This window comes from Lycorma delicatula, chromosome 2 (genome assembly GCF_047948215.1).
Source record: "Lycorma delicatula isolate Av1 chromosome 2, ASM4794821v1, whole genome shotgun sequence".
Lineage (NCBI taxonomy): Eukaryota > Metazoa > Arthropoda > Insecta > Hemiptera > Fulgoridae > Lycorma > Lycorma delicatula.
The window spans coordinates 2390147-2593743 of record NC_134456.1 but is presented as its reverse complement, the minus strand read 5'-3'; the positions used below and the strand labels follow the sequence as shown (position 1 = coordinate 2593743).

Sequence of the window (203597 nt, the reverse complement as noted above, 5' to 3'; positions counted from 1 at the left end):
TTTATATTAAAAAGTGTTTTCTTAGTTTAAAAAATAGATTATTTTTCTACGCTTATTTTTTCATTTAACTGTTACATTAACCAAATTTTATTAAATATGAAAAATTACATATTTTTTTTTATGAATTGTAATGTGATGCTATGATCTTTTTGAAATAATTAATTTGTATCCCTTGTGGAATATTAGGAATGTGCTTTTCATTATTTATGATCTCTTTTTTTTTATGTTGAAGTAAATTTTGATCCTAGAACTTGTTGATTCCATCACCACTTGGGGTGGTCTGTGTTTGGACTGATGTGAGGACTCTTTATTTGTTATTAAATATGTTCATAATTAGAAACCTACGGCTGAAGATTTTTTGAGGTTATACTTTCTCTCAACAATATTAATGCAGTAATATTATGTTTTGAAATACTTTATTGTGATAAGAAAACATATATATTTTTTTTTAATTTGTGAAAAAAGATAAAATGAATAATTTTGAAAAATAAAATATTAGTTTATTTTACAGAAGTGTAAATTTTTTCTTAGAAATTTAATGATGGTCATTAGTGGCCATGATCAGGAGTACAAGACCGAACTTACATACGAACATCCGGAAAATTTCCATCCGGTTTTTGGGTTCCTTAGGTGTCAAACCGTTGAGATCCTGTGAAAACCCCATATACCCATATTGGACAGATTACAGTACTTTCCCTTTTAAAACTGTAGCTCTGTTACAGTGCTAGACGGGAAAATAATATATATATTTTCTAGATGAAATATATCTAAACAACTTCTCAGTTATCCGAGAAAAATTGAGTAAAAATTTGGTTACGATTGATCGAGTAGTTTTTTTATGTTTATCCCAACCCAATAAGTACTTTTTTCTTTATATAATAGTGTGTGTGTGTGTATATATATATATATATATGTATAATGTATCGATTAAATAAAATATTTATTTCTTTGTAAATAGAGTTAAAACCAGCTGAGAACCCCAACGGTTTTTTAAAAACAGGCTAAACTTTTTCCCCTTTATTAAAAATTGTTATTTTCCAAATCATATGTATGTATATACATTTCTATCGGAAGTTAAAAACAAAAATCCTTTTCGGTACGCCGGAAGGTGGAGGTAGATAAGTAAAGTAGTTTATCTCCAAGTAGGAGATAAAAAAGATTTCCACCTTAAAGTTAAAAAAAACTTCATATTTACTCAATATGATAATGGTTGCATGTGAAAAAAAATTTCACATGTTTAGCAAACTATAAGCCCAATCTTCTTACATTGCAGCAAAATTTTGGTCATCCCTTGCAGCAAGGGTTGATCATATCAAAAATTGTTACAGATAAAAGTTTTAGGTATTGTTTGGTGGACTAACAACCATTCTAAACAGATTCGATACTGTATCTATTAAGGAAGGTATGTTTTTCTTTGTCTTCAAAACCCCATTCTTTCCATCCCTTGGACCAATGGTTGGCGATATCAAAAAACTTTATTTAGATAGGTTTTAGACCTTTATCCAAAAACAATAGTAAGGACTTTAAACGAATTCGATATTTTAGCTAATAAGAAACTTAGAGATATTTTTTTTTTCGAAACTCCCCCCCATTTTAACCGCATGGTTTGATTTTTCCTTTTAACAAACTCAACCGAGATTTTGGTTCATTATATTTCATAAATTAATTTAAAATTATGGCAGTTATCGTGTACACAAGAAAGTGAAATATATACTCCTCGTGTATATATATAAATATGCATGTAAAATTTTGAACTTATGTGGTATGGGGGATTTGAAATCCCGAAGTCAAATCATGGTATCTATTACAATAGGTCACTTTCTTATGAAATATACATAAAATTACTAAAGAACCGTCAATGGTAATCATATAAATAAATTTGTCGCATTAATGTAAATTTTGCAAACTAATTAGTTTATTTAAATAAAACACACACACACACACACTTCATAGTGTGTGTGTGTGTTAAACGATAATGTTTTTTTATAGCTTGTCAAAGTAGACTTTTATAATGTATATAACTTGGACGGCCAAAATTTAATTCATAAATGATTTTTTCTTTTTATCAAAATATTAATATTTACGAATAAAAAAATTAAATTTGTGGATAAAATACAATATGAAATTGTTCATTACTTGCAAATGAAAAGAGATAATCAAATGAAACATGTAAGGAAGATAAGGTACGAGTCAAGTATGTCCTATTTGTATATTTACGGTAAGGTATTTTATTCTATGTTCTCTGTTGGTTTCCCTTTCTGTATGGTAGAGGTACTAAGCAGTCACTAGAAGCGACGAAGTTGGATCTTACAACATAGACATTTGCACAGCTCCTAACACTAATAACTAACACACATATTTATATAAATGACTGACAAATAGCATTAGAAAAAGAAAAAAAATGGACACAATCTTAGTGTAATGCACGAAGATTACATGCATTAGAAAAATACCACTGCAATGTCTTAATTGATGCCAAAACTACACGTAATTTTTAATATAGGAGGCAGTAAAGAAGAATTAATCTCTTTCTACTGTTTCAGTTTCAAACCGACAAAACACTTCACGCATAACATATAACCAGACTTCTAGACAAAGATACTACAATATAATATTTAACTTAATTATTACCACGATCTGCTTGAACAAACTTTAATGGTTAATGGCTGCTCATGTACAAGATTTATTGTTGAAAAAATTGACTTGACAGCTGATTGTATTAATGAGCGAACACCTTTTATTGAGCGATCAATTTGAATTCAATAGACAAAATATTCTGTAAAACTGACTTTATTATAATACTTTTATTAGCGTAAATTATAAATCTACCAAATTTTAGAAAAAATATAATTCAATTAAGGCTTACCTTTAAAATCATGAGTGAAGAGACTTCATGTTGTCTTCTTCATCGGTCAAATATGTTGTTATCATATCATTCTGCTAAACTTACCAAAATGCAGATGATATTCAGCCCTACAGACAACCCTATTTATTGATCTATCCACCACAGGAATTAACGCTATATAGAAATCATTATCTCAGAGAGAACAACCGTAATCTGTCATTCTTGCAACTTATGTTACAAGCGCTATAACCACGATAAAGACCGGGTTAGTGTATAACAACAAATTAACATAGGTCTTTCTGTATTGAAACCATATGTTATACACATTACCTCAATTCTGTAAGGGATATAATGAATCGTATATACAATTAAAATGAAGTAGGCTGAATTATAGATACTAAAGTATTATTCCTACAACAGTAAATTAAGTTGTGGATAAGTTTTAACAGGTGAAAATTGTAGTAAATATATTAACACAGAACACACATTTTATGATTAGAACTAAATTTTATTTAACTCCACTTAAAACAACTTATTAACACTCTCGTCTAATTATGACCTGTGGCCAGCAAAAAAGAGGGGTCTGCTTGTTTCAAGAATTCAAGTTATTAATTAAATTAATCTGTTTCACCTTTTCTCAAAATAATTAAAACTGATAATTCTGAAGCGGTTAATAAATTAACATTTTTTATTTATTTTTACTGTTTTTCTATCTTTGCTGAGCTAAAATATTTTTTTAATCGCAAATAAGAAACGTTAAAAATAAATTCATTATATAATTATGTGAACACATTTATATTGAGTTCGGCATCAACCTACACCAGAGATTGAAATGATTCACTTGATGGAATATCTTTTGTCTCTGTGATTGCTATTCTTGTACAGAGTTTCACTGTATTAACTGTGTTCCATATAATAAAAACAATGGTACCAGGAAGTAATTAATTAAATAATTATTAATTCATTCTCTTTAATAATTACAGCTATTACCAGATTGCTCGTAAATTACTTTCTTTTCTACACAGTTCTATATATTGCTGTATATTGTATTTGTATATAAACTGTAAATATTCAACATACTGCTGAATTATTTTATGATATTAACCCTACCACATATTTTGAATGGAAGAGACACTTTTATAGAAAATGAAGGATGAAGTTTAAACCAAGTTTTAATGAATCGGGAACGATAAAATGATAATTTATACGTGTGCAAAGTAAACGGACAAATATAGTTCCCAAAAACCCTTGCAGAAGGCCAACATTTTTAAATGCAACCGGCATCGCTAGTACTCCTGAACCAAGGCTTGATTTGACTACATGTAATAAAGCTTCGATATCTCTATAAAAATACAAAAATAACTTTCAATTAAATATGAAAGTTAATTAAAGAATTAGTACATACATTCATACTTCACAACCTGATGGTTCCAGTGCAAGTGGCATGTCTTATAAATTAGCATCTCGGACATAAAAGGTGTTAAGTATGAATTATTTAATAATTAAAACAAAGTTTGATATATTTTTATCGATCACCTGTGGTGATCTATAAAAATAATGATGTATGCTATTTCTATTTAGTTAGATAACTACATACTATTGAATTTGTGAGTTAATGTAGTAACAGTTCACATCAAAGATCGAGTTGTATCAAGTCCATGCAAGAGAACTTTATGGAGGCACACTTGGACAAATGGTTTTTATAGGTTTATTTTGTGCTTTATATGATAAATTAATAATACTGGTCCTAGTGGAGTTGTATCTCTTTATCCCTACTTTTGTCAATTTTACCAAATAAAAAAGTTTTTTCTTGTCTTTAAATTTCAGATAAAAAATTGTTATCACATGGCAAACTGAATTTGTTATGTTTATATAATTAAATGTCACAGAAATAAAATTAAAAAAAAAATTAACCAATTGCACTTGAAATATTGATATATGGACAGTTTTATTCAATTGATACAAAAATCAAGATATTTTACTTTTCTCTCTCTCTCCCGCCCTCTGATATCATAATGAAATTAACTGTTTCAGAGAATTAAAGAATTTTGAAAAGTAGTGAAAAATTCATTCATTTAGCTAATACCAGAAACAAAAGTAGGTTATATTGCATTGTTTTATTTTATTATTTTTTTATGTAATAAAACTTCATGGTATTACGCTTAAGATTTTATTTATACTTAGGATTATAAAAATTGAGCAGCAACGATCTTTATTATTTTTTTTTTTTTTTGTTGGAATTATTAAATTATAGATAAAATTTAATAAGATTGTAATATCAGGTTAAAATAAATACATTAGAAACCAATATTCTTAAGGTGATCTGACTTGTTCTACGTAAAATCTGTGATAATCAATTCATCTAATCATTTAAATTGCTCTTTAAAGGGCAATTTAAAGAAAATGACAACCAGATGAATGACAATCATCTTTTCATTCTCTTTAAATTACCAGTAGTTAATTCTACACTTAAAATAAAAAAAAAAATAATAATAAAAAGAATGCCCTGAGGTAGATCATTTCCATATCTGGAATATACCATCTGGGGCAATAACAGTTATACGTACAAAACATATAGCTGGCTAGCAGGACTCCAAATCTTTTCCTCGAAAATGTGATCGTTCTTTTTTAATAATCCTGATCTTACTTTCAACTTCAGATCGATACACAGATCGGATTTTGGAAACTGGTTTACATCATCTTTTGTGCTGGTGATATAGCGACCAGGGTTGAAGCTGTAGTAGACACCTACTACAGCTTGAATTGATCTCTGTTACACAACAGAGATCAATTCATTTCTCACTGCTCCCTGCGATGGCAAGCTTGTAATAAGGTGTCCATTTGTGTCGGTTCATTGTCGATGTTTTCCCGTATTACATTATCATTATAAAACAATTTTATTGTGCGATAATGATATATAAAACTTTAAATTTTTGTCGATTATTAATCTACAAAATCTAACATATTAGGAACATGTTTTCTGTCATCGACGATCTGAAACATTTTCTTATTTTTTTGGTAAGCTCTGCCTAAAACCTATTAATGACTATCTCAAAAACTAACTCCTCTACTACTTCGTACCGTGGACTACTCACAATTTCTTAGATCGATTACTACTATATTATTAATTAAAAGTTTTATTAAAAATTACTCAAGTTTGAAAAGTACATAAACTTTAGTCAAGATATATGGTAATGGCAGAGATATTTAATAAATAGGTTCTCATAGACTGAATGCGAGAAGCTGAATATAACTGTAATGTAAGGTGTTGGTATTTTTTAATGGCTGATATTTTTAATAATGTTAATGTAATTATTGTAGACTGGATTATTTGTAACGCTCAAGCTCTCATGGCAATTGTTCTTTAACATAGGACTGTTATGGAAATCCAGTAAAAAGGGTAGCTGTATCAAGCCCTAATTTCTTTGAATTAGATACAAATGCTTGATGTTCTGAACCAAGGATGTAAATTATCAGTAAAACAGATAAAGTCAAATATAATTACTTTTTTATTGTTTTAAAAGGTGCTGCAAAAATAATTTTGTTTATTAAACATTAATGCGATCAAATGTAGATTCCCTGCATTAAACAATATTAACAAATGCAAATATAAATTTAATAACTTATTCAATAAATATCTTATGTCATTACATGTTTTATTCGCTAAAAAACTAAGAGCAGCATTCTTTATTAAAAAAAGTACATCCAAAAATATTTTTTTAATGAAGATGTATTTTTATTTAAGTGAAACACATCTACAAAGTCAATTAAACTGGTAACACATGAACATTTAAAAAAAAAAAAATGTATATATAATAAAATTTAATACATATTATAAATTACATTACACTAACAGGCAGAAGAATGATGGGAAGAATAAACCTAATGCTAGGTGGACAGTTGCTACGAGAGACATGATAATGTACCTGGGGGGTACAGATCAACAAATCATGTAAATTTAGTCAACACATAGTAGACAGTTGTACAAGGACCTAAAAAATCTTGAAATCACTGAATGTGTTGATCACTACTCAGTCGGCTCCAAGGGCTTCCAAACGCCGATTAATCATGTCAATGATAATTTCAGTGTTATTGTATGCTGCCTCGGTTTGGAGTGGAGCAATGAGAGTCATCAGGAACTGGGCATGTTTACACAGTCCACAGGTGAACATTGTTGGGTGTGTTATACAACTATGTCATACAGTGCAGTGAGCATGTTGGCATCAGCTTTGCCAATTGACCTTCAAGTTAGAGTGCAAGAGCTTTGCTACGATGGTATGGCGAAGCGTGAGGACAAGGCTAATGTAATGGAGACATGGCATGAAAGATAGATGACTGGAAATGAAGCAGCCTGGACAAGGAGATTAATCACAGACTTAGACATATGGACGAAAAGGAAACATGGCGATATAGATTTTTATATGTCACAATTGCTCTCCGGCCAAGAAATGTTTCAACATTACTTCAATCGATTTGGCAGACGGGACACTCCGTGCTACATGTTTTGCAACAGAGAGGACACAGCGGAGCACACCATATTTATGTGTGCACAATGGCACCTTTGGCGGACCTAGACAGATTAAGACCTGAAAACCTGGTGTCCTTCATGCTGTCCTCAGAAGAGAACTGAAGGGCCCTTGACACGTATGCTATGAAGGTGTTACACGGCAAGGGCGCTGAAGGGAGATGCTGTAGACTTTGGTGTAGGGAAGGGTGGACAGCCCCATCTGAGTGCCAGTATGCTTAGGTGAGCCGGTTCCGATGAGCAGCAGTGGGCGCCAGGACTAGCGTAGGTCAGAGATAAAATCAAGACAGAGACCCGGCCGTCGTGCAGGGCCCGGGAACGACATAGTCGAACCTGGTTACCCCCTCACGGGGATTAGAGGCAGGCAAAATAAAGATCAAAGATCCGATCGGGGTGGCCAAACTGCCATGCTGGATTTAATGCTGGTGAGCGAGAAGGCTCCCTTAGAGTAAAGGGACACTTCCCTGGGTTGAGCTTTAATTATATTGTATTGCTGAGGGGAGTATGGTGGGGAAAAAAAGTTATGGTAATACAATACAAACTTCAATACTCTGAATTGTCAGTTATATTTCCTCACCTAACCTAACTAAAATCAATTAAATCTCAGTTAAACCAGCTATTTTTACTTTGTAGCAGAAAGCGAAAATCCACAAATAAAAATAGAGTGCACCGCCCTCCCTTTCGTTAACAATAGTACCTAGTATTGTAAATTATATACCTATGAAACTGATGGCAACAACTTTTAAATATTATTATTTTGAGCTTTAAAAATTAACATATTTCTGCTGAAATAAAAATCAAAATAAATTAAATTGAAACAATTACAAAGGATCTCCAATAAGTATGACTTGAAGAAATTTTTATAAACAGGATTTTCACTGAATTTTAAGGTTCGTTTTTCCTGACTTTACTGACCAATTCATTAAAATTTCCTGACCCTCATAATGATATGCTATTGCCGTTTACTCCACAAAGTACATAAATATTTTTGTTTGCAGTCTCTACCGTACCCATAGCTGCCCAACTCATACTTTTTATTCTATTAATAAATTCATTTTTTAATGATTTTTTCAATATACATTTAAAATTGGGCTAATTTTTGTGATAAATTGTTTCAGTAATTTACACTGTAAAGTACAAAACAAAAAATAACAAAATTATAATAAGTTTTTTGTTGATGAACATCATGGTAACTAAAAGTTACAGATAAGAAATAAAAGCTAACTAAAGCATTTTTAAACATTTTAAAATAACTGGCACACAAGGAATTGCTTAACTTTTTCACAAAAACTAGCCTACATTATTTTGTCAAGTAAAAAGAAAACTATATTTCATAACTTGGTTTGTTTAAAAACATTAAGATACATAGATTTCAATTTAATAAGGAAAATAATGATTAAAACTTAAAGGAAAACTAAAAGTAATACAGATAAGAAAACTAGAACAGAAAACAAACGTTACTAATATTTACTTGAAAATATTTTGTCATTATTAGTCCAGTGTATTTGCAGAATGCCATCAAAGTACATTACAGGAACATAATTGATGACAAGAGCATTTAATAGCTCCAAGCTGGAATTTTGACACTATACAACTATCAGGAAAAGTAATTTTAAAAGTTGCACCAATATCTTCACGTAAACTTAAGTATAACTTATTTTGTACAATATTGAGAACTCACATAATCTCCTCCTTAGAAACATAATCATTACAACAAAAAGAAGTAATTGTATTGTCATTTTGCAGGATTCAAATGTATCATTTGCTGCTGAAATGCTATTACTCTGATTAGAAGGGGTGAGGGGGAGAGTCCGGGCAAAGAATATACATATATATCACAACCACTGTTCTCACAACTGTAGATCAAAGTTTTAGTCTTCTGAGTTGAAGTACTGTCGGCAGATAAAAAGATTTTTCAATGGTTGCTATCTTAATCAAGAAAAGCAGCAAACTTCACAAAGTAAACTATGTGAAATCATTTCCTTTCGATCCATATTGCTCGGTGTAAAATTATTTTACACAAATAACAAAAAGTATGATAACAGCGTGAGAAGAGGTAGGAACCTCTTCTCGACTGACTGAATTCTGGGTGTAAGTTTATATCTAACCACTTGTCATTAAAGTCTTTTTATACACCATTTAAAAGTAATTATTAATTATCTAGAATACAACAAAAAAATCACGGTAGTTTGAAATAAATTCCAAGAACAGTTAACAACTTTAAATTTTTCAATGGCAAATTTTTTTAAAAATTTCACCAGTGAAAAAATTAACTGCAATTTGGAATATTCCTCACTTTATTATAAAAGAATAATTGAGTTAACGTAAATGAGAACAGGACATGTATATCAAATATATAAAGGGAAAGTATATCAAATATAATTTGGCATTACTTAAAAAATACTGATTTAATAACTAATATAATATTTGGTAACAAAAATGCAATTTTTAAAAGTTTTTTCTGATTTTTTTCCCTAAAATTTCCTAACTAAATTTGTATTTCCTGGCTTTTCTTGCCTATAGGAACCATGAGAAATCAGGATGTCCTTAGAATATTAATTTTCAATTATGAGTTAAGAAATAGAAAAATAAGATGGTTGTGGAAAGAAATGGACTGAAGAAAAGAAAGAAAACGAGTCAAAACATAAAACAAAAAAAAAATGCTGATACAAATTATCTTTAACACTTTCCGTAAACAAGAAAATAAAGCATTCTTTTATGTCATTACAATAATGACATATAAAAGAATAAGAAGTATAGGCACTGTATAAACACACACTTAAATAACTATTTGACCATTAAACATAGAAAAATGACATTTTTAAAAATGATACAACCTCAAAACTATCTATTTTTTTATATGAGGTCGCCACACTCAAATCCCAACGGTTGACACACTAAAAATATTAAATGAAAAGGATAAGATTACACATCATTTTTAAAACACATTGATCAAAAAACTTTTTTAAATACAAAAAGATAGTGATAAATCATATTTTATTTATTTAATGTGTTAAAAGATTCAAAACCACGATTCAAACTTAAAACCTGAATGTAGACACATATCTACCACTCCCACCATTTAGGTTGGACAAAGTGGGGAGCTTTAATTTAGTTTTATTCATTATAACTAATACAAGATAAACAATAAATTTTCATCTGATCACACTAAAATAAAAATCACAATTAGTTTTTACAAAAAAATGGTGTATGTTTTAAATAAAAATCAACCTATTTTCTGTGGAACACTATTTATTAAATTTAAAAAAATAAATAACATAGAAAGTAAACCTGTAAATTAATTGACAATACTAATATTTAACTGAACGTTAAAGTTTTCACAGACAGATTATAAAATCAAATTACATCATTCTGAAATCTTTTACACTTCAAAAACATTTTGATAAATTTTCTAATATCAATCATATTTGCGTTGTTAAAGTTAACTTATAGTAGAGATGCAGATAGAATTTCAGAGTGAATGACCTGGCATCAAGTCTATTGTTTAGGTTTGCAGCTCCTATCCGTTCTAAAATATTTTTCCACTGTAAACAGAATATGTTTGAGAATGTAATAAGAACTATTGTGATTTGAGACGTTTATTTTAAAATGTTATTTTTGTTTATTTTCAAGGTTATCAAACATTTTGAATCATGTTTGTTAATGTGAAAGAAAAAAGGAAAATTATTCACAACCGGGATATAACAATAAAATCAATTTTTAAAGTTGATATACAAAAGAAGCAGTCATTTTTTTACATATATATATATATTGGTAAAAGATTAAAAACTAATAAAGATTTTAAGGTCAACATTGATAACATATTTAAAACGTAATTTTAGTATTGTTTTTAATACTAAAAAATTCATAAAAGTGGTCTAGACCACCTTTATGAATTTGTCAGTACCACAAATTATCTGATTGGCATGGTTCTGAGCTGAACAATCTGCATAACATCATCTGCATATAAACTAGAGTAATATATAAATCTACTTTTTTTTCTCTGTAAGTAGTTTTATAGCAAAGGCTGGCCTCTGTGGTGAGAGTTCTAGTGTCTAGGGTTTTAATCAGGATGTCCTGGGTGGTAAAAAATAAGAAAAATATAATGTTAAATTATAAAGATTAAATAAATTTTGTTGTACTTGTTTTATAAATTATGTACTCTTGAAAGAATGCTTTTCGTTTTTTCTCCTTAATCAAATTTCTTAACATAAGATTTTTAATGGTCGTAATGGTTCATATTATTGAGATTTGTTTTTAAAGTACAACTCTCATTAAAGATGTTTGACAAACATTACAAACAATTTTTCTCCTTGATTGCAAATTAATATACCTTTAAATTAGAAAGATGATTAAAAACTTTTTGGAAGAAGTTACAAACAATTTTTCTCTTTTGCATGAGATCTACTAATATGTGTCCTTAAACTGTTTTTACGATTAAATGACTTTTGACAAAAGTTACAAATAAAACTTTCTTCCTTAGTATGAGTATTTAAATGTACTTTTAAAGAATATCTTTGACTATAAGTCTTCTGACAAACATGACAAATATAATTGTTTTCCTTGGTATGAATATTTAAATGTAATTTTAAAGCAGATCTTCGATTAAAAGTCTTCTGACAAACAGTACAAACATAATTTTTTTCTTTATCATGAGTATCCATATGTGTCCGAAAACTGTTTTTATGATTAAATGACTTTTGACAAAAGTTACAAATATAATTTTTTTCCTTGGTATGAATATTTAAATGTAATTTTAAAGTATAACTTTCATTAAAAGTCTTCTGACAAAAGGTACAAACATAATTTTTCTCTCTTGTATGAGTATTAATATGAACCTTGTATCTGTTTTTATTATGAAATGACTTTTGACAAAAGTTACAAATATGATTTTTTTCCTTGGTATGAATATTTAAATGTAATTTTAAAGCAGAACTTTGATTAAAAATCTTCTGACAAAAGGTACAAACATAATTTTTCTCTTTTGTATGAATATTAATATGCGCGTCTAAAGTGTCTTTACGATTAAATGACTTTTGACAAAAGTTACAAATATAATTTTTTTCCTTGGTATGAGTATTTAAATGTGATCTTAAAGTAGATCTCCGATAAAAGGTTTTCTGGCAAAAAGTACAAACATAATTCTCTTTTGCATGAGTTCTACTAATATGTGTCCTTAAACTGTTTTTATGATTAAATGACTTTTGACAAAAATTACAAATATAATTTTTTTCCTTGGTATGAACATTTAAATGCAATTTTAAAGCAGAACTCCGATTAAAAGATTTCTGACAAAAGTTACAAATATAATTTTTCTCTTCATTATGCATAAGGTGGGTTTTTAAATCGTTATCATGAATAAGAGAGTTTTCACAAAAATTACTATTATTTTTTTTGTTTTTACAATGAAAGTTAATGTGTCTCTTTAAATAACATTTACATCGGAATCCTTCATCGCAATATTCACAAACCAAATTCTTTCCCTTCTGGAAAAATAACATGTTTTCACTACTTAAATTCTGCACTAAATTTTCTTCTGTCGTTATATCACCATATGCACACTTACATTCATTGGATATGTTGGTACTTCCCTTGATGTTTCCTTTATCGATAGTAACCTGTAAAATTAAAAATAACTAATAATTACAATCGCAAATGAAAGAGAAAAATCAAAAATCAATGTCCGATTATGACGGAATAAAAATGGCACCATCAGTCTGTTTTTTCATGGAGCCCACTGTTTGAAGGCAAACGTACCTCAACTGCTTAAAAACTTTGTTGTTCCTCAGATTCCTGCAGGATACAGTTTCCAACAAGATAGTGCTTCACACATTTTTATTGAGATGTTACCATGTTTTTGAACAAGGCTTCCCTGGATGTTGGATCAGATGAGAGGTCCAACTGCATATCCAACTAGATCTCCCACATATCATCAGTCTTTTGGACTTTTTTGTTTGGGATTTTATTACAAGTTGTAACAAAGAAAAGTTTGAGATTTGTACAATTTAAAACAAAAAATTGCTGTAGGCAATATATATATATATATATATATATATATATATATATATATATATATATATATATATATATATATATATATATATATATATATATATATATAATTAAGTAAAGAATAATTAAAACATTATTTTTTGATTAACTATTATTCATTTATGAATTAGTTTTTAATTATTTATTAAGTTTATCTGGTAATAGATTGTTTAGCATGTTACTAGCAAAGATAAGGTACCTTATTATTGGTTTTTTTATGTTTAACTTTTGTTTTAATGCTGTGATTACTGGTATGTTTTATCAATAATGGAGAAACCTAAAACCCATATTTTTAACAAGAATGGATGACTTCAGACCTAATGCTTTGGGTCAGTAACACTGTATCTCAACATAACATAAAAAAAAACACATTTTTAATCATAATATAAATACCAGTGAACCAATTTTTATTTTATTTGTACAAAATTACTTGTCATGCAAAGGGGCTTCCAATGAGACAACCTACATTGTCTCATTTAAAAAAAATAAGTTTTCAACTCCTAAAAATTTTGAGAATACTTAAGAGCAAAATTTTGTGTTTGTAATTTGAAAGATAATTTTCAAAGTTTTAATCTACAGATTATGATTATTCCAAATGGTTTAAGAAGTAATATCAATAACTTTATAGTTAGTTTGTTGGACTGGATTTTAATAAAGTACAACCTAAATGGTTTTAACACCTACTGAGCGAATGGGAGGGTGGATTTTAATTTTCTTTTCACCAAAATTCATTATTTTTTTCGGTTTGTCGATTAATGTAATTAATGTTACTATTGCCATTTAAGATTTTTGAATTGAAATAGGTATAGTGGAGAGGGCGAGTTCCACCCCTTTGAAAATAATTTTAAAAAGGTTCCCTCCGAGAATGGCAAACAGAAATATGATGGAACTGATAGCTATTGAATAATAATGTGGTAGCTTTTTACACAGACTTCTGTAAAACTAATTATACAAGCAAATTTCTACATAATGTACTTTTTGTACCATATTACTATATCTCTTTTTCTTTTATTGTACATACGTTCCAAATTTCTTCTTAATTTTACTAAAATACATTTACTTTTTAACTTTAATTTTTTTACTTAGTGTCTTACCCATTTAACATTAGAATGATATGTACAGTATATATGATAAACCTTTTTTAAATTATCCTTTTCAATCATCCAGATTTGGCCTAGCAAAGATTCATCTGGATAATTGGTGTTTCACTGTATGAAAAATCTAATATACCCTTACCACTTCATTATCAACTAAATTGGTCTCTTCAATTGCTAAAATATCTTTTTCGATGTCACCATTACTAATATCAAGTAGTTCCTCTTCCAGTTGTAGTAAATCTTCTTGCTGTAACAAAAAGCAAAACATAAATGCTTTTATCACAATTACAAAGTTCCATAAGCTTCAAAAACAACATAAATCTACTTTAAAATTAAATAATGAAATTGAATTCAGTGTGTCATAAATGATGTCGGTGAAGCGGCAAGATAAATGAGATGTCTTGTGTTAGACAACTAAACACAAATTAGAATGCATAGAAGTAGTAAGGAAAGGAAAGAAGGTAATGCTTCCAAACGTTGTCAATGATTATATATTTATGGACAGAGTTGATAGGATGGATCAAATGCTGAGCGCATTCCCACTCGAAAGAAAAGACAATAATGGTTGATATAAAAGCAGTTCTGCCAACTTTTAAATATCACTATGTTCAATGCTTTGTTTTACAAAAGAAAAGCGGTGGCAAGTACAATTCTCTTCAATTCATACAGCAAATTACTAAAATTCATCAATTCTTATAAACAAAAAAAATATTGTTAAAGACTGAGATGAATTAAAATTTAAATTTATTATCTTAGAAAAAGAATAAAAATAATTAAACATAATAATACTATAACAAATGACTGCCCATACTCATCATTAAGATTCAACATTCTAGATTTAGTAATGTGAAGAAGATACAAGAATATGAAGATGATGTAAATAAATAATATTTATATTGTTGTACACCTTTATGCTTAGTATATTGTCGCATGTTTCGTGGCTCGATCAGAATATTGAGAGGTGGACAATTTAGAATGTTTATATAATTACAACTTACTGGTTTAAAATGTCATAATTATAACCAGACAAATTAATAATAATAAGTGACAATAATAAAACAAATAGTGAACACAATTATTAATATAGTAATTACAACCACAATAATAATCAGGATAATAGTAGTAAATGATAATAGTACGTGTCAATAACAAATCCAAATAAATAATGTAATCAACAAAGAATAACAATCAAAATATTACACATCAAATAGTCATAAGTGTCAATAGTAAATACAGATTATATACATAGGACAGATTTCAAAAAATCATTCAGAATTTATTCCAGGTAGAAAAAACAAAACTAGAATCAACTCATTAACAAAAGAAACTGCTAGTTTTAACCCTTTTTAAACACTTTGTCTTATATTAACAAACGATCTTATAAATTTCACTTGCAAATACCCTTGCTATCTACCTAAAGTTTATCGCATTATTTCTTCCACTTATACACTTATAGTTTTACTATAACTCACCGATAGTATTTCTTGTTTACTGGAATTACTCGTGGCATCATCTTAGTCTTATCGAACTGGATTCAAGACTCTCCTTGGTGGACTGACGTCTTGCACTCCCATCTCGCAGACACACCTGTGACTCTCATTCGCTGGACTGGTTTGCAAAACTCCACCGAACTCACACAACTCGCAGCCTCTCCTTGCTGAACTGCCCTTGTGGGACTGACGTCGTAACACCTTGCAGACTGGTTCTAATAGAACTCTCTTTTAGCCGGTCTTACTGAGCTATTTATACTTCTAGCCTCTTTACCTACCAGACTGGACCCAACTCATAGTGTAAAAACTTTTGTTCGTTCAAGGCTTTTGTTCCCATGAATTCCAAACCTGGCCTCTTCTCACCATAAAACAGGTGTTCACTGCATGTTAACAGGCAGTATAACAAAGGATAATTGTTAAACGACCATACTTTACAAAAAGTTTCTCCTTTTTGTCCCTTTCTGGATTCCTGCAATTGTACTTAACATTACTTTTATAATCGGTAGCAATCCTTTACTCAGCCTCACTATACCGGTCTTGTTACAATATGGTATAAATTGGAGTAAAAAAATACTTTTATATCTGTTATGTTGTTAACACTATTTTGTAACAACTTAAATAATACAAAAACATGTTAAATAATCTTAGTATTAATGTTATGACTATAATTATAAATTTACCCTTAAGTTTGCCTTCCTTAGTTTTGATTAGCTCTGTTATAGGATTTTGTACAGACTGACAATGCAGCATCCCATGAAAGTCAAATTTTCATATTAGGTTTTTAGGGTTCTGTTATTATGTTTGGTGATTATTTTTTTGTTATTTGAGGTTATTTGGCACAGTGGTAAGTATGTTGGTGATTAATTGAATCCAGACTAGGCAACTTAAAAAAAAGCAATACATTATTTGAAAAATTTAAACACTATTGAAATAAATCTTTGGTTCAATAAGAAATTTTTTATTGATCTTTATTTTACTGGGTTTTTCAACTGACTTTTCTGCAATTCATTTAACAAAAACACATATGACACTTAAGCAGGATGACTGAATATGATAAACTCGCTAAGAAAATTTTCAACATCATCAAGCCAAGTAAATTAAAGTCCATTTGGATGAAAGAAACACAAGACAACCTGGAACGACTGCAAATCTCAGAAGAAGAAATCAAGCACAGAAGAAAATTTATGGATGAAATTAGAAATAGGAAAATTGAACAAGAGCAAAAACGACAAACAATAGAAAGAAGATGAACTGAGGAGAGGAAGAAGAAACATATAGTGAACAGATGAAGAGGTTTTAAAAAGAGAAGGAAGTAGAGCCATGATGGTTAAGTTCACATGCTCTCCTAAAAGGTAATAATCAGAAATAATACTACATATGAGTTTAGAAATGGATCGGATGTAATCCAAAATTTACAAACTAGATAATAATAATAGTAATGAAAAGATAATACACTGGGACACCAATTTTCCAGATGATAACTGGACTGCTTAAAATCCAGACAAAGAACTTAAAAAAAAACTAGTACATTATTTAAAAAAAATTAATTAGTATTCAAACAAATCCTTGCTTCAATACCACTTATTTTTATCAATATTTTTTATACTGGATTTTATACTGGAACTGCCTTTTTTGCTATTGTATACTTATATATACTTTTTTAGCAAAAATATATAACTGGCCTTTGTAGAATTAATTATAAAAGTAAATTTTTATACTTATTTTTTGTATCATATTACTATATATCTTTTTTCTTACGTTGAACATTGTATTTTCATTTTCAAATTTCTTCTTAAATATGTTTACTTTTTCCATTTAATTTTTTTTTGCTTATGTCTTACCCATTAAATATAAAATTATAAGTGCAGTTTATAAGATAAAACTTTTTAAAATTATTCTTTTCAATTATCCACATTTGGCTTTGCCAGGTCTATCTGGATAATTGGTGTTCCACTGTACGCAAAATCTTACACTCTTACCGCTTTATTTTCAACTTTTAAATTTTCTGATTTAACTAAGTCAGTCTCTTCAATTGCTAAAGGATCTTTGTCAATATCACATCACTGTTACTAACATCAAGCAGTTCCTCTTCCAGCTGCAGTAAATCTACTTGCTGTAACAAAAAGCAAAATATGAATGCTTGAAAGTAAATATGTTTATGACTGTATAATTTATGAAATAAAAATAAATCGCATCTTTAAATCGCTTAACACTTACATAAATAGTGCAGCCACAGTTACATTATTACTATTATTATTAGATGACTTTAAGATGCCGGGTTTTGCTACGTGTTATCAAAAAATACTGCTACTCACCTTACATATTCTTTAAAAATTGTAATCTTTTACAATCAAATAATTGTTAAAACTCTTGAGGTAAATTCTCATGATTTTGTTTTTTCTAATCTTACTCGCATTAATGTTAATATTGCTTATGCTGAAATTTTTTTATCAGGATAAATATCATTTACCTTAGAGATAACGTTATCTAAGATTTTGAATTCTAATTTTATACCTCATAAAATCTTACCAGAAATAAAAATATTAATTTTGTAACATTCACTAAATGAGAGTTTGATTGTAAATAATACTTATTCTTTTATATTAGTAACCTTGAAGTTTGTACATGGAACATGGAAACTGAATTTTATAGCATAAAAGAAATGCCATGCCTGAAAGGGATTAGATATTAACCACAGTTAAACAAATTTTTTTAAGGAATTGCAGTTATGTATTAACAATATTGTTGATTATCATGTACCAAAAATATTTATAAAAAAACTTAATTTTCAAAGTGGTTATCACAGCTGATAACTTATTATCACAATTATTAATAATAAAAACTTCCAAAGATTCAAAAACAATATAGATCTACTTATAATTAAGAATTATTTAAGAACAAAGTATATGTAATATTGTTAGTCACAAAGATTTATTTTTTAATTATACTGTTTCGTTGAGAAATCTTTATCCAACGATTCAAAATACAAATTACCCACCCCTTTGCTTGAGGATAAAAATGAAAAAAATTAGGCCTCAACGCCAAAGAAAATTGAAAAATTATAGAAGTACTTCAAAAGATTATTAAACTACCTTGAACTCGAGGAAAGATTTCGATTCCAAAATCCAGCAACATGAAAAAAAAACAACCACCCAGCTGGACAGATGATCGCCTTCACGATGATAGTCTACTTCACTACTCTAGCAAGCACTATGTTGTTTGTGTCTAGTAGGCCTGTTACCACCACACAACTCGCATGCTAATTGGCCGATATGATGTTATATTAGGTGATTTACCTAGTTCTGTTGGTTTCAGCTATTTTCCATAGATCCAGAAAATATTCAAGTTTGAGAATAGATGTAAAGCAATAATAATTATAAATAGCTACACAAGTACTTTATGACAAGTGAAGTCACCATTGTATATAGTTTATGAATTAGATGGTATGCGAACAATGAAGATATTGGGGGATTTTAATAGTTTAATTATAAAAATATTAGCATCTAATTTTACAAAAGCAGCAAAATATGTTTGTTCTGCATGAAAACATAAAGTTTTCATTAAAAACAGCTGTTGGGTTGTGTATGAGATTTCCACTCATATTTTTTATTTATATATTTACATTTACATTTATATAATCATGCAAGCAATCTGTAATTTTTTTTAAACAACTTTCAAATTAAAAGATTTTTGGAAGAACTTCAAATTAATTCACCTCAACAAAGCAGTACTTGTTGATAACACTTCCTATCTATATCAATACTGTTATACAAAGAGGAAGAGCACTTTTGTTTGTTAGGGATAAACAGAAAAACTACTCTATCAATCGCAACCATATTTTTACCCGTGTTTCTCAGCATATTGAGGTTTTTTGATATCTTTCTGATGTAGAAAAAAATATATGTATGTAGTAGTGGAGATTTGCCAGTTGAAGCATAAACTTTAATGAATTGAATAAATGAACTGTGAGTCTGTATCACTGTTTGAGCTGATGATGCGTATCAGTCAATTGAATAATATTACAATTCCCATTCTCATGGGAAACTAGACCAATCATTAACATCAACGGGTAACAATCAGGATGCCCCTAGGGCGTTGTTTTGGGAGGTGCAAATGGTGCTCTTGTAACATCTCTGCAAACAATTGTCAAATTTTCAAAATTCGAACAGGGTATTTTTTAGTAGGTTAAAAGCTAACTTTTGCATGAATCAGGTACACTCTCCAGATCATAATAATTTGGAAATGTATATATATATATAGTCTGTTTGTAAACGCATCATGCAAGAACCAAATGACCAATTATTTTCGAATTTGCAGGATAAACTCGTGTTATCCCAGAGAAGGTTTTAATCCTTCAACCGAGTCCGTAGCTCCCAGGGTGGGTGAAGTTGTGGATTAAAGATATTCATTAAGGAAAATATAGATTAATCCTTTTACTTCATTACTATATTTCTGCTACTATTGCAAAGAAATGTTATGAATTTTTTGTCATCAAAGGTATGAGTACTTTAGTTACCACAGTTTTTATTATTCTTTATTTTGTAATTTAGTTTCTTTTTCAGGTTTCTGTAAAGCCAGAATAATATAATTATTATTTATCAGTATTATTCTCACAACCATGAGGATAACATACAATGCGAAGGACTAGAAGGTGGAGCCCTCTGAGTGGATGGCAACCTAAGCAAACTTTGCGGTGTCCAGGGTGCCAGTCCAGGTAAATTGGGAATGGCTAGCGAAGCGACATCTGCAGCCATGGGGTAGGCTAAGATTCACCTGGGTTTATCTGAGCCCTGAAGGGTCTAGATTCTGGTTAGACAGCTTGGTATTTTATACGAGACCTAACATGTGCTTAATCCCTATTTAGGCAACCAAGTTAGAGAGGATCATGGGTTTTTTATACAGAAATTAAAAAAACCTTTAAATGAACATTTTTGAACATACATTTTTTATAACGTTATAATGCTGTACAAATATAAAACCCTCTACACTACCGTATTTTTAAAATTGCACTAACAATAACTGAAGGTGAAAGTTCACAAAAAAAGTGAAGTCATTGATAACATTTTGCATCAGATGACTGTCAGTATGATTACTTTAGCATTTCTGCAACCTGTCTGCAGGGTAATAACTTCAAATATCTTTTGTAATAATATGAAAATGTGTTAGTTTTCCTAATGTAAATACAGAATTAAATTTTATTTTATTTTTATTTCATTAATAAAATTATATGTCATGACTGTTTAATCTGTATCGGGTAAGGTTTAATTACTAACCTAATAAATATTCAAATATGACAAATGATTTCAATTAACAACCGATTACCCAGAGCTTATTAAAATGAGAACTCTATCAACAAGTTAAAATACACACATTTTAGACATCACTGAAGTTTAAAAACAACATTTTTGCCCTCACGCATTAACAATTTATCATTTACACACAACTTAATACGTCCGTATTAATTAAATAGAAATAAATAAAATTAAAAACAATCTTTTTAAAACAGAACTCACAGAAATGAAAAAAATACATTAATTAACAAGGAAATACAGTAATAAAATTAACAGGAGACAAATCAATCATATTTGTTACAATATCCAATAATAATAAATACTTACATGATCTGGATAAAATTCTACCTCTTCTTCTGTCTTCACAGTGTGTAAATAATTTATTTCAAGTTCATCGGTTTTCATGTTAAGATTAAGCTGCGGTAAAACTTTCTTAGATTCCTTTAAAAAGAAGATAAAGAAAAACCCTTATAAACTGTGAAAACAAACTAATATTTAATAAATATAACCTGTCAGAGAAAGGTTACTGTTTTTATTCTGATAATTATTATTGCCTCTGAACTTGCTTTGGCTTTGAGCGAATGAAATACGGACTTACGGGTAATGTAAGAAAATACAGGCATAGTATTCCAAAACATAAATTGCAAAAGAAATTAAACAACAATGAAATTCATGCAGAGTGTGATAAGGTGGAAAAAATGTTGTTGAAGCGGCAAGATAAACGAGATGTTTTAGGTTTGACAACTAAACACAAATTGGATTGTGTAGAAGTAGTATGGAAAGAAAGAAGGCAATGGATCCAGATGTTATCAAAGGTTATTATATTATGAAGGTTATGACCTGTATATATATATATTAGTCTCTTAAATAACTGCAATTTGTTCAACTAGTGTGAACAATAAAGCTACCCCACCATGGCTCAATGACATGAGGATATGTATGACATGTAAAAAAATGTGTAGTCTTGTACACTCAAATCTTTGTTTCAACAAGAATTCTTTTTTCTATCTTTATTTTAAGGGGTTTTTTTTACTGCCTTTTTGGCAATTCATATAGAAAAAACTATATATAGATAAACTATATATGCTATAGTATACTATATATATATAGGACTTTCCTTAAGTAATTACAAAAGCAAATTTCTACACATTGCATTTTTTGCACCACATTACTGTACCATATTAATTTTTTTTTACATTGTACATATGTTAAAAATTTATTTTTAATTTTACTATATATATATATATATATATATTAAATTTTTTAAATTATCTTTTCCAGTTATCCAGATCTGGCCTTGCAAAGGTTCATCTAGATAATTGGTGTTCCAATGTATGCAAAATCTAACACCCTTACCACTTCATTTTCAACTTTTACAGTTTTTGATTTAACTGAGTTTGTCTCTTCAATTGCTAAAGGATCTTTTGGAATATCACCATTAATCGTATCAACCGGTTCCTGTTTCAGTTGTACTAAATCTACTTGCTGCAACACAGAACAAAAAATGAATGCTACAAAGTAAATGTTTATGATTTTTTGTATAATTCATAAAATAAAAATAAACTATACCTCTAATTCACTCCCCCCTCCACACACACATGCACATTAACTATGTAGCCACAGTCAAATTATTATTATTATTATTTGGTGACTTTAATGGCCCAGGCTTTGTATGAGAAAACCTAGAAAATGTTTGTTAGGCCAAATTTAATCATCCAAATTCAAACGTTAAAAATGCACTCACCTTACAGATTTTTTCTACATATTGTAATCTTTTACAATCAAATAATTTTTTCAACTGTTGCAGTAATTCTATCGATTCGGTTTTTATAATCTTACAAACATTAGTGTTAATATTGTTTTTATGGTGAAATTTCTGTGACAAATATAATTTACCTTTAAAGATAATGTTACCTACGATTTTAAATTCTAATCTTATATCTAATGAATACATACCAGATTATAAAAATATAAATTATGTAAGATTCAACATTTAATGAATGATAGTTTGACCCTAAATATCTATTTATTTTTTGTTGTCACATAAGCTTAAAGCTTGTGTGTTGAATATGGAAATGGAATTTTATAGCGTATGAAACATGTCGTGCCTCACCGGAATTTTATATTGATCATGATATAAAAATCTTTGCTGAAGAGTTGCAGCTACGTATTACAGTGGTCACTATGAAAGATGGCGCTTGTGTTTAAACTATTGCATCTTAGTTTAAAAAAAAAAAATCACACAATAAAAATGAAGGTATCAGAAACTCCAATTATTTTTGCACTAACTGGATTCAGCCGATTTTAGTTAGTCATTCGTTTGAAAATTAGGGGCGTGAAAGGTGAATTTCTTGCAGTTTTTTTTGAAAACATGAACTTTAAATTGCTATAAAATCCAAACCAATAATAAAAAGCTTCTATTTTTAAAATTAGATTAAACAATTGTTTCTCAATAATTGTAATTAAGATTTAGCCAAAAACTACTACTATTTAAGCATACAGGTTGTTTTCAGGTAAAATCATCACATTTCGGTTAACATTAGGTGTAAAAAAAATAAATTTCCATTAATATCAGGCATTAATTTTGTAGAATTTTTATTTGTTGAGTTGGATTAATAAACATTCCTGTTTTATGGTGAGGATCATAATAATAGATTTAAAATTGTGGAAATTGGAAATATGTGAAGGGCTGAAGAAGCATTCTCAGTAGGCAGTACAGTCTCAATATTGATTACAGTATATTAATATTATGTCATTGTATATTAGTAAAAATCAATTGCAATGCCAGTCTTCAGTCTGATGGGTTCATTAAGCCCTTAGCTATGATATCTAATAAATCATACGAATATTTTATTTTGATATGTTCAGTTCGTGCTGGTTTCTTAGCAAGTTTATTTAACAGTATCGCCCTATGTCAAAGACAGTTTAGAATAGTAAGTTAAGCATTTTTTTATTGGGTAATAAGTTAAAGATTTTTTTGTAATTTCTCTGTAACTATCTTAAGTGTAATATGAATGAGATGGAGACACCTTTGTTTACTGGTCAACAAGGCTGTACAATTAAGAGTGGTTTGAAAAAAGCAATCTACAATAAATAAACATTTTTTCAAAAGCTATAAGACTTTGAATTCCGTAGTGCAATTTACTTTGATAAAGTTCATGAACCCATCACCGAAACATGAACATTAGATGAAGGTCACTACAAAGGATATGTAGGAGAGCTATTGTAATGACAGTTGCATTCAGTTTGAAATGCCAAGGAAAATAGGACACGGAATGCAAATCTGTTACTGGAATATTTCAACAGTCATGCATTGTGCACAATCTTATACCAGTACTACCCCTACCGTTCAGAATGAAACCCCTACCATTAAGAACTTCAAAGAGGAAGTACGGGAAAACTGGATGTAAATCTATCGTCTACGACCGTTCGCCGTATTGTGAAAAAAATTGGTTTTTGTTATTAAAAAAAAAAAAACTGAAGATGGTCAACATTTCTTGATGGAAAAACCAGATATTGCATTAAAAAGAATTGAATTTTAAATATATTTCACAAATTAAAAGTGTCATGTGATGATCAAATATATTTGATGATCATATATTTTACATAGATAAGACATGGCTTAATGAAAATCATTTTCATAAATGCATATGGAAAGATTCAAAGAAAATTACACATTAAAACTAAAATGCTCATCAGAAAGGCAGTCTAATAGTATGTCATGCAGGTTCAGCTAAAACAGGATTCTTAAACAACGTAAGGTTTACAGCAGTAAATTGAAAGCCTGTTCTTCAGATTATCATTCAGAAATGAATAGGGACAGTTTTAAAAATTGGTTTACAAATGAATTTTTAAATTATTTACAAGAAGGAAGTGTAATAAGAATGGAAACGCAACTTATCACCCGTTTGCGGTAAATAAAGTTACTACCAACAACTGGAGGAAAGCTGAAATCCAGTAGTGGTTTCCAGAAAAAATGGTTGCTTGCAACTGCTTTTACACTTTTTAAGTTTCATAGTTAAAATAAATGTATAATGTTAACTAATATGATTTTTTAATACCTTTATGTAATCTGTTGTTCTTTTTATACAGATGAGTCTTTGATAGAAATATTGCAAACAGTTGCAAAAATAAATGAAAATAACAACACCAACAGTATAATAATAATGCAAAAATTATACTTCATAATATTAACAAAGTATAAAGTATCTGATAAAACTGTGTGAAAGACAATATTAACCATGCCTGCATGTCGCTGGTCATAATAGCAACAAACAGGATACATGCTCAACTATTAGCTGCGACTGTACTTTTTGAATGATCTTTTCAAACCTTTCCAAACTCAATTAAAAGCTTAATATTAAATACTTTATTTTCAAAATATCGTCAACTTATTCAAATTGTTTCCATGATTACAATGATGTGTTTTCCCCCCAAAAAAATAATCATTGAAACTAAAGTTAGGTTGTCTCGTAAGAAACACTGTATGTTTAAATAATACTAGTTTTGGGCTAAATCTTAATTAAAATTATTAAGAAACTTTCAAACATAGAAAATTTATATTTTTAAAGTTTAGGAATCTTTATCTGATGATTCCAAAGATTTTTTTAAATTTGCTAATAATAATGACAACAATAGATCTATCTACCTTGTATGCTTTTTGAAATGAGTATGCTAATAAGGGCACTGGTATTGTACGTTTTTGCTAAAAAAAATTTGGGAGTGAATACTAGCAATGATTTTTCCTCAACTAAAATTACATTTAACTGCTGCAGTTAAACATTAACTGAGAATGATGTTGAAAGGGGCCATTTGATCTAATAATTCTTTGACAGGCCCAGAATATATTCATCCTCTTTTAGTGAAGAAATGCTCTGCCTTTTTTATACAGTTTTTAACTAAGCTCTTCAATCATTCTTGAAATGCTCTTCTTTTCCTAAGACAAGGCATACATTTAGGTTCTACAATTTTCATAGTATTTATATATGACATCAGTTTCATTACACACTACTCATATTTTTTTTTTTTTTTTTTTGCAGATATGAAATTGTTTAAGCCTATTATTATAAATCTAGCTGATATTCAATTACTTCGTTGACTTGAACTTTGTATAAAAATTAACTTATATATTATTTCTTCCAACTTAAAAAAAATTGATTTCATACTCAATTTAGAAGGTTTGCAAATGTTGATATAACTGTGTAACTGAATAATACAAAAGCTATCTTCTATTAAAGACTTAGGTGTAGGTTTTGATACAAAGTTATCCTTCAGTCAATACGAAGATTATACTGTAAGACACTAAAAATTGTTAATTTAATTAAGATTCTCTACAAATTTTAGAAATATCAACTCGGGAGAATTTTTTTGGTTATGCATTTTATATACTGTAGTACTAAATTATGGCTCTGTTGTCTAGTGACCTTTTGCCGACTTGCAATTAAAATTACTAGAAATACCACAGAGAATTTTTCTTAGATATGCAGCCTATAAAATCTGTGATTCTATGCACTTTACCGATCATTAACTTTATTAATATTTTTAATTTGTTAAAAATACCAAGAATTGAATCACCTATGACAAGGACAGATTAATATTTGCTAATAAAATTTTTAGTAGTTATTTTGACTATCCTAAATTATTTCAGTTTTGACTTACATATAATAATGACTAGACTGCTTAGGCATAATTTTCAATATTTTCTTGGTTCAATCAAATCTCATATATCATCTATTACTAGACTACCTTTACTGTGTAAAGTACACTTACAGTACAGTTAATACCTTATCAAGAGCTATTCTAACTTATGAATGATAATTTTGTTAAGTACTTATGTTTTTTTTTTTTAATATGATATTGTATTCATGGGTTTCATGCCTGTCTATTTCAATTAAATAAATAAGTACATTAAAATTTACCACACTTACCAAATATCAATCACCCAGCCTTTGCTTTAGGGTAAAAAGAGAAAATTAGGCCATAACAACAAAGACAACTGCAAATTTCCGGCAAGTACTTTGAAAAATTACTAAACTACCAAGAACCTGAGGTAATATTTCAATTCCAAAATCTAGCAACATGAACTGAAAAACCCAAAATACATAATTAAATGAAAATAGACAAAATCACCCAGAAATTAAATTATAAGGAAGCAGATGATAACTTAACTGCAGCAGAATTACAGGAAGAATCATGAAAAAAACAAGAGAAAACTGAAGAACTTGCTAGAAGAGATATAGAAAACTGAACAAAATCTCACAAGACTGGAAAAATGCATTAATACATAAACTACACAAATAAGAAGATGAAACGTAAGTAAACAACAACAAATGAATTTCCTTCTTACCTGTGACAAATAAAATCCTTTGAAATGCACTTCGAAATATAATTGAATTAATATAGACTTAACAACTGGGAGAATATGAAGAAGGATTCAGAAAAGTAAGATCATGTGTAGAGCAAATCTTGAACCTTTAAACAATAAGGGAAAAATTACAAGCCATAAAACTAAGTAATTGTCTTCGTAGATTCAAAAAGGTATACAACTCAATCTACAGAACTTCCTTATTCAAAGTTCCTAGAAGAATTTGGTGTGGATCCCAACGCAATTAACATTACTGAACAGACTCTTCCAATCACAAAGTTAGAACTAAAATTGGGAAAATAAGATGAAAAAAGTTGGAACACACCACTAAATAAAATTGAGTCTGAAACTGAAAGGAATTGTAATAACTGCTTAGCCTTTGCTGAAAATATTACAATTTTCTTACAGAACCTTGAAAAGGCAGCAGAACAAGTAAACCAACTAAAATAATTTGCAAGGGAAATAAGGTTAAAAATTTCTTTGAAAAATGCAGAATTCATGACCAACCAAGATTCTTCCGAGTCCCTAAAAACGAAATATGGAAAATCAATCAAGTTAACAAATTTAAATATATGGGAGAAATAATCCAAATTATTGATTTGGATAAAAAAGCCAATCAAACAAGAAAGAGAAAAATAAAATTAGCCTACCAACAAAGGATATTTTCAACAAGAACATCTCGGTGCCAAAATCAGACACTAAAATACAGTAATCAAACCGGAGGACCCTGTTTGCATCATCAGACGCATCTTCAGTTTGAAATCAGATAAAATAAATCAAATAGAAAAATACAGTAAAAACTTGAGAAAGATTCTAGAACCAAAGTAACAAAAACATTTACATATACAATGAAACCGAGAAAAGGTCAATTTCATCAGAAAAAAGAGGGCCAAATCTTTTTTCAGTCTCACAAAACAGATTTTCAACCACATTTAACGAAAAAAAGAATGGAAATATCAATACAGTTCAGTGGTTGTAAATGAAAATAAAAATATTTTTTCAATACAGAACAATGTTCAGAAAACCAGTAAAGATTTCACAGAAAGCTAGAAAAAAGAAGGGAAAAATAAAGAAAAGAATGAAGAACTGTTGGAAAACCAGGAAAGAAGATATGCAGAAGAGAAATAAAAAAGAAAAGAAAAGAGCTTACATGCTCATGCGATGTGTTAGTTTCAGTCACTGGTAACAGAAGCCATATCATTTGTACCGCATTATCCTGTTCAGTCACCAATTTAATATTTTTATTAAGAAGCACAGCTTCATTAGTAAAAGTATTATTTACAGGCACATTCATTATCTGTAAAGAAAAACAAAATTAAAATAAATAACCATAATAAAAATAGACCTTAATAAAAATACCTTTGACTCTTTTACACCTGTCATAAACAGCTCTCTTATAATTCCTTAATGATTTTTGTTTGTCTATGTTTTATGGTGGCTTAAGTGAGGTTATATTTGATGCTGATGCAAGCTTTCTCAATGAAAAACTTAAGAACACAAGAACAGACCAATGATATTAACAGATGATGCTATATACATGGCTCAAATTAATCTCTCTAAGAGGCCATGTGAAATGACCCTTGGCTCACTGATTCTTTGATTTGTGGTAATGTATGTGATTTTTATTCTTTAAATATATTTTTTAACAATTATTTTCTGCCACTGCTAAGTTTTCTATTTGTTTTCATTTAGCTCCAGATTCAGTTTGTGTGTTTTGTTTTTTATTAAACTAAATTTCTGTTTAATTTTAATAAATGTTATTTCACATTCATTTCGTCAGAAGTAAATTCTCTACAAACTAGAAAGTTGTAATTGTTTATTGGTAAATTAACAAATTTATATTCAAAGCCTAAAAAAGATATTTTATTCCTAACCTAATTCTAGTATTTTCCAGCACAACGTTTTCGTGTTTTGATTTATTTTTAAATGATTTATAGTAATAATGCTGATTTTTGCACAGATTCTCATGAAAACTCTCAATACAGATCAGAATTTGACAAACCAGTTGTAAATGACAAGACAAAAAATTAGAGGTTTGTAGAGCGATTCAGAGGAAAGTTATGATAGAATTATGAATGTCTGATTCTGTCAGTAATTCGGCTGGCGTAAGTAGCAGCAGCGATATTCGAATTTCTTTTATTCCAGATCAAACTGAGAGTGTACACTGTTTGAACCTACAATGCTCCAATGTTTACAACAATGAATTATACAGTGATAACAATGAAGGAGATAATGAATCTAAAATCTAACTTAATCTAATAAATTTGATATACGTGATATTTTATTCCAATGCCTTTGCACTATTACTTAATGATGATAAATAATAGCAAAGGTACAGATGCCAATCCCCAAGAAGTGTATTATGCACTTTTCATCGATCATGCATTTTCAATTTCTTAAGGTAATGAGACAAATCATTATGCATAACAAAAGATTGAATTTCAAAGGAGAACAAGAGCAATCGATAATTATAATAAAGCTCTAGATTGAAAAAATAGAATACACCTGATATAAATGAAACAGAAAGATTTGTGGAAAATTTTGTGAATGGGGTCTTGGTAAAATGCCGAGTATATAGTAAATCTGTTGTATTCTAACCGGGTTAGTAAGCTAACTTACTGAGATTCTAAGCCAACATTTTTGAGATTCTTCTGAGAATGTTCCATAATGGAAATGCACCATACAATGAAGAAACTGTACAAAGTTCAACAACTCATCGACTAGCTTCTCCCAAAGTTTCAAAATGCAATCAATCCTCCACGAAGAGATGTGAATCGATGAAAAATAATTCTTTTCAGGGGACAGCTTGTCTTTCATCAATACTCTCCCAAAAGAAAGACACCAGCACGGGGTGAAACTTCAAATTATGTCTTGTCTGTGGCTACACATGGAATCTCATGATATATGCTGGAAAAGAACCAATTTCCGGCAAAGGGGTTCCAGAAAAATATGTGTTGGAGCTTGCTGGACCATTACTTGAAGCTGGATTGTGAAAATTGGTATACAAGTGTATTGTTGGCTTCTCAGTTACATGATTTTTATACAAATCTTTTTGGTACATTAATGGCTAATCAAAAAGGAAAAAATCAACATAATTAACAGAAACCAAACTGAAAAAAGGTGAAGTAGTTACAGCCCAATATTCAGGTAAAAAAAAAATATATATATATATATATATATATTGAAATAGAAGAATAACGGAAATGTGTTGATGATTTCAACAAAACACAGAGACGAAATGGTAACAAAACAGAAGAGAGGGAAGGACATCATGAAACCCAAGGTGGTAACAGACTACAACTCTGCAAAAGAATTTATTGATTTATCTGACCAAATGAGCATATACCAGCCATCTACATTCAATAAAGTGGTATCAAAATCATTTTTGAAATACTGTTTGGAACTTCAATTGTCAATGGTTTTCATACAACCTTGTTATCAAACAACAAAAACTTCCAATGAAAATCCTAATATTTAGGGAAGAATTGATTTTACCTTTTTTTACAGACGTTTGACAATGATGCATAAACTGAAGTCAGTCAAGATGAATTTACAAAAGAGACTACAACAGTACATAGACTGATCAACATTGAAGGTAAGAAGTCAACAGCAAGACAGAGGTGCAGTGGTTGCTACAAAATGAGGAAGCTGACAGAAGACAGAGGAACCTCAGAAAAAACTACCAAAAGGGCAACGACAAAAAGTTATGTGTGTGATGCCTTCTTTTGTCTCGATTGCTTCAGCTGTTGACTGATTTTGTTTTCTTATAAAACTTTCAATAGAAACTTTGTTGTTCATGATTTTGAGTAAAAATGTTCTGTATTTAATTATTAGAACAAAATTGATAATGAAATAACAGAATGATGAACAGAATTGACAATGTTAAATGTAAATGATGTAATGTGTTTTCTGTAAATAGTTTTTTATAACACAGTATGATGTAAGTAATAACAGCAGTTAAGATATGTAAATAGGTACATATCTTAAAGAAACTCTTTAAGAGTTATAAATATAACTTTTTTTTATACAAGAATACTTTGTAAATAATATTGAAATTAATCATGTGGCCCTTCTAAGGCTTACACCGATCTCATGCCACAAACTGAAGAACATTGGGAGGCATCTGTGAGCCGCATGTGGCTCAAACCAGTATAAATGTGCATCTCTATTACACTTTTAATAAATATTACATTTAAATGACTTTTGAAAAAAGATAACGTCTCATTCCCCTGATGTCAGTTTTATGCATATGCCCGATGCTTAAGAGAGCACAACTAATAACTTCTGCCGTCAATGAAAGTTACATCGAATTTTAATAATTAAAAATAAAACAGCAAAATTATGCGGAAGCAACTTAGATGCGGTATAACTAATGTTATAAACGATTTAATCATATAAATTAAGATAAAAACCTTGTAACAGAATACAATAAAATATTAGCAGACAGGTCAGTTTCAACCGATTACAATTTGTTAAAAAATGAGCGTGATTTTAGCATAAATGTATTTTTTAACATGTCCACACTAATAAAGGTTCAAAATCTTTTACCAAAAATGGGGTAAATACTAAATGATAATTAATCAGATTTAACAGAATTCAAAAAAATGAACAACACAAGCTTGTTTAGATATGAGTATCAATAAACATATTTATGGAACCTTTATTTATAATATTATTATCATGTTTGTGAAACAGATTCATTATATTGGTGTGTACATCTTTGTTTATTCATATCTTGGTTCGACATTATGACCTTACCTTACATTATTACCTTGCTTATCACCATGTCATAAATTTTAAATCATGTATACATAATTTTATAAAAATGTTTAATTTAATAAATAAATAATTAAACTTTAATTAAGGCCACGTGACCCTAAGTCTCTTAGCATTCATCAGGAAATGGTAGCACTCACTTTAGTGATAACATATTTATTCAATTCATCTTCATTTCTAACAACAAATTTTATGTTACATATTAAAAGTTAATAACCATGAAGAACTAATTATAAAGGGGTATTAATATTTATGTACAATGTTCATACGTTTTATAAACATCACTTTCAAATATTACTTTTAATTCTAATTTTTGTGAGATTCTATTTATTTTCCGAGGCTTTTTAATAGAATCGATAATTTGCGATATTATTTAGTAGACATGTATTAGTTAGTTATGATGTTTTTATTCTGTCTGTGTTTTTTGTTATTTTGTTGAGTGTTCAAATAGTTTTTTGTAACCAATCTCAGTTTATTTTAGTGAGTTTTACTGGACATAGTAAGTAGTGGGCAGTTTTTGGTTATTAACAAATTAGATATGGAGAATAGACCACGTGGGTTTTCTAATATACCATTGGAAAGATAAGTATTTCCAACACTTAAATTTAAATATAATTATCAACCGATTTGGTCTAGTTGGCAATCTGTGGAATATTTGTTGAAGTTGGAAAAAAACAAAATTAAAAACCTTATAAGGCATATTATTGTGCAGACATGTTTAAGCAAAGATAATTTTTTCAAGTTGTTAATGCAACCTTTGTAAGGCCTGAGACAGGAAGTGCTTATTATCAGAAGATACTTGTTAATGTAACATAGCAAATGTAGAGACCAAGAAAAGAATTATTCTTTTTCTAGACAGAAATTTTTTTAGGGAAGCTAGTTGCATCACTGCCCACGAAGTAAGGTTGAAACTAAAACAAAATCTGACATTCCACTAGCCAAATATGATGAACTTCAAATGCAATGACATTCTTAGGCAAAACAATACATCATAATGACATGTGCAGAGCTTTTACAAATATAGCCTTAAGAATTTTACCCCATCTATATCACATGGCATGACTTGCCAAAAGACATGGTCTAAAATTGCAGGAACGACTTTTAAACTATGAATTGAGGTTAAAATGAACGATACATCTTTAACTCAAGGTCGATTCTCAACCCAAGAAGTGTGCTTCAAGATCTAATTCTACAAAGGAAGTCATGCTAATGCTAATCACAATGGTACGAAATGTTTTTCTTGTGGAAAATTAGGCAATCTCTAAAAACTGTTAAGCGAGACCTATCTGTTGTAAGTGCAAGTTAAAGGATCATAAATCAAGTGAATGGCCATCTAATAGCACTGTGATACAGTTGTATCAGGCTTGGAAAAATTATAATGTAAGTGTTAACACTCTATGACAGTATCTTATACGCCACAACAATCTGCAGTAGCTGAAAGAGAAAACAGAATCATTTGTGATTCCCGCGCTTCCTTCCTCTTACCGGCCACAGGTTATGATACACGGAATGGCCACTGCTGTGTTGTGTACTGGAGCACATGCTCCAGCACCACAATAGTATAGGAGGGAGTGGGCTCTCTTCAAGCTAATACGGCTTTTGCAGGGGAACGTCTGCTCTCAATACTGTTGTGCTAGCGGTGGCTAGGAGAATTATGAGAGGCAGTCGGCGGGGTATTTGTGCTCTCATTACCCTAGACATGAGAAATGCATTTAACTGTATTTCTCACGTTGCCATAATGCAGGCACTGAAAAATTTATAGATGGACCAGTCAGTACATGCAAAGATAATTCTACAAAAAAAAAAATGGGTTTAGTGACTGCAAATCTTAATCTTTCCAACTGAACTTGGTTGGGAACCTGGAACCTCTCCTCTAATATCCAACGGTGAACATGATAGGGAAATTGTTGGAAGCTTAAATTATTTAGCATCAGGCAAAACAACAGACTTAAGCTTTGCCTTCAATATTGCAACTGGAGCAAAGATTCAACCAATAAAGGCCCATTTTAATTTGGTAAAAAGAAATTTCAGATATTTCTAATCTATTCCTGAAAATGGCATTACATATAATAAAAAAAGCCAGTGGGCAAATTGAGATGTACAGTGATGCCAATTATGTTGGTGACAATCATTTGAAGGAAGACTGGCGAAACTCTCCTTAAATCCAATGGTAGATCAGTTGTGTGGAAAAGTAAATTGCAGAAATTTATATCATTCTCTTCTACGAAAGCTGCATATATTTGTACAATAGAGGCAACCAAATAGTTGGTTTGGCTTGACATCTAAAAGAAAGTTGTTACACTTAATGTCAATCCAAAGCAAACTCTCTTAATAGATAATCAGATTGCCATTAAACTTAAAAATAAAGCGATGTTCTACAATAAAGAAAACTAGATGCCATTATGTGAGAAAGATGGAGAAAGAAGGAAGCATTCAATCTGAAAAACAGGCAACCGATATATTTACGAAAGGACTCATCTGCTTAAAGGTATGAAAACAGTCATGCGTATGAAAATTCAATGTTAATTATCGATTTCTGAGAGCCTAAAGTTAAGGATCATTAATACTTTCGTACAATAATCGTGTTTTATTTGTTTCATAAATTACTTATAATTTTTGTTTTTGTGAAATGTTAATTTCTGAGACTTTTTGATAGAATCGACAGTTTTGCGAAATTATTATGCAGGTGTATGTAATTAATTGTGAAGATGGTTTTCACGGTTGGTTCAGGGACACAATAGTTCTTTGCAACCTACCTCAGTTTATTTTAGCGAGTTCTACTTGACAAACTAAAAACCATTGACGTTTGCTAGGAGTTATCATGAAACAGATCTGTTTTCCATTAATTGTAATATAATGGAAAGCTTAAACAGTCTATTACAAAACTGGTCAACTATCAACTGTTTTTTTTTTTTTTATTTATTAGTATCGGGGAATAACGGATAAGAAAGTAAGTATTATAATTTCCAATAAATAGAAAGAAAATTACGGCACTTTTGCAGTTTGTTCCACCCCTTACGTTTCAGTCATTACTGTTAATATTTTGAGTATTTAAGTAGTAAATTCAGTAATTATTGCAATTATTTACTACTTAAATAATCAAAACTAATTACCTGATATAACAATTTTTTATTTTATAAATATAATTTAACGAAACTTAACATATGCTCGCTAACCTTCATTTACACCATGTCAGTAATGGCGTATACGTTAAAAACCACTAGGGTGGAACAAACTTCGTGTGCCAAAATAACTAATAATGATAATAATATGCCCACGATATATGAATTTTTGCTTAAAAAAACCATTTTACGACGCTCTCAAATGAGTTTTTATCACAAGTTAAAGCCCACACCACCAATCCATCAATACAAAAACTCAACTTAAATTTTATTAATTTATATAAGAATGGTATAAAATTACTTACTTAGTCAGATAAACAAAAATGAAAACCAATAAATAAGTAATACTGAAATTAGGATATAAATCTTTTCTTTACAACACTTTCACACTAACAAGTCAAGAATTATTGATAAATAATGCCAACACACGCAATTGTACACTTCAATACATACGATATCTCGTTATAATGTTGGAAAAAATATATAAATACATATGATTTGCACAACAGACTTAATTCGTAATTTTTCATTCACGTAACAGTTAAACAAGTTTAAAATAAAAGTAAAAATTTACTGAAATTTTCAGAAAATTCTTAGAAGCGATTGAGATTTATTAATTTATAAAAAAAACAATAATAATAATAGGTCAGCATTTAATAATAATAATGTTCTTTTTGTTAAACATAAAAATAATGCAACACAAAAGCGTAATAGTTAAACATCAAAAAATCATTTTCATTAATAAATTAAACTAGTAATTATTTTTAATTTCTGTATAGATTTTTGTCCATGACGGTCGGAGATGATATCAATTTAAAAATACATAATTCTGTAACGACAAACCGAAGCAAAATTATATATAATTTTGTATAAAAATATACTTCAAATATTTTATAAGATATTAGCTGTCTTTTTTTAGTGTTGTTGCCACATGCCTAATTTAATATCGGCGGATGCCAACAAACCCGCCGGAGCAGCAGGTTTGGCCGGACCGCCGAGGTAGCCCCTGGACGTGGACGTTACCTTCCCGCTCCAGCTCCAGCGCGACGGGCTTCAATCACCCTGGCCGGCGGACTCAGCTGAAGGAGCCGGCCCAGCAACTTGTGTCTCGCGACAGGCAAGTGAGGATGCCTAACTTCAACGAAACAGGCCGATTGTAGTCACGCGCCACACACTACTCTTGGCGCGTTATTTGAACGCCCGAGGATGCATGAACATATCAAGCAATCGGATTTATTATTAAATAATATTAATATTAAGGGATAAAAATTAGGACAAAATTCTATTGTTTGTTTAATACAGCAAATGAAAAGTAATAAAAAAATAACCATAACCAGATTTAAACAATAAAAAAAAGAATGAAAAAAAAATTGAAAATGAGTAAAAAAATGAACGAAACATTAAAAAAAATTTTTGAATTATTAAAAATATAACAAACTTATCTGTAGTTTGAAAAACAAATAATAGAATTCCATTTCCTCAATTGAAATGGACGTGTAAAAAAGTGGCCGATTAAACACAGCACCTGATTTTGAAGTCGAGAGTTCTAAGGTTCAATTCCTAGTAAAGGCAGTTACTTACTATGATTTGAACCTTAGAACTCTCGACAAAATCAGATGATTTGTGATGAAGAATTAAACTAGGCCAACCCGGTGGGCACTACTAGCTACCTCTCTCTCTTTTTCTGTTTAGCCTCTGGAACGTGGTTAACCAAATTTAACTGACGCAGATGGATGCCCACCACTCCAGCAGGCTGGCCACCATTCTATTCCTCAGCCACCTTACACACTCTGATGCTTCTCACTAACTTGAAAATCGCATTCAATTATGTTGTTTGTGTCTAGGGGGTCCATTACCGCCACATAGCTTGCCCTTGGATTCGGCTACGTGACGTACACGAAGATCACGTTTTCAACACCATTGAAGGTGCCACAATAAAACCACAAATCGTACTCGCTGCGCTACAGGTATGGCCTGAAGCAGCCATGACACGACAGGAATTGAGCAAGGAAATAGTCTTCTTTTTTCCTGTTTAGCCTCCGGTAATTACCATTCAGATAATACTTCAGAGGATGATATGTACGAGTGTAAATGAAGTATAGTCTTGTCGAGTCTCAGTTCAACCATTCCTGAGATGTGTGATTAATTGAAACCCAACCACCAAAGAACACCGGTATCCACGATCTAGTATTCAAATCTGTGTAAAAATAACTGACTTTACTAGGATTTGAATGCTGAAACTCTCAACTTCCAAATCAGCTGATTTGGGAAGATGTGTTCACTACTAGACCAACCTGATGGGTTAAGGAAACCGTCCTTCTTTTTCCTGTTTAGCCTCCGGTAACTACCGTTTAGATAATTCTTCAGAGGATGAATGAGGATGGTATGTATGAGTGTAAATGAAGCGTGTAGTCTTGTACATCATCAGTTCGACCATTCCTGAGATGTGTGGTTAATTGAAACCCAACCACCAAAGAACACCAGCATCCACGATCTAGTATTCAAATAAGGAAACAGTCTACCTCACAGCTGTTTCACACTGGTGTCAGATGACATTATTGGATGGTTTATTTTTTAAATCAGTTTAAACCTACTTAAGAATGTGGTTGAAATAAGCATCAGCTGATATAAAATTTTTTAATGCAAGTAGGTATCTAAAATTTGTTCATTCGGGACAATGTATAGATGAGGTGAATGTATGTTTGCAAATGTCTTGAAGGAGAAAAGCTTAACAGCAAAGGTTAAAAAAATAATTCCTTCATACTTCTCTTAGAAGGATTTACTTCTTAAAAATCTTGAATTTTAAAAAAGGATATAAGTGTCAAATGCAGTTTGAAGATTAATTATCAGAACATTTGGATGATTGTTGAGTTTTGATTAATAAGGTGAGATTTCTTCTGGAATTGTAGGTATATGGAGTCATTTATATTATTATTTATAAAAAAAATGTAAATCTGTGAGTTGTGATAAACTTTGGATTAAAAAATAATATAATTGCATCAGATTCTGTTAATATTCTCAGTAACCGGCTGCCATATGGCTTTGTAAATAATTAACTTGTTCAGAGATAATTTTGAGTTTCAATTTAGAATCCAGTACAACTGAAAAAATTTAGTAATCAGTTATTCTCGTTTTTCCAAATTTTCCTTTTGTCAAGGTGAATACCAAAGTATTTCTAGAATTTGATTGTGGTAGCTGAATGTCATCGAGTATAACAAATGGACATTTGTTCAGAGAATAAAACTAACATGCATACTTTTATTTTCATTAGACTATTTGCCACATTTTTCACCATGCTCAATGCTGTTTAACTATTCTTGAAGGTGCTGTAACATGATGTCTGGTGACGTGTGAATTACTTTTACACAGTACAAGCTGCTATTTTAGTGTTGGGAGAATTTGGTAAACTGGAAGTGTGTGAGGAATACACTTCATTGAGGAATGCCTGTATTTATGGAAAATAGTAGAGACACTTCAGTCTGGAATTTAACCTTGAAATATCATTTACTTAAAAAAGAAATGAAAATGTTAAATACTGAAAAGGTAGATGCCGATTAATTTCAAAAAGACCAGTGTACCACCGTTAATCTAAAGGCTTAGCAGATATCAAGAAAACCAGTAGAACAGCTGTTTTTTGTATAAAGCTAACTGAATATTAGCAATGACTATGAATCTTCGATGGTAATATGATCTGTTTGAAAGCCAATCTGGAATCAGATATTAGTTTGCTTTGTTCTAAAAAGGTTTTAATCATCTAAGTAGATTTCTTGAAAACTTTTTAAGTGCAGGTAACATGCTAATCGGCTGATATGATATTATGTCATTAGGTGGTTTGCCTGGTTTCAGCTATTTTCCATAGATCCAGAAAGTATTCAATTATGAGAAAGTGTATAATGTAATAATAATTATAACTAGCAAACTAAGAACTCTATGATGAGCGACATTGTAGATAGTTTATGAATTAAATGGTATGTGAAAGATGAAAATACAGGATTTTAATAGTTTAATGATAAGAAAATTAGTAATTAATTTTACAAAAGCAAAAACATCTATTTATATGTTAAAAACAGAATAAAATAATATCACGATGTTGGGTTGGGTTTGCGATTTTTCAGTTCTATTTTTTACTCTCCATGCCAATTATCTGTAAATTTTTTAAAACAACTTTTTTTGAATTAAAGTCTTTTTGAAATTAATTTAACGCATATTCTTGGAATTAAGCTTCACCTCAACAAAGCGATACTTGTTTTTGACACTTCCAATCTCTTTTAAGGGATTAAGTAGATATCCCTTTAGCAAGCGATATGTGCATAAAAAAAGTTTAAAGTTTTAAATTAATAAAACTTCTGAATATACACTTATAATAATTTTATTACACTATACAAATAAAACCACCCACCCTATAATACTGTTTAAACTGCATATTAATTTGGTGTAAAATATGTTTATATTTACAGTACAATAGTTCTCATGTGTATCTTTATACATAATATGAGACAGATGAATGGCAACTACTGTTTTTTTTTTTTTAAAGAAAAATGAAGATAACTTTTTAGATAGATGATGTGCATTCAAAAGAGAATAATCTTGGCATATGCTGTTGTGGTCATCGTGTTAATCATCAACAAACAAGAAAAAAGTGTCACTCTAATGTAGTAAATTTTTGGGTTTAGCGTTTGTGGAGTGCTAAAAGTAGTTTTGAGAATGAAGGGCTGAAAATAACTCAAATCAGTTATGATAATCTTTGCAGAAATATGAAATAAAATTCCTCAAACTAATTTAATAACATTCTTTACAATCTTATTGGTTGATACAAATTTCAATGAAATTTATTTAAGAACAAATAGCAAAAAAATTATATACAGATCATTTGAAAAAGAAAAAATGTAAATGCTCATACAAATTCAAAACACTACTCCTGTCACTACTTTTTGATTTTAAAATCTTTATAAGTCAAAAACTAAAATAAAGTGATTTTTTAGTATAATTATAATCAGCATGGAGAAAACAACATGCAAAAATTAATGAATTTTGAATGCACATCATCTTTCTAAATAATTATCATCAAAATGAATCCATTTTTGCTTAAGTCCATCATCCATTTTTCTGAAAAAATCAAAAAATCAACCTCCCTTTTATTATTCTGATCTATTAGATTGTACAGATTATAAAAATATTAATAAAGCATCGATACAATATTTTACTAATTGGTGGAATTATTGGGGATAATTAATTTTCCAGCAAACCCATGTAACAAAGTTATTGCACATAATGTGCAATAACTTTGTTACATGGGTTACATAAAATTTAACAAAATGGGATTTTCACCACAATGTTTTGTGTTCTAGCCCAGTTTTTTCATAAACCACTACAGATAAGAGTTCTGAAACCTGTTTTATTCAATTTGTCAGATCAAAAAACATAAGAAACAATCAAGCTTACCCCTTTTTTTTGCATTCCTTGAATTTCATTATGGTTTTATTTTACTCTATGGCACATAATGTGCAATAACTTTGTTACATGGGTAATAAATAAGTAAAAAATGTTACACAAAACTTGTAGAGAATTTAATTCTGAACAAAATGATGTAAATAAACCATTAGCAAGCAAAACAAAGCTACAAAAAATTAATTTTATTAACATCAAAATATCCTAAATGTGGCTGAAAAAATACATTAATTTTCAAACAGAAAGAATAATACTTTTAACATCTGAGAACATCTAAAAATAAAATTATTTAACAAAAATAAGATCCACAGAAAAAAGTAAGATAAAACACCATTTTAATAACTTTATCCACAATTGTCAAAAAAAAATTTTAATGGTACAATAAATTTGTTATTTTTAATTTCATAAGCTGGTTTTAACAGCTGATAAACAATCATAATTTGTCTACAGAATGTGAGTAGTTTTGTACATTTTTAAAAGTTGTATTCAATTGTGCAGTGTGTGTGTGAAGGTGAGTGTTTTGTGTTCCGCGATCTCAAAATTTCATTTCAGTTTTCAAATGAGGAATATGCTAACAATTTTTATTTATGGTTATTGCAATGGTAACTCCTTGGCTGCAAAAATGCAATATCAAAAAAGATTTCCTAATATAAGGGTTCCAAATCAAAACCTTAATTTCAGCTTTCCATTGTTTACGCAGAACTGGTTCTTTACCTACACATTCTTATTCTGTTGAAAGACAAGAACAATGTCGTGTCGCTTACAAGGAGAACGTGATATAGCAAGTTCAATGTAGCCCGGGACTTAATACTAGACAAATTTCAAATTGCATTGGTTTGCCACATAGCACAGTATGGCGAATACTTAAAGAAAATCTCTTACCTGTACCACTATCAGGAGGTTCAAAATTTACTGCTTGGCGACTTTGCATTGCATCTAAAGTATTGTCATTGGCTTCAAGAAAACTGTCATTAAGTATGTTCTATTTTATTCCCTGATGAGGTAACATTTATAAGAGATGGAGTTAATAACTCTCAAAATAAACATCAATGGAATTTTGAAAATCCACGTGCTAGTAGATACAGTTTTCAACACAGGTTTTCTGTTAATGTTTGGTGTGGCATTATTGATAAGCATATGATTGCACCATTTATTTTTGATGGTAGCCTTACAGGAAACTAGTATTTTCTTTTAGAAAATAACCTGCCCTAGTTTTAAGAAGACATTCCACTAATAACAAGGCAAGAAATTATTTTTCAACACTATGGGTTTGTTATACATTTTTGTGAAGTAGTTAGAAATTATTTGAACGTAACATTTAGGAGCATCTGGATCAGGCGAGAAGGACCAATTAATTGGTCCTAGATTACCTGATCTGACTCCAATGGCCTATTATACGTGTGGACATACGAAATCGATAGTATATGCTGAAAAGATAACTACAAAAAGAATTGATGGCAAGAATTTTCAATGCATTTGAAATTCTACGAAATAATCCAGATTCGGTGAAAGAGCCACCAAAGGAATTTTAAAATGAGCAGAGTACTGTTAACAATGAAGGAGGACATTTTGAACAGTTGTTGAAATAGTAATTTCTTAATGTGCTTTTACAATTTTACTTTTGATGAATGATTTTATTTCTAGGTATTCTTGGATGTATACATCATTCTTGGTATTCTCGGATTACGTTGACTCTGATCACTTTTAATTGTTTCCTAGATAGTCATAAAAGAATGGAGGAAAACACTGAAACTCAATGTGGTAGAAACAATAAGTTTTTTTTTTTGTCTTCAGTCATTTGACTGGTTTGATGCAGCTCTCCAAGATTCCCTATCTAGTCGTTTCATTTCAGTATACCCTCTACATCCTACATCCGTAACAATTTGTTTTACATATTCCAAACGTGGCCTGCCTACACAATTTTTTCCTTCTACCTGTCCTTCCAACATTAAAGCGACTATTCCAGGATGCCTTAGTATGTGGCCTATAAGTCTGTCTCTTCTTTTAACTATATTTTTCCAAACGCTTCTTTCTTCATCTATTTGCCGCAATACCTCTTCATTTGTCACTTTATCCACCCGTCTGAATTTTAACATTCTCCTATAGCACCGCATTTCAAAAGCTTCTAATCTTTTCTTCTCAGATACTCCGATCGTCCATGTTTCACTTCCATATAAAGCGACACTCCAAACATACACTTTCAAAAATCTTTTCCTGGCATTTAAATTAATTTTTGATGTAAACAAATTATATTTCTTACTGAAGGCTTGTTTAGCTTGTGCTATTCAGCATTTTATATCGCTCCTGCTTCATCCATCTTTAGTAATTCTACTTCCCAAATAACAAAATTCTTCTACCTCCGTAATCTTTTCTCCTCCTATTTTTACATTCAGCGGTCCATCTTTGTTATTTCTTCTACATTTCATTACTTTTGTTTTGTTTATTTTCACGCGATAGTTCTTGCGTAGGACTTCATCTATGCCGTTCATTGTTTCTTCTAAATACTTTTAACTCTCTGCTAGAATTACTATATCATCAGCAAATCGTAGTATCTTTATCTTTTCACCTTGTACTGTTACTCCGAATCTAAATTGTTCTTTAACATCATTAACTGCTAGTTCATGTAAAGATTAAAAAGTAACGGAGATAGGGAACATCCTTGTCGGACTCCCTTTCTTATTACGGCTTCTTTCATATGTTCTTCAATTGTTACTGTTGCTGTTTGGTTCCTGTACATGTTAGCAATTGTTCTTCTATCTCTGTATTTGAACCCTAATTTTTTTAAAATGCTGAACATTTTATTCCAGTCTACGTTATCAAATGCCTTTTCTAGGTCTATAAACGCCAAGTATGTCGGTTTGTTTTTCTTTAATCTTCCTTCTACTATTAATCTGAGGCCTAAAATTGCTTCCCTTGTCCCTATACAATAAGTTTAGGTTACAAAAAGGATAATCCAGCAAAAATTCAAATAGAAGTGTTAAAAGTAATTGTGAAAAAACAGGATTATATATTTCCTGCGAAAAACAATTATAAATATTAAAAATAATCTATCATAAGAGAATTAAATGAATTATTCATCAGTCAAAAAAAAAAAAATCTTTAATATAAATCTCTTAATATAAAACAAAAAATTTCTTTAAGAAATGTAACAATTTTATTTTAATTCTTAATTTTATTAGGGAAATTGTAACTTGTAGAGTAAAAAAAAAAAAACATTTTAAAATACATATTTAGACAGTATATACTTACAAAAATTTCTCTGTAAATTTTCAAGTATCAATTCAGAGAACGGCGAGTGACATGGCATCAAAGTCTCTGCACTCTATTATTTAGGTTTGCAGCTCCTTTTCAATTGTGAACAGAGCATATATTTGGGAATGTAATAGGACTAATATGATTTCAGACGTCTATTTCAAAATTTTGTTAATTTTTGTTTATTTTCAAATGTCTTTAAACTGTTTTTAGAATATGTCTTTTGATAAAAGTTACAAATATAACTTTTCTTCTTAGTATGAGTATTTAAATTATTTTTAAAGAAGAACTTTGATTAAAAGTCTTTTGACAAAAGTTGGAAACATAATTTTCTCTCTTTTGCACGAATATTAATATGTATCTTTGAACTCTTTTTATAATTAAATGATTTTAACAAAAGTTACAAATTAATTTTTTTTTCCTTGGTATGAGTATTTAAATGTAATTTTAAAGTATAACTTCGATTAAAAGTCTTCGGACAAAAGGTACAAATATAACTTTTCTTCTTAGTATGAATATTTAAATGTAATTTTAAAGTAGAACTCTGATTAAAAGATTTATGACAAAAGTTACAAATAAATTTTTTTTCCTTGGTATGAATATTTAAATGTAATTTTAAAGCATAACTTTGATTAAAAGTCTTCTGACAAAAGGTACAAACATAATTTTTGTCTTTTGTGTGAATATTATTAATATGTGTCTTTAAACTCTTTTTAGAATAATATGTCTTTCCACAAAAGTTACAAATATAACTTTTCTTCCTAGTATGAATATTTAAATGTGTTTTTAAAGAAGAACTTTGATTAAAAAGTCTTCTGACAAAAGTTACAAACATAATTTTTCTCTTTTGTATGAATATTTAAATGTGATTTTAAATGAGAACTTTGATTAAAAGTCTTCTGACAAAAGGTACAAACATAATTTTTCTGTTTTGTATGAATATTAAGATGTGTATATAAACTGTTTCTATGATTAAATGACTTTTGACAAAAGTTACAAACATACTTTTTCTCTTTTGTATGCATATTTAATGCGATTTTAAAGTAGAACTGTGATTAAAAGATCTTTGACAAAAGTTACATATATAATCTTTTTCCTTGGTATGAATATTTAAATGTAATTTTAAAGTAGGTACAGAGGAGTTTAGGTTGTCTGTTACTATTTCTCCGAGGTATTTAAATGGGTTACTATTTTGATTTTATTACCATTTATGTTTACTCCTTTTAATCGTGTTTGTATTTAGGGCAAAATATCTTGTCTTTTTTGAATGAAATTTTGAGGCCAATTTTATATGCAATGATTATTAGTTCTAATACCTGTAATTTAGTTGTTTCTTCAATGATGTTTGCTAGTAGTGCCAAGTTGTCGGTGAAACCAGGACAGTTTGTTTGTAAGGGTCATTTTTATCATGTTTTAAGTTTATAAGTAGTCCAATGTGTCTCAGAATTTTTAGTAGGGATTCTCTGTGGATGCAGTAATAAGCTTTCTTGAAATCTACAAGTGTTATGACCATATCTCTGTTTCTTCTCCTGTTGTAATTCATTATTAGCTTGAGACTCATGATCTGGTCTGGACAGCTCATCCAGGCTCTGAAACCTCCCTGGTATTCTCCTAGTTCTTTCTAGAGTTGAGGACCGATCCTGTTGAAGATGATTATTGAAAGAATTTTGTATGCTGCGTCTAGGAATGATTCCCCTGTAATTGTTAGTGTCTGTTTTGCCCCCTTTTCTGTGTATCAGATGGATGAGGACTGTCGTCCAGTGTTCTACTAGTTCTTCTTTGATCCAGATGTTGAAGGGAAACTCGCTTATCTTCCTGCATGTTTCCAGATCTCTACAAAAGTCTGATCTTCTCCAGCTGCTTTGTAATTCTTCATTTCACCCAGGGCTTGGTAAACTTCTTTTATTGTGGGAGGGTTGATGTTTTCTGCTGGTGTTATCATTGGGGTGTTGGTATTAAAGTGTAAGAATTATGTTTGTTCTTTACAACTTAGGAGTTTGTTGAAATATTTGGCTAGGATTTCCATGTTGTCTTTATTTTTATGAGTTTGGCTAGGTTTCATTTAGTAAATTCAAGTCTATGCCTGGATTGCAGGGTTGCTGACATGGTGGACCATGTCCTCCACGTCTGTTCCTGGTATGAGGCTGAATGTACCAAATTAGAGAGTAGTTAGAGAACTTGAAAGAGAGATTCAAGGATCCACTGTGTGTGTGTGTGTGTGTGTGTGTGTGTGTGTGTGTGTGTATGTGTGTGTGTGTGTGTGTGTGTGTGTGTGTGTGTGTGTGTGCATGCATGTGTGTATAAATGAATTATCTATATATATATATATATATATATATATATATATATATATACACATATATAGAAATGGGTTAATAAATGAAAAATGAACTGCATGTAATCCAAAATTTACATATAAGGTAATAATGAAAAATAATAATACAGTAGGGTGCTAATTTTCTAGATGTCCAACTAATTGGACTGCTCAAATCAAAACTAGGCAATTTAGAAAAACTAATACATTAATTCAAAAAATAAATCTTTGCTTTAATCAATTTATTGATCTTTATTTTACAGGGTTTTTCAATTGACTTTTTTGCAATTCATTTACCAAAAACACATATGACACTTCAGCAGGATGAGTGAAGATAGATTCAATAAGAAAGTTTTCAACATCGTCAAGGCAAGTAAATTAAAGTCCATTAGGATGAGAAAAACACAAGACAACCTGGAACAACTCAACATCTCAGGAGAAGAAATCAAGCACAAAAGACAATTTAGGGATGAAATTAGAAATAAGAAAATTGAACAAGAACAAAAATGGCAAACAATAGAAAGAAGATTGATATTGGAGAGGAAAAAGAAACATAGTGAAGAGATAAAAAGGTTTTAGAAAGAGAAGAAGGGAGTAAAGCCATGACTGGCTCAAGGTCACGTGCTCTCCTAAAGGGGAATAATTGGAAATAACAATAATAATATGTATGAGTTAAAAAAAGTATAGGGACAAGCGAAGCAATTTTAGGCCTCAGATTAATAGTAGAAGGAAGATTAAAGAAAAACAAACCAACATACTTGGCGCTTATAGACCTAGAAAAGGCATTCGATAACGTTGACTGATAATCAGTCTTCCTGATAATCAGATTTCTTTTATTAATGGTAAACTGAGATTATCTTGGAGTGTTCACCGTTAGAGCCTCCAATGCTCCAATGTTTTCAACAGTGCACCTATACAATGATAACAATGAAGGAGATAATGACTCTAATGTAACTAAATCTAACTGCTTAGATACACATGATATTTTATCCCAATGTTTTTCCACTATTAGTTAATGATGAAAAATAACAGCAAAGGTACAGACGCCAACCTCCCAGAAGTGTATTATGCACTTTTCATCAATCATGCATTTTCAATTTCTTAAGGTAATGACAAATTTAATGACATAATGACAAATCATTATGGAAAACAAAAGATTGAATTTCGAAGGAGAAAAAGAGCAATCGATAATTATAAAAAAGCTCTAGATTGAAGAAACGGAATATACCTGATATAAATGAAATGGAAAGATTCTGTAGAATAATTTCGTGGATGGGTCTTGGTAAAATGCAGAGTATATAGCAAGTGTATTCTAACCAGGTTAGTAAGTTAACTTGTTGTACAATATTTGAGATTCTTCTGAAAATGTTCCATGCTTCAAATAATGGAAATGCACCAAATAATGAGACTGTACAAAGTTCAACAACTCATCGACTAGCTTCTCTCAAATTTTCAAGATGCAATGAATCCTCCAGGAAGAGATGTGAATCGATAAAAAATAATTCTTTTTAGGGAACAGTTTGTCTTTCATCGATACTCTCCCAGAAGAAAGACACCAGCACGTGGTGAAACTTCAAATTATGTCTTGTCTGTGGCTACACATGAAATCTCATGACATATGCTGGAAAAGAAGCAATTTCAGGCAAAGTGGTTCCAGGAAAATACGTGTTGGAGCTTGCTGGACCATTACTCGAAGCTGAATGAATACTATCATGAAAATTGGTATAGTGTATCACTGGCTTCTCAGTTACATGATTGTTATACAAATCTTGTTGGTACATAAATGGCTAATCAAAAAGGAAATACTAAATAATTAACAGAAACCGAACTGAAAAAAGGTGAAGTAGTTACAGCCCTATGTACAGGTAAAAAAAATATATTGAAATTGAAAATTAACAGGATGTGTTGATGTTTTCAACAAAACACAGACAAAATGGTAACAAAACAGAAAAGAGGGAAGGACCTTGTTATCAAACAACAACTTCCAATGAAAATCCTAATATTTAGGAAGAATTGCTTTTATATTTTTTACAGACGTTTGACAATAATGTGCAAACTTAAGTCAGTCAAGATGGATCTACAGAAGAGACTGCAACAGTAAATAGGCTGATTAACACTGAAGGTAAGAAGTCAACAGCAAGGCAGAGGTGCAGTGGCTGCCACAAAATAAAGCTAACAGAAGACAGAGAAACCTCAGAAAAACTATCAAAAGGGTGATGACAAAATGTACTTTGTGTGATGCCTTCTTTTGTCTCTATTACTTCAACTGTTGACTGGTTTTGTTATCTCATAAAACCTTCAATAGAAAGTTTGTTGATCATGATTTTGTGTAAAAATGTTCTGAATTGAATTATAACAAAATTGATAATTAAATAACAGAAATGATGAAGAGAATGATGTAATGTTATTGTTTTCTATATAATATTGTTTTTGTAACTTAGTTTTATGTAAGTAATATAATAATAATAATAGTACTAGGAGACAGAAATAGGTAGTTTCCTTAGAGTTATAAACATAACTTTCCTTTACAAGAAAATTTATAAAGAATACTTTGTAAACAATATTAAAATTAATCATGTGATCCCTCTAAGGCTCACATCAAGAAGCTGTGTAAGCTGCATGTGGCTCAAACAAGTTTTTGTATAAATAAGCATGTTATACTTTTAATTAATATTACATTTAAATATCACTAAAATAAGTTGTGATAAAAAGAACGTCTATATTAATCAGATTAAGCAGAATTCAAAAAAATTAACAATGCAAACTTGTTTAGATATAAAAATGTCAATAAGCACAAGTTTATGTAACTCTTATTTATTATATTATTGTCATGTTTGTGAAACAGATTCATAATATTGGTCTGTACATCTTTCTTTATTCATATCTTAGTTTGACATTAGGTTATACTTTGCTAACCATCATTGTCATACAATTCAAATTATGTACAAATAAAATGTTTAATTCAATAAATAAATTATTAAACTTTAACTAAAGCCAGATGACCATAAGTCTCCTAACACCCTTCAGGAAATACTAGCACATTCACTTTAGCAATAATAGATTTATTCAATTCATAATCATTCCTAACAACAAATTTTATATTGAATATTAAATGTTAATAAGCAAGAGGAAGAACTAATTATAAAGGGGTATTAATATTTATGTACAATGTTCATACGTTTTATAAACATCACTTTCAAATATTACTTTTAATTCTAATTTTTGTGAGATTCTATTTATTTTCCGAGGCTTTTTAATAGAATCGATAATTTGCGATATTATTTAGTAGACATGTATTAGTTAGTTATGATGTTTTTATTCTGTCTGTGTTTTTTGTTATTTTGTTGAGTGTTCAAATAGTTTTTTGTAACCAATCTCAGTTTATTTTAGTGAGTTTTACTGGACATAGTAAGTAGTGGTTTTCTAATATACAATTGGAAAGATAAGTATTTCCAACACTTAAATTTAAATATAATTATCAACCGATTTTGGTCTAGTTGGCAATCTGTGGAATATTTGTTGAAGTTGGAAAAAAACAAAATTAAAAACCTTATAAGGCATATTATTGTGCAGACATGTTTAAGCAAAGATAATTTTTTCAAGTTGTTAATGCAACCTTTGTAAGGCCTGAGACAGGAAGTGCTTATTATCAGAAGATACTTGTTAATGTAACATAGCAAATGTAGAGACCAATAAAAGAATTATTCTTTTTCTAGACAGACATTTTTTTAGGGAAGCTAGTTGCATCACTGCCCACGAAGTAAGGTTGAAACTAAAACAAAATCTGACATTCCACTAGCCAAATATGATGAACTTCAAATGAGATGACACTCTTAGGCAAAACAATATATGAGGATGACATCTGCAGATCTTTTACAAATATTGCCTTAAGAATTTTACCCCATCTATATCACATGGCATGACTTGCCAACAGAACAGAAGACAAGGTCTAAATTGCAGTAACGACTTTTAAACTATGAATTGAGGTTAAAAGGACAAGAAAAATCTTTAACTCAAGGGCGTTTCTCAACCCAAGAAGTGTGCTTCTAGATCTAATTCTATAAAGGGGAGTCACACTACGGCCAATCTCTATGACAAGAAATGTTTTTCTTGTGGAAAATTAGGCCATCATCTAAAAACTGGTGAGTGGGACTTATTTCTTATAAATGCAAATTAAAGAGCCATAAATCAAATGAATGTCCATGTAATAACAAACATTCTGTTATAGTTAAAACAGGCTTGGAAAAATTAATGCTAGTGTTAACATTCTGACTATCTTATACTCCACAACAATCTGAAGTAGCTGACACAGAAAACAGAATCATTTGCGAGATGGCAAAATCCTGGTTGCATTCTGCACTCCACTTACCCAAATCGCTTAGGGGTGACGTTATGAAGCAGTCCTTTCTGCTTCATATACATTACATAGAACAGCACCAATGAAGGTGAAAGTAAAAACCTCTTTTGAGTTGTTTCTGAAAAGGTAAGTGAATATCAATTGTCACAGAATTTTTTGCTTGGATTCTGGACAATAAAAGATGAAAATTTGATTTAAAATCATTACAGTTTGGTTATGTAGACTGCGGTTATAGAGTTTATTTTCTAGACAAGTAAAAGGTTGTCTGCAGGGATCTTAAATTCAGACCAGAAACATTACAAGAATCAAAAATTCATAATTTTTCTTCCATACAGAGTAAAGACCTTACTGATATGTCTAAGAAGCTATGAGTTTGATTCCTTTAGAAAAATCAACAGGTAACAATGAGGACATATACTATTTAATTAACCAGGGACAAATAGACATTCCAGCTATCAAGAGGAGGAATATTTTTTTCTTCATCTATCACCTTCAAATTATCATGAGGCTATGCAGAGTGACAGAGCGTCTAAATGGAAGAAAGTGATAGATGAAAAAATAAGTTCTCTTCATCAGAATCAAATACGGCAGGCTAGAGAAGAAACCTCCAGATTGTGGAGTGGTGGATAACCAGTGGGTATGTGCTGTCGGGACTGATTCAGATGACATCATAAACTATAAAGCAAGACTAGTTGCTAAGGGCTATCATCAAACATCCAGGGATTGATTATTTTGACAATTTCAGCCCTGTTACCCACTTAAAGACAGTCAGGACAATTTTAGCTTACTCATGATGTGAACACTTTCCTTAATGGCAAACTAAACAAGAATGTGTTCATGCAATAACCTCAAGGAAATGAGATGGAAAACAAAATGAGTATGAATTACTAAAACATTTGTATGGCCTTAAACAAGTTTCTAAGTGTTTGTATAAATACCTAACACTTCTTATAGCAGTCTGGTCTAGAAGATGGCAAGACAGATCTCTGCTGTTTACAGTAAAGAAATTGTAGTGTTTTTTCATGTTGACGACAGTTCTTATTACAGGGCCTTCTTCAATGATCATGAGTATCTTCCTTTGAATCACAAAGTTAAATCCTTGATTTGAATTAAAAATAAATGAAGTGGAAAATTATCTTGGGATAAACATTGTAATGGACAAATTTATGGAGATGGTCCAATCAGTATATGCAAAGTTAATTCGACCAAAATATGGGTTTAGTGACTGTAAACCTTAATCTTTCCAACTGAACTTGATTGGTAACCTGGTAATTCTCCTCTAATCTCCAATGATGAAAATTACAGGGAAATGGAAGCTTAAATTATTTAGCTTCAGGCAAAACACCAGACTTAAGTTTTGCCTTGAATAATGCATCTGGAGCACAAATTCAACCATCATTTTAATTTGGTAAAAGAGATTTCAGACATTTGTAAATCTATTCCTGAAGATGGCATTAGTTATAGTAAAACAACTGTTAGACAAATTGAGGCATACAGTGATGCCAATTACCTTTGTGACAAAGTCACTCAAACATAAACTGTGAAACTCTACTTAAATACTGTGATAAATCAGTTGCGTGGAAAAGTAAATTGCAGAAATCTGTATCAATTACAACATTAAATTAATTATATCTTGTAAAAAGCCACTAAATATGTACAAAAAATTGAATACTTTTCTTATAAAACTTTCAATAGAAACTTTGTTGTTCATGATTTTGAGTAAAAATGTTCTGTATTTAATTATTAGAACAAAATTGATAATGAAATAACAGAATGATGAACAGAATTGACAATGTTAAATGTAAATGATGTAATGTGTTTTCTGTAAATAGTTTTTTATAACACAGTATGATGTAAGTAATAACAGCAGTTAAGATATGTAAATAGGTACATATCTTAAAGAAACTCTTTAAGAGTTATAAATATAACTTTTTTTTATACAAGAATACTTTGTAAATAATATTGAAATTAATCATGTGGCCCTTCTAAGGCTTACACCGATCTCATGCCACAAACTGAAGAACATTGGGAGGCATCTGTGAGCCGCATGTGGCTCAAACCAGTATAAATGTGCATCTCTATTACACTTTTAATAAATATTACATTTAAATGACTTTTGAAAAAAGATAACGTCTCATTCCCCTGATGTCAGTTTTATGCATATGCCCGATGCTTAAGAGAGCACAACTAATAACTTCTGCCGTCAATGAAAGTTACATCGAATTTTAATAATTAAAAATAAAACAGCAAAATTATGCGGAAGCAACTTAGATGCGGTATAACTAATGTTATAAACGATTTAATCATATAAATTAAGATAAAAACCTTGTAACAGAATACAATAAAATATTAGCAGACAGGTCAGTTTCAACCGATTACAATTTGTTAAAAAATGAGCGTGATTTTAGCATAAATGTATTTTTTAACATGTCCACACTAATAAAGGTTCAAAATCTTTTACCAAAAATGGGGTAAATACTAAATGATAATTAATCAGATTTAACAGAATTCAAAAAAATGAACAACACAAGCTTGTTTAGATATGAGTATCAATAAACATATTTATGGAACCTTTATTTATAATATTATTATCATGTTTGTGAAACAGATTCATTATATTGGTGTGTACATCTTTGTTTATTCATATCTTGGTTCGACATTATGACCTTACCTTACATTATTACCTTGCTTATCACCATGTCATAAATTTTAAATCATGTATACATAATTTTATAAAAATGTTTAATTTAATAAATAAATAATTAAACTTTAATTAAGGCCACGTGACCCTAAGTCTCTTAGCATTCATCAGGAAATGGTAGCACTCACTTTAGTGATAACATATTTATTCAATTCATCTTCATTTCTAACAACAAATTTTATGTTACATATTAAAAGTTAATAACCATGAAGAACTAATTATAAAGGGGTATTAATATTTATGTACAATGTTCATACGTTTTATAAACATCACTTTCAAATATTACTTTTAATTCTAATTTTTGTGAGATTCTATTTATTTTCCGAGGCTTTTTAATAGAATCGATAATTTGCGATATTATTTAGTAGACATGTATTAGTTAGTTATGATGTTTTTATTCTGTCTGTGTTTTTTGTTATTTTGTTGAGTGTTCAAATAGTTTTTTGTAACCAATCTCAGTTTATTTTAGTGAGTTTTACTGGACATAGTAAGTAGTGGGCAGTTTTTGGTTATTAACAAATTAGATATGGAGAATAGACCACGTGGGTTTTCTAATATACCATTGGAAAGATAAGTATTTCCAACACTTAAATTTAAATATAATTATCAACCGATTTGGTCTAGTTGGCAATCTGTGGAATATTTGTTGAAGTTGGAAAAAAACAAAATTAAAAACCTTATAAGGCATATTATTGTGCAGACATGTTTAAGCAAAGATAATTTTTTCAAGTTGTTAATGCAACCTTTGTAAGGCCTGAGACAGGAAGTGCTTATTATCAGAAGATACTTGTTAATGTAACATAGCAAATGTAGAGACCAAGAAAAGAATTATTCTTTTTCTAGACAGAAATTTTTTTAGGGAAGCTAGTTGCATCACTGCCCACGAAGTAAGGTTGAAACTAAAACAAAATCTGACATTCCACTAGCCAAATATGATGAACTTCAAATGCAATGACATTCTTAGGCAAAACAATACATCATAATGACATGTGCAGAGCTTTTACAAATATAGCCTTAAGAATTTTACCCCATCTATATCACATGGCATGACTTGCCAAAAGACATGGTCTAAAATTGCAGGAACGACTTTTAAACTATGAATTGAGGTTAAAATGAACGATACATCTTTAACTCAAGGTCGATTCTCAACCCAAGAAGTGTGCTTCAAGATCTAATTCTACAAAGGAAGTCATGCTAATGCTAATCACAATGGTACGAAATGTTTTTCTTGTGGAAAATTAGGCAATCTCTAAAAACTGTTAAGCGAGACCTATCTGTTGTAAGTGCAAGTTAAAGGATCATAAATCAAGTGAATGGCCATCTAATAGCACTGTGATACAGTTGTATCAGGCTTGGAAAAATTATAATGTAAGTGTTAACACTCTATGACAGTATCTTATACGCCACAACAATCTGCAGTAGCTGAAAGAGAAAACAGAATCATTTGTGATTCCCGCGCTTCCTTCCTCTTACCGGCCACAGGTTATGATACACGGAATGGCCACTGCTGTGTTGTGTACTGGAGCACATGCTCCAGCACCACAATAGTATAGGAGGGAGTGGGCTCTCTTCAAGCTAATACGGCTTTTGCAGGGGAACGTCTGCTCTCAATACTGTTGTGCTAGCGGTGGCTAGGAGAATTATGAGAGGCAGTCGGCGGGGTATTTGTGCTCTCATTACCCTAGACATGAGAAATGCATTTAACTGTATTTCTCACGTTGCCATAATGCAGGCACTGAAAAATTTATAGATGGACCAGTCAGTACATGCAAAGATAATTCTACAAAAAAAAAAATGGGTTTAGTGACTGCAAATCTTAATCTTTCCAACTGAACTTGGTTGGGAACCTGGAACCTCTCCTCTAATATCCAACGGTGAACATGATAGGGAAATTGTTGGAAGCTTAAATTATTTAGCATCAGGCAAAACAACAGACTTAAGCTTTGCCTTCAATATTGCAACTGGAGCAAAGATTCAACCAATAAAGGCCCATTTTAATTTGGTAAAAAGAAATTTCAGATATTTCTAATCTATTCCTGAAAATGGCATTACATATAATAAAAAAAGCCAGTGGGCAAATTGAGATGTACAGTGATGCCAATTATGTTGGTGACAATCATTTGAAGGAAGACTGGCGAAACTCTCCTTAAATCCAATGGTAGATCAGTTGTGTGGAAAAGTAAATTGCAGAAATTTATATCATTCTCTTCTACGAAAGCTGCATATATTTGTACAATAGAGGCAACCAAATAGTTGGTTTGGCTTGACATCTAAAAGAAAGTTGTTACACTTAATGTCAATCCAAAGCAAACTCTCTTAATAGATAATCAGATTGCCATTAAACTTAAAAATAAAGCGATGTTCTACAATAAAGAAAACTAGATGCCATTATGTGAGAAAGATGGAGAAAGAAGGAAGCATTCAATCTGAAAAACAGGCAACCGATATATTTACGAAAGGACTCATCTGCTTAAAGGTATGAAAACAGTCATGCGTATGAAAATTCAATGTTAATTATCGATTTCTGAGAGCCTAAAGTTAAGGATCATTAATACTTTCGTACAATAATCGTGTTTTATTTGTTTCATAAATTACTTATAATTTTTGTTTTTGTGAAATGTTAATTTCTGAGACTTTTTGATAGAATCGACAGTTTTGCGAAATTATTATGCAGGTGTATGTAATTAATTGTGAAGATGGTTTTCACGGTTGGTTCAGGGACACAATAGTTCTTTGCAACCTACCTCAGTTTATTTTAGCGAGTTCTACTTGACAAACTAAAAACCATTGACGTTTGCTAGGAGTTATCATGAAACAGATCTGTTTTCCATTAATTGTAATATAATGGAAAGCTTAAACAGTCTATTACAAAACTGGTCAACTATCAACTGTTTTTTTTTTTTTTATTTATTAGTATCGGGGAATAACGGATAAGAAAGTAAGTATTATAATTTCCAATAAATAGAAAGAAAATTACGGCACTTTTGCAGTTTGTTCCACCCCTTACGTTTCAGTCATTACTGTTAATATTTTGAGTATTTAAGTAGTAAATTCAGTAATTATTGCAATTATTTACTACTTAAATAATCAAAACTAATTACCTGATATAACAATTTTTTATTTTATAAATATAATTTAACGAAACTTAACATATGCTCGCTAACCTTCATTTACACCATGTCAGTAATGGCGTATACGTTAAAAACCACTAGGGTGGAACAAACTTCGTGTGCCAAAATAACTAATAATGATAATAATATGCCCACGATATATGAATTTTTGCTTAAAAAAACCATTTTACGACGCTCTCAAATGAGTTTTTATCACAAGTTAAAGCCCACACCACCAATCCATCAATACAAAAACTCAACTTAAATTTTATTAATTTATATAAGAATGGTATAAAATTACTTACTTAGTCAGATAAACAAAAATGAAAACCAATAAATAAGTAATACTGAAATTAGGATATAAATCTTTTCTTTACAACACTTTCACACTAACAAGTCAAGAATTATTGATAAATAATGCCAACACACGCAATTGTACACTTCAATACATACGATATCTCGTTATAATGTTGGAAAAAATATATAAATACATATGATTTGCACAACAGACTTAATTCGTAATTTTTCATTCACGTAACAGTTAAACAAGTTTAAAATAAAAGTAAAAATTTACTGAAATTTTCAGAAAATTCTTAGAAGCGATTGAGATTTATTAATTTATAAAAAAAACAATAATAATAATAGGTCAGCATTTAATAATAATAATGTTCTTTTTGTTAAACATAAAAATAATGCAACACAAAAGCGTAATAGTTAAACATCAAAAAATCATTTTCATTAATAAATTAAACTAGTAATTATTTTTAATTTCTGTATAGATTTTTGTCCATGACGGTCGGAGATGATATCAATTTAAAAATACATAATTCTGTAACGACAAACCGAAGCAAAATTATATATAATTTTGTATAAAAATATACTTCAAATATTTTATAAGATATTAGCTGTCTTTTTTTAGTGTTGTTGCCACATGCCTAATTTAATATCGGCGGATGCCAACAAACCCGCCGGAGCAGCAGGTTTGGCCGGACCGCCGAGGTAGCCCCTGGACGTGGACGTTACCTTCCCGCTCCAGCTCCAGCGCGACGGGCTTCAATCACCCTGGCCGGCGGACTCAGCTGAAGGAGCCGGCCCAGCAACTTGTGTCTCGCGACAGGCAAGTGAGGATGCCTAACTTCAACGAAACAGGCCGATTGTAGTCACGCGCCACACACTACTCTTGGCGCGTTATTTGAACGCCCGAGGATGCATGAACATATCAAGCAATCGGATTTATTATTAAATAATATTAATATTAAGGGATAAAAATTAGGACAAAATTCTATTGTTTGTTTAATACAGCAAATGAAAAGTAATAAAAAAATAACCATAACCAGATTTAAACAATAAAAAAAAGAATGAAAAAAAAATTGAAAATGAGTAAAAAAATGAACGAAACATTAAAAAAAATTTTTGAATTATTAAAAATATAACAAACTTATCTGTAGTTTGAAAAACAAATAATAGAATTCCATTTCCTCAATTGAAATGGACGTGTAAAAAAGTGGCCGATTAAACACAGCACCTGATTTTGAAGTCGAGAGTTCTAAGGTTCAATTCCTAGTAAAGGCAGTTACTTACTATGATTTGAACCTTAGAACTCTCGACAAAATCAGATGATTTGTGATGAAGAATTAAACTAGGCCAACCCGGTGGGCACTACTAGCTACCTCTCTCTCTTTTTCTGTTTAGCCTCTGGAACGTGGTTAACCAAATTTAACTGACGCAGATGGATGCCCACCACTCCAGCAGGCTGGCCACCATTCTATTCCTCAGCCACCTTACACACTCTGATGCTTCTCACTAACTTGAAAATCGCATTCAATTATGTTGTTTGTGTCTAGGGGGTCCATTACCGCCACATAGCTTGCCCTTGGATTCGGCTACGTGACGTACACGAAGATCACGTTTTCAACACCATTGAAGGTGCCACAATAAAACCACAAATCGTACTCGCTGCGCTACAGGTATGGCCTGAAGCAGCCATGACACGACAGGAATTGAGCAAGGAAATAGTCTTCTTTTTTCCTGTTTAGCCTCCGGTAATTACCATTCAGATAATACTTCAGAGGATGATATGTACGAGTGTAAATGAAGTATAGTCTTGTCGAGTCTCAGTTCAACCATTCCTGAGATGTGTGATTAATTGAAACCCAACCACCAAAGAACACCGGTATCCACGATCTAGTATTCAAATCTGTGTAAAAATAACTGACTTTACTAGGATTTGAATGCTGAAACTCTCAACTTCCAAATCAGCTGATTTGGGAAGATGTGTTCACTACTAGACCAACCTGATGGGTTAAGGAAACCGTCCTTCTTTTTCCTGTTTAGCCTCCGGTAACTACCGTTTAGATAATTCTTCAGAGGATGAATGAGGATGGTATGTATGAGTGTAAATGAAGCGTGTAGTCTTGTACATCATCAGTTCGACCATTCCTGAGATGTGTGGTTAATTGAAACCCAACCACCAAAGAACACCAGTATCCACGATCTAGTATTCAAATAAGGAAACAGTCTACCTCACAGCTGTTTCACACTGGTGTCAGATGACATTATTGGATGGTTTATTTTTTAAATCAGTTTAAACCTACTTAAGAATGTGGTTGAAATAAGCATCAGCTGATATAAAATTTTTTAATGCAAGTAGGTATCTAAAATTTGTTCATTCGGGACAATGTATAGATGAGGTGAATGTATGTTTGCAAATGTCTTGAAGGAGAAAAGCTTAACAGCAAAGGTTAAAAAAATAATTCCTTCATACTTCTCTTAGAAGGATTTACTTCTTAAAAATCTTGAATTTTAAAAAAGGATATAAGTGTCAAATGCAGTTTGAAGATTAATTATCAGAACATTTGGATGATTGTTGAGTTTTGATTAATAAGGTGAGATTTCTTCTGGAATTGTAGGTATATGGAGTCATTTATATTATTTATAAAAAAAATGTAAATCTGTGAGTTGTGATAAACTTTGGATTAAAAAATAATATAATTGCATCAGATTCTGTTAATATTCTCAGTAACCGGCTGCCATATGGCTTTGTAAATAATTAACTTGTTCAGAGATAATTTTGAGTTTCAATTTAGAATCCAGTACAACTGAAAAAATTTAGTAATCAGTTATTCTCGTTTTTCCAAATTTTCCTTTTGTCAAGGTGAATACCAAAGTATTTCTAGAATTTGATTGTGGTAGCTGAATGTCATCGAGTATAACAAATGGACATTTGTTCAGAGAATAAAACTAACATGCATACTTTTATTTTCATTAGACTATTTGCCACATTTTTCACCATGCTCAATGCTGTTTAACTATTCTTGAAGGTGCTGTAACATGATGTCTGGTGACGTGTGAATTACTTTTACACAGTACAAGCTGCTATTTTAGTGTTGGGAGAATTTGGTAAACTGGAAGTGTGTGAGGAATACACTTCATTGAGGAATGCCTGTATTTATGGAAAATAGTAGAGACACTTCAGTCTGGAATTTAACCTTGAAATATCATTTACTTAAAAAAGAAATGAAAATGTTAAATACTGAAAAGGTAGATGCCGATTAATTTCAAAAAGACCAGTGTACCACCGTTAATCTAAAGGCTTAGCAGATATCAAGAAAACCAGTAGAACAGCTGTTTTTTGTATAAAGCTAACTGAATATTAGCAATGACTATGAATCTTCGATGGTAATATGATCTGTTTGAAAGCCAATCTGGAATCAGATATTAGTTTGCTTTGTTCTAAAAAGGTTTTAATCATCTAAGTAGATTTCTTGAAAACTTTTTAAGTGCAGGTAACATGCTAATCGGCTGATATGATATTATGTCATTAGGTGGTTTGCCTGGTTTCAGCTATTTTCCATAGATCCAGAAAGTATTCAATTATGAGAAAGTGTATAATGTAATAATAATTATAACTAGCAAACTAAGAACTCTATGATGAGCGACATTGTAGATAGTTTATGAATTAAATGGTATGTGAAAGATGAAAATACAGGATTTTAATAGTTTAATGATAAGAAAATTAGTAATTAATTTTACAAAAGCAAAAACATCTATTTATATGTTAAAAACAGAATAAAATAATATCACGATGTTGGGTTGGGTTTGCGATTTTTCAGTTCTATTTTTTACTCTCCATGCCAATTATCTGTAAATTTTTTAAAACAACTTTTTTTGAATTAAAGTCTTTTTGAAATTAATTTAACGCATATTCTTGGAATTAAGCTTCACCTCAACAAAGCGATACTTGTTTTTGACACTTCCAATCTCTTTTAAGGGATTAAGTAGATATCCCTTTAGCAAGCGATATGTGCATAAAAAAAGTTTAAAGTTTTAAATTAATAAAACTTCTGAATATACACTTATAATAATTTTATTACACTATACAAATAAAACCACCCACCCTATAATACTGTTTAAACTGCATATTAATTTGGTGTAAAATATGTTTATATTTACAGTACAATAGTTCTCATGTGTATCTTTATACATAATATGAGACAGATGAATGGCAACTACTGTTTTTTTTTTTTTAAAGAAAAATGAAGATAACTTTTTAGATAGATGATGTGCATTCAAAAGAGAATAATCTTGGCATATGCTGTTGTGGTCATCGTGTTAATCATCAACAAACAAGAAAAAAGTGTCACTCTAATGTAGTAAATTTTTGGGTTTAGCGTTTGTGGAGTGCTAAAAGTAGTTTTGAGAATGAAGGGCTGAAAATAACTCAAATCAGTTATGATAATCTTTGCAGAAATATGAAATAAAATTCCTCAAACTAATTTAATAACATTCTTTACAATCTTATTGGTTGATACAAATTTCAATGAAATTTATTTAAGAACAAATAGCAAAAAAATTATATACAGATCATTTGAAAAAGAAAAAATGTAAATGCTCATACAAATTCAAAACACTACTCCTGTCACTACTTTTTGATTTTAAAATCTTTATAAGTCAAAAACTAAAATAAAGTGATTTTTTAGTATAATTATAATCAGCATGGAGAAAACAACATGCAAAAATTAATGAATTTTGAATGCACATCATCTTTCTAAATAATTATCATCAAAATGAATCCATTTTTGCTTAAGTCCATCATCCATTTTTCTGAAAAAATCAAAAAATCAACCTCCCTTTTATTATTCTGATCTATTAGATTGTACAGATTATAAAAATATTAATAAAGCATCGATACAATATTTTACTAATTGGTGGAATTATTGGGGATAATTAATTTTCCAGCAAACCCATGTAACAAAGTTATTGCACATAATGTGCAATAACTTTGTTACATGGGTTACATAAAATTTAACAAAATGGGATTTTCACCACAATGTTTTGTGTTCTAGCCCAGTTTTTTCATAAACCACTACAGATAAGAGTTCTGAAACCTGTTTTATTCAATTTGTCAGATCAAAAAACATAAGAAACAATCAAGCTTACCCCTTTTTTTTGCATTCCTTGAATTTCATTATGGTTTTATTTTACTCTATGGCACATAATGTGCAATAACTTTGTTACATGGGTAATAAATAAGTAAAAAATGTTACACAAAACTTGTAGAGAATTTAATTCTGAACAAAATGATGTAAATAAACCATTAGCAAGCAAAACAAAGCTACAAAAAATTAATTTTATTAACATCAAAATATCCTAAATGTGGCTGAAAAAATACATTAATTTTCAAACAGAAAGAATAATACTTTTAACATCTGAGAACATCTAAAAATAAAATTATTTAACAAAAATAAGATCCACAGAAAAAAGTAAGATAAAACACCATTTTAATAACTTTATCCACAATTGTCAAAAAAAAATTTTAATGGTACAATAAATTTGTTATTTTTAATTTCATAAGCTGGTTTTAACAGCTGATAAACAATCATAATTTGTCTACAGAATGTGAGTAGTTTTGTACATTTTTAAAAGTTGTATTCAATTGTGCAGTGTGTGTGTGAAGGTGAGTGTTTTGTGTTCCGCGATCTCAAAATTTCATTTCAGTTTTCAAATGAGGAATATGCTAACAATTTTTATTTATGGTTATTGCAATGGTAACTCCTTGGCTGCAAAAATGCAATATCAAAAAAGATTTCCTAATATAAGGGTTCCAAATCAAAACCTTAATTTCAGCTTTCCATTGTTTACGCAGAACTGGTTCTTTACCTACACATTCTTATTCTGTTGAAAGACAAGAACAATGTCGTGTCGCTTACAAGGAGAACGTGATATAGCAAGTTCAATGTAGCCCGGGACTTAATACTAGACAAATTTCAAATTGCATTGGTTTGCCACATAGCACAGTATGGCGAATACTTAAAGAAAATCTCTTACCTGTACCACTATCAGGAGGTTCAAAATTTACTGCTTGGCGACTTTGCATTGCATCTAAAGTATTGTCATTGGCTTCAAGAAAACTGTCATTAAGTATGTTCTATTTTATTCCCTGATGAGGTAACATTTATAAGAGATGGAGTTAATAACTCTCAAAATAAACATCAATGGAATTTTGAAAATCCACGTGCTAGTAGATACAGTTTTCAACACAGGTTTTCTGTTAATGTTTGGTGTGGCATTATTGATAAGCATATGATTGCACCATTTATTTTTGATGGTAGCCTTACAGGAAACTAGTATTTTCTTTTAGAAAATAACCTGCCCTAGTTTTAAGAAGACATTCCACTAATAACAAGGCAAGAAATTATTTTTCAACACTATGGGTTTGTTATACATTTTTGTGAAGTAGTTAGAAATTATTTGAACGTAACATTTAGGAGCATCTGGATCAGGCGAGAAGGACCAATTAATTGGTCCTAGGATTACCTGATCTGACTCCAATGGCCTATTATACGTGTGGACATACGAAATCGATAGTATATGCTGAAAAGATAACTACAAAAAGAATTGATGGCAAGAATTTTCAATGCATTTGAAATTCTACGAAATAATCCAGATTCGGTGAAAGAGCCACCAAAGGAATTTTAAAATGAGCAGAGTACTGTTAACAATGAAGGAGGACATTTTGAACAGTTGTTGAAATAGTAATTTCTTAATGTGCTTTTACAATTTTACTTTTGATGAATGATTTTATTTCTAGGTATTCTTGGATGTATACATCATTCTTGGTATTCTCGGATTACGTTGACTCTGATCACTTTTAATTGTTTCCTAGATAGTCATAAAAGAATGGAGGAAAACACTGAAACTCAATGTGGTAGAAACAATAAGTTTTTTTTTTTGTCTTCAGTCATTTGACTGGTTTGATGCAGCTCTCCAAGATTCCCTATCTAGTCGTTTCATTTCAGTATACCCTCTACATCCTACATCCGTAACAATTTGTTTTACATATTCCAAACGTGGCCTGCCTACACAATTTTTTCCTTCTACCTGTCCTTCCAACATTAAAGCGACTATTCCAGGATGCCTTAGTATGTGGCCTATAAGTCTGTCTCTTCTTTTAACTATATTTTTCCAAACGCTTCTTTCTTCATCTATTTGCCGCAATACCTCTTCATTTGTCACTTTATCCACCCGTCTGAATTTTAACATTCTCCTATAGCACCGCATTTCAAAAGCTTCTAATCTTTTCTTCTCAGATACTCCGATCGTCCATGTTTCACTTCCATATAAAGCGACACTCCAAACATACACTTTCAAAAATCTTTTCCTGGCATTTAAATTAATTTTTGATGTAAACAAATTATATTTCTTACTGAAGGCTCGTTTAGCTTGTGCTATTCAGCATTTTATATCGCTCCTGCTTCATCCATCTTTAGTAATTCTACTTCCCAAATAACAAAATTCTTCTACCTCCGTAATCTTTTCTCCTCCTATTTTTACATTCAGCGGTCCATCTTTGTTATTTCTTCTACATTTCATTACTTTTGTTTTGTTTATTTTCACGCGATAGTTCTTGCGTAGGACTTCATCTATGCCGTTCATTGTTTCTTCTAAATACTTTTAACTCTCTGCTAGAATTACTATATCATCAGCAAATCGTAGTATCTTTATCTTTTCACCTTGTACTGTTACTCCGAATCTAAATTGTTCTTTAACATCATTAACTGCTAGTTCATGTAAAGATTAAAAAGTAACGGAGATAGGGAACATCCTTGTCGGACTCCCTTTCTTATTACGGCTTCTTTCATATGTTCTTCAATTGTTACTGTTGCTGTTTGGTTCCTGTACATGTTAGCAATTGTTCTTCTATCTCTGTATTTGAACCCTAATTTTTTTAAAATGCTGAACATTTTATTCCAGTCTACGTTATCAAATGCCTTTTCTAGGTCTATAAACGCCAAGTATGTCGGTTTGTTTTTCTTTAATCTTCCTTCTACTATTAATCTGAGGCCTAAAATTGCTTCCCTTGTCCCTATACAATAAGTTTAGGTTACAAAAAGGATAATCCAGCAAAAATTCAAATAGAAGTGTTAAAAGTAATTGTGAAAAAACAGGATTATATATTTCCTGCGAAAAACAATTATAAATATTAAAAATAATCTATCATAAGAGAATTAAATGAATTATTCATCAGTCAAAAAAAAAAAAATCTTTAATATAAATCTCTTAATATAAAACAAAAAATTTCTTTAAGAAATGTAACAATTTTATTTTAATTCTTAATTTTATTAGGGAAATTGTAACTTGTAGAGTAAAAAAAAAAAAACATTTTAAAATACATATTTAGACAGTATATACTTACAAAAATTTCTCTGTAAATTTTCAAGTATCAATTCAGAGAACGGCGAGTGACATGGCATCAAAGTCTCTGCACTCTATTATTTAGGTTTGCAGCTCCTTTTCAATTGTGAACAGAGCATATATTTGGGAATGTAATAGGACTAATATGATTTCAGACGTCTATTTCAAAATTTTGTTAATTTTTGTTTATTTTCAAATGTCTTTAAACTGTTTTTAGAATATGTCTTTTGATAAAAGTTACAAATATAACTTTTCTTCTTAGTATGAGTATTTAAATTATTTTTAAAGAAGAACTTTGATTAAAAGTCTTTTGACAAAAGTTGGAAACATAATTTTCTCTCTTTTGCACGAATATTAATATGTATCTTTGAACTCTTTTTATAATTAAATGATTTTAACAAAAGTTACAAATTAATTTTTTTTTCCTTGGTATGAGTATTTAAATGTAATTTTAAAGTATAACTTCGATTAAAAGTCTTCGGACAAAAGGTACAAATATAACTTTTCTTCTTAGTATGAATATTTAAATGTAATTTTAAAGTAGAACTCTGATTAAAAGATTTATGACAAAAGTTACAAATAAATTTTTTTTCCTTGGTATGAATATTTAAATGTAATTTTAAAGCATAACTTTTGATTAAAAGTCTTCTGACAAAAGGTACAAACATAATTTTTGTCTTTTGTGTGAATATTATTAATATGTGTCTTTAAACTCTTTTTAGAATAATATGTCTTTCCACAAAAGTTACAAATATAACTTTTCTTCCTAGTATGAATATTTAAATGTGTTTTTAAAGAAGAACTTTGATTAAAAAGTCTTCTGACAAAAGTTACAAACATAATTTTTCTCTTTTGTATGAATATTTAAATGTGATTTTAAATGAGAACTTTGATTAAAAGTCTTCTGACAAAAGGTACAAACATAATTTTTCTGTTTTGTATGAATATTAAGATGTGTATATAAACTGTTTCTATGATTAAATGACTTTTGACAAAAGTTACAAACATACTTTTTCTCTTTTGTATGCATATTTAATGCGATTTTAAAGTAGAACTGTGATTAAAAGATCTTTGACAAAAGTTACATATATAATCTTTTTCCTTGGTATGAATATTTAAATGTAATTTTAAAGTAGGTACAGAGGAGTTTAGGTTGTCTGTTACTATTTCTCCGAGGTATTTAAATGGGTTACTATTTTGATTTTATTACCATTTATGTTTACTCCTTTTAATCGTGTTTGTATTTAGGGCAAAATATCTTGTCTTTTTTGAATGAAATTTTGAGGCCAATTTTATATGCAATGATTATTAGTTCTAATACCTGTAATTTAGTTGTTTCTTCAATGATGTTTGCTAGTAGTGCCAAGTTGTCGGTGAAACCAGGACAGTTTGTTTGTAAGGGTCATTTTTATCATGTTTTAAGTTTATAAGTAGTCCAATGTGTCTCAGAATTTTTAGTAGGGATTCTCTGTGGATGCAGTAATAAGCTTTCTTGAAATCTACAAGTGTTATGACCATATCTCTGTTTCTTCTCCTGTTGTAATTCATTATTAGCTTGAGACTCATGATCTGGTCTGGACAGCTCATCCAGGCTCTGAAACCTCCCTGGTATTCTCCTAGTTCTTTCTAGAGTTGAGGACCGATCCTGTTGAAGATGATTATTGAAAGAATTTTGTATGCTGCGTCTAGGAATGATTCCCCTGTAATTGTTAGTGTCTGTTTTGCCCCCTTTTCTGTGTATCAGATGGATGAGGACTGTCGTCCAGTGTTCTACTAGTTCTTCTTTGATCCAGATGTTGAAGGGAAACTCGCTTATCTTCCTGCATGTTTCCAGATCTCTACAAAAGTCTGATCTTCTCCAGCTGCTTTGTAATTCTTCATTTCACCCAGGGCTTGGTAAACTTCTTTTATTGTGGGAGGGTTGATGTTTTCTGCTGGTGTTATCATTGGGGTGTTGGTATTAAAGTGTAAGAATTATGTTTGTTCTTTACAACTTAGGAGTTTGTTGAAATATTTGGCTAGGATTTCCATGTTGTCTTTATTTTTATGAGTTTGGCTAGGTTTCATTTAGTAAATTCAAGTCTATGCCTGGATTGCAGGGTTGCTGACATGGTGGACCATGTCCTCCACGTCTGTTCCTGGTATGAGGCTGAATGTACCAAATTAGAGAGTAGTTAGAGAACTTGAAAGAGAGATTCAAGGATCCACTGTGTGTGTGTGTGTGTGTGTGTGTGTGTGTGTGTGTGTGTGTGTGTGTGTGTATGTGTGTGTGTGTGTGTGTGCATGCATGTGTGTATAAATGAATTATCTATCTATCTATATATATATATATATATATATATATATATATATATATATATATATATATATATATATATATATACACACATATATAGAAATGGGTTAATAAATGAAAAATGAACTGCATGTAATCCAAAATTTACATATAAGGTAATAATGAAAAATAATAATACAGTAGGGTGCTAATTTTCTAGATGTCCAACTAATTGGACTGCTCAAATCAAAACTAGGCAATTTAGAAAAACTAATACATTAATTCAAAAAATAAATCTTTGCTTTAATCAATTTATTGATCTTTATTTTACAGGGTTTTTCAATTGACTTTTTTGCAATTCATTTACCAAAAACACATATGACACTTCAGCAGGATGAGTGAAGATAGATTCAATAAGAAAGTTTTCAACATCGTCAAGGCAAGTAAATTAAAGTCCATTAGGATGAGAAAAACACAAGACAACCTGGAACAACTCAACATCTCAGGAGAAGAAATCAAGCACAAAAGACAATTTAGGGATGAAATTAGAAATAAGAAAATTGAACAAGAACAAAAATGGCAAACAATAGGAAGAAGATTGATATTGGAGAGGAAAAAGAAACATAGTGAAGAGATAAAAAGGTTTTAGAAAGAGAAGAAGGGAGTAAAGCCATGACTGGCTCAAGGTCACGTGCTCTCCTAAAGGGGAATAATTGGAAATAACAATAATAATATGTATGAGTTAAAAAAAGTATAGGGACAAGCGAAGCAATTTTAGGCCTCAGATTAATAGTAGAAGGAAGATTAAAGAAAAACAAACCAACATACTTGGCGCTTATAGACCTAGAAAAGGCATTCGATAACGTTGACTGATAATCAGTCTTCCTGATAATCAGATTTCTTTTATTAATGGTAAACTGAGATTATCTTGGAGTGTTCACCGTTAGAGCCTCCAATGCTCCAATGTTTTCAACAGTGCACCTATACAATGATAACAATGAAGGAGATAATGACTCTAATGTAACTAAATCTAACTGCTTAGATACACATGATATTTTATCCCAATGTTTTTCCACTATTAGTTAATGATGAAAAATAACAGCAAAGGTACAGACGCCAACCTCCCAGAAGTGTATTATGCACTTTTCATCAATCATGCATTTTCAATTTCTTAAGGTAATGACAAATTTAATGACATAATGACAAATCATTATGGAAAACAAAAGATTGAATTTCGAAGGAGAAAAAGAGCAATCGATAATTATAAAAAAGCTCTAGATTGAAGAAACGGAATATACCTGATATAAATGAAATGGAAAGATTCTGTAGAATAATTTCGTGGATGGGTCTTGGTAAAATGCAGAGTATATAGCAAGTGTATTCTAACCAGGTTAGTAAGTTAACTTGTTGTACAATATTTGAGATTCTTCTGAAAATGTTCCATGCTTCAAATAATGGAAATGCACCAAATAATGAGACTGTACAAAGTTCAACAACTCATCGACTAGCTTCTCTCAAATTTTCAAGATGCAATGAATCCTCCAGGAAGAGATGTGAATCGATAAAAAATAATTCTTTTTAGGGAACAGTTTGTCTTTCATCGATACTCTCCCAGAAGAAAGACACCAGCACGTGGTGAAACTTCAAATTATGTCTTGTCTGTGGCTACACATGAAATCTCATGACATATGCTGGAAAAGAAGCAATTTCAGGCAAAGTGGTTCCAGGAAAATACGTGTTGGAGCTTGCTGGACCATTACTCGAAGCTGAATGAATACTATCATGAAAATTGGTATAGTGTATCACTGGCTTCTCAGTTACATGATTGTTATACAAATCTTGTTGGTACATAAATGGCTAATCAAAAAGGAAATACTAAATAATTAACAGAAACCGAACTGAAAAAAGGTGAAGTAGTTACAGCCCTATGTACAGGTAAAAAAAATATATTGAAATTGAAAATTAACAGGATGTGTTGATGTTTTCAACAAAACACAGACAAAATGGTAACAAAACAGAAAAGAGGGAAGGACCTTGTTATCAAACAACAACTTCCAATGAAAATCCTAATATTTAGGAAGAATTGCTTTTATATTTTTTACAGACGTTTGACAATAATGTGCAAACTTAAGTCAGTCAAGATGGATCTACAGAAGAGACTGCAACAGTAAATAGGCTGATTAACACTGAAGGTAAGAAGTCAACAGCAAGGCAGAGGTGCAGTGGCTGCCACAAAATAAAGCTAACAGAAGACAGAGAAACCTCAGAAAAACTATCAAAAGGGTGATGACAAAATGTACTTTGTGTGATGCCTTCTTTTGTCTCGATTGCTTCAGCTGTTGACTGATTTTGTTTTCTTATAAAACTTTCAATAGAAACTTTGTTGTTCATGATTTTGAGTAAAAATGTTCTGTATTGAATTATAACAAAATTGATAATTAAATAACAGAAATGATGAAGAGAATGATGTAATGTTATTGTTTTCTATATAATATTGTTTTTGTAACTTAGTTTTATGTAAGTAATATAATAATAATAATAGTACTAGGAGACAGAAATAGGTAGTTTCCTTAGAGTTATAAACATAACTTTCCTTTACAAGAAAATTTATAAAGAATACTTTGTAAACAATATTAAAATTAATCATGTGATCCCTCTAAGGCTCACATCAAGAAGCTGTGTAAGCTGCATGTGGCTCAAACAAGTTTTTGTATAAATAAGCATGTTATACTTTTAATTAATATTACATTTAAATATCACTAAAATAAGTTGTGATAAAAAGAACGTCTATATTAATCAGATTAAGCAGAATTCAAAAAAATTAACAATGCAAACTTGTTTAGATATAAAAATGTCAATAAGCACAAGTTTATGTAACTCTTATTTATTATATTATTGTCATGTTTGTGAAACAGATTCATAATATTGGTCTGTACATCTTTCTTTATTCATATCTTAGTTTGACATTAGGTTATACTTTGCTAACCATCATTGTCATACAATTCAAATTATGTACAAATAAAATGTTTAATTCAATAAATAAATTATTAAACTTTAACTAAAGCCAGATGACCATAAGTCTCCTAACACCCTTCAGGAAATACTAGCACATTCACTTTAGCAATAATAGATTTATTCAATTCATAATCATTCCTAACAACAAATTTTATATTGAATATTAAATGTTAATAAGCAAGAGGAAGAACTAATTATAAAGGGGTATTAATATTTATGTACAATGTTCATACGTTTTATAAACATCACTTTCAAATATTACTTTTAATTCTAATTTTTGTGAGATTCTATTTATTTTCCGAGGCTTTTTAATAGAATCGATAATTTGCGATATTATTTAGTAGACATGTATTAGTTAGTTATGATGTTTTTATTCTGTCTGTGTTTTTTGTTATTTTGTTGAGTGTTCAAATAGTTTTTTGTAACCAATCTCAGTTTATTTTAGTGAGTTTTACTGGACATAGTAAGTAGTGGTTTTCTAATATACAATTGGAAAGATAAGTATTTCCAACACTTAAATTTAAATATAATTATCAACCGATTTTGGTCTAGTTGGCAATCTGTGGAATATTTGTTGAAGTTGGAAAAAAACAAAATTAAAAACCTTATAAGGCATATTATTGTGCAGACATGTTTAAGCAAAGATAATTTTTTCAAGTTGTTAATGCAACCTTTGTAAGGCCTGAGACAGGAAGTGCTTATTATCAGAAGATACTTGTTAATGTAACATAGCAAATGTAGAGACCAATAAAAGAATTATTCTTTTTCTAGACAGACATTTTTTTAGGGAAGCTAGTTGCATCACTGCCCACGAAGTAAGGTTGAAACTAAAACAAAATCTGACATTCCACTAGCCAAATATGATGAACTTCAAATGAGATGACACTCTTAGGCAAAACAATATATGAGGATGACATCTGCAGATCTTTTACAAATATTGCCTTAAGAATTTTACCCCATCTATATCACATGGCATGACTTGCCAACAGAACAGAAGACAAGGTCTAAATTGCAGTAACGACTTTTAAACTATGAATTGAGGTTAAAAGGACAAGAAAAATCTTTAACTCAAGGGCGTTTCTCAACCCAAGAAGTGTGCTTCTAGATCTAATTCTATAAAGGGGAGTCACACTACGGCCAATCTCTATGACAAGAAATGTTTTTCTTGTGGAAAATTAGGCCATCATCTAAAAACTGGTGAGTGGGACTTATTTCTTATAAATGCAAATTAAAGAGCCATAAATCAAATGAATGTCCATGTAATAACAAACATTCTGTTATAGTTAAAACAGGCTTGGAAAAATTAATGCTAGTGTTAACATTCTGACTATCTTATACTCCACAACAATCTGAAGTAGCTGACACAGAAAACAGAATCATTTGCGAGATGGCAAAATCCTGGTTGCATTCTGCACTCCACTTACCCAAATCGCTTAGGGGTGACGTTATGAAGCAGTCCTTTCTGCTTCATATACATTACATAGAACAGCACCAATGAAGGTGAAAGTAAAAACCTCTTTTGAGTTGTTTCTGAAAAGGTAAGTGAATATCAATTGTCACAGAATTTTTTGCTTGGATTCTGGACAATAAAAGATGAAAATTTGATTTAAAATCATTACAGTTTGGTTATGTAGACTGCGGTTATAGAGTTTATTTTCTAGACAAGTAAAAGGTTGTCTGCAGGGATCTTAAATTCAGACCAGAAACATTACAAGAATCAAAAATTCATAATTTTTCTTCCATACAGAGTAAAGACCTTACTGATATGTCTAAGAAGCTATGAGTTTGATTCCTTTAGAAAAATCAACAGGTAACAATGAGGACATATACTATTTAATTAACCAGGGACAAATAGACATTCCAGCTATCAAGAGGAGGAATATTTTTTTCTTCATCTATCACCTTCAAATTATCATGAGGCTATGCAGAGTGACAGAGCGTCTAAATGGAAGAAAGTGATAGATGAAAAAATAAGTTCTCTTCATCAGAATCAAATACGGCAGGCTAGAGAAGAAACCTCCAGATTGTGGAGTGGTGGATAACCAGTGGGTATGTGCTGTCGGGACTGATTCAGATGACATCATAAACTATAAAGCAAGACTAGTTGCTAAGGGCTATCATCAAACATCCAGGGATTGATTATTTTGACAATTTCAGCCCTGTTACCCACTTAAAGACAGTCAGGACAATTTTAGCTTACTCATGATGTGAACACTTTCCTTAATGGCAAACTAAACAAGAATGTGTTCATGCAATAACCTCAAGGAAATGAGATGGAAAACAAAATGAGTATGAATTACTAAAACATTTGTATGGCCTTAAACAAGTTTCTAAGTGTTTGTATAAATACCTAACACTTCTTATAGCAGTCTGGTCTAGAAGATGGCAAGACAGATCTCTGCTGTTTACAGTAAAGAAATTGTAGTGTTTTTTCATGTTGACGACAGTTCTTATTACAGGGCCTTCTTCAATGATCATGAGTATCTTCCTTTGAATCACAAAGTTAAATCCTTGATTTGAATTAAAAATAAATGAAGTGGAAAATTATCTTGGGATAAACATTGTAATGGACAAATTTATGGAGATGGTCCAATCAGTATATGCAAAGTTAATTCGACCAAAATATGGGTTTAGTGACTGTAAACCTTAATCTTTCCAACTGAACTTGATTGGTAACCTGGTAATTCTCCTCTAATCTCCAATGATGAAAATTACAGGGAAATGGAAGCTTAAATTATTTAGCTTCAGGCAAAACACCAGACTTAAGTTTTGCCTTGAATAATGCATCTGGAGCACAAATTCAACCATCATTTTAATTTGGTAAAAGAGATTTCAGACATTTGTAAATCTATTCCTGAAGATGGCATTAGTTATAGTAAAACAACTGTTAGACAAATTGAGGCATACAGTGATGCCAATTACCTTTGTGACAAAGTCACTCAAACATAAACTGTGAAACTCTACTTAAATACTGTGATAAATCAGTTGCGTGGAAAAGTAAATTGCAGAAATCTGTATCAATTACAACATTAAATTAATTATATCTTGTAAAAAGCCACTAAATATGTACAAAAAATTGAATACTTTTAAACATATATTCATAATCAATATGGTTTTGAATATTAATTAGTCATTATAAGAAACTCTACTTATCTTGTATTATGTTTATACACTTGGCTGAAACTATTACAGATGATTACTTTAGTATTAATACTAAATACTTTTAATACAAAACATTTTTTAGCGCATACTGTTTAAAAATTTATAAAAAATTAAATTTAAAAAATCGGTCACATAATGAGAGTAGTTCTTATTTTATGTCACATAATCGTGTACATGATTTCAATTTCTTTGAAAATATTGCTTTACCTTAATTGATTCATATACTTTTACATATACTTATAAAAATTTAGCTACCATGCCCTTCAGGAATAAATAAAAGAAACCTCTTCGTTACTGCAGAAGAAAGAATCTTGTCATTGGAAGAAGTGTTTAATTTCCTAATGAATTCAGATATTGAAGATAATCAAATGGGTGGTACGATCCAAGTAGAAGAGGTTGTAAAACACTTGCTCCAGGATTATTTAGATGTAGGACACGGTGTTTATGTGGATAATTTTTACAGTAATGCACCTCTTGACCGATGAATTGTTGGAAAGAAAAACTTATGTAACGGGGACCCTGAAAGCAAACCATAAAAAAAATCCAGTCCATATTAATAAAAGAATTTCAAGCGGAGAAATTGAGCAAGGTTATACCACAAAAGGTATTTGTGTATTTAAGTGGTTCGACAATGCCAGATGAATAACGCATATTTACTGTATAAAATATATAGGCCTAACGAGAAAATGACATTGTTAAAATTTCAGGACGTATTATTGAAAAATTAATCTATAGTAACCAACAGAAAATAAGATCAGAACCAGCAGTTTTAGAGGCATTGGCAAGACCCAAATTCGTATTCCACGGAAAATGGAAAAGAATGAATCTGTTAGAAAACCACAGAGGAAATGCTGAGTGTGCACTCAAAAAAAAAAAAAGTTAGAAGAGAATCCCAATATTATTGTTCATTGTGTCCTTCGCAACCAGCTCTTTGTTTTGAAATCGTCTTAACTTGGATGGCCTGGAGATGGAGTTCCAACCAAGCTCACGACCAATTTTATTAAGAAAAAATGACCTGTGAAGGCATATCGTAATGCATACACCAGGCTGCCGGAGGACACAGTCCTCTCCGGCAGTGTATCCACAGTGAATACAGTCACAGTAATAGATAGCGAGATTGCCAAGAGCAGAATATTAAAAGCTCTAACAATGAGGCACTCACAGGTGATGTGGTTATTGAATGCTTCACGGATCCAGGCAAGTAATGTTTTGACAGCTGCTATAGAGACTAAACTAGTCGGTGAGAAAATAGGAGAGCAGGTTCCAGTAAAGATACATTCCATATAGCCTACATAAATTCTGGCGACAGTTCCAACCTGGCCCAGGCATTAGTTGGCATCCTCAGTAAAATAAGGATTAACGGCAGAAACATAGAACCCGTACAGACAAGAGATTTAAGGCATGAAGTGTGCTACCTTCGTGCGTAAAATAAAATATTAGAATGTGACAGGAGGATGAGTGAGCAGAACTATTATGTGGCTGTACCAGGCAGCAAATCCCCCTCTGCTTGGCGAAGCGAGCAGCAAGATCAGCCTAATCATTAAATATAGACACTCATATTGAAGACAAAAACTTCATATGCTGACCTTCTGAGAACCATCAGGATGGGTGTTACAGTCCCTGACAAGGCTGAAATACTTTTCATTCAGAAATCTGGTGACAAAATGAGATTAGAGATAAAAATAATGCTGGAGCATTTAAACAGGTGGTTACTACCGCCCTTAAAGAAGTATCAGTGTGCAAGAGAACCATAACTGCTGCACTCAGCATCCAGGATCTTGAATGTAACATAAGAATGGAAGACATAGATGAAAAACTCATGGAAACTGCTGGTCCACATCTGCCTGAAAATGTGCGCTATACCATCAGAACTGGTTACAGTGACAATAAGGTTGCCACATGCTGGTTCCCTGCAACATTGTCTGCGTCAATCGTGCAGAAGGCTGCATATGAATTAGTTTGGTCTTCTGTCATGTCGATATAATGGAGCAGCCCCTGAGGTGCTTCACGTGCTTCATGTTTTGTGGCAGGCCATACGGCAAGAAGTAGCTGCTGAAACAAAAGGACTGGAGCATGTTGTAACTGTGGTGGTGAGGGCCACAGGGCAGCAGACTCTATGGAGACTTCCAAATGTCTGTCCTGTGGCATCAAAGGACAATGTACAGGATCTACTGCATGCCCTAGAGGAACTGGAAGGGAGACTGCTAATGAGGACTGGCCAGATTAAAGTACGGAAATGAGGATAATTCAAGTTAACTTGAATCATGCTGTATTGGCTCATGATCTACTGGCCAGATATGCCTTAGAGATGGGAGCAAATATCATACTCATCTCAGGGCCATATGTCACTCACCCACCACCAAAGTGGTATTGTCAGCAGACAGGGTGCCGCCATCTGGACATGTGGGACTTCACCCATCCAGGATGTGCGCCTGCAGGAGAGCTTCATCAGGGCAAGTCGGGGTTATTTACCTCTACTTTTGTTATATATCACCGAATATCCCAACTGAGAGGTATGAGAGAAATTTGCCGCTATTGCAAGGGATCTTCCTGTAAATTGCCCTGCACTCCTTGCAGCTGATTTCAATGTGTGGTCCACAGATTGGGGCTCCACTAGGACTCACAGTCAAGGCAAGGTTATTAATGCAGACAGCTGTGGCGCTGGATCTTGTTTGTCTGAACAGACTCCATATGATGGGACCAGGTGGAAATGCAGGGTTTGTCCCCGGCTACTGTGCGGACAAAAACGAGGTTACATTCCCTTGTTAGGTGACCTAACAAAGTCACCTAATTTATTGGGTATAGTTCATCTAGCTAAGTCACCTAACTTATTTGGTTGGCTTATTTGGATGTAGGTCTAAATTTCTACCTTACGTAAAATATAAATTTGATTGGTGTGAGTGTAGCAATGATTTAACTTATAACTCGTTCATTTTCTGAGGCATTCACAGTCACAAACGGTGTTGTCAAATTTGGACTAAGCGTGGGGTCTGTGCTTCCGGCAAAATCTGACTTGTACTTTACTGATGCAAACGTCTGCCGAGGCATTTACATTAGTGGCATCCTGAACGAGACCTGGCTGATGACTGTGAGATGTAATCAGTTAGAGGGTCTAAAGACAACCTCCAGTAAGGCCCCTCAAGGCTCGGAACAGAGGAGGTGGTGTGACAACTCGTAATGTTACAAGGTGGATGTCTTCCCCTATGGGGTTGGGATGCCCTTAAAGAGATATCGCGATTGCAGACAAGAGATTGGGATGGCAGACAGATATCGCGAATGTAAGGATCTAGTTACATGCATTCGCAAAGCTAAAAAGAGATCCTGGAAGAAGCTAATTACAGATGTAGAAATTGATCCTTAGGACAGGCCTTACAACATACTGGAAAGGATAGCCATAAAGCCCAGAGCCCATGTCATTCAGGATAGGATGTGCAGAAGGTTCGCAATATAAACAAGCTGTTTCCTCTCAGACAGGAGCTAGGGATTGATGATAGAAGTGATGTGGATATCATACGGATAGACACTAGGCTAAGATTTGGAATACAAGCCATAGAGTGGCTAAAAAATCTGAGAGGACTGCGAGACTGACTACTCGCCTCCTCCCAAACAGTGGCAGACCGACCCTGCATCATAGAAGGTTACTTATGGGAGTGACGTACACCACACTGCTTTATGGGACTGAGCTATGGGCTGGAGTAATTAGAGGGCTAAATCTGGAAAATTGGTGTTCCCTGTATGAAAAATCTAACATCCTTACCTCTTCATTTTCAACTTTTACATTTTCTGATTTAACTAAGTTTGTATCTTCAATTGCTAAAGGATCTTTTGGAATATCACTATTAATATCAAGCGGTTCCTCCTTCAGTCTCATTAAATCTTTCTGCTGTAACACAAAATAAAAAATTAATGCTACAAAGTAAGTATATTTATGATATTTTGTTCTGAATAATTATTATAATTAAAATTAAAAAAAAAAATAATTATTATAATTATGATTAATAATTCATCATTTTTATTATGAAGAGAAAACTATCTCTAATTCACTTACCAGATACATTAACAGTGCAGCCATAGTTCAATTATTATTATTATTATTATTATTATTATTATTATTATTAAGTGACTTTAATGTGCCAGGTTTCATCCAAATTTAGCTCTTCACCTTACAGATTCTTCAACAAAATCCAATCATTTACAATCAAATAAACTGATAAACTGCTGCGGTAATTCACTTCATTTAGTTTTTCCAATTTTACAGACAGCATTCATATTTCATATGATAATATTTTAGAGATAATCTAACCTAAAATTTTGAATTCTACTTATAAGTGATAAATACATATCAGATTATAAAAATATTAATTTTGTAAGATTCAACATTTACTAAATGAGAGTTTGATTCTAAACAATATTTATTTATTTTTATTTTATTTTTTATATATCAACATATAAGTCTGAAGCTTGTGTGTGGAACATGGAAATTGATTTTGTAGTGTATGAAAAAATACCATGCTGACTGGGATTTATATTGATCATGATATAGAAATTTTTGCTGAGGAATTGCAACCATATATTAATACATATGTACCAAAAGTACTTATAAAAAAAATTAATTTTCTCTAGTGAAAATACTAATAAATAAACATAAGTAAACATAAAAGAATAAGTGATTTTCTAGTGAACTTATTACCAGAATTATTAATAAGCTTCAAAAACAATGTAGATCTACTTATTATGAATTATTTAAGAACAAATTGTACGTAATACTCTTAGTCGTAAAGATTTATTATTAAGTTATATTGTTAAACTTGAGGAATCTTTATATACTGATCCCAAAGATTTTTTAAAATTTGCTAATAAAAATGACAACAGTAGATCTTATCCATCTCTTATTAGTTTTGAAAATAAGTATGCTGATAAAGGTGCTTATATTGTAGAAGTTTTTGCTAAAAAATTTGGAAGTATCTACACTGATTTTTCCTAGACTGAAATTAGATTTAACAATAATGATCGCTTCACTTTTAACTAAGCTCTTCAATCGTTATTTAAATACTGATGTTTTTCCTAGTTGTGACATTCAGATATCAATAATGATTGTCCTATCAGCAAATGCAATTTTTTCGCTAAACTCTTGGATAAGTTAGTTTGTTAGAAAAAATTAGACCTTGAATACAGTAACTTATAGTTCTGAACAACATGGTTTTTTTGGAAAGTAAATTAGACAAATGAACTTAAGTGCATATTTGGAAGATATTGTTGATGTGCTAAATGACAGTTATTATCTTGATGCAATTTACAAAGATTTTCGTTGTGCGTTTGATGTAGTTAACATAAAATTACTTATTAGAAAACGTGCTGCGTGTGGATTTAATAAATTCTCTTGGATACATTAATTTCACTCAAACAGAATTCTCTGTGTTAAAAACGATAATTTTATCTCTAAGCCTATTTATGTTGGATCTGGAGTAAGACACGGCATGCATTTTGGTTCAACAATTTTCCTACTACTTATAAATGACAGTTTAATAAGTTATTTGCATTTTTTTTTATTTGCCAATGATATGAAATAGTTTATGTCCATTACAATTGTAGCTGATATTCAGTTACTTCAAAGAGTTGAGCTCTGTGCTTAGAGATAAAAGCAGGAGCTACTATTGGGAATAATAATTTTGATATCAGACGTGCCTGACTAGCATGGATTTGCCGAGCTGAACTATGCATTGAACAGAATGACAGCCACACTGAGGTACTGCTTTGAAGAAATATTTGCAAATTTATCAAGTAAGAAGAGTTTTGATGTTTAATAATTTTTAGAAAAAACCAAAAGGTATGTGGCTGGTATTTTTTGAAATATATTTTTTATTCTTTTTCTGTTATTGATATGTTTTCTTCTTTTTTATCATTTACATTATTTGCCCAAACACTGCTGAAAATTGTTCAGTTTAAAATCACATCCATTTTCCAATCCAGATTGTGCGTTCTGTTTCTAATTAAAGTTGAACTTTTCAGATTTGTGTTTAAATTTAAGACATATTTACAAAAATTTTCTCAGAAGTAAATTCTCTGCTAAGTTAACAAGAAATTTTTCTTTGTTTCTTGGTAAAGTTATTTTATTCCAAATTTAAAAAAAAAGTATATTTTCTAATAAAAATGTTTCTTTTTTACCACACTCTTATTAAAAACTAAGTGAAAGAGAGGTCAATTCAATTTCTTAGATCAAACACCATAAGGAAGCACCAAAAACGATTATACACTGAAGTTTTTGTATAGTTTAATTTCACAAAGGGAGTAGAAAGCAGAGCTAAATGTTTTGCGAGGCAAATCTCACAAGTAAACAGTTTTCTGACCTATGTTTTTATGAACATTTTTTCATACGTTTGGCAATAAAATCATCTCCCGAGAGACTGCCATGCAATTTGTATATTGAATGATAATTTATTTTTAAATGATTCTAGTGATAATGCTGATTTTGGCAACTATTTTGATGAAAATCCTGAATACAGATCAAAATTTGACAAACCAGCTGTAAATGACACAACAAAAAATCAAAAGGTTTATAGAGAGTGGGCCAAGCAAAGGTTATGGAACTATGAATTTGTCTGATTCTGTTAGTAATTCCGCTGATACAAGTAATAGCAACACTACTCCGATTTCTTGAATTCCTGATGAAACAGAGTATTTTGAAGTATGCACTATTGGTGCCTCCAACGGTCCAATGTTTTCAACAATGCACAACACAATGGTAACAGGGAAAGAAACAATAAATCTAATCTTCACTGCAGTTAATAATTTAGATATGGGGACCCTCTGGTGAAAACCAGTTATTTTTCCCAATGCCTTTCCACAGTTAGTTAATGATTAAATAACAGCAAAGGTACAGACACCAACCTCCAAGAAGCGTACAATGTTCGACAACTCATCGACTTGCTTCTCCCAAACATTCAATATGCAATGAATCCCCAACAAAAAATATGAATCAATTAAAAATAATTGCTTTCACAGTAGGGCTTGTTTTTTGTTACTGCAAACAAATGACATCAGTACGGGGTGAAACTTTTCAAATTATGCCTTATCTACTATGGCCACACATGGAATCTCATGATAAATGCTGGAAAAGAAGCAGTTTCAGGCAAAGGGGTTGCAGAAAATTATGTGTCTGAGCTTGCTGGACCATTACTTGATGCTGGATGAACATTTTATTGTGACAATTTGTACACAATTGTTCCCAGCTACTTGATTGTAGAAATAATCTCTGTTAGATTATTTCTAGACGAACAATAACAAATAACACACATACGGTGAGCAACTTACAAACCAAACTGAGCAAGTTTGAATTTGTTATTTGAGTGTTACCTTAAACACTGCTTCGATTAGCACCATTACTGGTTGTGTATATTACTACATGAATCTACTATTGTCAGTTTTAAACTGTTCATCCTTCAATTCAGCAAGTTTTGTTCCGTGAGTTGTGTTTTTCTAAAATGCCTTAGTGAATCAAGAAATGAGTTACTATAGTGAAAAATAATCTGTGTTCTGAATCCTTTCAGTTTTCTTTTTTCATGGGTGCACAAGGAAGTGTCGTTTTCATCAGCGAGAAAGGATAATCATATAGTATGTAAATAAATATCAAAAATTAAAAACTAAGAACCCAAAAAATGAAATAAAACCAGCAGTAGATCTCGACTGTTCCTCATATTGATTCATATGCGTTAGAGAACTCTACATCAAAAATTGGATGATTTTGTTGCACTTTAATAAGAGCTAAGTACAGATTATTTGGTTTTGTCTATTCTAATGGCATTTCGCCACTTTCAACAGGGCTTGAATGAAATGCACCTGTAGTAAGATGGATGAATGAATGATAAACTACATCTAGCTAGCATTCTAAGAATGGTGGACTAACTGAATGAATAAGCTACACAGTTGTACTCCATGTAAGAATGGACTAGAACTCAGTAAAAGTGGAACATGCATACTCAATCAGCTCCTCATCGATTATTAGATAAAACTCTCTCTGCATGTCTATCGTTTTTAAAATTTTACTTTCAGCTCCTTTAAAAATGTTACAGACATTAGTCATTGATCAAACAACATTATTAAAAATCTAACCACTGTATATAGTTCAACTGGTTCACCATGCAAAAACAATTGAGGGTCAGTATCTTCAAAAGTAGATGTTATTTCATTTGCATATTCCCTGGAGAAAATGCAAATTCAGTCATTTTACACCACAATTCTAAATGGGTTGTTTTATTTTGGAGCAGTCTCTCGCTAGTAGTTACAAAGTTCTAGATGCTACGTAAATTGAAAAATCATCAACAAATAAAGAGTTAGTTAGTTTTAATATTTATAGCTACGGCAAATAAAGTAACACTTAGGACAATTCCCTGAAGCATTCAGTTTTCTAGTGTGAAATTTTCAGATATCATCTTTCCAACTCAAACTCAAAAGGGCCGACTACTCAAAACGGCTGACAGGATGAAACCCCTGATAAATGCAAGATTTTCTAGAATACTGCATTCACACAGTGTATTTAGGATTCCTCTCCTCCAAGCCGTGACATACTTCTTTTGGACATCAAAAAATACAGCAACCAGGCATTGGCAAAGTAGAAAGGTGTTTTGAATAGCAGATTCCAAGGCAACTATATGATCGATATCATATAGCATTTCCAGTGGAAATATCATGGGAAATATTCAAGGCACACCTCCCGTAATGAGAAGAAAAAGCAACTTTTAATTCATTATGCAATTCTTCGCTAATAAAAGGCACACTTTTTAACTGCAACTTATAATTCATAAACTTAGGACAGTATGATGATAAGTGAAACTGACCTAAAAGAGTAACTAAGCACGTTCACCACACCAATTGGTAAGGTAACGAGGATGCCGTTGCTTTTCAGTCCAATTGACGGTGGTGACTGTCCTGACCCGCACATGGCCTGTACTTTTCTCCAAACAACAGATGATGCAATTGTCTGAGAAATGGTACTGACATAATTTAGCCATGATTTCTGTTTAGCACACTGAAACACTCGATTGCACACAGCTTTCACATTGCAGTAGGCGCAAAGCATTCTATCATAGGCCGATTGAAAGGACACAAAGCACTGCAACGATCCCTTAATGCACTTCTGAATTCTTCATTCTATCAATTTCTGTTTTTCAGAACAGCAGGTGCCTTGATTTTCCAGATGTTAGAGGGATATATTCACTTGCACTATCAAGTATCAGCGGTGAAAAATTGGAAATTTGGTAGATCACATCACCACTTTTGTTGTATTGGATAATTGAAGCTTTGTAGCTGATCCAGTCTGCTTTCCCAACCATCCTTCTGCATAGCTGACTGAGACAAACCCTTACTATCGATTGAGATAACAACTGGTCTATGATCGCTTACAAAATGTTTTTGGAAACACGCCAGTTAAGACAAGGAAGTAGGGATGCTGAACACGACAGATCGATGCACGAAAATGTACCTGATGAAGATGATACAAACATGTAAGATTCATCGTTCCATAAGCAGAAATCTAAGTTCTGCCTCAGTTGATCAACCACACTGCCTTGGGAAGAACATGATGAGCCCCATGAATGGTTAAAGATAAATTGTATCTTTAATTCACTTACCACACACATTAACAGTGCAGTCATAGTTCAATTATTATTATTATTATTATTATTATTATTATTATTATTAAGTGACTTTAATGTGCGAGGTTTGACCCATGTGCATAGAACATGGGAATCAAATTTTGTAGTGTATGAAAAAATGCCATGCTGACCAGGATTTAATATTGATCATGATATAGAAATTTTTGCAGAGGAAATGCAACTGAGTCAATCCTTTTGAAATGTCCTAGAAAAACATAAACTGGTTGCTTGAAAAATTAAAAAAAGAATGAAACTTACCAACTTGTTTCACTATTTTTTTATTTATGTTTTATTTAAGCACAGTACCTGTGGCAACCATTTTTGTTTCGGTGTGCACACACATTTCTGTAATTGTAAAGGTTTACGGAAAAAATCGTATCTAAAAAACTACTGGTCCTAGAAAGGTGAAACAAAAAGCGATTTATTCATATTTTCTCAAAGTAAAGGACTGGTTTAGTGACTTATTTACCTATCTCTTTTCTTTCTATGAGAAAATTACAAATAACATTGAACATGAAAAAATGTGTGAAATTTCACTTTTGGTAATTTTTTTCAAGTGGCAGGGATGGCATATACAGTTTGAATAATTTTTTTTATGTAGGTATATGTTAGTAGTTTTGCCATAAATAATATTAATGGTGATATTCTTACCCCTAAAATTTTATCTATTTCTGAAAACTAATTATTTTTTTAAATTAAAATTTTTGCTTCAAATAACTCTGATGGGGCTGGTGATAAAAATCTCAATTTTGCACAATTGTTGGACTGTTTTTGTAGATGTTTATGGCAAATAAAAAGTTTCTTGTGTTGAAGTTGATGTTTTCAGTATTTTTAAAATAGGTTTTTTTTAATTATTAATGATACATCTAATTTAATAACTTAACCAATACCAGTATCCAAATACAATTTTGATACAAAAACTTTAGCAAAACTTATCAAAACTGAAATTTCAATAAGTAGCCTAAATGATTTTTCAAGAATTCATTTTTATTTTTGTATTGGTTCATTTTTGTAAACACTATGGAATAAAAAATAAATTGTAGCAAAAATTAAATTGTACTTCAATGAAATAGCGTTTTTGTAACAATGAAAGTTTTATTTATTGTGGTACCGTATTTATTTTAAATTTGAATGCTGATGGCCTTTGATCCATACTGAATGTTTTCAGTTTTGATGGAGTTGATACACCCAAAATGCTACAAGCAGCATCAAATTGTTCAATATTGTGATGTGGAGCAATGTATTGCTCTTGGTTTTTGAATTCATATAGTTTTTTGTTCTGCCGAGAAAAAATAATTTTGAAATAGTTTACAGAAAGATAATTTCCAGGAACTAAAATTACATTTGGAAAAATGTGTTCTTTAAGAGCTTGCTCTAATGTTATTTGTATTAAGTTATTCTTAACTGTTTTTTTTATGAGTTCTCAAAGGGTCACAACAGAGCTGTCCATACAGGTGACTGAATTTTGAAATTTTAACTCTTTTTGAAGACATTTACAAACATTAGTGACAACATCTGAATTAACAAATAAAAAATAAGTTGTTTTCACATTAAATTTACAAATTTTAGTGAGTTCTTTTGGTTCCATACACTGTTTTACGACACTCTTCATTCACATAAATTCCTACAGAACATTGTTTTATGCGAAATTACTAGAAAATAATGTAAAAATTTAACTGATTTAAAATTTGCAAATATAATATTATTAAGTAAAACTTATTTTAAAAAACTCCTGAACACAAGATGAAATTTGTGACACTCTATAAAGATGTGAGCAGGTCCTTGACTAATATCAGACTGACCAGTCTGTAACTGCAAAGCTAAATGATGCAACAAGCATAAATGAGCATGTTGCAACAATATTAATTTTCCTGACAACTGGAAATAACTTCAAGCGCCTGTTATAACATGAACACTGCAGTTGAATGGCTCGAACAAGTCTAGTTCAACTATAGTAATTTGTATAAAAATATTGAAGTGCCAAGAAGACAAGAAACTCCCTTGGAGCACCTCTTTTTTGACGCAAAACAGTATTGCTTTTAACAGGTTTTTCATGATTTTTGAGAAGTTATAACTTCTTTATTAGTACAATACACAAGAAACTTTTCTAATTTGCCATAAACATCTACAAAAACACTAAGTTGTACAAATTTGACATTTTTATCATCAGCCTCATCAGAGTTATTTGAAGCCAAAATCTGAATTTTTAAATAAAAATTAGTTTTCAAAAATTCATAAAAATTTAGGGGTAAGTGTATCATCATTAATATGATTTACGGTAAAACTACTACATATACTTATACATAAAAAAATAATTCAAAAAACTGTGTAAGCCATCCCTGCCTCTCGAAAACAATTACCAAAAGTGAAATTTCACAGTTTTTCATGTTCAGCTTTATTTGAGGGTAATTTTCTCATAGAAAGAAGAGAGATAGGTAAAAAAATCACTAGAGCAACCTTTTACCTTGAGAAAATATGAATAAATTGCTTTTTGTTTTAACCTTCCAGGATCAATAGGTTTTTAGTTACAATGTTTGCCATACACCCTTGCAATCACAAGAATAGGTGGGCGCACCGTAACAAAAATGGCCGCCATAGATAAACTGCTTAAATAAAAAATTTAGAGAAATTAGTTTTAAGGTCCTGAGATACGTAGAAAACAAGTGGGTAAGTTTCATTCTTATTTGAATTGGTCAAGCAACCACCTTTGGGTCACTTTAAATGGATTGACCTGATTATATATTAACATTGTTGATACATATACAACAAAAGTAGTTATAAAAAAAATTAATTTTCTGAAGCATTTCTGTAGTGAACTTATTATCGCAAATATTAATAAGGAAAAGTTGTATAGGCTTCAAATACAACACATATCTACTTATTATTAAGAATTATTTAAAAACAAATTGAATGTAATACTCTGAGTCATAGAGATTTATTATTAAATTACATTGTTAAAGTTGAGAAATTTTTATATACTGTTCCCAAATATTTTTTTAAATTTGCTAATAAAATAGACAACAATACATCTCATCCATTTCATATTTGTTTTTAAAATGAATATGCTGAGGGCGATGGTATTGTAGACGTTTTGCTAAAAATGTGACACTGTCTATATTAACAATGATTTTTCCTAGACTGATATTACATTTAACTAATATGATTAATTAATTCAGTCAAATTACTTTAACTAAGAATGGTGCTGATGAGACCATTTGTCAATTTAATGATAATTCTTTGATGGACCCAGAAAATATTCATCCTCTTTTAGTTAAGAAATGCTCTGCTTTTTTGTACAGTTCTTAACTAAACTCTTCAATAGTTATTTGAATTCTGGTGTTTTTACTAGTCGTAACACTCAGATATCAATAATTATTGTCCTATCAGCAAATGCAATGTTTCTGCCGAACTCTTAGATAATTTAGTTTGTATGAAAATTAGAACATGCATACGGTAATTTATATTTCTGAACAACTTGGTTTTTTGAAAGTAAATTACACAAATTAACTTATGTGCACATATGGAAGATATCTAGAAGCAATTTTTAAATATTTTCATGGTGCATTTGATATACTCAATATAAAATTACTTATTAGAATGCTTGTTTTATGTGGATTTAATAATAAATTGTTGTCTTGAGTATATTTATTTTACAAACTGAATTCCCTGTGTTAAAATTGGTAATTTTACCTCTAAGCCTTTTACGTTACATGTGGAGTGTGACAAGGCATGCATCTGGGATCTCCAATTTTCACAATATTTATAAATGACATTAGTTTAATAATATACTATTCCCATTTTTTTTTTTTTTTATTTGCAAATGATATGAAATTGTTTAAGCCAATAATATAGCCAACAAATATAATTTAAGCCAACAAATATAGTTGATATTCAATTACTTCAAATTGACTTGCATCTATGCAAAAGTGATGCGACAAATGTTATTTCTTGTAACTTAAAAAGAATGTTTTCATATTCAATTTGGAAAGTCTGCTAATGTTGACATAATTATTTACTGAATAATATTACAACACAAAAGATAGCTACTGTTAAAGACGTGCCCCTCCCACCACAAACGCCCGAGTACAACCCACTTCAAAAACATCCAGTTCCCATGAATGACCCTGAATTATTGATATCAAGTTATCCTAAGTAAATAGATTGGTTATACTTATCTAAATCATTCAAAATTTTAAACGTTATTCTTTACAAATTTTAGAAATATTAACTCTTCAGAACTTTACGGTTATGCTTTTTTTTATCCAGTACTAAATTATTGCTCTGTTTTCTGGTGACCTTTTACTGATTTGCAATTAAATTTATCAGACATACCTCATACAATCTTTCTTAAATGTGCTGCCTATAAAATCAGTGATTCTATACACTTTGCTCATCATAACTTAATAATTCATATTTCAAATTTGTTAAAAGTAGCAAGTATTGAATCACATCTGATGAGGATAGATTTAATATTTGCCAATAAATCAAGACCTATTCTATCTTATGAATGTTAATTTTGTTAACTATTAATCTTTTGTTATTGTTTTTTTTTTATATGATTTTGTATTAATGGATTTCATGCCTGTTTATTTGAATAAATAAAGAGGTAAATTGCTGTTAATCATCCAGCCATTTCTTTGGATAAAAATGGAAAGTTAGGTCTTAACAACAAAGACAATTGCAAAATTGTAGTAAGTACTTTGAAAGATTAGCCAGAAATTAAACAAGGTGAATGCTTGAGTGCAACAAAATTAGAGAAAGAATCATGAAAACAGCCAAGAAAAAGTGAAGAACTTCTTCTAAGAAAAGATATGAAAAACTGAAAAAAACTTCACAAGACTGAAAAATGCATTAATACATCCACTACACAAATAAAAAGATAAAACAGAATAAATAACAACAAAAGGATTTCCCTCTTACATCTGATAAACATCCAAGCACTTCCAAATAGATGAAATTAATTTTAAACGCTAACTGGGAGAATACCAAGAAGGATTCACAAACAGAAGTGCAGAACAAATCTTGAACCTTAAAAAAATAAGGGAAAAATGACAAGGTATAAAAACTAAGTAATTGTCTTCATAGATTTCAAAAAGAGTTACAACTCAATCTACAGAATTTATTCTTCATTTAACAACCTTATTATTTGGTATAAATCCCGAAACAATTTTACATTATTAAACAGACTCTGACAAATATAAAATTAGAGGTGTCAGAAGAATTAGAAATTAAAACATTAATAAGACAAGGGAATGAATTAGCTTAAAAATATTTTATCTGTGTCCTAGCGAAAGCAATAAGAGAATGGGAAGATGAAACAAATTTGAACACACCACTAAATAAAACTGGGGAGGACCCGTTTGCATCAGATGCATCTTTAGTTTGAAATCAGATGAAATAAGTCAAATAAAAAAAAAAAAGGCAAGTAAAAACTTGAGAAAAATGCTACAACTACTAAAAATACAAGAAATGGATGCAAATTAAGAAGTAATAAAGATATTTACAAACACAATGAAATTGAAAATGTCAGATTACATCAAAAAATGAAGAGCCAAATCTTTTTTTCAAGCTCAGAAAAAAGATCTTCAACTATATTTACAGCAAAAACAATGCAAATCAATAAATTTCGGTGTTTCTAAATGAAATGAAGATATCTGAAGGAGATCGTGCAATATAGAACAATCTTCAGAAAATCACTACAAGATTTCATAGATTTCAAAGAGAAGGAGAAACAAAAAACAACAACATTTGGTCAAAAGAGAGAAGCCAAAAACAAAGTAAAAGAATGAAAAATTGATGGAAAATCAGTAAAGAAAACACAGAAATATGAGGAATGAATGCAAAATATTGCTTCATAATCCTCAGACAGTCAAATAAACAAAAAATTAAAAACTTACATGATCAAATGATGTATTCGTTCCCGTCCTGTGATTTGGTAAAAAAATGCATATCATGTTTCCTACATTATCCGGTTCATTCTCTAATTTAATACTTTTACTAAGAGGCAGAGCTTCATTATTAAAAGAATTATTTACAGGCTCGTTCATTATCTGTAAAAAAAAAAAAAAACAAACTAAAATAAAAATAAATTATCTTAATAAAATAAAAAAAACTATATAAAAAGACTTCATGACACGTCTCTTGCAATTCCTTAATGATTATTCTTGGTTTAATATTTAATGGTGGCCTGAATGAGGTTATATTTGATATAACCTCATATGAAAAAATCTACTTAACTTTACAGAGAATCTACTTCTAAGAAAATTAATATAAATAACATCTTTTAAAATTACACACAAATTCTGGAACTTTAAAAAACATAATGCACAATCTGGATCAGAAATGTGATAAGATTTTAAATAGAACAATTCTCATCAATGTATGAACAATTTAATGTAAATGAAAACAAATAAAAAACATAACAAAACAAAGAAATGAATAAAAAAGCTGATAACATAGTTGTAGGACTTTCACATCATATGCCTTTTTTATGATATGCAACTTACACACACTAACACACAACTGAATTTAAAATATTTATAATTTTATTTAAATACAATATTCTTTTGTTTATTTAATTTATTAACTCTAATTACAATTCACACACTTACTGCTTTACATCAGTGCTACACAACCACTCCTTGTGGTGACAGGGGGGTACTACAGATCCAGTATAACCACTTAGCCACTAATTTAGGGCATTTTTTGGGGTAGGGAGCAATTTCAAAAAAAAATTTTTAGCGAATATTTTTTTTAATAGTTAACATATTGCCCAAATTTGACCATTACAATACTTTCCCTCCTACAGCTGTAGCACTAAACGGGAAAGTAATACATTTTAAAAAACAAAAATTACATACTTTTTGTTTTTTTCTAAAAATTATCAAATATCAAAACTGTTCTTGATAAATCTACAAACATTTCTTCAAAGCAGTTGCTCAATGTGGTCGCCATTCTGTTCAATGTATATTTCAGCTCAGCAAATCAGTGCTAGCTGGGGATGTCTAATAGCATCATTATTATTCCTAATAGTAGTAGCTGCAGCTACTACCATACGATGTTTCAATTCTTGTATGCCAACATAAGCGAATAGACTAACGACTTCATCCAACCCCAAAGAAAAAGTCCGATGACATGGGATCAGAAGATCAAGATAACCAATTTTACTGGTCCGTTTTGACCAATCCATTGCTTACTAAATGTGTTATTTAAATGATTCATCACATCACGACAGTAGTGAGCAGGTGCGCTTTTTTTTTCCTTTTTGTGTTTAGCCACTGGAACCACAGTTACGATTACTTGAGAGGATGAATGAGGTTGATATGTGTGAATATAAATGAAGTGTAGTCTTGTACAGTCTCAGGTCGACCATTTCTGAGATGTGTGGTTAATTGAAGCCCAACCACCAAATAACACCCATATCGATGATTTAGTGCTCAAATTTGTAGAAAAGTGCCTTTACTATGATTTGAATCTTAGAACTCTCGACTTTAAAAACAGCTGATTTGTGAAAACGAGTTCACCACTAGACCAACTCGGTGCGTTAAAAGTTGTGCCATCATTGAAAAACCATATCTGCACTCTTATCTGCAAGTGAAATATCTTCCAAAAGTTACATTAGTATTGTCTTAAAAAAATGCAAGTACCAAACTCCTTTGAAGCTTAGTGATAAAAAAAGGGGCCTATGAAATTATCATCAAGACCACAGCACACATTAACCAAATAAACGTGCATAGGAAATTACTTGCAGCAGACTGATGGGAATTTTTTTTTGTCAAAGTGACAGTATTATGATAATTTACAATGACATTTCTTGTAAAACAGGATTCATCAGTAATTAGAATATTATTTAGGAAATTGGGATGATGTTCACAATTTCTAATCAACCGTTGACAAAATTTCATCCATTTTATCAAAATCAAGTGGTAATAACTCTTGTACACATGTTGCATTTTAAGGGTATAATTGGTGCTATTGCTTGATTGCTCATGTCACACGCTTGGATGTGAAACATGAAAGCGATGTTACAACCTTCTGGTGCTTGAGGTGGGAGATACTTCCACAACATTCAATACTGCTTCTTCAGCGTTAGCATTTTTTACAAAATAAAATTATTGTGGTTTAAGCAAAACTTGTTTCTCGAACCCATCTCTCCGAAAGGTTTTCTTAAAAACTAAGTGAGGTCCATTTTTATTCAATTTCTTAGATGAAACACCACAAGGAAGCACCAAATTTACCCCTCAATTTACACACAAGAATATTGAAACTGTTTAATTTCACAAAGGGAGCAGAATCCAGGGCTAAATGTTTTGCTTTTGCTAACTAACCATTTTCTGACTTATGTTTATATGAACTTTTTTTCTTATATTAGGCAATAGAATCATCTCTCCAGAGATTGCCGTGCAATTTGGAATCTCTTGTATATTGAATGATGTATTTTTAAATGGTTCTACTGATAATGCTGATTTTAGCACAGATTCTGATGAAAACCCTGAATACAAATCAGAATTTAACAAAGCAGTTCTAAATAACAGGACAAAAATCAGAGGTTTATAGAAAGCGATTGAGGAAAGTTAAGATGGAACTATGAATTTGTATGATTCTGCTAGTAATTCAGCTGATATAAGTAACGGCAACAATACTCCGATTTCTTGTATTTCTGATCTCAGTGTTATGAAGTGTGCATCACTGGAGCCTCCAACGCTCCAGGTATTCAACAAGGCTCTAGGACATGAAAACAATGGAGATACTGAATCTAACCTAACCGCATTAATAACTTAGATACAAGATGATATCTTATGGGGACCTTCCAGTGAAGACCAGTTTTTCCCTATTAGTTAATGATGAAATAATAGTGAAGGTACAGGCACCAACTCCCAAGAAAGCTATTTATGTACTGTTCATCAATGATGCCATTTTTAATTTATTAGTCGACGAGACAAATCATTATGCAGAATAAAAGATTCATCCAACCAGTACAAATAAAATGAAAATTTCTTTGGGATATTTTGTGGATTGGTCTTTATACAATGGTGAGTATAAAGCAAGTCTGTTGTATTCTAACCATGTTAGTAAAGAGATTTCAGATTCTTTTGAGAATGTTCCATGGTTCAAATAATGGAAATGCATCAGAAGGTGACACACTGTACAAAGTTCAACAACTCATCGACTTGCTTCCCATTAAGAAAGGTGTATCAATAGAAAATAATGCCTTTCAGAGTATGGCTTGTCTTTCATCAATACTGTTCAAACAAAAAAAAAAACAGCATGGGATGAAACATTCCAAATTAATTCCTTGTCTTTGGCTTCACAAGGAATCTCATTATATATGCTGGAAAAGAATAGAGCAGTTCCAGAAACATATTTGTTGGAGCTTTCTGGACCATTACTTGATGCTGGACGATCATTTTATTGTGACAGTTGATACAAAAGTGTATCGTTGGTTTCTCAGTTACTCGATTGTTATACACATCTTGTTAGTACCTTAAGGGTTAATGAAAATAGAAATCCAAAACAATTAACAGAAATCAAATTGAAAAAAGGTGATATAGTCTATACCCCAATGTTCAGGTACAAAAAAAGAAATATTGAAATGGAAATATAACAGGGATGTGTTAATGCTTTCAACAAAACACAGAGATGAAACGGTAACAAAATAGAAGAGACGGAAGGACAACATGAAACCCAAGGTAGTAACAGACAACAACGGTGCCAAAGCACCGATCTTCTATAAAAAATATGAGAAGATATAATGTTAAGAAGAATTAATTAACCTGTAGTACTTATTAAACATATTGAGATCAAAAGATAAGTAGAATTTTGGAGAATGTTCAAGTGACATAACTTGAGCTTATAATAACAAATAAAAATAAATTTTGAATTGTTTAGTAAAAGGGAAAAGTTAAAATTTGTTTTAAAATGATTTAACGAAATTACTTCCCTTGGAGAAAAATTTATTCATTAACTTCTTCCATTTTGTCTTCCTTTAAAAATCTGAATGTAGTTTTAATTCTCTAAATTCATTTGTTTTACTTTTAATTGAATCCATATTAGGTTTAAAGTTTGACTACCAGTCTCAGATTAATGAAACTGTTTCTTCCAAAATGCCATATACAGCTAATTTTATTTCATTCCTATTTACTACAGGAAGGAGCCAATAATTAGCTATACATGATGTGGAAGAAAAATTACGTTAATCTGAAACTCAATTATTAATAACTTTAGTAGTTTTGTCATTTTTTTGTAATAATGTTCAATAAATAAATCCATTATTCATTTCACAATAGCATTATTATAAATGTGGGTTTATAAGCATACATTTTTGAGGTTTACATTTAAATCATTTGTGTGAGGAAGAAAATGTCTCTTGAATAACAGGATATCTTAAATTTCGAATAAATTAGGACAAGGTAATATAATATCTAAATAAAATTGGGCTCAATTAAAATATCGATATTAGTTAATATAAGGTAGATTAAGATAAGAAGTTTCAACTCTATGTAATGGAAGGTTAGTTTATGTCTGGCAAAACAGCACAATACACCTTGAATGAAACGTTTTTTTATCGTGAATGCAATGAAGTACCACACCATAATCAGATTTGACTAATGCATTATTTATGCCTGAAATAGGCAAATGTTTATTGAATTGAAATCCCAATTTGCAAACAAACGTATATGCCTAAGTCTAACAAGACTACACAAATAAGAATGACCAAAAACATTGTCTACATTACATACAGCAGTATACAAAATTACATTTTTGTTTAATTGTAAACAATAGTCATTATTATTAAATTTATCATTACTTATCTTATCAGTATGAACGAGTGTGTAGTGTCGTTCACATAAATCACATAAGTTATTTGAGCAACACTGATTGTTACTATGACCTCTGTGAAAACATATGAGACAGTTATTTTTTAAAAAGTATCTTCATTCATCATTGGAAAAACTTATAGCATTTTTGTAACTGATGACTGAACTTTCAAAATAAACAATGCTTAAAGTTAGATCTAGAATAATAACATTATGTTGTTTATGAATCTTGTTAATGTTTGAAGTAGGATGTTTGCGATGAGACTTAAATGCATTGTTGTAATCTTGTCCTTTAACATTTCCAATACTGAACTGAGTTGTAATACTTTTTGAAAACCCCTTATTTGATAATCTTTTGTTCCACAATCTGGCAGTATTATATTCTAACCTTGTTAACTGGGAGTTTCAATGCCTCAAATGAGTTGACAAATGAAATGTCAATAGGATCTAATGATTATCTTTTAAAAAATATTTTTAAAATGCGATCTGTATTAAAATAATATGCAATCATACATTTGTTATCAAATTGTTTTATCAATAAATCTAATGCGATTTAATTTTCATTGTTTATTGGAAGATTTTTAATAATGGCTAAGGCTTCGTCTCTTAGTGCCATATGTAAATACTGTAATTTTTGAATGTGTTAAATCTTTTTGAGTGTTCTAATTCTTGCAATGAAAGCCTTAATTTATTTTATTTGTCTTAATTGTACTTTATCCACAATGATTACAATTAACTAATATGGCCAAAAAACAAAGTAAAACTAAATTACACTAATATTATGTAAATAAAGGTGTTAACATAAGTTACGAACCCAGTTTCAATGTAGTGAAAAAAACTACAATGTAATATTTTTGTTCATTCATAATTGAATGACATTGTAAAGAAAAGTGAAATTATAGTTAATAATTGCTTAACAATACCTAAGCTCAGCTGGTTCATTAATAAAAAATAGAAAATGATAGGCCATGTTTACATCAAGCAAAAGTATGAAGAAAACATGTGAATCCAAACAAGGTGGTCACAGAGTAAACAATATCAGCGTTAATCGAGGCAACGTTTTAGAATTGCTGCACTTAATCACAAAGTACGATGCTGTACTTCGTGAACATCTTGTAAGATCTAAAATGGGTAGCAAAATTTCTATTGCTTATATGTCACCAGAAATTCAGCAATTTTGGGAGATAAAGTTCCCCAACATACCAGACAAGTAAAAAAGACCAAATATTATTTGATTACATTCGACAGCACTCAGACTTTTCTCACAAAGAAATACATAGCGATTGAAAATCAGGAAGTACACATAGCTGCGGTTAATAAATAATTTTATTTGAAATAATTAGTAATCCTTTGATTAGAAAACCAGTGTTCTACCATTCTGTTATCCCAAATTTTAAATATTAAACAACCTATATGTTAAGACAAACAAATTCTCTTCCAGTAGGATTTAACTTCCTACTTCCTCCGTCACGATTTTTTCAGACTAATCTAAATTTAGAATGTAAAATTTTTTTTGTTAATTTATAAAAAAATTTAAATTATTGAAAAATAATACTGGTTAGGATACAAAGCAGTTCATGAAAAAAGTACTTTAGTGAGAAATGTATAACTTTATCGAGGTGATTTGTATAGATTAAATGTTACATTGTGTAACAATAAACTTTACAGACCGATTGATTTATAAATCAATCAATTTATAAATTTGTTTTGTGTTTATTTTTGTCTTCCTATTAAAACAAAAAATCTTAAGTGAACATCACATGACTTCCTTGCACGCATATTAAATTACATACACTTTTTTTTTTTTAATCAATATATTGAAAAAAAATTAAAAAAAAAACAAAAGATGAAGTCGGATTTAAACCGATGTGCCTTCCCCTTGTAAGATTCAAATATTTCATTAATTAAAATTTTATTTGGCTATAACTCTGGAACCGATGAAAGTAAATACCACTTATGGCATATCATTGAAAAGCTCTAAATGAGAGCTTATTATTGCAGTTAAGAAAATACCCAAACTCCAGATTTTTTGTATTTTGGGCTTTTTTAGATACTTTTGGTCCAGTCAATTGCAATCAAAAGGGGTAGTGCGCAACTAGATCTTATAACAATCGTAAATCCAAAATTTCAACATCCTATGGCTAATTGTTTTGAGTTATGTATTTTACATACATATGTATGTAAAAACATACAATGTCACACCAAAACTAATCAAAATGGATCCAGGGATGGTCAAAATGGATATTTCCGTTAAAGTCTTAAAACCGAAATTTTTTATGATCACAATATTTCCTTTACTTTGTACAAGGAAGTAAAAATGAGATTTCCTTGCATTCCCATTTTAATAAAAGATATTGTATTTTAAATTACAATGATGAAGTTAAAAAATATACAAACATCCTACACGAATTAATTAACCAAAACTGGCTTGTATTGAAAACTGAAAAACAATAAGCTAAACAAAAAAAAGTATATTATAATACAAAAGAAGATTACGGTAAAAATTATAAAATTAAAATTCAACTAGGGTAACCTATATATATTTCTACCACTAGATTGCAGTTTACATAGATTTGCATTTTGTAATAACAAAGCAAACTTCAAAACTATATCAATAAAAATGACTTTAAAGTTACATATTAATGAAATGTGGGGCACCCGCTATTTCTACTTCATATTATTGAAAGCATTTAATATAATGAGTCCTTCTTTCTTTAAACTTGTACAATATATAATCCTTAGCTTAATGTCAATAGCTATCTCCCACCCACAGTTTATGAAAATGATCTTTTTTTCATACAAAAATCTTTGTATGGAACTGTGGCGCTTCACAGATCAAACACCATCTTCCTATGTGCGTACACACAAAGGAAGCTGCACACAAGACTGCGAGGGAGAGAGAGAGAGAGCACTGTTGCTCTCGCAGTGCTGACCCTGGCATCTGGTAGAAGGTAGTTTTTTTTTTTACTTCGCAAGTGTATGGAATATTCCTTGTTCGTTCCCTTTTCTAGTTTAGTCGGTAGAAGGAATATGAAAGCGGTTTAGTTGTTTTTTCAGTAGTTATCAGAAGATGGCGGAAAGCAAGGGCTCTTTGATTGCCAAATCTGTCCAAAAACAAGCTGGAAAGAGAAGATAATTAGTAAAAACAAATTATGTATTTGTTTCTGTATACATAGAAATTTAAATTAAGCACCGTTGCACTGTAGTGTTTTTAAGCGAATATTTTAATAAGTTATTATCAAATGATACTAAAAAATATTAGCGAAAAAAAATGAAAATAAAAAATATTGACATTTTATTATTTATTCGATTAAAGTGAATACGGTTTTTAAGCACAATGTGCTCAAAAACTGTGTACCATATTCTTGAATATGATACAAGTGTAGAAATAAATTATTACCCTGCTTCCAGCTATTCCATTTGATTAAATTTTTTTTCAGTTCTGTTATTTTACAGAAAAGTTTAATCCTACCTTGAAAAGGCCCAGAAAAACGTTTTCTGGAGCAGCACCCCCACTAATTTTAGCTACAAGCCGCCACTGATAATCGTGTGTGAATATATATATAATTATTAAATTAATAATATTTATTAATGTAAATGAGTAATTAAATAATTTTTATTTTTTAACAAAAATTTTTAACATTCATTAATTTGTTGTTACATTTTTTTATTATAAAAATATTTTAGTGTTTATCATTATTATTAAAAGTATTCATAAAAAAATACTCAAAATATAAAGAACCAAATTAATTAATTTATCTTTTAGTTATGACATTTTTTTAAATTTATTAAGATTGAACAAAAAGTGTATGAAAAGTTATCAATAAGCATAATTAAATATTAAAATATGAAAATTCTATTCTGTTCGATTCAAAACAATAAACATAAAATGACGTGATAAAGAATACTATTTTATTTATTTTTATTAAAAAATGTCCATTTTAATATTCAGTCTTCTTTCCTTTGCTCATCAGATAGTAAATTATTTATTATTTTAATTTTTGTGGCATTATTTTTTTTAAAAATGCATGGCCAATCGGCAAATCTTCCTAATAAATCTATCAATAATTTTATTTTCTTTTTAAATTTGGAATCCAACCTGTAGATTACAACAAAGGATATACGCTAAAACATTTCTTTCTTTAAATAGTTTATTACACTCGATTCATGTATTATTTTTCTAATTTCTTTGGTCGATCCTGCTTTCTTAGTTTAATATCAATCTGAGTGAATGAAAAGTCTTCATCGGTTGTGATTTAACCAGTTTATATAATCATATTTTGTATTTTTATAGTATTTTTATTGGCATTCATTTTCAAAAAAAAAGAAAAATCATCCTTGCGTGTCTCATAAAAATTTGTTTTCTTGTCTAGTACTTCTTCTTCTTACCTCTTTGTATCAGTTCTCTAAATGAACTTAGGTGATCTTGTTTCATGGCTGAATGGCAGAAATTAGAGCCATTAAGATACTGTGAACCTGAAGATTAGTTGTCACTTCCATACTTGTTTCCGGTTGTGATAATGAAGCTTCTTTTTGTTTTTATTCTGTTCCGTACATGTATTGCTGTAGATAATCAAGCTCTTTATTTATGGCAAGTTTTATACAACCGGATTCCTTCTTGCTTATTTTCTTTGCTTATTATTTTCTTGCTTCCTAACTACAATCTGTTCTATCTGTTATGTCCAAATTTCTTGAACTTGATTTCTGGCATGATCTCTCCTCTTGTACTTTGGACAAATTTATATAATTTCAAGCAAAACTTAAGACCAAATGGAAAAATATAAATATGTAGGTATTATTCAAATTAGAATGCAGAATTGACAGCTAAATAAAAAAGGAATATCATTGTTGCTGCATTACCCTTTTAAACTCTACAGCAATAATTGTGGTAATCTCTAGACATCAGTGACTTAATGAAAAACTAAAAGCTCTACAGCAGGAAGCAGCTCCATTATATATTGCTTCATCGATATTTTTCTTAAGAGAAAAAATGTTTAACATACGAAATAAAAAAATTGGAATATCAGATTTAACTGAATAATAAAAATAATTTAATAATAATAGAAAAAAATAAAATAAATAATAACAAATTGTTTATCATACAGGCAATTAATTAACTTTACATATAATACGCATAATCATCTTGATAACAATGTGAGTTGCTTGGAACTTTGTTTATAGTTTTTAAGAAATACAAATAAATTCTCAACAACTGAACAACTAAAATCTCTCTGTAGGAATATATTCAATACTCTCCAAGCATCTCGTAAATATGAGTTATAAATCCACCAAAATAGAAAATAGTGTTGATATTGTATACACACTGTAAGGAATTGTGTTCAGTAGAACACAAAATGACATATTAAATGAATAAGCACAATTAAATACAATACAGTATTTGATCAAATTCTAAGTATATCTGTTCCTAACATGAAAAGGCATAAATGTTTCATGCTTTGGTTATTAATTCCTTATTTATAATGATTTGTTTTGCCCCTGCTGCCCCATTTGCACAGAAAGTAACAAAATTTAATGCAGCTGAATTGCAAACCATTAAAAAGGCAATAAACTACAACATATAGTTCAATGGTAATTGTAATCTGCTACCTCTGTGTAAACGGCAGTTCACTAGTACTTGTACTGAATTTTTTCTAATCGGATTTTCATATTTTTCTTTTATGTTAGTTGCATTTGCTAATGGCACAGAAGAAAATTTTTTTCCGTTGTGCAAAAGGACAATCTTTAAACTAATTTTCAAAGAATCGATGAGCAATCTTCTTTCTTTAAAGTTATGTTCATTATGCAGTGAATCCATCACAGCACAAATATTGTTACAAAACACTAAATTATTTTTTTCAGAATATCAATCTTGAAACTCTTCCTGATAATAATGAAAGAAATATATTTCATATCAGTTTGGAGTAGTTTCCAGCCTTTCACAAATTCAAATCCTGAACAAGGTCATAATTCACTTTGAATTACCTAATAAGATTCATGGGAAGAGGATTCTGCTTCAAAAGTAGGACCTTCTTGCTCTTCTTGTCAGAATTCAATGGCTACCTCATATTCTGATTAATTTTCTAAAGTTAAATCCTCGCCACGAGGCACTCTCCTAATAGCAGATGGTGTACGTTTGGATATTAGCTATTCTTTTGTTTCTGTAATACAGAAATAATAGTTCAATGATCTTGTAGTTCATGCCACATATTGATATGGTAAAACTCATATGCTAATTATCCCTAGCCCAGACAGTGAGATGTTTCACACAGGTTGAACAGTAGATGTGATGGGATCAATTCTAACTTTGATCTCAAACCTTAATGCCGGAATTTACTTCAAAGCATTTTTTAATTAGTGCAGTCAAACTTAATAGTTGTTCTTCAAGCATCGAATCCCCACACTTGTAACAGAAGTTTGGCTCAATTACACATTTCTTGGCAAATTTATTCTCTTAACCCAACAAACCTGACACAGTAACTGTATATCACAAAACAGAATGAAACCACTGTATGTGCATACACAGTGAATTTTTATACAATATTGGTGTGTTCATTGAATCACTCTGCTCAGTACTGACGTGTTAGAACCTACTGTACATGAATCAATCATACAATTGCAGATGTTGGCTACATAATATTATAATTGTATCCACTCTCAATTAGAAATCATTTTAAATATTCTTTTATGTACGTAAGTTATCCCTAAAAAAATACATCGAATTCCACTTAAAAATATGTAGAAATATATTATTTAAAAATACATAAAAAATGTACTTCAAAATATGTTATCACATGTAGATTATGGAAAAATCCTGACTGCATTTTTTTAATTCAGCATAAAAAGTTAAATCACAAAAACAATAAAACTTTCATTTAATGAAACTGTGTTTATTAGTGTAATTAGAAAATGATAAACTGAACGCAATATTTGATTTTTTTTATTCATCATTCTGGCAAACGTTAAACCATACAACATACTACTACATTACTGTCTAAGTTGTCAACATATTTATCCTATGATGCATATCTCACACCTTCTGTATGAAAAGATATCATTAACTATATGCACCGCTCTGGCACATTATTTAATTCTAATCCACATTTACTTAGGCATTCATGGGCTGCTTATAAATCTCTCTGATAGTATTTAGTGAGCAAATGTAAACTTTTAACTGAAAATTTACTTGCTAATTTTGTCAATAAGTTAGTTTGAGTTCTTTATATAATGAGTTTCTTAAACTGTTAAGTTACAGTTTAACTAATAGTTCTATTATAACGATTAACAATGTTCTTTTTAATTAAGTATTTTTGATAAATGGTCTTGTTTTCTTAGATCAATAAATAAATAGATACACAAGCTCTTTTAAGTCACTCCTATCCACTCTTTTAAATCATAAAACTGAATTATAACACTGTTATAGAACAGCTATGAATTAGATAGTGTTTTTTTCTTAATGCGAGTAAATAAATAAATTTTTGTTACTAAGAGTACATATATAATACTAACATTGTTCTTTTTATCTTTTGCTGCAGGTACGACAACGATTACTTACATAGGTTAAGAGTGAACAGCCTTAATGTGGCTTAACTAATTAGTTTTATAATAACAATTAAAGGGAGGACTACTTACTTTGTAACTGGTGCTTCTTTCCCAGTAGGATTAAGTTTTTTTTAGGTAATTATATATTTTTGTTTTGTTTTGTAAACAACTGCATGTTAGAGTAAATTTGCATGTTAGAATTAAGGAAAAATTGTGTTTCCCCAGTAGACCCCTCAGTAGGTTATAATTGTTTTTTAATTATGTTATATATGTTGTATTTTTTTTACAGTTTAGTGTATTTTAAGTTAGAATTAATTATGTTAAGTCGCGTTCGCGTTCCATACCCCATCCACAGTAGGACCAATTATGAAGTGAGATATCATTTTAAAAATGCTTTGTTATATTTATTTAAGATTAGATTAAGTGCATGCTGTTAAGCCATGTTAACCTGAAGGGAATTTTCCCTAAGTACTGTTTTATTTATTATGTATATATATATATTTCAAGTACATCAAACTGTATTTCTATTAATCGTCTTGATATTTTTACTAATTTTGTTTCAGAAAATTTAAGTTTGTTTCAGGAATAGATGATTGTAATATTTTAACTAATCGATGGTGAAAAAAATAGTCTGATAAAGAATAAAAAAGGAAAAATGGATTCCAAAAGAATTTAAATATTAATAACTTGTTAATTTGTATTAATTTATTTTACTATTTTTATACTAATTTTTCTCCAGCGTATTTCAAGTGTGTTTTAGGTACAGAAAATTGTGATATTTTAACTAACTAATGCTGGAACAACACACTAAAGTGATGCTTAGAAAATTGAACATGTGATGATGAATGTATAACAAAATATAAGATGAAAAGGCCAATTTGAAAAGAGTTCAAATAATGATCAGATTAAGAAGAAGACAGTCAACATCTAGATGGCATAAGTGAGTATAATTTTAAATTTAATTAGATTATAGGAAAACAATGTAAAACCTCATGATCTAATTTCTTTTATAAAATAATTGAAAAGTTTTTTTTTTGTAAAAGAAAGTTTTAATTTTTGACTCCATAAATGGTAAAACATTTCATGGAATGCTGCATTTGAGTTTAAATAGTTTTAAGATGTTGTTGCTGTTACCTTATTTTTAACAATAAAAGAACTTCTGCATTCACTACAGACACATTATATTAATCATGTAAGCATTATAAATCTTCACTTGCAGTTTTATTTTACATCACATTAAAGATAGGCACTCACTTTTTCTATTTAGCTTTCGGAACCACTTTGAGGTATTACTTTAGAGGATGAATGAGGATGACATGTATGAATGTAAATGAAGTATTGTAGTCTGGTACAGTCTCACATCAACCATTCCTAAGATGTATGGTTAATTGAGACCTAACCACCAAACACTGGTATCCACAATCTAGTATTCAAATCCATATAAAAGTTACTAGGATTTGAATCTTAGAATTCTCGACTTTGAAATCAGCTGATTTGCAATAACAAGTTAACCACTAGACCAGCTCGGTGGGCTATGATAAATTAAAGTAGTAAAATAACTGATTTTAAAATAAATGATTCATCCATCATCAATGAGATTTACAACCCAACCTATATTAAACGCGGAGTGAAGCTGAACAAACTGATCAATGTCAGCCACATATCTGTTGACTCGTACTCCCTGTTTGTTTATACATAACACTTGATTTTTCTCATAGGCATTGTGCAAAAAACACATACAAATTTTGTTCCTCCATCTTTCCATTTTGAAACCACAATGTCCCCACATAGCAAAGTACATCCCACCCATTTTCATTTTTCTATCAACTTTTACAAGATTTTTAGGGAATAGTTTTCTAGTCTGTCTAATTGTAGCGCAGATAAATATATTTTTTGTAATAATTGTTTAATCATTTCAATATTTGAAAAGAAATTGTCAAAGAGGCAGTAACCCATCACCTCAAATATGTTTGCAATCAACTGTAATTTGGTAATAAATGTAATCCATTCAACCTAATGGATAAATTTAAAAAATAATACATAAAAATAATATTAATAATAATAATAATAATTAATAATAATTACATAATAATAATACATAATAATAATCAAAAATAATACTTTCAAAAAAAGAATACATTCACATTTAATTAAAAACAAAAAATTATATATAATTGAACATTACAAATTCAAACAAATCGGGACGTAGATAATTTCAATTCTTAATACATTCAAATTTTTGAAAGTACAGTATATTATTATGAAATAACATAATAGTTAATACTGGTTGTGCCAGAGGCTATAACCCACATCTTGAACCTCCTTTTTATCAGCTTCATTGGCATGTATTGTTACAAGAAGCTTCTCTCCTTAAACTTCATCATTCATTAAGAAATAAGTAGTATATTTTTGATTTCATATTTTACAAAATTACATTTTGAATTTTTGTATATTAAAATAAAATAAAATAGCTTTTTATTAACATAAACAGTTGCTAGTAACATTTCACTTACAATAAGAACAAAATAGAGGTATAATTTTTTGAAGGCCTATAAGCATCATGTAATGATTTAATTTATGGATATAATTTAATATGATAAATTTTTAAACCTGAATCAGATCAAATTAAAAAAGAATATTACAATATAGGTTCCACTTTATTAAGTTTCTACAAATTCTTTCAGTAATCGCAAAACGCAGAAGCACTGATTTTATTGACAGTCATAAAAGAAGTAACATAATCTAAGTTTTGTACAGATTCATGATTTAAGTTTTATAACATCTTCTCAACAAAAAACTCCATATATTTGCTTATATCACTTCAAACTAGAATATTCAAGGATTCTTTGGAACTAATTTACAACACTCAAATTGTTAGTACTTTCTGTAAATTGCATTTCAAACGCATGTAAGCAATACCTTATTTATAGGTTATCTGATGATGCTATATTTATTCATCCGTAATTAAAATAATGTCTTGAATCCTTAAAAAGTAATACACAATAATTAAAATATATTATTTTTCTAATCATCTAGTAACTTACTTTGTTAAAATAGAAGATATTGTAGACGTAAAATCAAAAATAAAACTGTCCCACAAAACGGACGTAATTCTCCCTCCAACAAACCGCTGGTGCTGTAGTCGCAAACCGCTTTTAAGTCAACAGCGATCTGTAACCATAGAAGCGGGAAAATTAAAATCTGGTATGTGACTGTACCAAAGGGCGTTTATACAATCTAAATTAACAATAATAATTAATTTATAAATAATTTTGTATACAATATGACCTCTAATGTCTGGTGGTACAAATAGGTACGAAGGACCTATAAAGGGTTGAACAAACATAATAAATATATTTAATCTTGTAACTCAATGATATTTTGGCTTAAGAGGAGGGACTTTATTGTGTTTTCTTTGCTATTTTTAATAGATTACCTAACATTTAAAAATATCCTTTTTAACAATTTATTTAAAATACAATTAACATTTTTTTTAAATTAAAAATACAATTATAAATTTAACAATATAACTAACTGTAGATTTCTAAACAATACTAATAAAAAAATTAAAAAACAACCCTGGGTTTTTTTATCTCAAAGATATATATAAAAATATGTAATCAAATAATTTTTGAATTGTAATTTATTTTGTATAAATATATATATATATGTATGTTTAATTACATAATTTTTTTATTTTATAAAAATATGATTTTGTGATGGATTTTGTATGGGAATCAGTCGACTCATTCAACTATAGCCAACCAAGTAGATTTTTTGTGAAGGTAAATTTGTTATTTTTAATTTCATAAGCTGGTTTTAACAGCTGATAAACAATCATAATTTGTCTACAGAATGTGAGTAGTTTTGTACATTTTTAAAAGTTGTATACAATTGTGGAGTGTGTGTGAAGGTGAGTGTTTTGTGTTCTGCGATCTCAAAATTTCATTTCAGTTTTCAAATGAGGAATATGCTAACAATTTTTATTTATGGTTATTGCAATGGTAACTCCTTGGCTGCAAAAATGCAATATCAAAAAAGATTTCCTAATATAAGGGTTCCAAATCAAAACCTTAATTTCAGCTTTCCATTGTTTACGCAGAACTGGTTCTTTACCTACACATTCTTATTCTGTTGAAAGACAAGAACAATGTCGTGTCGCTTACAAGGAGAACGTGATATAGCAAGTTCAATGTAGCCCGGGACTTAATACTAGACAAATTTCAAATTGCATTGGTTTGCCACATAGCACAGTATGGCGAATACTTAAAGAAAATCTCTTACCTGTACCACTATCAGGAGGTTCAAAATTTACTGCTTGGCGACTTTGCATTGCATCTAAAGTATTGTCATTGGCTTCAAGAAAACTGTCATTAAGTATGTTCTATTTTATTCCCTGATGAGGTAACATTTATAAGAGATGGAGTTAATAACTCTCAAAATAAACATCAATGGAATTTTGAAAATCCACGTGCTAGTAGATACAGTTTTCAACACAGGTTTTCTGTTAATGTTTGGTGTGGCATTATTGATAAGCATATGATTGCACCATTTATTTTTGATGGTAGCCTTACAGGAAACTAGTATTTTCTTTTAGAAAATAACCTGCCCTAGTTTTAAGAAGACATTCCACTAATAACAAGGCAAGAAATTATTTTTCAACACTATGGGTTTGTTATACATTTTTGTGAAGTAGTTAGAAATTATTTGAACGTAACATTTAGGAGCATCTGGATCAGGCGAGAAGGACCAATTAATTGGTCCTAGATTACCTGATCTGACTCCAATGGCCTATTATACGTGTGGACATACGAAATCGATAGTATATGCTGAAAAGATAACTACAAAAAGAATTGATGGCAAGAATTTTCAATGCATTTGAAATTCTACGAAATAATCCAGATTCGGTGAAAGAGCCACCAAAGGAATTTTAAAATGAGCAGAGTACTGTTAACAATGAAGGAGGACATTTTGAACAGTTGTTGAAATAGTAATTTCTTAATGTGCTTTTACAATTTTACTTTTGATGAATGATTTTATTTCTAGGTATTCTTGGATGTATACATCATTCTTGGTATTCTCGGATTACGTTGACTCTGATCACTTTTAATTGTTTCCTAGATAGTCATAAAAGAATGGAGGAAAACACTGAAACTCAATGTGGTAGAAACAATAAGTTTTTTTTTTTGTCTTCAGTCATTTGACTGGTTTGATGCAGCTCTCCAAGATTCCCTATCTAGTCGTTTCATTTCAGTATACCCTCTACATCCTACATCCGTAACAATTTGTTTTACATATTCCAAACGTGGCCTGCCTACACAATTTTTTCCTTCTACCTGTCCTTCCAACATTAAAGCGACTATTCCAGGATGCCTTAGTATGTGGCCTATAAGTCTGTCTCTTCTTTTAACTATATTTTTCCAAATGCTTCTTTCTTCATCTATTTGCCGCAATACCTCTTCATTTGTCACTTTATCCACCCGTCTGAATTTTAACATTCTCCTATAGCACCGCTATAGGAGAATGTTATAGCTATATATAAAATCTTTTCCTGGCATTTAAATTAATTTTTGATGTAAACAAATTATATTTCTTACTGAAGGCTCGTTTAGCTTGTGCTATTCAGCATTTTATATCGCTCCTGCTTCATCCATCTTTAGTAATTCTACTTCCCAAATAACAAAATTCTTCTACCTCCATAATCTTTTCTCCTCCTATTTTTACATTCAGCGGTCCATCTTTGTTATTTCTTCTACATTTCATTACTTTTGTTTTGTTTATTTTCACGCGATAGTTCTTGCGTAGGACTTCATCTATGCCGTTCATTGTTTCTTCTAAATACTTTTAACTCTCTGCTAGAATTACTATATCATCAGCAAATCGTAGTATCTTTATCTTTTCACCTTGTACTGTTACTCCGAATCTAAATTGTTCTTTAACATCATTAACTGCTAGTTCATGTAAAGATTAAAAAGTAACGGAGATAGGGAACATCCTTGTCGGACTCCCTTTCTTATTACGGCTTCTTTCGTATGTTCTTCAATTGTTACTGTTGCTGTTTGGTTCCTGTACATGTTAGCAATTGTTCTTCTATCTCTGTATTTGAACCCTAATTTTTTTAAAATGCTGAACATTTTATTCCAGTCTACGTTATCAAATGCCTTTTCTAGGTCTATAAACGCCAAGTATGTCGGTTTGTTTTTCTTTAATCTTCCTTCTACTATTAATCTGAGGCCTAAAATTGCTTCCCTTGTCCCTATACAATAAGTTTAGGTTACAAAAAGGATAATCCAGCAAAAATTCAAATAGAAGTGTTAAAAGTAATTGTGAAAAAACAGGATTATATATTTCCTGCGAAAAACAATTATAAATATTAAAAATAATCTATCATAAGAGAATTAAATGAATTATTCATCAGTCAAAAAAAAAAATTCTTTAATATAAATCTCTTAATATACAACAAAAAATTTCTTTAAGAAATGTAACAATTTTATTTTAATTCTTAATTTTATTAGGGAAATTGTAACTTGTAGAGTAAAAAAAAAAAAAACATTTTAAAATACATATTTAGACAGTATATACTTACAAAAATTTCTCTGTAAATTTTCAAGTATCAATTCAGAGAACGGCGAGTGACATGGCATCAAAGTCTCTGCACTCTATTATTTAGGTTTGCAGCTCCTTTTCAATTGTGAACAGAGCATATATTTGGGAATGTAATAGGACTAATATGATTTCAGACGTCTATTTCAAAATTTTTGTTAATTTTTGTTTATTTTCAAAAGTCTTTAAACTGTTTTTAGAATATGTCTTTTGATAAAAGTTACAAATATAACTTTTCTTCTTAGTATGAGTATTTAAATTATTTTTAAAGAAGAACTTTGATTAAAAGTCTTTTGACAAAAGTTGGAAACATAATTTTCTCTCTTTTGCACGAATATTAATATGTATCATTGAACTCTTTTTATAATTAAATGATTTTAACAAAAGTTACAAATTAATTTTTTTTTCCTTGGTATGAGTATTTAAATGTAATTTTAAAGTATAACTTCGATTAAAAGTCTTCTGACAAAAGGTACAAACATAATTTTTGTCTTTTGTGTGAATATTATTAATATGTGTCTTTAAACTCTTTTTAGAATAATATGTCTTTTCACAAAAGTCACAAATATAACTTTTCTTCTTAGTATGAATATTTATGTGTTTTTAAAGAAGAACTTTGATTCCTGGTATGAGGCTGAACGTACCAAATTAGAGAGTAGTTAGAGAACTTGAAAGAGAGATTCAAGGATCCACTGTATGTGTGTGTGTGTGTGTGTGTGTGTGTGTGTGTGTGTGTGTGTGTGTGTGTGCATGCATGTGTGTATAAATGAATTATCTATATATATATATATATATATATATATAAAAAAAAAATTTCCTAAAATATTTAAAATCGTGTTAAATTCTCCAATGGACAATACGGTTGGTTGTACTATTAATGATATTTGTATATCGACTTAAAAGCGATGACAAATATAAGAGAACTTTGAGAACGGTCGGTTGTTATTATCAGAGGTGAAACAGTGCGGTGCAGGAAATAAATTTTCATAATTTATTTTGCTCTGGCGGTTAAAGAGATTTGTTTCTCTTAACGCGACAGAAGTTGCAGGGTGGGGAACGACAGTGAATTACGTAGGCAGAATATAAAACCCAGCGGTCAGACTCGGGTTGATTGTAAAATGGCTATTGATGGCCTGCGATACGCTGTTCAATTTGGATCTTTGCGTCTGTGATCACACTTGATATATTATTAACTATTACTATTTCTTATGCATTGTTCATTTTATATAACGACCCTCATTGATTGAGGTAAGTTTTTTTATATTATTATTTTAATAGAATTTAAAATTATTGCTTTTCCTGGTGTATCCATACTTACGTAATGCATTTTAGAATACAATGTGCACTGTCCTATTTTTACAAAATACATAACTATTTCTTAATATCATATCCAAACATTTCTAACATTGTTTTCTATTTATAATACCGGGCGAAATGGTATCCCAAACATATACAAATAGATATGAAACAAGTTACATGCATGGTTGTAAATTTTAGGTTAAATGTTAAAAGTGGTAAAACTGTTAAGAGTCTGGTATAGTCTTAATTACTGTACATTCCACACAGACTGGAAACTGTGTGTAATACATAGTTTCCTGAATGAAAAAGCTCATTAATTTGTTGCATTCTTTCTTATGATTGTGATAATTGTAAACCATCTGCAGTGTAGGTAGTACTAATAAGAATTACTTTCTTTGATGGTAATAATGCTCAGTATTGTTCAGATTCATCTGTTTTCTTTGCCATTTTGCTGAATGTAAACATCTGTCATTTTCTTCTCTTCTTATTTGTTAATGAACCAGCTCAGAACTATTAATGTCTGAATTTTCACCTTTCCTTTAAAATGTTGAACAGATAACATTACTAAATTCTATATCTGTTCTAGTTAGACAGCATATTTAATATATATTTAAAAATGTGAACTTAATTAAAAGCATGAAACTATTGAAACACAGTGTAATGATTAATTCAATGTAAGTTTAAAATAAATAAAGGAAGTGCTTAACTGTAATTGAAATAAAGTAATTGTCAGATAACCAATTACTTAATATATACAGTTTACACAACCAACAAATTACTCCATGGCTGGAATTGTTGTACATTATTTTTCGTCCTCCGGGCTGGATTTTATCAGATTTACGTGGTAGTGAAACAATAAATCTGCCTTGATTGTTCCTAGTGGTATGAAATTAGAAGTGTGTTTCACATGTAGAACTTTCATTAACTGAAACATCAGAATCAGTTGCATGAAGTTTCCAAAAATTTTCAAATATAGTTCAATGATCTAAGTTATTGTTGCTTGTAAAAGGGGACGGAACAGTATTTTTATGTTTAAATAATAGGAAGATAACCGGTGAGAGTATATTCTAGCTTAGTCTCATGAATAATAGGATATCTTGTATCTTGAATAAATTAACAAGATAAAATAAGATCTAAATAAAATTGGGCTCCGATTAAATGATCCAGCCTGACAGACCAAAAAAATGGATAAGACCAGATAATTAAATAATTATGTGAAATATCTGCTATATGTGAAGTTCTAATATTGTTTTATATACATATATATATATATATATATATATATATATATATAAATAAATTGCAGCTTGGAAAATTCAATTTCCATTGCCGATCTTCAATAATAATTAAATTATGAATGAACAAAAATATTATTTTGGTGCTTTCTTCACTATATTGAAACTGGATTCGTAATTTACATTAATATCTATATAATATTTGTGTAATTTAGTTTTACTTTGTTTTTTGGCCATATTCGTTATTGTAATCATTATGGATAAAGAACAAAATTATGTTAAAGAAAATCAATTAAGGACTGTATTACAAGAATTGGATTATTCGCAGATAAATAGTCAGCATAGAGTAAATAATCAAAAACATTCTGTAGGCACAACTATTAAACAATTACAATTGCAACTTACCATAATTTACCATCGTTCAAAGGTGAAATTCTTGAATGGTCTCACTTTTTTAATATATTTAATGATTTAATCCACAAGATTTAACAAATATTCAAAAATTACATTATTGACATTCAACAATTAGAGATGAAGCCTTAGCCATTATTAAAAATCTTCCAATAATTGATGAAAATTATAAAATCGCATTAGATTTATTGATAATACAACTTGATAATAAATTTATGATTGAATATTTTAATGTAGATTGCATTTTAAAATTAATTTCTGTGAAAAGAGAATCGTTAGATCTTCTATCTAAATTCATTAATGACATTTCTTCATTTGTCAACTCGCTTGAAGGAATACAACTTCCAGTTAACATATTTGAATTTATTGTAATTCAATTTCTAACAACAAAGCTAGATTATAATACTGCCAAATTATGGAATTCAGTATTGGAAATGCAAATGTTAAGTACAACAATGCATTTAAATCTTATCGCAAACATCCTACTTCCAAGGTTAGCAAGATTTATAAACTATATAATGTTAGTTATTATTCTAGATCTAACTTTAAACATAAGAATACTGTTACATTCCTTTTTACAAGCAATAATACCTTAGATCATTGAACTATACTTGAAAACGTTTGGAAAATTTATGAAGCTGATTCTGATGTTTCAGTTAATGAATCTTCTTACATGTGAAACACACTTCAAACTTAATACCACTAGAAACAATCAAGGTAGATTTATCGTTTAATTACCATGTAAATCCGATAAACTCCTGTTAGGTGACTCTTTCATTAACACTAAAATAGGTTCTTATATCTACCCATCGGGTTGGTCTAGTGGTTAACGTGTCTTCCCAAATCAGCTGATTTGGAAAGTCGAGAGTTACAGCATTCAAGTCTTAGTAAAGCCAGTTATTTTTACACGGATTTGAATACTAGATCGTGGATACCGGTGTTCTTTGGTGGTCGGGTTTCAATTAACCACACATCTCAGGAATGGTCGAACTGAGAATGTACAAGACTACACTTCATTTACACTCATACATATCATCCTCATTCATCCTCTGAAGAATTATCTAAACTGTAGTTACCAGAGGCTGAACAGGAAAAAAAAAAGTAATGAATTAAATAAACTTAAGAACCATCAAATTATTTCTAACCAAAATAAAATCATTTCGCTTGACCTGTTTCTGGATGATTTAGGATTATTACAAGTGGGAGGTAGATTACAACACTCTTTATTTTATTATCAAACTAAACATCCTATTATTGTACACTCAAAGGCAAATATAATTAAATTATTTATTTACTGCTGAGCATTTACATCTTTTACATTCTAGTAATTGACGCATCAGTCATTAATAAATGTTTGAATTGTTCTTGCTTTCACATGAAAACTCAAATGCAACAACTAGGTCAGTTACTCTCTTTCATAGTAGTACCTTCTCGTCAATTCTCTGACTACACAGTCATTCATAGCAACGCTCAAAAGATTTATTTCACAAAGAGGTATTCCTACCTAAATATTTTCAGATAATTGTTCCAACTTCCGTTCTGCCAAGAATATTTTGTATGACTTATTTAAATTCGGAAAATCTAAAATCAAACATTCAATCCTTTTTGTACTGAATTTACAAGACTACACTCATTACATTTCATCCTCTGAAGTATTATCTAAACGGTAGTTACCGGAGGCTAAACAGGAAAAAGAAGAGGTCCTGACCAATTAGTTAGAGTCGTTGATTTAAAGACTACGAATGGTCAGCTTCAAAGACCTGTGCATAAGTTGTGTTTGCTGCCAGTGTCTGATAATTTAAAATTATTTATTTAAAAAAAATACTTCACATGTTACTAATTGAGAATATTGTTAAAATAATAATTTTGATTGATATTATACTTTATTATTGTAACTTATTAATGCGATTTATATTACGATCATAAATGTTATATATTGATATATAATGTAATATTCTGTATAATTATATCATACTGATATGCTCTTCTAACTCTCTACTGTACGGACTATTATACTATATTTGCATGTTCATATGTACTACACCCATGCACATACACAGACAACACATACAACATAAGTACACACACACATAGATATTATATGTTAGATGTGATAAGTCACTAAATGTGCAATGTCTTCATTATTTACACTTTCTAATGGCACATGGTTATTCAGACCATTGGATACATCTCTTGTGTCATGAATAACATATTTATAGAAATCTTACTCTCTATACGATTACAGGTACAATTTTCCAAGAATATATATTTACATTTATTATTAATATTATGAGCATTATTGATTATTCTTATTACTATTATTTGTATACATTATCATTGATTTGTGATCACTATTATACATTATATTGATAAAAAAATGTAAAATAAATATACCTGGTTTATCTTGTATCACTGAATTATATTAATATAACATTTATCTACCTTATATTGATTTGATATGATATTACAAGAAAAAAGAACTTCTTTTTTGACGAGCAGTATGTTCAGATTCAATTGTTTTCTTTGTCTTCTCGCTTAAATGTAAACATCTCATTTTCTTTTTAATTGTTAATGAACCATCTGATCTTAATTATTGTTAAAATTATTAATGTATGAATCTTTAGTTTCCTTTAAAATGTTGAAGAGATAACATTATACTAAATCTAGGTAGACAGAATTTTTTTTTTTTTTTTTTACCCTCCGGGTCCGCAGTTAAGCAATTTTTATCCGCAGGGGATGAGATGAATGCTTTGCAGCATGTGTGAAAAATCCCATGGCTGACGGGGATTCGAAATCTGTGCTATTCGGCATTTTATATCGCTCCTGCTTTGCCCATCTTTAGTAATTCTACTTCCCAGATAACAAAATTCTTCTACGTCCATAATCTTTTCTCTTCCATATTCAGTGGTCCGTCTACAATATTTCTACTACATTTCATTACTTTTGTTTTGCTCTTGTTATGTTCATGTGTAAAACTTCTTCCAAATCGTTCATTGTTTCTTCTAAATCTTTTTTACTCTCGGCCATAATTACCATGTCATCAACAAATCGTAGCATCTTTATGTTTTCACCTTGTACTGTTACTCCGGATCTAAATTGTTCTTTAATATTATTTACTGCTAGTTGTATGTAAAGATTAAAAAGTAACAGGAATAGGGAACATCCTTGTCGAACTCCCTTTTTTATTACAGCTTCTTTCTTATGTTCTTCAATTATTACTGTTGTTGTTTGGTTCCTATAAATGTTAGCAATTTTTCTTCTATCTCTGTAATTGAAACCTAAATTTTTTAAAATGCAAACATTTTATTCCAGTTTACGTTATCAAATGCGTTTTCCAAGTCTATAAATGCCACGTATGCAGGTTTGTTTTTCTTTAATCTTCCTTCTACTGTTAATCTGAATGCTAAAATTGCTTCCCTTGTCCCTATACTTTTCCTGAAACCAAACTGGTTTTCTGCTAACACTGCTTCCACTCTCCTTTCAATTCTTATGCACAGAATTCTAGTTAAGATTTTTGATGCATGACTAGTTAAGCTAATTTTACTGTATTCTTCACGTTTATCTGCTCCTGCTTTCTTCGGTATCATAACTATAACACACATTTTGGAATCTAACTGAAAAGAGATGCGATGTATATAAAGTATATAATATATTATTATTATTTACTCATCAGAATACAAGATTTAATTAACTCATTTAAATAAACTTTCTTGGATGCTAAAGTAACATCTTGAAACTTCAAAGCCAAGAGGAAAAATGATCTGTCATTAACGGTGAACCATTATGGTGTAAGCCATAATGGTGGATTGAATGTACAAGAAACTGTCAATTCATTCAACTACAGCCAACAAGTCTATTTTTTGTGAAGGTAGATACTTTCGATGGCTAAATTCTTGCTTGTGACCATAACTGTGTATAGACATCGACCGCAATTGTAATCGCGCAGCTAAAAGAAGAGTTGTTACAGTAAATTAGTCTAGTCATAAAAGGGGAGTCCGTCCCTGACTTCGTTTAACTTTATTTTATTTTTCCAATTATAAGGCCAAATTTGGTATTTTAAATCGATGCGAGAGTAGTATACGTACATTTTACTAAGGGACTAATAGCCCTATCTACGCTATTATCTATTTTATACCTAAATATAAGTTTTAAATATTTAGCTTTAACAGTAAATTGACTGCTAACTAAGATTACAATTAGCAACAGTTCCCAAGACCAGACTGCAGGTCTCTATGCCATCATTAGGTAGCCTAAAGAGGTAGCAGAAGAAAAATTAGTTAAAAAATAAAAATTGATTCATTAAATTTTAATCTCCCTCATCTAGAGTTGAAAACGATTTGTTTCTTTACGTCACTCGTATGAAAGGCAATATTCTGTTCATACATTTTGTAAATTAAGCATAGTAAACGATATTTGCTCATTAAAGCACAATAATTTTTTGATTTATTTATAACTGGAAAATAACTGATGTGTTTTTTTTTTTTTGTTGCAAAACCCAGAAATACATACATATATATATGACAAATATCAGTACACAGGATCAAAATACTGTTTAGATTTTTATCTGGAACCGATCAGAATAGATTACATAATTGTAAATTTCTAGGTTTGAGTTCATTGTTCAAAGAACTTTTATTCTGTTAATCCACATATCGATTACATTCATTGTAATTTTCCTTATATTATATAAGACTTTTTTAATATTTTATCAAAAATGTATTCATAATCGATCGTTAGAATTGAAGGAATATACTCGTGCTTGTAATGAACAACCGTAACATATAATGTGTTTTTTCACTCAATTTTTCTATATTCTCCTGAAGACTGGTGTAACAGGTGAAAACCTTTCGATACATTTTATTGATAAGAGATTGTAGATTGTTATTATTATATAATTTTTATTTCTTTTTGCAGGGAAAAAGGATGGATATCATCAGATGTGGAAGAAATTTATAAATCATAAAGATTTATTATAATTAAAATTGTAATATTATCGTAATGTATAAATTTTTTTTTACTATGTTATAAGCCTGTAATGTGAAATGTATCGTAGACGTAAATATTGTTAGGCTGTTCTTATCAAGGTTTTGCCACGGTTTCTCTTGATACAATAGGGCAAATGCCGGAACAGTTCGTTTAGTTTTCCGTGGAATTTAATCTTTGATATCCTTATTCTTACCTAAAATAATGAAAATAAATATTTATTTATAATTTTATTTTTTGTAGTTTTTTTCATCGCCTGCTTAATGCCGAATTAATGTGACCCCCATTAACCACTAAAAGTTGAAATTTAGCTCAAATACATAATTTTCTATCGGCTAGATGGCGCTTCGCCGTGTTACAGCAACCGTGTCCGTGCTGCATTATACATCGGTTTCAAAACAAGCGGAATGGAAGAGGAGGGCTGATCGCAAGGCCACCAAGGAACCTAAACGCCATTAGATTTCTTTTTGGGAGGCATATAAAAATCATTATTCGGAGAAAATCCCCGACATCAGCTATCTACAGGAGAGGGTTGTTGCAGTGCGACGGTAGCATACATTACACTCGACATCCTGACGAGTACGTGGGAAGAGCCGGATTACCGTCTGGACATTTGCAGGGCAGCGAACGGTACATATATCGAAGTACACCAAGAAAAACTTCAAAATCTACCCGTTAAGGATAGACACTAATGTACAGTAAGTAAGCTATACTACCTTAAATATAATGCCGTTTAAATCGTACTTGAAATCAAACAGTTGTTATATAAAAACTCTGTATGTATATTTATTTGAGAGTAAAATCATATTTCTATGGTTTGCATAATTTTTCCATACGCAACAGACATCCACACGTGGATCTAACTTACGAAGGATATCTCTATAGTAAATTTAAAGTAAAGTTTTAAGCGATTCAACGGAACATTTTTCCGATAGGTTATGTATAGTAAATTCAATTCGATGCCGAGTTGTTAATTGTACTTTATCGCCTGTGGTTGTGTTTTTTTTAGTATTAATACAATTTTTAACTGATTTTAATTTTTTTTTTCATTTAATTAAATATTTTGTGACACTCATTGTCATGAATTTATCACGGTTATGTATTTATCATGATTTCCCTTGATCCATCCAGAAAAATGTGGAGCGGTTCTTTTATTTTCCCGTCTAAATAACGCTATAGTACAGCTGTAGCTCTAGAAGGAAAAAGTATCCGTAATCTGTCCAATTTGGGCATACGCGGTTTTCGCCTCTACGGAACCCAAAAAACCGGATGGAAATTTTCCGAATGTTAATGTTCGTATGTACGAGTGTGCGAGTTCGGTGTGAGCCTCTAAATCGGCTTATATCACCAGATCAACCGGACCGATTTTGACCAAACACGGTCAGATTACTTCTATATACGGGGCATTGATGCGTTAAATTTTCAACTTAAAAACTCAATGGGGCACCCTCGGTATCTCGAGATTTCACCTAATTAAAGTCGTATTTTTCTTAAAAATAAAAATATTTGCGAAATCGCACCTCCACCCCAAAAAATGCTGTAAACTACTGTTATACGAGTATATTGTGACGTCACAGGTGAGCGGTAAAATTAAATAAATGAATAATATTTAAAGTGTAAAAAAATAGTTCGGACTGGCCGGTGCGGTAAGCCTCACAGCTGCAACAATCTGCCGACGGTGTAAGCGAAATTTGTTCTGTGCAACTTGTGAAATTACATTAGTTAATGCCGACTGTTGTCGCTAGTCCCGTCACACATGACGGTATGCGAATTAAATACGGTATGCGCGCGCGCTTTAGTTAGAATCATTGAATTAAGTAAACGAATAAATATACTTAAATAAAATAATAAATATTTTAAATTAAGTTGTGTGTGTAAGCCGTGCATCAGAATTAGAAATAATGGCTAATTGAATAAGACTACAGAATAAAAAATTCACAGTCCACTTACTTTATTCTATTTCTATAAAAAATTACATTTTATTTATATATTTTTGTAATTTTTTTTTTTTTAGTAAAATCAAAACTAGTACACGGTTGCATAACTTCCCCAGATTTCCTCTTGACTGATTTTTATTTCAAATACGCCATTGATATTTAGAATACAATCTCGAAATATTTTTAAATATCGAGTAATAGAATTCGAGTCAGATTTGAACCCTTTTGTCAAATGACGTTTTTAGTATAAAAATTATGCAGTATTGAAATTATATCGAGGAAAAAATCAAATTTCTTAGTAAAACATTTTGTTTCCTAGTCGTTCTCCCCTTCATCAAATTATTTATATATATATATATATATATATATATATACATATGTGTGTGTGTAGATATAGATCTATTACAAAAAAGCTGTAATGAGGATTACTTGAAATTATAAAAAAAGATAAAAAAGCAATCATGAACCCCTCAAAAAGAAAATATGTTTCTTCAATTAAAAATTTACATACGCTTACATTCAAATAGTTTTAAAAATTACATTTTCTTGGTTAGCGATTCTTGTCTGATAAAAGTTTTACCTTAATTCTTGCCAGTTTGGTAAAATTAAGCCAGATTGTAGATCTAAATAAAAGAGTAAATGCTATGTTTTCTTTTCTTTATGAAATCTGAAGTGAAAAATCGAAAGAAATTGGTTTGAGAACTGTATTTTTAGTAGTCTCTGAGAAATCACTGGTTAAAAGACAAACTATGTGTAAATCGCCCGCATTATATTATGCTTCCGTTACTGAACCGTTTCAAAAAAAAATTTAACATCGGTTGTTTATTTAAAAAACAATTAAATTATTTCATTCTACATAAACAATATTACTGTGTCGATAATTTTTAAATTATAAAAAAAAACCTCAATTTCCCGTATCCTGTTCACCGTGTAAACAAATACAAATAATTTTCATTAACGCCTTCTGAATTGTGAATTATTATATATTTAGTCGCTTAATTTAGTTATCTCGATATTATTTCATCTGTTTTTATATTTATGGACTTTAATCGAACCTAATTTTATTTTGTAATCGATAGTGAAATTTTTCATGCCGATCTGATTAAGTTTTTACCACGGTTTCCCTTGATCCATCCGCACAAATGCCGGGACAGTTGCTTTTTTTTTATTAATGAAATAGCGTATTTACGCGTTCCGGAGTATTATATACTCTTATATAATATATTATTCTACACTAATCGGAATAAAAAAAATTATTTATTAACTTAATTAAACCCCAAAAGAAAAATTTATAGAGGTATCTTTTACTTTCACGTCTCGATTGAAAGTAGATGAATAACTTTAGGCGACAGAACAATCAGATAGTGTAATGCGGTGGTGTGTGTATCTTTTATTTTATCGATAGTCGGTTTGATTCACGGTAAGGGTGTGACATTTTTTATCATATGATCCTCATCATCTATATCGATTCGCTATAAATGTTGAATATCTCTCTAGAGAAACTGAATTTGAACCGCAGTTCTGCTATCTCAAACATTAGACGTAATAACAACTTCCTGATAGCCGTCCACGATGACTGAATCGGTCGCTGTTACCATCTATCTATACGATGTTTATCGTTCATTTATTATTTATTTTTTTCGATCGATGAATTAATTCACCGCAGAAGCTTACAAAGACACTTCTAAAGCGAGAACGTGAAAATGGAATTTTTAGCGTATGAAGAATACCGTGTCTGGCCGAGATTAGAACCCGGTACTCTGAATGAACGGCCGAGACGCTACCGCTCGGCTACGGAAATCGAGTAATTAATTTTATTTTTCACTTTTAAGTCGGTTCAGCTATTAACTACGTTTTGATTGTTTTGTTATACGTTTACCATAACTAGGCGCCAATTCAACCCACGACTTTTAGTGTAACAGGGGGAGCAGTTCTTTTTCCGTTGTTACAACCTTCATTCGTTTTATTTATTTAATTTTAAATACTTAGCGATATTTGATATGAAATTTCTATGCGCACGCGTGCGATTGTTTTAACGTGTACTTTTATATTAATAATAAAGTCACCTGATTTGTCAGAAATGGAACATTAAATAAACGGTAACTATCAGTTACCGTTAACTAGCATAGATGTCGCTCGGATTTCAGTTCCCCGGTGAAATAAGTCATACTGAAATTTTTAAGGCGTTATATATATAAGGGGTAAAATTGATGGTTTCTTATGTTTTTTTGACCCGAAAAATAGAATAATAAAACCCAGAACTATCATCCCTTATTTTCACGATATCCAGCGTAGAACAGAAAAGTTCAGTAACGAAAAACGTTTTTTTAGGTTTGAAGTAGAATAACTTTGTTAAACAAACTTGTAGAGAGTTTAATTCTGAGAAAATCGTTGTAATATACTGTATGGAGAAAAAAACTTTAAGGATTTGTAAAAGTAAAAACAACCGTTTTCTTTTTTTTATTTAGTAAAATATGTTTAACCTTTGAAAAATTAAAATAATTTTAATTCACTTTTTAAAAAAAATACTCACTGTGGTTTATATTTTTTTAAATTTAAAATAAACGTTGGAAAATTCCACCGTTAACATCGATGCACTTTTCAACTCGTTTCCTTGCGTTCCTTGATGAGGGGCAACAGCACTGAGAATGCAAGCGATCAGTTCGTCACGTGCGTCTACTCTTTACTTGTACACCTCTCATTTCATCCGTTCCCGTAAACAATAATCTAAGGGATTTAAGGTTCAGCTATCTACTCGGACAATTTACCAGCCCTCTACGTCCAGTCGTAGAGGGCTGGACGTAGAGTTTACGTAAATACCGGTACATTTTTCATCTAAAAACCGTCTTACTTTATTCGGCAAACGTGTCGGTATTCCATCAAGTCGATAATACATTTCGATTTGTTTCTACGATGACAAATTTTCAAGCAAAAAAATACATCGTTTAAAAATTTCTCCCCGTGACACGTTTTAGTAAGAAAGGGCCTAATTTGTTGCCGATCGTGCCGCATCAAACGTTCACCGAAAATTACGGCTGGAAATTTGATCCGACTGGAGCGTGTGGTTTTCTTCACACCACCTATGTGAATTTCACGTGTTGTTTACGCCGTTACGGGTACAAGTAGCTTCGTCCAAAAATAGTACGAACGAGATTTAAAAGTAATTATGTTAACCCGCTGAAAAAACCCGTCCGGCACGATCACCAAGCTTGAGGTGTTTTATTTTCTGGACGTGACAAGGATTCAGTCCTTGAGCGTGTAATGTCCTCCGTACTGTACTTTGTAGAATGTCGAGTAACGTAGAAATTCTTCGCGTGATCGTTTTGGAACTAAACTGTACTACTTGAAGAAATTTTTCTTTTCATCGGCTGTACCGGTTGGCGTTCAAATGAAACACGAGTGCTGTGAAGTGTGCTATTCTCACGAAGATTATTAAATTCTACAAATAAATTTGTTGTTTGCGATCTAAATTTATTACGCTAAAAAGTTGTTTTTAATTTTCATAAATTCATTCGCTGTTTTCTGTTAAATTTTGTTCCGTTTTGTTTTTAATAATAAAAGTTGATATTTTTTTGTTTTTCGTAACTTCATTTCATCAATTTTCTCAAAATTAAGTTCTCTACATGTTTTCTTAATAAAATTTACGCATTTTTCAGTCGTTTAACAAAATTATTGTACTTCAAACCTAAAAAAACGTGTTTTTCGTCACTGAATTTTTCTGTTTTACGGCGGTTATCGTAAAATCTATGGGAGATACAATATTGGGACCTGCTTTATTCGAGTTTTCAGGTGAAAATCATAAGAACCCGTCAAGTTTACTCCTTTTATGACCCCCTTAAAAATTAAGACGTTTCGGTTAATCTGTTTTGCTTAGTTTTTACACGATAAGGTTTCCGAGATTTAAGTCGTGAAGAATCTTACAAGATGTGTACTTTACACGATCTTGGTGCGATAATTTACCCTATAGATTTTTTCGGACCGGCAGATATTGTTTTTTGAATACGGGCTATGGCCTACGGAGTCCTGACGAAAGGTCGCCTATTTCGTTTTTTAGTTTGAAACGGACTCCGTTGTGCGCCGTTTTTTAACCGAATCGTGTACTACTACTATTTATCGGGATACTGACGTTCGAAAACTTAGCGAAAATATTTTACGTTTCTCTTGAAAGGATCCAAAGCTTCCTCGATAGCAGCCCTTTCCTCGATGGAATACTGTATTTTAGAATAAACATAATCGTAAAGAACGAAACTATATCGCACTGTAGCTGGAACAGTTTACAACCGACAAAAATAGACTATTAGTAATAGCAGTATTAAACGCGACGCTAAAATAACTGCAGTTCGAGCTGATTAGGTTTGATTTTAAGTCGCTCGCCCGGTATTACAATATTGAAAAAGCTGCTTCAGAAGACCTTGTATTTTTCTCAAAAGTCTGTATAAGTGTATATTTATTTATACATCTATTCAAATATTAATCCTTTAGGCCTTTTTTTTAAAAAACTTGCTTAAATCAAAATATGAATTTATATAGCAATATGTGAATTTTTGTTTTGTACCGGTAAATGATTCGTGTGATTTAGTAAATTAAAAATTCTGATGTATCCCCACATCTACATTTACGAACGGTAACATTTGTTAAGAAGTAAACGTATTTAATATTTAATAAAAATTAAAAATTGTAATTATGTAGTAACGTATTTCTTCATTCGCGCGCGCGGGTGTGCGTGCGTGCGAACTCTTGCATTACTGATAAAGACATATACACATATAGTTTTATCAAGCTGTAACATTAAATTTTATTAAATAATAGAAAGCTTCATCAACAACCTCTTGTAAATAAATTTGTACCTTCAAAACTAGATTGAACTAACATACAATCAAGTTTTGAAGGTACAAATTTATTTACTGTAATACATAATTTGTGCTAGATTTAAAAAAATTCAGATTATAATAAAAGCGAAGTGTTTAAAAAAAAATTAAATATAAATAAAATAAATGTAATAAGTAAATTTTTTATAATAATAAATGCTTTAATAGAAAAACAATACTTCGATAGGCAATGATAAAAAATAAAACAATAATTTAATAAAATTGTATCGTTCATACGCTGTGAGAGGTAATTATTTTTTGTTTAATTTTTTTGGGATGACGCATAAGTAAAACCAACTGTCAGTCTGACTAATGCGTAGACAGGAGCGGGGAGAGGGGTGGTCAAACAATGCAGGTGGCTAACTTCACTCTGATTGGCTACCCTCGGACAGTACTGGTCACGCGATGGTACAACAATTCAAATACAACCGTAAATGTGCGTACGTGTGTGTGTATTTCTGTCGAATAACAAAGTTAATATCCCTATTATATTTCTTATATAGACGTTCGATATAATTAAATTAAATCAAGATTTGTCGATTATTTTATATCTCTATTATTACATTTTATTTAAAATAATAATTTATCTCCCTTAATTTTAATAATTTTTTTAAAAATATTACGATTAAATTTATCAGTTTTGTAAAGTAATTTACAAAAAAAAAAATTCTAATATTACATAATAACAGATAAAATTTTTCCAGTTTTATTTACAATTCGACCTAGTTATCTTTATTAATGGTATTCCTAACACGTATTAATACCTAATACATTTTTCTATTTATTTATTTGTACGGGCAATAGACCGACATTCAGTTCGTCACTTACTTTTATTTCAAATTTTAATAAAGCGTATAAAAAAGCCAATTCTGACCGAAATTTGAACACAGAACTTTCTGTCTACCTGTAATTCTGGTATCTTTTGCCAATGTTTTCATTACTATTATTTTTGTTTTTACTTTCTATTCTCTTAAATACAAGTTTAAAATTGTAATTTATCACCGATAAATTTCAAGCATTTTAAAATACGAAATTTAATATTCCAGAAACGAATAAAAGTGAAATACAAAATACCGTAAGAATTTGGTACGAAATTATATACTTATTTAGAGAATACGATTATCAAAATAAGAGTCGCTCTTGGAAAGTAATAAAACATCACAATCACTATCATCACCCCGTCTCTTAAACCTCACTCTGTCCCAGACAGCGCGAAAATTCTCTAACATTCTCTCTGTGGGTGCGTGTGCGCGCGTTTTTACACATTAACCGTACTTTGCTTAACCCACGAGTACGGTACGTTTAGATTGTGCATTTGGTTAATTATTTATTTGGTTATTTGGCATTTTATTTGGTTAATTATTTATCGGCCGATTAACCTAAAATTTATAAACAAGCGTGTAACTTTTGTTTATTTTTGGGGGATACTATGTAGCCGGTGTTATAAATAGAAAATGCAGTACGTGAAAACAAAAATAATAACACTTATTTTAAGCTATATTAAAATAATATTAATATAAAGAAACTTACCTCGATTAATAATGAAGGTCATTAAACACCAAAACAAAATAAACAACGTATAAGAAATAGTTAAACAAGAATGACCGCAGACACGAGGATCCAAATTGAACTGCATATCTAGCGCCATGTGTAATGTCGCTAGATTCCATAAGCTTTCGTTCTCTGCCACGCACGTTATTTCTCTGTCGCTTCAAACAACGTCCGAACAAATCTGCAAAATAAATTATGAAAATTGGCGCGCCAACTAAAATGTATTACCTACACTGTACTGTTTCTCCTCTCATAATAACAACCGACAGTATAGCATTAATGTTTTACAGATTTGAAAACTTTTAATTTGACAAAATAATAACTGAAACCAAATTTTCGCTTAAACCTATGTATACAAAGTTAACAAAGGAACGTAACCAACGTTAAACTGTAATGTTAAGGTTTTCAGTTATTTCCTTTTATTCGAACCCGGGACCTCCGGATAAAAGGCCCCGCAATTAGTCGAAAAATGTTTGAGATATGGAGGTCCGAATAATCGACGTTTTAACAAACATTAATCTCAGATTATATTTAATTTGAATCACAATTTTGTAACAAGAAAATCTCTGATAATTCGAGTACTTAAACAAGCAATAGTTTATGTAAATTTTACGGATAAATAAAATATGTAAGTCCGGTTAAACGAGAGCCGGATGTATAAAATCAGTGATTATTTTACTAATTGTATTATAACAACATAAAAAAAATAAACAAAAAAGTTATCAAGTATGATTTTTAAGTTTTTAACACTAATACATAAACGATAAATATCAAAGTTCATTGACCTTATTGTCAAACAAAGAATTTAACACGATTTTTTTTTTTAATATATAGATATAAATAATAGTAAAATAATAATATGATTAATTATTAAATTAAAAAATAAAAATAAATAATAAAAATTTTACAAAAATATTAAAAATTATTTTTTTCATTCATCTTCCTTACTGGTTAGCTTGGATGATGTATTTATTCTATGTAAAAGTGTTGAATAACTCAAACGCAACGCAGTGAATTACCTCATGCCGATCTTGGCTGCCAAAGGGTGAGGGGGGAAGGAAAACTTAGGTTAATTGGCAACATGGCACCTGTTGTAGTCACAATGTTAGAGCTGCGATTATATACCACTCCGTATTAAGAATAGTATTAGAAGAGAAGAGAAGTAAGAGAGAGAGAGACCCTCTGTCTCGCTTCCTCTCCATCATTGATCCCCCTACCAAACCCTCTCTCAATTTCTCTCCATCACCCTCGCTCTCTCACACTACCCACTCTGTCTCTCACTCGACCCCTCTCTCTCCCAGTCACTCTCTCACTCTCCCCCTCCGTCAATCTCTCTCGCTGTATGCGGTGGGCTACTTAAACATGTTTGTATTTTTTCAATTTTCTCACTCAAAGTGCATTTTTACAAAAACTTTGTAATAAAAAAATTGACCGTTAAGGTTTTCGACACTTTTTAAATTTATTAATGCCTTTCCGTTCGTGAAAAAGCTTTAAAAAATTTCTCGTCGGAATTATAACAAAAAAACGGTAACTGTAAATGAAAAATTTACGTAAAATTTAACCTCTGATCCAAAGATTTTTCCCGACGAGAAGAAAAGTTACAACGTCGTTTGTAGTAATAAAAAATTACGCGTATAGAATTTTATTTCGAAAATACGAGTACATCGTTAAATTATGTTACTTCAATTTTTTTTTAATTTCAGTGCTCCTTTGATCAGCAAATAAACATAGTTTTTTTGTCATTTCTTTATTTTGCGTCGTTTATAATTGTACGTAAAGAATTAGATGAATTGTAACCGATAAGGAATGCCAAACGATGCCGAGATTCGAACCTAGGAATATCGGTATATCAGTCGCTTAATTTATCAACCGATCGATCTAAGGAGGGTCGTTATATCTTTCTTAAAAATAGTTTTCCTCTAAAAGAACGATCGACTATACATTTTCAACAATGTTGTGATTTTTTTTTAATTTAGCTTAAAAAATATAAAGTAAACACGGGAAATGTTAAATATAAAAATCTGTAATGAACTATTTGTTGTATATATCTCGTTGTACTGTTTACGAATAATTTCTGCTTTAAATAATATGTATGCATAATTATTAAGATTATACAGAGTCCTTACTGGGTGTCGAACTCATATTATAAAATATTGGTTGCCTTCTACAAACTCACTACCTATGTTTTTTTCCTTTCTTACTTATATTATTAAATATATATATGTTAAATAAAAACTACGCCGATAAATTTCTAAAAATATTTTTACAAATTTATTAAAACGATTATTTGTTACTTTCTTTCCTATCAAAAAATAGTTTCTTCAAATTTTTGTGTTATTCCCGAGTATTATTCATTTATTTGAATATTTAACGATATTAATTGAGATCGGTGAACAAACGGTAAGCTATTTAGGTGTCGAACCCAGGACTCTAGTAAATCGGTATATTCTTTATAACGATACAGATGCGAATTATTTTCTTAGCTTCATTCTCGTTACCCGACTTAAAACATAATATATTTAACACGAAATACATCTAATATATTACTCACGAAATACTCTTACAAACATATAACTTGTTTATTTTTTCGATACTGTTTAGCCGCTATTAAGAGATAAATAAACAAATTTATTATTATTAAATTTATTTTGTAAAAATAGACGAGAGTAAATTAGGTTCTAACATTTTTAATCTAATAAATAATTTGAGTAACACATACACAGAATAAAACAACTGCCAATAATAATTGGCCAATAATATTAAAAAAATAAATACAACTCACCTTAATCAGTAATAAGAAATATCTCAGTAAAAAGATGTAAATTGGATGACGTCAATGTTAACTGGAAGCATTACGTATTCAGTCGGCTATCTACCGATAATTCCCGCCAATAACTAACCACAAAACAAAGCATCTCGGTGAATTTCTTTAGTTAGACTCATCTTCCCCCCACTACGGAATCGACGTCATCGAAAGACATTCGCTAGTTTAACAACAAAATTATTATATCTAAAATTTGGTTCGCAAACTGTCATCACCATCAATTTTTTTCAACATTAGAGCATCCATTACATGTCGTCTAATATTAAATTGTTTTTAAAATTGACTATCGGTCTTGACCAACTTATAATTAGATAAAATATTAAAGAGAATAAATTTTCGCTTAAAACTATAAATGGACATATTACAACAACAGCCAACCGTACACAAAGGGGTTATAACGAGATTTTTACTTATTATTTAAATACGTATAATCAATTTATATACGTAATCAAGCTCAATATATAGTACATCCGGGCGATGACAACGTTCAACCGTTTTTCGTCCTCAAAAAAAAAAAAATATATATATATATATATACTACATGTAAATACGGACCCCCACGCGCGCGCACGTACAATTTTGTTATTAAGTGTTATTATATTTTTTTAAATATCAATCAGGAAATAAAAAAATTGTATTATTAATCTTTTCTTTTTTAGATGTAACATGATCTACATGCTATTAGAGAAGAGGTAGCGCCAAGCTACCTGCTAGACTAAAAGTTCCAGATTCGATCGATATCTGGAACTGCAGTTTTTTTTTGAGAAGATGATCAAAAGATTTGCTTCTTTTTGAGAAGACGAACAGTCATCTTCTCAAAAAGAAAAATAACAGAACCGCATCTTTTACGATGTAGATTATAGAAACCACGAACAGTACGCAAGGAGGTAATGAATGATTAGTATTATCTCTAAATTTCACGGTTCGGCCTGTCTACAATATCCAAATCGAATGGGTGTGTAAGAGCGTACATACACCCGTAGATCTATTTATTAGTTCACTTTATTATACGTATAAAGCCTAATTTTATTTTATTTAGATCTTTTAAAATATATTTCGTCGTTTTTAACTAATACCTGGCTCTCAATGAACGAAACAGTTTGATCCAAAAATTATATTGAAATTTCTTTGAGTGACATGGAATTAAATTTTGTCGGATTTTTGTAATCTATTTTGTCACCTCCGTAATAGAACAACCGAATGATATACTGAGGGTTTTGGGTTCGATTCTTGGCTTGGACTTAAGACTCTGGGTATTGCCAATTAAAAGAACGTTACTCGTAGTCTGAAGATCTAAGGTTTTTTCTCAGCTTGGAGAGGGTTTGCAGCAGCGTAATATGCTTATAATTAAAAAAAAAAAAAAAATTATTCATAACGTTAAGACACTAGTTGATTGTTAGTTGCCGCACAGAATTACTTGCGTAATGCTTCTGTCTCAGTTCGCTTATATTCATATAAATATTAGATACGGAATCGATTTATTCTTCCTACAGTTCAGCTCTATCGCGTAAGGGATTTTATTAAAGCGCGTCAGACTGTTAAACTTGAACCTTTGTTGTCGAGTGGATTGAGTAATATTACATAACTGTGTTCAACAACGGGCGCTGGCCAGACAGCGCGGGAAGGAACTTGTCGTGATCTTAATACGCATTATTAAAACAAATATTCATAATCTATTTTATATTAAACAATTTATTAATCTAAACTGCCAACAAATTAATAATATCCGGTTATTTTTTTCTCTTTAATTATGAAATGAATTTTTAGGGTGTAAGAATATTGAGCCTGTCTGAGATTAGGAATTCGAAACCAGAACCTTTTGCAACATATCTTTATTTTCAAACGGTTTTTTTAATACAAGAATCAACAGTGTAATTTATTTATTAATCTATCTTATTGTACGCATTTTAAAATGTAACAATTGTATTTGTTAAAATTGAATATTTGTTTAGACAATGATTTATTAAATACAATGATACGTAGTTTGTTTATTTTGTATAAATAAGGAAAGGAAAAAGAAGATTTTCGAGTTTAATATCGCACTCAATAGTCTCTAAGGGGAGGTTAATAAACTCTTGTCTGTGTGTGTGTGCGTGTATGTGTGTGTTTTAAACGATGGCAGATTGTCATATGTACGTAATCTTTTTACTACAGAATAAATTAAATATAGATAGGTTTTATTCGTTGAAAAATTTAACGTTTTGTTTTTGAAATAACAAACCTTGAAGAAGTTTCAGAACCGTCTAATTTAGCTCCCGATTCATCGAGGATATTTACTAATGATATGAAACTTTATATAATTTTAAATTCGGTTATAAAGAGTTCCTAGACTGTAAAATCATTAAACGTTACTTAATTCCGATCACAGATGGCAGTTAACAGGTTGGAAAGCAACATAGTTAAATAAACCCGATTACTTTTTTATAGTCAAAATTTCTTTTTCTCAGAAAACCATTGAAATTCAGTTAAGAGAATGCGATTCTAATTGAAAATAAGAATTAAAGCAAACCAAATCGAATGTCTGTTAGAAATCAATCCTTTTGGTTTTTTTTGTGAAAAAATTATTAATTACATTTAAAAAATACATTTTAAAATATATTATATTAAAAAAAGTTTAAAAATATTTTAATATAAAAACATTAATTAGAAAATTAAAATTAATTATGCAGATTAATAAGAAAATAATAGTAAAAAAAACCTAACAGAATAAAATAAAAAGATGGGTTCTGAACTACGGATAGAGCGGAGAAAAAAATTTACTAACTGCGGTAACTTGTACGTGTTGGTGTAAGTAAAAGGGAGTGTACAGATAGAATTGGTCAGGAAGCGTAATTGCTGTGACTGTATCCGACTATTTCGTCCTTCAACTTGGTTCGGCTACAATTAGTCAAAACAACTGCGTGTGTCAAAATATTTATTACGTTCATGAAAAATTATATTTGTTTATATTATTTATTAGCTTCTTCCATTATATACAGCGATGGAGTAAAAATAAAGAAAACTTAGATTGTAATATTATCTAATATTTTCTTTCTGATAACTTATTAATCTAATATAAGTAGTATTAACGAACGATTAACGTTGTCATGTACAATAAATGATATTTATTTCTTTCCGATCTAATGGTGTTTTTAAAACCGTATCAAATTTTGTTTACTTATACGTTATTTGTTTTCGGTATATATAGTAGTGTTTTACACGAATCTAAACGACCATTTAGAGAAGAATTCTACATGTAAATTAGGTAAGTTCTTTCAATAAAATATTATGTAATAAGCAAAATAGTACACAAATAATGTGATTAATTACAAAAGGTTAACTCATTAGCAGGAATTATGGGAATTTAATGAACGTTTCATCATTTGCAAATTTTGTTTGGCAAAAATGATTATTTTTAGCTTAGCGAAATATATTTTTATTCTTGTTATTTTAATTTAAATTAAATAAAATATATATACGTAGATTACTTTATAAAATAATTTGCTTTCAAGTAAGTACCGTTACACTAGAAAAGGGGTTGCTCATTTTTTTGTATACTAAATTTATTTTTATTTAAATGTGCTCTAATAATTGCTACTTATTATTTCGGATATCAATATTTTATTGAAGTTCTGTTTTTGTTTTAAAAAATTTACGTTTTACCTGTGTCTGCATTTGGTGATTAATAATTTAGCTATCTATTTTAGGAAGGTAAATTTCCTTTTATTGTCATCGTGAAATACTTTACAAATATTTTCACACTTTTCTTGAAATTTATATTGATGTGTTCTGCAGTTCGAAACGGTCGGTTTTTACGTTAGACGGTCAGATTTATTATTAATTTTTTTATTCGACAAAATTTAGCCAAAATTTTTGTTCTGACTTTTTTTTCACCGTGATAACTTACAAATTGTACAACATAATAAATGAAAACGACTTTTAAAATTCGCCTGTATGTGTTAGCTAAAAAACATAGCTAACGGTACATAAACGGGTAATTATGAGGCTTTCAATTATTTAATTTTATCTAATATTCAATTTATTATATATAATTACAACCGCGCACGTACACATAATGATTGCACGTATACAAAAGCACATTCGCGTGCTTGCTTTTATACTTTTTTTTTGGTAAATATAATTAACAATAAAAAATGTAATGTTGCCGCTTCAGTGCCACAGAAAACGTGCTTTGCTTACTAAATCTTAAACCAAAGTGTTGGGTTCGATACCAGATTAGTATTTGAAAAATTTTCCACAACTAAACTGAACCGCAAATTATTATAGATTATAAAAAAGATTAACAAGTAGTATGTAAGGGGGTAATGATACGATTACACTAATTATAAATTTATCTAACTTAGCCGATTACAACGTTTACTGTAAGCAAATCTACAATACAAATACGCACGCGCCCAAACAAACACACACACAGTGAGAGAGAGATGAGATCTATTTATTTATTAATAATACTAAGATCAAGTAATGTGTGAACTAATCTACCTTCGTTTAGACATTTTAAGTTAGACTTTTTTCTTATATACCAATTAGCTGTCATATAGCACAACAAATTTTTTTTTTTTGTTAACTTAATTGTACGAAGTAAAGTAAGTATTATGATCGCGAAAAATTTCGTTTTTCAAATTTCAACGGAAATATCCATCTTGAACGTTCCTGAATCCATTTTGAACAGTTTCGGCATGACGTCTTTACGTACGTATATATCTCGCATAACTTAATAACGATTAGCCGTAGCATGTTGAAATTTTGGATTTAAGACTGTTATAACATCTAGTTTTGCACCTCCCTTTTGATTGCAATCGACCGGGCTAAAAGTGTCCAAAACAGCCCAAAATCCAAAAAAAATTGGATCCTGGACTTTTTCTTAATCGCAATAATAAATCCTCATCGAGAGTTTTTCAACGATATAAGTGATAATTATTTTCATCGGTTCCAGAGTTATAGCCAAATAAAATTTTAATTAATGAATTAAATATTAAGAATAATAGTACGCGATTAAATAATGCGATGGAGGGTATAATATAGTGGGTTAATATAGCGTTTATCAATCTTTCAGTATTTGCCGCCCGATTTTCAATCATAATTTTCATCGCGCCCACTAACACACCCAACGCACGATGCCGTTCAGCTATTGCCAAGATGGCGACAGCTGGTAACGGCATCGCACACAGGTCAGAATTGTAATAATAAACAAGCTTGGGTTATGTTGTTTATAACACCATTCCCTGATTTGTTGACAAAACCTAGTCCGTTTAATGCGAAATCGGAAAAACCGTTGTTTTTTTTCGAACAACGTTGTGTCTGCGACCTTGACTAAAAACTGAACTAACAGCCTTCACTAAACATATACCTTATATTCTGTAATATAAATTCATATTTTGATAAATAATTAAACGAGTCAATAATATAAATTAAATTAAAAATTCCAACCGTGTCTAAGATTCGAACCCGGGACCTCCGGACGAAGCTTCTTACTTAGGAGGTCGGTCGGCAAACGGTTTAGTTGATGTTTGTTGATCTATTAAATAACATTATATTTTATGTTCTTATAAACATTAAAGAATTGCATAAATGTAGGAATGTAGGTTGTTTATAGCGTGTAACGCAACATTGTATTTATCTGGCCGTCTGTTACGTTATTTATTAGAAACATAAATAATCGATTTAATTATAAGTTTTACTGATTATTTTTTTTTATCCTTTAATGCTTTATTTCAAAGTAAGTTTATAACAATCATATTAAAAACTGGCCGATCAGTCGATTGTTAACTTTGAAAAAAGCTGCGCTCGGGTTTGATTCTATTATTCCTCGCTCGTTAAACTACACGTGTAGGATATTTCGAGGTCGTATTGTAAATAAAACAGGAGAAATTTGATCTGTTATAATTTATTGTTAAATTTTTTTTTACTTTACAAAACGAATATACTTTATCGTAATATTTTTAATGTATTTATTAAAATTAAAGGAAATTAATTATTATTTTAAATCGATATAAAATAATGGACTAATCTTGATTTAATTTAATTATATCGAACGTCTATATAAGAAATAGTGATTGCTATTAACTTTGTTACTCGTTTTGAAGTGATGACCGTTACGTTAACGGTTGTATTTGAATTGTGGCGTGATCAGTACTGTCCGACGGTAGCCAATCAGACGCGAAGGAAGACAGCTGGCCGTTCTGTTCGTGTTTAACAGAGGGACAGCGCGACAGAGGCGCAGCGGGTCAGTGAGGGGGGTGATTCCCCTCACTATCTCACTCCACCCTCCCTTAGTAACCGACTGACAATTCTTTTCTTTTGACGCATCATCAAAAAAATTAAACGAAAAAATAATTATCTGTAAAATTCGTCTTTGTAAAATAGACCGATAGAATTGTATAAATTATATTTGTCATCGACTATTGAACTATTTTGTTTTTTTATTTATTAGTATAAAAAAATATTTTATTACATTTATTTATAAACATTTTGTTTTAATCGCAATCTGGATTTTTTAAAATCGCAAGCGATGTATTTACAATAAATTAAATAAAACTGTACCTTCAAAACTAGATTAAATTAATATACCGACGGTACAGGAGGGGTTGATAAAGCTTTTTATTTAATTTAATCAAATCTAATGTTCCGTCTTGATAGAACTACATGTGTACAACATAGGTTCATACGTACATGCACGCTTGCAAAGGGAAAATCGCTTGTTAATCTGTTACCAGTTAATTACAATTTTCGCTTTTTAATTTTTATTAAAATAATAAATAGCATTTACTTCTTAGCAAATTTTATACATTCATAAATATAAATGCACGGAAACATGAGAATTTATAATTTACGAAATAATTTACACGAATCATATTTACCGGTACAAAACGAAGTTCTGATAGTCTATTTTAGTATATGTATTTTTTTTACTTTTTCAAGTAATCGCAAAACATAATAGTATAAATTACGTTTATGTATACCCTATCATCGTTAGCGTTTAATAAAATACTTCAAAGCAACACAGTGTGATTTAACCCACTGTAAATGAAATCGGGTTATTATTCTGATGAAACTTTATTATCTAATTAGACGGTCCAAACATTTTACATTATGTATAACAGAAATTTTACTATTTATGACAATTATATTTATATTTATATATTTCTTACTGAGAAGTGGATCACGCAAACTTTATCCGTATTTAAAAAAGTTAGGATTTGCACGGCGTGTCGGTAATTTTATGTAAGAATTCAGTTTCCACGAGATGGTTTACAAAGGTTTATTCTGTTGTTTTTGTTTGTTGAACTGTCCAACTTTCTTGATACAGTGAAATGTAGAACAGACTACAATTTAATTGTATACTCAAATTTGTGATAGCGTATATTTAAGTAGGTTTTCAAACAGTGAGAGTTATTTTCAATAGTAATATCTGTAATATCACTAAACAAACGTTCAAAGTTTTGAAAAAAAAGTTGTTTTTTTTTTTACAGAAGTATACTTCTGTAAACTATGTTTGGAAAAATTCATTCTGTTCTTCGATAAACGGTAAAATTAATATTTTTTCACGTTTCGGGGCCGGCGGTAGGCAAGGTAGGCGATGCCTACGGCGGCAAAGCCGCCTGAATTAGAGCGTAAAAAAAAATAACTACCCACAAAAATATATTTCGATTACTTCAATGTAGAAAATAATATTATTTACTATTTATTAGTAGTTTTGTTTATTTTTTTAAAAGTATATTTAAATCATCTCTGAAAATAGTAGGTACTAGTTTTAGTTGTCGTTAACTCGTTAAAAATGTAATTTTTTGTTTCAATAAAACAATTTTACGTAAATCTATATTAGTATTATTATCTTAATTCAACTATATGTCATTTTTCTGGTTAACATAGTTCTTTTATAATTCTGTTTTTTTTTTTTTTTTAATTTTAAACTATTTTTGAAGCTTGGCGGTGGCGGGATTTTTGGGGTTTGCCTACGGCGGCAAAAACGCTAGGGTTAGCCTTGAGTGATATCTGTTTTAATTTGACGCGTTAACTTTATTCTCATATAAAATGCAAGAATATAATTAAAAATTAATCGAAATAAAAGCTAATTAATAAATAAAAAAAGAACATTTATATTTCAAAAGTCGATATTTTAACGCGCCAACAGGATTCGTTTACACCGCTTCTGAGGTCGTTATCGCAAGATCTGACTGACGAACACTGTTAAAAAATTTAGTATCTATAATTAAAACTCGAAATCTCTGGTTAAAAGGCAGTCTTGCTACCATACCATCAGGAAAATCAGCGTGATATTATTTCTTCAAAGAAAGATATCCAATAAATCATATATATATCTCCATTTTTACTTTCCCGTCTAGATAGCGCTATAGGTATAGAAGGGAAAGTATTGTAATCGGTCCAATTTGGGCATATGTGGTTTTCACCGGATCTTGACGTTTTGACACCTTCTTCTTCTTCTTTTTCCTGTTTAGCCTCCGGTAACTACCGTTTATATAATACTTCAGAGGATGAATGAGGATGATATGTATGAGTGTAAATGAACTGTATTCTTGTACAGTCTCAGTTCGACCATTCCTGAGATGTGTGGTTAATTAAAATCCAACCACAAAAGGACACCGGTATCCACGATCTAGTATTCAAATCCGTGTAAAAATAGCTGGCTTTACTAGGACTTGAACGCTGGAACTCTCGACTTCCAAATCAGCTGATTTGGGAGCCACTAGACCAACCCGGTGGGTTGACGTTTTGACCCCTAAGAAACCTAAAAGAACGGATGGAAATTTTTCGTATGTTAAGGTTCATAGTGTGTGTGTTTGGGGTTGGCCTCTAAATCACTTTATTTCAAGAACTACTGAACCGATTTTGACCAAACGTGGTCAGATTACTTTTATATATGGAGCATTGATGTCATTACATTTTCAGCGTAAAAGGTCAGCGGGATGAGTCTCTAGAACAAGTTTGCCCTCAATATCTCCAGATTCTGTCTAATCACAGGCGATTTTGTCACTTTATAGGGAATTTCGCCATATTTTTCTTAGGCGATTTGTTAACGATTAAAAAATAACAATAATTGCAAAATCGAACCCCCACCCCCAAAAAGACGATTGTTTTTAAATTCCCGTAGAAAAAAGTCTAGGAGTGTCAAATACGGGTTTCTCGCAGGCCAAAGCATTAGACCGGCTCGACCGACTCAACGATCAGGAAATCTTTCATCGAAAGGCCCCGTCGAACGCCTAGGCTAAAATGCGAGAGTGCACCTTCTTGTTGAAACATTTCAGCAAGTTTACTTTCTTGTTCAATTCGGTCGACTTCCGGGTAAACGTACATTTGTAGCACGACTAAATAAATATTGCCTGTATTATAATGCGTATGATATATTTATACTGTGCTCATGAAAAGATAATAGGTCTATCGTAAAATTATTATTTAATTTGATACTAATTTACAATACTAGAATTAACAATAAATAAAAACAATTAATATTTAATCAAATTGAACATAAAGTGGAGGACATGAAAACAGACACAAAATTACAACTTCAATTATCTGTCATAACTCGGCTATTTTTAACCGATTTAAAAATAATAAAAGGCTTAATAACATACATTTTGATAAAACCTTATATTTATATAACGGATCAAAAAATTAACATTTTTTGATTTTGTAACATTTTGTAATTTGTTAAGGTATTTTAAGTCCTGATTTTTTGCTAATTTTAAAACTTTTATTACCAAGACTTTTTATACCAAATAATGATGTGATTCTTCTATCTCAACTTGAGATATAAATTTTTTTATAAAGTAACAAAATGACAGATGGGGAAGAACAAAGAAGAAATTGCAATTTTTCCTATGGATATTTTTTGTTTAGTTTTTAAAGTAGAATCCAAAAGTATAGCCAGCTCACGATTTTATAAACATTCTGTATAAATTTATGTAAACAGTAAATCACAATTCCTGGTTAAACCAATTTCTAACATCACTTATTGGAATTACATTATCTCTTGTATTTTCATTATTCTCTTTCATCTTAAAGTAAAATTATTATGGAATATTCTTTTGTTCTAAATAAAAAACAGAAGTTTCAAAATTAAGAAGAAAATTTGACTCATAGTAATGTTGAAAACGGGTTATAGAGTAAGGTTTTATTCATGAGGACTTAAAATTTAAAGAACTTTGTCTTCTTTCGGTTGCACGTGGCACCTGATGATTCAGCGGCTCCATACAGTTCACGCAGCTCCTTTGAGATGCACTCAGCTCCTGTCAGCATCACTCGGCTCTTTACAGGTTACACGGCTCCTGACGATTCAGCGGTTCCGTACACAGTATATAAGCAATCTCCTCACTTCATTCAGTCCTATTACAAGTCTCTAAGGACTCATCTAGTCTTCTCTCACTGATTACATTTATTAATACAATAAACTTACATAAAGATTTATAAGTTATTAATGTTATACATATGAATTATATTTCCAATTACAATAAAATAATTATAATTACAAAAACTCAAGAATAATTTTATTAAAACAAACATCTCTACTTTTCGATTTACATTTTTATTGGTCCTCCGACTGCAGGTATATATAAATCTACAATTTGAAGAAATGTTATTCAAGAATCTTCAGTTCAAAAATCTACGATTCACGGTGTCTTAATTTTACAACATCATTTATGTACGATCTTTCTTAATTTATTTCATATTTAATTTACATTATCGATAATTTATATTAATTTAAATCACTATTATAGAAAAGGAACAATTAATTAAACAAGGAGGATCAATAAAAGCCTCTAACTAGAATCGCCACATTTACTGACAAATTTGATCCATCACAAGGTGATAGTCATGCCTTGTAAATTAAATTAAGGAATCTTCTTTATTTACAATGCAAATATGGCCTCATTCAATGAAAACTTGAATTAGATTATGACAATGATGTTTTATCATTGCATCATTGCATCATGAACAGGTCAAAGAAAACTAGTGTACTATATAGAATGCAAATTGCAACATTTAATGAATAATATTAATCAAAAACCATCTAATCAAGAAGTTAGTACAAATACATCATTTAAACAAACTCAATTACAACCTATAAATATAGCAATATTTAAAGGTAATGTCTTAGAATGGCAGTATTATATTAATATATCTTGTATTTATTAATTTAATACATAATAGACATGATTTAACTAACAATAAAAAATGACACTATTTACATTCTTTAAAATATTTGCTCTAGAATTATTAAAGGTGCGGTTTGACAATAAATATGTAGTAGGTTTTCATAATGCTGAACGCATTTTAAAATCAGGTTCTGTAAAAAAAGAATCTGTAGATACTTTCTCCGATTTTATTAATGAAATATCCGCAAACGTGAACTCACTTAAAGCGATGAAACTTCCTATTAATACATATTAATTTATCGTGGTTCAGTTTTTAACATCTAAATTGGATCATAACACCTCAAGATTATGTAAAGAAAGGTTGTCAAATGAGAGGTTTCCCACCTTTACAGACTTCATTGAATTTCTTTATTCTAGATGATAACTTTTAGAAAATATTAATTTATCCATTTCAAACACGCAAGTGAATACAACGTCATAAAATACAACCAGATCTTTAACCAAATGTTTTAATTTAAATCCTAATGAACAATACAAAATTCATAATGTTAGTTATTATGTAAAATCCAATTTGTATCGATGTTCATTTTGTTAATCAAATCATTACTTATATCAATGTAAAGAATTTTTAAATTTGTTCATAGATAATTGTAAAAAGTTTTTGGCAAATAATTGCTGTTTAATTGTTTATGTAAAAGTCATTGTATTAATCAATGTTGTTCAAAGAGTCTGTAAGATTTGTGATAAGAAACACAATACGCTTGTTCTTATGGATAAAATTAGCATTCTAAGGTTGACGGCAATAAACTTGAAAGTATAACTTATTGTTTGTTTAAAAATCGGTCAAATGAAAATGTAATTCTGTCAACAGCTGTATGTAATACTACTGATATACGTGGTAATACGTTTTCATGTAGATTACTGTTAGATTCTGGTTCGCAAGCAAATTTTTTTCATTTAGCTTTGCCCGCAAATTAGATCTTAAACTTAATAAAAATAATTACTCATTTCAGGCATAAATAATTTATTAGTTCAATCCAAATACAGTGTTACACTCAGATTTTACTGACAGCCTCCCTTCATATGCATTTGACATTTCTCACTTCAAATTACCTCATAATATATTTCTGGCTGATCCCAATTTCAAAATACCAAATAACATTGACGTACTAATTGGAAATGAATTCTACTTGAGTCTTATTCTTCCTCGGAAATTCATTTGTAATTTCAGATATCCTATTATACAGGAAACTAAATTAGGATATATAATTAATGGTCGTCTTCCTAATAACAGTGTGGGCAACAATAATGTTGCATCTTTTCTTGTACATAACACTCATAAAAAATTTATGTTGATGATCTACTATACTCAAGAATTTCTGTGAACTTTACTTTACTTTATGGGAAGAAATTAATACTGATGCTTCACTTCAGGAAATGAAACCTTATTGTTAAAAAAATGTTAAAAACATTTTCAAACCAATACTATTCGAAATAATCACAGCAAATTTGTTGTGTCATTACCATGCAAGGCTAATAACATTCAACTAGGTGATTCCTTTGTCAACGCTAAAAATAGATTTTTATCTTTGGAAAGAACACTAAACAACAATTCCAACCTTAAATAAGACTGTTCCGCTTTCATAAAGCTCAACTACTAAAATTTGAGTTGTCTTTGGCAGTTCAGCGAAAACCACTAACAGTTTATCCCTCAACGATACTCTCTTAGTTAGACCTGTAGTTCAATAAAACTTAATTTCCATATTGCTTAGATTCAAAATCAATAAGTACATCATTACTTCTAACATAGCTAAAATGTATCGTCAGATATTAGTTAAATCTAACGATTCCAATTTACAATGTATACTTTGGCGTGATTCTCCAGATCAGGAGATAAAACACTTCTCATTATGTGTGGTAACAGTATGGAACCACTTGTGCTTCATATTTGTCCACACGGTATTTAATTAAAATGAATCTCCACTTGTATGCAAGTCCATTCAAAAAGATTTTTATGTTGATGATCTAATAACAGGTTCAGACAACTTTGAAGAAGTTATTCAGTTAAAAATTGATATTTCTAAATTATTCAACAATATAGTTTTCCACTCCATAAATGGTTTTCAAACAATAATGTCATTTCTTCTTTTGAAAACAATACTTCCTTTCCTTTAAATCAAAAAAAGAACTTATGTACTTTAGGAGTTCTATGGAATAATTCCTCAGATAAGCTACCAAACGTTCATGCTAATGGTTTTAAAGAGTAGCATTTGATTAAATCCATTAAAATAGGTCATTTCATGAAATCCAACATTGGTAGTAGAATTGTTTCTATTGAAATACATGGGATTCTCTGATGTCTCTATAAAGGGCAGTAGCTGTAGTAACTGTATACACTATTAATACAATTTCCTCTAATTTACTGTGTTCCAACTCAAAACAGGCACCCTTAAAACAAATTACACTCCCAAGATTTGAAAAATCAGCCAACCAAAAAGATACTGCTTTTTTCTGATGCATAGCTTACACATGCAACGATTTAAAATATTTATCATTTAAATATAATATTTTTTGTTTATTTAATTCAATGATTCCAACTAAAGCGCGCGCACATACTGTATTTCATTCATGTGGGTGTTGGGTACTAGCGGCCACTTTAAATATTCATTTATTTAATTATAATGTTACAACATACCAAAACAACTACAGCAGCTGTACATCAGTGCTACACTAGTGCTCCTTGGGGTGACAGTGGGTACTAACAAGTCACTATACCCCGGGATTTCCCGATGATGGCATCAGGGACCCTTGAGGTGTGTGAAGGGCATGCGAAATGCATGCCTGGATCCATTAGGTTAGGGCCGGGAAGGGTAGCCCTCTAGCAGAGGAGGTTGCTGGCTTCCAGGATAGGTAGTCGGCCTCCTTCGAGGATGCTTGGGGGACCCCTACGGGAGAAACCTCATGTTGAGGTGCTACAGGTGGGCAGTGAATACCGAACACACATACATGTACATATGGAATATTTGCATCTGTTTTTTTGGGTTCCTAAGGTGTCAAAATAAAAGAGTAGTTTGATTTGTGCATTACATAACAGAAACATAATAATAAGTATTCACCACCATCATAAATCAGCTGTCATTGACATGGATCAGATCACGATCACCATTATTCATTGAGCACTGATCAGGTCATAAATCACCGTTCATTGTACAGTTGATCCCTGTTCAGTGAGCACTGATTAGATCACAGATCACGTTCAATGGGTACCGATTGGGTCACAGATCAGTCATTGTTCAGCGATCATCAATCATCATCATCATCAACAATAAAACTAATATCAGAATGCATTACAAAACTTGTTAATTCTACAATATGGTAGTATATGATCACTAGTGTAGGCTACACAAATTCATGGTCCAACTGTCCATCAGTAGGTTTAAGGGAAGGATTGTTGTAAGATTACATTTAATATTTGATTTGTGACCTCGAAAAGCAGCAACAACACACGTATTATTCAGGTGTACAGTTAAGCAGAAGTATCTAATTACAAAGGAAAACTGGACGTATGAGTACAATATTTATTGTAAGTGGAATTGCAGGTTTGTTTCTATTGTTATATTAACATAATTATAAAAGTTTACATAAATTTCCAAAAAATATTCTAATATGACATTATTTATACCCCCATGCTGGTGGTTGAAAGTTACTTGTACTAATTATAAATTGAACGGGCATGCAAGTGATCATCAATAAAACCATTATCAAAGTGGCATACATGATGTAAAAGAATTTTTTAAAATTCAGCTCTAATGATAATTTGATCTCATAGAACTAAACTCCTCTTGCACACTCGTATCTTTTGATTCCAGTTATTTTCTGCCTATTGTAACAGTTAATTCTTTGATGAAAATTTATCCTTGGAGTAGATTTACAACATTATAAAATAAATCATAGTATACCGCTTACTAAGTAGTCCAGCATTTTTAGAATTTATATTACAATTGTTCATCAAAAATGATCATTGCTTTGATATTTGTAGTTCTATTGAAAATGGCTAGAACGCTTATTCTTCAGGTTTATTGTTAAGCATAAATGTCAAATTGGAAACATGATTAATGTAAAATATTAAGTAGATTTGCAGGTTTGTTTCTATCGCTACAGACCTCAGAGTTCCTGTTGACTGACTCCTTTGTTCTCTTTAGAGCACAAGATTCATTAGTCAATATATGAACTTTCCTTACATATTGTGTAGTTTTTTGAAGGCAGATAGTGGGCACATATATAAATCAGTTCAACTGTTGAGCTTCAACAGTGCTAAAAATCAGAGGATTGCACTGTTAACTGTTTTTTGATAACATTTAAATTTAAAGTTGACTACTCTTTCATGTAGATTAAATCATTTTCAATTGTAAAGTAGAAATTCCACTCTAAAAATTAAATTTAAATTAATATTGTAAGTACTTCTTGCACACCCAGCTGACAGTTAAAGAACTTAGGTCTAAAAAAAGAAAGGTTTTTGAAACAATGTACAATAAGGCCTGTTACAATAACATTTTGTGTAAAAAATCTCCTTAGTAATAGCTTTCATCCTTACCTATCATCACCCTGATGTTACCACTTCATTTTTAAAAGATTAGAAGACCTTATAAACAAAGAGATCTAATGAAAATACAGATATTTACTGAAAAAAAAGGGAAAGGCTTTCCCTACTTGCACCACACATTACATTACAATAGTTTGCTAAATTCATTTACAATAGCATTTTCCAAAATTATCAGATGAAGGTAGCCAATAAGTTGATGCCCAGCAATGCATCCATATAATCCAAACAATTCACCTGAAGGTTATTGCTCACTCAGTCGCCCATAATTATGCACTTATTTCTGCCTTCCAGATAATACGCAAACCATTTTAAAGCTAGACCTCTAATTTCAGTATGTACATTTTAAATTAAAGGGAATTTTGCTGATTAACTATATCAAACATTTAATATTTAATCAAGAAATAATACAGAAAGGTGCATTGAAAATTCAGTATTCACCCTCCTGAAAACCAAATTGACACGAGTAAAAAAATTATTTTTGGATAGAAAACTAACCAACTTTTTTTAATTGCTTTTTCTAGCAATTTAAAAACGAAAGTAATGAAATGTAGTAGACATAATGAAGATGGACCACTGAACGTTGAAATAGGGTGAGAAAAGATTACAGAAGAAGAGAATAATTCTCTTCTTCAATCAGTAAAAGGAATCCTCCTTACCATAGCTGTACGACTAATAACAATGATCTAACCCATGTTGATAATGCAAGAGATTTTGGATTTATTTTGAAATTTATTTCATTATTCATTTACAGATGTCTAGGCTTCAATAGAAGGAGGGGTCAATTTTTAAAAGGGAATATACATTAGTATACTTTTATAACAACCCCTCTGTATACAAATTGCGATTGTATATAGCTCTGAGATTTAGAATCCATGTCATGATCAAGGCACTGCCTTACAATGTGTCCAACATTGGTCTCAAATTTGCTTCAAACATGACTCCAATGTTTATCATTGTACACTTTGTCTCACCATGTGTGAAAAATTCAGAAAAAACATTTTGGTATGAACTAATGTGATAAAACGTAAAAACAGTAACATGAGATAAGCATAGGAATGGTACACACACTAAAGAAATTGCCAGTAAAAATGGTAAAGTATTATAGGAAGAGGGAAAGATATTTGAAAGGTGGAATAAGTGTATTAAGTAACAACATTGCTCAAAAGGAAGCCAAATGATCTTATAAAGGCTGGAATAAAATTAAAACTTGAAGTAGGACCAGCAAAACCAAAATTGGAAGTTTTATCAGCATCAACAGAACTGCTTAAGAATTAAATAGGATTTCAGAAGATAACAAAATTATGTAATGGGATCTACAACGATGGGATGTAGTCAGATTTTCTTAAAACAATCATGATTCAATTTCCCATTAATTACATATTATGTACACCGATTTGTTTTGCAAAATTTCAATCGGCAATAGAAGAAAAGATAATCAGATTAAATAAATTACATACATTTAGAAAATAATTTTTATACCCGTTTGGGATGAATTTTCTTTATTAAGAATGTTGTACCGTTTCAATATTCCATTATTGTAAAAATAATTAAATATTTCATTGTATTGAGATAACCTTAAAAGAACGGAACTAGTTATTTTATATGGCATGTGCCCATTATTATAAATTGTGTGCTCGATTATATCCCGGTAATTTTTTACCGCATTCTACTGGATATTTTTTGAAAACAAAATACGTGTATATTCAGGTTATGTATGTCGTTTACGTTGCCTTTAAAGTTTGGTGTGTTTATGAGAGTATTATTTTATGTAAAAGTTTCATTTATTAGTTTATTTTATTGTATTAGCTGTGTGCGTTTTTTTTAAATGGTGATATTTATAATACAGCAATTACAAAACCGATTTGTGATATGTTATCGGTCATAAATTCATCCAATCATTCTGATTTGGAAAGTAGGTATTAATATTTTTGCTTTAGAACTGTTTTTAATACTATCATTACAATGCATTAGATCTAATCCAACATTACTACTAATAGAAATACACATATATAGTATCATAAACTGGCTTACCTGAAATGTAATTTAGCCATAAATTTGTTGTACTAATTATTGGTTTCTGTTATGAAATTTTTTTTTTAACCAAAAATTGTCTTATTCCTATTTACCTTACCCATTTGTTTATTTTGACAGCAATATTTGCAAACGGTCATAATGTATCAGTCATATTGGGGCACAGAATACTTTACTACCACAGAAATGAGAAAGTTTCTAAAAAATAAATTATTTAATGTTTTAATGGCATGCACATTGTTTCATTAGTACTGAAATTAATACAGTATATTGCAAAACTCCTCCATATTCTAAGAAGTTATAAAACATGCTTTATCATCATAAAATCATTCTACTTTCTGATAGATAAAGATGCAGAATCCGCATGAAAAAAATTCTTAATCTTACCAGTGGATGGTGAGGTTGACTGCCCTGATGATCTCTTGTGCTTCTTAACATTCTTCAGAACTCTTGCCGATCGCTTCCTTGCTCCCTCTTCTGATTCTTCACTTGCATATATTCTCCATGTACCTTCAATATTTCTGTATAATGCAGTTTTCTATCTTCTAAAGAAGTTGTTCCCTCTAAGTTTACCGTTTTGTTTGATTCCTGCTTCTTAACTTATATCTTAATTACCTTCTTTCTTATCATATTTACTTCCTTATTGCACTCTTCCGTAACAAAAATACTGGTTCCCTCATATTTATTTGTGTTCCAGAGAATTTTCAATTTTTTGTATACTCGTGAAAATAACATTACAATTTGCCTTATAAAAATAATCGCCCTATATTTTTTATATAATTTAAATTATCCACAGACACTTGAACTGAAGTGGGTGGTTGAATAGATGTAAGGTATACTATATCCACTAAAAGTCTAAGAAAGAAAACAATTGATTCCACGTGTAATTTTCATCATTTCATAATGTTCTTGTTTAGTTTACACTGTGATTTGAGAAATATTGAAAAAACTTCTGTCAAATCGTATTATAATATTATGATAACTATTTCAATTGATTTTCACTGTGTTATTATTTTTATGACATATTATAGGTTTCTGTGGTGAATTCATGTCGGGAATATCATATGTTTTCAGGAGCATAAGGCTTTATTGCGAATGCTTGAATCACTTTGGTTTGCACGATGTAGAAATAATATGTGAATTGATAAAAACCCCCTACTTTTTATACCAGGATGAGCATAGGCTCTTAGGTATTTAACTTTCTTCTTTATTAAAATGAAATTTACATGCAACTCTTTCCCGAAGTAGTTTAAATTATAAACTGTGCCTCCATAGGTTCCTGCATATGTGATTTGAGTTGCAGTTTTTCACGTGATTTAATGCATCTATTCAAATACAAGGGTTTTTGAATGCTAAGTTAACCATAATATTTGGGTAAATGGAGCAAGATTTTATTTAAATAAAGTTTTGAGAAAAATCCATTCAAAATATTTTTCATGAATCATTTTAGATAAAAGTTATCTATTTTGCATTGATGGCTTGCAAATTTTTGAAGCAAGTTTTAAAATATACGTACACCGTACATAATCGATTCAAATATCTATAATACAGCATTATAGCAATTTAAATTGTTTCTTGAAGGAAATGTTGGAATGCCCAATTAATTTCAATGAATTTCAGAGGGATAAATAAAAGCTGGATGCTTTTTTTGGTAATTAATTTTTAAAAAAGGGGATAGTGATATTTGGAATATGGTACTACTTTTTTTTTTTTTGTCTTCAGTCATTTGACTGGTTTGATGCAGCTCTCCAAGATTCCCTATCTAGTGCTAGTCGTTTCATTTCAGTATACCCTCTACATCCTACATCCCCAACAATTTGTTTTACATACTCCAAACGTGGCTTGCCTACACAATTTTTCCCTTCTACCTGTCCTTCTAATATTAAAGCGACTATTCCAGGATGCCTTAGTATGTGGCCTATAAGTCTGTCTCTTCTTTTAACTATATTTTTCCAAATGCTTCTTTCTTCATCTATTTGCCGCAATACCTCTTCATTTGTCACTTTATCCACCCATCTGATTTTTAACATTCTCCTATAGCACCACATTTCAAAAGCTTCTAATCTTTTCTTCTCAGATACTCCGATTGTCCAAGTTTCACTTCCATATAAAGCGACACTCCAAACATACACTTTCAAAAATCTTTTCCTGACATTTAAATTAATTTTTGATGTAAACAAATTATATTTCTTACTGAAGGCTAGTTTAGCTTGTGCTATTCGGCATTTTATATCGCTCCTGCTTCGTCCATCTTTAGTAATTTTACTTCCCAAATAACAAAATTCTTCTACCTCCATAATCTTTTCTCCTCCTATTTTCACATTCAGCGGTCCATCTTTGTTATTTCTACTACATTTCATTACTTTTGTTTTCTTCTTGTTTATTTTCATGAGATAGTTCTTGCGTAGGACTTCATCTATGCCGTTCATTGTTTCTTCTAAATCCTTTTTACTCTCGGCTAGAATTACTATATCATCAGCAAATCGTAGCATCTTTATCTTTTCACCTTGTACTGTTACTCCGAATCTAAATTGTTCTTTAACATCATTAACTGCTAGTTCCATGTAAAGATTAAAAAGTAACGGAGATAGGGAACATCCTTGTCGGACTCCCTTTCTTATTAGGGCTTTTTTCTTATGTTCTTCAATTGTTATTGTTGCTGTTTGATTCCTGTACATGTTAGCAATTGTTCTTCTATCTCTGTATTTGAACCCTAATTTTTTTAAAATGCTGAACATTTTATTCCAGTCTACGTTATCGAAAGCCTTTTCTAGGTCTATAAATGCCAAGTATGTTGGTTTGTTTTTCTTTAATCTTCCTTCTACTATTAATCTGAGGCCTAAAATTGCTTCCCTTGTCCCTATACTTTTCCTGAAACCAAATTGGTCTTCTCCTAACACTTCTTCCACAACTTATCAACTTATCTTAATGTACAACTTATCTTAATGTTATCTTATGGACAAGCAACTGTAGAATGAAGCTATTCAGATTTAAAACGATTATTGTGGCAAATCTGAAGGAAGAAAGTTTAATTCCATCGAGTATCATTTATGATGTATTCAGAGAAAGAAATTGTGATTATGTTTTAAGTAAAGCACCTTAGGCTAGCGCTCATTGTTTACATGACCAGAAGAAATAAAAAAACTGAAGATGAAAAAACAGATTCAAGAAAAAAATAAAAACGCTAAAAATGAAAAATCTGCAATGGAAAAATCATTAGGAATTTTGAACAAGGAAGCTGATGCAATCATGGCATTAGGAGCTGAAAAGAGAGTTAAAATCAAAAGAAAGAAAGAGATAACAAAATCAAATGGTTATAGGAAAAAGTCTGCTGAAACAGCTGATGAAATGGAGAAGAAGTTAAGTGCAAAATTTATCAAACTTTCTAAAAACATTTGAGAACAATCCGTATAAGCAATACAAACATTAGTGTGTGGTTATTTTTTTACCACCTTTTCAAGAAAAGTACAGTATTACTTTCAGTTACATGGTGGTAGTGAGAGCTGAAAATGAATTTTCTTTGTGTTTTGAATCATTAGGAATACGAAAATATCATTCATTTAAATTGGGGTTTCATATATATGTATAGTCATAATTTTGTGGTTTTAACATTTTGAAAACTATTGATCAGTTTTATTGAAATTTAGATTTGATGTACTGTATCTGAAATTTTACATATGAAAATTCGATGAAGAATTCAAGTTGTTCTTGAGTTATGCTCAATTTGAGGTCAAAAAAGATTGAGGTTATGTTGACTGTGTAGCGGTGTGTTTCTAATTTATGCTTATACAGTTAGTCACAGTGGTGAGTGTGAAATTTGATGCTTGTATGTATGGTCTATTAGTTTATTAAACTTATGTAATGCGTTGTACTCTAAAAATCAGTACTTTCCGACTACAAAATAGTGCGGGTGTCAGAAACAAAAAGTCAGTCTTCTTGCATAGAACTGTGCCAGTCTTTTTATTTATTTTTGTTTGTTTATGACTGCTATAGGCCACATACTAAGGCATCCTGGAATAGTCGCTTTAATATTGGAAGGACAGGTAGAAGGGAAAAATTGTGTAGGCAGGCCACGTTTGGAATATGTAAAACAAATTGTTAGGGAGGTAGGATATAGAGGATATACTGAAATGAAACGACTAGCACTAGATAGGGAATCTTGGAGAGCTGCATCAAACCAGTCAAATGACTGAAGACAAAAAAAAATATGACTGCTGTTAAAAAAAACCAAAGAGCTTTCATGGAATATTTTATGAAGCTGAAGCATTTTATAAAACTTCTTTTTTAAATTAAAATCAGTTTCATTAAAGATGTCCATCGTGTGATTAAAATGTATAAAAATATTGCTCAATTTTTTTTTACACAAGAATTTAAACAAAAGTATTTAGTAAGATAATAGAAGCCTATCATTTAGATTTGATAATCCTTTTATAAATGAGCAGAACTGTGTTGTTTAATTTTATCATTTCACTTTTAAAAAATTTTTTTTCCTGTAGATAATCAACTTTTTATTTCTTGCATACATCTTTCATTCCAAGTCACATAACTTCTTTAGTAATTAAGTCGCTGTCTACTCTCTAATCTTTCTTTCCAGCACAATATATAGAGCCTACTTTTTTGTCAATTCTGGTGTCCAAACTTTCATTTTTCCATATTTATCTTTATTCTCAGCTCTTTCCCCGCTTTTACAGTAACTAGAGTTTTATGATGAGAGTTAGTTAATTATCAGCTAGTTAATTAGCAGTTTAAGATAACAATTATAATTACTCTCTCTTCATTATAAAATGCAGTTCATTCCCTGCTAACAGTGAACATTTGTTATCTGCATATTTAATTTCCTTTATTCTTTCTCCTTCCTTTCTTTTTTTTTTAGATGACATACATCCTTATTTCACTCTCTCCTAGTTCTTTTGTTTCATTAATTTCTAATCCAGATACCACTTACTATCGTGTGGACATTACCTATAATATTTTGAACATTTTCAAAAAAGCATTTGACAAATTTTCTTCCGGTGAATACAACTGACATTTATGGTATCTGTTAAGAAATTAAGAGTAGGGAAGAAGAGGCAGCGGATGAAGGAATGATTGGATTTGAAGGAATGATGTTACAGACATTAAGAAAAAGAGGATGCTGAGGATTTAGAAGAATGGAGAATATTAATTTGTAAAGCGTTTAATGAGTGACAAAGAAGTAAAATAATCACATGTAACCTTGCTGATAAACAAATACTAAGAACAAAATGTTTTAACCACGTAATATTGGCCTATGTTTACTTTATTTTAAAAAAAACTTTTAATTTTTGTTTGGTTTTTATTTTTTTTTAGTTCTTTATATAATTCTCTGTTGACTGCAAAACTTACCCTGGAGCAGACATTGATAGCAACCATAATTTGGTGATAATGAAATGTAGATTGAGGTTTAAAAACCTGAAGAAAAAGTGTCAGATATACAAATATATATTAAAAAGAAAGATTATATTTAAAAAGGATTATATTAAAAGAAAGATATATTTAAAAAGAAAGATTATTTTTAATTGGAAATTTACAGAAATCAAATTTTTATTTTGTAAACTATTATACCAGATGCTCTCTAATGGTAATTTTTATGTTTGCACTTTTTTATGTGAATCACAATTTGGTGATAGGATAAAATTAGTTATTTTTAAAAAAAAGTATTTTTAGCAATATTAAATCGTGTAATTAGATTTATTATATAAATAAATAAATAAAAACTTTATTTTATTAATTTTTAAGTTAATTTACAATTATTTTTTTTATTAGACAAGATTCTCTTTCTTATCATACGGTTTTAAATTAGTTTTAAAGTTCTGGGAATAGACTCAAATATGTCAAAGATAGTTTCTGAGTGTACTATTTACTATGTGTTGTTTTATATATGAGAGCTATTTATTTTTAAGTAACGTCCGATCCATTTTCTAATACAAACACAACTAATAAAGGTATGGTTAAAAACCTTTTTTATTTCACTCTTTACATTTTATGCTACTTTTACCTAGTTACATTGTTTGTTTAAACATTTATCATAGTGTTTTACGAAATTGTTTATGCCCCATGTCATAGAAATCAGTCGGCTGTTGTTTGTGAAAACAACCAGTCTTCAATCATTGTTTTCACTTCATCAGTGTCAAACCACTGACCACCAAGAAACTCCTTCAGGTAGCAGAACAGGTGACAACACTCGGTGCTAAGTCTGGGCTGTATGGTGGGTGTTCAATTTGCTCCCTTCTAAAATATCTTATTAACTCTACAGTTTGAGTTGCAGAATGAGGTCATACTGCAACAAAAACCCAGATGACAGTAGGTCACATAGGTTATTCTGTATGACATTTTAAAGCTTCATCAAAGTCTATCCCATGTACAGTCTATCCCAAAATACAGTTGCCATAATCTTGCATGTTGACATTATCTGTTTGGCTTTCACTTTGACTGGAGATGTTGTATGTCGCCATTCCATTGACTGGTGCTTGGATGCTGGAGTGATGTGAGAAACCCATGTCTCATCTCCTGTGACAAAAGTGTAAAGTGTAAAGTTCATCTCCTACAGTAAAGTTCTTTACTGTGCCAAGTCAAAAATGTTAAAACACCTAGCCATTCTCCTTTTGTGGTGTTCTCAGTAAGCAGTCTAGGAACTCATCGCAAGAACAGTTTTTTGAACTGCAGGATTTCAGAAATAATTTTGTATAGCACTGAATTTCAAACTTGTGGGAATATCGGTGACAAAGTGAAAATCATGAATTGCTGGTCTTCACAAATTTTTGTGCCAACTTCACGTACCAAATCATCTGTGATTACAGAAGGTCGGCCCAATCGCAGTACTTCATGGACATTGTCCTGCCTGTCTGGCAGGACGGCAATATCTAACCCACTGGGTTGTTCTAATGGTGAACATGTTTTCCCAAATTAGCTGATTTGGAAGTCGAGAGTTCCAGCAATCAAGTCCTAGTAAAGGCAATTACTTTTATATGGATATGAATACTAGGTCGTGGATACCACTGTTCTTTGGTGGTTGGGTTTCAAATAACCACACATCTCAGCAATGGTTGAACCGAGACTGTACAAGACTACACTTCATTTACGCTCGTATGAGTGTAAATGAAGGTGGTAATTCCTGGAGGCTAAACAAGAAAAGAAAGAAGAAGGCCAAATATCTGCAGTCTGTCCTGAAAAGAGCCATGGCCAGAAAGAAATTGTGTCACGTACTTATTAGGGTGTACCCAAAACGCATCCTGCAAACCATTTGGGAAGAGATCATGCGTATAACACCCACCCTCTGCCTCATCCCACCTGGCCTGCCACAAGGCATCACCATGTTGTTCAATCTCTCGAATTTTTTTTAAAGTCAGCTCACCTGTCTTCTTTGCAACATAACACTGTTGTTTCTCTGACGCAATCAAATCTATTGGTTTCACACCCGTGATTACCAAGATCGCCTCCTGTGAAATTGTACGGTAACCACCCGTTACTGTTAACAATATAAGGCATTGAGCCCTCAATAAAATATCCTGACAACTTTAGCCTAAATCAGTAAATTTTAGCCTATCAGCCCAAACAGGTGCCACATTTTAGCATAATAGCCTTGCACATGCCTTATACAGAATGCTCATAGTCTTGAAATTAAGACCCCCAAATCAGGATTGACTACAAGTTGAATACCAGGAAAGCATTCCAGGCCTTCCCTGTGATATATTGAAGGTGCTTCTTAAATTGCAACTTCTCATCAAGAAACACCTGAGCTACTTTTGAACTTCAACATACTTTATATGCTAGCCTTTCTTTGAAACATGGGCTAGCCAACTCAATGCCAAACAGCATGTGAGGAGCATCATCGTGGTCTTTTCCGTGCTAAACATCATCTTATGTTGTTGACCCCCACAACTCAAGCATCCTGAAGCCTGAGTTGCTCGGAGCTAAACCTCTCTCCGTAGCCAATCTGACCTAACTTAAAAAATAGCCCTCATTTATATACATATAACAGCAATATTATTTATACCTTTTAATAAATGGTCAGTTACATTAAATATACATTTTTTTTATCATTATTACCAACTTACAAAATCTAAATTATTTTGCAAAAAGTAATAATGTTTGGATTTTAGTAAATGGTCAGCTGTAGTATATCTAATATAGCTGACCATTTATTAAAATGAAAACATATTATTAATGACTGAAAATATAATTTAGAGATTTAGGAAGTTTTTAATAATGATAAAAAGAAAATGTACTCAAGAAATATTACATTGATGTATATAAATATAAAATATGTACCATCACAGAGTACATTCAAAGATGATGATTTAATTAAAAGCATAATAAAAATACAATATGGCAATAATGACAATAGAACGAAGAAAATACTATGTTTTAGATATTACATCATTCCAGTACAGGACAGTAGAAATTGCATATACATCCATAATAATCTTTAAAAGAATACAATTTCGACAAATTATAAATCTTTTAATGTAATTATAGAATTCAGTACCCACTAAAGAGGTGTAATCCCATGATTCCATTGATATAGCTCTTAACAATTTCAACCACAATTTCAACCCTGTTGAAATTGTTAAGAGCTATATAAAACTCAAATTTTAGATTCTAATTGATTTCATCAGTTTATTTCTTTTTTATTCAACATATCACCAGCAAATTTTCCTTTCTGTGTACTGTTGCCACCTCTCAGCTTTTCTTTACTTTATAATAGTAGTTTTCTATCTGCATTTTTTTGTGAATTGCCCTTTGGTTCTTTTTTTCAGAAATGCTGGGTCTGTTATCAAGTTATTATAAATCCTTTAAAATGTATTTACATATTAAAACATTTGTTACATCTGTAGAAGTACTGGTATTTATTCACCAAGTATTGTTGATGTTTTTATTGTGGGGATTTCTAATAATACTCTCTTTAAAAATGTAACTTGTTCATTTAATATTTCCTTTTTATGTAATCTAATATTTTACTTTTATATTTGTGTAATTTCTTGTTATGCAGTCTCTCCCATTATTATTGAATTAATTGAAAAATTTCAGACTCTTTTGTGTTAAAGATTAATAGTGGTTGTCTTCCATTATCTTCCCCTAATATATTTTGTCTGTATTTTTATCAAAAAATTAGATTAGCTTTAGAAAAAAAATATTTAAGAAATTCTTAATTAATTTACATTTAAAAAAAAAATTAATAAAAAATGTGCAGATAGATAAATTTATAAAAATGTCAAAAATAATTTTTATAAAATGTTAAAAAAAAATTTGCCAATTGAAATGATTAAATTAATGAAAGCTGAAATTGAGGTAATAATATTCGAAACATTGAATACTGGCATTTGAACACAATTATTTATTGTGTAGGCCAAAAAGCAGAAATACGAGGTGTGTGAGAAAAGTAATGACACTGACTTTTTACTTACTAAAGTTTTTATTTTTTCAAACAATAATATTATCCCCTTCAAAGTAGTTCCCTTGGGCGGCTATACACTGACGGAGTCATTGTTCCCACTCCTGATAGCAGCACTGGAAGGCTTCAACTGGTAGGGCTTTTAACTGGTCGGTCACAGTCTTTTGAATGTTCTCTAGAGTTCAAAAATTATGTCCTTTTAAGACACGTTTCAATTTCGGGAAAAGGAAAAAGTCACAAGGACTCAAATCAGATGAATAGGGGGGGGGGGGGTTGAGGAACCATAGGAATGTGTTTTGAGGTCAAAAATTCTGTGATGGAAATGGTCGTGTGACACGGGGCATTGTCATGACGAAGCATCCACTTGTCTGCAGTGTCTGGTCTCATGCAAATCACTCTTTTCTTGAGCCTTTCAAGGACACTTTTGTAAAACACTTGGTTGACAGTTTGTCCTGGAGGAACAAATTTTTTATTCATGATACTCCTACTGCTAAAAAAGCAAATCGGCACGGTTTTGATTTTTGATTTGCTCATTTGACATTATTTTGGTCGAGGAGAGATGGAGTGTGCCACTCTACACTTTGCCTCTTTGTTTCAGGATCGTACTCAAATATGCGGGATTCATCACCTTTGTTCACACGATTGAAGATTCTTGGTCATTGTCAATCCTCAAGGAGATCAACGCACACGTTTCTTCGATTGTCTTTCTGTTCCGTTGTGAGGTTTTTCGGTACCAATTTCGCACAAACCTTTTGCATGTCCAAATCGTCTGTCAAAATTTGATGTACGGTGAAATTTAACTGTTCACTCATCATCCTTATTGTTAAACGATGGTCTGATCTCACAAGAACCCTCACACACTCAACATTTTCGTCAGATTTTGAAGCTGAAGGTCTCCCTGAGCGAGGTTGATCTTCAACGTGTCCTCGGCCTTCCAAAAATGATTTGTGCCAGCGGAAAAATTATGCTCTTGATAAGTAATGTTCCCCATAGGCCTGTTTCAACTTTTCAAAGGTCACAGTTGTGGATTCCCCAAGTTTAACACAAAACTTGATTGCACAACTTTGCTCTAAATTCTGATGCTCCATTTTCGTAACACACAACAAAAGCACAACTTCACTGATGGCGCTGTCAAAAATAATGTATTGGCTGAACAGAGTTGAAACTCGTACTGAGCATGTGGAAGGGATGAACAAACCGGTCTAGCACAGACCGGTAGACACAGCATTGCCAGATCGCTCGCAGTGTTACCAATCTCATTACTTTTCTCACACACCTCATATCTCTAGAAAGAATTGCTTGAAACTTATTGCGATCATCAGTTTTTATTTTTCTACGATAAGAATTTGCACAAGTAGCTGTTCAGAAATTCTCTTGCTACTTTACAGTGCATTTTATTTTTAGCTGTACCTGTACTTCTACTTTTTGAGTATGTGATACTGTTAGTGGATCAATGAAATTCTGCATTCTGTGAATGGTAGTGTACATAATTCCTGTTCAAATTACATATACCATTTGAAATTTTTTCCAGTGGACAGAAATTATTATTGAACCTGGTACAGTGTGCTGTACTATAATCAGCAATATCATATCTGCAGAACGATTATCTACTGCATCATGAAACCTTCTGTTTCATGGCATAGCTCTCCGAACAGCAATTGCTCCTGAGGGACTTTTCCTCTTTATTAATAAAGACTTGTTGATCTCTACTGTCAGACCTGGGCTGCCAGTTACACAATTTGATTTTAAAAGCTTCTTGGCACACACTTCCCATAGATAATTTTTCCAGTCAACAGCTGTAATATGGTTGATATTTAATTTGTGTTCACAGAATGCCTCAGTTGTCATTTCATAGTTCCATGAATAAATAAATAATAACATTTTATCAAGGCTTAGTTTAGAGCCCTGCAACCATGTATCAGACTGGACACTTATATTGTGAATAGGTACTGCCTTTTCTTGTATTGCCACCATTCTCAGTCATTCAAAAGATTTTATGCCATGACGTGCCCTTGATTACACTATTTATCTTCTGGTAAAATACCAAAATGTTGAAACAGATCAAATGCAATTCATTTTATCTCTTGATAAAACAAACAATTCATATATATTCACAGGAAGATTTGTAGCATTACTGAATTGTAATTACTACAACGGTGATAATGACAACACAACACTTCAAATAACTAAGATGTGTGGTGTAATTTTAATAATAAATATCAGTATTCGTACGTAGTACAATGATCTAATCAGAAAGTATGAACATGCTTGCTAAAATCTAACATAATCACCTTAATTGCACTAACCTATTGATGGGGGACTACCTTAAACGCTCAGGAATGAACATGAACATGAGTTATAAATTTTGTTAATACAGTCGTTTATATGTGCAGCAATAAATGTAATATAATTCATGGGGTAATGATGTTCTATAAACTAGCGAAAGGATAACTGAGGTTAACCTAACATACATTTTTCCTAGTATAAAATATTTCTGCTTTTCTATTTTATTACCTCTTTCACTACTTTTTTTTGGAGTAGGCTAAATTAATTTTATACTTTGTTTCAATTTTTTATCCCAAAACTGGTTCCTCACTTGCACATGGATTTATTTTTTGGTTTGTGGAATTACACAGGTGCTTTGAATCTTGCACATGGAATTTTGTAGTATGAGAAAAATTTCATGCTTGACTGGAATTTGAATCTAGGACCTCTGGATGAAAGGCTTTCTTTTCTTTCTTTTTCCTGTTTAGCCTCTGGAAATTACCATTCAGGTATTACTTCAGAGGATGATATGTATTAATGTAAATGAAGTGTAATCTTGTACAGTCTCGGTTCGACCATTCTTGAGATGTGTGGTTAATTGAAACCCAACCACCAAAGAACACCGGTATCCACGATCTAGTATTCAAATCCATATAAAAATAACTGCCTTTACTAGGACTTGAACCCTGGAATTCTCGAATTCCAAATCAGCTGATTTGGGAAGATGCATTCATCACTAGATCAACCATCGGGATGAAAGGCTGAGATGCTACTACTTCACCATATGATCTATAAATTATCAACAGGGTTGAATTCAGCAGTTTTCCTAGCCTGCCTAAGAAAACGGATATTATTGTAATTCGTGAGATTATTTGCTGTTTTTGAAAAATTACAAAGAATAAGATCTTGGTGGAATACCCTGATTTTCTTTTCCAAGGGCAGAGCTCTGTTTTAGAAAATCATTATATATTTTTTCTAAATTCATCTTCCCTTTGATTGAAACACAATGAACTCCTTCAACAAAAAAATGGCCCCAAAAAATTTGTTTTATCAGGTGTTTCACAAATAAAACAAATGTGTTTAGAAGAAACATATTCTCCATCATCCATTCAAACAAACTGGAGACATTTTCCTTCCTCAGTGAAATGAATTTCTTGGGGAAAATCAACCGTTGAAGAATCTACAAAAGTCTAGTTTATGTATTTCTTGGCCCATTGTAATTTCTTTTTATCATATATACTGTTAGCCGTGAATTTTTCAATGGATGATTCACCTTGTTCTAGCCACTTTTACATGGAATATGGAATAGTTACACAGTTAAATCATGAATTTCAACATCAATGCCAAAATTTGATTTTTACCTGATTTATTGACCATTGTTTTACAGCACAGTCGATGGGCATGCAATGAGATTATAAATAGCTGATGACTATTGTGGCTGCTTTGAATTGTTATGGCAACCAGTTAACTTTCAATGACCAATCAGATGTTAATTTTTGGATTGTCCCTCATACGTTTTGAAGGCTTTTAAATTACCCTGGCGATGAATCTTTGAAGATTTGAAAGAACTAATCTAATTAAAAACCACATAAGTTAGTGTCAACATCTTAAAAAATTATCAGGTTTTAATTTTATTGTAATAATAATTTAGTTTTATTTTGCAGTTTAGGATGCCTGAAGTGCAGGTGGTACCAAGCAGTGTAATGGCTGAAGCTACTCTGATGACAGATGAGCCAGATCTTAGTACGTTTGAAAATAAAACTGGTTTAGCTGAAGATATGAAATTTTTGGCTAATATGCCAGAATTGTGTGACGTTACATTTCTTGTTAGTGATACAAGAGAACCGGTTTGTGCTGTAAAAGCTGTGTTAGCAGCCAGAAGCTGGTAATTTCTAGTTTGTATTTATTAATGTTTGGATGGAAATATACAGTAGTGAGTTTATGTACATCATTTGTTCAAGAATAACAGATGAATTTGGAATATTTGCTATTGCATTAAATATTGAAGCTATAATTTTTGTTGTCATCATTGAAATTATATGCATTTGAGTTTGAATCCTTATAGAAACCAAACTATCCATCCAGTTTCAAAAGAAATCACATCAAAATTTATTCTACATTTGATGGTTTTAGACTTTTCATTTTTCAAGATATATTTTTACTGTGAGTTTGGAAAACGAATATCTTTCGTGTCTTTTGTTGATAGCTAGACTTTGATCATATGGTATTAAAGAACTATTGCACCAATCTTACTCAAAGTTTTATGTAAGCTAGTCCATTTTTTTAACTTATCACTTATAACTTTTATCACTCCTTAAATTTTAGATCTATATCTTTAACTGACTATGAGCTGTTATTCAATTTATAAAACCATTTTTTTTTCAGAACTATATGACTTATAAACGTTAGTCAGAGCTCTGTGCTTTTGTTGTTATTTTAAATTGGCCAGTATCGTATTTTATAAATGTTATTACTAACTTAAAATTATTTTTTATAGATTTTTATATATAAATTACTTTTAATTTAACTGATAAAAGAGGAAATTAAGTAATATCTAAAAAAATGTAGAATGTAGAGTGAGGTCAAGAGTTTAGGAAGTGTACTTTTAACAGTCTTATTTCAGTGCTGGTGAAATACTCAGAACAAACATTAGAGCAGTGTGCTGGAGTGTTATTGTTGTGAGAAACCATAAATTTAGGCACTGTTTTTAGATAAGTTTGACAACTTTAGGCAGGCATTCCTAAGTATACCACTCCCCTGTAACTGACTTCTGAATTTTTGACACAACTCGTTCTAAAATTTCTTCACTGATTTGGATTCTCAAACAGCCAATGGCAGGGGGGTCCCCACATATTCAAGGTATCATAATGTACACCCAAGTTTCATCACATATCACAATACTGTTCACGTAGGGATTTCCTGTTTTCAAACTTTTTCAGCATTTTATGGCACTATGAAAACGTGACATGCCATCTGATCATTGGTCAAGTTATGCGCACCCAAAGGGTACAAAGGTTCCTAACATGAAGGTGATCTCGCTGAATAGCATGAACTGTGGGTCCGTTAATGCCCAAGGACACCTCGTTTGGTTGTAGACAGGTATGTCTGTCTGTCTCAAGTATATTTTGTACTTCAGCAATGTTTCTCTTCATCACAGACAAAGATGTCAACCTTGGAGAATTCTCTATGTCAAAATTTTTTCTTTCAAACTTTCGGTACCTCTTAAATATTGCTGTATGATGAGGATAATCCTCTCCTAGCATAAGGGTCATTTCCTCTGAACACTGATTAATATTTAATCCATGTGCAAATTTGTACTGCAAAAGTACTCTATTCAGTTTTTGACCATGGTGAGATCATTACTAGTTTTCACTAATACAGCTAAAAACCAAATGACAATGAGGCAGTAACTAGACTAGGTATAGTGAGGGTTGGGACTTGTCTAAACACACCCTAAATTGTAACTGCCTGTGATTGATTCGTTCTGTCATATTGCAAATTTCTTAGTCTCTTTGTATTCCTGAACAAATTGCTAAAAGAAACAAAAGTAAAATAATAATTCAAAACTAATATTTACTGGTATGTGGTAGTATAATAATATATGAAACTTAATAAAAGCATTTTGGCTTTGTATCCATAGGCAGGGTCGAAAGAGAGAGAGAATTTACCTACTCCTATAATTTATTACTCATTTAGAAGTTCAGTTAAAAGAATTATTTCTTTGTGTGTAAAAATTAAAAAAAAGAAAAAATTCAGCTTAGTGATGATTGATATCTGTGGTTGCGTCTTGGCTGCTTATACTGAAGCCCTGGGTTCAAATCCTGTCAGGTATGGCATTTTTCACATGTTATAAAATTTCCATTTCATATTCCCTTGCACAGGCTTCAAGCTTTTATTGTGAATTAATCATCCAGAAAAAAAAGAAACTTATAAAATTCATCAATTTTAAATAATGATGCAGACAAAAAATCTTGTTTGCTGTTTCTACATTGTATCTAATTTAAAAGATAAAATGGTTGTACAAAGTGAATAATAATAGCTGATAGTTGATTAAAGGTACAGATTTGAAATTTAAGGGATATGTTAAAAGAATGAGTTATTTTGTGTAAACATTTAAGCAAACATGTGCAAGTTAACAAATTATTTTCTTCGTATGACAAAACATAAATAGGATTATAAGTATTTTTTTACATTTAGTTTAGACCTAAATAATTTTATTCTTCATTAGTGACTTCAAAAGTATGTTAAATGATTATACATTATTGTCAGAGATAGTACGCTGTTACTGGTTTTTCATAAATAAAAATAATGAGAATGTTTATGTTAGTTTTTATTAATGGTAAATTTGCAAATTGTTCATTGGTATGAGGTTCAATCAAACATAAACTGTACTTTTGTTTTCACGGTCTGCATACCAATATTTTAAATAATTAAAGGCTTAGTGATGGATTACAGTGACAGAGGTATTGATGTGGTAAGGGGCTCAAATCGCCGATATTTTAGTATTCACTTATCTCCGGTCAGTAGTGTTATGTTAGATCAAGAGGTTCCATTGTCAGATGCACAATGTATTATTGTGAAATTTCTTATAGATGAGGGTGTCAAAACTGTATGAAATTTTGACTCGACTGCATGCACAGTTTGGGGATGTGACATTGTCACGTAGGCAAAACTATGACTAAATTAAGAAACTGGGTAAAATAAGGTTTGAAGCTGTAGAAAATGAGTCACAGTTGGTGTTCAAGGAATTGTGACTGTTCAATCCATGATCAGATTGAAGATGATTGACATTTTATAGTATAAAATTGTTTCGGCGGATCTGTCAAGAATGGTCATTCCATTATCACAAAGCTCCTTGGGTTCTACAAAGTATGTTCCAAGACTCTTAACCCAAAATCAGAAACAGGCCCTAAGAAAATTTGTCAAAGGCTCTTGAATCGATTTTGACAAGAGAGAGCCAATGTTTCACATCAAATAATTGTTTGTGATGGATCCATCATTGCATTCTGAAGTATGTAGTGGAATAGGATGGAGAACCTGTCTGTAAAGGTGAAGTGTGTCAATCAGCTGAAAAAGTTTGTGTCTCCATCTTTTGGGAATGGAAAAGAATATTGCTCTTCAATTTTCTCCTCAAATGTCACATTCAAAGTACAATATCTGACATACTGCCAGCTTTTGGACAAAATAAAAACTGTCTACATGAACTAAAAGTGCCATTTTGATTCTCCTTTACGATGATGCCAAGCCTCACACAGCCGATCTCAACACTCGGGATAAAGTGGATGAAATTTACTGGAAAACCTTAAATATCCTTATACTGTCCAGATTTATCCCCCTGTGTTTTTTTTTCAGGCCATTGAAGGAGGTGCTAGGAGGATATTGATTTTAGATTGATAATGAAGTAGGAGAGTTCATTTGCATTTGGTTTGTGATGTTTCCTCAAATTGTTTTTCCCACAAACTCACCAGACATTGGTAAAATGTGTAGAACTACACAGATTACATAGAAAAGCAATAAATATGTTTTGTATTTTTATTCTATATTAATAAATGTTAAAAATAAAAGTATGGTTTACATTTGACTGACTTTTGTAGTTAGTGTATCAAAATAAGTAAGATAATATTTCATGACTAGTAATTTGTTGGATGTTTTATGTGTAGGTCAGGAAGTGTTTATAAATAAAAAAAGCTGACAAAGTATTGCATGACTATCCCAGCTATCTTGATCAAGTATAACTTATTAAAAAGTATAACTTTTATTAAAGTAATGAAAAAAATTGCTTCTCATTTTGGATCTGGGATATAATATAGGTGCTGAAGCTACTTTAATTTTAATAATCTTTAAGTGATGAAGAAAAATATTTAAAACATTTTGTTAATATTAAAAATTAAAAGAGTTTGAGCGAAAAAACCCCAAAAAACAGCATGTATATTTTTTAGAGGTTAGGAATAAATTTTAAGAAAATGTTTTCAAAAATATTCATATAATAGGTTAAGTTTAAAAAAATTGTTTAAGTAAAGTTTTCTTCAACTCTAACAACATCCCATTCATTAAATGCTAAAATAAGAACTTTTTCTGCAGTTTAAGTCCAGGATCTATGGTTTAAAAAAATGTACACTTTTCATGATAGCTCTATTTATGAAGTTTAAAGTTTCAAAATATGTTTGAAATAAATATTTAAATCAAAGGAGATAGAGAAAAAGAAAAAAACATATTTTTCAATTTTAAGAGGTGGGGATTGATCCTTAAAAAAAAATTTTGGATTATTTATATATGAATATGAATTGTAGGTAACAACAAATTTGGCTTACTAAAGTTTTCAAAAATGCACCTGAAGAAAATCGAAATATGTTTTTTTTTTCAATGTCCACCCACCACCTTAAAGAATTTTGAAAAAAAAAAAATTAATATGGTTGAATGTCCCATATATAGAAATATTTGAACCAAACTTGATGAAAATCAGTTTGTTCAATCCTGAGATACAAGACCAAAAGCAATGTGATACACATAATACTTACATACATTTTTTGGTCTAGATGAAATAATTGGACCCTAAAACATAAAAATTTGTTAAAACCTGATACCCGTTCTTTGCATGATCATCATACTTTCTGCTTTAATGTTGCTATTCTAGCTATATTTACTGGGAGAATAACTCATTATTACATATACGGGTGTAATACAAAGTTCTCCTGGGACTTTTAATAATCTATTCTTCTCATGAAAATAATGGAAAACGTTCACCTAAACTTACGTTCTAAAACGCTTAGTTTGCGAGTTATGGCTAATGAAAGATTTCACTCAGATTTTAGCTACCCAGGTGAAATTAGATAATACTGAAATTTTTGGACATTAATTGAAGACTTATTGATTACTTATGGTTTTTGACCTGAAAAATCGAATAAAATAAGTCCCAGAACCATATCTGCAATAGTTTTTGAGAAATAGGGGTGAAAACCAATAAATTGGTGGATCAGTCACGAAGGTCCACATACCTGGCCACCAAGATTGCCTAATCTAACACCTTTAGATTTTTCCATCTGGACATGGATGAAAAATATTATATACAAAACAAAAATACATTCTCATGATTAATTGTCCGCATTATGGATGCGCTGAGAAACTTAAGGACATCCCTGATAAATTAAAAAAAAAAAACACTTCTGCAGTACAGAATCGTGCCAAGAAATGTAAAAATGGCAGCGTCATTTTTGAACAATTAATATAAACTGGTATGTATAATACGCTTTGGTCTAGTGTACTGTTTCTAAATAAATTTTGAATATTTTCAATTTTTCTTTGTTTTATTCAACTTATTTTACCCCATTTTATTCTGAATTAAATTCTCTACAAGTTTTGTTTTGTTTGTTTTATGTGTTATTACCCATTGGGCAAACTTATTATATGTCAAATATAAAAAACAGGGGCTTTCCCCCAATTTATTGGTTTCACCCTATATTTCTCAATAACTGTTGCAGGTACGGTTCTGGGACCTATTTTATTTGATTTTTCAGTTCAAAATCCATAAGAAATCAGTAATTCTGCTCCTTAATTATCTTCCTAAAATTTCAGTACGACCTCATTTCACCGGAGTAACTGAAATCTGAGTGAAATCTTTCATCAGCCATAGTTTGCAGAGGAAACATTTTAGGATGTATGTTTATGTGAACTTTTTTTGTTATTTTCATGAGTAGAATAGGCTATGAAAGTCCCGGGAGAACTTCGTGATACATTCTGTATGTTTAACTATCATGTTTGAAAAAAACCATTATAAATTCATGCTACTATATTGTTAAGTAACATAATTCTTTAACTTCCACAATACTAAAGTCTTGCTTTTCATGTTATTACTGTTTTTGTTTAATACTTAAAACATGTCCCTTGTGAATAACAAGACATTATTTGTTCTTGAATAGCAAGTCAACTAATTTAGTTCTACTCCTTTGGGAACATTCGTTTGTCTTATTTCAAAATTGTGTTGTAGATTATCATCCTTTTCTAACTGTTATTTTTTCCCTTATCTAATGTATTTATCTTCCCTTGGGGGCTCTGTGGATTCTGACGACATGCACAAGGGAGCTGTGCTAAGATTTTAATGACTAGAGAGAATCATTTCATCTAATAATTTATTTCATTGACTACAAATTATATACATAAAAAACATCAACTAACATAAATACATAAATTTTATGTACAAAAATAATTATTCTATTATTTTAATTCTTTATCATATTTAAAAAAATGAATGAAATAATTGAATGACAAATAAATAAAAAACAAAGAATTTAAAAAACTAATTTTCTTCAAATTGCTTATTTACACAATGTAATATTTCATTTTAAAAAAAAATTTTGACTTAATTGTAAGGGGAAAACTTACAATGGAACCAACATAGGAATTATTTCTAGAAAATAAAAATCATTAAAACTGGTCCATTTAGTGAAGTGTTAAAGCTTGAACACGATTAACACATACAGTGGTGCTATTGTACATCATGTACCAACCAACATGCCTCATTAAAACCATATATATGAAACCTTATGTACTAATAACATTCCTAATATTGTACTTTTTTCAACTTCAGTTTGTTCTTTATTTCAAGGTATATCACACCTTGTAGACTGTGCCTGTTAAGCGGCATTACATCAGAAGTTTAAACTGGGAGCTAACATCCGAAATATCTTAGGCAACAATGTACCTAACATCTTACGATTTCTTAAGGCTATGCATCTGGATTCAAATATTTTGTTTTTGGCTTTTGACTTACGTTTATAGTTGTTTTAAACAACAAAATTGTTGTTTTGAAACAACAATTTTGTTGTTTCATATTAGATTTTTAATATTATTTTTATTTCGCACTTAAGATACCGCATAGGTGTTTTAATTTTTAATCATTTACTATAGTAATTTTGTGTCTGGGTGCTGATAACATGTTGTGCCCCCAAGAGAAAATGAAATCCTTGAAATTTTTTGATTGAAAAGATGACTAAATGTGAGGAGAGTAATGTCTGACTAAAATGTAAGGAAAATTTTAGAAAACAAAAGAGGTGATGAAGATTGTGATAATAATAATGAATAGAATTTTGGCTACAGAAGTGATAATAATTATGATTTGGACAGTGACAGTAAGATTGAAAACATTGAAACACTTACTTCAGAACAAAGTTCTAACAACAAAGCTATTAAAAATATCGCTAACAAACAAAATTGGAGCACAGACTACTGCTGCTTTTGATGACCAATCTGCTCAAAATTTCCAGATAATGTTTAATGGCCAGTTAAATCATTAAATTTGAGAGCTATCCCATTTGCCAGGAATACTTTATATAATCTTATAAATGTACCAAATGAAGAAAAAAGTTAAATAAAAAAAACAAAATTATAGTACATAAACAGATTTGTTATTTATTATTAGCTGGTCAGAGCTTGTTTCACTTGCTATGTCTTGCCATGGGGCTTCGCCACCTGGACCCCTACTGTGTTCATTGCTTGTGAGAATAATACTGATAAAAATTTTCTTTAATAAGACCAGTGGTCCAGGACCAATGGTTTTTTATTTATGATTTTTTTTTCTATAAACCCTTACTACCACAAAAGTAGGTGTGCACACCATAACAAAAATGGCCGTTACAGGTAAACTACTTAAAAATAATAATTTCAAGGTCCTGAAATATATAGGAAACAAGTGGGTAAGTTTCAATTTTTTTTTTAATTTGTCAAGCAATCAGCTTATGTTTTTTTGGGTCACTTCAAATAATTTTACCTAGTTACGGAAACATATTTCCTATTGCTTCGAGAATGACCAATTGATATTATATTTGTTTTAATTTAAGTCATATTAACTGATTTTAAAAATAATTTAAAAAACACAATGGTTGTGCTTATCATATAAAAATAATAGTGTTTAAATTCTGCTTAGGGTTGCATTTTAGTTATTTATATTTTAATTAAAAATATGTTATTTTACAGAGTGTTTCATAAGATGTTGTACCAAGCACCAAGTCCACAACGTAAAAAAGAGCCTCCACCCAAAGAGAATAAATTAAGATTATTTCTTAAAAGAAGCAGTGAACCTCTTTTGAACCTACAAAATGCTGCTCAGCAGGTCTGTTTATTTATTTACATGTCTAATGTACTTGTAGTTATAAATTTTAATATTAATTGTAGTGGTGAAATTTACTGTTTATAAAAAATTAATTTATGATTTTTTTTTGTAGATTTTTAATGCTTTGATTGTTTTTTGTTTAATTGTTGGTCCATTATAGGAGTTATATTTATAAACGGTGCTTTATGCATTTTAATTGTTATAATTAATAGTATACATTTTGCAGGAAAAATAAAATTTAAGGGAATAAAATAACAAACACTATTATTTTTTTATATAATGCAATAATCTGATTAAGTCAACTAGTTTGCACTAATTTGAGGCTAAGAACCAGCTACAGCTTAAAAAGATGGCTGAAACCATGTAGTTTCTTTTTTCTAATACTTTGCTTATGCACAGTTGCTTGTTTAAAAAATGTTCAGTGTCTTAAGATTAAACATATTTGTTATTATTTTCTGTTTTAAATAATGAGTTATAGTAAATAGTGTGTGAAATTAACTACTAAAGAGAAATATTCAAAATCTATTCACAATCCCTAGCAGATTGGTATCATCTTTGCCTAACAACCAGGTTATGACGGTTTTGATTCCCAGTAAGTTCGCATTTTTTTCACATGACACAAAAAATCCATTTATCATTAAAAAAAAATATGTAGGGTAAATATTACTGAGTGTAAGCCTCAGTGGAACAATAAATAAATAGTAAAAATAAAAATCAAGATTAGTTTTACATCTAATTGTTAAACAGTAATCATCAACGGGTATATCAAGAATAAAAATAAATGAATGTAAGGTGATTCATGAAAAATGTAACAAAATTTTGGAACTTCTACTGGTGAAAATAAAGAAAAAAAGTTCATATAAACAGGTTTGAAAATTCTTGGTTAATGAGTGTTGGCTGGTGAGATTTCGCCCTGATTTTTGCACCTTCAGTAAAATTAAGGCAGATTATAATTCTTGGGATTCAAATTAAGGGATAAATTTAGTCGTTTTGTGTGAAATCTGACATGAAAAGTTGAGAAAAAGAATAAGTCCCAGAACTGTATTTTTAGTAGTTTTTGATAAATTTGGGGCAAAAGACAAAAGGTTGAGGTGAAAAGCACTATTTTTTGTTTGGTTGGTATAAAATAACTTTGTTAAATAGGTAAATGTTTAAAAGTTTTAAACAAAACTTGTAGAGAAGTGCACAGAAATCAGGCAAAACCTTTACCAGGTGTCACTTGCTAACAAAGTGTTTCTGCACCTATGTTTTTATGAACTTTCTTCTGTATTTTCATCAGAAGAAGATATCCGGCTGAAAAGTTTGTTACATTCTTGATAATCATTTTTTATAAAAACTACGAGGTTTGTTAAAAAAATAACTGAACTTTTTTAATTACACGCAAGTGGAGATATTTAGTGACATATGGTTGGCAGCATTGCGTTCCTCTGTAACCACATGTTCTTGGATTGTTGATATCTCGTTTAGTTTTTGTGTTGTTTGAGTACAACATGTTTGGTTAGTAGCAATTTTTGTAATGTGTGATTTTTTGATGACTGGACTTTTGTTTCAATGTCGTAACCATAAACCCAGCTTTTGTCTCCTTTTACGATCCTTTGCATGCATGTTTCATCATCAGCTTGTTCAAGGAGTTGCTGGCAATTGTCCACTCGATGTTCTTTCTGCTGTTCGGTCATCAAATGAGGAACAAACTTTGCTGCAGCTTGATACATGTTCAATTTTTAATGTCACACCATGATCCAATCGAGATTCTAACCCTTTCTGCAAGTTCTCTAACAGTCAATTGGTGATTTGCACGCACCAGATTGTTAATTTTCTGAGCGTGTGCCATTAGTTGAAGTCGAAGGCCTTTTTGGTCGAGGGTCATCTTCAATTGACTGACAACCACTTTTAAATCATGAAAACCATTTGCAACATTGCGTATGACCCGGAGTATCATCTTTGTAAGCTTGTTTCAAAACTTTAAAAGTTTCTGTGAAAGTTTTCCCTAGTTTTGCGCAAAATTTTATGTTGTATTGTTGCTCCTGAAAAACACACATTACAAAAATCGCTGCTAACACTTAAACACATTGCACTCATAACAATAATATGAAAACTAAATAAAAATTCAAGAACATGTGGTTACAGAGGAGGTTATGTAAAACACAATGCTGCTAACCGTACGTCACTTATTTATTTGTTATTTTTTGAACAGAGCTTGTATATACTTAGATTAATAAAAAAAAAGTACAAAAAATAAATAAAATAGAACATCAATGCTTACAAAATGTCAGAAATTGTTTTCTCCTGTTATTTTTGAAAAAATAACTGTAACTTAGGTTCTAGATAAGAGAGTAAACTGTATTTCTTACGTTGTTGAATTCAAAACTAAAAATTACATAATTTTTCCAGTGCGTAAAAGTCATTTATTTGGTATTAGTATTCTTGCAAAATATTTGTGTGGGTGTGCTACTGTTTTAAAAAAAATATATTGAAGAGAAATCAAAATGTCGTCTTATTTTTTGAAACTGGTTCTCAGGCTTGAAATTATGAAAATTTGATGCTTTATTTATTTGTGTTATTGTTACAAACATGAATCGCATATTATACAAGAATTTTGATAAAGTTGTTGTTAAATATTTGTTCTGTTTTCCCTAATAGTTGATCTTATAATAAAAAGTGTCTGTTTATTTTTGTTTATCGTTTTTATTTGAAGTTAGTTTTTAATAATGATAATAAATTTGATTTAATTTCAACTGTAAGGAATAAGATTTCATTTCTGTTGTGTGTGTTTTATGTATAAATATATGTACACTTGCTAAATTTTTATTATATTAAGTGGTCTAAAAATATTAATGGATTAAAATGAAATAGTAAAATTATTTGAAAAAATGATTTATATCCTTTGTGTCATGTTTAACCTAAATTAATATTTTTTTTATAACATTATTTTCTTGTGTGTACCAGTGTGTATTTATAAGTTAGTTCCAAAACATTCTCAGAAACATCTATTTGAAACGTATTATATGAGGTATGATTCAAAAGTAAGGGCCGATGAGTTATAAATAACGATTTGCAACACTGATTGGTTTGCATATGTAGAGTAGCTTTAAGTAGTTCTATTAGGCATGTAATGTAACCGTCACATTGCCATCAGTTCATTGTTGTTTATCTTTGCAAGACAGTGTGTTAAAATGAGTGTGGTAATAACAAAAACTGCCAGTTATGAAGTTCGATCAATGATTAGATTTTTAAACGCAAAAGGACATAATGCTGCTGAGATTTACAGTCAATTGTGTGAAACACAGGCCTACCGCATTAAGTGATAGAAAAATGAAACAATGGAATCATAAGTGTACGGAAGGCCATTCAAATGTTTATGACAAACAGAGATGATGATCTCGTTGAACGTGTGTAACAAAAGTGAGAGAAAATTGTTATTTTACAAGTAGCAATATTTCTTTAGATTTCCAGAAGTTTTAAAGACAACATTGTTTAAAATAATGACAGACACTCTAGGCTATTGTAAACTGTATGCATGATGGGTGCCTAGAATGTTGAAAATATTATAAAGATCACAGAATGACATCTGCTCATGTTTTTCTCGGCTGCTTTAGACACGAGGAGACACATTTTTTCCCATATTATCACTGGTGATGAAATTTAGATTTTTTACATCAATAATGAAATGAAATAACAATCCATGTAGTGTTGTCATTTCAATTCACCTAAACCGAAAAAATTCAATCAAGACCAATCTCAAAGGAAAATCTTGGCAACTCTATTCTGGGACCAAAAGAGTGTGCTTTTGATTTTTTGATTGTTTTCATGGAACCAGCCACATCCATCATATCAGAAGTCTGTTGTGAAACACTTTCTAAACTGTGTTGTGCATTTAAAGCTTACGGAGTGCTGGGATCAGGAGTTTTTTTTTTTCATAACGTGTGATGCACAACAGAAACAATTGAAAAATTTGGATGGTAGATTTTTAATTATCCATCTTATAGTCTTGATCTCACGCCCAGGGACTATCATCTTTTTGTTCACTACTCCTCCCTTTTACACCTCAAAGACTGGCTTGCGTCCTAAATTTCGAGGAACGTAAAAAGTTGAAAATCTTGGTGCATAAGTGGCTATAATCCAGGTGTTGGAATTTTATGCAGTGGGTTAGAAGAAGCTTGTTTCATTATATCAAATGTGTTAGGAACAAAATAGTTATTACGTAGAAAAGTATTTGAAAATAATAAATTTTTCAATCAATTTCATTTTATTACCGATCAGCCCTTACTTTTGAACTGTGCCTTGTTATTTCATAAAATTATTGACACTCATTATAATGCAATACAGCATCACATTTTTGTTCCTCTCCAATAGAAAATGCTTGTGATATTTTTACAGTTGGAAATTATCTTCATTAAACTGAATAAAAATGTTAAATTTTACTTTTAGTTTTAAAACTTTTAGTTTTACTTTTAGTTTGCTGACAGACATTAATGTTGCTTGGAAAAGCAAATAGTGAAACTGCAATAAAAAAAAAATAATTAAGTTTATGACTGGTAAGGAGGATTGAGTTATTATTATTGCTGATAATGGTAGCATATATGAGGTATGGCTATTAAATAACAAGACTGGTACTGCTACAGAAGAACTGTGCATGCGTCAAATTCATACAATCGATAGTTGTGTAGTCTTCTCTTTCGATTGCTGTCATTCCAGTTTCTGTAGACATATTAGTCTGACTGTGGCTGTTGTTTGGATAACATCTGTTTTTTTGTTTTGCCAAAAAAATTGTAAGTGTTTTATTAGAGCAAAGAATTATCGTGAAATTTAATATGAAACTTGGAAAAACTGGTACCAAAACTTATCTTTTATTAAAAAAGTATATGGAAATGAATGCTTATCACATGAACAGATTTTGAGTGGTTTAAGCGTTTCCAAGTTGGCCGAAAAGACGTTGAAGATGATGTACGCCTAGGTTGCCCTTTCACGTCAAAAACGAATAAAAATATTGAAAAAATTGGTAATCTGATCCGATCTGATCGTTGGTTAACTATTCTTGTCTTTATTCAAGATCCTTGCTTAACTCCATGAAAAAATAAGAAAAACGACCTGAGTTGTGGAAGAACAAACATGTCATGGGTTCTTCATCAGGTCAACGCATCGGCTCACACTGCATTGTCTGTCAAGACGTTTCTAGCAAAGTATAACATCCCAGTGTTAAACCATCCGCCTTATTCACTTGACCTGGCACCATGTGACTTTTATTTGTTCCCCAAGGTCAAATCTGCATTAAAAGGAGCAAGATTTCAGACCGTTGAAGCTGTGAAAGAAAAAGCGGCATACATCATGAAAGAGCTTACAAAAGAAGACTTCCACTGTTTTGAACAATGGAAAATTCACATGGAGCATTGTAGGAATTGAGTAGTGGTGTATATAGAAGGCGATAGTAACTAAATATGTATAAATTTAAAATAAAATATTTTACAGCATTAATCTCGTTATTTAATAGCCACACCTCGTTTCCATTTATTATGACAAATGACAAAAGGGTAGCATCAGAAGTTGAAGTTTCAATTGAACTTAATCATTGTATGGTACCATAATGATGGAAATATGGTTTGTGAAAAAAATTATTCCAGTTGTTGTTTGTATATAAAAAGGAAACGCAAATGACAATAACAGGAGATGCCATCATTATGACTGATAGAAATAGAAACTCTCTGAAAAGTGAAGTAAAGAGGAATTGGATTGTTTTGTTTTTATTTTATACATTTGCAGAAAAAATCTCAATCATTTGAGTGGAAACCAAAGTCATCGTATCAGACTCAGAGGTGTTCTTTGAATAAGAACATGGAAAAACTGGAAGATTTTTTTTAATTTACCAAATATTAACCATCATGAGATTTTTCCAGATAGTCAACAGTAACAAAGGGAAAAAAAGAATATCAGTACCCTTGTCATCTAAGTAGTACAATTACAAAGAAATATTTTGTAAAACTGAAAATAAAGTCGAATAATTTTTTCATAGTAGCAACACATCAACACACTGATCTTTTGATGAACAAAAAGTATTTTGTATAGCAAAATTATGATATCCCTTGTACTCTTCCAAATTTGCTTCAGTTATTATTTTTTTTTTACATTTTTCTTGCTGAGATTTATTGTGAATGGAAAATGATATAACAACAACAATTTCATTATTTTGAAATCATTATTTTAAAGTTGAAATTAGGAATTTTTATTAAAGTTGGCAAAAGTGTTTGACAACCAAAGAAAACAACTTTATGAAAATAATGCGAAACAATTTTTTTGTAAATAATTTTCTTAGTTTTGTATATCCATCCAACGATAATTAAGTAATAGAATTAAAAAATTCTGTAATTTTAATTTAAAAAAAGAAAAACTTGATTGAAATATAGATAAAATTGTTGTTGTTTATTTCAATTAGATATATCATTATTATTAATCCAGTTCCTTTATATTTCTAGTTTTGTTTTCTACGTTTCTCATTTTCAGATCAAATATGTCATCACTAAATTACAATGGATTCCTTATTCCATTGCTAATTTTCCTTCATTTCCTTTCATATATCATCTGAATTAATTATAAAGAGATGACAACAGTTCCCTGTATAATGAAATTTACTTAAACTATTTTATGAATTCAATGTTCAATTTTATATACATCTTATATTTTCCTATACAAAAATTTGTCTTGGAATGTTTTACTTGCACCCTAATTCTGCAGTGCTATTTGAAATGATATTTGTTTAGATATCATATAAAAAATACGTTTTCTGTGTAAATAAATTTGATTAATCATACCTCATAGAACAATATATCTATTGTGCTGTAAAAATAAAAAACTTTTTTTTGTGTTTTGTAATGCATGAATTTTATGTGAATATTTTACTAAGGGTGTCTAATTAGTGTACATTTTATATTCATTTAATTATAAATTTTGAAATAGTTATTTAATATAATATTAAACGAGTGAGTATTTATATAAGCGTTGTCAATGGAATCTTTGTTTTTATTTTGTATGTTATCATAACTGTTAGTTTTAACTAATAATGTTATTACACATTATACAACATCAATATATTTATATATATATGTATTTAAGTTATTTATTTTTTTGTGTTTTATACAAAAAAATTAACATTTATTTTTTTATTTATTTATTTTTTAATCTGTCGTTATGTAAGTATACAAAGAATTTTTTAATGTATATATTTTTTAAAAATTATTTATAAATATCATTTTAAATATTTTTTATTACAATACTTTACAACTGCATGTGTTTATTTTAATTGTGTTTTTTGTTGTTTATAAATAAAAAAATAATTATTATGTACTGATTTTTATTATTTTCACTATTGAAAAATCTCTTTTTAATTAATTAAAAAAAAGTCTATTGGCATGTCTATCGGGGGTTTCACTCACAGCAAACTAATACTTAAGAAGAAAATTATGAATAAATGCTTAGCTTTAATAATTTCACCAGCCTTTATATACCATTATAAATAAACTGTTAGTCTTTTTATAAATATATGTAGGACTTATATATACTGCTCATTTTATTTTTTAATAAAAATGTATAAGCCTCCTAAAAAAATATTGAATTATGTAAAAAAAAAACTGACAACACAGTTGTAGGAATTTCCTGTCACGCAGCTAAAGTCACGTTCTAGGTAAATCCTACAACTGTAGATTGTTTCTGATTTATGACTTATATACACATACAGACACAATTTAAAATATTTATAATTTTATTTAAATATAATATTTTTTTGTTTATTTAATTCAGTGATTCTAACTAAAGTGCATGTGCATATTGCATTTAATTCGCATGAGTGTGGCAATACTAACAGCAACGGTCGGCACTAACTAAACTAATGTAATTTCACAACTTATATAGAACAAATTTTGGTTGTACGGTCAGTAGACTGGTGTATCTTTGAGGCTTAACACACTAGGTACTAAGTCAACCAGGTGATCGAATTTGAGACCCAGCCAGACTGAGTTACTGTTTTTTTTACACTTTATATATTATTCATTTATTTAATTCTACCGCGCTCAACTGTGATGTCACAACATAGCAGACGACTAACTTACAACTGTATTTTTTGGGGTGCAGGTGCAATTTTGCAAATATTGTTATTTTTTAATTGTTAACAAATGTGCGTAAGAAAAATATTACTTATAATTAAGGCAAAATCTTGAGATACTGAGGGTGATCTTGCTCTACAGCTTCACTCCCTTGACCTTTTAAGTTGAAAATTTAATGGCATCAGTGTTCCATATATAGAAGTAATTTTACCAAGTTTGGTCAAAATCATTCCAGTAGTTCTAGAGATATAAGGTGATTTAGAGGCCAAAAGCCAAACACACACACACACACATGTACGTATGAACATTAACATCTGGAAAATTTCTACCTAATTTTTTGAGTCCCTTAGATGTCAAAAAGATTCCAGATCCAGTGAAAACTGCATATGCCCAAATTGGACCGATTACAATACTTTTTCTTCTAGAAATATAGCTCTGCTATAGTGCAATCTAATCGTTTGTGCATTTTGTTAGGTAGCTCTGAGAAGAACTGTTTGGTCCAAAAGCTGGTCTCCGGTGTTGTTGGCTTGACTGTAGTCGGGGATTTGCTGCTCGTCCATTGAAATCAGACCAAGCTTCCCCTCAGCAATTGGGTCCCCAGTACAGCTTGGCACTGGTGGCCCCCAGATCCCCGCAGGGTAGGATTGGCATCGGTTGTATTCCGCCGATGCAGCTGAGGTGGTTCTCCCCAAGCGATCCCACACTGGGCCTGCTGGCCAGGGCAATTGAAGCCCAGCAAACTGGGGTGGAAGATAGCATCCTCCCTTGTTGGGCTAGCCAGGTCTGCTGCTCTGGCGGAGATGTTGGCATCTGCTGGGAGGTCCCACGTTGAGTTGGCTAGGGAACCTCTTTCTTCCTCCATCTTCTTTCTCCAGCAGGTGGTCGACGACGAATTAAAAATTTGCTCTTTTATTGGAGCCTATGAGTGGTGGGGCCGTAGTGCCGTTTTGGTGGGAAAGCTGCGCGGTCTGCTACTTGGTGCGAGTGATGCTTGTGCAGACATGAACATATAAAAAATTAAAGATTGCCCAAAAGCAAAATCATAGATATGGTAGTGCGATTTTTATATTAGTGTATTTTTAGATTTATTAACAAAATGAACTTATATATACTTCTATATAATACTTTCATTGTTTTTAAATAAAGAAAAAAAATTTAATAAGAAAAGAAATGTACATCATAATTATTTTATTTTTTTATTTTTGTTTGTTTAGTTTTTGTGTGCATAATTTTTAAATGTGTTTATGTTTTATGTTGCATGTAACTCTAAATGAATTATTCATAATTTTTATAAATTCAAAAAAAAAAAATACTTAAAATATGTTTAGATTTTACATTGATGTTTTTTTATGTGTTTTCTGATATTGGAGAATTCATACAGATCTGATTTTCTCTGTTAACAATATTACAAAAACATGCAAAGGTTTTTGTATGTCTAATTAAAAGTTTTATTTTATTTTTTTTTATGTAAAAAGGAAAACATTTTTAAAAAAAAATTGAATAAATGCACATTTTAACATTTAAATGCTCTTTATTTATTGTTTATATGTGTGACTAAACAAAACGTTTAATGTGAATTTTGTGGGCAACTTTAAAAAATATGTAAATGGCACTATTTTTAATAAAAGTATTAAGAAGGGTGCAAAAGTATAATAGGTTTCATGAAGTATCATAGATTTGAAATATTTAATTAAGATATTCTGAATTTCATCGACTTATTGCTAAGGTAGAAATTAGAATTGAAAGTAAATAGCCAATCTCTGTGGTGGAATGGTAGTGCCTCGGCCTTTCATCTGGGGGTCCCAGGGTACCTCCCCCCATTTTATATGCTACAAAATTTCCATTTCATATTTCTCATGCACAAGCTTCGAAGCTTATATGGTGAATTAAAAAAGAAAAGAGGGTAATGAAATATGATGAAAAGAAAGATAATAAAAAATTAAATGTTAAGATAGGGAAGTGAAAGGCTCTATCAAACCAGACAGTAGGTTTAAACCCCATAAATGGGGAAGTTTCAGATTCATTTGAATTCGGCTAGATGTTAATGAGAGCCTTTGTGTACCTGCATTCTACTGACTAAAACTCCTACCTCACTGTACCTCCCTGTCCGGGGCTGGACCCTCTATTCTTCTCAACTCAGCTCTGGGAGGTGCCATTGGGCTCAAGGGATTTAGAGTCTCTGTACCTCATCACCGTTGCTGATCCACACAAGCGCAGAGCAGACCAATGACAGCCTCATTGGGAGCTGTCCTCCTCCCCTTCGCCCTCCCCTCTGCCCAGCCCTCCCCTTCTTCACCTCAAAAGAGGATTTTTCAATATCTGACATCAGCACCTCTGCCACTTGCTCGAACTAGTCTTCTTTTCTTCTTCAATTGTTGACCTTCTCAGTCCACTCCCCATGCTCTGCTCTCCTCTTCTTTCTGTTTGAGTATTGCAGTCACCAGTCTGTTCATTGCTTCCCACTGATTAGGATCTTCCAGCCTTTATCTTACAGTATTTTCAGGATTCAGCCATCCCAAACCTATGGAGATAAGAGGAGAATTCCCCATGCCCTGTAAGGAACTGGGTTAGGTAATAATTTACCTTTCCAATTTTCTTCCAACCCAAACATCTATCCTAGGAATTAACTTTTGGATTCACAACCCTGTCCCAGTAGCATCTCACAGCTCTTGCCACCTTTTTGTAGTTCCTCTACGTGCCTCTGCTTTTTTCATACCTTCTTATTTTCTCACCAGTTGGTCTGCTCTTAATTGTGTTGGGGGAACGCCTGCTATGACTTCAGACAGAGGATAAAAGTTATGGTTCCGTTGCTATTTTTATAAATTACTGAACTATTTAAAAAAATTGTCTCACCAATTGATTTAAAAGACAATTAAAAGATTTTCTTTTTTTTCCATCTTATATAACTGCATATGATCACTTTAGTCAGTCTATTATCAAAGTCTCTTTGAAGGTACTTTTTGGGCTTTGCACAGTCCTCCCAATACTTTTACATATGTTCCAATCTCTGTGCCATTTCTGGTGTTGAAAATGTTCATGTTATGAGTTTCTTTCTTGTGAGTATGAAGCGAGTGTTTTTATCCTTGATTTTTTTATTTAAATTTATCTTGTGTATGGTATCTTCTAATGTAAGGCCAGTTTCTTTCAGATCCTCTTTTATTTCTACCTGTCTTTCTGGTACTTTCTGTTTTGATGCAGGTTCTTGCAGTTTTTCTTTCGATTTTCTGGAGTCTGTCGTCTTTGATTGTTCGTTCAGATGGAAGAGTGTTTCTGCTGCATTTGTGGTTTCCGGTTTTATAACTGTGTTGTAGTGTCTTATTTTTGCATTTATGGATAGATATTTTTTACTGCGGGTGTACCAGGTTAATTTTTGTGCCTAAGTTAGTTTGTTTGTTCTTGTTTGGATTGAGGTTTTTTTTGTTTAGGTTGTTTGTTATTATTTCTCCGAGGTATTTAAATTGGGTTACTATTTTGACTTTGTTTCCGTTTATGTTTATTTCTTTAATTGTGTTGGTTTTTGGCACATAATTTCTATCTTTTCGAATGACATTTTGTGGACAATTTTATTTACAATGTTTTGAAATTTGAATATCTGTGTCGTAGTTGTTTGCTAACAATACCAAGTTGTTGACAAAATCAAGGCACTTTGTTTTGATTTTTTGACCTATTTTTATTTTTTGAGCCATCCCCTCATTACCATTTTCAGAGCGCAGTTGATGGTAATTTTGAATAAGTTCATTTAACTCCTCTTAATGATTCTCATCAGTCATGGAATCCAGTTGACCACTGTGAGTCTTATCCTCAATATTTGTTTTACCAGCTTCTTATACACAAAATTTTATTGTCCGCCTATTCATGTAGGTATGATTGAAATATTGTGAAGTACTTCGATCAACAATTTATCACCATAAACAGCTGTTAGACAACGGTTAAAAATTCAACCACTACATATTGTTTAAGATGTATTGACATAGCAGGCATACTCGACTCCTCAACATTGGTGACTAACAGAAAATGAATTTTAGATATTAGTAGTAAGGGAATGAAATTACAACATGGCTGAACCTGTTCCTTCGTCTGACTTTCTATTCTCCTGTTAAATTTTAATGTGGATTACATTTCAGCCATCCCTTGTATAATTAGACCCTGATTTGAATAAAATATTTATTTACTTATTAATTTCAATTGAAAACTATATAAATTATTGACAGAAGGAAAAGGAAGTGATTATGTAAGTTTTTTCTATTTTTGATTCCTGTAATCACTAAGTTTAAACTATAACTTTTGAAATCGCTGTCCCATTATACAGATGCAAAGAGAAATTACTATATATACATGTGTGTGTATGTGGATTTTATATTCAATTTTTATTAATATTTTTGTTTGTTTTTATGTTGATTAATGTTGTATGCATTAAATACAATTAACTATTGTGTATGTTTGTGTATTGTTGTTCTCTGTTTGTTGACAGAAGGGAGGCTTTACTCAACAGCTTGCCCCTATACAAGAGGTAACAGAATACATTCCTTTAAAAAAAAAAAATATTTAAATCTCATTCTTTTTAAAAATTAAAGAGAAATAATAGTCTCACTTTTTTGTTATTATCATAACCATATTTTTAGCACTTTATATTCCAGATTTTTAGTTTGTAGAAGTAAATTCTATGTAATGTTTGTTTTTATACATCACATTAAAAAATTATAATTTTTTATCTATATACTGACTTTCCTTTCTTTATTTAGAGCAAGGTTTTTTTTTATATTTATGAACTATCAAAATCGTGGTAACATATAACTGTTATTTGTTGTAACATTTTTTCTTTACAAATGTTATGAATGTAACATCTCTGAAAAATAAATCAAACGATTAATCATATTGGAAATTAATAAATATATATATTTTTTGTGTGACATCAACTGTCATGATAAAACCTCTTAATAAGTGTCAGCAGTATATAGTGAAACTGCATCCAGTGTGGTTTAACTTAGTTACTTTCAAAAAACTGATTTATTTAAAGTATTACTTAATTGTATTAATACTTAAAGTATTAATTAATTTAAAGTATTACTTAATTAAAGCATATCATCTTATTTCACTATTTGTAATTTGTAGGATGCTACTCCTTGATATATTTTCCTTGTGTTGCTAAACTATCAGGTTGTAAGGAAAGTACTTTTTTACTTCTTTGGTTTTCAGATTTCAATGGAAATCTGACCTCCCCTTTTGACTGCAATTGACTGGACCAAAAGTGTCCAAAAAAGCTCAAAATCAAAAAAAATTTGGATTTAAAATTTTTCTTAACTGTAGTAATAAGCTCTCATTAAGAGCTTTTCAAAAATATATCATAAGTTGTATTTATTTTCATTGATTCCAGAGTTATAGCCAAATAAAATTTTAGTTAATGAAATATTTGGATCTTACAAGGAGAAGGCACATTGGTTCAAATCTGACTTCATCTCCTTTCTTTTTAACTCTTTTTTTTATTTTAATATTGATTTATTAACATTAAAACATATTTTTTTATTTTTATTTATATGATTTGTCCATCCCCTTACTTTTGGTTGCAATATGTCTAAAAAGAATATAAGTATCAAGAAATACTGAATTGCTTTCTCTGAGAGAAATGATGTTTAATATACTGCTAGTCATCTTGGTGAAGATTGAAGTGTCATTTGTTGGAGTAAAAAAAGCACCTAAATTTTAGTGGACTTAAATTAGATGTAACAGTTTTTTCTGCTCAAACTTGGCGTGGGGATTTTGTTATCCCTGAAAGTGGTTGTTTCATTTTCGAGATTGATTTACATCTTACATGTATATTTATATGTTCTGTTTTTATGGGATTTATAGCTAAGGTAATAAGCAATCTAAAAGGTAAACATTGGTGATATATTAGATTTTTCATATAATATTTACTCATAGAATATTTTAAAAATGCAAATCTTTTACTTGCTGTGGTTTGAATATTGTTTGAAGTAGTTTAGAAAATATCCTGCTGAAATTTGTAACTCGATTTTTATCATAGAGGGGTAGCATCTTCAGCTTCATCATTGATTTTCTGCATTTAAATTTTTGGTTATGTTTGAAACTTTTCATACGCTACAAATAAATATTCCATATATTCATTTATTTATGGTGATTAAAAATAAATAAATGAGTAGATTGTATTTGACAATTGTTCCTGGTTAATAATGAAAGAATGTTAAAAACCTCAATGAGAGGTTCTACCTGAGAAAACAAATATTTGTTTTTTTTTTATATTTCAGATATGTTATATTCATTAAATTACAACATGTAAATATTGACGTTTTAGTATTAATATTTACATTTTAGAGGATTTCATTATTATTTATTTCTTGCCTTACCATGTGGAGGGTCGATAGTTAAAGTCAGCTCTGACCAGTTATATTTTAATGCTGTTGGCTTTTCAATATTAGCTACTAGCTATCATTTCATTATTAAATCGTAGTTAACAAATCATCTTGACTTTGTGTTCAGCAGAGATAAACAGAAATGCAGATATCTTTGATTTAACTAAGTCGCACATTATATTTAATCTTTTAGAATATTATAAAAAAATAATCAGGTAATTAATTTTACTGATAACGTAGATTTTAAACAGCTCTTCTTTTAGTTATATATATCTTTATACAGCTGTCAATTTTCCCTGCCAATTGATTAACAAGCTTGTAGTTTCACAACTGTGTATATTAATTTTTTTTTTTACACCATTTATCCCACTGTTTGTTATGGCTGTGATGTTTGCAGACTGTTTGAGATACAGTAGACACCAATCGGGGTTGCTTTCTCTGAGAGTAAAGATATTGATTTTACTGGTGATCTATGAGATGGACAAATTGAAAGTTATGTTTTTAAGGTTGAATATCAACTGCAGTTTGCCAAGTTTGGCAATCTAATATGAAATATGTTCAGTTCATTGACAAAAGCAATGCAAAACCACCACCAGTTCATTTTTCTTTGTTAGAAGGTAATGGATATTTATTATTCTTTAAAAGCTTATGGGTTTTTAAAACTAATTTGTGGCATTTATCCAGTTGACTACACCGTAACAAATATGTTTTATCATATTTATTCATATTGGTTCTTAGTTCTTTGTTCTATCCTTAAGAGGACTTTTTAAAGTGTAAAAAAAATTACACTTTAAAAAAAAAAACAGGGTAAAAAGTAATACATATTTCTCCCACATTCTTGTTAATGTACTCACTCCTTTATTTTTTCTAATTTTTTTTTTGTAGCAGACTCTTTACATTGTTTTTATAATTTTTTTTAGAAATATTTTTGTCTACAGAAAGGCTATCCTTATTATTTCTGGAATTAAGCCCATTGATATCCTTACGCCTGAGCCCCAATTATGTTATGATATTAAGAAGGTGAGCCAATTTACTTCTCGGTGCATAAAAGAACTAGACAACCAGGGTTTCCATTTATGGCAGGTTAGGTGGACTGAATCACCTGATGGCCATTACATGCATAGAATTTTTCCTGATGTGAGAAGTATGCAGGTAGTTAGGTAGATTAATATTACACAGTTTTTTCTGTATATTGTGCCCAGGTACGGTCTGATTAATTCAGGCTTATGTCCGGAGTGTAGGGCCATTTATGATGTGCACTATGTCTTATATGTCTGTCTCAGGTATGAAGGTGAAAATACCAAAGTAGCTAGAGTGCATTTATTACATCATTTAAGCAGTGGAATAAATGGTGCATAAAACAGATTAATATACACTGTTGTGAAACTACATGCTTGTTACCACTCAGCAGAGAAAATTGACAGCTGTATAAATAAATATAACTAAAAAGAAGAAGAAGAAAAGAAAGGCTATTTAAATGAACATCATCATTAATTAATTAATTGATTATTTTTTTATGTTATCTAGAAGATTAACCTACCAAAGTAGACATTAGTCTAGACAGATGGGTCGAAACAGAATGATACCATTGGATGTGCTTTTGTAGTAAATGACAAAATCTAGATGTTTGGTCTACTTGGTATTACAAGTGTATATAATGCTGATCTGTACGCCACCAATAAGATTTTGAGTACCTTTAATCCAAAATACAGTCGCATCTTATTTGTAGCAATTCGTGTAGTGCACTCCAAGCTTTAGAACAGTGTTTCTCAACCACTGGTCCGTGAGATAATGCCACTCCTGAACAGATTGTCCACATAAAAAAAAAAAAAAAATTAAAAAGTATGAGAAAAATTTCATATAACGATAATATAGAATTTATACACTGTTGTGTAATTATTTAATAATGCTCTGTACGTATACATTGGTGAATAGTGGTGCATGTTTAATTTATTAAATACGTTATATTCTTTGCACAGTTGGCAACAAGAAACTATCCTGCGACGTATGAAGTGTAGGAGTGGAAGATATCAAAACAACGCCGCCCTAAATAGTACAGCTTTGGTGCTACTTTTGTTTTATGACAGCTATGTGCACGTACAATTGCAGCTAACTGCAACGCTACATTTACAATTACATTATTTACTTTACACAGTTGAGTAGTAGTGTTATAGTCAAGCGGTTTACTTTTAATTATTGCAAAAACACAAATTTTTATTCTTCTTAAAATGAGTAAAAAAAGACAAGTTCTACTCTGGGATAAAATCGACTGAAACAGAAAGTGAATGTCCACCAAATAAGAAAAATAAATCTGCTTTCACAAGATGCTATAATAATGAGTATTTAAAATATGGTTTTATACTTTGGGCAGATTCTACAAAAGATAATATACATAATATGTAAAGGAAGTTAAGAATAATGATACGATGAAACTGTCCAAAATGTTGCGACATTTAAAATCAAGACATCCCAAATGAGAAAAGAAACCATTGGAATATTTTGAACGATAAAAACAAGAATTTAATCTCCGAAATAAAAAATGTAAAGAAACTTTTATTCAAAATAAATCACAATTGAAATATTCATATTTAGTTGCACTACGTATAGCCAAAACAAAAAAATTGTTCACAACCAGAGAAAATTTAATTAAACTGGTGTAAATTGATGTTTGCAATGAAATATTTGGACCCTCAGCTGCAGATCAGATCAAACCAATTCCTTTTTCAAATGATACAATTAGTCATTGAATTGAAACTACCTGAAAATATTGAATACCAGTTAAAAAGTATTAAAAAATCACCAATGTTTGACATCCAGATCGACGAATCATGTTATATCCTTAAAAAAAGCTATTTTGCTCTGTTACGTAAGGTACATAGACTATTCTTCGGAAGAAATTAAAGAAGAATTATTATTTTACAAAAATTTAGATTCCCACATGACAAGTTCTGAAATTTTTGATTAATTAAATTCGTGTTTAATAACTATTCCTTAAACTGGGAAAATTATATCAGTCTATGTACTGGTGGAGCAGCAAATATGACTGGGAAACATTGCAGAGTAACAAAAAGGAATCAAGAAATTGCTCCTCCTGACATATTATTAACACATTGCATAATACATTGCCAGCATTTAGCAGCCAGAATATGTCACCTGAATTAAATGATATTCTCTTGGAATCGACAAAAATTGTTAATTGTGTGAAGAAAAGCTATCTTAACTCTAGATTATTCACCATTCTTTGTCAAGAATTAGGAGCAGAACACCAGCCATCTCTTACTTCTCCATGAAGTAAGAGATGACTCTTTTATTTCATGGAGATGGCTCTTGCGAGGAAAAGTGCTTACAGGACTTCATGAATTAAGGACAGAAATGGAGATATTTTTGGTAGAAAACAGCTTCTGTTATCAAAATGTTTTTCCAATATGCATTGGATTGCAAAACTGGCATATTTAAGTGACATATTTTCTTACATAAACAAATTAAATTTAGGTTTGCAGGGAAGTATAACAATTGCATATAATTTTTTTAACAAAATTGATGCACTTTAAAAAAATTGAAGAAAATAATCCTGATGTATTTAATTCTTATTAATATTTTATTACTATACAAAAAGAATATCGATAATCTGAATGTAGTAATAAGTCAACATTTAAAGTCATTGTATGATGGATTTGAAAAATATTTCCCTATAAACATATATTTGCAGGAGATGAATTTATGGATAACTTTTACTGAGAATAATTGCAATAATAAAAATTTAATTAACAAAGACAAGAACATCTCTTGATACTGAGTTCAGATAACATTAAAAAACAAATTTTTAACGACAAATTTAATTAAATTTGGACTGCAATAAAAAATGAATATCCAAATTTATATAACAAAACCATGAAAATACTACTTCTTTTTGCTACCACATATTTGTGTGAAGTCTCATCTATGACACTTATTAAAAATAAAACAAGAAATCGTTCATCAATAAATCCATTTCTTTGTATTAGGTTTAAGTAATTTACAATCCGACATTGAAAAAATTGTGCAAAATGAGCAACAACAAATTTCTCACTAACTTTCATTACTTACGATTAGTTTGTAATATGATTTGTTCTTAGTTCCTATTATAAAATAAAACAACCTACATTTAATTTTGGTTATTTATTTTCTGATTTTCATTTATATATTGTTTTGTTGTTTATAGATAGAAATGATATTAATTAATATTATGCATATGATAATTTAATTACTAATAAAATAAAAATATGAGTGGAGGGTCTGCCGGTTCCTGTATATTTATTTTTCTATAATTTTATGGGTCCGCCATAAAAAAAAGGTTGAGGAACACTGCTTTACAAGGTTTGTATTCTAGACATCGTATCAGAAATTCATGATGCATTTGTTGAGTTGAACTGTCACAACACACAAGTAAGTTTCTGCTAGATCCCTAGCCATGTGAGAATCCTGGGTAATGAACTTGCAGATTCCACTGCTAAAGATGCATATAGCCAACCGTTTTTCACCACTCAAGCTTGCGAGGGTCAATTGTAAGTTTGATCTGCAAGTTAATAGGAAAATCGAAAGGGAATGAAACATAGTTGCTGGCTTCCTTAGATTCTTAGCCCTGCAAAGGATGGCTGAGAGAGGCTGAATTTGTTACAAATGTATAGATAGAATAGTAAATCTGGGTCGCTAGGGGCCCATCTTTGTGCTTACTTTGCCAAGATAGGCATTTTGGCATCGAGCCCTGGATAACTTAGATATTCACTGTTAGGATGAGAATGGATATGTGAAGAACTCTGCGGTAGAGCTCCAGTGTGGGAGACCTTGCTCCCAAAAGTGGATCAGAGCAGAGGAATGTTTTCATTAGAGGCTAATTAAATTTGTGGCTAATTAAATTTTTTACTTTAAGTAAATTGAATAGTAAGACAAAATTGTCGTTATTGCGATCAACACTTGTTTTTTTGGTATGAGGATAGAATTTCTGATGTTTAATGACTCGGTCAAGTAATGATCTGAGTGTATAGTCTAATTGAAGTTATATATAGGAAGAGTTTTTGTGTGAAACCTTCGATGTTAGAGAAAAGCACAGGGATTGTGCTTTCAAGAATCGGTTAATTTGATAGTTGAGGGTTGTAAGATACGGCAGGTGGTCATGGTTGGAAGAGGCCATACGCAGGCGATAGTAAGTTCTGTAAATACACTGATTGAAATTTCATCTGCTGAGGTATTTGCATCTGTGGCATCTTGACAGAAGCCAAATTGATGACTGTGTTGTGATATCAAATTTAGAGGGTCTAAAAGATGACCTCTGGTAAAGCCCATCAGGGCTAGGGGATGGTATAGCAACCAGGATCGCCACAAGGCGGATGTCTTTCCCTAGAGGGGTCAGGATGTTATAATACTACTTAGGCAATGTATTATTTTTTTTATAACGATATATAAAATGTATTACTATGAGTAGTTACGATTATGTTTATCCAACCTTACTCATAGATTTTTACGTTAATATTGCTAAATTCTAAGGTTTTTTTTGTGTTTGTTTGAAGATTTTATGAAATTATTTTTAAATAATCAATTTCTTTTGAAAATTATAGTCATATATTTTTTGTAATAACTTGAATATTCCTTAAAAAAATGTATGCTTTCAAAATAATACATTAATGTTAAGAAATATATTTTAATATATCAGTTTTAAATTATTTTTTGGTGGGGAGAGGATGTTCAGTTTATTTATAAAATTATTATTGTTTGTATTCCTAAATTATATTTGAAGTCCTCTATAATGGAAACATTAATAAATAATGTTACATTAATATTATTTGTATTTGTTTAATGTTTCTTCGTTTTTACATTGCTTTATTTTTTTATTTTATTCACAATTTGCACTCATTACTTTCCGTATTATTGTTATTTTTAATTGTAAAAATTTATATTATTTCTTTCTTCTATTAATAGTATAAGATTATAGTATATTATTATTTGTAAAAAGAAGACAATTATGTGTTATTAAATGTTCAAAAACTGTGTTGAATTATACAATACCAGTTTTACGAGGGTCACATCCAATCACCCTCCCCTCCCCAGAGAATGTGAATGCATCTTTGTGTCAATTTTTTTTTACTGAAACTTAATAAGAGTTGAAATGAATGTTATCATAACCTTTTTTTGAACAATAAAGCTTATAATAATTTAGAACAAATTTTATAATAATTAGTTTTAATGTTTAAATATGAAGTGCGAGAATTTCAGGAGGAAGTGAGGTGATAGGGTGATTGAGATTGATTTTTTCTATAAAATTGACGAATATTATTTTAAATATTCAACATTTTGCAAAAAAATCAAATAAAATTTAATAAATATTTTGTTTTCAAAATATCATCAATATTTTTAGTCAGATAGTTTTTTTAACAAAATATTTAAAATGCGGTAAAAAAGAATAAAATATGAATTCTGTTTGTTAATTAGTATATACTTGTTTGTTTGTGTAATCATGTAGATTATATCTACATATGTTATAGTGGGTTTTTTCTTAGAATCATTATTTGTTAAAAATTTCTACAAATGCATATTTAAACGTTATGACATGGGTTTAGAAAAGTTATATTTAAATAAACTTGATTTGATTTGTAATTAAAAAGTTAATTTTAAAATAAATTTGTATATTAACCTTATAGATATTCAATCAAGGATGCATAATTGTTTTGTACCAGAACTAGTTAATGTATTAAATAAATTTTTGTATTGTAGATTCTTATACATTATTCTAGACTACTTACATATTACAAGTGAATGGAAATAAAATGAATAATTCAATATCCAAAAAAATAAATTCAATTATCTTTTTATTGCTAAAAAATAAAACAATAAAATTAATAAAAAAAACCTATTTGTTTTTTAACAGTTTTTTTTTGTGAAAAGTTCCCTTAGGTTTTTTTATGACTAAGTTTTTACTAAAGCCATATGAATTTGCTTTAAAATGAATAAAAAATGTCTAGTAACAATGCTTTCTTAATTTAAAGCATAAATGCTTTATTTTTGCCTGATAAAAAACTTTTCAGTTAGTTAATTTTTTTCTTTTTTATATTCTTATTTATAGTCACATTAAATTTTTTTTTTCTTCAGTCATTTGACTGGTTTGGTGCAGCTCTCCAAGATTCCCTATCTAGTGTTAGTCGTTTCATTTCGGTATACCCCTTACATCCTACATCCCTAACAATTTGTTTTACATATTCCAAACGTTGCCTGCCTGCATAATTTTTTCCTTCCTATCTGTCCCTCCAATATTAAAGCGACTATTCCAGGATGCCTTAATATGTGGCCTATAAGTCTGTCTCTACTTTTAACTATATTTTTCCAAATGCTTATTTCTTCATCCATTTGCGACAACACCTCTTTTTTTGTCACTTTATCCACCCATCTGATTTTTAACATTCTCCTATAGCACCACATTTCAAAAGCTTCTAATCTTTTCTTCTCAGGTACTCCGATTGTCCAAGTTTCACTTCCATATAAAGCGACACTCCAAACATATACTTTCAAAACTGTTTTCCTCACGTTTAAATTAATTTTTGATGTAAACAAATTATATTTCTGACTGAAGGCTCGTTTCGCCTGTGCTATTCGGCATTTTATATCGCTCCTGCTTCGTCCATCTTTAGTAATTCTACTTCCCAAATAACAAAATTCGTCTACTTCCATAATCTTTTCTCTTGCTATTTTCACATTCAGTGGTCCATCTTCGTTATTTCTACATTTAATTACTTTCATTTTCTTCTTGTTTATTTTCATGTGGTAGTTCTTGCATAGGACTTCATCCATGCCGTTCATTGTTCTTTCTAAATCCTTTTACTCTCAGCTAGAATTACTGTATCATCAGAAAATCATACCATCTTTATCTTTTCAGCTTGTACTATTACTCCAAATCTAAATTGTTCTTTAACATCATTAACTGCTAGTTCTATGTAAAGATTAAAAAGTAATGGTGATAGGGAACATTCTTTATTTTTTATTTAAGTATGTTTTTTATTTACAACTAGTTGGATCGTAAAACGGAAATATTTCGAATAAAACTCATTACCCCATTTTTGACATGATCGTAATACTTTTCTCTTTAATTTAGCTATTCTAGCTGTATTCACTGAGAAAGTATAAATAAAGAAACTGCAAAGAATCAAACTTTGAATGCATAAGAATTAATTAATGCATTATGATAAATATTTTTTATTTATTGTCTTGTCAAAAAATAAGAAATTTATATTTTCATTAGTCAGATAAGAAAGATATTAAATTTTTTATAAAGTAAATATTCTTTTCTCTTATTTCATTGCTTAATTTATCCTTTATTTATTTCTTAATATTTTGATAATTTTTTTTTGCTGTAAAATATCAGGTTTTAAGATTTTGAATAGCAGATAATTTGATTTTTCTTTTTGGGTGTTTTTTTTTTTAGGAAAAAGGGAAAATTGACAAAAGTGTATTAAATATTTTTTAATTTATGTTCATTAGACAATTTTTTCTTCATATCCTTCTTAATTTAATATCATCTTTTAAATTTCTAATAAATTTACGTGAATGCCTATCTGTAATTATTAATAACTTATCTATTATAAAATATTTTATATCTTTAAAGATTTGTAATGAAATTATAATTTTATTGTGGTGCATGTTCCACTGATTCAGTTGAGAAATCTTTTTCAGTTTAAAAACGGTTGTATTCCATCCACTTCTTGGTTCCATATTGTTTGCTTAGATTTTCTTTTGTCTTATTCTTTCTATAAATTTCTTGCACTAATTATTCATAACTAAACTTTCATAAATATGATCTTGCAGTTCTGTCTTTTTTCATATGTAGAAAACTAATTATGCTATTCACTTCTGTAGTTGGTGTGTGAAACAATGACAGCTTTACATTACTTGTTGTTTACTTATGGATGACAGATGAGTGTGTAACAGAATTATAAATGTTAGTAGCTGTTGTACATGCATCATGTTGCTGTGGCAACTGGTTTATTTTCAATAACCAGAAAGGAGTTTAGTTTTTGAATAACTTATTTATGTATTATTATTTTAATTCTTTTTTCACTGAATGTTTTTTGAAAAAAAATATATTACCGTATTTTAACAGAAGGAAGAGAATTTATATGTAGTTATGGTTAAATATGCAGTTTAGAAAAAACACTGTTCAGTATAAAAATACTATGTTAAATATAAAAATCTTACTTTTAAATCATAACATTTGTTTTAGCAAAAACAATGCAGAATTTGTATAATACAATCAAAAAATGTTTTGAAATTATTCAATTAATGGCAAGTCATTTAAATTTATACGTATTATAAAACTATGATTAGGTATTAAAAGTATCATTGGAAAACCAGCTAATAGAATTATTAAATATTTATTGATTTATTTTCAAAACACTGGAACAATTTTTCCCATCGGATCTTTCAAAGTTAATTAGAACTCAAAAAAAAAAAATTGTTGGTTAAGGTATGTTTTTTGTTTTCTCTTGAAGCATACTACCTGTATGAGGGCTGTTTCAAAGTTCTATATCTGAGAGAGGAAATAAAAGATTTTTCAGAAATTTTTATTTTCAACATAATCATCTTGCAGTTAGATAGATTTAGACCAGTAACTTTCCATTTTTTTAATACCTTCAGTATAATGTGACTTGTCGAATTCAAAATAAATGCTTGTCTCAGATTTGACCGCATCATTTGAAGTGAATCTTCATCTAATGAGCTACCTCTTCAGGTTTAGAAAGAAAAAGCAATTGCTGAGAGCCAAATTTGGTGAATACAGTCATGTGGAAGCAAGTTAAAGCATAGGTCAGTGTTTCCCAAACTGTGCGCCACGGCACCCCGGGGAGCCACTTTCTCTTCACAGGGGTGCTTTAAAATATTGTAAAAGCTTCATAATTAATTAAAACAAGACATTTATAATTATTAATTTAATGTTAAAGTAAAAAAAAATGAAGATACACGATTTTTATTTATTTTTATCACTTACTTACAGGTAGTCATACTTTTACTTAGGGTAGGGCGCCATGGAAAAATTTTAATTGAAAATCTGCGACTTGGAAAGGGTGCTTTGACTTAGAAAAGTCTGGGAATCACTGGCGGTCATGGAGTTTTTCAGCCAGGATGCAACCTGAGATGTATGTGCAATCCCCAGGCGTGTTACTGTGGTGAAAGAGTCCTTTTGGCCAAATGTAGACAATTTAATAGCACATTTCAATAATATCAGTAATGAAACTTAATATTCGCAATGATGGTCCTGCCTTTTTCCAGATATTCTATGAGTACCACACCATGTGAATCCAAAGAACCGCAGCTACGGCTTTTTCTGTAGATGCAACCATTTTCGCTTTCTTTAATGCACTTTCACTTGCTCCCACCCACTGTTTGGACTGCTATTTCATGTCTGATATATAATAGTGAGTCCATATTTCATCTACTGTTATAAAATGTTGAAGAAACTCAGTGAAATCACATTTAAATAATTCCAAACACCCTTTAGAAGTGTTCAATTGAATGCATTTTTGGTTGATTGTTAACAAATGCAGCATTCATCAAGTAGAAAGCTTTTTCATACCTAAAAGATTATGTAAAATGTAGTGGGACAGTCTGTCGAGATGTTTGTCATATCAGTAAGCTCGCTTACCTTCAGTTGGTGATAATTTAGTACAAAACTGTAGATTTTTATGATGGTTTTGTTAGTTTTTAGGTGTTTATCATCTTGAATTTATGTGTGACCATGTTTAAATTAAGCAGATAAATTTTTTACTATTGAAAACAAAGGGGGAAAATTCCTATAAAATGGAATCTAACTCTTTTTTCTATATCCATATGGGTTTGTAAACCTTTTAAAGCAAAATACTTTGTAATAGCTTGAACCCAATTTTATCCAATTTTCAGAAAATATCGAACCCTGTTTGCTTTACTTTATTATCAGAAACAAGCAACTGAACTCATTCATCTGGAATTTTGCAACACACTATCTAAAAGATCATACTTTATAAAAATCGTTGACATATTTCTGCCATCTCTGTTTAAGGCTGAGAACTTTCTGACTGAACCTCATCTGCTTCACAACAAAAAACAACTAACATATATTAACCAACAATTACGTAAAATGGCTAACATTCTCGGAAAAGAGCCTTTTGCTGATCTTTAAACAATCCCTGAAAATTTTTAATAATAAAGGAATATGGTGCTTCCTTCAAATTGACAAACAGATTATAGAAAACAATAAAAAAAATATACTATAATAAATACAGCAACCTATTATTATACAGATTAGACTTCAGGATTATTGCAAATCGTCTCAGAAACAGAACAGACTCATATAAAGACATTTAAACACAACATATAAATTTTGTGTGTACGATATCTCAGTATTTTTGAACAATATAAGATTCACAATTGCACAAAATTTGTGTAGAAATTGTGCAAAAAAATGACACCAAATTTATCCACAATTCTGCGCAAAATTTCACTATTGCACAAAATTATTCAAAAAATATCATATTAAAAGAATTAACGCAATATAGATTAATTATATTATTCAAGTACATATTTGAACGGGTTTTTAATATTTTAAAATAGGTGACATTAACAGTTGTGTTACTACTAGTAACTCTCTTGAATAATGTGCTTATAATTAGCTCTAAAAAAAAAAAATTAGTATTTTGAGAGTAAGTTATTTAATATTTAATTGTTTTAAAGTGTTTCTATGTTTTGTAATGCTGTTCAATAAATAAAATTTGATTTCTTGGGTTTATCTGTGATAAGCAATTCATTAGTATATGATATATTTTATTATATTTGTTATTATTTAAGTGAAGCTACACTGACTCTTACTTGACTTTACCTGACTAGACTGCGATTATGTTAGAAAATCCAATCGTTCATTTTCTAATGAGGACAATTAAATTATTTCCTGATTAGACTTGACTTCACAGATAAAATTGTGTAGTGCTCTTGGGTTGATACTTAATCAAGTTCCCCTACCTCTTCGAAATAGTTTTGAGAACACTGATTTGTGTTTCTCTCCTTAATATTTGGTGTACACATTTTTTTTGTTACAGAGTACAGTTTAATAACCATTTCAGTTTACTAATAAAATAGAAAAAAGAAAATTGACAGATTTAATATGGGAGAATACTATAATAAACAAAACTGAAAATAAAATTTACAAATTAATGAGTGGAAATTTCCATATTTTTATCTTTTTTCTCTACATATTTATTCATCCATTTTTGTTTTCTTTTCACTGTGCACCAAAAATTCAAATTCATAATCTGGAGTTTGTTAGTACAAATCTCAGAGTGTGAGTAGAATGGATATACTTCTTTAGCAAGGTTTTACAACGAAGTAAACTCATATTTGGCTTGGAAGCCGCACTCAAGTGCATTTACTCTTAATCAAGTCAGCATCTGATGTAGCCTCACCTTTAATATTAAAATTATCTTAGTATTATTTATTAATAATGTTATTTATTTACATATTGTTTTTATTATTTGTTATTTAGCCTGCTTCAAATCAGCATTTTACATTAATTATTGAAGAATTTGAACCAGACGTATTTAGACAGTTGATTGAATACATACATACTGGCTGTGTTACTCTTCAGCCTCGTACATTATTGGGTAGTTAATTATATTTTTTAATTTTGTCATAACAGTTTTGAACTGTTGGTGTTATAAATATACTGTTTTTCTGGTAACAAGTAGGAAATCATTTTTTAGTTATTTGTATTTAATTATTTAGTCATACCTTACCATATATGTCTTTGCTGATTTTATTTTTCATAGATTTATTTAGATGGTTATGAAATTTTTATACTTATGTATTTTTATTTCGCAATTGTATTTAAAAAAAAAAAAAAAACATAATGCATAATTGTGAAAAGAACTCAAAAAATTATTGAATTTGACAAGAAAACTGTATGCTACTGTATTATATGCTGTATGAATTACTCTTCCCCACCTATCTCTCTCACTCCCTCCCTTCACAGTTTGGGAATCTGTCCTAGACCAATCCAACGGGTCTAGAAATATAAACATAAATGAACATTCATAAATAAATAGTTGAATATTAAAAATGATGAATTATTTAAATTGCCACACTTGAATTGATAGCTAGCTTAGTTGAAATCCAATTTTAATTCAACTGATCATATTAACTATCAGTTTTACCTATGACAAAGGTAATACATTACCTAAAATAATTGATGATTCATTGGATTTGAAAATACTTATGTAAATTCGTAAGTTTACATTTAGCTTTCTATTAATTTTGGTTTATTTATGATGGTTTTTGTCGGTAATTATAAAGTCTATTATAATCTTGTAATTACTGGTGTAGTATAAAATTAAAAATGATTTTCTAATTTTTGCCATACAAATTTTCTGTAATTATGTAAAATTAGGAACTCACCTCTGATTTAAATAAAATTTTTCATATATCTTATTTAGGATCTAAGTTTTTTGTTAAAATTGAAATTATTCATTGGAAACACCTTTCATTCAAGTTACACCCTTCGTAAATTACACAGAATCGAAACCAAAAATTTTGTAATTAAGAATTAAGCGCTATATATTATTTTTGGACTAAATAGGTGAGGCAAGTTCTTAATTGTTTATAATTATCAGATTATTTTTGTTTTAATTATTTATTTACTTACTTGTATTTTATTCACAACTTTCAGGTTCTTGAGTTTGTTGACGAACATGGTAATGAGGTTTTAAACCTTGGTTCATTTACTTTATTACCACAGCATGTTGTTCGTTTAATTTTAGCGAGAGAAGAATTGAGAGCTGATGCATTTACAAAGTTTCAGGTAGATTTTGTTTTATTTTAAGTTGGATTTTAATCAAATTTGTCTTATAATAAAATTACATACTTTAAAGATAATAATAAGTGTGATCTTATATATATATATATATATATATATATATATATATATATATATACTATATGTGTGTGTGTGTGTGTGTGTGTGTGTGTGTGTGTATGTATATATATATATATATATATATATATATAAATGTTTGTTTGTTTGACCCATATGTGTTCCTATACATTCATCTGATTGCAACAAAACTTTCATGAGTAGTTGTGTGCATGCCTTTGAAGGTTTCTAAATTAGTTTGGACCCGCTAGGTGGCACAGGGGTCAAGATATTTCAAAAAAATTGTATTTATGGTCCAATTTGGCTCCTATTCAGAATATCTATTATTTACATAAAAGAAATATTTTTGCGTAAAAGGCAAGATGGAAAAAGGAATAAGGGATGAGGGGAAAAGGTAAAGATTGGAAGAGGGAAAAAAACAAAGGTTAAATTTTGTGATGTTCAATTTTTTAATGTTTTATCAAACTTTCATTTACTGAAGATCATGGGTGTCACAACTAACCTATGTAACCCATGATGTCACCTGTATGTCATCAGCTATGGCGCCATACTAATAATTATTGGCACCACAATAAAAGTGAAAGATCGAAATGAAGCATTTTATAGCGAGTGGTAAATTGCAATGAATATACGATACCTTTCATCATCCCAACCCCCATCGGGGAAGACTTGTGATGATTCTGGTTGCCACTCTCCACACCCACGCCCCCGTTCGCAGCCCTGATGGGCTTAACGGAGGTCGTCTTGTGACCCTATAACTGATTACATCTCAAAGTAATTAGGCAGGCCTCATTGGGATGCCACGGATGTAAACATTTTTGTAGACATTTACATCAGTGAATTTTGACTCGTCTTAGCCTTCACTGTAGGATTCTTTTGGACATCTTGATTGTCCTACTTCGTTGCCATCTGAACTAGCTAACTGAGTTCGCAGAAGCAGGAACCCTGCGCCTTGTTCTGCATTTAAGTAAGCTACTAGTGAATAAATGCCTCATAATGTTTGAGGCAAATTCAGTAAAAATAAAACATACCACAAGAAAATGTTGTTCACAAGAGAATGATACCTTTCAACAGCTGGAGTTCCAGCCGATGCTATTGTGTATATATTTACCGGTTGACTACATCTGTATCCACATGAATTGATACTAATCAATTAATACCAAACTACATATGTTTAGTTCAGAGCTAACAGCAGCAGTTCATTAGTATAGAGGTAAATGTTATTGAGCTTTTGTAACACATTTTGTCACAGAACTAGATCACATCCCCACGTTATAATGGGGACGAATACTGTGCGATATCTGTGTTGGTATTAGGATTTTATATATCAGATCAAGTAGTACTTAATGAAATAGAAGCTGGAGATGTTAATCTTTTTATAATGTGGATACAATAAATGAATTACAACACCATGTCTTCTTTATATATTCAACTATGAAAATGTTTATGACATATACTGTACTGTTGGTTTTGATGAATGGTTACAAAATAGAAGACCATAACAGTTCTGTGGTAGATTACCTGGCTACATTTGGCTATTTAGAGAACGATAATAAAATCAAAGACTAAAAACTAATTAAAGAAGCCGTAATGCTGTTTCAAGAAACCATAAGTTGCTGATAGATGGTGAACTGAACAACGAAACCCGGCAATTAACAAAGACACCTTGTTGCGGCGAGCAGGATTTTTCAAACTTTTATAGACCCGTTCTATAATATAGAGAAAGTTGAGACTGTCTTGGCATTATATGTTGGTAAAGCAAAGTCTTTTAGATATCGCTGAGAGAGCGTTTTGAGATGTGGTCTGTTCTCTTAGGACTCTCATTTTACCACAACTGAAATAATCCTAGTGTACTGATATTAAACAAACAAGGTAGTCACAATAATGATAGGCGGAAACCATCACTATCTCTAGTAAAATTCGATGGTGAAGGTTTATTACTAGCTCATGCGGTTTACTCTGTGAGAAATAATTTCTTAGTTGAAATCCATATAGACTCTGAAGAACAGTGGGATTACAGTTCCACGAAATAGATCACACATTAGGTTTTGTTCATTCAAATGAAAAGAAAAATATCACGTACCCGTATTACCCTACAAAACTGAAATTGGATAACGATGATGTAGTTATACAAAGCCTATATGGAATGGTTGCTGCTTCAGTGGGTACAGCATTTACACCGGTGACCGAAAAGGATATTGAAGACAACCCTGAAATATGTAGTTTTGTATCTTCAACTACAATAAAATTTTTAATCGTCAATCAATTTTTTTTCATTGTCGATGAAAACCTAGTATGGATCTTCCAACTTTTTTGTCAGGTTTATTTAGTCAGGCTATTTTAGAATAGCCTATTTTTTCAAGGCTATTTAGTCTTGGACTATTTTGACAGGTCACGACTGTTGCAATATTTAATAAGTTGCCAAATCTTTAAAAAAATCCTTCCACTAGTTTATTTAAAATAAAACTATTTATCTGTATACTGTTCAGCGTGTACATACTATTTGTTCAAAATAGTTTGAACATCTGAACAGTAAATTATTTTGTAATAATTTTTTACATTTATATATTTCTTACCATAATATTATTTCATGTGTGTGTGTATTAAAAAATTTAAGTGCATTTCAAAATCATCAATTTTTTATCGTAAAATTTGTTTTTCTGTTTGTAATTAATCGTATAATGTTATGTTCTGTGTAATGTATTTTTATGTACAATCAAATTAAAGTTCTATTTATTTGTGCACGTGTAAACTTAAAAAAAAAAAAAAAAAAAAAAAATTGATTACAAATAATTACACTAAAAATTGGAAAGTAATACTTAATTTTTTTTACAGTTTTAAACTGTTCTTATTTTGATGACAAAATAAGAGTTAGTTGTTTGTATTATCTCTGATTTATTAGATTATTTTCTTCAGTTGCTCAAAAAATTGTATGTAAGATTTTTATTAATTTTTTTAATTATATAATGATATTTTTGTTGCAGGCAGCATTAATGTGGAGCAAAAATTATTGTGACAGTAATCAGAATATGGTATTAAAAGATGTTATTGGTAATTTTCTTGAATATATCCAATTTCACAAAATACCAGCCAACGTTATAATGAGAGAAGTTCACCCTCTTGGCCTTGTACCTTATAGCATTATTATGAATGTAATAAAATAAAAACCTAATAACATAAGTAATTCTTTTCGGAGCCTCGATTGGGTTTTGTTCGTTGATGAAAAACCATACAAGTATGATTAGTGTGGATATCGATAAAAACTTTGAAATTGTATTTGTTTTGAGTTTTTAATTATTTTTTCACTTGGAAATACTCCATACAATATAAAAATTATATTTGATTTTAAATCATCATAAAACTAACTTTTATGTCCGATGTAAACAAGTTTTTTAAACTTAGTTTTAATTTTTGTAATTAATTTTATTAACTCATTTTGTTTATATTTTCAATATTTTTACTGTCGTTTACAGTAATTTCACTACTTTCAATTCTTCCATTACAAACAATAATGATGAATTTACTCGATCGACTGACTGGATAGGAAAATAATTTTTATAAAAATGAAAGTGACTTTTTAATTATTTTTAACGTAAATTTTTAATCAGAATTAAACATTTATTTAATAAAATTTATTTTGGATGATCTAAAAATAAAAATATAATGGAGAATTAAATTTTCGTTGAAACTCTACTTAGCATTAACGACATTGAATTTCTTTATAAAAAGCTGTAGTGAAATAATCAATAAATATTTATTTTTCTTTTGCTAAATTCACACCTTAATTTAATTTCCCCAATGTGGAACGTACATAAATGAATAAATTACACGTAATTAGGGTCAATGTTTTCTTTCACAATTTACAAGTTTTTGAGTCAACATTTTTCCATTTACCCGTCATTTTCAAAATAATAGATGTTTGACTCAGATGGAGTTTCTTTAATTTAAAGGAATTTTAATATATATATATGAAATGAAAAATCAATCTTTCTTTGGTTACGGATGAATTGATATTTGTAACGACCTGTGGTTAAATATTTCCTGGCACTATGGTAGATGTAAAGAAACCATCGACAAAATAAAACAAAAAATAGACAGTACCCTTATTTTATAAGTTATTGCCCAAGATGTAATAAAAAAAAATAATCAGATTGTTGCAATACTGTTTTTCTCACTACTGAATTGCATGTAGTATTTTTGATTTTGGACAGCTAAAATATAATGTACCAACTTTCACTTTTTTCTTATATCCATTTTTTCCTTGTTTTAGTTAGGGGATTTTTTGTAATCCTTTTATAGTTTTGATAATTTTATATTTTTAATACGCGGTTCATCCAGAAAATAAAAAATAATTTTCTACCATAACAGATGTATTTTGATTATTTTCATATTAACCAAAATGAAATAGAAACCAAACTAGACAATAGGAGTGTAATGTATTTAGAGTGTACAAATGTTTGTTCCACCATATTAGCTCTATGAGTCAACCGATTTAAATGTATGACCCCGCATTAGAATCCTTATGTTACCGAAAGTGTCACACGCTATATGAATATATATATATATATATATATATATATATATATTTAAATAAATTGTATAATAATTTACATACATCCTAATTGCATTACACTCCTTTTTGACCATTTGTGTAAGAATAAGTGATTTTTTTATAAAATATTTTAAGTTATATGTATGTTGATTGTTATAATTCAAAAGCTTACACTGGGGGAAAAAAAGAATTTTTTTTTGTCTCTGGGAGAAAAATATGTGATTCTGAGCATATTTTATTCTTCTGAATTCAAATATGATATTGATTTTTCCCCACTGCGCAAGGTTTCCAAGAGAGGCATTTATAATTCAAACATTTTAATAATTTCTGCATTCTTCATTACAAAATATTCATACATTTGGCTCACCTAGAAAGTAAGAAATGACGATTTTCTGTTACACTTCGCCTGTGTAGCATCCCTCTTGATGGTCCAACAATAATCGGCCAGCATATTAGGATTCCATTTGCCTTAATACCTCTTTTCCGTAACTAAATCTCCTGAGGGAAGTGTTCCCCGTGCTCATCGCTCACTGCGCCAAGATTTTCCGGAAAGAAATCTATGTGCGTGTGCAGGAAGTGTACTTTTAAGGATATATTACTACCCAAGTTTTTATAAGATCGTTGACAATATCACAATAATTTTCCGGCTTTCGATATCGCTAAAATACTCTTGAGTAACATTTTTGAATGCTTGTCAAGCGGCTTTCTCCAGTGGATTCAATAGTCTCTCAAACTTTTCATTGTGCATTAGTGACCGTATTTGTGGATCCACAAATAATCCTTCTGTAATTTTTGCATCACTAATTTCAGAAAACTTCTGTTTTAAGTACATGAACCAGGAGTATTGTCCATGTCCTTGACGAAATTGTTCATTATTCCTAGTTTGATATGTAACAGAGGTAGATACACATTTTTAGGCCATGGGTTATGCTGTTCATTTCTAATAAAATGTTTTTTTTTCTGTCCCTACTATCCCATTCACACAATAAACAACAGTAGTTTGTGTAATCAAGTTGCAAACCAAGAATTAATGCAATCACTTTCAAATCACCACAAATACTCCATTTATATACTGAATATTGAAGCTTTTCCAATATAGATTTCAAGTTTTCATAAGTTTCTTTCATAGTAGCAGAATGTGCCACAGGTACTGATGGGAATTTATTGCCATTATGCAGAAGCACAGCTTTTAAACTAACTTTAGAGGAATCTATGAACAAGCGCCATTCTGTTGGGTTATGTTCATTACAAAGTGTCTGCATAAGAGAAGAAATGTCATTACAAAACACTAAGGCATTTTCTTCAGAAAAAGAGGCTTTAAATTGAGAATGGTGATTACGATAAGTGCTACATATCTCTGTATTCTTTTGAAGAAGATTCCACCCTTTTAGCCAGGAAGCAAGCATTCCAGACTGTTTTTTGGATCCTTTAAATCTTTTATGAGTTCATTAAAATTTTCTTGATTCAGTAAATGAGGCTGAGATGAAATGCTTTGTTCATAAGTTGTATCACCAGAATCTGTTTATTTTTATTTCTTACTTCCACCAGACTTTGAGCTCCTTTCATCTAACATCACATGTTCTGGAAGCTTTGGTATGGTCAATTCTTCGGAGTGTGGATCTGGTCTCATTGCAGATTGTGAGTTATATTACACCACTGTATGTTCTCATTTTGATGTAATCCCTTTAATCTTTGTTAAGCAGAAATAACAGTCAGAATAGTGATTTTTGGGTTCCCTCCAAATCATAGGGATAGCAATGGCATGTGGCATTTTTCCACACAGTTAGAAGCATAGAACATGATAAACAACAGATATATGGGACCCAGGCCCGTTTGATCCTGACTTTACACCCAAATAAAGTTCATTACATTTTTTTACTACTGGAGTAGGGCTTTGCCTTTGGGACTAGAGTGTTACTTCACCAGATACATAAAAAAAAAGTTAGGTTGATTTAAAAAAACTGCAGGCACATTGTAACTAACGATTAATTAAAAGTTGTAAATATGTAATACAAAATAATTCAAATATACAAAGAACTCACAATGACATGTTTACTGGATCACTACTATATCACAACTGGCATTGTTCTGATGATTGTATATTCTGCACTAGGTAATGTTTGTACATGTCTATACACATCTGAATCTACACAACAATAGCAACACAACTTTTTGAGTTGGCTCCTTTGGTTCCATCACATTTATAATTCTCTAGGATTTTTTAGTTGACAATGGATAAAAAAAGTTTTAAAATATTAAAATAACAAAGAAGTAGGTAATGGAGAAATTATGAATACATATTTGAAAACAGGATAAAGAACTGCATTAAGTACACCTATTGGTACTCGTGAGACAAAAATCATGTTGACCAGTGATATAGGCAACTTTACACAAGATATTAGGCACTTGAAATCTGCAAAATCAATCTGAAGATAAAAGTGTCCCGTGATGAGCTTTCTTAAGAAATTTAGAACTGAAGTTGTATTCCGTTACTTTCTTCTGTGAGCTAATCATATTTTTTTGTAAATTTATATGTTAAACCTACTAAAATGTAAATCCACACCTTGAAAGGAACTAATTGTATAGTGAGTATTATTAATTTGAATAAAGTAATTATTGTGGCTGATGCCACTTACGTGTTGTTTTCATTTAATCGGGTCTTATAGCTACTTTTATGGGGATTTCAGATCTGCAAGGGCATGGTATTTAGAAATACGAACTTAAAGAAAACCAACTGAATAAATATTTGCATTTTATTATATGGTGAAATGGAAATTAATCTTTTGATCAATTTTTTTTTTTAAAGATTTGGTGTTTATGTAACTAGTTCCATCAATCCATTATTTTATAACCTGTCTTATCTCCTTGAATAATTTCATCGATCTGAGATTCTGCAATTACAGGTGAAACTTTGAATGGTTATCTCTCCATGTTAATTATCATTACCATTTATTTTTAACTTTCTGCCACTTTTAAATTTGAATGTTTATCAGAAAAATTTTTATTTATTTTATCTTTCTCTTTATTTTTAATATTTATATAAGGTATGATGTCGGTAACAAAAAATCTCAATGTTTGTCTGCTTCTTCCAAGTTTTGCTTGTTTACATTATCCTTTTTATCCACATGTGATTTGTTCTTTTGTATATTGAATTTCACCCTCATTATTATATTTTTCAAATTGAGAAGTATTCTGTGATTCATTTTAAATAAGTTTCATTGAATTATACCAAATTGACTTTACATTTTATATTTATAATATAAAAATATTTAAATTCTCCAAAAAAATGAATTTCTTAGGATGCTACGATTTAAAAAAAATAAATTAACAAATAATTTATGTTGAACTAAAGATTATTATTAGTCTGATTAGGAGGATATGAATTAATTTTTAAAAAAGTTGCATCATGAATTTAGGTAGAGTTAGAAGATTGAGAAAAATTGTTGTCATTACCAGGAGAATCCAACAACCTGGTAGTTTTTTCCATGTTGGGAGAATTTGCTACAAAGTGATGATATCTGAAAGGAGGTACTCTTTGT

At 30.4% G+C, this 203597-nt stretch overlaps 2 protein-coding genes across 8 annotated transcripts; one reads left to right on the top strand and one right to left on the bottom strand.

Annotated features, from left to right (window-relative positions):
• Nucleotides 1-10411: 10411 nt before the first annotated feature.
• Nucleotides 10412-127708, bottom strand: LOC142320418 (uncharacterized). Of its 4 annotated transcripts, none has more exons than XM_075358134.1 (11): nt 127565-127708; nt 124762-124963; nt 104940-105066; nt 89437-89589; nt 77647-77772; nt 28814-28960; nt 22656-22784; nt 21627-21740; nt 14658-14765; nt 12937-12988; nt 10412-10915 (listed from the first exon to the last, which is right to left on the bottom strand). In XM_075358134.1, the coding sequence occupies exons 4-11, from the start codon at nt 89584-89586 to the stop codon at nt 10869-10871; spliced, it is 873 nt and encodes a 290-aa protein (XP_075214249.1). In that variant the 5' UTR covers nt 89587-89589; nt 104940-105066; nt 124762-124963; nt 127565-127708; the 3' UTR covers nt 10412-10868. The 4 variants fall into 4 exon arrangements, 3 of the variants coding, with proteins under 3 accessions (XP_075214249.1, XP_075214247.1, XP_075214248.1); XR_012755379.1 differs by lacking the exon at nt 10412-10915 and adding an exon at nt 17988-18121 and having other exon boundaries at nt 12959-12988; nt 127565-127704; XM_075358132.1 differs by lacking the exons at nt 77647-77772; nt 89437-89589; nt 104940-105066; nt 124762-124963; nt 127565-127708 and adding an exon at nt 35867-36003 and having other exon boundaries at nt 10421-12988.
• Nucleotides 109481-199201, top strand: LOC142320419 (serine-enriched protein-like). 4 transcript variants are annotated; one of them, XM_075358136.1, is made up of 5 exons: nt 109481-109746; nt 116358-117124; nt 167001-167136; nt 195303-195434; nt 198491-199201. In XM_075358136.1, exons 3-5 carry the CDS (start codon nt 167014-167016, stop codon nt 198668-198670), a joined length of 435 nt encoding a protein of 144 aa, XP_075214251.1. In that variant the 5' UTR covers nt 109481-109746; nt 116358-117124; nt 167001-167013; the 3' UTR covers nt 198671-199201. The 4 variants fall into 4 exon arrangements, with proteins under 4 accessions (XP_075214251.1, XP_075214253.1, XP_075214254.1 ...); XM_075358135.1 differs by lacking the exons at nt 109481-109746; nt 116358-117124 and adding exons at nt 145018-145235; nt 158696-158916 and having other exon boundaries at nt 198491-199199; XM_075358138.1 differs by lacking the exons at nt 109481-109746; nt 116358-117124 and adding an exon at nt 130242-130850.
• The last annotated feature ends 4396 nt before the right edge of the window (nt 199202-203597 follow it).

Excerpts from the sequence above, each read along its gene's own strand:
- LOC142320418 (XM_075358132.1), bottom strand. The coding sequence starts at position 28,957 with ATGAATGTGCCTGTAAATAATACTTTTACTAATGAAGCTGTGCTTCTT. Across the intron at positions 22,785-28,813 it reads CTAACACATCGCATGAGCAT|CAAGTAGATTTAGTACAACT; the intron begins GTAAGCTCTTTT and ends TCTGTGTTGCAG. Across the intron at positions 12,989-14,657 it reads ATTTAGTTGATAATGAAGTG|GTTACTATCGATAAAGGAAA; the intron begins GTAAGGGTATAT and ends TTAATTTTACAG.
- LOC142320419 (XM_075358136.1), top strand. The coding sequence starts at position 167,014 with ATGTTGTACCAAGCACCAAGTCCACAACGTAAAAAAGAGCCTCCACCC. Across the intron at positions 167,137-195,302 it reads TACAAAATGCTGCTCAGCAG|GTTCTTGAGTTTGTTGACGA; the intron begins GTCTGTTTATTT and ends CACAACTTTCAG. Across the intron at positions 195,435-198,490 it reads ATGCATTTACAAAGTTTCAG|GCAGCATTAATGTGGAGCAA; the intron begins GTAGATTTTGTT and ends TTTTTGTTGCAG.